Below are 288,358 nucleotides of genomic sequence, written 5' to 3'. Positions count from 1 at the left end.
CCACACCTGTGCGCTTTTTTAGGCCAATGATGGAATTCGTCAAAGGTTGAACAAATATTTGATGTGATAACCAACTATCGAACCACTCCCCGACTTCCAAACACAGGCTGATGCGCCAACAGGTGTTCAGTCAATGGCGGTGTAGTGCTCCAATCTTTGTCTTCCCTACCCATAGAGGAAGCATGGGGGGGCATGTCTGATTAAAACCTGCATCCGCCTTAGAGCAAATCACTCTCCCAGCACATTGCGATGGCTCAGCCATGAGCCGCATCGACGGCAGGGGGCGCCCGTCCATACGCCCACGCTAGAGCGCACCTGAGCCCCAATGCAGAACAGGAGGACTGCGCTCACACATGAGGGCCCTGGCGAGCGAAGGTGGCCATCGGGGGTGGGTGAGGGACATGGATCATGTCTAATGCTAGGCAGGGGATCAGGATAACCTACGCAGGGGGGTTCATCAGGCCTCACCACCGAGCAAGTCACTGCTGCCATCTTGGCCACGCCCCCCACACCGCTCCTCCTGTCACTCTCTGGGGAGAGTCATCACGGATATCCTATTACTAAAACCTTACTCACTAGATACGCACTTTAGGAAGGCTCTTTGTAAGAAACAATTGCCGAGTCCTTAAGACACAAGAGAAGGTAGTAGCATTTCTACCTTGAGGTAATCTTTGGAGCTTTAAAAGCCTTTCAGTGACCTGCCAGTCATTGTGCAATGGGAAAGTCATGGACATATCCTATAATATATATATTTTTTTGTAACTCTTCATTTTGTTTATAAAGCAGCGCCAGCCAACATTGCAGGCAGAAAAAGAGGAGCATTCAGAGTAATAACAGTACAGAAAACAGCCCCACCAAGAATCAATCTGCACATGAGGACAAATCATGATAGGACCACCACTTCCCCCACATTTTATCATGCTTCTGCGGGCCTTCACATGCCTCATAGATCAGTTCTTCCTGCTGTGCTCAGTAGCGGGGGCGGCTTCTCCATTAGGACGGGGGAGCGCCGGCCCACTGCTTGCTCGTAGTGCGAGAAGCAGAAAATAAAATGGTATTTTAAATGGCATTTCATTTTCTGCTTCTCACGCTGCGTGAAAGCTGAAGACAAAGATATGCCTGGTTGGGGTGGGCGGGAGGGTATGCCTGGTTGGGGTGGGCGGGAGGGTATGCCTGGTTGGGGGTGGGCGGGAGGGTATGCCTGGTTGGGGGTGGGCGGGAGGGTATGCCTGGTTGGGGTGGGCGGGAGGGTATGCCTGGTTGGGGTGGGCGGGAGGGTATGCCTGGTTGGGGGTGGGCGGGAGGGTATGCCTGGTTGGGGTGGGCGGGAGGGTATGCCTGGTTGGGGTGGGCGGGAGGGTATGCCTGGTTGGGGTGGGCGGGAGGGTATGCCTGGTTGGGGGTGGGCGGGAGGGTATGGCTGGTTGGGGGTGGGCGGGAGGGTATGGCTGGTTGGGGGCGGCCAGGTCGGGGAGGAGTGGCTTGCACCACTGGGAGTACCCTGACTGTTTCACCGGCCCATGGGCAAACCAAAGCAGTCATGCACACTCTATATTTTCTCTATGTAGGCTGCATAGAGAAAATGGCCTCCCTACAGGTGCCCGGCTGGGCGCTGCCCGGGACTCCGCACCAACCACAACGCTGCCATTGCAGCGTTGTGATTGGATTACCGGAGGGGAGGGAGCTTGCCTGTTCCTGTTCTGGAGCAGGAAAATGCGGCCCAGGAGCAGAGGCGGTGCAGGACCGGTCAGGTAAGTTTTATACCGCCCACCCCCCTCACAGTAACCTCCGCACAATAACCCCCGCTCTATCCTCCCACCCGCGAGAATTGCAAATCACGACTACTCAGTAGTCGACTCCTGTTCACTACAGCTGCAGCACAGGGGGCAAAGGCTGCTTCCACAGTCGGGCCACATCTCTCTGGAGGCAGGCCCTCCTTAGGGATAACCACCATAGTGGCACATTCTAGGTCGGGGGAAATGAGCTCCCCGACTGGCTGAGTCTCTAATAGCTGGGACTACTATGGTGGAGACATGGCGAGTCACCAGCCAGTAGCCAAGGATCGAGGCCCTCCAGCATTGCTTTGCCTCCTCAAAGGAGACCTGTCGCAGCTCCTCTCACGCCAGTGCCAGGAGATGTCGAGTATCCTCTGTGTCGAGTCGCTAGGAGCAGTGCTCCATAGTAAAGATTTGGGTTTCAAGGTCGATTACTTGGTGTTGTTGCAGAGACTCTTGATGTCTCACATAGTCTTTCAACAGTCCCCTCATAGAGGGTTTGCTCGATGCCCACAGCGTTGTCATCGGCATCACATGGCCCTAGTTAGTCCAAAAGAAGGCTTGTAGCTCCTCCTCCACAAAAGAGGCACATTCAGTGTATATATATATGTATTGTTGAATAGTGTTGAATTTTGATGTATTTGTATTTATGTAGAAAGTGTCAAATGTGTTAATGTTTTGTGTTTTTTTCAAACAAGAAATACCTAAAAATAATGAAATAAAAATTAAAAAGGTATGAAGTGGATATACCGAACAAACTATATAGTAATTTTGGTTTGTTTTCCTCAATTGTGAGGAGAAAAGAAATGTGAGGTTGGCAATCTCTTTTTTGTACAAGTATAGATGGTCCAGCCAACTTCGCGCTCCAGGACCTAACTCCCCCTTTTTTAGAAAACTTTTAGAAAGTTGGCATTTTTTACTTTAACCATCCTGTGCTTCCGCCTGTCCGTAGAACACAGGTCTGGGTCAGAGTGGCAGCTATGCTTTGTGAATTCACTGTAGACAGTCACACAAAGGGAGCTGATGTGTGCCCTGCGTATCCTGAAGGCCCATCACCAGGCTGGTGAGCCTTCCTGAGCTGGAGTGGTGGGAGGAGCTGTCACTGACACCTGAATAGGGCTGTGACTGTACCCACACAAAGAGCTGCATGCCCCCTGTAGTGTGTCCGAAGCCAGGAAGGGCAGAGTCTTGCGCACTATATAAAGACCTTTCTTTCAAGAATCCCTACTTCAAAAGATAAAATGGGTATAAGTACTGGACCGCTGACACCATATATTCAGAACACTTCTAGACTGAGGTCATCCTGCTAGGGAGAAGAGATGTGCTGCTAGGAGGGACTGCCACTTTGCTGCTTGCTTTGCTGTGTTGGCTTGCTGTCTGCTGCTCCGTGCCTGGGAGTGAGAGGACTGGACTTTGCTCTCTATATCTTGCGTCTCTAAAGGATCTCCAAGGGCTTATTTGGGATTGCCTGCTGTTTCTCAGGGATATCAAAGACTTCACCTGCATCTTGCTTCCAGCACCTAGGCTCCTCTGCTGAGAGTCCTGGTCTGCCAAGTGGAGCAAAATCCAGTCCCGGGCCCTTGGAAGTGATTGTTTGGTGCTACAACGCAAGAACCAACAGATCAACAAAAAAGCAAGTTCGGAACTAGCGCATTCCCTGCACAATCAGCACATTGCCATTGTCTGCACTATCTAAACATTATTTGTGATATCTTCAAAGGCTTTTTTTCTTTAATATGGGGTAGTGTGCTGCTTTTGTAAAAGAATTCCTTTTTAATCTCTTTATTTTCTAAAGCATCTACAATATAATTCAAAATCCAAGGGACCTCCGGGACTGTAAACAGGCCATATTAAAAGTAACCAAGACATCTGGGCTATTTGTTATAAGCCGACAACCATGACCCACATGTTTCCACAAAAGGAATCCTCCGTTACAGAAATAAAAAAATACCATTTTTGCTCAATCAGGAACTGTTAACATGGCATATTTCCTTCCAGAAATTGTAGGAACATTGACACAGTTTTTCTAAAACGTTTAAGCAAAGTTTTCACTGTTTTTAAAGGGAAGGCTTTTTTTACATGTACTCAGCACTTCTGTAGATAGACAACAAGCATTCAACGGCACATAATTCAACACAATGCCACACAATTCCGCAGCACACAATTCAGTGCCACACAACATAATTACAATGCACGTAATACCACTCAACACCACATAATTCAACTCAATTTAATTCCACGCTACTCAATACCACATAAATACACCCCACATAAATACACTCTATGCTACATAACAACCCACCTAAATACCCTCTACACCATGCCACATAATTTCATTCAACACCTTTTCTCTCAACACCACACTGTTTCTTACCACACTATTCAACTCACACAAATCCATTCCACACCACATAATTCAACACCAAATCACTTTATTGCGCTCCACAACACAATTCCACTACACAACACAATATTAAATTTACAACACAGAATTCAACATCATACCAAAACATTTATCAGCACACCACATAATTAAACTTCACTATATAACAATCCACACTGGGATCCAGGACAAGGCTCTGGACTGGACCACCTCTTTCCTCTCCACCTCCCCCTTTCCGGTCCGAAGCTACCAGGATCATTTGCGGCGTACCCCAGGGCTCATCCCTCAGCCCAACATTGTTCAACATCTACATGGCACCACTCGATCACGTCACCCGACTGCATAACCTCAACATCATCTCCTACGCCGACAACACCCAGCTGATCCTCTCCCTCACCAAGGACCCCCTCACTGCCAAAACCAACCTTCCCGAAGTAATGAAAGCCGTAGCTGAGTGGATGAAGAGCAGCTGACTGAAGTTAAACTCGGACAAGACGGAAGTCCTCATCCCATCCTCGGCTCCACCCCCTCGGCCTGGGACGACTCCTGGAGGCCGACTGCACTGGGAACAGCTCCAACACCCACTGACCACGCACACAATCTAGGGTTCATCCTCGACTCTACTCTCTCCATGACAAAGCAGGTCAACACCGTCTCGTCCTCCTGCTTCAACACCCTCCTCATGCTCCGCAGGATCTACAGGTGGATTCCCACGGAAACTAGAAGAACGGTCAACCAGGCCCTCATCAGCAGCAGGTTGGACTACGGAAACGCCCTCTACGCAGGAGCCTCAGCGAAGCTCCTGAAACTACTCCAGCGTATTCAAAACGCCTCTGCTTGCCTGATCCTCGACATCCCTCACCACAGCCACATCACACCCTGCCTGAGAGTCCTACACTGGCTCCCCGTCAACAAGAGGATCACCTACAAGCTCCTCACCCAGGCACACAAGGCACTCCACACCACCAGACCAGCATACCTCAACAGGCGACTAAGCTTCTGCACCCCCAACCGCCAGCTCCGCTCTGCCGACCTTGCCCTCGCCACTGTCCCCCACATCCGAAGAGCGACCTCCAGCAGATTGTTCTTCCACCTCGCCGCCAAAACCTGGAACACCCTCCCCACCCTCCTACGGCAGACCCAGGACCTGCTAACCTTCAGAAGACTCCTTGAGACCTGGCTATTCAAACAGTAGCAGCTCACCCCTCCCCACCCCCCCTGGCGCCTTGACACCCTCCCGGGTAAGTAGTGTGCTTTACAAATGTCCTGATTGATTGAACACAAAAAACCATTCCACATAATTCACTCCACATAATTCCAATAGTCAAAATGACAATCCACATAATACAACTGCAAACCATGCCAAATAATTCCAGTGCACAAATCCATGCCTCACAGTGCCACAACTAACAATTCCAATCCAACCCACATAATTCCATACACACCACATATATCCACTCCGATCCATTACACACAGGTAAAATATTTACATTTACAACAGCCAATACCTCTAACTCAGATCGTGCGCTTAGCTCCTGCCTATTTGTTCTTTTTCATCACCAAAAACACAAACCTATCCACACAATTCAACTCCACACATTTCCAATCCACAACACATAATTGAACTCACCAACACAATTACATAACACACCACATATATCCAATGCACACCACAAATCCAATCCACACCCCACAATTACACATCATGCCACAAAATTCAACAGGTCTAAACAAAAGGAGAGGCAGGGAGAGTAGGGTGACACTCTTATTCCCCGGTAATAGCCAATAAACAAGAAAAGAGTGTCCAATGGTTGTTTTCGACCACAAAAAGGAGCAAGTAAACGGCTTCATTTAAGACATTAAAGAAAGCCCTCACTCACCACCTAGTGATGACATGCTTCATCATCGGGCCCCACCAAAGAGACAGAGTGTCAAGATTATAAAAACGTATGTGATTTTACCTGGCATACATCAGGACTCTGCGTGTTAAGGATTCACACCATGGGTCACAGGAGGGGGGTGGGAACGTAATTGGCACACCGCCCTCGACGCTCGGCACCCGCTGTGTACCTGCATCTACCCTCGACCGGACCCCGAAGATCATCTTCGGGGTCCGGTCGAGGTTAACACCACGAAAGTGCAGAAACCCTTAAGCTGGAAGCCTCCTAAACCAGGAGTAATTAGGAAGACAATCTTTCCTTCCTAATTTTTTTGCACTTTACACTTTTTTGCTAATTTTCACTTTCACGCCCCTAGGTAAGGGTGGGTCTTAGCGCGTCCATTCCGCCAGGGTTTAGCTCACGCAGAGTCCTGATGAATGCCAGGTAAAATCACACCGTTTCGTGGCTGAAACATGTCGACTGATATTTAGGAAACTACCACTCAACTAATTGTGGACAAATTTCCAACACATAAGTTTTTATAATCTTGTCCTTAGTGATCATTAAAATAAAGTCAATTTTGATACACTACGGACTATTTTTAACCATCCACCACTCACTAGTTTCTTTTCTATGCACAACACTGCCTGAACTCACCAACCAGCTCCGCAGTAAATCTGGCGTTGCAGCACACCAAAGAGACACTCTGTCTCTTTGGTGGGGCCCGATGATGAAGCATATCATCACTAGGTGGTGAGTGAGGGCTTTCTTTAACGTCTTAAGTGAAGCCGTTTACTTGCTCCTTTTTGTGGTCGAAAACAACCATTGGACACTCTTTTCTTGTTTATTGACAAAATTCAACAGCGCACCACATAATTAAACTCTACTACTTACCACTATACAACACAAAATCCCATTCCACATAATTATTCTCTATAACACGGAATCCCACTCCAGACGATTCCTGTACACTCAATACCACATAATTACTATCCACATAATTCCACAATACACCATGCCTCATAATTCTGCTACACAAATCTACTCCACACCACACAATTACACAACAAACTATTCAAATACAACCCACATAATTGCCTTACACCCCACATACATACACTCCGTAACACATAGGTAAAAGACATTGCCATTTACAATGCCAATAGCACTAACTCAAACTAATGAAAGACTGACTGCATTTTTTGTTAAAAATGAGCCCAGCAGTAGCATAAGTAAGGGCGCAGTACCTTATATGGCTAATAGAGGTCTTTTTACAACTCTACAAAGACACCTAATAACAGCCTGTGGCACTGCACCGTTTTCTTGCTTCGTGGATTTTATTTGATTACATTTGCTACAGCTGGGATATTTGTAAAAACAAAAAAACGAGCAAATATCATTTTCAATAAATAAAACTTTCAGTAATGCGAGACCTAATGCATTGCAAATGCTTGTTAATTTGACAGTAAAAAAAAAAACAATGAGAAAGCTAATATATTTCTCGTAGGTGAAACCTATTGGCTTTTGCGAATGCTTCTTTAATTAGCATAGCCTGAAACATATAGGGCAGACTGGTAAAATGGCAACCAGGCCGTATCAATCTAACCAAACATAAACTGTTATTTGCTTACTGTGCAAGTTATATGTTTGTCAATAACACCATGTAACATTTTCATTATACAAAAATCAAAACACTTAATTTTCCCAATGTAATACCTTGCTTTTTTCATTGCCTTTTTTTATTACCTGCACCGTTTAATCTTTTGCACGTTTTGATATTGGTTTACTCTTAATTTCGCACCCTGCAGTTGCTTCTAATCTCTTTCATTCTCTTCCCCTTGTGTTTATTTCGTTCTGTTTCCATATGCTTCTGCATGCATTTTCCTAACTTTCAAAATGTATATAAATGTCATTCTTATTTTTATCACTTTCAGTTCTTTGTATTTATTTTCTGTCTTTCTCTATGACCCGCTGCAACGTTACACAAGTTGCAGGCGATGTGTGGCCGAGTTTGGCATCCTGTTGAACGGTGATCGGCTGCTTCTGTCTGAACCTGCCGGGGCTCAGTTTCGATCCGAGAGCTGCCGAAGAGCAGGGGATACACGATCGAACGGGGATACCAGAGATTACACAACACCGGTCGCAGGCACCACACCCTGGGATATCCTTGAATGACCTGCTTTGTAGGAAGTGCAGAGACATTCTGACGGGTGTGAGCTGGGGGCGGGGGCGTTGAGGTGTGTTTAAGGCTGAAGAGAAGGCGGGCTGTGGGGCCACAGACCAGACAGCTTTAGGAGCAGGCTGGGAACAGAGGGGACCCCTGAACACAGAGGCTGATCCTGTACCCTACTGCACAGAACAAGTGGGTGCACTGGGCGCTAGGGGGGGGGGGCACTATTATAGAAGAGGGGGACACAGGTGCCAGACGCATCCACCCAGGGCTGAACATGGAAAATAGACCCCATTCATAGCCAGTGAGGGTAACACCCAACCACTGCAGCAAGGCAGCTCTGCTGGTTCATGCACTTGCTGAAGAGATATGTGCAAGGTAATCCCCATAGAGGGGTAGTGTGCAGGGGCGCAACTAGACGTGAACTTCGGGTGGAGGGGGCTAAGAGTCCCAGCTCAAGAGCTGGTGGCGGCTGCTACAATATTCTTTTTTTGGAGCTCTGCTCCCCCATAACCTCCTTCTCCATGAATTACCTCACTACCCCTCTCCAACTGTGCACCTCATCTCTCCATAGCCTCTCGCTGACGTACATTTACACTCAGGGGCATATTTACTAGGTAGTGGTGAGGCGCAGCGATTGCCTCCTTGGCTTAAGGCCACGCTCCGCCACGTCTGAAACGCTGGGCTGCACCGTATATGTGCTGCTTAATGCAGCACACAAAGAAGTTGCAAAACGTAATTTTCTATTGATTGTTTATCTGCAGGAAGGGTCACCTTCCTGCAGATAACCATCAGTGGCCTTTTGCTGTTTCAATGTTTCTGGTTTTTGCAGCTGTTTAAGAGCAGGGTTTCCCTGGTCTTAATGTTGGCGCTGCCCCATATTTACGCTGCCCTTGTAAATATGGAACAGCGTCAACATCAATGGGTGTTGCGGTAGAACGTCCACCGCAACACCCATTGCCCAACCTCTTCACACTAAGTATAGCGTAAAACGGGGCCTTATTTACAAGGCGTAGTTAAAACACTGCCTTGTGAATAAGGGAAAGACCCTATCCCCACTACAGCGTCCTGAAAAGTGACGTCCTGGTGGCGATAGGGGCATTTAAATACGCCCCTCAGTCCTGTGAATTGCATGGTACAAGTTCTTTGCGTCAGGCACATTGTGGTGTGGAGTGGTGAGGGCGCCTGGCAGGAACACCGTGGCTGCGGCCAATGTGAGACAGGAGTATGGGAGCCTCTGTCCGCGAGTGGGGCACTGTCGCAAAAAGGAGCCGCAGCCGTGGCGGAGCTGCCGGACCCGTTCATTAAAGCAGAGGTGAGCGGTGAGCCCCCCCTCTTTCCTGACCGGAGTTGTGCGTGTGATCCCGGCTGTGGGCGTAGAGACCGCTGCAGGCACTAGAGGAGCTGGAGCTGAGGCGGTCATACTCTGTGAGGAGCTGGCACTGACTGGGGCCTTCACCTGCTGTGCGTTGCGGAGTGCGGTGACCGTATTGAGCTTCTGGGAAGGTGAGGAGGGACCGAGCAGTACTTGCGGGCCGCTGGAAGTGCTGCCGGGGAATTGCTGCATGGGCTGCTATGTGGCGTGGAGCAGCTGACTGAGCCTGTGGGTGCTGAAGACTTCCTCCCCCACGTCGATGATGGCTGTGTGTACGGCCTGGTGGGGAGAGGGCATCAATGCTGTTCCCAGGGGCCACGTGAACATGGTGGTGAAGATGGTGCACATAATAGACTACACAGGATGTGCTTGGTTGTGGGGGAGTTTGGAGCTGTTCTTTGGCTTGCATTTTCTGTTGATCTGGGGGCCGCCATTTTATGCCGAGGTTGCTGTGACTCTTACTCTGGGCCCACCATCTTGTTGGCCTCGACCGATTCCTGGATCACTGCTTGACGCCGGTCCACGCCTCTGGTCGCCTGCCTGTCCATTGCCCCTGGATGGCCACCTCTGGGATGATCGCTCCCCACCAGACATTAATGGACACTAATGAGGCTCCCTTATTTTCACCCCTCCCTTGAGGTCCCCCAAATTACCGAGATTAACCAACGCAGTGTTTGAATTTGGCACTGCACTTAGTGACTGTGTGACCCCACCTGAGTTTGGGTCAGCTTACTCTAATCCTTTTGGGCTCCCATGAGGTGCCGGTCTGCCAGAACTGATCTGCTTCCCATCCCCCTGTTTCTACTCCCCTCCCCATTTTCATCCATCCTCCATTGGAGACTTGTCCTTATATATTTGTCTATGCAACTGTAACGAAATCTAACTATGCAAAACTATTATTCTTGTTATTCCTGACCTCGAAGACCTGAGCAAAATGGCTGATGCTCGGTGGAGCTGCTAGTCAGCTATAGAGGAGATTGGCCCTGGTTTTCCCCCTCGGCCGTCAACTACCCAGCCGGACATTGGGCACAGTTCTCCTTGTCTCTCCGCTGTGTGTCCTTCCCCCCCCCTCCCTCGTGAGACTGCTTTAAAATTGTTTTTTGCCTGTGTTTTTTTACTATGCTCTTGTAACAGATGTAATTTTATCTTGTAACTCAATGTTCCTCATGCAAAGCGCTCTGATACCTCCGGGTCTAGCCAGCGCTATATAAAACTCTTCAAATCAATACAAATAATAAATAACCTTCAGTGCTACTTTACACTGAGCCAAAACTGCCAGTAGGAACATTAATCACCAGAGTTATCTTGACATTTTATGGTTGCCTGAAAACTGTCTGATGCACAAAAAAGTTCATTAGCTTTTAAACCAAAAAATATTTTTAAACACAGCGCCACCCCCCAAAGTAAACGCCAAGTGCAGTTGCACTGTTCGCACCGCCATAAAGCCAGTCCTGATCCCAGCACTGGGGCAGGACAAGCATCTCCAGAAATGGGGTCAGAGCTAGCCTCATAGCCATTATATGAGGGAAAAGATCTATGCTAGTGGTGGGGCATGATACGTCCTCCAAATTGCAGTAAGCAAACAAGTTAACACATTTATTGTAGATGATTTAAGGGAGGGTGGGCTTCTCCCATGAGAATTTTTTTAAACTTTTGGGATCAAATTTGCTAAAACGCCAGAGACCCTGATAGGACATTCATGAAATATTCCAGTACTTTCATGGTGCACCAGGAACGCCTGGCCTCTCTTAGGAGTAGATCTAGTTTTTTTCAAATGTGTTAATCAGAAATAACTTCCACTGTACCAAGGCCAGCATTTTTTTTGGGTGAGCCCCTTATGCCAAGGAGTACATTCAATATGACAGCACCAGAAATGTACCATGTATACCTTAACCCCAGTCATGGGTACCTCTAACAATTCCCTCCAGTATGCAAGGGTCAGCATTTTGCCATTCACCCCCCTATAAAATGAGTACAGGAAATCTTATGAGAAGAGTTACCCCAAATATCAGGTCTAACATTTTACTATGGATCCACCCCGTATGCCAAAAATTACGTGCATAATGTCAGAGTCTTCAGCCAGGTGTCTTGGAATGAAGCAATGTGGTGAATGGTGTCACACGATCCTCAATCCAGCACCATACCACAAAGCCTCAGCCCTAGTCTCCCTCCTTGTTCTATCCCACATTCTCAGTCCACTCTCCCCTGCTGTACCAAACTTGTTGTTGCAGATGGAATTCAGTAGGTATCTAGAACTAACGGAAAGAGCAGGTATTCTGTGGATACTTTTGTAGAAATATGTGTATATCCATTAGAGTTGTGTCATTTTTATTTGTGCCGAGTAAGAGGTCTGCATGAGTTGTGCTAGTGTAGGATGAAAAATGTGCCCATGTGAGTTTTGGGTGAGCTGCATGGATACAATGTGAGAGGAGTGCCCATGTGAATGTTGGGTGAGAGGAGTGAGTGCAGAGAGAGAGGAGTGAGTGCACAGTGGTGTGAGCACTATAAATGCAGGGTGAGTGCTGTGCCTGTATGTGGTGTAGGGTGAGTGGTAAGAGTGAAGGGTTATCTGTCAGAGCGACTGGTGAGTGAATAGTGAGAGGAGTTAGTGCAGGATGATGGTGTGTCCCTATGAGTTCTGACAGACTATTGTCCCAGTATGCAACAGAGTGCCTGTATGATTGCAGGCTGAGACGTTTGCCCTCGTGAGTGCAAGGTGAGAGGAGGGAGTGCAGGGTGAGTGGGTCACTCCAGTATGAGTGATGTGCTTGTTTGCATATCGTGAGTGCAGGGTGAATGCCGTGCCCAGGTGAGTGATGGGTGAGCTCTGTGAGTGACAGGAGAACCTATGTGAGTGCACAGTCAGAAATATGACACTATGAGAGGAGGGTGAGAGGAGTGACTGCAGGGTGAGTGATGTGACACATAATTTTGGGTGTAGGTGAAAGTTCAAAGTGGGAGGAATTAATGCAGGGTGAGTGATGTGCCTGTTTGGGTAAGATTGCAGAGTGAGCTGTGAGAGTGACAGGCAAGTAAAGTATCACATGAGTGCAGGGTGAGTAGTGTGCTCATGTAAATGCAGGGTGAAAAGCGTGAGTGCATAGTGAGGGGTGTGAGTGCAGGGTGAGCGATGTGCTCATGAGACCGCAGGGTAACTGGTGGGAGAATGGCGTGAATTCATGACAAGGGGCATAAGTGCAGTGTGCTTGTGTGAGTGCAGGGTAGGAGAAGGATGAATGGCGTGAGTGCGTGATGAGTTGTCAGAGTAGTGTGATCGCTGTGAGTTCAGGGTGAGCGTGAAAGTGAAGGGGAAGCAGTGAAAATGAGGAGTGAGTTGTGGTAGGGTTTCAGATATAAGCTAAACTATTGCTGTTATTGCATCAATCAGGGATAGAGGGTGGAGGGAATGAATAATGTGTTCATCCTGCAACAAACATTCAGTCTCCTGAATAGGGTTGCCAGCTGATCAGATTTGGAGGAGTGTGGCTCAATGGTTAGAGTGGCAGACCCTGATGCAGAGTTCAGGCCAGGGACCAGGGTTCGATTCCTGCCTCAGCGGGGTCTCGGGCTCAATTTCATCGGACCTGTTAATTCTCGCCTCGGTGCCTATTCTAATCAAGGGCCCCATGCTGCAACTCTGGCCAATAGTTTGCTTAGCCTCCACACCAGCCCCAACAGCGCTAAGGATGCCTGGCTTCACCCTGGGGGTGCCCAGGAGTGGACACTTCACAGGGAAAGCCAGGAGGGGTTCCACAGCGGTATGAGTATCAGCACCAGGAAGCCGAAAAGGCGACACCGGAAGGTGACTGTCTGGTGACAGTGCGCTCTATAAGTACCATGACATTTACATTTACCGGCACCACCAGTTTTTTGATGTCTCAACCACTACAAAAATAAGCCAATGCCCTTTCAGTTGGAGAGGTGTGGTGTAGCGGCCAGGGCAGCTGACTTAGGAGCAAAGGGTTCACGGTTCGATCCCCGGCTCTGGCGGCAGCACAGCACAATGTGACTCTGGGCAATAGCTCCCTTAATTTCCACGACGGCCCCCAGCGCCTTAAGCCCCGTAAGGGTGAGTAGTTCGCACTTTACAAATACGGATTTACATTTTATATATTTTTTTTATGGGCGTTTTGCACCTGGTAGTGTGAGTGCTGCAAAGCACCTCGTGTAACACACAGGCCAGAGAGTTGTTATTCATGTAGCTAGCTCAGTGGGTTACAGCTTTTGTTGCTGAGATCCTTGTGTTACCTGAAAGCCCCAAGTTACACCTGTTTGAACTATGCAGCTTACTGAGGTATGAACCCAGTGCTTAGTTTGAGCCCGTGGTTGCAGGTGGGGCCCACCAGACGCTCATGTTTGGGGGCGGCACTTACTTTTGCTTTTGACTTAGACCCAGCTCAAGGGAAAGAGAAATACAAATGGAGGAATGGAGGAGGATGATAGAAGCTATAAACATTGACAGAGGGAGAGAGCTGGGATGGAAAAGAACCTGCGAGAGTGAGACGAAGGGGCAGGAAGTGTCCGGTAGTGGAAGAAGGAGGCAGGGACCCTCATTTATGAGCACTTTTGTACCACCGGAACATCACCACTTTGACGTTCTGGTGGTGCAATGTGCATATTTACAAGGCCATGTAGAGCCACTTTACTTGGCTTTTCATGGCCTCGTAAATATGTGCTCCTTTCATGCAGAATACAGCGTGAAAGGGCCGTTCCATGATTGTTGCTGTGGATGTTCCCATGCAACACCTGTGGACTCCGAAGCATTGCCAGATTTCAGAGAAATGTTAAACCTGGGAATGTGTCAGAATCCAGCGCCACTACCCCAGGGGTGGCATTAGTGAGGCGCAACGAGGAGAAATGTTTTAATTTCTCCTTGTTTTTTCTTTTTTCTATGTGTGCAGCATTATGTAGCACACATAGAAAGAGGAAATCAACTGAATTGATTGATTTTGTGCAGGAAGGAACACCTTCCTGCACAAAATCAATCAGCCCGCAACGCAGGCACCCTTCCACCATGGTGCAAGTATGCCTGTGTTGGCGCATGGCAGCCCATTGTGCACCAGCGCAGGGGAAAAGGGCAGCTATGCGTCATTTCTCACAGATACGGCACATTCCTTCCCTTTTGTTTTGACGTAGGGCAGCGCAGCGAGATTCCTTGTGGCGCTGTCCTGCACCAAGACTAACCCTGGGCGTAGTTCGCGGAGCCGCACTCCGCGGAGCTACGCGAAGACGCAGTTGCACTCCGCGACCTTCGCGTAGCTCCGCGGACATGCGTAGTAGCTTGCTAGACCCGTTCGCGCGCCGTTTTTCGTCTTCGGGAGCGCGGTGCGCGTGTTCGGGGCGCTGCCTGCATGCTCGAGATAGCTAGCGCGCTAAGTTACTCAAGAGGTTTGTCCCGCCCGCTTGCGTTCCCTTATTTCCAAAGTGCGTGATCGCGTCAAATATCGCGCGAACTTACCCCCGGCGCACGCGATAATGTTATTCAGCGCGCGAGAACTACGCTACGCACCGGATCGCGGAGTAATCGACAGCTTCGCGTTCTCCGTAGAACGCGGAGTTGCCAAAACTCCGCAAGCTCCGCGAACGGAGCGTAGTTCTTCGCCCAGGGTTAACCAAGACTTCATAAATAAGGCCCAGGAGGTGAAATCAAGACCAGGCAGCCTCGGTATTCACAAACCATCACAAGTGGCGGCTTCTAAGAAACACTATTGGCTTAAGCACTTATTTAACAAAAAAAAAGGCACAGGTTGAACTCACACCAAGGAGTTTCACTCAAACTGCAAGACAAAAGTTTGTGACCCGGGAGTGATCTTCATTTATAGGGGAATTGTTTTTTGTAGCGCTCTCAACAAACGCAGCTGCTTCCCGGCGCTGCAGCAGGCAACTCTGCACGGCAAGTATGCAGGAGATGAATAGTCTTTCCTCTGGCAGGAGGGTGACCCCCTCTTAGAGCTACAGTGGGGGCTGGGGAGTCAAAAGTTACAGTGTCAGAGTTGGCAAACACCCGCCTCCAAGATGGAGGCCAAGTCAAGGGCAGCCGGAGGCATATCATATATGCAAAGTGAAGACCCCCCACTCGTGTGAAACCTCTGTGCGCTACCTGCTTTTCAGCCAATTGAAGTTTAATAGTTTGCGTGATCTCACTTTCGACAATGACACCAGGCATTAGTAATGTTCAGCTCTAGCCAGTTAGGGATATGGAAGGGTTGGTAATTACAAGGATATTTAATAATAAAGGGGCAGATTTACAGTACATGGCGCATCTCTGCATATTAGCGGAGATGCGCCAGTTATTTTGCGTGACGGAAAAATTGCCTTCCACCACCATAGATGTGCCGCATTTACAATGCGGTGTTCCGTGGCGCAAGGATAGAAATATGCGTGGCACCTATTTTATCGGAAAGGCAACGCATTGCTGTGTCGTGTCATAAGCACAATGCAACTCCAGCAATGGTTAGGAATGCCTATTCCTAACATGCTGCGTCACTCCTTACGCCTACTTCAGGCAGGCGCAAGGTTTTGACGCAGTGGCGTTGTAAAAGTGACTCGGTTAAATCTTGTAGATTTCACTGCGTCACTTTTACGAGGCTTCCTTGTGGCGGAACGCCCACCCTGCATACATTATACCTGACGCAGGTATAATGTAGCACAGGGCTTTACAACGTGACGCATCTCCCTAGATGTATCACGTTGTAAATATGTTGCATCATGGCGAATTGTTTACGGCGCCTCTGCGTCACAGAAGTGAAAGTTGGCGCTGGCGCAAGGGGCTTGTAAATCGGCCCCTTAATCTTTTTAGGCCTGGCAAAGAGAACCTCTCACAGAACCAATGTAATCTCTTGACAGAGGGGGCTCGAGCTCAACCACTGGTTGTTGCAAATTTCATTCATCATATTCAGCAGCCATTGGTTGATGGTAACTTGTGATTCATCCAATTCAGCAGCCATTGGCTGATTGTAATTCGACATTCATCCTATTCATCAGCCATTGGTTGATTGTAACTTATCATTCATCCGATTCAGCAGCCATTGGTTGATTGTAATTTGACATTCATCCTATTCATCAGCCATTGGTTGAACACAAAGTCCTGCGCACTCAAACAGAGTATAAACAGCAATGTGACAATAAACAAGATTGAAAAGAAATGTATCCAACGTAACTCTGGCCCAGGGGCAAGACTTCTTCCGCCCCATAGCCCTAGTATTCCTAGAGTGGGATGGTGACTTAAAGATGAGCCATAGTTAGTTCACAGATGTTCACAGACTGCATTCTGGGAAAGAAGTTGCTACTAGTGTCAGGAGAGCTGTGAGGGGTGGCTGCCCAGGGCACCTTGAAAGCTCAGCTTTGTGGAAGTACTACTCTCCCTGGTGCCAAAAAAGAAAGAACAGGCAAAAAATGCCAAAATCCCAAGAAACACTTGCGGGATTGAAAACAAATGCCAGCTGGGTCGCATTTATTTAGCATAAGCCCAGGGGAGCTCACTCCAAGGGCTAATCTTATTATTGATGGGGAAGGAGCCATGCGACCCCCTCTCTGAGCCTCTAAAGGCCCAGAGGAGCCCACCCCGGGCCTAAAACACACAAAATGGGGTTCCCCCTTCTCATACCTGAAAAATTCCTCTGGAGCCAACTCCTCTTTCTGTAAGGTAGGGAGCTTTGGGGGGGAAGTGGACCCCCTCCCTGAGCCATTAATGGCCGAGGAGCCCATTCCTGGGGCTTGAGGGAGGTATTCACAATGACACGGGCAGGGAAACCTGTGCTTGCTCTCGCTTGGCGGGAGCATTTATAAACCTCCCACCAAGCGGGAGCAAATACTAAGTCAGCTCGGGCTTAAAAATGTGCTTCTGCCTGTTGGATTGGACTTTAGATCCATTTTCCTACACGCAGTAATGTAGGCAAGGAAACAGATCTAAATATTGCTCGCCGGCAGGGAGCAACATTAATAGCTGCTCCCTGCGGGCAGTAGCAATGCCGGCTCCTGCTGGATGGTGAGAGTTTGCTGCGGTCGTGGATGCCTTTGGGCTCCCCTCGTGACCCCAACGACTGAGGTGGGTGCTATGGGTAGCCACCGGGACACACACCCTTTTTTGAGCAGGGGGAACGGATCCTCTGGGCCAAAATCAGTCCTTGAAGGGGGAACATTTGCCACTTCTCCCTTCATAATGACATTGGGACATGGTGATGGGGTCCTTGGGCCATAATCAGTCTGGGGGGCCAAGAGCTCCCTTCCCCATAACAATGGGACCGGGCCCTGGGGAATGGGTTCCCTGGGGCTGAAATTGGCCCGGGGAGGGCTGCATGTCACCCTCCTCCTTCAAATATTTCTGGGCACCAAGGGATGGGGTCCCTGGCCAAAACCAGCCCAGGGAGGGGTACCACCCTCCCTATAAAGATTGCCGCTGGCCCCGGGGAAACGGGATACCCAGGGACAAAATTAGTCCATGGAGGGGGGGGGGGCATGTGCACTCCTCCTATTACTGGTCCTCAAGGCCAAAATCAGCCAGGGGAGGGGTGTCCCTCTGCCCATAATGATTGCAGCTGGCTCCGGGGAATCGGCTCCCCATGGCCAAAATTGTCCCAGAAAGGGGATCTGCACACCCTCTCTCACCTTTAATTAGAAAAGGCCCTGTGGGATGGGGCCCTGTAATGAGATGTTTATGTAAATTGGTTGGAATACTACTACCATTGCATGTTCTGTATGTTCTACATGAAGAGCTGGCGTTCCAAAGTTGGCATTTAAAGACTGAGTGGCTGAGGGATGGCTATGCTCTAGCTGGAGTGGAGAATAAAGAACTTAACTCACCCCATAGTGTCCTGATTTGGATAGTGGTGCAAGAGGTCCCAAGGGCCAGACCCTAAGGCCAACCCCCTCCCCCCTCCCCTCCCCCTCCCCCACTGTGGGGTTGGCTGTATGGGGGGCTGGCTGCAGGCATTGCAGCAAACAATCCGCCACACACGGTCTTTGGCAGGCGGTTGCTTTTACGTATTGTAATTAAGTATTACTTTACTTTTTTTTTAAACTAGTATTTATCTGAAAAAAACAGAGGTTAAAGTAATGTTATAGTTAGGTGTGAGAAAAGGATCTGTGTCTTTTTTTTGGTTAAATTTCACAGTTAGGTGACTTTGTCAGTGACAACATTAATGTTTAGAACCAAACAAAACCACAGAAATTCACCAGTTATAGTAATCAGCGTTGCTGGCCTACAATGCTTATGACCTCACATATGACATCACTCATGAGAAGTTATATGACATAATTTATGACATCACTGATCATATCTTATATGACATCATTGATGACATCACCATATAACTAGCAACAACACATTGTTTTGTGAACAGCATTTTGTGGTACATTACTAGTACTATTATAATACTACTAAACATATGACAAAATGAATTTTGTGAATAGACCCCTTGATGCTTAAACACCCAAATGTGGGCATGCTTTGTATGCCCCTCCAGGTTCAGGGACATACCTAGGCCTTCGTGAACACACCAGATTAGTGTGAGAACTGGGGCCAAAATCAAAAACCACAATACCTGATACTCGCAGTTGGGAACTCCATAGCTGCCAAGCTTCCAGATTGCCATGCGTGACGTTTTCATAATTTCAGTGTTATTATGAGTGACATTTCAACGAGTATGAGTGACCTTTGCTTGTGAGCAACATAAAGCAATGAAGACGAGGGATTCACTGTCTATAATTTAACGCAGGCTCTCTGGCTGGTACTTACTTCAGCCACTGTCCTGGCCACAGGTGAGTCCTAAGCCTGCTGCCAGTTGAGACACAACACAGATATGTGTGACAATGCATTTCAGTGCGGTGATGCGGAGTACCACACTGAAATGCGTTAGCCTAGTGCATGATGCGTGGTATTTGGCAGGACTGCTCTGGGAAACAGGATGTGACACATCCTTCGATAATATTGTATTAAATAACACTGCATGGAAAGTGTGTCAGTTAAGTCACCACGCGCAGCTGCAGCCAAGACTAATGCAAACCCGCCTTATTCAGGAAGGTGGTCAATAGACGTTTTGTTTTTGTGACTGCTGGTCACGTGATGGCTTAGCTCAAAGTCTTGATGATTTTTTTTGTTTTTTGCAGTTATATATAGCGCAAACTCGACTTAAAGGTATTGGAGCACTTTACATGAGCACCAGTTACATTACACAAGAACTCATTAATTTATGGCAGGCAGGAGATTAAGTGATTTGCCCACACTCACAGGATGTTCAGCTGATGCCGAGACTCGAACCTGGTTCCCCAGTTCCAAAGTCAGCTGCTCTGGCCATTATGCCACATCCGCTCTCCATTTTTAAGTGATGAGCTGAAACATTGAGCGTCCTTTGCAGTGGCGCTACGTGACTCACTGAGTATTGAGCATGTTGTACAAAGTACTACAGCATAAAAGACACACGGCAGAGTTCTTTGTTTTATAAAGGTCAGGAGGGCATATCAATACCAAGTGCATTAATGTTTGGCCGTTTACATCATGTATTGTGCAATTTTAAAAATATTAATTATAGGAGTTTGTGTGTCATGGAAGGCAAACCTCAACAGCACACCACATCATCATTAAACTCCTCTACATACCACTCCACAACACAAAATACCATTCCACATAATTACACTCCAAAATACAGAATCCCACTCCACATAATTCTAATACACTCAATACCACATAATTACTATCCACATAATTCCACAACACACCATGCCACATAATTCCAATACACAATTCTATTCCGCTCTACACCACACAATTCCACTCCTCACAATTACGCAACTAAATAATCCAGTCCAACCCACACATTTCTGCAACACACCACATACATACACTTCATAACATATAAGTAAAAAACAGTCCATTTACAATGCCAATAGCTCCAACAAATACTAGACCTATTGAATACGTAAAAGACATTGGCATTTACAATACCAATAGTTCCAACTCCAACAAATGTGAGAGCTATTGCATTACCAATGCTTATTGCTGCTTGCAAGAGGTGTGTCTTTGCCATTTTGCACTAGTAGTTACACCTACCTTTTGGGCGCTTTGGGCATCCTCTAACCTCTCTGGTTAGGACACTCCTCATCTTTGAGAATGCCATGTGGTGTCCTGCTAGGATCACTTCATTTTCCCCACAGTGGCACACATACTCTCCATATGAGTAGCCACTATTGAATAGAGTAGCCTGAGGTCATCTGTAGAGGAGACTTCTGAGTCCCACCTCAGGTTCCTCCTGTTGTTTATGGCTACAGGCTGCCCTTCAACAATTTCTGCAGGTGCGGTACAAGGGAGGGTCAAGGGAACTCAATTCCAATTCAATTCAATTAACGTTATTCGACCTTGTATAAAAGGATCATAAAAGTACAATAATTCATAAAAAACAAGTTTTGTGACCTAATACATTCCTATACAGTTCAGTTGTTCGCCCAAAAATATATATCTCTTTAAAAACATTCACAGTTTAAAATAATGCACGGCTCTCCTTCTCAATAATACAGCCCCCAGAAACCTTGCTAGTGCCACACATTTAAACAGGTTAGGAAGTAATGGCAAGTATAAAAATGCCGGTCTGCATTGCTTAAAATTTAAAGATTTCAAAATAGGAACAATAAAAGATCTCCTCAGGTCAGTATGTAGTTTACAAAAAAACAAAATGTGAATTGTTGATTGTTTGGACATATTATCACTCGGACATAGCATTAACTCCTTTGACCAATTATTAACACTTGGAAATGTCGTCAGGCCATGGTAAATATCTAATCTAAAACGCAATAAACCAAATCTGTCTTGTGCATTTAAAATGTGAAAAAGATACGGTTGAATTGAGCAAGTGGTTAAAATCCTTTGGTTATGTTGGACTGCCGGTGTAGTTAATTCCACTGATAGTCTCAGATTTTCAAGGTGATTTAGACACTCTAATTTAAGTGCTTTCCTAGTAATGGTATTCAGGGTATCCGGTTGTTCAAAAAATTCTGGGTGACTAATATCTACCATAAAATTCTTAATGTACTTTATCCAATGAACATTTAATATGTGATCGGAGTCGCAACAGTCCTTGACGAAAGAGCGATTACATTCCAGGTGGTCCGAGGTCCAGATCTTGTGCCAAAGAAGGACTGGCTGAATTCTTATCAGGTCGGTTAGATATTGAGTACCCAGTTCAGAGTGGCACACAACATTTGAACAGCTAGACGGGAGTGCCAAAAGATTTTTTTTAAAAAAGGATTTTCAATCACCTGAAGTGGTTCCAGATTCGTATAACCCCACAACTCTGAGCCATACATGGCGACAGTTCTACATTTTGGATTGTAAATCTTTAACATTTCTCTCGGCGGTTTACAACCTATTTTCCTTGGAAAATTACACAAACCCACAATGGATCTGATAAATTGCAATTTATTTTAACCTAATGGCTCTTTTCCAATCCCCTACGCTGTCAAATAAAATACCCAAATAGGTAAATGTAGGAGTTAGAGGGATTACATCTTGCCCTACAGACATATTGTGCATTTTGGTGGCACTTCTGCCTACCTTCATGGCATAAGTTTAACTGATATTAAGTCTCAGCCCCAGATGATCCATAAAGTGCACAAAGTTGTCAAGAAGTTGCTGTAGGGCCAGTGGGGCACGCGCCATAAGGACCCCGTCGTCCGCATAAAGCTGGACCGGAATTGGAAGCTGTTTAATTTCCTAAAGAGGTCATAACGGACCAATCAATCAATCAGTCCATTTGTAAAGCGCACTACTTACCCGTGAGGGTCTCAAGGGGCCGCCAGACCAGAGTTGTTGTGAATTACTGAATCAAAAGCAGTCGAGAGATCGACAAAAATTATAAACAAATTACCTCCTTTAATGCGGGCATACTTGCTCATGATCAGGTTTAAGTTGATGGCTTGGCCTATGGTCCCTGAAGCTTTTCAGAAGCCATGTTGTAAGTCAGAAAATATGTTTTTATCATCCCCCCAACTTTGCAGTCCTCTTAAAATTATACGGCCCCAGACCTTAACCAGAGAATCTAGCAAAGAGATGAGCTTATAATTAGCAGGTGAATCACGGTCTTCTTTTTTATATATTGGTACTATATGGAGCTCTGACCATTAAGGAGGAAACCCTATTGTTGGACCCGACCTCGTGGCGTGGTCCCACTCCTCCCGCATGGCGGGCCATGGACGGCATCGAGCCCTGTCCTCCGGCCTGAAGCTATCCCCTCCAACCTTCACGAGAGCCGCCACTCCCGGCGACCCCCGGCTCTCTCCCTCAGGAACACGGCGACCCCTACTCGCCTATACTGTGACATGATTTAAAAACAATGGTCAAAAGAGGGCCCAAAGCTCCAAATTAGCTTTAAACAAGTCAATGGGAGCCCCATCAGGCCCCTGGGCTTTGCCCCCCTTACTTGAGCTCAAGACCAGGGTAACTACTTCCAAAGAGAAATTGAGATCTGGCCAATCATGTTCCTCTCCGGGAGAAGTACTATCCATCAATGGGGCCTCTTTTATCTTATTACCAGAACACTTTGTAGGGTCTGAGTATAGTTTAGAGAAAGGAGATACCCAGTCCTCTTCATTCACTGCCACCTCTACTTTAGGCTTGTTATCCTTACTAAGAAAAGGTGAATTAACTACACGCCAGAATGCTGTAAGGTCATTATTGCAACTGGCCTCATACAGTTTGTCCCAAGCCTCTGTTTTTAAGCTCCTTTTGCGATTTGCTATTGCAAGCTTGTACAGCCGTCTCGTCGCTGGACCTCCAACGGATTCCTAGGTGTACTCTTTAAATCCAGTTTTACGTTTTTATGGGAATCTGAACAAGCATGATCAAACCAGGGTTTCCTGTTTACTGTACTACCATTGGGGTGTAACGATAGGCCTGCCTTAATTGCTTTAGTGATTTTATCGAATGATTCCCTAATGGCGGCAGGCTCTGATGAATCATCCAGACACACCTCAAAGGCATTTTTTTGTTGGTAGATTACATTCTTAAAATAACCATTGGGATCGACCATGGACCACCGTAATGGATAACCGTTTGTACGTGATAATTCTATATTCTCTACAGACTTTGTAGGATGACAAGCCCCTTGTTTTATTAGGCTACCAGAGTTTATCATGTTGCTCTGAGGGAATTGATCACTCATTGCTAAGTCATTAATTTTAAAATCTGTTACTAGACCCAAGTAGCGGTAGGGGAAGAGAATAAAATCAATAACACTTTGGCCCATACCTCCATTGTAGGTACATGGTACCGTAGTTGGACTGATCGCAGATTTGTTACTGAAACCAAGGTAGTGTTTAAAAAGGAGATTGTTGAGTTTTTCACCATAATCAGAGTGTGAGAAGTGCGTGAGGTCATCTTTTGTTGGAGAGATAAGGCCACAGACTTTGCTCAATAACAATTTACACAATTTGATATTAAAATCCTCCACCCACATCAACAATTTGTCCCCATTCCCCTTGTTTAGTATTACTTCAAGGTCAACATTTAGTTGATCCAAAATTTACAATATATCATATGCAGTTAATTTTAAGTTAATTATAATCAAAAAAGTACAACCTGTGAGTTCGACAGAAACAATTTGATAGAAATTGTTTGGATATTTTGTGATTACCATCGAGAAGGTCAAATCATTTGACACATATATACGCATATACCGCCCTTAGCTCTGCCGTGACTCGAAGGAACTGCTGATAAATTAAACGTTTTGTACCCACTAAAATGGATTGGTTTCACGTCCCAAGTTTCCTGAAGACAAAAAATATTAAAACCAGTTATAAATTCTAGCAAATTAAGTATATTGGATCTACTGCGAAAGCCCTGCAACATTCTAACCTAAGTCATTAAACATATTTGCATCTGGAAATACACAGTCCAGACTGCTCTCATCCCTCTGCATAAGCTGAACTTCAGATGGTAGACCCTCCAATACAACCCCCTCTGATGGTAGACAGTTAGCAGACCCCAGGGGGGAATCCTTAACTTCAGGTTCACCCACTACTACGTCTGTTTGAAGTCAATCTACCCCAGTAAGACTAGAAAGATAACCATATCTAGTAGATGTAGGGATGGAATATATCGGGTGAACTAGATTATTCAAATTTGGACCTAGTAGTGGAAGACCTGGTTGTCGTAGGGAGGGTTGTTGTGTCTCAAAAGACAGCTGATTTGACAATAGTGACAGTGGCCTATAAAAGAATCCAAGTGGTAGAACTAGTAACTGGTTAGAGGGTAGAGATTTTAGATTTTTATTTTCAAAAATCGCTCTAACTAGTGCTGGGGTTTTAAAGTAGAGCAACACACAATCACCATGGGATGTCTTGGGGCCCCTGCCAAACCACTGTACTCGTCTCGCAATCTTAAAGTCGTCAAAAAGGGCTCCCCCATCCTGATCCTGGAGTTTAGCCAGTTAAGAGACTTGTTTCTTAGTGAGTTCCATTTTTCTAGTGTGTAAGTTCCTTTGGTCGGGACGTTGGCAAGTATAACCACATATGGGGTAGCAGCAGGGGGAAGATCTAAACAATCATTCACATGTAGGAGGTTGTTATTATGGGTAGAGTGAGTAGCGGAAGGACCCATCAAGGGGATATTAAGTGTGGGGACTACTAGAGCTTCCTCGTTAATGTGACTGTCAGCATTGTCCCAAGCGCTATATAGGGCTGTCGTGGGATATTAGACATTTGTCGGATAGAAGGCTCAGGATTCTCTATACCAGATTGTTGTTGCAGGAGAGGTGCATGAAAGATGTAGATACTGCTCATAGTGTTTACCCTGGTAAAAGTGTTTGGCCAGGAACTCTCAGCTTTAGTGACACAGGCTTGTGGTCCCTTTCCTCTGTCTCAATTACCACTATGTCTTCCATCTCGTTCAACACTCTAACGTCCAAAAGGATATAGCCAATTCTACTGCAATAAGGGCCTCGCCTGAAAGTTGGGGCAAGCAATTTGTCTGACGGGGAATGCCCATTACAGGCCCAAATGCCACAGGTGATTGTGAGGTCCACAACCTGCAAGGCTGCTCTTGGCGTGAACTGCTCGCTGAGGGGACTATTGTTATACGTTTATTTATATATGTTATACGTTTATTTATATAGCGCACGGCTACTCAGCAAGAGTGTCCTATATCTGCAATACCCCACAACAGATGCTCATCTCTGTATAGATCCCTCGTCAGAGCACTCGTCTCAAAGGGGAGGTTGAAGCCCCCTGCTATAAGCACATAGTGGGTGCTGACAGGCTCCTCTATAATTCTGGCCATCCATTGGAGCATTCTAGGTTCCTAACTCACAACTCAGGTCCCATTATATATATTAATGATCATAAGAGTTTGTAGACTCTTCCTCCTGAAAATCAGGCCCAAAAGGCACAACACTTGACTAGCTCACATTGGGTCTTAGTGAGAACCCCTCTGAAAACAAAACATCCCTGATCTCTTCCCTCACAGCGAGGGGGTCGTAGCCGCGGCATGACGAGGCTTCATGGTGCGAGGAGGATTCCCTATGATGAAGCATGCCACCTCTGGTGGGTGAAGGAAACCGTCCTTTAAAGGGACGGCTTCTTTTTAATCGGTCTCCTTTGCCTTTCTTTCTCTCTTGACAGACCTGAGGGTTTTTTGTGTATTTTGTTGTTGGGTGTAATGCCCAGGGTTTCCTGAAACAGGCATATACTGTGGGTAGCAACAAAACTGCCCCAATCAGCATCTCCCAGTTTGTTTCTAATTGCTGTGTTATTCCAGTTGAACAAAAGTGTCAGCGGGAGAAAATGTGCTGGGATACACAATGGGGCCTCCCACCACTTCCCCGCAGGGATCTTGAGGTTCCTCCTACTGTAGTTCGGCGATCTGGTCTGGGGCTGGTCAAAAGGTCTGTGAGGTCTGGGTCCCTCAGCTGTGTGTCAACAACCAACACTGGAAACCCAGACCGCCCCATTCCGCCATGGACACACCACCTCTACGCTAGTCTCATCACTGACAGATGCCTTCTGGACATTCTGGTCAGAAGTAAGTCAGTTCACCTCAGTTAAGGAAGAGACAGATTTAGGTGACACAATATTTCCCCAATGGCCGGACCCTACACCATGCACTCTGTTTTGATGGAACTTCTCTGAGTGATGCTGAATTGGCCACACCTACCTCTCAGGTGCTGGTAATAGAAACCCAGTGGATGAAGAGAGATGCTTGGATCTAACTGATTCGGGTCTGGGGAGAGTGAGCGGTAAACCCTCTAAAATTTACAACCACAGAATTGCCCCAATATGATTTAGGTAATGGCACCACCCACATGACTCTCTTCTCCATCACTATACACCCGGCATCTTGATATAAGCTTCCCACCTGGGTGAACAACCAGTGTAACGTTTTGTTCCTTAGTTGCACAAAGGATTCCTCTCCTCCTCGGCTAGGCAGGGGACATTAGACAATATGACAGCATCCGAAGGGAGGTTCGAAGAATGTGGCGCACACCCCTGCACTGGCGCCCTGGCTGAGCATGCTGCTTCTCTCACCCCCCACTTACCTCTGCAGCACCCTTGCCCTGCCCCACTCGAGACTGGTCAGCTGGTTGGTGTTCACAGAAGAGGGTCGCACAGTGACTGGGGAGGGTCGATCTTCTTAGTGGGTGAAAATTTGGATAAGTCAGATGTGGCCTGGGTAGTACACATTGCATCCCTCATGCTCTGTTTTCGCCAAAATCTAACGTCTGCTAAAATCCTGACTTAGCCATCCCTAACATAGGGGGTGGATTATGCTGATACGACCACAGGGAAAACCAGCGATGTTCCCTGCAAAACGGCGATTTCCCAGCCATCGCAGGAATTTTTATCGCCTTGGAGCTACGCGTTGCTAATAACGCGATATCTCCACGATAAAAACCTGCAATAGCTAGTGTTATAAAAATAAGCACTAAGCGCACTTTGCAATAGCTATCGAAAAGCATTGTTAGTCCATTGGGGTACACCCAGTAACGCCTAATTTGCATCTGATTAGAGATGCAAAAGGAGGCATCGGGGAAAAAGGGTGCTAACATGCGATTATGCATGTTAGCACCCTCTTGTAAATAAGGCGATAGTTTTATTTCCGCTTTTTTGACTTTTTAAGCCAAAAAAGCGGAGATAAAGCCCTTGTTGATATGCCCCTGTGTTCGCTAACCCTTCTTCTGTCTGGTCAGATGGGGGTTAACTCACACCGTAAGGGTGGCTCGACTCAACTTTCGAAGGGTAGCTAGATGGATCGTCTCCGAGAGAGTACCCTAGCTTTGGACTGATCGGGGTCGGGGTCTCACGAAGTACAGACCCGGTGTACGAAGGAGATAGTGAAGCCGCAGTTCTTTATTAACTAGGCCCACTGCTCTCTTAACGAACCCATCCAAGGCGCAGCCCGACAACATTTTGGGCACGACTCTGCTACTTTCCGCTTCCCAATGTTGACCCCAGCAACTGAGAATGCCAAAAATAGAAGGAAAACTCCAAAAACATCTTCACATGACAGTGCCTTTATAGTGGACTCTTCGGTAGACTACAAGCAGGGCTTCCAAGCAGTTAAAGAGCCAAGTAAGATGTACCCTCAACTGCCTCTTCCTGGCAATGACGGGCAGAGGACGGGCCCACCCTTGGCCCAAGCGCATTCCGCACAGCGTGGAAGCCGGAAGTGCTTTAGGCGCTCACTGGAGGGCAGCTCCGCCCCCCCTGCAGGCACACGTAATTCGCGCCTCTGAGCATGTGGGGAGCTGTTTCCTGGGGTCTCCCCCATCAGTAGCAAAGATAGCGGGTCTCAAGGCGGCTCTAGATCCCCACAAAGTCTTGGTGGCTCTATTCTTTTTATAGACAAAACCTAAAACAGTATTTAATAGGTATCACCAGTAACAACGAGTTCAATAGTGGAGTAGTGTGGCTCACTGGTTAGAGGTAGCAGGCCTGAGAGCAGAAGTCAGCCCGGGACCAGGGTTCAATTCCCGACGCGGCAGGGTCGTGGACTTTGGTCAGCGGACTCGATAATTCTCGCTTCAGTGCTTACTCTAATCAGGGGTTCCACTCGGCAACTCTGAGCATTAGCTTGCCTAATCTCCACAACGGCCCCACCAATTCCGGGGATGCCTGGCTCTGATGGAGCGAGATAGAAAACAAAATTTTGTTTAAACTCGCAAAGTCACATTTCCATAACATGAATAATAATATTAATGATTTGTGATATGTTATGCTAATACAACTTAGATTAAACTTTACACGTGGGGGGACTAACATGTGTGCTCATAAACGTGCATAAATGTTGCATCTTTTTGTTCGTGCAAAATAATAAAAATAATTTATTGTTTTCGTTTTTGTCATTACTAATTGCTGCAAACTTAAAAGAAGCATGTGCTTGTTTTGCTTTTCCTTGTCTGTGTGATGTCATTTCTACTATTCTAGGTGCATATGGGTCTCTTGGAAAAACGGAGACTGGTAGATATAAACGCTGCTTTATTTGTTTGCAATGGCTAGGTAACATTTTGATTAATCGGGTGGGTTAATTAATTAGTAAACCATGGGGTGGATACAGAATCTACTTTATTTCTTACATTAATACTTTTCTTGTGTTTGTTTTATACTAGAAAACATAAGTTGCCTGCTTTTGGGCCTAGTCATTTGAACCGCAGAAAAAGAGCTGACATATAATTCTGCAGAAAGTCATGAGACGCCCATTCTGAATTAAAACGTTTATTGAAGCTGCATTCACAAAGCAAAAACTGATGAGCTGACATCATTCTGTCGGACATGGCCAAGGTCGAAAGTGAACATTTTGTCAGTCCTTAACTTGGCATCCGCGGAAGTTGTATTGAAAGTCTATGGACGCTGCGAGAATGACTTAATACATTTGTTGCAATCTCAGGAAGCTTCTGGCTTCACGTGGAAGAGACAATGGTCTTTATGAGACTTGATTTAATGGAACTTTTTGAGAAACGGGTGACATGTCACTTGTCACTCTCAGCCAATGGGACGTCGAGGATTTCTGAAAACTTTCCTTTGCTAGTTTAGTTAGCGTAGAAAGGTATAAAAAGTCATACCCTTAGGGTTGGGCTGGCTGCTGCTTTCTGACTTTCCGATGAGGGTGATGTGCTGCTGGACTTTGCGTGGAGCACGTAAGAATCCTCAAAGAACTTTACTTTAATTTCTATCTATTTAGCTCAGTTAGGGAATTAGGTTTTAGAAATGCTAAACTTTATATATTTTCTTTAAAATTGTTTCATTTGCTTAAATAGTAATTTTCTCATATTTCATTATAATCATGCTTGCATTATTGCTAATAAATTTCATTCATAAAACTTTCAACTTATATACCATAAATTAGTAAATAAAATCTTACTTTTGACAAACAAGCTGGTCTTGGTTATTCAGAAGTGTAGGTTACTATTAGCTAGATCACGTCGCCTATGGTGGTCGTTTAAATGGTTGGGTTTTATTCTAATGACAATATTCTTTCTGCAAATGTATAAATATGTATATAGTTTGTAGATAATGTGTATATAGATTTATTCTGACCACCTGATTCAGTAGGCCCAAAATATATCAGGTTTATAAATGGGTCCATATTTAGTTTAGAATTTTGTTTATAGTTTATTAAGTTGGGTAGCGTTGTTTATGATATATTTTCTATAGCCCGCTGGATCAATTCTCTGGTAGCAGAAATTGATGGTTGCTAAGGGGTAACCAAGGTAATATGTTGGTTGCTAAGGGTTGCGTTATGGTATGGAAATAGGATCGATGTTTTAACACTTGTTGAGTTCGTTTTTCGTGCTATCTGTAAGCTATACCGGTATAGATTGTGTGGCGAGAAATTAGTCACGCAAGCCATCTGTTCTGTTTGTAGTGATATCGCCGAGTATCACAAGAGGTATCGCCGTGTACCATAGTGTTGTCGCCGAGCAGCACAGTTTTAGGGCTAGGTCTGAATCTTGTATAGTGAGGGTTTTCTAAGAAATTAAAGCAGCATGAGAATAGGGACAAAGCGCCTTCCATAAAACTCACTGTGATGAGAGTATTAGTTATATCCGAGCTTGAGTGAAGGGTAAAATTAACGTCGGTGCATGATTATCTATAAACAGGTTAGAGTCCTGTACGGGTACATGTTTCATATCTATAAACAGGTGAGAGCCCTGTACGGATAACGTCGTTATTTTGCTAACGGTGCATGATATCTATAAACAGGTGAGAGTCCTGTACGGATTTCATGTGTGTTTGAAATTAGGGAATTTTCCGTGTAAAAGTGCGAGTTTGAATTGTATTTTATGTTCAAGTGGAACTCTTAGAACTTTCACTTCGCGGTGGGTTCAGAGCAAAGCGAGTTCATAATTATACGTGTTAGAAGGGTGGGGTAAGGTTACTCTACTGACAATTGAATATTATCCTTAGTGTGAATAGCGCCGCCTATTCCGAAGTGTGGATACTTGAATGTATGTAAACTATCCTAAATAGTGAAACGAACAGATGTTGTCTTTATAGTCATTGTTAAGAATTAATTTACACTGAAAAGTGTCCTTAAAATGGCGCTGTGAAAAGATTTTGTGAAGGAGGGGTAAGCGCCAGGAGTGAGAAGCGAGAAACCGCAGCTGCTGTGTACGTCACAGAGCCGCGCTGGGATTGGGTGACCTACGTCACAAGCTGTATTCTGATTGGCTCTTAAGTCTCTGACGGCCTGTGAGCTGATTGGTCGTTCGAAAAAAAAAAAAAAAAAAAAACTCTAAATTTATTGGTTGAGCAGAAAAGTGACGTAGCTCAACTGTCATTGGTTTGTTGGTGTGTTTCGCGCACGGATTGGTTGTTTTGCGGAACATCCCGGAAATATTTTACGAACGATTTTGTGAATTAAATTTAACTTTTAAAAATGAGTTATCATTTTAAACATGTTGAGAAAAAGACAACATTATTTCAGAAATTAAAAAATTTATTTTCACCTGACAAGAAAATCGAAACGCGAGGTGGTAAACTACTTCATAAGTATAAAACACCTGCAGCGTATATGGAAGGTGAATACGGATATCATACTGTCTTATGGTTCGACAGTTGGAAACGCTATACTAAAAACGACGGTGTTTTAGCTTGGCCTGATGATGGTTCATTTAATGTAAGAGTTTTAAGAAATTTACGAGAGAAAATGAATGCTCTTGTTCCAAAACCGAGACCAACTCAATTTGAAGCTTTAGTTGAGTGGGAAGACGAGATGTATCAGTTACAAAGAGAAGCTAGTGGAATTAAAAGACCTTCTAAAAATCCATCTTGGAAAAGAGAAACTCATGAAGATAGATTGCGAATGTGGAGACAGGGAAACATGAGTGAAGGATTGTATTTAATTCATGAAATGGTAATGGGTTCTCCTACAGGGAAATCTATGGAAAGTGAATCTGAGGATGCAGTTATGGAAGAAATATATACAACTACTAGAAAGAATCAGCCTAATCAGCCTTTGAGACCTCCTAGATCATGGTCTACTCCGGTGGTTTCTACTGAAACTTCACCGAGTGCACCTCCAATTAGTGAAGCTCCTAAACTTTATCCAAATAATTGTGAAATCACTGAAACTCCTAGAAGATCAGAATTCGAGAATGCTCGAAATGAAGGTAGACATTTTACAATGACTCCAAGAGCAAGGGAACCTCCAAAAGATTATGCAAGAGAGACAAGAAATGTTGAAGATGTTGATTATAATGAATATTTAAGATCTAAAGAAGAATTAATTAAAAGAATGACAAAAGGCATGGAAGCTGTCACAGTTCCAGTAACAATTGGTCCTGTTCAGCCTGTATTTGATCAAAAGAATACAAACAAAAATGGATTAACTATTCCTTTAAATACAGAAATTCAAAAGGCTGCTGAAAAATTTTATTCAGATTTAACGGAATTAAACACTTCTAAATCAAGAATGCCTGATTTAACTTTTAATGAGGATTTATCTCCAAAAACACCAATGGGTGCTATGTCAGATATAGGGAGTCCTGAAGTCAGGGTAACCACACCAAAACTTGATGTGGCCAAATTAAAAGCGAATATCGAAGAATTAATAATTGGAACAATTGGCCCAGATAGTTTAAATTACTATCGGGATGATGAACTACTATTCATTTGCAAAAGCATTCAGTGGAAAACGAAAAATAAATATGATCAATTAGAGGATCTAGCTGCAGAACTTGAAATCGATGTGAGTAAACAAAAGAATTTTGCAAAGCATTACAGATTAGACTTTTCAGAAAGTGACATTGAGAGTTTGAACTCAATGGGAAGAATAGTTCACATTAAAGATTTGATTGTCTATATCAAAAAGCTAGGAGAACTGAATAAATGGAGAGTAAAATGGACGAAAAAGAAGGAAGATGAAAGATTGGATAAATTGTCAAAACAATTTCCAATGAGAGAAGTTGCAGGTGGAGGATATGTTCATATCCCGTGGTCGAGACAGGACATTCTGTTATTTACAAATGACTTTCCAAAATTGAGGGAAAGACCAGTCGAGTGGTACAGGCAAGTTGATAGATTTATCAAAGTGTCAAAAGTTCTGTGGATTGATTTAGATGGATTTTTTGACATTGTAGTTCCATCTGATCTTTGGACAGAATGTAAAATATCTATTAGTTGGCCAAAAGCAGAACCTGAACGAATCAAAGAAACAGGCGCTCCAAATCCACTTGTAATGGATTTTTATGAGAAAGTAATTGTTTGGATGAAAAACAAAATTCCACCCAAAGAAGTTGATTGGGTTAAAATAGAAAGAACAGAACAGGAAACAAAAGAATCAGTTCATTCTTTTTATGAAAGACTATTGTTAATCTTTAAACAATACAGTGGTTATGAAAAATTAGATGAAAAAGACATGAGTCATTTTGTCTATAGATTTGTTTATGGACTAAAACCTGAAATTGGAGAAATGATCAGAACTAGTATTGTCGGATGGCAATCACTATCTGTAGATGATATTCTAAGAAAAGCAAAATATTGTAGCGATGAAATAGAAGTAAAACAGAAGAAGCTGAAGGAGAAAGCCATGTGGGCTCAGGTAAAGGTGGCTGAGCAACAGATTGCCAGCATGGGAAATAAGAACACTAATTTTGTTCAAACTGGAAATACAAACCAGATACAAGGAAAGTTTAAAGGTAATAATTTCCCAAAGAAATTTAGCCCAAAGATAGAAGAGCTGAAACAAAGATTACCTTGTTTTAATTGTGGCGAAATTGGACATTGGAGGGACGAGTGTCCTCATCCTCCTAAAAACTTAAAGAATCCCTTATTGAATCCACAGATGCAGAATGGTGTTAACCTGCAGCAACAGCTACAGATGCAACAGGGGTTAAACGAATTTAATATTCAGCGACAGTTACAGCAACAGCAACAACAACAGGTGAATAATCGTCAAGACCAATTGCCACAACCACCTTTTCCGAATTGTGGGGGAGTTCAAAAATATAATCCAAACGTGGGATTTCAGGGAAGTGAACAGGTAATAAAACCACAAAAACAGCAAAAGCAGCAAAGGGTTCAAATGCAAAATGTTTCACAACAATTTTTATTAGCAGAAAGTCAAGACAGTGATTCTGATGATTATTGCTGACGGTGCCCGAGAGAGGAGGAAGAGTGTGTTGTTGGAGCCACTCTTGAGGTTGACCAGTCTGGTCCTTATGTAAACGGGAAAGTTAATGATGTAGACATCACTTTTCTAGTGGACACTGGTGCTACCCGTTCTACTGTTAGATCAGTGGAAATTGAAAACCTACCTCTCTCTGGGGATACCATCCAAGTTGTCGGAGTAAGTAATCAGCAAATTAAAACAGACTTAACTGATCCAGTACCAGTTGAAATTGGAAACTACAGAGACAAACACAGATTTGTGGTTTGTAATAGTAGTCCAGTAAATCTATTAGGCAGAGACATCCTATGTAAAATGAATTGCAGAATATATTGTTCTCCTGATGGAGTTGAGTTACAAACAATGGAGGAAGATGGTTTATACAGGATGACAATGATGATGATGGAAGCAGAAGAAACAAAATTGTTTCCTGCATTTGAAGAAAAGGATTTACCTGAAGAGCTAAAAGAAGCAGTGAAATCTGAAATATGGGATTTTACTGGGAATGAGATGGGTCTAATGAAAAACGTAGATCCTGTAAAAATTGCATTGAAACAGGGAATAGAATTTCCAAACACTCCACAATATAAAATGAAAACAGAAACAATTGAAGGTATTACACCTATAATTGAAAAATTAATCAAGCAAGGTGTATTAAAGGAAATGAAGAGTAGCTCTTGTAATTCACCAATTATGGGAGTTAAAAAGTCTAACGGAACATTTAGGATCGTACAAGATTTGAGAAAGGTTAATCAAATTGTCATTCCATGTTGTCCTGTGGTTCCAAATCCAGCAGTAATTCTATTTCAGATTCCACATGATGCTGAATGGTACACAGTCATTGACCTTTGCAATGCATTCTTTACTGTTCCCTTACATCCAGACAGTTATGAAATCTTCGCTTTCAGATTCCAAGGTAAGACCCTTGGATGGACAAGAATCCCTCAGGGCTATACAGAAAGTCCTTCAATCTTTAATGAATTGTTAAAAAGATCATTAGAAGATTTAGACTTACCAGGTAGGTCTACGTTGGTGCAGTATATTGATGATTTGTTAATAGCTGCAAAGACAAGAGAAAATTGTGTAACAGACACAATAATTCTGTTAAATCGCCTTGCAGAAGAAGGACATAAAGTGTCCCCAGCAAAACTACAGTTTTGCAAACAAGAAGTAAAATATCTTGGTCACAGAATTGCAAAAGGAAAAAGACAAGTAACAATAGAGAGAATAAAAATGATTCAGGCAATGTTACCACCAAGAACACAAAGACAGGTCAGAATGTTCTTGGGAATGGTAGGTTACTGTCGACAATGGATAAGTGGATTTTCAGTAATTGCAAAACCACTACAAAGACTGACCAAATCAGATGTAAAAGATCCAATTATTCTCAATGATGCTGAGATGGAATCTTTTGAGAACCTGAAAAAGAGCTTATGTCAAGCTCCTGCTTTAGGTATGCCAAATTATGAGAAAGATTTTGAACTGTATTGCAGTGAGAGAGAAGGATGTGCATTATCTGTGTTAATACAGAGACATGGAAATTTAAAGAAACCTATTGCATACTTCTCTGCAGTTCTTGATCCAATTGCAAAAGCATTACCAGGTTGTTTGAAAGCAGTTGCAGCTACAAGTATCAGCCTCGAACAAAGTGAAGGAATCATTATGGGATTTCCTGTAAAAGTTTTTGTGCCTCATTCAGTTGAAATATTACTGACAAGAGGTAAGACTCAACATTTAACAAGTAGCAGATTGACAAAGTATGAGAAAATCATACTGGGAGCAGATAATGTTTCGATTTCAAGATGTTTGAATCTGAATCCTTCTACATTACTGCCTGATTCTGAAATTGTTGATGACATTGAGACAGAACATGAATGTTTAGATGTCATGGAATTCTGCACTAAACCAAGAAAAGACATCAAAGACAGACCTTTGTCTGAATCGGATTTTGTCTACTTTGTAGATGGCTCATGCTTAAGATCCGAAGGAGGTGTCTTGAAAGCTTCATACTCAGTTTGTACAGTTGTAGATGTTGAAGAAGCATCATGTCTTGAAGGAGTTCGTTCAGCACAAGTGGCTGAATTGATTGCTTTAATTCGTGCATGTGAAATATCAAAGGATATAAGAGTTACCATCATTACTGATAGTCAGTATGGGTACGGAGTTGTACATGATTATGGACAACTCTGGTCACAGAGAGGATACATGACATCAACAGGATCACCAATTAAAAATGCAGTTTTCATTAGAAGATTAATTGAAGCAATACAATTGCCAAAAGAAATTGCCATTGTCAAATGTGCAGCGCACACTAGAGGAACTGATTATATTTCCAAGGGAAATGCCTTCGCAGACGAAACAGCAAAGTACTGCGCAAGGAAAAATTATTCATACAATCGGGAGAGGAGTAAAGAAACTGATTCAAATTCATTAATGCTAACAACTGTTGTAGAAACATGGCATGAGATTAGAGATTTACAAAACGAAGCAGAAGATGATGAAAAAGACCTATGGTTAAGATCAGATTGTAGACCACGTGAAGAAGATGGAGTGTGGGTTTACAAAGATGGCAGAGTAGTCTTACCAAATTGTTTGATTGCTGACATGGCCAGATTATATCATGGTCCTGCACATCTAGGAAGAGATTCTATGGTCAGACTTTTTAGAGAAACATGGTTCAATACCAAATTTAGAACCATTGCTGAATCTTTTTGTCAAAGGTGTTTGTCATGCCAACAAATGAATCCAAACAGAAAATCAGTGGTGGGGACAGGAATAATTGGTCGAGAGGGTGGTCCCTTTACCAGGTTACAAATGGATTTCATTGAAATGCCTTTACACAACTGTTTGAAATATGTGCTTGTAATTGTATGCTTATTCTCAAGATGGGTAGAGGCTTTCCCTACACGACATTGTGATTCAATTACAGTAGCAAAACTATTGCTCAGAGAAATCATCCCAAGGTACGGTTTTCCAGTCACTATTGAGAGTGATGGAGGAAGCCATTTTGATAACAAACTGATGAAGTTAATTTGTGAAGCTTTGAGCATTGAGCAGAAAATACACTGTGCATACAGACCAGAGGCATCAGGTGTAGTTGAACAAATAAATGGAACAATCAAAAACAGAATTGGAAAAATGTGTCTTGAGACAGGTATTAAGTGGACAGATGCTCTTCCACTTGTTTTGATGTCATTAAGAAGTACACCAGATAAAAAGACAGGTTTGAGTCCTCATGAAATTTTAATGGGAAGAGTTATGAGGCAAGCTTTTGTACCTGTAGGTAAACTGTTGAGCATAAATGACAGTGCAATTTTGGATTACTGTAAAAGGTTATCTGATATGGTAACTTCTGTGTCTAATCAGGTGGGAACTGAAGCTCAATCAAATGAAAAGGTTTTGACTCATGATCTGAGACCTGGCGATTGGGTCAGAACGAAAGTACATCGGAGAAGGAATTGTCTAGCTCCTAGATGGCAGAAACCTAGGCAGATAATCTTGATCACTACTAATGCTGTAAAGTGCAGAGGATTGAAACGTTGGATACATCCTAGTCATACTATTCCAGTACCAACTCCTGAGAGTTCTGATGTTGAAAGTGATACCACAGATGATTCTGATTCTGAAGCAGAAGACAGAACAGAAGGTGAAGTAATTCCAGATTCTGAAGATCGACAAGAAAGTCGACATCTGGAAACTGTACCAGTGAATGGAAATCTGACAAGAAAAGACTTAGAAATAATTGAAATAGATTCTGAAGGTGAAGAGAATCTGTTAAAAGGAAAGATAACTGAGGATTCGGTTGTCTCTTTTGAAGACAAAGAAGCTGAACAAAAAGAAGTTTCAGACCAGGAGAGTATCGAAAGGCAGAGAACAAACTCTGAAGTAAGGAACAAAAATCCGAAATCTGGGAAGTTAGAGGTAATTGAGGAAGAGGAGGAGAAGGAATTACCGAGTACCAGTGATGGAAGACAAAGTGAAGTTCCTGAAGGAGTGAAATTGCCGAATAGAGAAGTTCCTGAGTCAATTGAAATTTCAGACTACGAAACTGAAGAAAGTGACGTGGAAGGTGGAAGTGAAAACGGAAAGAAAAGGACTTGGAAGTCAGAATCAAATAATTCTGAACCAAAGAAGAAGTACGTGAGAAAAGCAGACTACTGGCCAGGTGGAAGATTGAGAGTCAGATTGATCAAAAAGCCAATAGAACAAGTAGAGGAAATAAGTAGTCAAAAGAGTCCAGGAAAAGAAGTTGGAGTTGGAAGAAAAATTGAAGTGATATCGAGAAAAGGGAAGAGAATAATAAGACCAAACCAGAAATACAAGTCTCCTGAGTGGACTTACTTAGTAATTCCACCTGTTATTGACATATATGATAGTAGTGAAGAAGAAAACGAAATCCAAGAAATTAGTGACAATGATTGAAGTACAGAATTATTAAATTGGCAAAAGGCTGAAGAAAATTTGTTAGATGACACAAGGTCGAAGAAAAACTGTTTAGTTGAAGAAAACTTATGTATGACATAAGGTCGAAGAAATCTTGTTTAGGGTTATAAAAGAAAAATATATTTTAAAAGGGGGGTGTATATAAATTTTAAAATTTATTTTTATTTTTGAGGCTAAAACTAACCTAAAAATGCCTTATGTTAAGGAGAGCACTTCAAAGTGTTCTGTTTTTAAAAGATGCTGTAAGATGACTCTGGTATGTCTGCTCATTTTAGTTCTGCTCTGGTTGGTACTAGCTGTGATTATCCCTTTAGAAATGAATAGAGAATTACACAAAGTTAACATAACAAGCAAAGCTCTGGTTAGCCAAACTAAACATAGTACATCTGCAAAAGTTATTGATCATCAGCCTAACATTCATCAAGATAAATCAATAGGTGATTTTTCAAGTAATACATTCACAAAGCTATTGAGTGAATATGTAAAGGTAATGGATGCAAAAGACTGCTATGTCTGTGTTAAGTTACCTGCTTCTGTTTCTGAGGGAGTAACATATAATATGCTTCCTCTCACTTATGCTGTAACATGTAGTGTATTAACTAGTTTATTTTATCAAACTGGTCGTTTAGAATATTACTATTCAAATTATGATGAAATTTTTGCTAATGTTAAGATTGATAATGCTTTAAATAAGCATAAGAAAGCAAAACAAATGAGAGAATATTTCCTTGTTACTAACGAACTCACATATGAGTATGCTTACAAGAATAATCTAACATGTAAATTAAGTGCTGAAGGAAAGAAATTTTTGAATATGGTTGAGGAGAGAAGAGCAATTTATAAGAGAAATGAATTAGTCAAGCAGACTAAGTCAGCCTTCTGGCAAAAAGAGGATGAGAAATTAAATGGCAAAATGCTTGAAAATATTGCAATTCACATAGACAAACCAGTTAGTGGAAAGCTTTGCATTAGAAGAGATAATACACTTTTTGATAATTATTTTGTAGGTGCAAGTAACTGTGAAGATACTTATCAGATTATGGGAGGTTGGGGATTTAAAGGTGGAAAAGATCCTATCTTTCCTGGGATTTATTTTGTTTGTGGTGACAAAGCCTACTACAACCTTCCAGACCATTGGTATGGAACTTGTTATGTGGGAATTGTTTTTCCTAAAGTGTTTCATGTTGACAGAGATTCAGAAGGATTGTTTAAAATTCATAATTATGTAAATAGAGCTAAAAGAGAAACTTTTACCGAAGTTCTGGGAGATATTTTTCAAGCTGTAATACCCTTTGTTGGTATAACCCTAAATGCTGGGAGAATTAGAAAATTGTCCACTATAGTTGATAGATTATCAACTGACACTGCTGATGGATTTCAATTAGTGAATGTTGAAGTTATTGCAATTAGATCTATGGTAATTCAAGACCGACTTGCTTTAGACATACTCCTAGCAAAAGAGGGAGGAGTCTGTGGCATTTTACATGTCCAACATTGCTGTACATATATACCTGATGAAAGTAAGAATATTGAAATGTATATTAAGAATATTACACAAATGCATTCAGAGATAATTCCTTTAGAAGAAGAAGATTTTACAGGGAAACTTTCAAAAAGGTTTCAAGCAATTAAAAACTGGTTTCATAATATCGGAAGTTCAATTCTTGGCAAGATTCTGGCACCTTTGATTATAATAGTATTCATTTTTATTTTGACCAAATTAGGTTGTTTGTTACATAAAAGAAAGAAACAGTTGAAAGAAAAGAAAAGAATCTATAAACTCAGAAAAGAAGAAGAAAGGGAGATCGAATTACAGGAGTTACATAGAGAGCGTCATGTTAATTGCAAAGATTATGCAGAAACAGACTTTTAGGTTTACTGATACAAATGAATTTGAATCGATTTCTTAAAAATTTAATTTACCAAAATTTTGAGTGCTGGTGTGGTGATTTGTTAATCACCAGATGAGGGAGTTGATGGAGCGAGATAGAAAACAAAATTTTGTTTAAACTCGCAAAGTCACATTTCCATAACATGAATAATAATATTGATGATTTGTGATATGTTATGCTAATACAACTTAGATTAAACTTTACACGTGGGGGGACTAACATGTGTGCTCATAAACGTGCATAAATGTTGCATCTTTTTGTTCGTGCAAAATAATAAAATAATTTATTGTTTTCGTTTTTGTCATTACTAATTGCTGCAAACTTAAAAGAAGCATGTGCTTGTTTTGCTTTTCCTTGTCTGTGTGATGTCATTTCTACTATTCTAGGTGCATATGGGTCTCTTGGAAAAACGGAGACTGGTAGATATAAACGCTGCTTTATTTGTTTGCAATGGCTAGGTAACATTTTGATTAATCGGGTGGGTTAATTAATTAGTAAACCATGGGGTGGATACAGAATCTACTTTATTTCTTACATTAATACTTTTCTTGTGTTTGTTTTATACTAGAAAACATAAGTTGCCTGCTTTTGGGCCTAGTCATTTGAACCGCAGAAAAAGAGCTGACATATAATTCTGCAGAAAGTCATGAGACGCCCATTCTGAATTAAAACGTTTATTGAAGCTGCATTCACAAAGCAAAAACTGATGAGCTGACATCATTCTGTCGGACATGGCCAAGGTCGAAAGTGAACATTTTGTCAGTCCTTAACTTGGCATCCGCGGAAGTTGTATTGAAAGTCTATGGACGCTGCGAGAATGACTTAATACATTTGTTGCAATCTCAGGAAGCTTCTGGCTTCACGTGGAAGAGACAATGGTCTTTATGAGACTTGATTTAATGGAACTTTTTGAGAAACGGGTGACATGTCACTTGTCACTCTCAGCCAATGGGATGTCGAGGATTTCTGAAAACTTTCCTTTGCTAGTTTAGTTAGCGTAGAAAGGTATAAAAAGTCATACCCTTAGGGTTGGGCTGGCTGCTGCTTTCTGACTTTCCGATGAGGGTGATGTGCTGCTGGACTTTGCGTGGAGCACGTAAGAATCCTCAAAGAACTTTACTTTAATTTCTATCTATTTAGCTCAGTTAGGGAATTAGGTTTTAGAAATGCTAAACTTTATATATTTTCTTTAAAATTGTTTCATTTGCTTAAATAGTAATTTTCTCATATTTCATTATAATCATGCTTGCATTATTGCTAATAAATTTCATTCATAAAACTTTCAACTTATATACCATAAATTAGTAAATAAAATCTTACTTTTGACAAACAAGCTGGTCTTGGTTATTCAGAAGTGTAGGTTACTATTAGCTAGATCACGTCGCCTATGGTGGTCGTTTAAATGGTTGGGTTTTATTCTAATGACAATATTCTTTCTGCAAATGTATAAATATGTATATAGTTTGTAGATAATGTGTATATAGATTTATTCTGACCACCTGATTCAGTAGGCCCAAAATATATCAGGTTTATAAATGGGTCCATATTTAGTTTAGAATTTTGTTTATAGTTTATTAAGTTGGGTAGCGTTGTTTATGATATATTTTCTATAGCCCGCTGGATCAGCTCCACCTTGGGGACTCCCAGCAAGGGACCATCCCACAGGGAAAGCCAGGACGGGTTCCCCAGAGTTATACAGCGCCGGGACGCCCCGTTGCTGGGGCAGCTGTGCGCTTTACAAGTATACTACATTTACATTTACAATTGTGATATTAATATATTTTTGTTATAATTTTAGTGTGTTTTTATGCAGTTGTTGCTTAGTTTAAAAACATAACCCTTTGCATTCTCACATGATTGTTTAGAATAACATAATATTGCCCTTTAATAAGTTAATAAGATTTTTTTACGGATATAGCATCCCCTAGAAAAATAAAGATTTTTAAACATAAAAACATAAAAACATTTGTATATGGTATTGCCTTTCTATCACCCCTTCTGCTTATAATTCTTGTTTCTCCAACACAAGATTGACTGACACACCGTGAAATCACCACCAGCCACCTGACATTCACGCTGTTACCACTACTGTCGGGCTGTGTCGCCAACATCCCTTATGGCACCAGGACGTTAGTTGTGCTACTGCTGGTGCTAGCCAGATGCAGGACAGCAAGTGCAAGGCGGAAGGCTCCAGTCCTAAACTGCGACACTGGCATAAAGATGCTATATACTGCGACAATAAAGGGGAGGTGTGTATATCAATCAATCAGGGGTTTATATAGCGCGTACTCACCCGTGAGGGTCTCACGGCGCTGTGGGAGAGGGGAGGGGGCAGCTCCGGATCAGTCGAAGAGCCAGGTCTTGAGGTCCTTCCTGAACCCTGAAGCGCTACGCCCAAGGACATTTGGGGACCGTTCAGAGAATACATAGAACGAACATTGGCTGAGACTGAATATTCTTATGTTAGTTGATCTCGGCGGTGTGCTCCCTGAATATCGAAACCAGAATATCGAGAGCTAAGCAAACCTGGACTTTCTATACCTAGTTCATTTATATATGCACCTTGGCAATATATATATCTTCAAGGTATGTAGATGTGGAGTTAGGAATACTAAATCTATACGTCTCTATGTCCACTTACCTGTCGATGATATATTGTCCCTGGATATGGAGGGAGGACGTGAGCACATTATGCCAATTATTAGTCACAAAATACGTGCATATGATTGTTATATGTGTAAACTATGGAGTAACAGCACAAAGTATGCCTGATTCTGTGCATTTAATACAGTTTGGTCGTGTCCATGAGCCATATGTTAACTTGTGCTTTATACTGCTGACCTAAAAAGAATAAAATGCATTTAAAATAAATAAGTCTTTTTACTCTTTCTCTGTTACAGACTCTGCAGGATGCGGTGGCGACTCGATGACATACTTAGTCTGTCATTGGCTGCAATGTTTTGCCTGAAACTCCCAGAAGCTGGAGTCCATGGAGTGGACTATGACCATTTTTCCTCCTATTATGACGACCAGTGCCAGGACTGCGGCCAAGGAGCCTCATTTTATTGGTGCAATACACGGGGTGGGTGGGACTACTGTTCACCCGCAGCCAACCGGGACTATTACGGCTGGCGGTGCAAAGCGGACCATGCCTGTGGGTACCATGGCTACTCCTACTCCTGGTGTTACTCAGAAGGTGGAAGCTGGGGCTACTGTGGGCGAGTGGAGAAGAAAGTTTTATCCCATGTGACTTCCAATTATCAGAGCATCTGTCAGGACGAGTGTGGTAGAGAAGGGGACACAGATTATTTCTGGTGCCACACCTCATCAGGGTGGGACTACTGCTCCCCACTCTCAGATGTCACATGTAGGAATGCACAGTGTAACGCAGACCACCCCTGCGGCACGCATGGGTACAACTATTACTGGTGCTACAGTGGGGGTTCCTGGGACTACTGCGGACCTCTTAGAGACAACGAATGCACGTTGGAGCATGTGGGATGGCAATTAATGGTGAATCAGTTTGATGAGATTGTTTGTGAGAGAATTGATCAAGGCAACAGGGTTCGGACTCAGTTCCAAGCTGAACCCACCACAGGTTTGTCCGACAGAGGGGATGTCTATGATGAGGCAGCTTTCCAGGTCATTGCACGTTGGGACAATAGTTGCCTTCGAACCCAGCCGACATCCAATATCATACAGACGAGGAACCTGCGCCTGGATCTGCAGGGGTTTGTGACCTCTGGGGGAATCCGCTATTACAACTACCAGATTCAAATCAATGGGCGCCGGCCGCCGGGCCAGAGCTCGTCCATCACTCAGGTGCTGTTCCCTGTGGAGGAGTGTGTTCCAGAGAGATACATTCGCAGAGCATTCATGGAAAGCCTTGTGCGTAGAGCTAGGATCAGGGTAATAGTCACCCGATATAGTCAGGCCAAAAGGAACTATGGCTGGACTGTGGAATCTGAGAGAGAAGTGGACCTCAGCCTTTGTGATGACATGCACTCTTTTGGAAGTTTCCAGAACCAAAGTGAGATGCACCGCCAGAGTACCTCATCATAGCACAGAAGCATGGATTCATGGCTCTTCCATTAGTGGAATGTCCCAGGAAGAATGTATGTGTCATACGATGCAGCCACAAGTCAGCCATTATCTAACCATAGAAAAATCAATAACTAACTTCCAAAAATCCCACAGACAAACCACAACAAATTATGCAGCCAGTTATACCACCCACTACCTCTGTGGCTGTTTAGCCGCCCAGTTTATATCTTCGTCCATGACAAACGTCCCATCTCCACCATTGGATCCACCAACTCGCGGGGTTCGGTCCTCAAAGGGTTGTGATGGTTCATCCGCCCGGTCTACAGTGACCGACCCACCCCATGATCTTTGGAGTAAGCAGTGTACACAACCATCATGAATGGGGGCAGGAATGAGAGTTTTGTTAATCTAATATGTTAGGAAACTCTGCCTGAACAGCAGAGATAAATCTACCCTCCAGAGTTATGCCAGCAGACACCGGGGAAGGTTCTTCAGAAAACAAAAGGAAAAGAGCCTGGAATGAAGGCAATGCTGGCAGTAGAACCAGAAGAGTGCACACCATCAACTTCAATTCATTTGAGTTGAAATCATTTCCTTCAGATTTTGAAAACCAAAAACTGGGACATTTCACAAACATAGAAATAGGACTCAAATTTCACATCCACCAAGGGGCACAGGATGATTTAAGACAACAGTCCCAAACATAGAAAACAAAGACAATGAGGCACAAAGGGATACAAATTAACAGCAAACTTTATACATAGTCTCATATTTGTCAATCAAATTGATTTTTGATTAGGATGGCAACTCTTCCGTCTGTGGAATACATAAAAGAGTGGCTTCCTTTATATTCAGCCGACCGGCTCTAAATACTATGACGTGCTGAATTTAGTTACATCTGCCAGGATAGAGGATGAAAAACCAGCAGTGTCCTGGCCAATGCGGGATACCAGGGCACCCTAGTTCCTTCTAAAGCTGATCTAAAATTAGCATCTGAAAGCTATGGCTACTTCTTAAATTGAGTATGGAAGTGCACTCACTGGTCTTCATAAAGGGGGCCGCAAGCTCCAGGGTCCCCCTCAGCACAGTACCCAGGCCTGAGAGCTCTTGACTGAGTCCGTCTGGGGGCTCAAGTTTCGTTACACCACTGTCTTCACAAAGCAATTCTTGGCCCTCTCCAAGCTCGACATGCATTCAATTCAGAGAAGTTCCCCCGCAAACTCCTGTTCTTACTTCTCTCAAAGACCGACCTCTGGAATCCAGATGCACATTTGAGACGGCTGGCCTCACCTATCGAGCCCTCCACCTGGACAATCCCAAAGATCTAAGGCAGAAATTCTACTATTGGGAGAGGTTCGAGGAGCAAATCACTTCTACAAACTGAATGGAGTTATCCTTCTCGGCCAATGGCCCCAACATTGGGCTTTCCTGAGTAACTCACATTAAGCTTTCTTCTTCACTTACTCTTTTTAAAAAATATCTCAGGACTCTTCCAGACTAAGCCCTCTTAACTCGAGGAGCACTTTTAAAGAACTATTTGTTGACTTTTTTTATGTCAAGACCCACAAACTGTCCCACTGGCAGTTCTTTAAAGTGTATATTTAGTCCCTCTTTCCCTATATTATGTCTTAGTTTGAGTCACTGTCAGTTCCTCAGTTTCCCTCTGGCTGTTTTTCTATGATTGTGTCTGTCATTCTTTATATTGTTTTTACTCTGATTGTATTTCCATTACCATGTGAAGTGCCTTGATGCCTCTTCTGTGGACACGTTGAGGCACTATATTCAGAACAAAATAAATAAACCAATCAAATCATCTCCTTCTTAGAAATGTCCTCAAAGTCAGAGATCTCAAGGGAGCTTTCAAACTAGCAAACACAATTCAATTCAATATATTTATTAAGAATTTGGATCTCCAATGAGGTCCACATAAAATATACACACAATTATTACATAATAAGCATATTAAGATACAAACTCAATTCATTTCCACAGTAGATAGGATAAAGGACAAGCAGTGTAGTAAAATTCAAGTAAAATCGCTTTAGAAATTCATTGAGAAACAGAATTTAAAACTATATGGCAGCAGCAGAGGATGACAAGAGGAGCAGTGATATCTAGACTGGTATCTACAGTCCTACAACCCAGGTAAACATAGTCTACTTCACCCAATACTTAACCCTAGCCAGACTCAACACACGGGGGCATATTATTATTAATATTATTATTATTTGTAGGGTGCAACGAATCATCCCCATGGGGATCTTTCAGCGCCTGGGTAGCAGACAACATAGTATGGAAGGTGCTTATTACAACAGCCAGGTTTTAAGATGTTTCTTAAAAAGAGCCAAATTGGGGCATGCCCGAAGATCCTCTGGCAGACTGTTCCAGTGGTTGGGGGCTAGATGGAAAAAGGCACGGCCACCTATCTTAACTTTCCAGATTCTCCGGGTGCAAAGAAGCTTATGACCACTAGATCTCAACTGGCGTGCCGGGATATACCTTTCTAGTTTCTTTGTTAGGTATGCTGGGCCTAGCTAATGGAGAGATGTAAACACCAGGTATAGAAGTTTAAAAACTGCTCTTTTCCTGATGGGGAGCCAGTGCAATTCTCGCAACAGAGGTAGAGATGGAGTTTGTGCAAGCTTGTTCAAGGCCAGGTGTTCAAGGAAGTGGTGGAGTGAGGCATTAGCCGTCATGGCTTAACGCCTCACTCCACCACTTCAGAAACGCAAGGCTGCACCATATTTACAACAATTCCCTCTGTGCTGGCGCTACACCTAGCAGTGTAGCTCCAACGCAGGCACCCTTGCACTATAGTGCAAGGGTGCTTGCATGCAGGGGTAAGATTGTTTATATACAGGAAAGTCCCCCTTCCTGCACATAAACAATCTTTAAATGTCATTTTGTCACTTCTATGTGAACTGCTTAATGCAGCACACATGGAGGCCATAAAATGTTATTTTGTTTTAAGATTGTTTATGTACAGGAAGGGGGATCTTACTGTACATGAACAATCCATGGTACTTTGCTTTTTACACGTGGGCTGCACAAGGCAGCCCACGTGGAAAAAGCAAAAACGAGGAGAAATAAAGCATTTCTCCTTGTTTTGCCAACTTAAGGCCAGGTTTTCCCTGGTCTTAATTTTGGCACTGCCTCTTATAAATAGGGGGCAGCGTCAAAATGAATGGGTGTTGCGGTGGAACACCCACAGCAACACCCACTGCCCACCCCTTTCACAGCAAGTATAGGGTGAAAGGGGGACTTATTTACAAGGCAGCATTAAGCCACGTTAAGTGGCTTAACGCTGCCTTGTAAATAAGGCAATGCCCCTATCGCCACCACAACGTCGTAAAAAGTAATGTTCCCCAGGCGATATTGCTTGTAAATAAGGCAATTCCCCTATCGCCACCACAACATTGTAAAAAGTGACATTCCAGTGGCGATAGGGGCTTGTAAATGTGGTGAGGCCCCTATCGCCACCACAATGTCGTATAAAGTTACATTCCGTGGCGATAGGGGCCGGTACATATGCCCCACAGTCTCCTACTTCGCATTAGATATCAATCCAGTGATGCCGCTTACAGAAATAACCTCACAGCTGGGTCTGCTCCTTCTTTTTTCATGCGGTACAAAAGGGGGTGGTGATGGACGGAGCATCCGAATCAATCAAACACTCACACCCAGTCAAAAGATCTGGGTTTAATCCATCACCGTTCTTTAGCCCACTCTGCCACCCCAGTTCAGACGTGGCTATATGCAAATCAGTCTGACACTGTGCCTCATGGGAACAGTCCAGCCCGAACTGCCAAGCCATGTCTTCCCTGGACCGGAAACAAGCTTCCGAGGACCGGTTTCTGGCATTCCAGCCGTCTTCAGCCCGGCTTGCTTGAATCCAGTGGCAAAGTGAGCAAGGGACTCACGTCTGAGCATACCCTGCCACACTTATGGTGGCCAAAAGCGGTACAAAAGGGGGTGGTGATGGACGGAGCATCCGAATCAATCAAACACTCACACCCAGTCAAAAGATCTGGGTTTAATCCATCACCGTTCTTTAGCCCACTCTGCCACCCCAGTTCAGACGTGGCTATATGCAAATCAGTCTGACCCTGTGCCTCATGGGAACAGTCCAGCCCGAACTGCCAAGCCATGTCTTCCCTGGACCGGAAACAAGCTTCCGAGGACCGGTTTCTGGCATTCCAGCCGTCTTCAGCCCGGCTTGCTTGAATCCAGTGGCAAAGTGAGCAAGGGACTCACGTCTGAGCATACCCTGCCACACTTATGGTGGCCAAAAGCGGTACAAAAGGGGGTGGTGATGGACGGAGCATCCGAATCAATCAAACACTCACACCCAGTCAAAAGATCTTTTTCATGGTATTTCTTTTTTGGTTTTCAACACACATTACTTTATCTCCCCTCTACAACATATCTCTTCAACACAGGGCTAACAGCCCACTGTCTTGGATTACAGTCAGAGGTATACTGGGGGTTACAGATTTAACGAACAGTACATTAAACAAATTGATTTAGGACAACCAGCACCAACCACAGGAACATCAGACAGGTGAGGATGAGAAAACACATTGATGAGGGGGCTTAAGTGTGTAATGAAGTCAGACCCAATTACAGCACACAGTCCCTTCTTTAGGTCTCTAAACCAACTCATCAGTGGGGAGGGCCAAGGAGGCCTTCAAGGCCATGCACCAGGTATGCACCGTTTGGCCAGATTTGAGGTGAGGTCCAGGAATCTGTATCTTTTTGGTGTTTTTTTAACAGTTCTTCAGTCTTAACAAGCAGTGTGTGGTCATTTTAGAGGTCTGCCTCCCCACAATAGCTGATAAATATGTCAACACTGCATCCCCGTACGCTGAAATGGTCAGACATAGATACACAACGTGGTAAAAGTCAGCATCCACCTCAGGGCACCTCAATTACGTATGGTTTACACCCGGTAACATGCGGGCTAACCCCACAGAAGACAAGCAGGTGTGGTGTAGGTAGTTGAAATTCACATATTTAAGAGGTGTGTTGAGAAAGATACTTTTAACCTTGGATAAACATTGTACCCATTGGGCTTCCATCAATTTGTGTCCTACATCAGCCTCCAATTTTTCCTTTATTGCAGGAAGGCACAGCCCTCCCCTGTGTTGTATTGCACTACAGGCGCAAGTTACTGTCTTCCTGGTCCACCCATGTACTAGCAGGGTCTGCAGGTAGGGGGAAGTCTCAGGGGCATCATGAGTTCTGTTCGAAAGTTGAAAAAGCTGGCGTGTATGGGCAGAGTGAAGGAGAATAGGACCGTGGGGGGCCTGTGTCATCCGTTAGGTTCGGATCACTGACATAATATCGATGACACAAATATAGACTTACCAAAATATCGAGTAAAAAAGATAGAATGTCAAAATATCGACTCCCTATCCCCAAACAAGTAAGTACAAAAATATCGAATCAAAAATATCGATGTAAAAAATATAGATAGTCAAAATATCGACTTTTTAAAAATAAGTAAAAGTAATTTAAAATTAATACAATAATAAATATAACTAACTTAAACATACATAAACATAATTAAATATCCTTAAAATTAATAAAAAATTAATGTAACAAAAAAATTACTTTTTTTAATAATTATATATATATAAACATAGTATTAATAAAGAATAAACAATATAGTTACCGTAGGATAGTGAGAGGGTTACATTTACTATTACCACTCCAGTGAGTGCAACAGTAAAGAAAACATTGGATAGCACATCAGTAAATTTTGCTATTCCCACTCCAGTAAGTGCAACAGTAGGGAAAGCGTTGGATAGCGTAGGGATAAAAATTACTATTCCCACTCCAGAGAGTGCAACAGTTGGGAAAACGTTGGATAGCCTAGGAGAAATAATTACTATTCCCACTCCAGTGAGTGCAACAGTAGGGAAAGCGTTGGATAGCGTAGGGGTAAAAATAACTATTCCCACTCCAGTGAGTGCAACAGTAGGGAAAGCGTTGGATAGCAGTAGGATACAAATTACTATTCCCACTCCAGAGAGTACAACAGTAGGGAAAGCGTTGGATAGCGTAGGGGTAAAAATTACTATTCCCACTCCAGAGAGTGCAACAGTAGGGAAAGCATTGGATAGCGTATGGGTAAAAATTACTATTCCCACTCCAGTGAGTGCAACAGTAGGGAAAGCGTTGGATAGCTGAAGGGTAAAAATTACTATTCCCACTCCAGAGAGTGCAACAGAAGGGAAAGCGTTGGATAGCGTAGGGGTAAAAATTACTATTCCCACTCCAGCGAGTGCAACAGTAGGGAAAGTGTTGGATAGCGTAAAGGTAAAATTTACTATTCCCACTCCAGAGAGTGCAACAGTAGGGAAAGCATTGGATAGCGTAGGGGTAAAATGTACTATTCCCACTCCAGTGAGTGCTACAGTAGAGAAAGCGTTGGATAGCGGGAGGGTAAAAATTACTATTCCCAATCCAGGGAGTGCAACAATAGGGAAAGCATTGGATAGCGGGAGGATACAAATTACTATTCCCACTCCAGAGAATGCCACAGAAGGGAAAGTGTTGGATAGCGTAGGGGTAAAAATTACTATTCCCACTCCAGGGAGTACAACAGTAGGGAATGCGTTGGATAGCATAGGGGTAAAAATTACTATTCCCACTCCAGTGAGTGCAACAGTAGGAAAAGCGTTGGATAGCGGGAGGGTAAGAATTACTATTCCCACTCCAGTGAGTGCAACAGTAGGGAAAGCGTTGGATAGCGTAGGGGTAAAAATTACTATTCCCACTCCAGTGAGTGCAACAGTAGGGAAAGCGTTGGATAGCGGGAGGGCAAAAATTACTATTCCCACTCCAGTGAGTGCAACAATAGGGAAAGCATTGGATAGCAGGAGGATACAAATTACTATTCCCACTCCAGAGAGTGCCACAGTAGGGAAAGCGTTGGATAGCATAGGGGTAAAAATTCCTATTCTCACTCCAGTGAGTGCAACAGTATGGAAAGCGTTGGATAGCGGGAGGGTAAAAATTACTATTCCCACTCCAGTGAGTGCAACAGAAGGGAAAGCGTTGGATAGCGTAGGGGTAAAAATTCCTATTGCCACTCCAGTGAGTGCAACAGTAGGGAAAGTGTTGGATATCGTAAAGGTAGAAATTACTATTCCCACTCCAGATAGTGCAACAGTAGGGAAAGCGTTGGATAGCATAGGGGTAAAAATTACTATCCCCACTCCAGTGAGTGCAACAGTAGGGAAAGCGTTGGATAGCGTAGGGGTAAAAATTACTATTCCCACTCCAGTGAGTGCAACAGTAGGGAAAGCGTTGGATAGCATAGGGGTAAAATGTACTATTCCCACTCCAGTGAGTGCAACATTAGGGAAATCGTTGGATAGCGGGAGGGTAAAAATTACTATGCCCACTCCAGTGAGTGCAACAGTAGGGAAAGCATTGGATAGCGGGAGGATACAAATTACCTTTCCCACTCCAGAGAATGCACAGTAGGGAAAGCGTTGGATAGCATAGGGGTAAAAATTACTATTCCCACTCCAGAGTGTGCAACAGTAGGGAAAGCGTTGGATAGCTTAGGGGTAAAAATTAATATTCCCACTCCAGTGAGTGCAACAGTATGGAAAGCGTTGGATAGCGGGAGGGTAAAAATTACTATTCCCACTCCAGAGAGTGCAACAGAAGGGAAAGTGTTGGATAGCGTAGGGGTAAAAATTACTATTCCCACTCCAGTGAGTGCAACAGTAGGGAAAGTGTTGGATATCGTAAAGGTAAAAATTACTATTCCCACTCCAGAGAGTGCAACAGTAGGGAAAGCGTTGGATAGCGTAGGGGTAAAAATTACTATTCCCACTCCAGTGAGTGCAACAGTAGGGAAAGTGTTGGATAGCGTAGGGGTTAAAATTACTATTCTCACTCCAGTGAGTGCAACAGTAGGGAAAGCGTTGGATAGCGTAGGGGTAAAAATTACTATTCCCACTCCAGAGAGTGCAACAGTAGGGAAAGTGTTGGATAGCGTAGAGGTAAAAATTACTATTCCCACTCCAGTAAGTACAACAGTAGGGAAAGTAAATACTTCATTTATGAATAATAATAAATTACATATTAATACCAATTACTAATTAATTGAAATAAATAACAATTTCATATAATATATTAATAAATAAATTACAAATACAAATAACAAATATTTATTAAAAATAATTACCTACTAATACAAATTATGTACCAATTAACAATAAATTAATTAACAGGTAAAAAATCATTAAAATTACAACAACAAAAACAATAAATACATTTTCGATATTTATTTAATTACAATTAAATTACTTCCCACCCTATTCCCCTATAAACCCACAACCCGCTACAGAAAATAAATTACTAAAATTAACATAATTACCAATTAATCAATTAATTAAAATGATTTACCAATTATGTTTTAATTAATTACCAATTAATAATTAATTAACAATTAATTCAAAATAAATACCAATAAATACATTTAAATATTACATTAATTATAATTAAATTACTTCCCACCCTATTCCCCTATAAACCCACAACCCGCTACAGAAAATAAATTACAAACATTAACATATTTATCAATTAATCAATTCAAATTAATTACCAATTATATTTTAATTAATTACCAACTAATTCAAAATAAATACCAATAAATAAAATAACATTTAATTAATTATAATTAAATTACTTCCCAGCCTATTCCCCTATAAACCCACAACCCGCTACAGAATTATATTACGCAAAAATTAAAAATATTATTAACTTACTTACCTCAAATTCGATATTTTTGTTGTCTATATTCTGTCCATTCGATATTTTTGTATTCTATATTCTGTCCATTCGATATTTTGTCCATTCTATAGTTTTGATTCGATATTAATGCTATTCTATTCGATATTATTACTATTCTATTCGATATTTTGGTAGTCTATATTCTGTCTAGTTGATATTATGTCTATTCTATATTTTTTACTCGATATTATTGCTACTCGATATTAAAAACTCGATATTTTGACTGTAGACCGTTAGGTTCTTGAAAGATCCAAGCAACTCGTCTATATACAAGTCCCCCTAAGTGAGCAGCCTCGCTACTGTCCAAGGATGGACATTGTACAGGGACCCTTAGAGGGAGCTCTAAGAAGTACAGGACTCACCTGCCCCTTGAGTGTAGACGCATCCTCCAGCACCTTCAGGCCACAACCATAAGCACGTTCTCTTTGTTATGGGCCACTGTCGAAGTCCATCCCAGTAGCCACTCTAATATATCTCTCACCCATAGGGCATCTAACGAATTCCCTAACACCTGATGGCAATCACCACCCAACCACTGTGCCAGCCACTGGATTTGAGCTTAAACGTGTTAGTGTTCATAGGTCCCTAATCAGCCCTCCGCATGGGAGTGTATCATTTGGAAATGGCTGCTTTACAGCTATTTGCACCTCATATCAGGGTTATTAAATGGGACTGAAGATCTCTGAAGAAACCTCTAGCCCAACGCCACAGGGATCGCTGATAAAACAATAAAGCAACCGAGGGAGTACTAACATCTTGGAGATTGCGACCCGCCCCATGGGAGATAACCACAGTCCACACTAGAAGGTAGTTAAGGCTCTCATAACAGTCAATACTGGTACCAAATTACCGGCTAGCGAATCACTTTCGGTGTGCTAGGTAGAACCCCAGATATTTGATGGTACCAAATTGCCAAGTGAGTGGGTGTGGGCAATGTCATGCATCATGGGGGGGGGGGGGTCAATGGGGTTAGGGAGAAATGAAATGACTTATCCAAGTTGGTCTTAAAGCCGGACACACACCCAAAGTCCTCTAGGGGGCTATCAGATGGGCTATATTTCTCCATCGTCATGGAGGTAAATCAAAGCCTTATCAGCATATAGGGACACTACACGCCACCTCCCATCCACCTGTATTCTCCCCCACAGGGACTCCATGGCAAGCGCAATTAGAATGCGGGAGAGAGGACATCCCTGGTGTGAACCTCTCTCTCTACGAATGGGTTCCGCCACTACTCGCTTTTATTCTAGCCATCGGAGAGGATTAAAGAAGTTCTATTCAAGATCGAAACAATGGCCCTAACTCCAGCCTGCGGAGTAGTTTGAGAAGGTTGGCCTACCCCAGTGTGTTGAAGGCTTTTTCCATGTGCAGTGACGCTACCTATGGGGAAGTCTTAGAGGAGCGGGCCCAATCCGTAGTCCTTATTCGGCGACATAGGTTTAAAAATGTATTCCTCCCCGGAATTAATTCATTTTAGGTCCTCAGAGTGTGTGTGATTGGAACCAGTCAATTAGCTTCTGTTTTACTTAATATCTTGAAGTCTGGGTTCAATCGAGATAATGGATGATATGGCCCTTCCAACAGAGGGTCCCTATCAGGTTCAGAGAGCACAGTAAGTCCCGCCTTCATTGTGTGAGGTAGCCTCCCCTCATACACCTGCATCAGTTTGGCAGCCAGTTGTTAGTCGAACGTGGTATAAAACTACACAGGCAGACCGTCAGTGCCAGGGTTCTTATCCCTCTCCATTTTTGGACAGCCAAATGTATCTCATCCACTGCCAGTGGGGCGTCCACTTCAATTTGTTGAAGTGAGGTCACTTACAGCAGAGCTAGATTGTCCAAGTACACCTCAATGCAAGGGACCCCCACCCCTGCTGAGGCAGCATAGAGCCTACTGTAGTGAGAGCAACATATCTTTTTGATCACTCACCCTGCGGGGCATGTATTGCTGCTACTGGGGTCCCTGCAGGCTCTGAGTGCAGAAGCCGTGCCCAGCCGTGTCCCCCTCCATACGTTGCCAGGGCTTGTATTCCATGAAATCGAGGGCGTGTGGCCTAGTTAAAGTCACCTTGTAATCCAGCTTTCCCTGTGCTAACTAGTTGAGGGCAGAGTTAATTTCCAGGGTGCTAATCTCGGTTTCTAATGCTGATAGCTTTCTGAGGAGTACCACATTTATTTCCATAGATAGGTTAAATACAACCCCCAGGAACCACTTTAAAGGCCTCCCATTGAGGAGTATGTTAGAACCTGTGCCTGCATTTTCGCTGAAAATAAGGTCCACACCCTCTGACGGGTGCGCAGAATACCTCAACGTGAAGTGTCCATGTGGAGAGGAGCCGTGAGGGTATGGCCGGGTGCCTGGCCTCCCGGTCGAAAAGCAATTATCTGAGGGGTTTATTGCTGTATAAGGTATGCCCTAAATGTTCGCCCACCTCAGAGATACAGTAGAAGAGATCAGTTCTTTTGTGACGGTTGCATACCCAGGAATAGTGTTGACTATTCCTTCATCACTGGATCTAAAAGGCATCATATGCTTACTATGTGAATATTGATTGGGCTCCCAAAAACGGAGGAGGGCAATTGTCCAGAACCATTTCAGGGACAATATTGAAGTCCCCACCTCAGATACATGGAGCAAACGTGTTCATGGGTAGTGAAGGTGTGAGCGTGCCCATAAAGGTGGCTTGATTCATATTAGGGCCATAATGCGCAACCAGCAACAACAGGGTCCCATCGAATGGACCCCCAACCACTATATACCCACCCTACTGATCTATTGAGGAGTGTTGCATCGTGAAGCAAACATCTAAGGTGAGCCTTGCATTGCCATCCCCGAATATTCCACGTCAGATATTGTAGGGGTATACGTAAGAGTTAGCGGTGTCGCCCATAGCTCGTGTCGTGCAGTTTCGCCTTCGCGAGCCTCAACCCCAGGGAGGCCACACCTGTGCTTTTTGAGGCCAATGGTAGAAGTCGTCAAGTGTTGAACAAACATTAGATGTGATGACCAACTATCGAACCACTCCCCGACTTCCAAACCCAGGTTGATGGGCCAACAGGTGTTCAGTCAATGGCGGTGTAGTGCTCTAATCTTTGTCTTCCCTACCCATGGGGGAGGCGTGGGGGCCTGTCTGATTAAGTCACTCTCCCTGCACATTGCGGCGGCTCTGCCATGAGCCGCATCAATGGCAGGGGGCGCAAGTCCCTATGCCCATGCGAGACCGCACCCGAGCCACAATCCAGAACAGGACTGCGCTAGCAGATGCAGGGCCCGGTGACCGCAGGTAGCCATCGGGGGTAAATGAGGGACCCGGATCATGTCTGATGCTAGGCAGGGGATCTAGATAAGCTACTTAGGGTGGTTCATCAGGGCTCACCCCTGAGCAACCGTCACAGCTGCCATCTTGGCCACGCCCACCACACCGCTCTTCCTGCCACTCTCTGGGGAGAGTCATCATGGATATCCTACTACTAAAACCTTACTCACTAGATACACACTTTAGGAAGGCTCTTTGTAAGAAGGAAATGCCTATGTCCTTAAGAAACAAGAGAAGGTAGTTGCATTTCTGCCTCAAGACCCTCTTTGGAGCTTCAAAAGCCTTTCAGTGACCTGCTAGTGACAATGGGAAACTTATGGACATATCCTATAATATATATATATATATATATATATTCACTGAAAAAACCCATAGGTTTCACACCAGTTATAGTTAGGAATTAGCATTAAAAAACCTATTAAATTCACTGAAAAAACTATAGGTTTCACACCAGTTATAGTTAGCTGGAAGTTTTACTCGCATAAAATCATTGAAATTCCCACGTTATAGTTAGTTGGACTCACTATAACTTGCGTGTGCAATGCACTGCTGATGACGTCACATATTACATCACTCATGACATGGTCCGTGATATCACTCATGACATCACTGATGACATCTCAAATGACATCACTGATGACATCATCCAGTGAATGTGTGTCTTTCTGAAAAATAAATATTAGTGAGTAATGTTTAAATATTTAAATATATGTATTAGTGTTTCACTTTGTGTTTTAGTGGCTGCATGGGTTGGTGAGTAGGTACATTTGTATGTATATGGGTTATTAGATGTTTTTCTTAGTATCAGTTTGAGTGTTTGTATGGTTTGGTGGGGTATTACTTAGCACATAGATGCATGAATGACTGACTCTCTCTTTGAATGTGTTTTGAAGACAGCATATGTGCAGGACTGTATGGGTGGATGAGTGTGTACATGTGTGTGTTAGTGAGTGAATGACTGTCTCACTAGTGTCTTTATCAGTAACTACATATGTTTTAATCTAATATATGTGAATATTGATGTATATAAGTGAGTATATGTGAGAGTGAAGAATTGTAAGAGTTCCTGTTTAAATAAGTATGTTTTTCTATAAGTGATTGTTTAACAGAGTAAATATGTGTATGTTTTCTTAGAAGTAAAGTGGTAGTGTGTGTATAGCTGTATATGCAAATAAATGGGTGTTCAATAGTTTATTTGCATGTGTGAGTATGTGTGTGAGTAACTTTTGGATGACTGTTGTTGTGTAACAGGATATATAGGTGTATCACTATATATGATGACTGAGTATATGTATGAGTGACTACACAGAGCTGTTGGTGAATGAGTGCATGTGTATATAGATGGTGGAATTATTGAATTGGTTGTTGTAAGTGGTATGGGTATCTCCATTTTTTTCAATATTTTAGTTTCTATTTTTGAATATTTGTTTCAAGGGTTACAATACAGTGAAAGGAGGTCTGTCACTCTGTCACAAGGATGGTGTCATCAGTGATGTCATGAGTGATGTCACTGACCATGTCATGATTGATGTAATATGTGACGTCATCAGCAGTGCATTGCACGCTCAAGTTATAGTGAGTCCAACTAACTATAACGTGGGAATTTCATTGGTTTTATGCGAGTAAAACTTCCAGCTAACTATAACTGGTGTGAAACCTATGTTTTTTTCAGTGAATTTAATAGGTTTTTTTAATGCTAATTCCTAACTATAACTGGTGTGAAACCTATGGGTTTTTCAGTGAATTTCAATGGTTTTTTAATAGCATCTCTTTATAGGTATAAAAAGTGAAAAATCTTAAAACGAATTTTATATTGTATAAATATGTTAAATTTTTATTTTATTTTTTTGACCCTGGGACGCTCCCGGGGAGCGTACCGAGGAATGCACGGGTAAGCGCAATATTACGGCGTGTCCCAGGGTGCGTACCGGGGAGCGTCCCGGGAGCGCTACTCCCGCGAACGAAAACAACATCGTGACGTATCGCGTAGACGCGCGATGCGTCATATGACGCACAACGTAATCGCAACCTAAAGCCCGCGATCGCATACGATCGCGGAACGTCTGGACACGCTTACGCTACGCACCCGCGGGCGCGACTACGGGCGCGCCCCGCGGAGCGTAGCGTAAGCGCGTCGTGTCATGTGACCTGAAAATAACACTTTCTATTGGTGCAGAACAGTTTTGTTTTCCAAATGAGTAAAGCCTGGGTCTTGTGACCTGTAAATAACACTTCTGATTGGTTCAGGACAGTTTTTTATTCCAAATGATAATAAACCCCACCTTTCTTACTTATTCTGACTTTGTCCTGTGACTGAGGAAGACCTGTTTCATCTACAGAGACAATACTTCTGTTCTTTGAAATGGCTACTGTAGCAGCAACAGCTGGAGCATCTGCACCACCACCACCACCACCAAGAGGACCACCACAACAATACATTGGTGGTGAAGAAGAGGAGGAAGAGGAAGAGGAGGAGGGGAGAGGATGGCTGCCTGAACAAAATACCCCATACAACCCAAAAGAACATATTGTATGGGAGTTTTTTTCTCTTCCAGAGGGCAAGAAAAAAGTTAATGCGGCCAAGGTAACTTGTCGAATCTGTGGTGCAGAACTCTCAAGGGGCAATCCAGATAAAACATATTCCTTTGGTAATAATACCATGATTCTGAATATGACCCGGAAGCATCCTAATAACTATTCTCGTGCAGAGATCAGGGAACTGGCCAGTCACCTCCCCCAGTGTTCAAGGACCAGCTCCAAAAGAAAGCAACCCACTCAATCGGGACCAGAATCAATAGAGACGATGCCTTGCATTCAGCCACGATTTGCTGATTTTAGAATAACATGCATTGAATGTGGCCACCTCATCGCCTATGGTGAAAAGAGCGTGAAGCTCGTCGTCCTTGCTGGTGACAATCACAATTGCCCCAAAAAAAGTAATTTTTTCAGTTTTTTGATTTTTGCTCCAGTTGAGCCATTTTCAATTCCCTTTCTCTTTGATTGTTCCCATAAAAAATACAAAAAAAATATAAAACTGTTTTGAAAAGCCAAAAAAAGTACAAAATGTTCAAAAAACATTAAAAAAAATATAAAACAACAAAAAGAATAAAAAAAAGTTCTTTTCAGAACTACCTTTCAATAATAAAATTAAACCTATATTTTTAAAGGATCTCTGTCAATTTTTTGTCCTTAGGGTACGCGTACCGGGACGCGCCCCCCCAAAAAAAAAGAAATAAAAATTTAATGAAGCAGTTAGGATGAGGGAAGGACACAAAGACAGTTAAATTAAGAGAAAAAGAGCTGCAGGATGAACACAGAGGGATTGTTTATTACATAGTAAAAAATAGAGAAGGTGTAATTGGATGAAAGTGAGAAAAGTGGAATGACTAAAGGAGCGAAAGAAAGGAACAGAGAGGAAGAACACTAAAGTAGAGATAGTGGGAGAATGTGACTGGCTGTTAAAAGAAAAAGAAAGGACAGTAAAAAATGGAGAATGAAGGGTAGTGGCGGAACCAGGATAAATGAAGAACGGTGAGAGATGGTGAGAAAAGACCAGGTAGTATAAGTAAAGAGGGGTGAAAGAGGGGGAAAAATTGAATTAGGATAAGACATGGGGAGTTACAAAGAGAGAGGACAAAGAGAGTAAAGGAAACAGTACATGAATGGGCTTGAGTAAAACAGCAAAGAAAGATAAGTAATGCAGTGTGTGTGACTTATAGGGAGTCAGTGGGAGTAGGTTGGGGTGTGGGTGTGTAAGATGTGTCTGTGGGTGTGGCTGTGTGGGGTATTTCGGTGTGGGTGGAGGTGAGGGTGTGTGAAATATGTATGAAGAGTGTATGAGTGTGGGGTGTAAATGTGTTCGATGTATGTGTGTGTATGGAACGTGTGTGTGTGTGTTTGAGGAGTGTGTGTGGAAGGATTTTTTGTGTGTATGAGGTGTGTGTGTGGTGTGTGTGTGGGGTGCATGTTAGAGGCGTGTGTATGTGTTGGGAGGGGGATGAGGTGTGTGTGTAGGGGTAAGGTAAATAATTAAGAAAAAGAGAATGAGTGAAGAAGCAAAGGAAGGGAACAGAGGGTAAGTGAAATAAAGAATAGGGACTGAAAGACGTTGAATATGAGAGGGGAAATAGGGAAATTGGAGTAAACATGGAGAATAAGAATAAGTGAGGGAAGCAGAGTAAAGACACAAGAGTGAGGTAGATTGAGAACATGTTAGTGACCTTAAAGCAAAGGGTGATGACAAACTACATTTTTTTAGTCATACTTACCATATTATAAATGTAACTTTCAATAATTTTTTTAACTACACTTTGTATCTATGAAAGAGAGAAGAAAAAAAAAGTTTTAATTAGTAAAATATGTATTTTAAATTAAAAGATACAAATGAAGAGGTTAAAAATCATAACGCTCTATTCAGAAATAAAGTTAGAGTGAAGGACACAGAAAGGGAAATAAAGTAAGGTAAAAGGACAAAAAGAGAGAAAAAGAAATAGAAGGAGAGCAAATTACAAAGAGTAAGCCATATAGATTCACTGACAAAGAGAGAGACAAGAACAGAGAAATGAACTGACGGTAAGAAAGATACTAAAACAATGTGAGTTAGCAAAACTAAATCAGGAAACAAAAGTAAGTAAAAAGATAATGACTGAGACAGAAAACAGTCTAATTAAGTATGCATTTAGAAGAATGAGGAATAGAAGATAACTGAGAGTAAGTGAGGAACAGTCATAGAGAGAAAGGATGAAAGGAGAGAGGATAACATACAACGATTGAGGGGAATGGACTGAGAAAGTTAGTACGTAGACACACTAAGAGAAAAACTGAGTGAGGTGGAGTACAATGAGTAGGAAAAAGAAATGAGTAAGGGAGCAAAAAGAAGGAAAGAGAGGAGTAGACGACTAAAACAGTGGTACAGAGAGAAAATAATTTGGTGATGAAAGTAAAGAGAAGGACATTGAAAGAAAGGAAATGAGGGATAGTAATGGAACCAGAGTAAAAGAAATGGGATGAAGAACGATGAGAAAGGAGCAGTGAAGTTGTTGTAAAAGAAGTGATAGAAGGTAGATAAACAGAAGTGAACATAACACAAGTAGAGTGAGGCACTGAGAACATAGAATTAGTGAACGAAAAATAGAGAGAAGAGGTCAAAATTAAGGAGCAAACAAAGATAAGCGAGGGAGAGTGCGTGATTTATAGTGATAGAGTGCAATAATACTGCTGAGTGAGTAAACAGGAATTACTAAAAGAGAAAAGGAGGAAAATACGGAAAAGAAAAGTAAAACAGTTGAAATAAGAATGAGGGGTTGTCAAAGAAGTGGAGTAAAGGAACGGGGGTTTCAGAGAGTGAGAGAAAGACATTATAAGTGAGTAAAAAGAGCTGAAACAGGATGGAAAAAGAAAAGTGTCAGAGAATGGGAATACAATTTAATTTACACAATCCAAAGTATAAAATAACTTCTACAACATGTTACATAGTTTATTTTTGCTGTTCTCAGAATATATTGAATTTCAATTAAAACAGTGAGTTCAAATTACTCATCATATGACAGCGGGAAAAAAATCTAAAAGATTGTGTTTTAAAAAAAAACTTAAATACTGACAAATGACAAATGTACGCTAATCTTAGATTGACTTACTTTTCCTTGAGGCAAAATACTGTATCATGGAGGTCCTTTTCTCGTTGCAAAGTACTTGGCTGTTCATTTAAAAATCCATCAAAATGATACGACAATTCAAACACACATTCAGAGTCTTTTCAAACCCAGCAGTTTTAGATACAGTCTTCTCTAATGAATCCAATTTTGACTTCAAATTTTCAGACAAAACAATTGTTGCTCCCATATGCTCTATTTTATCTGTAGCTTCCAGTTTCACTATCTCTTCATTTTCTAAATTTAACATTTTGTTGTTGAACATGGAACATTCTTTCAGAGTTGGCATCAAACATATGGCAGATTTCTTCTCGTTAATTTTCTTAAAAATATTCTCTGGAAGAATGTTTTCATTTGGGTACAAATTTGAAATTAACCGTCCATGTAAAGCTTCTTTCCCTTGCTGACTTAATTTTCCAACTCTTACATCTTGTAAAATATTTTTATAATCTTCATCCTTTGTCTGCCGCATATTTTGAAGCAGTTCTGCATATTTGAAGTTTAACCATATATTAACGTTTCCAATGCTTCCTAGGCACTTCCTGGTATCTTCATGCGTGAGCTTTTTGAACACAGGTTGTCCTTTCACTGGAGTCAACTGCAGAAGATCTCCAAAAACAATAATATGTTTTCCTCCAAACAAAACATCATAGTCTGTTCTAATAATTTCTTGCATTCTCAAATGCACAAAAGCAAGCATTATATTTGACACCATGCTTAGTTCATCAATGACAAGAAGTTTCATTTTCTTCAGGACTCTCGAAACTTCGGAACACGCATCTCCAGATAGCTTGTGATATTCCAATTTGTTATCATGCTCCACTGGCAGCATCAGTAAACGATGTAAAGTAATCCCTTTAATATTATGTGCTGCCAGCCCAGTTGGAGCAGTAACAACACAAGACAGCGGTGATTCAGTCCTTTTCTGCAGATAAGATGCAATTGCTTTAATCATAAAACTTTTTCCAGTTCCCGCTTCTCCACTCACGTACAGTCGGACAGGCTTAAATGATGTACATGAGCACTCTTTCTTCTCATGACTCAATCCATGTTCAACCTGTTCTGTGACTTCATCATATATCTGTTTCTGGTCAAGGTTCAATTGTTTCACCAAATCTTCTAAATTAATTACATCCTCTTGAGCTTGCTCCATAGCTCTTTCCACCTCATCCATGGCAGTGGCAGCTTCATTTTGGATAATTGGTCCTCCTAGTGGATCCTGACTCAATGAAGCAGAACTCTGACTGCCTTGAGAACTGTCTCTCGCAATCTCTGCAGCAATTGTTGATTCTTGCTCTATTTCTTCATTCAACATTTGCAGATAATTTGGAAAAACAGGACATTCTATAGTATCCTTCGTTGCATTAAAGGAGTCTTCATAACAGAGAAATTCTCCAAGTAGTTCCTCTTGTTCACGCCATGGTTTAAAGAGTTGCAAAAGAGCCAAATAATAAAATTCTCTTTTATCTGGATTATCACAACTCAATTTTCGATGATTAATCAAATGACCTTTTTTCTGTTTCACTAGACATCCTTCACATCCAATGAGAGCATATATTCCATTATTGATATCTTCTCTGATGTTCCTCTTATAAATATATCTTTGCAGAACTTCATAGAGACAAGCATTCTCAAGGTGAGGACTTCTATTTGGATAGTATGTATCCAACATGTTCGTCTTCAAAATATCTGTACTTTCTGGTTCTTTCTCCGCCAAATACTCTATCTCTTGTACAGATTTCAAAACTCGATTTCGTGTTGCAGCAAGACCTAGACTCACCCAAATGATGGTTCTAGATTTGGCATAGAGACTTGCTGACGTCAATCGATCAGAACATTCATACGCTCCAATTTCTCGATGCGACAACATCTTCAGACTGTAACTGTATAATTTCTTGCTTAGGCTCTTTTCATGTGAAATGTCCTCCCACATTTCCTTCAGTTCTGTCTTTTCTTTTTTTGTGATGTAAGACGTCACATATCGAGCCACAGCAATAGAGTTGTCAGCAACGAATTGAATATCCATGTTAGCATTCCACATGGACAAAATCACTGGGTTGTAGTCGTTGATGTACTTGGACTCTTCGTCTCTTTTTAAATTGTATGTATTTTTTGGTGATTTCCTCGTCACAGTATGTCGCAGAGAAGACATCAAATTATTTACTCTTCCTTTAGAAATCACTGGTTGTGGAAAGCCGAAACGACATTTTGTGTAGAACTTGTCCTTGTTTCTGAATTTTCGACGACAGTACTTTCCACAACGATGGGATTGAAAGCGTAAAACTTGTTGCCTTAAACTGTTTTCTTCCGTAGTTTTGGGAACAGCACATGTTGAATACTCTTCAATGAAGCTCATCACTGTCTCATCCGAATCTGTTCCAAATTTGGGTGCATCTTTAATCCATAACAACATATGTATGTGAGGAGCACCTCTCGCTTGATACTCCTTTCTCCAAAAGAAATCCAAAACCTCTCCAAGGGGAGGATTTTTTTTGTTGGTAATAAAAGACATCATAGCTTCAAATCTATGATTGAAATATCGGCATACATTCACTGGATCCAAAGAACACAGTTCTCCAGGTGTTTTGAATTCTATATTTTGTATATTTGCATTTGCCTCTCGTAGAAATTGAAGTAAGTCGTCCCATGCATACTCGGCACAGCTAAGAGTGAGGAACCATGTAGGAGTTCCTAAGTTTCTTAGCATACATTTCAATTCCCCATGACGACGGTACCAATACTCGTTTGTACCACGCTGACATGCCATGAGATTGATTAGATGAGATTCTAAAATATTATCTTGCAGATTCACTTTCTCCATAAAGTCCCTCGACGAAACATTTTGCAAATGTGCTCCACTTTTCAGTATATGGTTTACTGCATATGAAAGACCAGACAAGTCACTTTCATACAGTAGATGAAACAAATAGGGAATGCATTGACGAAATCTTGGATCTTCAGCATATAAACTTACAGTTCGATATTCAGATGCTGGAATTTGAAGTGGTCGATCGTCATATCGTCCACCTCGACCTGTTGGAAATAGCTGTGGAAAACAACGAGCTTCCAAACTTTCTTCCCATACACTAATGGGACTTCCTTTTGCTGCTTTCATTTGAAACAATTCAATTGCATTCCCCATTACTTCCTTGGAATGCAAAGGATGAACAGCATAATGTTCATATATTTTTTCACTTCTACACACATCAACTTTTTCAATTTGGCCGCCTGAACAATCACTGTCTTCATCTGCAGCTGTTTCCTCTGCTGCAACACATACATCTTTGTAATACTCATTGTTTTTGACCAAATACAACGTTGCCTTTTTGACTTTCCTAACATCCACTAATTCTTGCCAGATTTTTTTACTCTTTGTCGGAACTCCATTAACTAAAATAACCAGAGGTTCCTCTTCTACTTTTTCTATACCAATTGTATCAATATTTTTTTTGAAATCTAGAGGCAAATAAACAACTCTTCCCTTTAATCCTCTCTGCAAATCTGTAGGAGGCAATTTCCCTATCTTAGGCTCCATGCGAACAATTGCCTGAAAAGGATGGACACATTGAATCAAAATAGACTCATATGTATTTAAATCCATCAATTCACGGGGAATGTCTACCAACTCCAGATTATTATGAACAGCTCTAGCAGGCATTCTGTTTTGATTTAATTTATCATAACAATATTTACAAATACGCTGATCAGAACTCAAATCAAAACAATTCTCCACCCACAAATAAGTTGCAAAATCTTTCCACTCATAATTATTAATCTTTTCACTTTTTACGTATAAATCAACTAATCTAGTTTGATGCTTATAATGACTTCGTCGACAACACACACACAAGTAAAATTCGGCCTTTCACTTGATTTCACCTTAAACCTGGTAATTTCCTGCTCAAACCTTTCTATATTTGAACTCTGTACATTGTCTTCCACATTACCTTGAATTGCTGTGTCAATTTCTACACTGTCCTCTTTTTCACCAAAATAACAAATCTCAATTTCTTCACAAATCTTCTTCACATCTAATTCAGTTCCATGCAAAAGAGCACTGTTTAATTGTTTAAGCTTAAGTGCTGGACTTTTTGCATAATACAACATTCTCACTAATTTCCTCATTTTGGTATGATGCACTGCTAACATCCTAAAATGCTGAAAAACACTCTGACATACTTTTCGAGAAAGACAAGCAAGTGAATGCCCTTGCAAACCTGTGTTTTCTCTCACTCTGCAAGGATCTAAGTCTTGCAACAACTTCACTTCCTGCTTTAGACTTTTCTTACTATATGTACGTAAGAAATTACAAAACAAATCAATTGATTCCTGTCGCACACTACAAATACGACTACACTTCCAAGTGTACACTGGACCCTTAGTACGTCTCTCTAAAACTTCATCAGTTAACACATCTTCTGGTTCTCTAGGCACAAGTTTCTCTTTTTCAATCGGACAACCGTCTTTCACTTAATACGCTCGACCACTGGTGTCAACTGCATGCACTAAATCATTATCCTGGAAGTAACTCACCTCATTAAAAAATGGCTCACAACTTGAACTGTGCATCCATTCTCCCGAAAAAACTTTACAAAAATTAGTCCGATTAATTACTCTTTTCCATCTACTGTTTGATTTGAAAACATCAATTGTCTTGTTAAGTGTCCTAATTCTATTGATTATTAAAATAAATAATTTTTTCTTTACTTCAAAAGCCTGATCAACAATCTTCTCTACACTTTTCTTTTTCTTATAAAAAGCAGCTCTCTGTTTACCTTTCCTAATGTTTTTTAACAAATTTAAAACCACCCTATTGCGAAACATTCGTTTACGAATGTCTCTAAACTGATTCTGCCTTCTATTCCTATACATATTTTTCTCTCCTGATCCAGTTGTAGAATTCTTTGAGGTTCTCTCCTTCCTTTTCAAATTTACTCTCTCATTCTCTTTTTCTACATGCTGTCCATCATTTTTTTGCGATGTACATATGTTACGTATGAGAGACTTAGTTCTCTTACCAGGAGCTTTGTTCCTGTTTTTTGAAGTATTTGTTGTGGAAGAGTGCTGTAATTCCGTTGCTCTTTTTGATTTTTGACGGTTCTCTTGTTTTCTTCGCCTTTCCCTTGAAGGCATTTTGTCTTACTCCTCAAATCTTGATTTCAATCTGTGTTAACCGCTTCAGCGCGGCGCGAATTTCCGCGCTGTGCTGAACGTTCCATTGGGCTTATGGAACCATGACGGAACGGTTCCGTCATGAGCACAGCTCAACCGACGCTCATGACGGAACCGTTCCGTCATGAGCATGGAAGGGGTTAAAGAAAAAAATAGCACATTATAGATCACTATTACCAAACAACAAAGCAATGACAAAAAGCAAACGGTCTATTCAGGGTTACAAATCAAGTCAAGATTCTCTAGGGGTGCAGAAGAGGTGAGGCCTGTATTGAAGAGTGTACTGGAAGACAGCTCTGTCCAGAGGTACAAAGTAGATGAGACCTGTGTCTAAGAGTCCAGTAGGGGATAGACTTCATGAACTCTACTCCACTGCACTCTTATACAAAGGCTTCACAACCTATGCTTCCCAGGAAAGACCTCTATCCCACTACAGTCTTGAACATAGACCTCACTTCCTCTGTCCCTCTGAACATGCCTCATCTCATCTCCACAATCGACTTCCTAATCTCAGGTAAAACAGGTGACATGATTGTGAAAAGATCAATTATTTTTATGTAATCATCCACACACAATTTATTCTTTCTAAAAAATGTAAAACACATTAATTTCCACTATAAATGTTTCAGCAGTGTAATGAAAAGCTTATACATATCACCTTATCTCTGTTTTTCAAATTTTAATCTAAAAAAAGATTATGAGGCCTAAGGAGGACTGCTCATGTGATGAAGCCTGTCCAGGGGAGCAGGGCCGGACTGGCTACCGGGCAGTTTAGAATGCTACTGAGCTGGGGGGTGATTTCGTTCATGGAGACCTGCGAGTGCTAAACGAAATTCGTTTTGCATTATTTATTTCGAAGCACACGCAGGTCTCCATGAACGATATCAGCCCTCACCGCTGTGAAATCAGCCCCCAGCTCGGCAGCATTCGAAACTGCCCTGTAGTCATTCCGGCCCTGCAGGGGAGCACAAAACGTGAGGCTTCTGTCCAAGAATGCAGTGGACAGGACTAAACTGCAGTAGTGTTCAAAAAAAGATGAACGTCATTTATGTGGCCCTGCGTCAGTTTTACACTACTGATGCATCACTTTTTGTGACGCATCGGCGGCATAAAACATGTACCTTTTTTCGCCATATTTAAAAAGTGACGCATGTAGGTAGATGTGTCACGTTTTAAACCTCTGCGCCACAATATACCTCTGTCAAGTGTAATGTACACAGAGAGAATGCATTTCCCCGCAAAAAGCCTCATAATAGTGACACAGTGAAATCTATGAGATTTCACTGCATCACTTTTACGACACTATTACATCAAAATATTGCACCTGCCTCACAGCAGGCATAAGACTGAAGCAAACGCTTTCACATGGAGCTTTCCCCATGTGATACGATTCTGACACCTAAGCAGCAGTGCAGATGAGATGAACCCTGTCCAGGGGAGCACAAAAGATTAAGCTTGTGTCCAAGAGTGCAGTAGACAGAACTAAACTAGCCTTGTAGCGCCATATTTAAAAACTGAACCATGTAAGTAGATGCGTCATTTTTTAAACCTCTGCGCCACATTATACCTTTATCAGGTGTAATGCACACAGAAGGGTCATTTCTCCGCAGAAAGCCTCGTAATAGTGACGCAGTAAAAGCAATGAGATTTCACTGTGTCACTATTAGAACAGTGTTACGTCAAAATATTGCGCCTGCCTCAGAGCAGACATAAGACTGACGCACATGCTTTCACATGAAGCTTTCCCCATATGAAAGGATGAATTGCTGGAGTTCAAGCATTCCATTTCAGTACTGAAAACTCACAATTTTACCAAGTACATTTCCTATTTCTTGCAAACATTCCTACCAAACATTTCCCATAAAAATGAAACAAGCCAACAGCAAAGAAACTCAGTCTGCTTCCCAATCTGAGGTAAAACAGATAACATGTTTGTAAAAGATTCAAATATTTTTATGTAATTAAGCACACTCTGGGGCATATTATCAAGGGGGTTTATCTCCGCTTTTTTGGCTTTAAAAGCCAAGAAAGCGGAGATAAAATTATCTCCCTATTACCTAGCTGTCGCTAACACCAGTTAGCGACAGCTAGTAGGAGATAGCGACCATCTTGGGCCCCACTTTGCATGTCAGTGATATTTATCATTAATGACATGCAAAGTGGGCGTGCCAAGATGTTAGTGACTGGAAACAGTCGCTAACATCGCTATCTCCTATTACCAACTTTTGGAGATATTCGCGCTAAGCGCGAATATCTCCAAAAGCTAACACCTGCCTTTGACCAGTTCTTAGCCATGTTATCCAATGGGCGGTGGATAACATGGCTAAGAGCATTAGCTCAGTAATGCATGAATATCGCTGACTTTTCAGCGATATTCATGCATTGCGGGCGTTTTTTATCGCATTTGCGATAAACCTTGGTAATACCAAGGTTTATCTGCGATAAAAATCGCCGCAGCTCTTCGGTAAATTTTTGTCTCTTACCGCTATTGCTTGGTAATATGCCCATCTATTTTTTCCTTCTTAAAAATGTTAAAGCCATGGATTTGCACTAAAATCGTTTTTCAATTACCATTTTAGGAACAGAACACAGGCAGGGCCGGACTGGCTACCGGGCAGTTTAGAATGCTACTGAGCTGGGGGGTGATTTCGTTCATGGAGACCTGCAAGTGCTAAACGAAATTCGTTTTGCATTAATTATTTCGAAGCACACGCAAGTCACCATGAACGAAATCAGCCCCCACCGCTGTAAAATCAGCCCCCAGCTCGGCAGCATTCGAAACTGCCTGGTAGTCAGTCCGGCCCTGAACACAGGGCCTATGTACAACCATTCATTTTCACTACTGAAACCCATTGATTTGCACTAAAATCGTTTTTCAATTACCATTTTAGGAACAGAACACAGGTCCTATGTACAAGGATTCATTTTTACTACTGAAACCCATTCATTTGCACTAAAATCGTTTTTCAATTACCATTTTAGGAACAGAACACAGGTTCTACGTACCACCATTCAACTTCACTACTGAAACATCACTATTACACAAAATACAAATCCTCTATTTTACAAATTTAAAAACCATGCATTTTCAAAAAACATCAAAGAAACCAACAGCCAAGAAAATCAGTGTGCTTCTTAATCTGAACTCTCTATCCAAATGAATCATAACTCACCTTTACAAATGCTTTAGGAGATTCAGGACAGTGTCAGATACACACACCAATATTTCTTTAGCAGAGCAAAAGGTATGTTCTCCAGGCACTGCAAACCTTAATGGCACAGAAAACCTCTAATTCTACACACATATTGCTCATGGTAACCAATCAAAACTCTTCCCTCTGTATTTTCAAACCAACACCCTTCCCCCCTCAGCACTTTCTACCTGTTACCATAGCAACTCCCTCCTCACTGAGCTCTCAGGTTTAAAAGTTTATTCTACAATGTTGCAAATCACCTCAGCAAGGATGTTTGACCTGCGAATACACCAGCTTAACTGGTTCAAGGTTTCTTTAAATGACTTTTTTTTAACCATTCAAATTACTTCTTACACAGAACACAACCATGCACCCTAACTTTCACTTTTCATCTATCTCAATCTACCAATCGTTGCTTGTGATTCAAGAGCACTGAAAGTCTACATTTTGTTTTTGCAAACTCCTATTGTTCCAACTGCCATTTCTTTCCCACACTTCATCTGACAGCACCAGAATCTCCTCTCACCATGTATTCTGTCTGGATTATTGGACATAGCTATATCCACTGGGCTCAAAGGTATGCAGCTACCAGAAATTTTCACAACCTTGATTTATCAAATGTGAACATCAAATGGATTGTCCAGAGAGGATTAAAATGTCACCAATTGATTCCATTGGTGAAAACCTTTTTGCATTTGCCACACCCTGACCTCTTAATTGTGTACTGTGGAGGAAATGACTTGGGCACTTTGACTGGGGTAGGTCTGGAAATGCTTTTGAAGGACACCTTTGAGCAATTGATGGCACTTTTTCCTCAAACTGCCTTGGTGTATTCCAATATATGCCAAAAACAGAAATGGAAGTGGTCCAACCAATTTAGTCCACAATTTGAGAAAGCACGGAAACATGTGAATAAATCTGTTTCTGCTTACATGAGAGACTATGGAATGGGTTCAATATACAACAATAACTTGCGTTACAACATGCAAGATATCTACAGAGGTGATGGTGTGCACTTCTCAGATGAAGGGAATAGAATATTCCTCCTGAATTTAAGACTGTGCATTGGTACCTACTTGTAGGTACCTAAATCAGCCACAGAACTCAAAAGCTCTTTTCAGAGCTACCCTACCTCTGATCACTCCAAATGATTATCTTTTTGTAACTTTTTTCACTATTTTTCACCAAAGTACGCTCCCCGGTACGCTCCCCGGTGCGCGTACCGGGCGCTCCCCCCGCGAAAATTTAAATTAACATTTTTTTTTGTGCCTATATGGGCCTCCTAAGCCCCCCTCAGAAAACCTAGGGGGTCAGGCAGTGCCTACCGTGCCCCCTTATACCCATTCCCAACGTTATTTGTCCGCCATTTTCTGTCTCAAATCTACCGAAACACAAAATGGAGGACTCCCGTTGCGCTTACCGGCTACCCTACCTCTAATCACTTTAAATTATTATTTTCATGTTTCACTGTGTTTTCCCCGTAGTACGCTCCCCGGTACGCTCCCCGGTGTGCGTACCGGGCGCCCCGCCAACCCCTTTTATGGCCCCCACATCAAACCTAGGGGGTCAGGGGGGTTACCCTGCCCCCTTTTGGTCATTTCCCCCTTTGTTTTTTGCCACCTCTTGTGTCTCGATCCTACCGAGACATAAGATGGCGGCCGCTGCAGATTGTTTCGAATGTTTACAGACACCCGAGAGCCAATCAGCTTGCCGTGCGCAAGTCGCGTGGCACGCCCGGAGCGCTCCCCGGTACGCGTACCGGGGTGCGGCTATAGATATATACATTTTTTTTAACCTAAATTACTCAAAATCCTCTGGAGCACATATCTTGAGACATAGCAAAGGCACATCGGGCTACCAGTCCCTACAATTTTGCCAAGTTTGGTGAAAATCCATTCAGCCGTTCGAGCTAAAAGTGAAACAGACCGCCCTATGGAAATTAACATGGGGAAAACACGTTTTGGGACCCCCCTTTTATCTTGGCCCCCGCTTGACGAATCCCCCCCAAACTTTCAGGGAAGGACCGGAGTGCCGTGAGGCAAAGTTGCTGAAAATTCAGGCAGATTCCTCAACCGGCGCCAAAGTTATTCCCAATAGAATGTTGCGAATTCCCTATGGAAATCAATCCTAACTATAACTACCTACTGGCGACCGCCAGTAGGTAATATATATATATATATATTTCTGAACTCAATTTATTGGCATAACGTAAGCGGCTCACTTGAGTTTGACTAATGGCACTACACGGACCATCGGGCTCAGCGCGAGCCAACGCCCACTGTGGCAGGTGATCTTTGAGATGCCGTTCACGCAACGTATGCTAATGAGATGCCTCTGAGGAAACGCTCGCAGAGCATGAAACGCGTCAGGCTGAACATTTCTTTGTAAAATTGCCTTTCAACTTGCTGTAGCCTTGAAATAAACGCAACTTGAACCTACCTGTGTGTGGCTCTCCCAAAAAGTGGCAAACTATTTTTGTATATATATATATATATATATATATTCACTGAAAAAACCATAGGTTATAGACCATATATAGTTAGGAAATAGCATTTAGAAAACCTTATTTTACTCACACAAAACCATTGAAATTCCATATATAGTTAGTTGCACTAACTATATATCGCGCACCTGCAATCCACTGCTGATGATGTCACATATTACATCATTCATGACATGGTCAGTGACATCACTGATGACATCACTGATGACATCTCAAATGACATCACTGATGACATCACTGATGACATCTCATTTGACATTACTGATCACATCACTGATGACATCATTCATGTGATGATACAATGAACCTCTTCAGACTCTAATATAACCTTAGATACACTCAGTGTAAACAGACACTCACAGACTGTCACTCATCCATGGAGTTACTCACACACCTAGTCAGTCTTGCAAAGAATCAATCACACCTCGATTTCCTCAACTATATAGTTATACACACCTTACTTATTGGAACATATAATAACACATATTTACTCTGTTATACAATCCCTGATACAAGTTCACAATAATCCATACAGCCACTCACACATTCACTGGCTCTTATGCACAGTTATTTATATATGTCAACTATCACATGTACTGTGTTTTACATATGTACTTACTTTGACATGTAGCACTGAGATATCCATTCACTCACCAATACACTCATGCACACAGTCAACCGCCCATACAGATGTTTCCACATGCACTTTTGAACCCATACATCTAGTGAATCAACTGCTCACACATCTATGCACAGAGTCATACACCTCCCAGACACCCACACACACACTCAGTCTCCCATACAAATACTTGGGCAACTAATCAATAACCCATATAGTTAGTCATATAGCTAATGATCAACACATGCATCAGATTACAAAACAACAGACACAATGATGCACAATTTAAAACAGTTTAGTCACTAACCCATGCACTCAGTGAGACACATTTAATCACTCACTTATACAGTCAGTCATGCACCTACTAAATCCTTCATCCAGACACTTATACATCCACTCATTCTTCAATATGTAAGACATATTTTAACTTTACAGAAGCATACAGTCACTGGATGTTGTCATCAGTGATGTCATCAGTGATGTCATTTGAGATGTCATCAGTGATGTCATCAGTGATGTCACTGACCATGTCATGAATGATGTAATATGTGACATCATCAGCAGTGGATTGCAGGTGCGCGATATATAGTTAGTGCAACTAACTATATATGGAATTTCAATGGTTTTGTGTGAGTAAAATAAGGTTTTCTAAATGCTATTTCCTAACTATATATGGTCTATAACCTATGGTTTTTTCAGTGAATTTTCAAGGTTTTGTAAATGCTAATTCCTAACTATATATGGTCTATAACCTATGGTTTTTTCTGTGAATTTCATTGGTTTTTTAACAGCTAATATCTGTAGCTGTAAAATGTATTCTTCTTTAAATCCAAAAATATATTTTATATGTTTATGAATATTTTTTTTTTTAAATATTTTTTTTTTCTTCGTTCCCGCTTCGCGAATCAGGAAGCTTCCCGTTAGCTGACCTTGATGCCGCGAAATAGACCGCGAGCCGGTAAACGTTTCTTTACCGCAAGTGCCGCGTTAGAAAACAACATCGTGACGCCTCCCGTCCGCATGACGTTCCACGTTGTCGCTTGATACGTCATATGACGTGCTACGTTAGCGAACTGGTACGCGAAGCGAGTGCCAAAGCGCAGGTTTCTGGAAGCAAACAGGGAGGCCCTGCAAAGCGCTTAACGTAAACACAGCAAGTCATGTGACTTGGTAATAACACTTTTCATTGGTTCATTTCACTTTTGGTTTCCTAATGATGTAAGACTAGGTCATATAATCTAAAATAAACACTTTTGATTGGTTGAGAACTCTTGTTTTTCCCAAATGATGAAAATCCCTCCTTCTTTCCTCACTCTGACTTTCATCATTGTGAGAGAAAGACCCTTTGTGATCACTGAGCAATGGCTTCTTTAGTAGCTTCAGCTGGTGCTTCCCCACCACCTCCACCACATCCAAGGAAGAGTGGACCACCTGCTCAAGTTGTAATTCAACAAGAAGAAGAAGAAGAGGAACAGGAGGACGAGCACGAAGAGAGGCAGTTTTTGCCTGAGCAGCCCAAGACGTCTCACCGGAAAGAAAACTTCATTTGGCAATTTTTTTAAATTCCCAAAGGTCAGAAAAAAGTAAATGCAAGATACGTAACTTGCCTTATATGTCAAGATAGACTGTCCAGAGGGACCGACAAAAAATACAGTTTCGGAAACTACACAATGCATCGCCATATGACTAGGTGGCATCCTAACAACTACAGTGCTGCACAGTTTCGGAACGACCTAGATAATCTCCCTATTATGGCCAGAAGATCTGTTGTACCGGAAGTAACGGGACCAGAGGGCAGGGAGATGGTGCCAAATATACAAATGAGATTTGGTGAAGTAAAACACACCTGCGTATTTTGCGATGGATTCATTTCCTACGGAGAAAGAAGCATCACTCTGATCAACAGAGCTATTGACTATCATATGCAAGTTTGTCCGAAACGCCCAAAATAATAAATACTTCTTTTTTTTGTTTTGTTGCTCCTGTTGAGCCCTTTACAATGAATCGTTTTCATTGCCCCCTCCAAGAAAAACCCCAAAAAATATAAAACTGTTCCGAAAAATTCAAAAACAGTAAAAAAATGTTCAGAAAAATAAAAAAAAAAGTTCTTTTCAGAACTACCTCCCCGTTATTAAAAAATTGGTACAATATTTGGAACTGTGCCAACCTCTATTTCTCTTAGTTCGCTTCCTAGTTCGCTCGCTGGTACGCGAACTGGAAGCGAACCAAAAACAGTAAGTATAAGGGAAGGAAACACACACTTATGTTAAAAGAAAGACAGCTATAGGGGAGTAAACTAGAGATACTATTACCCATAATCCACTATTGATGATGTCACATATTACATCATTCATGACATGCTCAGTGACATCATCAGCAGAGGATTGCGGGTTTTTTGGCAACATGCCTTATCCACGGTTTAATAACGCTGCCTTTTGCTTTATATAAGTTTTCAAATTGTATGAAATATATACCAATAGGTCTTTATGAACCTTTAGGTAGTGCTTTTGTTCATGAGGTCTGGTCGCTTCCATACACATACAGATGTTTCAAAGATGATCAAGAAGTTTATCTGAATGGAGAGGAATGCACTGAGACGCCAGATCATTCACTAATGTGTAGGCACATACAGTTACACGATTCATGCAACAAACACCGACCAAATATGGCTTGCGTGTTGCAAGGCACGCCAGTTCCTGCTATCATCCCCACGTTCAAGTTGTTGGAAAATGGTAGTCATTTGATGCTCAATAATGAAGATTGTTCTGAGTTAATTAAAAGTATTCCTTTTATCGTAACAGTAAGTGAACGGGTTATTTGCTGCAGAAATGTTCTATTTCCTCCCACACATGAACATAGGGAGTTTTCAATCTGGCCACAAATACCAACCTTGGGACACGTTTCAACGGCATGACAAGAATAAGAGCTCTTTTGTCTCAGAGAGAGGTGGCCTTGAGTTCGGCCCGTGAAACTTTCGTACTTCACATAGAGAACACCCGTACACAGGTTTGCCTTTCAATTTCAGCAACATGTTTCCGACTATCTTTAACGCATCCTCCACAAAATCCCTGGCACACTTTTTTAAAGTTGTTACCAGTGGTCTCGTGACTTCATTTGAGAAAATCTTTGGAGTCATCCCTGCTCCCTTTCATTCCATTTTCTCCACTCTGGTTCGTGGATTGCATTTTTACTTGCATTACCAGCGGACGCTCTTGTGCTTTTTTACATTTTTAAATATGGATGTCCCTCCTATGCAACCTCCGACCCTGCAGCTGCTGACACTGTTCCGCAATCGCATGCTAGAATATTATGGCACAATGCCGTTGGCGATATTAAGCACGGCATATGGATTATCTTTTCGGTTCTCCTACTTCACCTGTGTCCAGCCTGTATTTCACTGCCTGACCTGTGATTTCGATTGGGCCATTGATTTGTGTCTCTGCGGACCGGTTTCTCCTGACGTCGACTTTAATCAGCTGATGACTCCTATCATTACTCACGAGTTGATTTGTCCTGGCGAAAGGATTATGGCTGTGGCATTGATGCATGGACTACTTGGTCCCTGGAATTTACTGGCGGCAGCACAGTCTTTCTTGGAACACAGCTTTCTTGAAAACCCACCGAGCTGTCCTCTGATGGTGATAGAGGATCCGGTGCTGGGAGAGCACGTATGTTCTTTTCCGCTTTTAAATTGGATGGCTGAACTGTTTTCGGATGAAGACGGTGACTTCCTATTGGAGGCTGTTGCAGCTTATTTTGCATACACAGTTATGTCATAGACCTTTTTCATGTTTCATATGCTGAGTACTAGCATTTCATTGACAATTCATTGACTTATTTGTCAAGTTTTTATTATTTACCTTGCCTATTGGCTTAAGACTCGATAAAGTACTTGGCTGTTTTATTTTTCTTTAGCATTGAATTTTCCTAGTTTTTAATGCTTTACCTTGCGGACCGTCCACATATAAACTTGCAATCTGCTCTCATGAGATGGCACTTCTATTATCTTATTCAGTTCGTTTCCGGATCATGAGGAGGTGTCATCTAGGTCCTGGATATCTTTACACCGTGTTAAGTTAGCATGGGCTCATTACCGGTTTAAACGCCATTTTTCCTTTTTTGCAACTTCTGCACACGACACTTAGTTGTTGCTTTAGCTTTCCACCTAGTAGTTCATCGTGGTTTACATGAGAATAATATGTTATTGGTCTACTATCTGCTTTACTTGTTAAACTATATCTGTACAGCGAGTGCTAAAGTTTCAAGAACAACACGATACAGAATTGTTATGAGGTCTGATCTCCACGACTTCATACTCATAACATAAGTGCAACTTCTGCCAATTCTGGGCATGAGGCGGGTTTTATATTGCTTTGCCGAACACACATACACAACAGTTGATGCGGTTCACATGAAGAGAGAGCTGGTGTATGCTGATGTGATTCCTTCAAATCTAAGACACTAAAGTATGGGCACGCCCTAAACCAACACAAAGAGACCTTCTTAGCAAATAATATAATATGTGTATTAGGGAGGGTGAGATATAAGCAGCCGCGGGCCGTGGAGGGAGTTACGGTGAGGCAGGGAGGCGGGGAGGGGGAGAAGCAGGGTGGAGCCCTCTCTACCTTGCCCCTCCCCCTCCCCGCCTCCCTGCCCCACCGTAACTCCCTCCACGGCCCGCGGCTGCTTATAAGTGTTGCTAACTCTTATTCATTTACAGCATGTTAACATACTGTCACCATTCGCTTTTTATGTACTAGTAACTATGCTGGTAATTTTGCTACTGATAATATGTGTACTTGTATTCTCCACCCTGCTTCTCCCCCTCCCCGCCTCCCTGCCTCACCGTAACTCCCTCCACGGCCCGCGGCTGCTTATAAGTGTTGCTAACTCTTATTCATTTACAGCATGTTAACATACTATCACCATTCACTTTTTATGTACTAGTAACTATGCTGGTAATTTTGCTACTGATAATATGTGTACTTTTATTATCTAAGGTACTACGCCTGAGAAGACGGCATTAGTAAATAAACATTTCAAATACACATGTGTTCTTCTTAACTCCATGTTCTGGTTTCTAAGAAATATATAACGACCGACTGTTCATGAGTTCCACGTATCCTGAGGTACTATAAGTTCATATTCTGGATTGTCTAAACATTGAGAGTTTGTTATATCCAATGTGACACTGTACCTAGCTTGCTAAATAGTTTTTGATTACTAACGTGAGTTTTGGGACACCCTAATTCGCCGAGGTTCCAATCCTCTGTCCACAGTTCTGTGTGAGAACAGAAACCCTGCGACAGGGGCACCCCCGACCCTTGCTGGACCTTCATCACACTTGCGATACAACTCCAGCAATGCGCCACCTTTACGGCACAGATACATCACGCATCTGTGCTGTTTTTGCCCCATGATGCGCCGCATTGTAAATGCAGCACACCATAGGTGACGGAACAGCGGCACAGAATGACTAACACATCCCTGGTGATGCGCCAGTCATCATAAATCTATCCCTATGCTTCTTATCTTGTTAGAGATGAACCGCCATATGTATCATCAAAGTTATTTGCATTTCCTAAATAGCGAACTTTAAGGAATAAATAGCGATTCTTTACCATTCCTAGTTTGCGATGAGCTATTTGCTAATTAGCCGAATGTAGCCCAATGAAGCCCAATGTAGCCCAATGTAGCCCAAAGATGGCCGCCAGACACACAAAAAAACAAATGTAGCCCAAATATCAGCCAGATGTAGCCCAACTATAGCCCAGTGACAGAATGACCAATCAGCTTCGCAAACCTCCGTTACGCGAAGCGGAGCGCTGTTACAGATATATATCTTTTTTTGAACGTTAATTTCTCAAAATCCACTGGAGCACATATATTGAGACCTAGCAAAGGCACATCGGGCTACCAGTCCCTAATATTTTGCCAAGTTTCGTGCAAATCCATTCAGCCGTTCAATTATTATTTTTATTATTTTTTTTTGCCCCGCGGGGCCCTTTTAAAACCTCCACATCAAACCTAGGGGGTCAGCGAGGATCTACTATGCCCCCTTATAGTTATTTCCCCCTTTGTTTTGACCTCCTCTTGTCTCTCGATCCTACCGAGAGACAAGATGGCGGCCGCTACGGACTGTTTGGAATGTTGACAGACGCCGGAGAACCAATCAGCTTCGCTTCACAAAGCTCCGTTGCGCGAAAAGTCCGCGAACCAGAGCGCTAACCGGTCCGCTGTTACAGATATATATCTTTTTTTAAACGTTAATTTCTCAAAATCCACTGGAGCACATATATTGAGACCTACAAAAGGCACATCGGGCTACCAGTCCCTACAATTTTGCCAAGTTTCGTGCAAATCCATTCAGCCGTTCGGGCTAAAAGTGAGGCCAACCGCCCTATGGAAAACTCAATGTTAAAAACACGTTTTGGGACCCCCCTTTTTTCTCGGCCCCCACTGGACGAACCCCCCCCAAATTTTCAAGGGCTGCTCAGAAACAAAATGTGCCATTTTCCTGAAAATTTCAGCCAATTCCGTCCACAAACGCCAAAGTTATTAGACATAGAATTTTCAAAAAACCCATAGAGAAAAAATCCTAACTATATATACCTACTGGCGACCGCCAGTAGGTAATATATATATATATATATACGTGGGGTGAAGTCTTGCAATAAATAAGGCTTAAATGAATCTCTGACTGTGCCGCCTCCTTTGTTCAAAATATATATATATATATATATATATTACCTACTGGCCGTCGCCAGTAGGTAGTTATAGTTAGGACCTAGTTTCCATAGGAAATCTGCAACATTCTATTTGGAATAACTTTGGCGTCGATGAACAGAATTGGCTGAATTTCTTCAAGAAAATGGCCAGCTCCGCTCCGCTCCTTCCCTGAAAGTTTGGGGGGGATTCGTGAAGCGGGGGCCGAGATAAAAGGGGGGTCCCAAAACGTGTTACCCCTATGTTAATTTCCATAGGGCAGTTGGACTCACTTTTAGCCCGAACGGCTGAATGGATTTCCACCAAACTTGGCAAAATTGTAGGGACTGGTAGCCCGATGTGCCTTTGCTATGTCTCAAGATATGTGCTCCAGTGGATTTTGAGTAATTTAGGTTCACAAAAATATATATATCTATATGCGCGCCCTGGTTCGCGAGCGGAAAGCTGATTGGCTCTTGGGTGTCTGTCAACATTCCAAACAGTCCGGAGCGGCCGCCATCTTGTGTCTCGGTAGGATCGAGACACAAGAGGTGGCAAAAACAAAGGGGGAATTGACCAAAAGGGGGCAGGGTAGACCCCCCCTGACCCCCTAGGTTTGATGTGGGGGCCATAAAAGAGCCCCGCGGGGCAAAAAAAAAAAAAAAACGATTTTCGCGGGGGGAGCGCCCGGTACGCGCACCGGGGAGCGTACCGGGGAGCGTACCATGGGGAAAACCCAGTGAAACAGTAAAATAATAATTTAAAGTGCTTAGAGGTAGGGTAGCTCTGAATAGAGTTGTTGTGTTGTGTGGGTGATTTAAGTACCAACATGTAGGTACCAATGCAGAGTCTTAAATTCAATGTACACCGTCTCCTCTGTAGATATCTTGCATGTTGTTACAGAAGTTATTGTGGTATATGGAATCCATACCATAGTCTGTCAGGAAAGCAGAAACAGATCCTTTAAGCACTCCCTGAGAAGGCCTAGGGGATCATGGGTAGTCTACCCTGCTCTCTTATGATGTTTTCAAGTATTACATTTTACTCTCTTCTGAATCTACACAAAATTGGCGGTGATATGGTGCATTAGAGACAGACAGTGAGAGAAAGGAGGCAGGAGATGAAAAAGAGATGTCAAATACACATTGGAGATAATATAGTGGGAGAAAGGAAGTAACTATGAGCAAACTTACTATGTAACACAAAAAAGTTGCACAGTATACTGTAAGTCTCACTTTATATTGTAATCATTTTGGTACTACTTCATGAATTACATATAAAAATGAATAATGTCTCAAACAATTTTTAATTATTAAATATAAATTTATTGTTCAGAATTTTCATAATTTAATAAAACTTCCAACATCTGATCATCTGGAATCTCCTGAAAATTTTGATTGCATGATTCAATTGTTTCTAAACAGTCAATTAATTCTTGGTCCAGAGACTCATCCATGAAATCCAAGTCAAGGAAATCTTGTTGAAGAATGTCCTCATCCGTAATTTCAAAAGAAATATTAATGGTCTGTTCTTTACCTTCCATTTTCTTGCTGTAAATTGCATAAAAAATAACTATATCAGTAGATTTAGGGCACTGTTGGGTTTAAGTTCAGAGAAGTACTTCTGAGTTTTTAACAGTGAAGTTATCTTTGAGCAGTGTATGGTATCAGGCAGGAAGTAGAAATATAAAAAAGTGCATGTGATGAAGCCTAAGTAAATTCATAAATATACCAGAGAAGCCTAACTCAATCGATAACTATAAAAAAGAAGCCTATCTCAATCTATAACTATAACAGAGGGACAGTAAATAACTAACAGAAAACGTTTTTCCAAATTAACTTAAAGTGCACAACATAGTTCCCCTTACAAATTAACAACTTACCTTTCAGAAAGCAGTTGAAGTTTTGAGAGAAAATCCTTTATAAATGTACCTCAGGTAGTACTAGTCAAAATGGCCGTGTTTCCCTCTCATTTTTCATATATATTCATGTACATAACCAATCAAATGTCAGCACATAAAAATACAAAACGAAAGTAACATTTTAATTGGTTGTAAATTCTAACACTTTCATATGTGTTTTTGTCATGTAATTTACCTCAGGATATTTAGACAGGGCTACAGCCCAAATGGCTCAATGGAATTCCACCAAATTTGGGAAAATGGTAGGGACTGGTATGTATTAGGGCCTATTCTATATTTGGTGAAAGTCTCTCCAGTGGTTTTTATGTAAATTAACTTCCACATTTTTTATCGGTGCGCGCCCCGGTACACGCACCGGCAGCGCAACGGGAGTCCTCCATCTTGTGTTTCGGTAGAATTGAGACACAAGATGGAGGACAAACAACGTTGGGAATGGGTAAAAGGGAGCACGGTAGAGACCCCCTGACCCCCAAGGTTTTCTGAGGGGGCCTTAGGAGGCCCATATAGGTAAAAAAAAAATTGTTTTTTAAATTTTCGCGGGGGGAGCGCCCGGTACGCACACTGGAGAGCGTACCGGGGAGCGTACTTTGGTGAAAAATAGTGAAAAAAGTTAGAGTAAAATAATCATTTTGAGTGATCAGAGGTAGGGTAGCCCTGAAAAGAGCTTTTGGGTTCTGTGGCTGATTTAGGTACCTACAAGTAGGTTCCAATGCACAGTCTTAAATTCAGGAGGAATATTCTATTCCCCTCATCTGAGAAGTGCACACCATCTCCTCTGTAGATATCTTGCATGTTGTAACGCAAGTTATTGTTGTATATTGAACCCATTCCATAGTCTCTCATGTAAGCAGAAACAGATTTATTCACATGTTTCCGTGCTTTCTCAAATTGTGGACAAAATTGGTTGGACCACTTCCATTTCTGTCTTTGGCATATATTGGAATATACCAAGGCAGTTTGTGAAAAAAGTGCCATCAATTGCTCAAAGGTGTCCTTTAAAAGCATTTCCAGACCTACCCCAGTCGAAGTGCCTAGGTCATTTCCACCACAGTGCAGAATTATGAGGTGAGGGTGTGGCAGATGCAAAAAGGTTTTCACCAATGGTATCAATTGGTGACATCTCAATCCTCTCTGGCCAATCCACTTGATGTCCACATTTGGTAAATCAAGGTTGTGAAAATTTCTGATAGCTGCGTACCTTTGAGCCCAGTGGATGTAGCTATGTCCAATAATCCAGACAGAATACATGGTGAGAGGAGGTTCTGGTGCAGTCAGATGAAGTGTGGAAATGAAATGGCAGTTGGAACAGTAGGAGTTTGCAAAAAAAAAACTGTGGAGTTTCAGTGCTCTTGAATCACAAGCAATGATTGGTAGATTCAGATAGTTGAAAACTGAAAGTTAGGGTGCATGGTTCTGTTCTGTGAAAGAAGTAATTTGAATGGTTAAGAAATAGTCATTTAAAGAAACATTGCACTGGATAAGCTGGTGTATTGAGAGGTCAAACATCCTTGCTGAGTTAACATTGTAGAATAAACTTTTAAACCTGAGAGCTCACTCCTTTTCTCAGTCCGTCTGTCCTCACAGTTCCTCACTCCCGTTCCCTCACTCTGTCTCTCTTACCCTCACACACTCTGTCACTACTCTTTCGTCATGCTCACTCCCTATAACTCACCCACACTCCCTCACTTACCTTTCTTTGCTGCTTCACTCAGTCCCTTTCAGTCACTCCTTCCTCTACTCTCTCGGTCCTTTTTCTATGTCACTCCCCATGTCTTACCCTTATTCACTTTTATCTACCCTCTTTCACCCGTCTTTACTTACACTCACTGCTCTTTTCTCACCCTCCCTCACCGCTGTTCCTTTACTCCGGTTCCATCACTACCCTTCATTCCCCATCCTTTACTGTCCTTCCCTTTACTTTCAACACCCACTCACATTCTCCCAGTACCTCTGCTTTAGTCTTCTTCCTCTCTCTTCCCTTCTTTCGCTCCCTTATTCATTGTCCTTTTCTCACTTACACCCTATTACACCTTCTCTCTGTCTTACTATTTATTACACAGTCCCTCTGTGTTGCTCCCTCTAGCTCTCTTTCTCTCAACATCACTCTCTCTGTCCCTTCCCTCATGCTCACTCCTTCATTATTTTTTTTTTTTTGGGTGCGCGCCCCGGTGCATTTTTTTATAAATTGGAGGTAGTTCTAAAGAGAACTGTTTTTTTTATTCTTTTTGTTGTTTTATATTTTTTTATTGGTTTTTTTGAACATTTTTTACTTTTTTTGGCTTTTATGAACAATTTTATATTTTTTTTGTAATTTTTATGGGGACAAACAAAAAACAGGGAATTGTAAACAGCTCAACTGGAGCAAAAAAAATCAGGAAAAAATTAAGGTTTCTTTCTGCAGTTGTGGTTGTCTCCAGCACGGTTGATGAATTTGATGCTTTGCTCCCCATAGGAAATTGTAGTCCCGCAAAATATACAAACTATTTTATAATCTCCAACTGGCGTTGGATATTTGGGACCATCTCCCTTGTCTCTGGACCCGATGGAGTGGGTTGATTTCTTTTGGAGGTGCTGGGAGAAGATTGGGGAGGGTTTCTGGTCAGTTCTCTGACCTCTGCCGCAGCATAGTTGTTTGGGTGCCTGCGTTGCATATGGCGAAGCATTGTATGGTTGCCAAATTAATACTTTTTTGCAGGGTTCCCCCTGGAAAGTACAGTGCCACAGATGAGACATGTCACTTTTGCAGCATTTACTTTCTTTTCTCCCTTTGGGATTTTAAAAAACTCCCACACAAAGTGCTCCTTAGGTTTATAGGGGGTATTATCTTCAGGCAGGAACTGCCTCTCCTCCTCCTCCTCCTCCTCTTCTTCTTCTTCTACACCACCACTGTGGTGTTGTGGTGGTCCTTGTGGTGGTGGTGGTGGTTGAGATGCTCCTGCTGCTACTGTAGCCATTTCTCAGGTCTTCAAACAGGTCTTCCTCAGTCAAAGTACAAAGTGAGAATGAGGAAAAAAGGTGGGGGCTTTCATCATTTGGAAAAAAAACTGCTCTGAACCAATGAAAATTGTTATTTTCAGGTCACATGACCCGAAGCGCTTACGCTACGCGCCCCGGGGCGCGCCCGGGTGCGTGCCCGGGGGCGCTTACGTAGCGCGATCGTATGCGCTCGGGCGCTTCCGGGTGCGCTTATGCGGCTACGCGATACGTCACGATGATGTTTTCGTTCGTGGCAATAGCGCTAACGGGACGCTCACCGGTACGCGCACCGGGGTGCGCCCCAAGACTGCGCTTACCGGTGCGCTCCAGGCCTAAAAAAAATAAATACAAAATGAACATGAACAATATACATAAAAAAAATAGTATTACATAAATATACAATATAGGATTCATTATAAAAAATATTGAATTTCATAGCTATAGAAATTTGCTATTAAAAAACCTTTGATATTCACTGAAAAAAACATAGGTTTGAGGACCTATATATAGTTAGGAATTAGCATTTACAAAACCTATGAAATTCACTGAAAAAACCATAGGTTTCACACCAGTTATAGTTAGGAATTAGCATTTAAAAAACCTATTAAATTCACTGAAAAAACCATAGGTTTGACACCAGTTATAGTTAGCTGGAAATTTTACTGACATAAAACTATTGAAATTCCCACGTTATAGTTAGTTGGACTCACTATAACTTGCGCGCCTGCAATGCACTGCTGATGACGTCACATATTACATCACTCATGACATGGTCAGTGACATCACTCATGACATCACCGATGACACCATCCTTGTGACACAGTGACAGACCTCCTTTCAGTGTAATGTAATCCTTGAAACACATATTCAAAAATAGAAACTAAAATTTACAAAAAAATGGAGATACCCATACCAGTTACAACAACCAATTCAGTAATTCCACCATCTATATACACATCCACTCATTCACCAACAGTTCTATATAGTCACTCATACATATACTCACTCATCATATGTAGTGATACACCTATACATCCTGTTACACACCGACAGTCATCCAAAAGTTACTCACACACATACTCACACATGCAAATAAACTATTGAACATCCATTTATTTGCATATACAGCTATACACACACTACCACCTTACTTCTAAGGAAACTTACACATACTTACTCTCTTAAACAATCACTTATAGAAACACATACTTATTTAAACAGGAACTCTTACAATCTCTCACTCTCACATATACTCACTTATATACATCAATACTCACATACACTAGATTAAAACATATGTAGTTACTCACTCACTAACACACACATATACACACTCATCCACCCATACAGTCCTGCACATATGCTGTCTTCAAAACACATACAAACAGTGAGTCAGTCATTGATGCATCTATGTGCTAAGTAATACCCCCACCAAACCATACAGACACTCATACTGATACTAAAAAAAAATCTAATAACCCATATACACACACATGTAGCTACTCACCAACCCATGCAGCCACTTATACACAAAGTGAAACACTGATACATTTATTTAAATATTTAAATATTACCCGCTAATATATGTATTCACTAAGATACACTTAATAAGCCAGTTAACCAATCAATTTTTTTTTTAAAACATCCATTTAGATACTTATTTAAACATTTATTCTTCCATCGACCTTTACATATACATATATAAAACATATTTATTTTTCAGAAAGACACACATTCACTGGATGGTGTCATCAGTGATGTCATGAGTGATGTCACTGACCATGTCATGAGTGATTTAATATGTGACGTCATCAGCAGTGCATTGCAGGCGCGCAAGTTATAGTGAGTCCAACTAACTATAACGTGGGAATTTCAATGGTTTTATGTCAGTAAAATTTCCAGCTAACTATAACTGGTGTTGAAAAGTCTTGAAGCGTAGTAGATTGTAGGAATAAAGAAGTTTATTCAATAATACAACCCCAGAGGCATCCCAGGACCAACTCCTTCAGCAAACGTGCATATCTGATCTGCCCCCTGGATTCCACATTCTGGAATCCAGTGAGCATGCATTACAACTTAGCATATTTAAAGAAACACTTAAGAATATCAAGATATAACATATCTCCCTTCTTAAACAATTCTAATAAAAACAACTAAAAATTAAAATATATTAAATTTTTTAAATAGATTGAAAATAGATAAATTTATGTACATATCCACCTTCTATTGATTGAATACACCATTATAATCAGATCAAAAATTGTGAAGTATGCTTACTAAGAACATTTGTAATCTTTCATCCATATAGGTTTGAAGTTAGGACGAATATATCTTCCCCTTACCTTTGCATCTGATGCAAAATCTAAAGGTTTTGAAGTAGATGATTCTGCATTGATGTTATCCCGAATCACACAATGCTTATACTCCAAATCATTACATTTCGTTATACTTCTCACATTCCATCGTTTACCATCATCTAATTTGACATTATTTCCAACAGCATAAACAATTTGTTTTGGTTTAGACCATTTGGAGGAACCAGGTTTTTTGTTACCCATCAGCTGTGTGCGTACCCAATCACCAGCTTTAAATGGTCTTGGAGCAGTTTTAACTTTGATGTTATGATTATGAACATATTTTTCCTGATATTTTTGTACTTTACTCAAGACATCCTTGCTGTTCAAGATTTTCATGTTATCATTTTTGGACATCCAAGAAGGTTTAACTTTAGACCCTGCCATTCGTCCCTTTAATAAAGAAAAAGGAGACATCCCAGTAGCAGAATGAGGAGTATTTCTATAGCACCATAACATGTCTTTGACCGCATCTTTACAGTTATCATCATTGTTGCTAGCTAGTTGAATACATTCTTTTAACACCCGGTTAAATCTCTCTACTAAACCATTTTCCCTTGGATTGTAAACGGAAGTGGTGACATGTTTAACACTAACTGTTTTGAGGTAATTCGCAAATTCTTCTGCCACAAACTGTGGTCCATTGTCTGATAAAATCACACTAGGATATCCTTCCCTACGAAAAATTTCCTCACAAAATTCAATTATGTTGGAAGCTTTGATATCTTTCATAAAGGCAACTTCAGGCCATTTGGAATGAAAATCCATCATGACTATAGCATATTTATCCTCAATGCCCTTTACATGAGAAGGACCACAAATATCAACGGCAACTTTTTCCCATGGTTTATCAGGAAAAGAAGTTGCAGCTATAGTAGTTTCTTGAGATTTGTGAGATTTCTCACTACACATACACGCCAAACAATTACGAACACATCTTTCTATATCTTTGTCCATACCAATCCACCAAAAGTCATTCCTGGCTCTTCTTTTCATGCTGGTCATACCACTATGTCCTTCGTGTAATAAACTCTACATCCTTTCCTTTAGAGATGAAGGTACAACTAATCTGTTACCTCTCCTAAGGATACCGTCAACAAATGATAATTCCGACCAAACCATTTTATACTCAGCAAGATCAGTTTTGTTCAAAGATGTGGATTCTACACCTACATGTAACTTATTGATTATATGCTGAAACACCTCATCGTTGTTTACAGCTTGGATCCATTCTTGTTCATTTAAAGCACTATTGCAAGATTCCTCAATGCTGGCTACCAACCACTCATCTTTGTCTTCCACTATATCATTTGTATCACAAGGTAACGGAAGACGTGACAAACAGTCTGCATTGATATTTTTGTGACCAGGTACATAGTTAATTTGAAAATTATACTCCTGTAGTCTGTATGACCATTTTGCTATTCTGGGTGTAGCTTTAGAAGCACCTTTTGTGGTGAAAATGTCAATGAGAGGTCTATGATCTGTCCATAATTCGAATGCTGTTCCCCAAATGAAAGTTTTAAAGTGGTCTACACCCCACCAACACGCTAAAGCTTCTTTTTCAATTACTGAATAAGAAGGTTCAGCACCCTTGAGCGTGCGAGAAGCAAAAGCTATGATCCGTTCGACACCACTATTGTCTCTTTGCATAAGGACAGCACCAAGACCATACGCACTAGAATCTACAACAATGATAGAGGTATGGTTGGGATCATAAGGCTTTAGAGCAACCGCTTTGGTAATATCTTTTTTAACATTGTCAAACGCCTGCAGACATAAGGTGGACCAGGTGCACAGACATAATATCGACTCCAAAATATCGTTTGGACAGAATATCGAGTTTAAAATATCGTTTGGACAAAATATCGACAGGACAGAATATAGACAGCCAAAATATCGCTTTTAAGGTAAGTGAAATAATATCGACTGTAAATAATATAGAAAGTGAAAATATGTAAGTATATAATATAGATAGTAAAAAAATCGTTTTTATTTTTAGGGTTCAGGGTCAGTTTTGGGTTTTTGGGTAAAGGGGTATTTTTAGGGTTCAGGGTCAGTTTTCAGTTTTTGGGTAAAGGGGTATTTTTAGGGTTCAGGGTCAGTTTTGGGTTTTTGGGTAAAGGGGTATTTTTAGGGTTCAGGGTCAGTTTTCAGTTTTTGGGTATTATTTTATTATATTTTGTTACTATATATATATGTTTAAATAAATATGAAATAAAAAAATATTTATTTAACTTTCATTAATTATTTAATTATTATAAGTTAATTTAAGTAATTTTAAGTATATTTTAGTAATTAATTATTAATATTAATTTAATTTAACACTGTTTTTAGTAAATACGATATTTTTTACAACTATATTTTTGTAAACGATATTTTTAACTCGATATTTTTGTACTTACCTGTTTGTAGACAGAAACTCGATATTTTGTCTCTCGATATTTAGTCAACGATATTTTTGATGGTCGATATTCTGTCCCTCAATATTATTTCAGTGATTCGGTGGACCATACAAATGAAGCACCCTTTTTCATCAATAACCTCATTACATGTACTTTGTCAGCAAAATTAGGAACAAATTTGGAATAGTTTTCCGCAAGTCCTAAAAAAGAGCGTAATTGATCTTTATTGATCGGATGCGGTGCTTTTTCAATAGCCTCTAATAATTTCATTTTTGGTTTAACACCTTCGTTGGAAATAGTGTGTCCAAGATAATCAATTTGTTTCACACCAAATTTACATTTCTCACCACACACAGTCAAACCGGCATCCTGAAGTTTATGCAGGACATTGTACACATTCTTATCATGAGTAGACACATCTTTACCCCAAATTAAAACGTCATCTTGAAATACCCTTACAGGTTTTTCATCCTTCAAAATGCTGCACATAACTCTTTGAAAAACTGAAGATGCGGACGCCAGTCCAAATGGCATTCTTAAATATTGAAAAGCACCCTCAGGAGTGATGAACGATGTTAAATGTCTAGATTCGGCATGTAGTTTGACCTGATGATATGCATTGGATAGATCAATTGAAGAGAAATACATGGCGTCTTTGATACTAGATATCATTTCATTTATGTGAGGGAGAGGATAACGGTCAACCCAGATGTTTCTGTTTAGATCTGTCAGGTCCACACACATCCTAATTTTTCCATTGAGTTTTCGAGCCAAAACAATAGGACTAAGCCAATCAGACGCTTCAATAGGCTCGATTACTTTAGCATCACACAACCTGTTTAACTCCTCTCTTAATAAATCTCGTAATGCAAATGGCACATTTCTTACTTTATTAACTGTTGGTAGACTGTCAGCTTTCAGAATAATCTTGTGTTCAAATTTAACCAAACATCCAAGTTCCTTGCTGAATAACTTGGGAAATACAGATTCCCACTTGGATGAATAATTCTCACTGGTTAACAAAACTTGGTCTGAATAATTTTCAGATAACAATATCTGATCAGGATGATTGGGATCTAATATTAGTCCCATTTTCTTTGCATCCTTCCATCCTAAAAGAGCACGACCTTGTTCAACTACATAAACTGGACTCATACACGATCTCCCTTTAAACATTAACTGAGCCTCGAAATAACCTAGCATAGGTAATTTCACACCACAATAACCTTTGGGATGTACATCGGAATATATCAATGTTGGCTTACTCCCACTGTCCCACATGTATTTATCTATGATTGTATATGGTGAACATGAGTTCGCCCAAAGAGTCATGTTATCCTTGTTTATCAACACATTGCATTTAGGTGGTTGGTAATCTTCAGAAATATCACATACAGAATCATCATGTATAACCATTACTTCAATTTCTGTCTCATTGTTATCATTTTCATCATCTTCACTCTCACTTTGAGGTTCAACTAGATTAACAGAACGTTTCCAATTGCTATTATCACCCGTCCTACACCACTTAGCGAAATGACCAATCTTTTTGCATTTGATGCAAGTGACTCTAAAAGCAGGGCATTTATTAAACTCTGCAGTGTGTTTTTGACTCCCGCAACTAAAACAAATACGTTTACTGAAACTGGTTTTGCTCTTAGAAGTATTACATTTCATCTCTTTGTTATCAGTTCTAAATTCAATATTCTTTTTGCTATTATTTATGACATTAACATTACTAGAGTCATCTTTCTCTTTTTGTTGCAAAGAACTTAATTCTTTGACATAATGAGAAGTGTTTTCCATTTTCCTAGCAGTATCAAGGGTTTTCTGTAACGAAGGATTCTTAAGTTCAAGTAAGCGTTCTTGAATTTTAATATTTTTAATTCTATTAATAAATTGATCACGAATTATTTCTTCGTGTAGATCTTTAAATTTGCAAGTAATTGCTAAGGTTCTCAAACAAGCTACATATTGTTGAACATTTTCTCCTTGTAACTGTGCCCTTGAGAAAAATGTATGCCTTTCTACTACAAAGCTAGTTTTCTTCCCATAGTTTTCTTCTAAAGCTTTTAGAGCTTCAGAATAAATGTCTATAGATGTGTCATTGGAAATAGTTTCACTGGTTTCACTACATTCATCCACAGAGTCAACAACTGTAGAAACTACTCGATTTATCACTGGAAGTGTTTTTAATACTTTCCTTCCTTCCACTCCTAAATTGTGTTTTAATAAGGCTAATTTTCTAGATGGTAAAAATACATCGCCACCAATAGCTTCTAAGTAAGTTTCAAAAGATTCTGACCAATCTTCCCAATTCATGGAAGGTGGGCCAGGACTTTGTAAAATTTAGGAGGAGCTGCGACAGAAGAGGTAACATCCATATCGACTCTAGTGAATTAATTATCAAACATCAATACATTCATTAATTTATGTAAAAAATTAAACTAAAATAATTAACGTAGTCCCCGATGTCAAGTTGCTGTAAAATAAATAATGTAGTCACCGATGTCGCGTTGTTGCTAAAATAAATAATGTAGTCACCGATGTCAAGTTGATGCTAAAATAAATAATGTAGTCACCGATGTCGGGTTGCTAATGAGGATTATTTCAAGTTTATTTCATCATATCAAGTTCATTTCACTATATCAGTCTTCAGAGATGCAGAATATTGATTTATAATTAATTGTGACTTCCCTAAAAAAACCGATGTTAAAGTTTTTTTTTTTTTTTTTTAAGTTCTGTGATAAGTAATAAACGTTTTTACTCAATTAATTGGTTTGGTGTTTCAGATCGTTCAAATATCGCTGATAATAACTTGCCTTAGAAATGGAATTGAAGTGTCTTTCTAAGCAGTTATCGATGTCTTTTTCCGTGTATGGTTGTCATAGGAACTAAAGATGGCCGCCGAGCGTCAAAGACGTCAGTACGTGATGATAGCTTGCAGCGTTGTGACGCGTGAGTCACCGGATACTGACAACGCTTGAAGATAAACAATTTGACATCCAATACTGCGCGTGCAACTGCAGCAGATCGTTGAAAGTAAAAAAAACAACAATCAAAGAGGAAACGATCTGAAACCTTTGAAGCACGCGTTGCGAGTAAGCAAAAATCGATTTCGATGTGCTAAATTGCTTCTTTCAGGAACGATCATAGAAATTGTTTAAAAGAGAGTAAAGCATTCTTTAAGAAAAAAAAACTTCGAAATGTTCGTCAGATCACTTAGTTTAAGTACGCTAATTAACTGTAGCATGAAGTAAAGTAAATATATCTTCAAATTAACGGAGTTTAACTGGTAAAAATCAGTTATTCATAAGGTACCTTGAGAGTTCAAAATAATCTGCCTTAGGGGTTGAAAGTAGTCTTGTCGGTTTGATTCTTCATGAAATCAATTTGTAGATTTTTGTTTTGGTGGATCCCATCCTCGTGGCCACTGAAAAGTCTTGAAGCGTAGTAGATTGTAGGAATAAAGAAGTTTATTCAATAATACAACCCCAGAGGCATCCCAGGACCAACTCCTTCAGCAAACGTGCATATCTGATCTGCCCCCTGGATTCCACATTCTGGAATCCAGTGAGCATGCATTACAAATTAGCATATTTAAAGGAACACTTAAGAATATCAAGATATAACAGGTGTCAAACCTATAGTTTTTTCCAGTGAATATATATATATATTCACTGAAAAAACCATAGGTTATAGACCATATATAGTTAGGAATTAGCATTTACAAAACCTTGAAAATTCACTGAAAAAACCATAGGTTATAGACCATATATAGTTAGGAATTAGCATTTAAAAAACCTTATTTTACTCACACAAAACCATTGAAATTCCATATATAGTTAGTTGCACTAACTATATATCGCGCACCCGCAATCCACTGCTGATGATGTCACATATTACATCATTCATGACATGGTCAGTGACATCACTGATTACATCACTGATGACATCTCAAATGACATCACTGATGACATCACTGATGACATCTCAAATGACATCACTGATGACATCTCACTTGACATCAATGATCACATCACTGATGATATCATTCATGTCATAATACAATGCATCTCCTCACACTGTAATATAACCTCCGTTACACCCAGTGTTAAATAGAGAGTATCATTTTTGAAACCATTGACACACCAATACTAGTTACTACATACGCACTCACTGATTCCTATGTCTACACACACATTCACTCATACAATCATTCATACATACAATCACTCATCTTTACAACACTATCATATGCACTCATACACCTATACAGACACTCACACTCTGCCACTCATCCATGGAGTTACTCACACACCTAGTCAGTCCTGAAAAGAATCAATCACACTTCCATTTTCTCATCTATACAGTTAAACACAGAACACCTTACATTTTTGAAACATATACTAACACATAGTTACTCTCTTATAGAATCACTGATACAAGTACACATTGATCTGCACAGAGTCACACACCTCCCAGCCAGCCATACACACACTCAGTCTCCCATACAAATACTTATGCAACCAATCAATAACCCATATAGCTACTTATATAGCTACTGATCAACACATGCAGCAGCTTGCACAACAACAGACATACTGATGCACACTTTCAGACAGTTTAGTCACTAACCCGTGCATTCAGTAAGACGCATTTAATCACTCACTCATACAGTCAATCACGCACCTACTAAAACCTTCATTCAGACACTTATACATCCACTCATTCTTCAATATGTAAGACATATTTTAACTTTACAGAAACATAGTCACTGGATGTTGTCATCAGTGATGTCATCAGTGATGTCATTTGAGATGTCATCAGTGATGTAATCAGTGATGTCACTGACCATGTCATGAATGATGTAATATGTGACATCATCAGCAGTGGATTGCGGGTGCGCGATATATAGTTAGTGCAACTAACTATATATGGAATTTCAATGGTTTTGTGTGAGTAAAATAAGGTTTTTTAAATGCTAATTCCTAACTATATATGGTCTATAACCTATGGTTTTTTCAGTGAATTTTCAAGGTTTTGTAAATGCTAATTCCTAACTATATATGGTCTATAACCTATGGTTTTTTCAGTGAATTTCAATGGTTTTTTAATAGCAAATATCATAAGCTGTCGAATGTCAAGTACGTGGTAAGAATTTTTTTTTCGTGTTTATGCACACTGATCTGCTTTGATTGCTGCCCCCCACCCCTCATTTCTATTAGGAGTACTCTCTCTTTGCAGATAGTGAAGGGTAGTTAACGCAGCCCTTTCCCCCTTTGTAATCCGTCGTGCCTGCTTCTCTCTCCATTTGATTGATTGTTCTCTTTGGTTCATTCTCTATTTACAAACAAGCACAGAGTCGCAATACTCTGTTTAGTCTTTGCAGATAGCGAAAAATCGTGTAAAAAAACAAAAGGAATCGAGCAAAATCAGTAGGCCACTAATGGGATCTCTTTTGACCTCGCTAAAATAGAAACATTAGGAACAACCTGTTGAAAATAGCAATGCGTATGTATATAAGCGGCGTTCATTTGTGTTCACAGTACCCCTTGTTGATTGTTTCAATCGAGCATTGAATTGTTCGAAGTTAATTCTCTTAAGGATCTTCTCTACCTGCAAACGAGGAAGAATAGGAATATTCTATCTCCCTTTGCAGATAGTGAAGGGTAGGTAACGCAAGCCTTTAACACGTCGTACCTATTTCATTCCTCATTGATTGATTGATTGTCCGAACATTGACTGTTTGGGAATTAGTTCTTTTTGGAGGTATTCCCTGTTTGCAAATAAACGTAGGAAAATCTTTGCAAGTAGTGAAAGGGTACGTAATGCGGACCGTTCTCCCCCGTTGTAATCTGTCATGCCTATCTACTCCCCACTGATTGATGCACCTTTTTCACCCGGACCATTTACTAGAGATACGTCATCTGGCCCGACCAGAGAGCACCCCTAGTGAAAAGGACATATGCAATAATAACGAAGTGATCACTGTATCCTGTTAACAGAAACTTTACCATGAAACAACCTGGAAAGAAAAAAATAGGAAAACGAAAATCAGTAGGCCACTGATGAACATGAACTTTTATTAAACAACGAACAAAGAAACGATAACATAACGTAATGATAAAACCTATTAATGTCCTAGAAACAAGAAAACGTTAAAATATGCCAGTGGTGAGAGACCAGAAAAACAGTAAGAGAAACCAAATCACCCCTCGCTGTCCCACCGCCTGCCACGCCAAAAAAATCGATAGACTAGGGAAAATGCAAGTCAGTAGAACATCCACCCCCACTCTGGAAACTTCCAAGGTGGGGCAGGGTTCCGGCTACGCCCAGCCGGGAGCAGCCCATATAAGGCAGGTCCTGCTGCCACGCCTCGGCCAGGAGATCCTAACGTAGGGTGTAGCCGAAGGAGAGGCCGAGGCCAGCGGGACCCGGCCAGGGGATTGCCTTTACAACGCTGAACAGTTGCAGGGGGGGGGAATGTCTCCTCGACCCTCCCCTCTCTCTCCCAGTCCGGCCGCGGTGGCCCTTGAGAGTTGCAGGTAGTCCCGCCACATGCTCTTCCGGTCCGACCACCAACGGTCGGGGGGCCGAGGCCGACGGGATCCGGCTGCAGCCGATAAACCAAGAAACCCGTTCATGGGGCCAGAGCCAGGGGCGTCCGGCCGACATCCACCGGAAGCCCGGCCCGAAGACGGACGGGACACTTCTTTCTTTTATAATGGCTGCGACAACACTGGGGGGGGATGTCTTGCACATGCCTCCGACCCCCCCCTCGTCCTCATCGCCTGGTCCGGCCATAACAAATCTCAAGCGAGACGCCGTGGGGTGCACTGGGAGGGAGAGACGGTGCGAACAGGCCTCTCCCGCCTCCCCAGGTGGAGACTTCCCAGCTGCACCCTCAGCGCTCCAGGCGGTGGCATCCTAACAACTACAGTGCTGCACAGTTTCGGAACGACCTAGATAACGGTTCTTCCACTGTGGCCATGCTGCAACGTCTCGCCCGGCAGGGTGGAGCCCGTCCGCTCATGTGACCCCGCGATCGCCGGTAGCTGCCGAACTCTCAAAATGGCGGTCGACCTGGCAAGAGCGGGCCCAACATAAAGAAATGGCCCGGTCACTGGTTGACTCCACCACCGTAGTCCTCCACGACCTTGAAGATTCTAGAGGAGCCGCGGGAGTCTCCGACCCCCGATGGGGAATGACTGCCATGATCGCCCGTGGAGTGACGAAACTGTATCCGCGGGACGTCGGCGCTCCCATGCTGGCGCCAGCCTCACTTTGAATTACTACAATCCTGCAGACCTCACTTCCGGTGAAAGCACAGTGTGACCCGGTAGGAAAAATTATTGCACCCCCTCCCCTTTTTGACTGATAGTTCAAACCACCGATCCTTTCCTTTGCCCTTTTAACGGAACTTTGGACTGCCTCCCCCTCTTTTACATTTTCTAGAGAAAACAAAACATTAACCACTACATTAGCATAGCAGTTGACACCAGAACTGTTTTCAAATTGAAAACCAACAACATCTTCAACAGAATCCTTTTTGTTTCTGCTGTGACCCTGCTACAGCACAGGCATTGTCCCCAGCAGTAATTCTGCAATGCCGGTAAGAATAGCTGTGGTGCCTACTGGACTCACTCACCCCCGCGGCGCCCCACGCCGTTTTTTGCTGGGCGGCAACTTACTAGACATCACTTTCGTGCCATCTAGATTTCAGCGCGTTCTGCTGCCTTGGAACTATTCGCACAACAGACCGCTACTGACAAGAATATTTCATTATTGGTGCTGTCAATTTCAATAAATCTATTGGATAATTAAAAAGAAATTGCCACGGTCTCTTCGTTGTTTAAATGTTTTTACTGTTTTTGTTTTGTTGTATATATTTATATGTTATTAAAGTTTTATATTCCTACTACTTTGTTGGAGTGCTATATATTTTTAATGTGACACATAATTGTAAAAACTTTGATGTACAAAGAGTCATTCCTGGAATCTTCCGCTTCAGGCTCGGTCCCCTCCCCAATCACAATACAGGATGGTTTTCAGATAGTAGGAACACGTGTGGTGTGACGGATCTCATCGAGTGTGGGCCTTGATCTACTATAACTCCTTTGAAGAGGGGTGATTCTTTACAGCTGGGGCCATAAACTACATCTGCAGGGCTAGCTGATAGCCTGGACAATCGGACACAGAGAAAGAGGAGTGTCAGAGGGTGCGGTAGTGAATAGGGCGAAAGGGAGGTGTCGGGCGGGCACAGAGTGTGATTCTCAGGGAAGAGCAGCGCAGATGGGGGGAGGTTTATTGCCCATGCATAAGACAGAGAGCGGTGGTGACCAGTGCCTAGGGAAGATGCTTGCGTGGGTGAGGAGCCATGCTACGAATCGACAGCGTGCAGAGAGTGGGTCTGGTCAAGACATCTAAAATGGCTGCCGTGCACGACAAAAGTGTGGCATTTCAAAAAAGGCAAGATGGCGCAGACAATGTTTTTCAACACTTCCTCATTTCCTTCGAATCGAACGTTAACAGACGTTGGGGCATATTACCAAAGTTAAGCGATATTTATCGCTAACGATGATTACCAACCAATTTTTTACCACTAAGCATCGTCAGAAATTATCGAAGATAAACCTTACTATTATCAAGGTTTATCGCAAATGCGATAATAAACGGCCGCAATGCATGAATATCGCTAAAAACTCAGCGATATTCATGCATTACCGAGCTAATACTCTTAGCCATGTTATCCACCTCCCATTGGATAACATGGCTAAGAACTGCTCAGGGCAGGTGTTACTTTTTGGAGATATTCGCGCTTAGCGCGAATATCTCCAAAAGTTGGTAATAGGAGATAGATATCTTGCATGTTGTAATGCAAGTTATTGTGGTATATGGAACTCATACCATAATCTCTCAGGAAAGCAGAAACTGATCCTTTTGGGACCGCCTAAAAAGGCCTAGGGGGTGAGGAGTACTCTACTTTGCCCCCTTTTCACGTTCCGAACTATTTTATTTTACTCTCTTCTGTAATTACACAAAATACCAGCGATAAGATGCATCGGAGACACACAGTGAGAGAAAGGAGGCCGGAGATGAAGAAGACATGTCAAATACACATTGGAGATAATATAGTGGCAGAAGGGAAGTAAATATGAGTAAACTTACCATGTAACATAAAAATGTTGCACTCTATACTATAAGTCTCATTTTATACTACAATCACTTCGCTACAACCTCATAAATTAAAAATAAAAATGAATAATGTCTCAAACAATTTTTGATTTCTAAATATAAATTTATTCTTCAGAATTTTCTAAATTTGAAAGAACTAGTAACATGTCCTCATCAGCAATGTCCTCATTAAAAGTCTCCAATGATGATTCTTGTAACTCTATGGTCTCCAAACACTCGATAAATTCGCCATCAAGAGATTGATCAAAAAAATCATTCAAGTCATCTCCTCCTTGTGACAATATTTCATTATTGGTGCTGTCCATTTCAATCAATGTAGTGGAATCATTCAAGTCATCTCCTCGTGACAATATTTCATTATTGGTGCTCTCAATTTCAATCAATGTAGTGGAATCATTCAAGTCATCTCCTCCTTGTGACAATATTTCATTATTGGTGCTGTCCATTTCAATCAATCTAATGGAATCATACAAGCCATCTCCTCCTTGTGACAATATTTCATTATTGGTGCTCTCAATTTCAATCAATGTAGTGGAATCATTCAAGTCATCTCCTTGTGACAATATTTCATTCTTGGTGCTGTCCATTTCAATCAATCTAATGGAATCATACAAGTCATGTCCTCCTTGTGACAATATTTCATTATTGGTGCTCTCAATTTCAATCAATGTGTTGGACAATTCAAAAGAAATTGCCACGGTCTCTTCATTGTGAGCCATTTTATTTTGAAATTGCTTGCTGTAAATTGCAGAAAAAAATAATCACTTTCATTTATCGTCTTTAGTAATACATAATATAAAACTAACTTTATCAAGTATTTAGTATAACAGAAGGACTGCAAATAAATAACAGAAAACATTTTTCAAATTATCTTCAAGTGTACAACATAGTTCCCCATACAAATTAACAACTCACCTTTTTAAAAGTAGCAGAAGTGTTAGTACTGTGTAAATCAAACACCAGAAATTCACCACCAAAAATTCCTCACAAATGTACCTCAGACAGTAGTATCACAAAATGGCTGTGGTTTCCTCTCATTTGACATATATACATAACCAATTAACTTTCATCACACACAAATACAAAACCAAAGTAACATTTTAATTGGTTCTAAATTTCAACACTTTCAAATGTGTTTTCCCCATGCAATTTTCCATAGGACATTTACATACGTCTACAGCCTGAATGGCTGAACGGAATTACACCAAACTTGGCAAAATGGTACATCAAACCTAAGAGGTCAGGAAGGATCTACTATGCCCCCTTATGGTCATTTCCCCCTTCGCTTTGGCCTCCTCTTGTCTCTCAATCCTACCGAGGGACAAGATGGCGGCCGCTACGGACTGTTTGGAATGTTGACAGACGCCGGAGAACCAATCAGCTTCGCAAAGCTCCGTAACGCGAAAAGTACGCGAAGCGGAGCGCTGTTACAGATATATATCTTTTTTTCAACGTTAATTTCTCAAAATCCACTGGAGCACATATATTGAGACCTAGCAAAGGCACATCGGGCTACCAGTCCCTAATATTTTGCCAAGTTTCGTGCAAATCCATTCAGCCGTTCGATTATTATTATTTTGTTTTTTTTTTGCCCCGCGGGGCCCTTTTAAAACCTCCACATCAAACCTAGGGGGTCAGCGAGGATCTACTATGCCCCCTTATAGTTATTTCCCCCTTTGTTTTGACCTCCTCTTGTCTCTCGATCCTACCGAGAGACAAGATGGCGGCCGCTACGGACTGTTTGGAATGTTGACAGACGCCGGAGAACCAATCAGCTTCGCTTCACAAAGCTCCGTTGCGCGAAAAGTCCGCGAACCAGAGCGCTAACCGGTCCGCTGTTACAGATATATATCTTTTTTTAAACGTTAATTTCTCAAAATCCACTGGAGCACATATATTGAGACCTACAAAAGGCACATCGGGCTACCAGTCCCTACAATTTTGCCAAGTTTCGTGCAAATCCATTCAGCCGTTCGGGCTAAAAGTGAGGCCAACCGCCCTATGGAAAACTCAATGTTAAAAACACGTTTTGGGACCCCCCTTTTTTCTCGGCCCCCACTGGACGAACCCCCCCCAAATTTTCAAGGGCTGCTCAGAAACAAAATGTGCCATTTTCCTGAAAATTTCAGCCAATTCCGTCCACAAACGCCAAAGTTATTAGACATAGAATTTTCAAAAAACCCATAGAGAAAAAATCCTAACTATATATACCTACTGGCGACCGCCAGTAGGTAATATATATATATATATACATACATATATATATATATATATATATATATATATATATATATATATATATATATATATATATATATATATATATATATATTATTATAACCAAGTTTATTTAGCTAATAAAGCAATGCCATCCAACATTACAGGCAGAAAAGGTGCAGCATTCAAAGTCATAACAGTGCAATACACAAACCCACCAGGAATCCATCTGCTCATGAGGACAAATCATGATAGGACCACCACTTCCCCCACACTTCATCATGTTTCTGGGGGCCTTCACGTACCTCATGGTCAGTTCTTACTGCTGTGCTCAGTAGTCGACTCCTGTTCACCACAGCTGCAGCAGTTGGAGGAAGCAAAAGGATTTGGTGTTGGAGAAGGCATTGTGAGTCTTTAATTCCTGGAAGGACAGCTGGTTACCACCCTAGTACACATCTCCCAGATATGTGATTCCTATGCGGTCCCAACGGTGGAAGCCCTTTAACATCGATTGTTGTTCAAACTCTGTACCCTGCCACAGGGGGAGTCAGTTCAGTCAGCCGACAGTCCCAGTGTATAAAGCGACGCTGTCCAACAGTGCACCATCACTCACGTGTTTGAGGGCATCAGCGAGAACGGGCGCCCTCCATACAGTTGGCCTAGGAGACCCTCAAACCCCAGCGAATGAAGTTAAAGGTGGTAGGCAGGGTCGTCCCATCCTCCAGTAAACCAGTCATTAACGACAAATAATTATGCAGCCAGGTAGTACACATAGCCATCCCAGACCCCCATCAGAGGGTGATTTCCATGCTGAATTGAAAGACACTGTGAGACATTATTCTGCCCAAATGAATTCAGTGAGTTTGGAAGTCAGAGATCGGAACCACCCCCTGATATGGGATAAGGGAAATTTGCAAGGGCATATAGATATCAGGGGAGGCACAGCACCTTGAAGAATGCACTAGACCCCATGGGATTGAGTGGGAGGCTGTTCCAGAGGCACTGGTCTCTATAAAGGATCAGGGCCTGGTTTCAAAAGTTAGGGCTTTAGGCCAGGTCTGGGAGGTGAGATAGGTGAATCCCTAAGTATTTAAAAGAATTCCACCATAGGAAGATGTCTGGGCACTAGCTATGTCCATCAGCGGCACCCTGAACCTCTACCAGGACTGATTTATCTGCATTAATGCGGAGGCCAGAAGCCTCACCATAGAGACAAAGAATCTCCATGCTTTGGGGGCCCCAGGCTGGAGGCTCTCCAAGGAAAAGGAGAACATTGTCTGTGTACAGTGCCAGACGTTCCTCAAGTCCTCTCCACACCTCCAGCCCCGTACCTGTGCATGACAGCGTTTGAAGCACGCTAGTGGCTCAATAGCCAGAGCAAATAGTAATGGTGAGGGGGGGGGAGCCCTGGCGGGTGCTTCTGTGACTCTGAAAAGGGGTGAACAAGATGCTGTTTACCCAGACCTGAGCCATGGGCTTATTGTAAAGAAGTCAGACCATCCCATGGAACGTCCTTCCCAACCCTGCTTCTAAGAGGACCTCCAGAAAGTCCCATGAGACCATGTCAAACGCCTTGCAAAACTCCTGCGAGATGGAGGTCCATTGGGCCATCCAGGTCCTGTGCCTGGGAGATAGCCATTTGCACTTGCCTAATGCAATACTGTGTGCTTCTACCTGGCATGAAGCCGCATTGGTCTGGGTGAATGAGGTGTGGCAAGGGCCGGCTCAGCTGGGCCACCAGGATTTTAACAAAGATCTTCATGCCGGTGTTAATAAGTGAGTTTAGGTGGCAGGAGGAGCACAGGTCTGGAGGCAGGCCCTCCTTAGGAAATACCACAATGGTGGCACAGTCTAGGTCAGGGGGAAATTATCCCCCCCAACTGGCCGAGTCTAATAGCTGGAGCCACTCTGGTGGAGACATGGCAAATTGCCAGCCAGTATAATAATTTGCCTGATTTGTCTCTGGTTTAATAAACTGTCTGGATTGAGGTCCTCCAGCACTGCTTTGCCTACTCAAAGGAGACCTGTCGCAGCTCCTCTCTCGCCAGTGCCAGGAGATGTTGAGTCTCCTCTGTGTCGAGACACTGGGAGCAGTGCTCCAAAGTAAAGATTTGGGTTTCAAGGTCAATTACTTGGTGTCGTTGCAGAGACTCTTGATATCTCACATAGCCTTTCAACAGTCCCCTCATAGAAGGTTTGCTGGATGCCCACAGAGTTGTCATTGGCGACACATTGCCCTGGTTAGCCCAAAAGAAGGCTTGTAGCTCCTCCTTCACAAAAGAGGCACATTCAGGAGTTTTCAGATGCCATTCACCGAACTGCCAAATTGGGCACAAAGTCTGCGGATGGGCACCCCATTCTGCTAGTACAGGGGCATGATCAGATATGCCCAGAGGAAGGTTTCATACAGAGCGCAACAAGAGAAGGTCAATTGTCGGCATCAGCAGTAGGTCGATCCGGAATTTGCATTATGGGCCGTGGATTGGTGTGTGTAAGTCTGTAGTACTGGATGCCAAGAACGAGAAGAGGCCTAATGACTTGGCCCAAGTCAATGGACATGCTGAGTGAGTTTGACGGCCGGGGGGCAGCTGATGTGTCCCAGTCAGGGTTAGGAACTGCATTAAAATCTCCTCCCACCAGGGTGGTTCCTGGGGAAAGGGTCACCGATAAGGTGCGTAATGCCTTGAGGGTAGAATGTAGCAGCTGTGGGGGGCATAGCATAAAAAGTTGTATTGTCTAGCCTCCATGCGACCTTCGACCCCCACAAATCTCCCCTGGGGAGCCTCATGTATAGTGTTGACTGTCAGTGGAAGGGACCTATGCAGCAGAAGAGCTACTCCCCTGAAACCCCTATCAAAACCGGAATGACAGACCCTGTCGTATCCAAAGCTTCCCAGGAAGGGGCAGTGGGTGCCCAGTAGGTGGGTCTCCTGCAACATGACCACTCTTGGTTTGTATTGTTTGATGTATCGAAAGACATCAGATCTCTAGATAGGGTCTAACAGAGAGTATCATGATCATGTATGTCAATCAGTCAATCAATCAATCAGTGTCTTATAAACCGTGAATACTCACCCATGAGGGTCTCAAGGCGCTGGATGACGAGATGGGGCTGGGTCTGCATTTCAGTCGAAGAGCCAGGTATTAAGGTTCTTCCTGAACTGCAGCAGCGATGGTGATTGCCTGAGGTGTATAGGAGTTCCAGGCCTTCGCAATGAGGTAGGAGAAGTATCTTTCTATGTAGGTGGTGTGATGATGATGGACCACTTGATGAGTTTGTTCCTGCACAGGGACCCCAATCACAACTCTCAGGACCTACACAATAGCATTGGTGGGCACGGGGAACTCACTGGCAATGCACACAACCATGGGACGGTTACTATGCGTGAGAGCATTCAGAAAATAAGCAAGGTAACCTAGCTGGGAACATCCCAATGATTTGAATGTACATTTGACTGTAAGGTGCAACGCACATTCAAGCATTACTTATTGGGGTCACATACGATTCTCTTTCCTCTCCCCTCTCGGCCTAGAGGCCACTTCTCACGCCAGCACCCCAGGTCAGTCCGACACCCTTATGGAATCTCGTTCTCCCAGCAGACATCTTGTGCCAATTATGGCTAGGCAGTTGGCACATTGTCTAGGGAAGGAAAGAGCTGCAAAGTGTCAGTGAAAATTTTATCTGGTTCCACTGTTGCCTGACCTGCTTTGACTGGGGATGGGCTCAGAGATGTGGCCATCTCCTGTTGGCTAGTCCTCACCCTTTGAGATCATGAGCTCCTCGTCTCGGTCTTCTTTGGCTGGAGCGGTGTGGGGGTGGTCTCCATGTCTCTGTATAGCGGCGTGCTCAGCAGGCCGCAGTTGTTGGCTCTCCATTGCCCATTCCCAGGCCTGGTCCGGGATATGAAAGAAGTATGTGGAAGACTGAAAAATAAACTTTAGGCGTGCTGGGAAAAGAAGCATGTAACAGGATGAGGACACAAAATTTTTGTTTCACCTCCTTATAGGCTCGTCACAGTGGTTGCACCGCTTTAGTGTAATCTAGGAAGATCATTACTGTGGAGTTCAGGTGCCAGAGATCCGGCTATTTGCAGGCCTCGCGCAGGATTGTGTCACAGTCTAGAAAATCAACAATAGGTAGTATCATCGACCGAGGTGAAGCTCCAGTTGGGGGCTTTTAAGCATGAGCCCGATGTACCCTCTCAATAACAAACATGTTGGAGAGCTTGTTTGCCAGGACCCAGGATTGGAACCTGGCTTCCAGAGTTTCGGCTAGGGTGGAGCACTCTGAGGTCTTGGAAAGTCCAACTAGGCGCAGATTGTTATGCCTTGAGCGAGTTTTGGCGTCTTCTTCAGTTGCGTCAAGGGTCACAACTGATGACATTAACTTCGATACCTGCTGTTTGAGTGTGGTGACTTCATCTTCAGTTGTAGAGTTCTGTGTCTAATTTTCAGTCACTTTTCCTGCTACTTTACGTAAGTCCTGCTGGAGCAGTGAGAAGTCAATTCGGAGGCCATCAACTTTATGCTTCACCGCCTCCCTCGAGTCTTGAACCGCTTTAAGGATCAAGCTCAGTTACGCCGCAGAGGGAGTGCGGCCAAGGACAAAAAGGTCTCTGCAGCCGCCCTATTATCCAAAGGGGGACAGTGTATTGATCCATTTGGTTTTAGCCGATGTGGGTCAAGGAGGTTTACCGTGGCCCACCGCCAGTTTGTTTCCATTAAGAGTTGGCAGAAAACAAGACCGTTGGGTTTAGGCCCGCTCACCACACAGCAGCACGAGCAGCCTGCCTGAGGTGCCCCTCCCCCCCCAAATCCAGAGATGATCTCAGCACCACGGCTAGATCTTCAGACAGGAGCCAACACTGATTCTGGTGAGAGTGAAATCAGGTCCACCAACCCGCTTGCCCGAAGGCAGCACGTGCAGTCAGTGGGGTCTGGTGCAAAGTCCAGAAGATGAGGATGTTACAAGTTAGGGCACACCACTGGCACCTCGCTTCCAGCCCTCTGTGGCAACCAAGGGTCTTCAATGATGTCTGGGCCCCGCCTCCACGGCGCATCCCCAGGAGACACAGCGTCTCTGGACAGTTGAGTACATCAAGTTGTCATCCACCAGGGCAGTGTCATGGCCATGGAGGGGTGAGTGCCAGGCCCCTGCAGAATGTAGCCCGCTATCAGGTAAGGAGAGCAGCAGGAGTCAAGGGATGGCCTCCCCCTGGAGGCTACGAGCTCCATCAGAGCGCTATGCATTTAGTATCTAATGATGCACCCTCAGTAAGGCTGCTCATCAGCTAGGCCCAAAATCTGACCACTGCCACCCAGCTCACAACCAGCTTCCCTCCAGACAGTAGGGGCTCAGTTTGGCAAGTATATTTAGCGGATCCCGGGCCTCCTGGAGGGCCCAAGGAGGACCAACCACAGGCCCTCGGTCCAGCACTCGGCTGGCGGGGCAACCACATGTAGAAGATAGTGCCCCCCCTGCTGCCTCCCTCCCGCCTCACCCCCCGGCCGGAGGGGTTCCTGTCTTCTACTTGTCACCCTCGCAGTCCACCTCAGGAGCAGTCCCACTGTTCCTTAATCACTGCCGCAGTCCCTGGGTCGGGCATGAGACCTGGGATGGCACGAAAACCCCTGCATGTCTGGACTTGTCGCCAGTGGGTCGAAGTCTCCTCAATGCCTCCACCTCAGTCCAGCAATGTTCAGTGGGTGTGCCATTCTGGCCCGGGCCTCACAGATTGGAGGGCCCCTGTCTCCCCGCGGCAGCCACCATCTTGGTCCCAGGCTGCCACCCAGGCAAACTCCACCACGCGGCTACCAAGGCTTCATCAATGTTCCCAAGGCACCCGGAGGTGCAGCTGAGACAACGCCTATGCCCAGAGTACAGCCAGTTGTGCCGTATCCAGTGCTATCAGGCAGGATGAGGGAAGATGTCTGTCGGGCGACAGGAGCTTTAACAAAACTTGACCGCCATCTTGGCATCCCAGGCCATGCTCCATACCTTATAACATTAAACATTATATTTTGTGGTTCATAAAACCTGTAGTTTGCCATTGGTCTGGCTTGTGTATTATGACATGTTATTTAAAAGGCAGTGAAGGTAAAAGGTAGGGTGAAGGTAAAAAGGGATGATTTAATTGTGGTCTGACTAGTCTACCATACATCCATTCACTTACACATCAACAGATCTCCATGCAAGGTATACCTGAAAGTCTTGAGTTGACAGGCCTAGGGGCACATTTACTATTATTTCACACAAGGTGGTGCAGGGGAACTTGCTGCATTGTGTTGCGTGAAAGGGAGAGAACAGAATGCTCCATATTTACACAGATACAGAGCATTTTGTCTCAATGATAACAAAGATCAGTAGGCATGCCCACTTTTTTTAATGTTTTTAAAGGATCTCTCACACACTATCTATGCTATACTAGTGCCACTCTTCAATATTGGTTCTCACGTAGCATACCTAATGCATCTGGGTGTGCTTCGACGTTTCAATGACAGTGGAGCCGAATGCTATCAAGGGATCTAGTATTTTGAAATTACTTGAATGGATCCCTTCTTTATTTGCAGAAATATTTATGTGAGTGGAGTTACTGTGGCCTCACACATCCAAACCGGGGTCTACATGTTTCAGCCATAACCAAGTTCAGGCTTGAGTTGGTAATAGAGACATGCCAATGATAAGGGCTGTAATCCTGATTAATATGAAAAGTTACAATAAAGACACTAGGCCAGGAATATTGATCATGAAAAGCATATCTTAAAGTCAATAGGCATTACTCTGAATTAAAGTGTACAGATTGTTTTTTTGTTACATGTAATCTCAGAGATTGAACTCCCAGAATTTGCTCTGCGTACCGTGATATGCAAAGGCTTGCATTGGGGGTAGGTTTTTCCTTGTTTATGACCAGATTATGGAACTCTCTTCCAGTTAAACTTCGCCTCATCAAATCGGAATTGGGGTTCAGGAAAGCTCTGAAGTCATGGCTATTCAGCCAGCAGTAGACCCCTGGCAATCTTTCTCTCCTGCTTGTCTGCAAAAGTGCCGGGATACCTCTGTTTGAGGTAGCAGTTGCGCTTTAGAAATGTATTATTATACGCCTGACTGCCTGGTCCAGCGTCAACGACAAAGACACCATCAAAACCATGAACTCCATCCACTCCGGATCCCCATCGGACCCCTGCCCTCACCACGTCTTCAACAAAGCCAGCACAACAATCGCGCCCCACCTCCGGAAAACAATCAACTGTTCCTTTAAAACAGCCGCCTTCCCGGAAAGCTGGAAGCATGCCGAGATCAACGCCCTTCTTAAGAAACCCAATACGGACCCCAAGGACCTCAAGAACTTCCGGCCCATCTCCCTGCTCCCTTTCCCAGCAAAAGTGACTGAGAAGATTGTCAACAAACAGCTAACCCGCTACCTCGAAGACAACAACATCCTGGACCCCTCCCAATCCCGCTTTCGCAGCAACTACAGCACTGAGACCAACTTCATCACCGCCACTGACGAAATCAGGACCCTGATGGACAAAGGAGAATAATGCCACCCTCATCCTCCTGGACCTATCAGCAGCCTTTGACACAGTCTGCCCCCGCACCCTATCAGCACGCCTCTATGACGCCGGTATTCAAGAGAAGGCCCTGGCCTGGACCACATCGTTCCTCTCCGGCAGAACCAGAGCGTCCGCCTCCCACCCACTCAAAAACCTTCGAGATCATCTGCGGCGTTCCACAGGGATCCTCCCTTAGCCCGACGCTGTTCAATATCTACATGGCACCCCTCACCCACATCGCACGACAACACAACCTCAACATCATCTCCTACGCCAACGACACCCAGCTGATCATATCCCTCACCGAAGACCCCCACACCGCCAAAGCCAACCTCCACAGAGGAATGAAGGCCGTACCCGACTGGATGAAGGACAGCAGACTGAAGCTGAACTCAGACAAGACGGAGGCCCTCATTCTCAGACCCACCCCATCAGCCTGGGACGACTCTTGGTGGCCCACATCGCTAGGCACAGCCCCGGAACCCATAGACCACGCACGCAACCTGGGGTCATCCTCTACTCCACCCTCTCCATGACCAGACAAGTCAACGCCGTCTCTGCGTCCTGCTTCAACACCCTCCGAATGCTCCGCAGGATCTTCAAATGGATCCCTCGTGACACAAGAAAAACCGTCACCCAGGCGCTCATCACCAGCAGACTCGACTACGGGAACGCCCTCTACTCAGGAACAACAAACAAGCTCCTGAGACCACTACAACGAATCCAGAACGCCTCAGCTCGACTGATCCTCGACATCCCCCAACGCAGCCACATCACACCCCACCTGAGAACCCTGCACTGGCTCCCCATCAACAAGAGGATCACCTTCAAACTCCTCATCCAAGCACACAAAGCAGTGTGGAGAAGTGTGGCTCAATGGTTAGAGCGGCAGACCCTGATGCAGAGGTCTAGCCCGGGACCAGGGTTCAATTCCCCGCCTCAGCGGGTCTTGGGCTAAAAAATTCCACGGACCTGATAATTCTCGCCTCGATGCCTATTCCAATCATGGAGTCCCACTCTGCAACTCTGGGCAATAGCTTGCTTAATCTCCACAACGGCCCCCACAACGCTAAGGATGCCTGGCCTCCACCTTGGGGGTGCCCAGGAGTGGACACTTCACCGGGAAAGCCAGGATGGGTTCCACAGCGGTATTCGTACAAGCGCCTTGAGACCCTTGCGGGTGAGTAGTGCGCTATACAAGTATCAATTTACAATTTACATTTACACAACACCGGTCCAACTTACCTCAACAACCGACTCAGCTTCCACACCCCCACCCGAAGCCTCCGCACAGCCGCCCTCGCCACAGTCCCTCGTATCCGGAAAGCCACCGCCGGCGGTAGATCCTTCTCCTACCTCACCGCCAAGACCTGGAACACCCTCCCTACCAGCCTACGACAGACGCAGGACCTGCTGGCCTTCAGAAGACTCCTCAAGACCTGGCTCTACAACCAGTAGCGTCCCCCCCAGAGCCTTGAGACCCTCACGGGTATGTAGCGCGCTTTAGAAATGCAGTGATTGATTAATTGATTGATTGATTATGATTGATGATAATAGCAATAGGCTTAATCGGTGTGCAGGGAAATGTTTTGCCAGTTTCATTGATCTGGCCTGTGTATTATGAAAAGTTACCACAAGATCCCTAAGAAAACGATCCAAACCTAGCTTTTACTATTAATCAATCAATCAATCATAATACTTGTAAAGCGTGCTACTTACCCGTGAGGGTCTCAAGGCGCTGAGAGGAGGAGGTGCCGCTACTGCGCGAAGAGCCAGGTCTTGAGGAGTCTTCTGAAGGCAAGTAGGTCTTGGGTCTGCCGTAGGTGGGTAGGGAGGGTGTTCCAGGTCTTGGCGGCGAGGTAGGAGAAGGATCTGTGGCCGGAGGTTGTTCGTTGGATGCGGGGGACATCGGCAAGGGCGAGGCTGGTGGAGCGGAGCTGGCGGGTCGGGGTGTAGAAGTTGAGTATAGATTCATGTTTCTGTCCCTCTTGGAGTCTTGACTAATGCTGTCCGGATTAACCTTTACTAACGCCTCCCCATGGCACTTTGTCTAGAGACTCGACTTTCATATACTTTTAGCCTTCACACTGTGCTAATTTCAACTCCTTACAGTTCGTGAGGTGAAGGTGTCTGGGTGTATCCTGTGGCCGATTTTGTGGACAGTGTGAACATATCTACATTTGAAAACTGGGGTAAAAATGTGGTGGCTGCCCGGCTTACATTTCCTTAGAAGCAGGTTTGCAAGACTAATCAATCACCTTAGAGTTTGACAGACAGGGTACTACGTCAAAATGTGGCAAATAAATGTCCCGACCGTAATTTTGTGCATTGCAATGATTCTAATCACGTATAATATAGCTGACGGAACAACCACCACATTTTGATGGAGGAAGAAAGTAGCAAACAGGCCACATGCATGAACTATGTGAACCAATTTACTGGACCCAGTAAAGGCAGAGTGGCTTAACACTAAATGTAGTACTATGCAAGGGGATTTCAAAATTATATGGAACAATTTTGATAGACACCATCGGTAGTGAAGTAATAGTCCATGTACTGCCATTTAAAGTCACATGTGTAAGAAAACAAGCATTTTTGCAGATGGTCCTCCATATTTTTGCCCCTTTGGGCTCCTAGATTCTGGTTTTCGACACTGACAGTACACTGAAGCCTGCTAACCAGGCCCCAGTGCCAGTGCTCTTTCCCTAAATCCGATATTTGTGAATTGTATCCCCAATTGGCAAGGAATTTGCTCCCTTATAAGTCTCTAGCATATGGTTCTGGGGTACCCAGGGCATATGTGGTAAAGGGGTCCCCAGAGCTCAAGCACAGGTTTGTACCACCCTGGGTGACCCAAGGAAACTTCTGACAACAGGCCTGCCAATGTAGACTACAGGAACATTGCAAACTTCTCCATGTGAACTTTATCCTCACCCTGTGTGTTAAAGTCAATGCCCTGCTTTAGCATATGTCAGCCATCCCCAAGGAATGCCTCCTGAGCCCAGGACGCAGGGTGCAGTATATTAAGGGTAAGTGAAAGCTTGTATGTTCCTATCTTGATAGAAAACGACCAGCAGAGGTCAGTATAATGCCAGAATTGCTTTATGCTGAGGGACTTTTTTAATTTTAATGTTTCTGGCAATGCCTCTATTTAACTTTCTTGATGGAAAACGACCAGTAGAGGTCAGTAAAATACCAGGATCACTTTAGCATTCTCTAAATTCCAGTCCATAGAAATTGTCTTCCACAAGCACCTGTAGACAATAATATTTTTTTCAAATCTTGTATTTTCAGTGATATGACTACCGAAGACCCTAATTTTATATTAAAAACAGAGCTTTGACTATACCATTTCCAGCTGGAAGGCAATATTTCTCTCCATGTGTTACCATACCGGGTGTGTCACAGAGTTTGGTGCTTACTTTTCCTCTATATCCTCTATAGTTCATCATACTTGTTCTCTGTCACTCATCTTTGCACTCATGCATACATTTTCCTCTATGTTAAAGACAGTAGATGTTTCAGCACCTAAGCTAATGTGCTGCATAGCTAAATACATATGAGGTCCCAAAGGCAAGACCAATTGCATTGCAAATGCTTGTTTTACAAACCATTGTTTTAGGTGTGCTCGTTCAGACAAAGCTTACAAGGAAGCCTTTCGTTTTTTTAAATAAAAATGTCGAAACTGGGTACTTCTTGGAGTCGCCTTGTACCAGAGCTCCCTAAACTCAAAACGTTCACGAAATGCTAATGTCACCTCCTTTCCAAGGTTCTCCACTTAAGTGCAGCTCTGGAAGCTAGCACCTTGAAGTGCTATACTTCAAAGTGGGAAGTTCTCACCTCAGCAACTGTGGCTGGGGTTCTCCCAGAATTTCTAAAACCACTCCCTGCTCCATTCTGTGTGATTTACCCTTCTCTTGTCGCAGGGTTTAAACATATTTGTTGGAACACGAAGGCGCTTTTTTTACGTCTCGCCTGAGCCAGCATGCATGAGTTGTTCTGCGAGGCATTTAGTAAGTGCTTTTTTAATCAGAACACACGCTCGCGCGTGTGCTTTTTTTTAATTAACCCGCAGTTGGCCTGTGCATGCGTCTTTCTTAAAAAGACAGCACGCAATTAGTCCAAGGTGGGTGATTGTCCGGCCTTCTTTGTTCCCTAGCCTAGGGTGCTCCGGAGCGAGCATCAATGTTATCTGTTTCCAATTATCTCATTCCCGTTAATTGGAAACAGATGGCGCGATGGCGGTCATCGCTGGTAGCGCTGGTTTTTCGCCTGCAGCGGCGGGCACAAGCTCCTGCATGCACCACTTCCAAGCTTGTTAATGTATATTGCCCCAATTTAAGATGGTGGCCACACGTCATTCCTAATGACATAATTAACTTCATGACGGGGTATTTTTCCTGTTTGAATACCAACAGAGCGCTGCATAGGTATTTGTAGGACAGACTGCCACACCTTTCAGTTTCCCATTTGCATAATTTATGGCAGGCTCACTGCCCAGGACCATCCTCTGTCCACTCCACCCACTCATTATAGAACAAAGCCCCTTTTGGGCCTGCGCCTGTCTCTCTCGTTTCCAATTATAACCACATTTCCTTTCCACCATGCACGCCAGCCTCACCCCCTGCACGTAGCCGGAGCCCTCTGCCCCCCCCCCCCCCCCGGGCAGGCATCTGCCATGGCCTCGCCCCCATATCTCCTGACCAGCAGCATGCGGCCCTCCACCCTTCCCCAGTACCTGCTGCTGTGAATGAGAAGCCGAGCCGCGTGCCCAGGGTTTTGTGAATGGAGGATTGTGAGGGCGCGTTCCGGGGTTCCACGTTACTTCGGATCACTCTGCCAGCACCTTGAAGGCAGGCAGCAGTTCAGGGTCCTAGCCAATGACGCGTGGGGATCCCCCCACTTACGATGTGCCCCTTCAAGTACCCAAACAAACGCAGCACATCTGTGGTGCCGGTGCAAAGAATCCACCGGGCAATGTGTTTACAGACTCAAGAACTGGCACATACATGCACACATGTTCTTAGCATATGAACCATATATTTCTTCAGCTATGGAGTGTTACAGAGCACCACATGTCGGAATTAGGCGGAGTGCTGAGTCACTGAGTAAAGACCGCCAGGCCCACACAGTGTGCCCGAACGCCCTCAACTCACGGACCACTTGTGGTCTGAGGGTTTGCTACACCTACTCTCCCTGAAGGTCATCGCCAGGCGAGCCTTCCACCCACATACACATGCCCTCCCGGCCCAGCATGGACCCATCTGGGGCTGTGCAGGGTAGTCACCCACCCACCCCAGGCAAGCTGTGCACTATGTGTGACGTGCAGGCGAGAGGGCGCTGGTGTTTAAATCACACACACTCACTCCGTGAGAAACAGCTGCAGCCTCTTTTCATCAAACTCGCTTTCCTGGCTGTTTTTTTTTGCCTACATATGAAGGGATTGAAATAAGCAGCAATTCACTCGTCGTTCTTGACTGAGGTGCAAACAACGCATGCTCCAAAAATAGACATTTTGTCTGAACTGGGGTGGCAGAGTGGGCTAAAGAACGGTGATGGATTAAACCCAGATCTTTAGACTGGGTGTGAGTGTTTGATTGATTCAGATGCTCCGTCCATCACCACCCCCTTTTGTACCCCAAAAATAGACATGGCATCGTGGGGCCATGCGCTCAACAAATGCACAGCGCTTTAGCTGAAAAAAATATATATTCTCCAGGCAATCCTGAGAGCAACTCAGCAGACGGTGGGGGCGTGTGCTACACACACGCGCACAGACCTTCCTTTAACCCACACACATCCCACATCTGCAACCCAAAAAACCTCGGGCATATTTCCAAGGGCTTTATCTCTGCTTTTTTGGCTTAAAAAGCCAAAAAAGCAGAGATAAAACTATCACCCTATTTACAAGAGGGTGCTAACATGCATAATCGCATATTAGCACCCTTTTTCCCAAAGCCTCCCTTTGCATCTCTAATGAGATGCAAAGTGGGCATCACTGGGCGTACCCCGGATGAACAACCTTGCAAATATCGCTGATGTTCACATCGCGATATTTACAAGGATGCCCCAGCATTTTAGCACACGTTAGTTTTTGGAGAAAACAGCTGTTTTTCCCAAACACTAATGTGTGCTAAAATGCAGACTTACCTATCCCTAACATTGGGGTGGATTATGCTGATACGACCAGGTTATCGCCGTTTTGCAGGGAACATAGCTGGAAAACCAGCGATGTTCCCTGGAAAGCAGCGATAACCTTGCTATCTCTAGAATTTTTATCACCCTGGAGAAACGCGTTGTTAATAACGCGCTACCAGGGGGATAAATTCCAGAGATAGCCTGCGATAATATAATTATCGCTAAGCACGGCCAGCGATGCCGTTGATAATATGACCTCTCTTCTCCATCCCCACAGAAACATAGACGTCCCCCCTTCTCCTGCACAATAACACACATCACAAGTCACACGTCCCTCCTCGTATGCTGATTGCCACTCGCAAAGACATGGGCACGCGCATTCACACAAAAATACACACACAACCTGGCCATCGCATCCAACCCAACAGCTATCCTTCTTGCATACCTCCACAGAAACACGAACAACCGCCCTCCTGGACGACTAACTTATACATAGTGTCTTTCACACACCTGCACCCATGCAAACCCCCCTCCACACCTCCACAAAAGACACCACCCCCGCCTCTCCCCAGCACACACAAACAATGCCTCGCTAGTCTCTACAGAGAAACTCCACGCCCCCACATGGATGCAAACCCCCACACAGCATGCACCTCGCCCCTCTATACACGGGCACCCCCCACACACGCTGAACACATGCTCCAGACTGCCATCCCATGTGCTCCTTCAAGCTCACCCATTCCATAGAAACCCCACCCTCAGAATAGGAGACCACGTTGTTTGGAAAATTGCATACAAAGATTATCCTCTTTAACAACGAAATGGCATCCCCTATATTTGTCCTGGTGGGGTCGTCCAGACACCATAAAAATGATGCTTTCACCTATAGTTTTGTATACAATTTCTAACATCCCACTGTCAATTCCTTTAAAATATTTTAAAAAGCTCAATTCCATTTTATCTTTTTTTTTATGGAGCAACAAGATATCACGTCTGTCTAGGATTCGTTCAAAATCAGAAGGTGGGACAAATTTTCCTGACTTCCCTGCTTATCATAAATCCTTCCTATTACATCAGGCGTCACAATGGCTTTCTGAACCATCCTTAAATTGCCCTCTTTGGACTTCGCTTGAACAATCCTTTATCTCACCATTCTCTTTTCAGGAATATCTTTCCTTCACACGCAAACCGCAGTCTGTATCCACCCCTATAATCAAACATACCTCCAAGATTATTCCGCCTACCTCCTTAACTTCCTTCCTCAACTTTCCTATATGGCATAACATTTATATCTTAGTAAACAATAAACCTATATTTTGGAAATCCTGGAGACAACGAGGCCTGATTTGGGTTCGTCGATTATATGATCAGGACCAAATTATGTCTTTTGCACAGGCCAGCATCATTTTTGCCTTTCCCTCAACCTTTAGTTCCAAATACTCTCTTTTACTGAAAGCTATTCACAATGTGCATGCACAATATATAACTTCCCCACATAACACTTCCCCTGAACTTGATCATACGGATAGTCTGCGGACACTTATTCTTTGCGACTCTAGAGCTTCCACTATATATAAGTTTCTACATAGCTCACCTAGTCCGAGAGACAAAACTAAGGTAGAAACATTATGGGAAAAGGATTTGGGAAGCTCTTGGTCTGTAGACTTTTGGGATAACATCTGGCTTAAACTTAGGAAATCCTCTAGAGCTGCCAATACCACGCAGACATTTTTCTTCATATACAATAGGCTCCTACTCTCTCCACTCATTCTTCATGAAAGACACTCTGTTCTCCCGGATACATGCTGGACTTGCTTGTCACCACACGCTGACCTATATCATCTGCTCTTCACATGTAAACTTGTCCAGAATTTTGGGGAAAAGGTGTGGTCTCAAATTAACTCCATCTTCAAGTCCAGTCACCCTTTCTCTACTTCACATATCTTTTTAGGTAGTTTGTCCCCTATCTGGGAAAATGTTCATTCCAATGTTAAGATAATAGATTTATTATTGTCAGTGGCCTTTCAACAAATTATCAAAAATTGGAAGGATTTCACCAAATTATCATATCAAGTATGGTGGTACGCTATCTGTTACAATCATAGATTGGACACAACATTTGTATATTCAATGCAAATGGCAACAAAATGTTTAGACTTATGGGCGCCTGTTACATTGTTCATTGACACATGTGCCAGGCGTTCTCTGTCTCTTACTCCTTCACAACAAGAAGTGACTAATCCTCTATGACTTCCTCATCTTGATACCGTATAGTTTCAATTATATTCTACTTTGCAATATGTATTTTTGTATATCATAAACGTTCCTTTTTTTTAATACCGATTTTCCCATATAATATTGTTAATTTTCTCACACATGACATGTTTGACTGTTTTAATTCACACCTTTTATGTCTATTAATTCCGATGGATGTATTGTATGAAATTCTTTTATTTTCTCTGCATTTATAGTCTCTGCATCATTGAATTCCTTTACTTCAATAAACTCATTTTTGAACTTTAAAGAATAGGAGATCACATATGAATAAGGTCCCAAAGGCGAGACCTATTGGCTATGCTAATGCTTGTTCTTAATTGAAGTAACACCAATGTGGGCTTTGCGGCGCTTTACGCAGGCGCACAATTTTGACAGTGCAGCCACATGCAGGTAGCGTAAATAATAAATTGCTTCTTGCACAGCCCTTCCTGCCACGGTTTTGCATCATTTTTTGATGTCTTTTTACCCATCAAAGCATGTTGTGGACGCATGGGAAGGAGTGAACCTAGGGGGCACTCCGATCTCTGCGGCAGAAACTCACCCTCTCGAGGGAGTGAATGTCAGGTGGTGAATCTGTCTGTGATCCTTAACTCGTTGCAGGGCCGGCCTTAGGCATGTGCAAGCTGTGCACCTGCACAGGGCCACCAAACCCCAGGGGCCACCACGCCAATATATATCCTTGATATAATAATCCTCTGAGGATAGATACATATTTGCGTGGCGGCTCCTGGCAGGGATTTGGTGGCCTCCGGCTCTGTTCCACTTCCAAACAACCTGACCCCCCCCTCTTAACTGGCCTCCGCGCTCCGCCCCACCCGGACTTCCTCTTCCGGGGCCCCCACCTACGCTCCCTGCCCAGGGCCACCATGAACCTAGAGCCGCCCCTGCTCGTTGCAGCCCTAAAGGGCAGCAATGCATGCTGCCCACGGTGCCACACGGTGTTTCGTTGTGAAACACAGCATTTCTGGGCTGCAGCTGGGGTTTCTTTTCGCTGGACACAGCCGCTCCCTTGGTACAGAACTTGTTGGAAAACTATTCTTTACAAGCCCGTTGCGCCGCCTTCACGCCACTTTTTCACATTTCAAAAGTGACTTATCAGAGGCACCAGGGACTTGTAAATAAGCCCCTAAAGTGCGCTGCTTAATTTGTGCCGGTGAGTGCTGGTGGCAGACAACACCAATGGTTCTCGAACAAGCAACTCGAGGGGTCGGTGATTCATGGCTCTTCCTCTTCTCTCCATGGCAGAGATAGAGCTTTAAATATTATTTGTTCAGCATTTGTTATATTTTACATGAAGGTCTGATTTCATGAGTGCTATTGCTCAATTTAAATTAACGCTCATTTCATCCGCCACAAAAGCGAGAAAAACCGAGTCGAACGCGGACCCAGGGCTTTAAGTGAGCCGGGTCTTGCCGGTGCTCATCACCGGCAGTTCTAAAAGGCAGGGGCTGAGACGGGTCTCTATAGGGCTCTTCAGTTTTGCCCTCACCATCAGGATGAAAACAAAAATCTTGCATCGCCGTAACGTCTCCACTAGTGAGAAGTGAGCAGTGCGGGCAGCGCACACTAGTGAGAAGTGAGCAGTGTGAGCAGCGCACACTAGTGAGAAGTGAGCAGTGTGGGCAGCGCGCATCGATGTTCCGCTGTCACTGCAGTCCAGAAGAGAAAGGACCGCCTGTGCCAGGGCACAAAACAGAGCCTGATAGAGACCCCTTTCAAGGCCTCCTTAAAAAACTGCTGCTGCTGTTCAGCACCAGTGAGACCCGGCCCACTTAAAGCCCTGCCAGTAGGGCGTCATGCTATGCCAAGCACAGGTTTTAGCTTATGTGTTGTAAGCCACGCCCTTCATTTGCATAGGACATGCCCCTCTGGGAGACCCCCCCGTTTTTTCATCCCACTAAAAGCCCTGCACGAACCTCAATAATAATGTCTCGCTATGAGGGCTTCCAACCGGTGTGCACAGGACAGGATTATTACTATATTAATTCAAATCCATGAATTCGATCAATCACGCTCAACCTTCTGTAACGGCATATTACTTTTGAAATCAACCTTCAGATTACATTTTTAAAATACATCTCCTATTGCTAAATATTTTTTTTCAAGAGTTAGTTTCATTGAGAAAACCGTGAGCTTATTACCTAAAATAAAACATCAACTATCACTTTGAAAAATGCAACAATTGTGGTCAAACTTTATGGTTTTTTATAACTTTGCCTGTTCTTAAAAGCTGGAAAGAATAAAAATCCAAATCTCAATCCAGTATTTGTTAAGCGCGAACTACTCACTCTAACGGTCACAATGCGCTGCGGGCCATGGGGAGACTTGAGAAATTTTACTTGCAAACGCTGCAAATCGCAAAAAACGGTGTTTGCGAACCGTCTGGCCTCAGCCACCTCTGTCCAGTCACAGCGCAACATTAGCATGCAGCGTGAGGTTGCACACTGCAGTCAGGACATGGCCAGGGGATTAGTCCAGGTCACATGTGCTGTGGATCAGCTGCGGACAGTTGCTACTCGTGGGACAGGAGTCCTCAGTTCACTAAAGGAGGATGCACAATCAAGCCGTAGCAGCATCACTCCACCCCCCCCCACACGACAGGCGCTGGAGTGAGCGTCATGGCAGGGTTGCAGATGCCACTGAAGAGGGCAATGTGCACTCGGGGAGCGGAGCTATGGGACGTCAGCGCCGCCGTTGAGGTGCCCTGACTTACTAATGGCAATGGGTGGATTAACCCATTGCACAAAGACCACAGTGAACAATTTATTGTTTTTGCACTGTGCATCCAATATGCGCGTGACAATACTAACCCCATTGTGTGCTACACAGGCTGTGTGATTTTATGAATCCTGCCATCAAGGATATTAAACACAGTTTATCATGTATACATAGCATTATGTCATCAATTCTCATCTAGAAATAGTTCTGTGTTATGTCATCTCGCCTCTGTCGTCCGGCTGCCGCTCCAATCACACCGGGTGGCCTGAACCCAGGAGCTGGCCCCTCCTCATCTGATGTGTCTGAATTGCTGAGCTCCACTGGGGTGCCTTTCCTGGTGGCTATGGTATGCATCATGGCACACGCAACCACCATCTTGCAGCAGGTCTCAGGGCTGTATTGCAGTGCTCCTCCACTATTATGCAGGCATCTGAAACGGCTCTTGAGTATACCAAAGGTCCGCTCAATGGTAATGCGGGTGGCAGTGTGGCCACTGTTGTACCTCCGCTCCCTAGTGTTTACAGGATTTAGGTATGGGGTCAATATGAAGTCCCGACTGCATATGCACTGTCACCTGTGAGGCAAGAGGAAATAGGTTCACACTGTCCTGCCACTGCTGTACTTTACTATTGTGTCACTGTTTCCTATGCAATTACCTAGCAGGTAGCCCTCTCCAAACACCCCATTTGTGAGTCGACGGTGGATCCCACTGTGGCGAAAGATGAATGAGTCGTGGGTGCTGCCTGGGCATTTAGCTACAATGTCAGTGATAATGTGCTTGGCATCACACACCACTTGTATATTCAGGGAATGATATGACTTGCGATTCCTGAACACATAGTCATTCTGGGAGGGGGGGATATGGGGACATGTGTTCCATCTATGCATCCAATGACGTGGGGGAATTGTGCTATTTGATAGAACTCCTGCTTGGTCTGGTCTAGTGCCTGTGGGGTGCAGGGGAAGTGGATGTGGTGACGCAGCCTCTGAACCATGGCATCAAGGAACGCGTGGAAAAAGCACGACTATGCACTCTTTGACACTCCTCCTGCTGCGGCTATCACCCCCTGGAAACTACCTGATGCCAAGAGGTGCAGTGAGCACAGGACCTGGATGTGGGTGGGGATGGTGTGTGTCCTGCGTGTGGGGTGTTCAAGTATAGGTTTGAGTTGCTAAATTAAATCAAGGATGCTCTCTTCATCCAGCCTGTAGTGTGTATGGATGTCCTCCTCAGTCGGGTGGAACAGGGTAATGCGCGCACGGAGGATCCTCTCCTGGTGTCTCCTCCTCTGTGCAGCAGCTCTGAATCGTAGCCTCCTGGGTATCACATACAGCCCAGCCATTGTGGAAATATCTGTTGCATTGTGGGACTCCTTAAATAGTTTGCACCTGGTTACCACCTGCTCATACTTGGTGTTAATTGCTATTCTCAAAATTGCAAATTTTGTGAAATCACTATTTGCGAACTTTTCCTACATTTCATTGCGATTTCTTAGATTGCAATATTACAATTTGCGATTTTCGCAAATTGAAAATCGCAATGTAAGAAATAGCAAGTATATTCGCAGATTTATTGGTTTGCAAGTTTAGGATTCGCTATTTTTGCGATTCCTTATGTAAGCATTGCGAGATTGTCTCATACATCTCATTTTGCGAAATTTTATTCGCAAACCCTGTTTTTTGCGATTCGCAGCTTTTACGAGTAAAATTTTGTTTAATACATATGGCCCTAAGTGAGCTATTTCCCAGAGTCATATGTACCTGAGCTGAGTTGCTGTCGGTGATCGAACCGCGAACCCTGCACTCCAGAGTCAGCCGCCCTGGCCGCTGCGCCACACTTCTGCTAAGAGGGAGATCTTAGCACAGCAAACCTTTTGCGGATGTCATTGTCAGAAAAAAACTGATGCTTTCTTCACAGCACTTTTCCCACTTTAAAAAAACAAACCGAAATTCGTTCATTTTGGTTATTTTCTAGAATCCATAAACCATGGGTAGTTTTTAGAATCTCCAAAGTGTGGGCAAAAAAGACACAACTTTGGCCTTGACACCTTCTTTGTAAACAAAGTTATGTAGACTTAAGTGTGAAGTGCCCCGAACATCAAACAAGCATTGGCAATACCAATAGGTCTAGCTTATGAATGAAAGTGCATCTTGTGCCACCGATGGATTTAGGCATTCAATAGTTCATCATACTTGTTCTCTGTCACTCATCTTTGCACTCATGCATACATTCACCTCATCCGCTGACTCACTTCTGCATTCCCCCTCTGACACAATCGCAATAAAACACACACAAATTCAAAAACATATGCACAATAAATTGAAAGAATACAAATAGCAAAAATAAATCCTGCTGCTTACAATAGCAAAACTAAACATAGCAACGGGAGAAGTCTTGCAGCGGTATTATAAGTCTATCATTGTTATAAAGTTTTCAGCATGGCCGGCGGATTTAGAACTTACGTAATGGACATCTTGGAATGGTAAAACAAAGATGCGCTGTGGACAACAACATTCCATCATGGTCTCTTGGTTTAGAGGATGTGGCCAACTGGGATGGGACGGGAGGAAATAAGCTTTGGCAATGCCACGACCTCTGGCTTTGTATGGTAATGTGAAGCCTTACCAGTAATAGCATGGGAATGGATATGTAATTGTGTGGAAGCAAAGAACAGTAGAATAATATTGGTGAAAGTTAAAAGGTCAGGTCACAGTTGCACTGTCCAACTAGACCTAAACATCCATATAGGTTAAGAACTGATCTCCTCCAATCTGTGCTGCTGACAGAGAAAAACACCATACATTATCTAGTTATCTAAGACACTTTAATAGCGTTCAAGCTCTGGTAGCTAGATACATCAACAAAACTATCACAGCTGTGTGGAGGTCAAGCACAATTGTGTGGACACTCATAACTTTGGCCCAATCGCAACATGTACTCCTAGGTCCCAACATGTGGGCGGAGCCAAAGCCCCTCTCTAGTGATGCTCACATAATAGGCGACAGCTGTGCTGTCAATCCAGCATATAAAAAGGAAGGGGATCAGGAGTATCACTTGGGGCAGTAAAGAGGGTGTTAAAAACGGAAAGGAGCTATTGTTTCCTTTTGTTTCAGCCATCATGGAATGTCGCAAATCACCGGTGGGTGGGGCGGGCATGTTCCCATGGTACGTACTCACATGCTCTACCCTAGGCACTTAGGTGCGACTGTACACTCTAAGCCACACGCTCCGCCTACACCAAGTGCACTCTACCATGACAGATAATACCTTCCCCATGGGATCCCTCCACCTTGTCGTTGAATGCCAACGGTCTGCTGGACCGCCACAAACGTACAGCCTCATGCTCCAAGAAACGCACCTTTTGGGTAACTGCTGCCCATTCCTGGCTCAGTATGGCTACAACAGGTCATGGCACTCTGGCTTCTCCAGGGGCTTACTCAGGGTGGCAATCCTCCTAAGGCGTTCACTGCCCTTTGTTGTTTCTCAAGTGGTGCATGACCCCCACGGCTCGTTTGTGGCGGTTTGTGGGTTGTTGTCTGGTACACCCCTCACACTCATGTAGATATATGCCCCTCCCTCTTTACTTGCGACCACCTTGACGCGCACAGCTTCCTTGCTACACGTCATGTCTGCGGGCAATATGTTCATTGTGGTGATTTTAATGCAGTCTTAGCCCCAGCCCTTGATGCATCGGGTTCCCCCTCGGCGTCCTGGGTGGTGAATGCGAAGCACTTGCGAAAATGGTCTGAGTCCCTGGGGCTCTGTGATGCATGGCACACTTGGCACCTGTGTACTGTCCAATTCACGCACACATCCGCGGCCCATCACACCCAAGCCCGCATAGAGGCGATCTTTGTCCCAGCGCTTGACTGTTCACTGATAGTTGAGATCCGTATCCTCCCAAGGGGCATTTCCGACCACTCCCCGATACTTCTTAGCTCCGGGGCTTCCCCCCAGGCGGCCCGCCAAACATGGAGGATTAATGCCTGGTTCCTTCAAGATAAAGACTTTAGGAAAGAGATTGGGAAGGGGCTCAACCGATACTTCGACACCAATGAGGGGTCGGTGGCATCCCCGGGTACCCTGTGGGAGGCGGGGAAGGTGAACGTTAGGGGCTTTGCAAAGCGGCAGCATAAAATCCAGAGGTAAGCGCAGCTGCAAGAAATTACGGCTAAGGAAGTGCAGGCGCTTCAATTGGAGCAGATTTTATCCATATCAGAAGACGCCTCCCAGGCTCGACAACTGGCCCTTCTTAGGGTCGACATCAAGCAGTTATCCTTGGATGCGGCTAAACTCCTCTGGTGGTCCTCAGTGGCAAGAGTCTATGGCTGGGGGGACAAGAATGGGATGGTACTGCACAGGCTGGCCACGTACCTCAGGGTGTACCGCATCATTCCAGAAGTGGACGACACGACTAGAGTGGTGCACCGTGCTCCTATGGAAATGGCAAATACTTTTGCTGCATACTATCGGCAATTATACAAGGCACAGTTCCCCGGGCTGACCATCTCTGCTCTCCTTCACCGGGGCGGAGTACGCCTTCCAATGTTGGAACAGGTGGCCCAGAAGGACCTAGAGCGCCCCATCTCCCTGAAAGAGATTGAGGAAACGATCAACCTGGTCCCCCCGGGCAAGACCCCGGGCCCAGACGGCCTGCGGCAGGAATATTATGCAGCCTATTGAGTCACTTTGGTCCCCCACCTAGCATATTTGTTTAAAGAAGCTGTAGACCATAGCTCGTTTCCGCCGGAGATGGACATCGCCACCATTGTGGTTATTCCGAAATCCCAGCCTTCCTCCCGCTCGTGTTCTGAGTATCCCCCCATATCCCTAAATAACACAGAAATCAAACTCTATGCCACCATTCTGGCCCAGCAGCTGAAACCTTATTTGGCCTCATTGGTGCACCCGGACCAATGCAGGTTCATGCGGCAGCGGGGGACCCGCCATTGTCTCCGGAGATTGCAGTCGGCCCTGGCATACCGGCACCTCATAACCCCTTACTTGGCACTCCTGTCCATAGACTTTGAAAAAGCCTTTAATTCCGTGGACTGGGAGTATCTACTGGGTGTATTGGCCGAGATGGGGTTTGGGCCCCACTTTCGTTCTCTGGCCCAAGTCCTGTATGCCCATCCGAGAGCGTGAGTTGTAGTCAACGGGGTGCTGTTGGAGGCTTTTCCTATCTCCAGGGGCACTAGACAGGGATGTACCCTTTCTCCCTTGCTGTTCGCCCTGGCAATGGAACCCTTGGCGACCCTGGTGCGGGCTGATGATCACCTCCGTGGATGGGAATGGCCGCATACTGACATGGACAAGATCATGCTGTACGCGGATGATGTGCTTGTCTCCCTGTCCGACCCTGCCTCCTCCTGGCTGCAGTGCCTCCAAATCTTGCACGATTTCGAGCAAGCCGCAGGACTGCGGCTTAACCCCGGAAAATCCGTGCTATTCCCCCTGCATCTCTCTAGAGAGTGCTTCGAGTGGCAGTCCACCATACCGCTCCGGAGGCTGTCCTTTAAGTATCTGGGGATCTGGATCACCCTTCTCCCCAAACTGGGTTGGTCCCTCAACGTGGCCCCCTTGGTTAAGAAGGCTAAAGATGACCTCCTCGAATGGAGGAAGTTGCCTCTGAACCCCCTGGGAGGGTAGCTTTGTTTAAAATTATGATCCTCCCCAGGTTCCTCTAGGTCCTCCAGAACACCCCGTTCTGGTATTCCAAGGTCTGGGTCAAGGAACTGGACAATTTAATCATAAAGTTCCTCTGGAGCACTAGTGTCTTTATTGTAACTTTTCATATTAATCAGGATTACAGGCCTCATCATTGGCCTGTCACCATTACCAACTCAAGCCTGAACGTGGTTATGGCTGAAACATGTAGACCCCGGTTTGGATGTGGGAGCCCACAGCAACTCCACTCACATCAATGCCCAGCCTGCGGAGTGCTGAACCGAGGGCCTGCGGTTGGTCCTCCTGTGGCCCTCACCACTGTATCAGGAGGCCCTGTATCCACCAAAAGTACTTGCCAAACTGAGCTCCTACTGTCTGGGGGTGGGGGGTGGGTGGCCTGGCGGAACTGGTCAGATTCTGGCCCTAGCTAACGAGCAGCCTTACTGAGGGTGCAGCATTATGCATTTATGCAGGACAGGCAGCAGGCGGTGTCTATTCCCCCCTTTCAGTCGGCTTTCACTTTTATCTCGCATGGGGTCCCCCAGGGCTCTGCAATTAGCCCAATTCTTTTTAACCTGTACCTCAGACCGCTGATCACGTTAATTAAAAGTTTTAATATTAAAATTGTCAACTACGCCGACGACATGCAAATGATCCTCTCTCTGGAGGGAGAAGACTCCACTTCAGCTGAGGTCTTCCACGATTGTCTGCGTGACACCTCCCGTTGGCTAAAGGACAACTCCCTCCAGTTTAACGCAGGAAAAACTGAGGTACTTTTTAGCGCTGGTACTAAGATTCCTCGGCCATTTCCAGATAACTTCTGGCCCCCTGAAATTGGGAACATACTTCAGCCGGCGGAAACAATTCGTAACCTTGGGGTTATGCTGAACCAGAGACTCCGTATGGAGACGCACATCCAAAAGACAACTGCTTGTTGCTGTGCCAATCTCCGCTCCCTAAGGAAGGTACTGCCTCTCCTTCCCACTCATGCACGGGTCCAGGTGGTAAGATGTACCATCCTTAGTCGACTTGACTATTGCGATGCCCTTTTGTTAGGATCCCCTGGGTTTCTGCTGGATAGGCTCCAAAGAGTCCAATCAGCAGCTGCTAAACAGGCCTTAGGGCTCCCTAGAAGAGCAAACGGATCGTCCTCATTAAGCAAACTCCATTGGTTACCGGTGAGGCAGAGAGTACAATTCAAAGCCCTATGTATAGCGTTTAGGGCCCTTCATGGAATCGGCCCTGCCCCCCTCCAATCCAAATTTGCTTGGTACACTCCAGTCAGGCAGCGCCGCTCCTCTGAAGCCAAGCTGGTAGTGGTCCCCAGATTCAAGAAGGTCAGATCCGGAGGCAGATCCTTCGAGGTGGCAGCTGCCAAGCTCTGGAATATGCTCTCAGCCGAAATTAGACACATCTCTGAACTTCTCCCCTTTAGGAGAAGGATTAAAACTTGGCTCTTCCCCAAGACAACTGTCTGACAACTCCCGCCCCTGCCGTTTTCACTTTCCTGCCCCCAATGGATCCAGTCAGCGCCAGGATGCCTGCAATGGTGACAGTCGCGCTTAATAAATGCCCTAAATTAGACACTAAATACATAGCGCTCTGATGAAGCTCATAGCCTCCAGGGGGGCCATCCTTTGACTCCTGCGGCTATCCTTACCTGATAGCGGGCTATATTCTGCAGGGGTCTGGCACTCACCCCTCCCTGCGCACGGCACTGTCCTGGTGGATGACAACTTGATGCACTCAAACTGTCCTGAGGCACGGTGTCTCCCGGGGAGGCGCTTTGGCGGCAGGACCCAGACATCATTGAAGACCCATTGGTGGCCACCGAGGGCTGGATGCGAGCTGCCAGTTGTGTGCCCGACTTGTGACATCCTCATTCTCTGGCCTTTCCAACAGACCCCACTGACTGCACGTGCTGCCTTTGGACAAGCAGGTTGGTGGGCCTGATTTCACTCACATCAGAGTCGGTGTTGGCTCCTATCTGAAGATAAAGCCGCGGTGTTGAGATCGTCTCTGGATTTGGGGGGGAGGGGCACCTCGGGCAGGCTGCTCCTGCTGCTGTCTGGTGAGCGGGCCTACGCCCAACGGTCTTGTTTTCTGCCACCTCTTAATGGAAACAAACTGGCAGTGGGCAAAGGTAAGCCTCCTCCACCCACATGGGCTCAAACCAAATGGATCACTACACTGTCCCCCTTTGGATAATGGAGAGGCTGCAGAGACCTCTTCGTCCTTGGCCTCACCCCCTCGGTGGCAGATCGGAGCTCGATCCTTAAGGCGGTTCAAGACTCAAGGGAGGCGGTGAAGCATAACGTTGATAGCCTCCGAATTGACTTCTCACTGCTCCAGCTGGACTTACGTAAAGTAGCATGAAGAATGACCACAAATGAGACGCAGATCTCTACGACTCAAGATGAAGTCACCACACTCAAACAGCAGATATCGAAGTTAATGTCATCAGTTGTGACCCTTGACGCAAGAGCTGAAGATGCCAAAACTCACTGAAGGCGTAACAATCTGCGCCTAGTTGGATTTCCCGAGACCTTAGAGAGCTCCACCCTAGCCGAAACTCTGGAAGCCAAACTTTTTCTGCCTGTAATGTTGACTGGCACTGCTTTATAAACGAAATAAACTTGGTTATAAAAAATATATATATTATAGGATATGTCAATAAGTTTCCTACTGCACAATGACTGGCAGGTAACTGAAAGGCTTTTAAAGCTCCAAAGATGACCTCAAGGCAGAAATGCAACTACCTTCTCATGTGTCTTAAGGATTCGGGCATTTGTTTCTTACAAAGAGCATTCCTAAAGTGCGTATCTAGTGAGTAAGGTTTTAGTAATAGGATATCCATGATGACTCTCCCCAGAGTGGTGTGGGGGCATGGCCAAGATATCAGCTGTGACTAGCTCAGTGGTGAGGCCTGATGAACCGCCCTGCGTAGGTTATCCTGATCCCCTGCCTAGCATCAGACATGATCCATGTCCCTCACCCACCCCCGATGGCCACCTGCGGTTGCCAGGGCCCTCATGTGTGAGCGCAGTCCTCCTGTTCTGGATTGGGGCTCGGGTGCGGTCTAGCGTGGGCGTATGGACGGGCGCCCCCTGTCGTTGATGCGGCTCATGGCTGAGCCATCGCAATGTGCTGGATGAGTGATTTGCTCTAAGGTGGATGCAGGTTTTAATCAGACATGCCTCCCACGCTTTCCCTAAGGGTAGGGAAGACAAAGATTGGAGCACTACACCGCCATTGACTGAACGGATCACTGAGTAAATAACGACGGACACAATATAGACTAGCCAAAATATCGACGCCAAAATATCGACGGACAAAATATCTAATTCCTATCTACAAACAGGTAAGTACCAAAATATCGAGTCCAAAATATCGTTTATATATATATACATTGTAAAAATATCGAATTTGTTAAAAATAATGTAAAATAAAAAAATTATTAAAAATAAATAGCTAAAATATACTTAAAAATACTTAAATTACCTTAAAATTACTAAATAATTAATTTAACTTATAAAAAAAATACAATCATATCTGTTAAAACATATATATATATATATATATATATAAACATAATATTAATAAAAAATACACAATATTATTACTGTAGGATAGCGTAGGGGTAAAAATTACTATTCCCACTCCTAGAAGTGCAACAGTAGGGAGAGCGTTGGATAACGTAGGGGCAAAAATTACTATTCCAACTCCAGAGAGTGCAACAGTAGGGAAAACGTTGGATAGCGTAGGGGTAAAAATTACTATTCCCACTCCAGAGAGTGCAACAGTAGGGAAGGCGTTGGATAGCGTAGGGGTAAAAATTACTATTCCCACTCCAGAGAGTGCAACAGTAGGGAAAGCGTTGGATAGCGTAGGGGTACAAATTACTATTCCCACTCCAGAGAGTGCAACAGTAGGGAAAGCGTTGGATAGGGTAGGGGTAAAAATTACTATTCCCACTCCAGCGAGTGCAACAGTAGGGAAAGCGTTGGATAGCGTAGGGGTAAAAATGACTATTCAACTCCAGAGAGTGCAACAGTAGGGAAGGCGTTGGATAGCGTAGGGGTAAAAATTACTATTCCCACTCCAGCGAGTGCAACAGTAGGGAAAGCGTTGGATAGCGTAGGGGTAAAAATTACTATTCCCACTCCAGCGAGTGCAGCAGTAGGGAAAGCGTTGGATAGCGTAGGGGTAAAAATTACTATTCCCACTCCAGAGAGTGCAACAGTAGGGAAAGCATTGGATAGCGTAGGGGTAAAAATTACTATTCCCACTCCAGCGAGTGCAACAGTAGGGAAAGTGTTGGATAGCGTAGGGTTAAAAATGATTATTTCCACTCCAGAGAGTGCAACAGTAGGGAAGGCGTTGGATAGCGTAGGGGTGAAAATTACTATTCCCACTCCAGTGAGTGCAACAGTAGGGAAAGCGTTGGATAGCGTAGGGGTAAAAATTACTATTCCCACTCCAGAGAGTGCAACAGTAGGGAAAGCGTTGGATAGCGTAGGGGTAAAAATTACTATTCCCACTCCAGAGAGTGCAACAGTAGGGAAAGCGTTGGATAGCGTAAGGGTAAAAATTACTATACCCACTCCAGTGAGTGCAACAGTAGGAAAAGCGTTGGATAGCGTAGGGATAAAAATTACTATTCCCACTCCAGAGAGTGCAACAGTAGGGAAAGCGTTGGATAGCATAGGGGTACATTTTAATATCCCCACTCTAGTGAAAATAAATTAATATAAATCACATAATTATAAATTAATCAATTAATACATTTTAATCACCAATTAAGAATTAATTAATTACCAATTAAAAATGAATTAACAATTTATTTTAAATAAATACCAATTAATTAATTAACGTGTTTAATTAATTAGATTAAATTACTTCCCACCCTATTCCCCTATAAACCCACAACCTGCTACTAAAAATAAAATACTATTATTCACATAATTATCAATTAATAAAAATTAATTATCAATTAACAATTAATTAATTACCAATTACAAATTAATTGACAAGTTATTCAAAATAAATACCAATTAATTAATTAGTTAACATATTTAATTAATTATAATTAAATTACTTCCCACCCTATTCCCTTATAAACCCACAACCCGCTACAGAAAATAAAATAATATTATTCACATAATTGTCAATTAAACAATTAATAAAAATTAATTATCATTAAAAAATTAATTAATTACCAATTAAAAATTAATTGACAATATATTCAAAATAAATACCAATTAATTAATTAACATATTTAATTAATTATAATTAAATTACTTCCCTCCCTATTCCCCTATAAACCCACAACCCGCTACATAATTAAATTACGCAAAAATTAAATAACATAAAATTAATTACTTACAATAAATTACAAATAAATATACACTTTTCACACATAAACTCACATATAAAACACTTTAAAAAATTCGACATTATTAAAAAGTCGATATTTTTAATCAACTATATTATGTACTTCGTTATTTTGAGTGTCTATATTTTTAAATTCGATATTAAAGTACTTACCTTCAAAACGATATTTTGGATGTCTATATTCTGTCCAGTCGATATTTTGTCCATTCTATATTTTGGACTCGATATTTAGGTTACTCGATATTTTGGAATCGATATTTAGACCATTTACCTGACTGAACACCTGTTGGCGCCTCAGCCTGGGTTTGGAAGTCGGGGAGTGGTTGGATAGTTGGGTATCACATCAAATATTTGTTCACCCATTGATTACTTCCATCATTGGCCTCAAAAAGGGCACAGGTATGGCATCTGTGGGGTTGAGGCTCACGAGGCGAAACTGCACGACATGAGCTATGGGCGAAACTGCTAACTCTTACATATACCGCTACAATATCTGACGTGGAATGTTGGGGCGTGGCAATACAAGGCTTGCCTTACAGGTTCGCTTAATGGTGCAACATCTTCAATAGATCCGTAGGGTAGGAATGTAGTGGTTGGGGGTCCATTGGATGATACCCCATTGTCGCTGGCCCTAATATGAATCAAGCCACCTTTATGGGCATGCTCACACCCTCACTACCCATGAACACATTTGCTCCATGAATCTGAGGTGGGGACTTCAATATTTTTCCTGATATGGTTCTGGACAACTGTCAACCCTCCCCCCCTGTTTTCATGAGTCCAATCAATATTCACATCGTAAACAAATGGTGCCTTTAGATCCAGTGATGAAGAAACATTCACACTATTCCTGGCTATATAACCTTCACAAAAGAAATGATCTCTTCTACTGTAGCTCTGAAGCAGCGGAATATTTAGGGGGTACTTTATACAACCATAATCTCCACAAATTGCTTTTCAACCAGGAGGCCAGGTACCCAGCCATACCCTCACGGCTCCTCTCCACATGGACACTTCACGTTGAGGTATTCACACGGACCACTGTCAGAGGGTGTGGACCTTATTTTCAGTAAAAAATCAGGCACAGCTTCCAACATACTCCTCAATGGGAGGCCTTTAAAGTGGTTCTTGGGGGGGTATAATTAACCTATCTATGGAAAAAACTTGGTGCTCCACAGAAAGATATCGGCGCTGGAAACCAAGATAAGCACCCGGAAAATTAACTCTGTATAGTACGCTGGTGCCCTCAACTTGTTAACACAGGGAAAGCTGGATTACAAGATGACTTTAACTAGGCCATGCGCCCTCGATTACATTGAATATGAGCCCGGCTACATATGGAGGGGGACATGGCTCGGCCTGGCTTCTGCTCTAAGAGACTGCAGGGACCCCAGAAGCAGCAATACGAGCCCCGCAAGGTGAGATATTGAACACTCAGGCAGAGATCAAAAATATATTTTGCTCAAACTACAGTAGGCTCTATGCTGCTCCAGCAGGGGTGGGGTTCCTTGCATTGAGGGGTACTTGGGCAATCTAGGTCTGCTGGAAGGGACCCCTCTTCAACAAATTGAACTGGATGCCCCACTGGCAGTGCATGAGATACATTTGGCTGTCCAACAAATGGAGAGGGGTAAGACCCCAGGCGTTGATGGGCTGCTTGTGGAGGTTTATACCACTTTTGACTAACAACTGGCTCCCACACTGATGCCGGTGTATGAGGGGAGGCTCCCTCACACAAAGGAGGCGGGACTTACTGTGCTAACTGAACCCGATAGGGACCTTCAATTGGTAGGTCCATATCGTCCATTTTCTCGATTCAACCCAGACTAGAAGAGATTAGGTCAAATAAAAGCTAATTGACTGGTTCCTTACGCACAAACTCTGGTGGACCTAAAATGAATTAATTACGGGGAGGAATACATTCTTAAACCTATGTCGCCGAATCAGGACAATGGATTGGGTCCACTCCTCTGAGAGTTCCCCATAGGTAGCGCCATTGGACATGGAAAAAGCCTTTGACACAAGGGGGCAGGCCGACCTTCTCACAGTACTCCGCAGGCTGGGGTTGGGGTCAGTGTTTCTATCTTGGATTGAACTTCTTTAATCCTCCCCGACGGCTAGAATAAAATCAAGTAGTGTCGGAACCCATTCGTAGAGAGAGAGGTGCACACCAGGGATGTCTTCTCTCCCACATTATATTTGCACTCACCATGGAGTCCCTGGCATGTGTGTGGCATGCTAAGGGGCCATATGGGAGAATACAGGTGGATGGGAGGTGGCCTATAGTGTTCCTATATGCTGCTAATGCTTTGATTTACCTCCATGAGATTGGAGAAATATAGCCCATCTGATAAGCCTCCTAGCGGAGTTTGGTAGTATGTCTGGCTTTAAGATCAACTTGCCTAAGTGGAGAGGTGTGGTGCAGCGGCTAGGGCAGCTGACTTTGGAGCACAGGGTTCACGCTTCGATCCCTAGCTCTGGTGGCAGCTCACCTTAGCACCATGTGACTCTGGGCAATAGCTCACTTAGTTTCCATGACGGCCCTCAGCGCCTTGAGACCCGTAAGGGTGAGTAGTTTGTGCTTTACAAATACGGATTTACATTTAAGTCATTTAGTTTCTCCCTAACGCCCTTGACCCCCCCAGGATGCATGGCAGTGCCTCACACTCCCTCACTTGGCAATTTGGTACCATCAAATATCTACCTATCACACTGAAAGTGATCCGATAGCCGGTAATTTGGGACAAGCATTGAACTACCTACTAGTGTGGACTGTGGTTATCTCCCATGGGGCGGGTCATAATCTCCAAGATGTTAGTACTCTCTTGGTTGCTTTATTGTTTTATCAGCTATCCTTGTGGTGTTGGGCCAGAGGTTTCTTCAGGGATCTTCAATCCGAATTAATTGCCCTGATATCGGTGCAGATAGCTAAAAGGAGCTATTTCCAAATTATACGCCCCCCCTGTGGAGGGCTGATTAGAGGCTCCGGCCTATGAACACTAACACGTTTCAGCCCTACTTCCAGTCGCGGCCGGCATGACTCATCGGTGGGGGGGTAAGGTGGAAGTCGTGTGAGGGTTCGAATGGGTGAGGGATTTGAGTTTAAAAAAAAAAATAATAAACGTATCTTCCTGGGACCCACGCCATCTAAATCCAGGCCGGGTCCCATGGAGCGGGAAGCAGACAGCCTCCCTCCTCTTCCCTAAGCCAATGACAACGCTGCAATAGCAGCATTGTGATTGGTGGGGACGGCGCCCAACGGGCACCTATGGGGAGGTCATTTTCTCCAAGAAGGCTGCATTGCGCCTACATGGAGAAAAGGGAGAGTGCACATGACTGGTTTGGTCGGCCCCAGAGGGTCGACCAAACAGTCTGGGCCCACAGTATTGGGCAAGCCACTCCTCCCCTGACCTCCAGCAGACCCAAACCCCCCTCAACCAAACCCTTCTGCTTTCTCTCAGTGCGAGAAGCAGAAACATAAAAAGGTAGTTTTACCATTTTATGTTTCTGCTTCTCGTACTGTGAGAAAGCAGTTGGGCGATGCACCTCCGCCCTAATGGAGGAGCCGCCCCAGCCTACTTCAGTGGCTGGCACAATGCTTGGGTGGTGATTGCCTCCAGGTGTTGGGGAATTCATTTCCTGCCCCATGCATGATAGATATATTAGAGTGGCTACTGGGATTGACTTTGACAGTGGCCCATAACAAATAAAACATGCTTTACGTGTGTCCAGATGGTGCTGGAGGACGCGTCTACACCCGAGGGGCAGGTAGGTTCTGTACTTCTTAGAGCTCCCGCTTTGGGTGGTACCTGGGTTTAGAGAACTCGGGTCGCTGTAGAATGTCCATCCTTGGACAGAAGCGAGGCTGCTCACTTGTTTACAGACAGGTTGCTTAGATCTTTCAATGAGCTAACAGAGGACACGCCCTCCCGCCCACAAAGGCCATTTTCTCCTTCACTCTGCCTGATACTTCCCCCTACAGCAGACCCTGCTAGTACATGGGTGGACCAGGAAGACAGTAACTTGCCCCTGTAGTGCAATACAACACAGGGGAGGGCTGTGCCTTCCTGCAGTAAAGGAAAAATGGGAGGCCGATGTAGGACACAAATTGATGAAAGCCCAATGGGTGCAATGTTTATCCAAAGTTAATCCCTCTCAATACACTTCTTAAACGTGTGCAATTCAACTACCTGCACTGTACCTGCCAGTTTCTTGTGTGGTTAACCCACTTGTTACCGGGTGTAAACCATACGTACCCGAGGTGTTCCGAGGTGGACGCTAACTTTTACTACATGGCGGACCTCTGTCTCACCATTGCAGCGTACTGGGATGCAGTGTTGACATATTTATCAGATATTGTGGGGAGGCAGATCTCTAAAATGACCACACACTGCTTGTTAAGACTGATGAACTGTTAAAAAAACACCAAAAAGATGCAGATTCTTGGAACTCACCTTAATTCTGGCCAAACGGCGCATAGCTGGTGCATGGCCTTGAAGTCCCCCTTGGCCCCACCTGCTGATGAGTTGGTTTTGAGACCTAGGGAAGGGACTGTGCTGTGATTGGGTCTGACTTTGTTACACCAATGGGACACCTCTTCAATGTGTGTTCTCATCAAAGGCGGGAGGTGTATACCACCTCCCCTCACCCGTCTGGTGTCCCTGTGGTTGGTGCTGGTTGTCATAAGTCAATTTGTTTAATGTACTGTTTGTTACATCTGTAAACTCCAGTGTACCGCTGACTGTAATCCAAGACAGTGGGCTCTTATCCCTGTGTTGACAAGATATGTTGTAGTGGGAAGACAAAGTCATTTGGATTTAAACCAAAAAAGAAATACCAGGTAAAAAGAAGCAGAAGACCCAGCTGTGAGGTTATTTCTGTGAGCAGCGTCACTGGATTGATATCTAATGCGAACTAGGAGACTGTGGGGCATATGTACAGGCCCCTATAGCCTCGGGAATGTCACTTTTAAGTCCGTTGTGGTGGCTATAGGGGCCTCTCCTTATTTACAGGCCCCTATCGCCACGGGAAAGTCACTTTTTACTGTGTTGTGGTCGCAATAGGGGCATTGCCTTATCTACAAAGCAGCATTGAGCCACTTAACGTGGCTTAACACTTCCTTGTAAATAAGACCCCTTTCAACCTATATTTAGCATGAAAGGGGGGGGAGTGGGTGTTACGGTGGGTGCTCCACCGCAGCACCCATTGTTTTTTTACGCTGTCCCCTATTTACAAGGGAAGCGTAAATAGGAAGAAGCGCCAAAATTAAGACCAGGGAAAACCTGGCCTTAAGTTGGCGAAACGAGGAAAAATGCTTTATTTTGCCTCGTTTTTGCATGGAAAAAGCAAACTGCCATGGATTGTTTTATGTACAGGAAGGTCCCCCTTCCTGTACATAAACAATCTTAAAACAAAATAACATTTTATGGCCTCCATGTGTGCTGCATTAAGCAGCTCACATAGAAGTGACAAAATGGCATTTAAAGATTATTTATGTCCAGGAAGGGGGACATTCCTGTACATAAACCATCTTCCCCTGCACGCAGGCACCCTTGTGCCATAGTGCAAGGGTGCCTGCGTTGGCGCTACACTGCTAAGTGTAGCGCCAGCGCAGGGGGAAACGCAAGACTGCACCATATTCTTGTAAATATGGTGCACCCTTGCACATCTGAAGAGGCGGAGTGCGGCGTTAAGCCATGACGGCTAACGCTTCACTCTGCCACTTCCTTGAACATATGCCCCTGTGGGTTGATTCTGGCTAGGGTCAAGTTGGGTGAAGTAGACTATGTTTACCTGGGTTGTAGGAATGTAGGTACCAGTCTAGATATCACTGCTCCTCATGTCTTCCCATGATGCGGCCTTATAGTTTTAAATTATGTTTCTCAATGAATATCTGAAGCAATTTTACTTGAATTTTACTACGTTGCTTGTCTTTGCACTCTATCCTATCTACTGTGGAAATGAATGAGTTTGTATCTTAGTATGCTTATAATGTAACTAGCTGTACCCGGCCATGCGTTGCTGTGGCTCAGTCTGGTTAAATGGAAGAGAAAGAAAAGAGTAAGCGCACGTTTCTAATATGTTTAATTTCACAATGCTTGTGGGTATACAATATGTTTTTGTGACTATTGTCTCTATGAGTCCCTTGTAGTTGTTGCGCAGCAAGAAAATCGATAGGGTCTGTTTGGTCTTTCTGTGGTAAATAAATAAATAATACCTCTCTTTTTGACTAGACATATATCATAACAGATAGCTCAATAAATAAGAGTCAAGATTCGAGGTAGTAGGAGTTTCGCAGGTTTATTACAGCATAAGGACAGGAACAGGACAACCTGCATAGGAATAGGATGGCAGGGCCCAGCAGCTGCTGGGGCTGGATCTGGGATGAGCGCGCTGCCTTTTAATAACAATACATGAGCATATATACATAACGCAAACACATAGCATTACATTGCAGTAGGCGTAGCAGTGGGTGGAGCAGAAGGCGTGACGCGTAGCAGTCGCGAAAGATAAGGGCGAAAGTAGGTGTAACTGGGCGTGTACATGGACATGTGTTGCAAACATAACAGAATATGTCATGAATGGGGCGGAAACCATGGAGGGGGCTACCTAAGGAGCCGGGACCTCTAACCTGATGGTGCGCGCAAACTGGCAATGACGTGTTACTAGGAGAAGCTGGGGGCTTCGAACTCTGTGCTAGGAGCAGAGACTGAAGTCTGGAGAGTCAGGGCGACATGTACCTAAACAGTATCTAGTATCTGATGTTTAGAGAACATGTTGATATAAACTAGAAGTCAGGAGAGGAAAGGCTAACTTGATTCTAAGACTGGACCATGCATTATTCTACATGTAGTGCATGATGAAGAATATTAAATGACCATTAAATGCAGTATTTCTCTAACGTGGAGACGTGAAGGCTAGACAATGACGGAAACTATTGATGCAGTTCAGTAGCTTAGGAATGCAGAGAAGGAGGACTGAACTGATAACTGGAACTATAACATACTTTTGGCAGACTCAGAGACTGAGCCAGGCTGAGCCGGGCACTGCGAGGCAGGAAGTAAGTGAAGGGTCGAGGATACAGGTGGGGGCTGTATCGGTCCTCAGCGAGGCTTCAGGAGACAGGAGCTGAATCTGGTGTCCAGGCCCTTTTGAGGCCTAGAAACGGGGACTTTATAATAGAATAACGTGCACACTGAGAAACGTGGCAACGTAGCTTTACATAGGCCTGATATTCGTAGTATTCACGAGGACTGGAAACTGGCATACTAGAGGTGGACACAACTGTAATTGCGTCATTAATCGAACATGGGGAATGCATATGCATATTTAATCATGCACACATAACATATGATGGATGACACGTAGGGACACAGAACATGGCAAAATTTACTTTTCCACATTCCCTCCTTGTCACTACGTTTCCATCAGGAAACATCAATTTTCATGATACCATCTATCATTTCATACAGTATCATTTGCTCGTCTCGAATTATCCTGGAACGGGATTTAGAACGGGGCTTGGGACTAGGAATACAAGAGGTAGCACAAATGCCGCAAATCGCAGGGCCACATTGTATACAGAGGCAGCAGCTGACACTGTCACTATACTTGACAATAGTAGTACAATCACTATGTCCTACGTGTATGGAACCATTATTTCGGACACATAATTCACCTTTGACTGGCAGTACTGAAATAGCAGGTAAGTCTGGAGTAGTATCAGACTGAACATTCAGGACCATGAAATTCGACGAATAATTACCTAAATTATACACTTCATTTTCTAGATCTAAACCTGTTCTGTGGGGGAGACCTTGCTTGTCTGGAAAACATGTATTGTTAAGAAAAGATATATCTGTTGAGGATGACGTTAACGTGGACCATGCTCCACACGAACCATTATGTGAAAATGGATAAGGAAAAAGTGGCAGGACTCCCTTCGGTATCTGGAAAGGGGGGAGTCGACCACACACCCAACAATTAGTGGCATTGCTGGACTGGTGTGAGTAATGTAACATGCGGATAAGTGAGTTATTTCGCATGGCGAGGCGGTAAGAGAGTTCATGAGGAGGCAGATCACTAAACGTGTGCTCTACTGTAGCATTAGCAGACTTATTTACATGAAGAACTGGGAAATACAAGAAAAATGCATAACTGGTGCAGGAAATCATAAGGCTGAGAAACAATATGAAACATAGAAAAACGATACATCGGATTGAGTTTTGACTAACTCTCTCACTATGGGGGTCTATTTTATACATGTCAGAAACAGTCTAACCGTTTCACCTAGGGGAGGACTTAGACAATCAAACTGACTGACTTATTTTACTAGACCGGAGTTTGACTTTATACTCCTGTTGTGGAGTTTTCTCTAACAGGGGAGGGGTTGTAGCAATGTCTTTTGCGGGACAGTCCTTGAGAACAATATTTTGGCAATCCTTCAAATCCTGGGAAATGTTCTTTAAGACGGGTTTCAGTCCATTAAAAAGTTTGACATGAGAAAAGGTGTAGCCAGCCTTTGCGTCCTTCCAACTTCACGGCTGTACGGGTGGTGAGGAGGACCTGTCGGGGCTCTTTCCAACGAGGCTCCAGCGGACTTGATCTGTCAAAGTTGCGGACCATCACCATGGATCCTGGAACGATTTCATGCGGTGCCACCTCGGTATTGTCTGGAAATGCGGCAGCAACCTGTGAACGACATGAGTTGAGGGCAGACATCAAGGAAGCTAGGTAATCTGTCAGCATATTACTTGAAACATCGGTAATACTTCGGGGTCTAGGAGTACCCCACATGTTAGGGGGGCGGCCGAAAACGACCTCATACGGGGACAGACCTGATCTGGAATGTGCGACCATGCGCATATAAAATAAAGCAACTGGCAGAGCTACTAGCCAGTCCACACCTTTTTCTTTACACACTTTAGCGATTCGGATTTTCAGGGTCTGATTATGTCTCTCTACGAGACCGGCTGCTTCAGGATGGCGTACACAATGAAACTTCCACTGGTACCCTAACAACAGGGAAACATGCATCATGAGTTCAGATGAGAATGGCTGGCCGTTGTCAGAATATACGACTCTAGGGAGTCCATAACGGGGGAAAAACTCACGAACCAACTGCTTGGCAGTGGTCGCGGCTGTGTAATCTGGAACTGGATATGCTTCTGTCCACCTGGACAAAGCGCATACAACTACAAGGACATACTTGAAACCTCGACATCGCTCCATCTGAATATAATCCATCTGGAGGACTTCAAAAGGGTGGTCAGGGGGCTGGAATCCACCTTGTTCCACCGGGACACTTTTACCTGGATTAAACTGACAACATATCATACAGGTACGGACTTTCTGCTTGGCTGCAGCTCGTAAATGCTTGTTAAACCAAATGTTCTGGATACTGTCTAACATAGCTTTTTCTCCTAAATGTGCTGGACTATGTGCGGTATTAATAATGACTTGAACCATAGAGTCGGGGAGAAACCATGTGGCTCTACCCTTCGTTAACCATCCTTGATCTGTCTGGACCCCTCCTTGTTCGGACCATTTCTTGATTTCTTCGGGAGTAGCATGTAACTGTATGTCTATGACATCTTGTGTAGGGTCCTTAACTGTCATACATGTGGTCGGATCTGGAGTATGTGTCTGATTAACTGGAATGTCTAGAGTCTGTGCTGTAAGCTTGGCTGTGCGATCTGCTAGATCATTACCTTGGGAAATAATGTCAGTAACTTTCGTATGTGCTTTGCACTTCATGATAGCGATAGATGTCGGCAAATGTATGGCATCTAACAGAGCTTGAATAAGGAGACCATGCTGAATCTTGGTTCCATGAGAAGTCATGAAACCTCTCTCCTGCCAGAGCACTCCGAAGTCGTGTACAACTCCAAATGCGTAACGTGAATCTGTGTAAACATTAACTTTCAAGTTCTTGGCGTGTATACAGGCTTGTGTCAGAGCAACTAGCTCTGCTGCTTGAGCGGACAGGGTATCAATACGGTGTGCTTCAATAACTTCGGTGTCAGTAGTCACAGCATACGCGGCGACTAGTTCTCCTGTACTTGTTCTCATACATGAACCATCCACATAAAGTGTCAGGTCGGGGTCTGGTAACGGAATATCTGTCAGATCTTGTCTTGGCTTTGTCGTAATGTTAACTACTTCCACACAGTCATGTGGGTCAGGATTCGAAGTAACTGATGGTAACAGTGTAGCAGGATTTAAAATGTTGCAGCGTCTGATTTCTATGTGTGGCTGGAACAGTGTCAATTCATAACCTGTTAAACGTGCAATTGTCAAGTGCTGAGTTTGTGTTCGGTTTAAAAGAACTTCCACGGAATGTGGAACTTGTACTGTCAAGGTATGTCCTAAGACTATGGAATCACTTTGTCTGATAGCTAGGGCTGTGGCTGCAACTGACTTGAGGCACGCAGGCAGAGCCTGGGCTACAGGATCTAATGTGCTCGAAAAATAAGCACAGGGCTTGTATTGTCCTGCTTGATCTTGTGTGAGAACAGATAATGCTGTACCTTCACGTTCAGTAACGAAAAGTGTAAAAGGCTTACTGTAGTTCGGTGTTGCTAGAACTGGAGCTTGGCATAGGGCTTTCTTTAACTCATTGAAACTAAGTGTATGTTCAGATGTCCAAGGGAGGACAGTCGATACGGCTGCCTCCTGTGTCGTTAACTGTATCAGTGGTTTGGCTAGAAATGCATACTGGGGAATCCATTGTCTGCAGTAAGAAGTAAGGCCGATAAAAGCACGTACCTCCTTCTGGGTCTTGGGCTGAGGAAGACTCGCTATTAACTGGATACGGTCTGGTGTCAACTGCCTACCCCTCTCGGACAGTAAGTGTCCTAAGTAGACCACTTGCTGGACACAGAATTGAAGCTTAGAAGGGGACACCTTGTGCCCCATCTCGGCTAGGAAATACAAGACTGTAAGTGATGCTCGCTCGCAAGCACGTTCAGAACGGGCTGTGATCAGTAGATCATCGACATACTGGAGCAGGGCAGTGTCAGTTGGCATGTGAATGTTGTCAAGTTGTCTCTTAAGTGCTTGACTGTAAATACTAGGACTTTCTGTGAAACCTTGAGGAGCTCGTGTAAACATATAGCTCCTTCCATTTAAACAGAATCCGAAAAGGAACTGGCTGTCTGGATGAATAGGAACACTGAAAAATGCGTTCTTGAGGTCTATGACAGTGAAGAACGTGGCTTCGGAATCAATGGCCGTTAATAGGGAAGAGATGTCTGGGACAACTGGGTACTGCGGAATAATACATTTATTAAGCTCTCGTAGGTCAATCACTAATCGATATACTGGGGGTGCATTTGGATCAGTACGTTTCATGACTGGAATGATCGGAGAATTACATACATTGGAGTCAGTTTCTACAACCACTCCTTGAGCCATGAGCTCGTCAATAATTTTGGATAAGGCTGCTACAGCCTCAGGTGGCAATCTGTACTGTCTGATTCGTGGTAACACTACACCTGGCTTGAGAGTCACACGATAGGGTGTGATTTGCATGTAACCTACATCAGTTGAACCTTGCGCCCATAAGTGCTGCGGAACATTAGACAGTCTTGAATCAAAATCTCGTAATACATAGTGACCCTTAAAGTCACGTAGGAACAATCGTATTCCCTCTGGGGAACAGCATATAACTGCACCTAACTCTTTCAGTGTCTTAATGCCTAATAGGTTTTCTGGACATGACTTAGTAAGTAACAGATCAGTAGTGCGGGACAATGGACCTACTTCTAGAGAAACTGGTTTTGAAATCTCATTTACGATAGGTTTTCCTGAAAATCCAAGGGAAACATTTCTTGAGCCTGAGAGCGGAGCCCCTGGAACTTCGGCATGACTAATTGTGGTCCTACTTGCCCCTGTATCGATCAAAAACTTTCTGTCTTTCCCTAATATTTGACTATGAACATAGGGACCTTCTTGATCTACAGGTATCTCGATGAGAGGCAAGCCTACCTCCCTCTCTAGGCTGTTTCATGAATACTGCTGGTACTCTGGATACTCAGACTGTGTATACTGGTACATCTGCGATGTAACATGCTGTGTTGCAGCAATAGGCTGTGGTGCGGTAACTGTCTGTGGTGCATTCTGTGGCTGAGGAATCTGTGAAACTTGTTCCTGTCTAGGCGGACGTGGTCTTTCTTTAGTCTTACCAGTAGCTATGTTGTGTTTCAGAACTGCACACTCATTTATAAAATGACCTGGCTGTTTACAATAATTGCAGTTCCCTTTAACGGGAGCTGCAGGATGACTGGCTTGATTCGGACCCCTCTTCTGACTGTCTTGAGGAACGGATTGTGCAACTAGTACTTTCATTTTCGTATCTTTCATGCGTTTTCTCTCGTGTTCTTGCTCTTCTCTGATTCTATTCTGGTGGTATTGAAGCATTTGCAACATCTGGGACGGGGTATTAGCTTGCCAGGTACTTTCGACTTTCAGAACTCGATTTTTAATTTGTGGACTTGAATTCTCGACTAATTTAGTAACAAAAAGGTGAGGGTATGACTCACTACTTGTCTTGAGGCCACTGTTGATGCTAAAACATTTTTCAAATCTAGAATAAAAATCACTAATATCTTCATCTTGCTTTTGTTTACAGGCTGAGATTGCATCCCAGTCTTCTTTTCTAGTTGTCAATAATCGGGGTAAAACTTGTATTAATAATTCTGGTAATTCTTTACATTTATCTCCAAGACCGGTACCTGGTACTCGTGCCTTGTCTTCAGCTTCTAGAACTGCCCAATCGATCTTTTTCTCTCCCACCTCCCATTCTTTTTCCTTGAGCTTTTCATACACCCCTGCGGGCAACAGGACCTTTAACATTTTAATGATATCTGGGTAAGTGTATTCTCCCATACGGAGCATGTCTTTTAATTCTCTATGGAACCCTGCTGGATCTTTGTCATGACAGGGAATTAATTTCTTCATCTCGAGGAGTTCCATCTTTGTAATTGGAGTGTAAACAAACACTCGCTGCATTTCGCCACCCGTTCCTTTAACTGGGTGGACTTCTCGTAACGGATTCTGTCTCTCCATGTAAAATGGTTTACTTTCTGGAGGTGAGACATGAACAAAATGCGGGTTCAGAAACGTTCTATATTTGTGACGCTGTTCTAGAATGACACTAATTAAATCGGTACCTAAACCTTTCCATCTATACTGGAGTAACTCGTTCAGGATATCATGTAACGGGCCTGGATCAGAGTGCTGACCCTCATACAATGTAATGAGGTGCTGGATCATATACATACCCGCCAGTCGTTGTTCGGCTGGGGGCATTTTCAGAAACATTTGTGCCACTATTTCGTCTGGAAAAGTGGTAGAATCAGTAATCCATCGGACTGCTGATCGGGCTAGTTCTTGTTCATGCATGGTACTTAACTCACTGTAACCGATTCGTGATTTCAGAATGTGATCGGTAGCTTGGAATACTTGTTCTAGTGAACCTTGTTCTGGTGCTGGAGAATGAAAAATAGACTTGTGTTCTAGGCGTAAATGGCGATCTGGAAATCTAGATTTTCCTACATACGCTATTCTGGCGGGATTCTCGTCCTCTACCTCTTCAGTATCAGAGTTACTTTCTTTCTCGCTTACTTGTGCTGCTTTACGCTGTTCGTGTAATTTTATTATTTCTCTACGGATTTTCTTGTACATACTCTCCATAGCACCGACGGTCTTGTGCTTACCCTCGGCTATATTATCACTCCACCTTGTCAGGGTTTTCATTTCAGCCGGATCTTTAGACGGGTAATCTTGTTCTCTTATTAGACAATTGATCAGAAACTTTAATATCATGAGCTGAATCTCGGCTTTCCTTTGAGACATGGCCTCGCTAATGCTTTCTGGATCATCCCCTGTACGGATGAAACGATATATTCTGTCTAGATCTTCTTTCATATTCGGTAAGGTGACTAGATACTCGGCCACCTTTCTTACGCGGAATGAATATAAAACCATATTATCCTCGCCTGGGACTGGATCATAGCCGCATTCGGCAAGGGATTTTCTTATTTCTGCTACAGTCTGATGTCTGGGCGTACGCTGTGACGCTTGTGCATGTAATTCGGCTGTCGTTAAACGCTTGTGTGGCGGCGGGGTTTGAGGAGTACCTCCCCCTGCGGCCCCTAAACTAGAGTCGTCTACTGAGGCTCTTCGTCCTGGCAGAGTGGGAAATGGAAATGTAGGCTGGACTTGTATGGCAGGCTGGACCGGGGGTACCGTAACAGGTACTCCGGTGTCTGGAGGAGCGGGAAGTGCCTGATTTACAGGGACTGGCGGGGCGCGAACAGGATTTGCATATTCTGGGACTGTGTCGTCCAAATAGGACGAAATAAAAATATCAGCTGCGGTCTGTTTGTGACGTAGCTTGATCGGAACTAATGGTGGCGGGAAATTACTGGATGCCTCTGGGGTCGCTTTTGGCAAGCCCTCGGCAAGGAGAGGATACATACCCCTAATAAGGGCATGCCTCTGTCTGTCTGACTGTTCGGCTTTGACTTGTTCACCTATCTCGATTAATTCCCTTTCTTGGGCTCGTTCCAAGGATTCTCTACTTAATTCTGACTTTCTGATTTCTTTTTCAGTTCTTTTATGAGCTTCTTTGCGCCATAACTCGATGGCATCTTTCTGTGATTGTCTGGCTTTCTTTCTCCATAATGCTTCTTCTACTCGCATGATGCACTCGGCATCCCATGTACCCGATACGGGCCATCTATACTTTTCTTCTAACTGTTTGGTATACTCTACCCATAAATCTAGATACAATATGGCGCTTATGCCATGCTTCTGATACATAAAGTGACCTGGACTGTCCCTCGGCGGGACAGGAACTGCTTCTTCTAACAAACCTTTTCTAGTTTTTAGCTGACGTAATCTCGAAAAGAGAGACATTGTAAACTTGAATCGGGACACAATACAATACACGAGGAACAATAACAATTTGGAGAACAATTCAGGCATACCACGACATTGGAAATACATTGAACAACATCATAACATAACAGTTCGGACAGAATATTACCTGGAATACTGAGAACAGAAACACAAGAATTTCTCGAGAACGGAACAGACTAGAGTTACTGGATGCACTGCTGAAACAGTACGGAACATACCGGTCCCATAAAGGGACGCATCAAGACCCGTATCCACCTAGGTGAACACTTCGTTTGTGAGTCTGTGTACCACCAACCCACGGACCAGAGTCAATTTAGATTGACCCTGTCTAGATACTACCCCAGTAATGGTACTCACCGGGCAGCAAGAACGGAAGGCCTCGGACTGGACTGGACTGCTACGACGACGGACGACGAACTTCGGACTTCAGTTACGGGTGGGCCTCCGGATACCTCGGACCTTGGACTCTTGGCTTGGGCTCTGGTCGGGACTCGCCGCGTTCCTCCACCGTCTCGTTTGGATGCTGGACCGCCTCCTCCGTCTCCTCCGCGGGCCTGAGGGATACTTGAAGCAGAAATATCTGCCGGTGCGCAGAAGAGTTCCGTCACGACTGCAGAGGGTCAGGGGGTCGGCGTGGCTTCACCGACGCGTGGGGAAAGGGCAAGTCCCTGTTCGGGCGCCATTATGTGGTAAATAAATAAATAATACCTCTCTTTTTGACTAGACATATATCATAACAGATAGCTCAATAAATAAGAGTCAAGATTCGAGGTAGTAGGAGTTTCGCAGGTTTATTACAGCATAAGGACAGGAACAGGACAACCTGCATAGGAATAGGATGGCAGGGCCCAGCAGCTGCTGGGGCTGGATCTGGGATGAGCGCGCTGCCTTTTAATAACAATACATGAGCATATATACATAACGCAAACACATAGCATTACATTGCAGTAGGCGTAGCAGTGGGTGGAGCAGAAGGCGTGACGCGTAGCAGTCGCGAAAGATAAGGGCGAAAGTAGGTGTAACTGGGCGTGTACATGGACATGTGTTGCAAACATAACAGAATATGTCATGAATGGGGCGGAAACCATGGAGGGGGCTACCTAAGGAGCCGGGACCTCTAACCTGATGGTGCGCGCAAACTGGCAATGACGTGTTACTAGGAGAAGCTGGGGGCTTCGAACTCTGTGCTAGGAGCAGAGACTGAAGTCTGGAGAGTCAGGGCGACATGTACCTAAACAGTATCTAGTATCTGATGTTTAGAGAACATGTTGATATAAACTAGAAGTCAGGAGAGGAAAGGCTAACTTGATTCTAAGACTGGACCATGCATTATTCTACATGTAGTGCGTGATGAAGAATATTAAATGACCATTAAATGCAGTATTTCTCTAACGTGGAGACGTGAAGGCTAGACAATGACGGAAACTATTGATGCAGTTCAGTAGCTTAGGAATGCAGAGAAGGAGGACTGAACTGATAACTGGAACTATAACATACTTTTGGCAGACTCAGAGACTGAGCCAGGCTGAGCCGGGCACTGCGAGGCAGGAAGTAAGTGAAGGGTCGAGGATACAGGTGGGGGCTGTATCGCTCCTCAGCGAGGCTTCAGGAGACAGGAGCTGAATCTGGTGTCCAGGCCCTTTTGAGGCCTAGAAACGGGGACTTTATAATAGAATAACGTGCACACTGAGAAACGTGGCAACGTAGCTTTACATAGGCCTGATATTCGTAGTATTCACGAGGACTGGAAACTGGCATACTAGAGGTGGACACAACTGTAATTGCGTCATTAATCGAACATGGGGAATGCATATGCATATTTAATCATGCACACATAACATATGATGGATGACACGTAGGGACACAGAACATGGCAAAATTTACTTTTCCACATTTCGATTAAAAACACTCGCATATTGGACACGCGCGTATTCAAATCTAACATTGTGTATATATAAACACGTGCTAATGTTTCAAAGTGAACCAACTCCTCCCCCTCCCTCCACCCACTTCCCGGTCTGCCATCCTGACACCAACTGTCAATCCTAATATATGTAGACTATTGTCTCTATGCGCCCCTTGTAGTTGTTGCGCAACAACCAAATCGATAGGGTCTGATCGGCCTTTCGATTAAAAACATGCACGTATTGGACACGCGCGTATTCGAATCCAACGTTGTGTATATATAAACACGTGCTAATGTTGCAAAGTGAACTAACTCCGTCCCTTGTAGTTCTTGCGCAGCAACCAAATCAATAGGGTCTGTATGCCCTTTCTATTAAAAACACGCACTATTTGACACGCGCATATTCGAATCCAACGTTGCATATTTAAAAACACACGCTTATTCCAACCCAACTTTGTGTCAAAATTTCAATTCAATCGGTGAAGAACTTTCGGAGATTTATGATTTTCAACAAATGAACATTTACATTTTTATTTATATAGATAATTGTGTGTATATTTTATGTGGACCTCATTGGAGATCCAAATTCTTAATAAATATATTGAATTTAATTGAATTGTGTTTGCTAAGTTGAAAGCTCCCTTGAGATCTGTGACTTTGAGGACATTTCTAAGAAGGAGATGGTTTGATTGGTTTATTTATTTTGTTCTGAATATAGTGCCTCGACATGTCCACAGAAGAGGCATCAAGGCACTTCACATGGTAATGGAAATACAATCAGAATAAAAACAATATAAAGAATGACAGACACAATCATGGAAAAACAGCCACAGGGAAACTGAGGAACTGACAGTGACTCAAACTAAGACATAATACAATGAAAGAGGGACTAAATATACACTCCGAAGAACTGTCAGTGGGACAGTTTGTGGGTCCTGACATAGAAAAAAAATCAACAAATAGTTCTTTAGCTCCTTACATGCTGATGACGGCCCCCATCCGTTATACACTACGACACTCGTGTGCTGATGACGGCTGGGGGCCATCATAAACCCGCCCACTCGCGATTTTGCCACACAGGCGCAGAATCGCGGCAGTATGCAAGGGGTTAAAAGTGCTTAAGAGGGTTTAGTCTGGGAGAGTCCTGAGATATTTTTTAAAGAGAGTAAGTGAAGAAGAAAGCTTAACGTGAGTTAGTCAGGCAAGTCCAATGTTGGGGGCATTGGCAGGAAAGGATAACTCCATTCAGTTTGTAGAAGTGATTTGCTCCTCGAAACTCTCCCACAATAGTAGAATTTCTGCATTATATATTTGGGATTGTCCAGGTGGAGGGCTCGATAGGTGAGGCCCGCCGTCTCGAATGTGCATCTGGATTCCAGAGGTGGGCCGTTGACAGAAGCAAGAACAGGAGTTTGCGGGGAACTTCTCGGAGTTGAATACATGTCGAGCTTGGAGAGGGCCAAGAATTGCTTTGTGAAGACAGTGGGGTAACAAATCTTGAGCCCCGCCCGGACTCAGTCAAGAGCTCTCAGGCCTGGGTACTGTGCTGAGGGGGACCCTGGAGCTTGCGGCCCCCTTTATGCCACTGTGTGAAGATGAGTGAGTGCACTTCCATAGTCAATTTAAGAAGTAGCCATAGCTTTCAGTGGCGAATTTTTTATCAGCTTTAGAAGAAAATAAGGTGCACTGGTATCCCACATTGGCGGGACACTGCTGGTTTTTCATCATCTGTCCTGGCAGATTTAACTAAATTCAGCACATGTCGTAGTATTTAGAGCCTGTCGGCTGAATATAAAGGAAGCCAAGCTTCTATGCATTACAAAGACGGAATAGTTGCCATCCTAATCAAAAATCTATTTTATTGACACATTTGATACTATTTATAAAATTTGCTGTTAATGTCTTTCCCTTAGTGCCTCATTGTCTTTGTTTTCTATGTTTGATTGTGATTGTGGGTTTGTAAAGCGCTAGAATCAACTCCCGAAGGAGTATCTCTGCGCTGTAGACCGCTGGGGAACCCGTCCTGGCTTTCCCTGTGAGATGGTCCCTACTGGGTATCTCCAAGGTGAAACCAGGCATCCCCGGCGGATGTGGGGGCCGTTGTGGAGATGAGGCAAGCTAATGCCCAGAGTTGCCGAGTGTGATCCCTAGTTAGAGTAGGCACCGAGGTGAGAATTATCGAGTCCGTTGACCCTGGTCCAAGACCCTGCCGCATCGGGAATTGAACCCTGGTCCCGGGCTGTCCTCTGCTCTCGGGTCTGCCACCTCTAACCAGTGAGCCACACCACTCCATATGTTTGTGACTGTTGTCTTAAATCGTCCTGTGCCACTTGGTGGAAGTGACATTTTAGTCCTACTTATATGTTTGTGAAATGTCCCAGTTTTTGGTTTTCAAAATCTGATCACCATAGTAGAAGGAAATGATTTCAACTCAAATCAATGTAAGTTCATAGTGTGCACTCTTCTGGTTCAACTGTCAGCATTGGCTTAATTCCAGGCTCTTTTCCTTTTGTTTTCTGAAGAACCTGCCCCGGTGTCTGCTGGAGGAACTCTGGAGGGTAGATTTCTCTCTGCTGTTCAGGCAGTTTCCTTACATATTAGATTAACACAATTCTAAATCCTGCCCCCCATCCATGATGGTTGTGTACACTGCTTCCTCCAAAGATCATAGGGGTGGGTCGGTCACTGTAGATCGGGCGGATGAACCATCACCACCCTTCGAGGACTGAGCCCCGCGAGTTGGTGGATCCAATGGTGGAGATGGGACGTTTGTCATGGACGAAGATCTAAACGGGGCGGCTAAACAGCCACAGAGGAGTGGGTGGAATGACTGGCTGCATAATTTGTTGTAGTTTGTCTGTGGGCTTTTTGGAAGTTAGTTATTGATTTTTCTACGGTTAGATAATGGCTGACTTGTGGCTGCATGGTATGACACATACATTCTTGCTGGGACATTCCACTAATGGAAGAGCCATGAATCCATGCCGCTGTGCTACGACGAGATACTCTGGGGGTGCATCTCACTTTGGTTCTGGGCACCACCAAAAGAGTGGATGTCATCACAAAGGCTGAGGTCCACTGCTCTCTCAGATTCCACAGTCCAGCCATAATTCCTTTTGGCCTGACAATATCGGTTGACTGTTACCCTGATCCTAGCTCTACGCACAAGGCTTTCCATGAATGCTCGGCGAATGTATCTCTCTGGAACACCCTCCTCCACGGGGAACAGAACCTGAGTGATGGACGAGCTCTGGCCCGGCGGCCGACGCCCATTGATTTGAATCTGGTAGTTGTAATAGCGGATTCCCCCAGAGTTCACAAAGCCCTGCAGATCCAGGCGTAGGTTAGTCGTTCGTATGATATTGGATGTTGGCTGGGGTCGAAGGCAACCATTGTCCCAACGAGCGATCACCCAGAAAGCTGCCTCATCATAGGAATACCCTCCATCAGCCAAACCTGTGGTGGGTTCAGCTTGAAACTGAGTCTGAACCCTGTTGCCATGATCAATTATATCACAAAAAATCTCATTAGATGGATTTGCCATTAATTTATGTCCCACCGGCTCCAACAAGCATTCGTTGTCTCGTACAAATCCGCAGTAGTCCCAGGAACCCCCACTGTAGCACCAGTAATAGTTGTACCCATGCGTGCCACACGGGTGGTCTGCATTACACTGTGTGTTCCTACATGTGACATCTGAGAGTGGGGAGCAGTAGTCCCACCCTGATGAGGTGTGGCACCAGAAATAATCTGTGTCCCCTTCTCTACCACACTCATCCTGACAGATGATGTGATAATTGGAAGTTACGTGGGATAAAACTTTCTTCTCAACTCGCCCACAGTAGCCCCAGCTTCCATCTTCTGTGTAACACCAGAAGTAGTGGTAGCCATGGCGCCCACAGGGATGGTCCTCTTTGCACCGCCGGCCATAACAGTCGTGGTTGGCTGCGGGTGAACAGTAGTCCCATATACCCCGTATATAGCACCTGTATTGTGAGTCAGCTTGTCTGCAGTCCTGGCACTGTACGTCAATATAAGAAGAAAAATGGTCATAGTCCACTCCATGGACTCCATCTTCTAGGAGTTTCAGGCAAAATACTGTAGCCAATGACAGACAGAGCACGTCATCGAGACGCCACCACATCCTGCAGAGTCTGTAAGAGAGAGAGAGTACAAATAATTATTTATTTTAAATGCCTTTTATTCATTTTATGTCAGCAGTATAAAGCACAACTTAACATATGGCGTGTGGCAACAACCAAACTGCATTAAATGCACAGAATCAGGCTTAGTTTGTGGTGTTATTCCATAGTTAACAAATATAACAATCGTATACAAGTATTTTTTGACTAATAATTGGCACAATGTGCTCACGTCCTCCCTCCATATCCAGAGACAATATATCATTGACAGGTAAGTGGACATAGAGAAGTATAGAATAAGTATTCCTAACTCCACATCTACATACCTTGAAGATATATATATATATATTGCCAAGGTGCATGTATAGGGAGCTAGGTATAGAAAGTCCAGGTTTGCTTAGCTCTCGATATTATGGTTTCGATACTCAGGGAGCACACCAGCGAAATCAACTAACATAAGAATATTCAGTCTCAGCCAATGTTCGTTCCATGTATTCTCTGAACGGTCCCCAAATGTCCTTGGGCGTAGCGCTTCAGGGTTCAGGAAGGACCTGAAGACCTGGCTCTTCGACTGATCCAGAGCTGCCCCCTCCCCTCTCCCACAGCGCCTTGAGACCCTCACGGGTGAGTACGCGCTATATAAACCCCTGATTGATTGATATACACACCTCCCCTTTATTGTTGCAATATATAGCATCTTTATGCCAGTGTCGCAGTTTAGGACTGGAGCCTTCCGCCTTGCACTTGCTGTCCTGCGTCTGTCTAGCACCAGACGTAGCACAACTAACGTCCTGGTGCCATAAGGGATGTCGGCGACATAGCCCGACAGTAGTGGTAACAGTGTGCAAGTCAGGTGGCTGGTGGTGATATCATTGATGTTTGGGTAACTGTGCACATCCCAAGGGTGTGCTGTCAATCTTGTGTTGGAGAAACAAGGATTATAAGCAGAGGGGGTGATAGAAAGACAATAACATATACAAATGTTTTTATGTTTAGAAATCTTTATTTTTCTAGGGGATGCTATGTCCATGTTGAAAACAATAAAGATATTTGGAAAAAAAATCTTATTAACTTATTATAGGGCAATATTACGCTATTCTAAACAATCAAGTGAGAATGCAAAGGGATATGTTTTTAAACTAAGCAAAAACTGCATAAAAACACGCTACAATTATAAAAAAAATATATTAAGATCACTATTGAACACGTTGTAACTGGTGATACCTATGAAATACTGTCTTTGGTTTTGTCTGTAAAAAGAATGGTGAGTGGGAGAAGACAGGGCGGTGATGGCAAGGTTTTCCTAAAAAGGAATATAATATGAATGATAAATGATGCACCAAGACTTTGTGGGGTTCTAGAGCCCCCATGAGACCCGCTATCTTTGCTACTGATGGGGGAGACCCCAGGAAACCTCTCCCCACACGGCCAGAGGCGCGAATTACGAGTGCCTGCAGGGGGGCAGAGCTGCCCACCAGCGAGCGCCTAAAGCACTTCCGGCTTCCCCGCTGTGCGGAACGTGCTTGGGCCAAGGGCGGGCCCGTCCTCTGCCCGTCATTGCCAGGAAGAGGCAGTTGAGGGTACATCTCCCATGGACATCTCCCAAGGGTCTTTAACCACTTGGAAGCCCTGCTTGTAGTCTACCGGAGAGTCCAATATAAAGGCACTGTCATGTGAAGGTGTTTTCGGAGTTTTCCTTCTATTTTTGGCATTCTAAGTTGCTGGGGCCAACACTGGGAAGCGGAAAGTAGCAGAGTCGGGCCCAACATGTTGTCGGCCTGCGCTTGGATGGGTTCGTTAAGAGAGCAGTGGGCCTAGTTAATAAAGAACGGTGGCTTCACTATCTCCTTCCTACACCGGGTCTGTACTTCGCGAGACCACAACCCCGATCAGTCCAAAACTAGGGTACTCTCTCCGAGACGATCCATTTAGCTCCCCTTCGAAAGTTGAGTCGAGCCACACTTATGGTGTGGGTGGCCATCGATTCCAACCAGACAGAAGAAGGGTTAGCGAACACAGTGACCACACCGAGCCTTCAACAGGGTCAGGGAAGCCCTGCAACACTTAAAGGTCCAGGGAACAAGAGGAAATGAGCGGCTCCAACCCTCAAATCTAAACAAGCATTTACGAGAGTTTGAGCTATTGGCATTGTAAATAACAATGCCTTTAACTGATGTGTTTTTTGTTAAACAGTTAAATAAAAGGCATTGTCATTTACAATGCCAATAGCTTAAACTCTCACAAATGTGAGACCTATTGCATTTCAAACGCTTTTGGTGCCCTTGCTATACATTTTTTAAAAAGCATTAGGAGAAAGTATGTGGACAAAGATATTTGAGGAAATAGTGCTCGGAGGCTGTAATTAAAGTGTACTGAGTACCTACACACATAACATAACATGGGGAGTCCCCTTGTGAGGTTACAAAATGTGACAAGGGCTACTAAGGAGAGACCACTGAGCCTATTGACCAATGATGAGCCACAGTTTACAGTGGACAGTGACACAAGCCAATGACAAATATGAGCGGAGAGTGGGCGGAGCCTCAAGTCTCTACTGGAATACAGCATGCCTATCAGAGCAGCGCATGAGCTGCTCAGGCTTGACCTAAAATCGATGTCCTGCGACCACAAGGAAGACGGGGGCTCTGGGAGGGTCAGAAGGATCCAAGACTGGTGCGATAAACTGTCTGCATTAATAAAGGAAAGCTTTGAGCCCATTTATCATCACCTGGGGATGTTTCTGACTGCAATGTAGAGCATGAGGGATGCAATGTGTACTACCCAGACCACATCTGACTTATCCAAATTTTCACCCAATAAGAAGATCGACCCTCCCCAGTCATTGTGCGACCCTCTCCTGTGAACACCAACCACATGTCCACTGAGCAAGGAGATGCCGACCAGTCTCGAGTGGGGCAGGGCAAGGGTGCTGCAGAGGTAAGTGGGGGGTGAGAGAAGCAGCATGCTCAGCCAGGGCGCCAGTGCAGGGGTGTGCGCCACATTCTTTGAACCTCCCCTCGGATGCTGTCATATTGTCTAATGTCACCTGCCGAGCTGAGGAGGAGAGGAATCCTTTGTGCAACTAAGGAACAAAACATTACACTGGTTGTGCACCCAGGCGGGAATCTTACATCAATCTTATATCTTTTCTCTCTAAAACACCTCAAGAAATTGAAACCTTTTCTTCCCCATGATGACCTCAAGACAGTAGTCCAATCCCTAGTTCTCTCTAAAATCGACTACGGGAACGCCATCCTTACTGGGACTCCAAAAGCTCACCTAGCCCCTCTAAGGGCAGTGTTGAACATGGCCGCTCGACTCGTATCTGGAGTAAAAAGATTTGAACACATCACTCCAGCTCCCAACTCCCTCAACTGGCTGCCCATGGAAGGGTGGTGTATTTACAAGCTGGCCTGCATCACACACAAAACCCTTCACTCCCCGGCCCCTAACTACCTGAACAACAAACTGGTAAGAGCAGGTCAATCCAGAACTCTGAGAAGCTCCAACTCACTCCTTCTTATTCCTCTGAACCTGAGACAGAAAACCAACCAATTCCGATCGTTTTCTGGCAACACTCCCAGGATCTGGAACGCTCTCCCTAGAGTCCTCAGATGCAACACCTCCTTCTACTGTTTCAAAAGGGACCTAAAACTCCATCTCCTTAACAAATACGTTCCTGCCCAACGCCAAGTAACCTAGACTTCAATACTCAAGTTGACTCCTCTCTCTCTTGACATTCAAGTATCGTTGGTGACCGGACTATGTTAATCAGCTTTTTCTTTTTATTATTCTCTTCCCCTCTGCTGCGCTGCATATTTATTTCCCATGCTGTATTTTTTATCTCTGGTTTGCTTCCTTACCGCCGGCCTACTATGTAATGTAATGTCCTTCTGTTTTTCACAGTGTGTATGTAAAAGCGCTCTGATACCTACGGGTCAAGCTAGCGCTATATAAAACTTTTAAAATAAATAAATAAGATGCCGGGTGTATAGTGATGGTGAAGAGAGTCATGTGGGTGGGGCCATTACCTACATCATATTGGGGCTATTCTGTCGTCGTACATTTTAGGGGGTTTACCGCTCCCTCTCCCACCCTCCAGACCCGAATCAGTTAGATTCCAGCATCCTTCTTCATCCACTGGGTTTCTATTACCAGCACATGAGAGGTCGGAGTGGCCAATTCAGCATCACTTTCCATCAAAACAGAGTGCATGGAGTAGGGTATGGCCATTGCGGAAATGTTGTGTCACCTAAATGTGTCTATTCTTTAACTGAGGTGGACTGACTTACTACTGTCCAGAATGTCAGAGGTGGTGTGTCCAGTTTGGAGAAGTGACTGTGGTGGGATGGGGAGTTCTGAGTTTCCAGTGTTGGTTGTTGACACACAGTTGAGGGACCTAGACCTCACAGACCTTCTGACCAGCCCCAGACCAGATCGCCGAACTACAGTAGGAGGAACCTCAAGATCCCTGCGGGGAATGGGTGGGAGGCCCCATTGTATAACCCAGCGCATTTTCTCCCGCAGACACTTCTGTTAATCTGGAATAACGCAGAAATTAGAAGCACACTGGGAGATGCTGAATGGGGCAGTTTCGTTAATACCCACAGTATATGCCTGTTTTAGGAAACCCTGGGCATTACACAGAACAACAAAATACACAAAAACCCTCGGGTCTGTCAAGAGAGAAAGGAAGGCAAAAGAGGCTGATTAAAAAGAAGGCGTCCCTTTAAAGGATTGTTTCCTTTACCCACAAGAGGTGGCATGCTTCTTCATAGGGAATCCTCCTCGCACCATGAAGCCTAGTCATGCTGCGGCTACGGCCCCCTTCCTGCGAGGGAGGAGATCAGAGATGTTTTGTTTTCATAGGGGTTCTCAATAAGACCCAATGTGAGCTAGTCAAGTGTTGTGCCTTTTGGGCCTGATTTTCAGTAGGAAGAGTCTACAAACTCTTATGATCATTAAACCCTCCGCTGCGCTGAATGTTCTACGCAGGTGCGGAACGTTTTATTGCGCGGGTGGGGCTGCGACGTCCAATGGACGTGCGCAGCACTACCGAGTTAGTGCACGCGATGTCCGTTGAACGTGGCCAGCACTTAAGGGGATAATATATATAATGGGACCTGTGTTGAGAGGCAGGAACCTAGAATGCTCCAATGGATGGCCAGAATTATAGAGGAGCCTCTCAGCACCCACTATGTGCTTATAGCAGGGGGCTTCAACCTCCCCTTTGAGATAAGTGGTCTGGCGAGGGATCTATACAGAGATGAGAATCTGATGAGGGGTATTCCAGATATAGTCCCCTCAGAGAGCAGTTCAAGTCAAGAGCAGGCTTGCAGGTTGTGGATCTCACAATCACATATGGTATTTGGGCCTGTAATGGGCATTCCCTGTCAGACAAATTGCTTGCCCCAACTTTTAGGCGAAAAGGAAAGACAAGGGATGATCAAATCATGGTTTCCTGTTTACTTTACTACCATTGTGGTGTACCGATGGGCCTGCCATAATTGCTTTAGTGATGTTATTGAATCATTCCACAATGGCAACAGGCTCTGATGAATCATCCAGACACACATCAAAGGCATTTTTTTGATGGTAGATTACATTCTTTAAATAACCATTAGGATCGACCATGGACCACCGTAATGCATAACTGTTTGTACGTGATAATTCTATATTCTCTAAAGACATTGTAGGATGACAAACCCCTTGTCTTATTAGGCTACCAGAGTTTATCATGATGCTCTGAGGGAAATGATCACTCATTGCTAAGTCATGTTACTAGACCCGAGTAGCGGTAGGGGAAAAGAATAAAATCAATAACACTTTGGCCCATACCTCCATTGTAGGTACATGGTACCATAGTTGGACTGATCCCAAATTCATGACTGAAACCCAGGTCGTGTTTAAAAAGGAGATCGTTGAGTTTTTCACCATAATCAGAGGGTGAGAAGTGCCTGAGGTCATTGTTTGTTGGAGAGATAAGGCCACAGACTTTGCTCAATAACAATTTACCCAATTTGATATTAAAATCCTCCACCCACATCAACAATGTGTCCCTATTCCCCTTGTTTAGCATTACTTCAAGGTCAGCATTAAGTTGATCCAAAATATACAATATATCAGAGTCACATGCATTATTGTAAAAGTTAGTTATAATCAAAAAAGTAGAACCTGGGAGTTCGACAGTAACAATTTGATATAAATTGTTTGGATATTTTGTGATTACCGTCGAGAAGGTGAAATCATTTGAAACATATATGCATATACCCCCCTTAGCTCTGCCGTGACTCGAAGAAACTGCTGATAAATTTCAAAGTTTTGTATCCACTAAAATGGATTGGTTCCACGACCCACGTTTCCTGAAGGCAAAAAATATTAAAACCAGTTATCAATTCTAGCCAATCAGGTAAATTGGATTTTCTGCAAAAGCCCTGCAACAGTCCAACTTAGGTCATTAAACATATTTGCATCCGGAATTAAACAGCCCAGACTGATCTCATCCCTCTGCATAAGCTGAACTTTTGATGGTAGACCCTCCAATACAACCCCCTCTGACCGTAGACAGCTAGCAGCCGCCAGGGGGGAATCCTTAACTGTAGGATCACCCACTACTACGTCCGTTTGAAGTCAATCTACCCCGTAAGACTAGAAAGATAACCATATCTAGTAGATGTAGGGATGGAATATATCGGGTGAACTAGATTATTCGAATTTGGACCTAGTAGTGAAAGACCTGGTTGTCGTAGGGAGGGTCGTTGTGTCTAAAAAGACAGCTGATTTGATAATAGTGATGGTGGCCTATAAAAGAATTCAAGTGGTAGAACTAGTATCTGGTTAGAAGGTAGCGAATTTAGATTTTTGTTTTCAAAAATCGCTCTAACTAGTGCTGTGGTTTTAAAGTAGAGCAACACACAATCACCATGGAACTTCTCGGGGCACCTGCCAACCCACTGTACTCGTCTCGCCATCTTAAAGTCGTCAAAAACGGCTCCCCCCATCCGGATTCTGAACTTTAGCCAGTTAAGAGACTTGTTTCTCAGCGAGTCCCATTTTTCTAGTGTGTAAGTTCCTATGGTCGGGACGTTGGCAAGTATAACCACATATGGGGTAGCAGCAGGGGGAAGATCTAAACAATCATTCACATGTAGGAGGTTGTTATTATGGGTAGAGTGAGTAGCGGAAGGACCCATCAAGGGGATATTAAGTGTGGGGACTGCTAGAGCTTCCTCGTTAATGGGACTGTCAGCATTGTCCCATGTACTATATAGGGCTGTCGTGGGTTATTAGACATTTGTCAAATAGAAGGCTCAGGATTCTCTATACCGATTGTTGTTGCAGGAGAGGTACATGAAAGATGTAGATACTGCTCATAGTGTTTACCCTGGTAAAAGCGTTTGGCCAGGAACTCTCAGCTTTAGTGACAGAGGACTGTGGTCACTTTCCTCTCTCTCTCAATTACCACAATGTCTATCATCTCGTTCCACAGTCTAACGTCCAAAAGGTTATAGCCAATTCTACTGCAATAAGGGCCTTGCCTGAAAGTAGGTATTTTAAGGGAAACAGTGGCTCGTGTGGGAAAGATACTTAATAGTAGTTTGAAGGAAAAGGCGAATCACATATATATGCAAGGATTGAGGTGAGATGTCAGATAGAAAGAGACTCAGCCACACTCATTAAGTTCTTCAATGATTATATGAAATTGAACTTTGCAGGGAAACAGTTTTACACGAAATAGCAGAAACTATTTACAGTGATACAATGGTAGTAAAGTAAACATGAAACCCTGGTTTGATCATGCTTGTTCAGAGGCACATGAAAAACTTACAACTGGATTTAAAGAGTACACCTAGGAATCCTTTGGAGGTCCAGCGTACGAGACGGCTGTACAAGCTTGCAATAGTAAATCACAAAAGGAGCTTAAAAACGGAGGCTTGTGACAAACTGTATGAGGCCAGTTGCAATAATGACCCTAAAGCATTCTGGCGTGTATCTAATTCACCTTTTCTTACTAAGGATAACAGGCCTAAAGTAGAGGTGGCAGTGAATGAAGAGGACTGGGTATCTCATTTCTCTAAACTATATTCAGACCCTACAAAGTGTGCTGGTAATAAGATAAAAGAGGCCCCATTGACGAATAGTACTTCTCCTGGTGAGGAACATGATTGGCCAGATCTCAATTTCTCTTTGGAAGAAGGTACCCTGGCCTTGAGCTCAAGTAAGGGGGGTAAAGCCCCGGGGACTGATGGGGCTCCCATTGACTTGTTTAGAGCTACTTTGGAGTTTTGGAGCCCTCTTTTGACCATTTCCTCACGGTCAGAGCCCCATATAGTACCAATCTATAAAAAAGGAGACCGTGATTCACCTGCTAATTATAGGCCCATCTCCTTGCTAGAATCTCTAGTTAAGGTCTTGTGCTGTATAATTTTAAGTAGACTCCAAAGTTGGGGGGATGCTAACAACATATTTTCTGACTTACAATATGGCTTCTGAAAAGGTTCAGGGACCATGGCCAAGCCATCATCTTGAACCTGATCATAAGCAAGTATTAAAGGAGGTAATTTGTTTTTAATTTTTGTTGATCTCTCGACTGCTTTTGATTCAATGATTCACGACAAGTCTGGTCCGTTATGTCCTCTTTGGGAATTGACCAAGCAATCATGATCTGTTTGAGACACCCATAGTCCACAAGCCATGCTTGGGTTCCCTTTGGTATTAAGGGCGAATGTACCTGTAGTTTCCATATCGAAACAGGAGTTTGCCAAGGGTGCCTGCTTGCACCAATTTTGTTTAATCTATACATTACTAACCTAGGCGAGACCTTGCCAACTTACATTTGGATTTGCCACAAATTAAACATCGTCCAATTCCGGTCCTGCTTTATGCAGACGACGGGGTCCTTATGGCGCGTACCCCGCTGGCCCTACAGCAACTTCTTGATAACTTTGTGCACTTCATGCATCATCTGGGGCTGAGACGTAATATCAGTTAAACTTCTGCCATGAAGGTAGGCAGAAGCGCCACCAAAATGCGCAATATCTACGTAGGGCTAGACGTAATCTCTCTAACTCCTACATGTACCTATTTAGGTATTTTATTTGACAGCGTTGGGGATTGGAAAAGAGCCATTTGGTCCATAAAATTGCAATTTATCAGATCTATTGCGGCTTTGTGTAATTTTGCAAGGAAAATAGGTTGTAAACAGCCGAGAGAAATGTTAAAGATTTACAATGCAAAATGTAGAACTGTCGCCATGTATGGCTCAGAGTTGTGGGGTTATACGAATCTGGAACCTCTTCAGGTGATTGAAAATGCTTTTAAAAAAAATCTTTTGACACTCCCGTCTATTTGTTCAAATTTTGTGTGCCACTCTGAACTGGGTACTAAATATCTAACCGACCTGATAAGAATTCAGCCTGTCCTTCTTTGGCACAAGATCTGAACGTCGGACCACCTGGAATTTAATCGCTCTTTCGTCAAGGACTGTTGTGACTCCGATCACATATTAAATGTTTATTGGATAAAATACATTAAGAATTTTATGGTAGATATTAGTCACCGAGAATTTTTTGAACAACCGGATTCCCTGAATACCATTACTAGGAAAGCACTTAAATTAGATTGTCTAAATCACCTTGAAGATCTGAGGAGATCTTTTATTGTTCTTATTTTGAAATCTTTAAATTTTAAGCAATGCAGACCGACATTTTTATACTTGCAATTACTTTCTAACCTGTTTACATGTGTGGCACTAGCAAGGTTTCTGAGGGCTGTATTATTGAGAAGGAGAGCCTTGCATTATTTTAAAATGTGAATGTTTTTAAAGAGATTTACATTGTTGGCTAACGACTGAATTGTATAAGAATTTATTATGTCACAAAATCTATTTTTTAGGAATTATTGTACTTTTATGATCCTTTTATACAAGGTCGAATAAAGTTAATTGAATTGAATTGGAATTGAGTTCTCATGACCCTCCCTTGTACCGCGCCTGCAGAAATTGTTGAAGGGCAGCCTGTAGCCATAAGCAACAGGGGGAACCTGAGGTGGGACTCAGAAGTCTCCTCTACAGATGACCTCAGGCTACTCTATTCAATAGTGGCTACTCATTTGGAGAGTAAGTGTGCCACTTGGGGGGAAAATGTAGTTATCCTTGCAGGACCCCACATGGCATTCTCAAAGATGAGGAGTGTCCTAACCAGAGAGGTTAAAGGATGCCCAAAGTGCCCAAAAAGTAGGTTTAACGACTAGTGCAAAATGGCAAAGACACACCTCTTGCAAGCAACAATAAGCATTGTAAATGCAACAGCTCTCACCTTTGTTGGAGTTGGAGCTATTGGCATTGTAAATGCCAATATCTTTTACTTATGCAATAGGTCTAATATTTGTTGGAGCGATTGGCATTGTAAAAGGACTGTTTTATACTTATATGTTATGAAGTGTATGTATGAGGTGTGTTGCAGAATTATGTGCAATGGTATTTTGTGTTGTGGAGTGGTATGTAGTGGAGTTTAATGATGATGTGGTGTGCTGTTGAGGTTTTTATGCTCTTTTTTATTATTTGATTTACTACGTGTATTTTTGTGTATAAATTTCATTGTATTGAATATGAGTTTTATGTTATATGTTTATTAAAACTGTATGTAATTGAAGCATCTTTTACCCTTATCAATTGGTTTGACCTTTTGGTCATACACAATATGATTTTTAAGAATACTGATTAAAAATATATATTTTATATAAACATTGTTAATCTTTCAATTATTCCTTCTTGACCACTGATCTAACCTGATTGTTCACACTGTCCTCTTAGATGTCCTAGGATTTTTTTCACACCAGTTGTTACCCTGCCCTAGGAGTCTATATACTACCCAGGGGGTCCTTGTTGTTTCCACCTGTGCTGTTGAGGTTTGCCTTCCATGGCACACAAACGCCTATATATAATATTTTTAAAATTGCACAATACATGATGTAAACGGCCAAACATTAATGGACTTGGTATTGATATACCCTCCCCACCTTAATAAAATAAAGAACTCTGCCGTGTGTCTTTTATGCTGTAGTACTTTGTACAACATGCTCAATACTCAGTGAGTCACGTAGCGCCGCTGGAAAGGACGCTCAATGTTTCAGCTCATCACTTAAAAATGGGGAGCGGATCCCCGATGCAACCATCTGTGCTACATGCTATTGATAACAGCAACAATATGTCTATGTACGCTGTATTGATGCCGGTTTGTTTTTGTATTTGTATAATGAAAATTGAAAAATAAATTAAAAAACAAAAAAACTGGGGATTGGATGTGACATAATGGCCAGAGCAGCCGACTTTGGAGCAGGGGAAGCAGGTTCAAGTCTCTGCATCAGCTGAACATCCTGTGATTGTGGGCAAATCACTTAATCTCCCCGGCCCTACTAAAAATGAATGTGTTCTTGTGTAATGTAACTGGTGCTCATGTAAAGTGCTCCAATACCTTCAAGTCGAGTTTGCGCTATATAAAACTACTAAACAAAATCCTCAAGGCTCCGAGCTAAGCCATCACGTGACCAGCAGTCACAAAAACAATACTCTATTGACCACCTTCCTGAATAAGGCGGATTTGCATTAGCCTCACGTGCACGTGGTGACTTAACTAACACACGTTCCATGTAGTGTTATTTGATACAATATCGAAGGATGTGTCACGTCCTGTTTCCCAGAGCAGTCCTGCCAAGTACCACGCTTCATGCGCTAGGCTAACGCATTTCAGTGTGGTATTCCGCATCACCGCACTGAAATGCATTGTCACACATATCTGTGTTGTGTCTGAACTTGCAACGGGCCGCCTGTGGCATGCACTGCGTGCCCTGTGCTCTCGCAGGCTTCAGCTCTCACACATGTGAGCTAAGGCAGTGCTGGCAGGCTCACACTCACAGTGACAACTAAACTGCAGTGTTTACTAGTACCAATCATGCATTCATCTGTGATCTGATTCCGCGCGGCGCGGCTGACTGACCGCCTGATGTCATGATCCCATCCGAGGTAGTGTCTAATGACCAATCAGGTTGTTGCTACAAATGCCGGTGCCACAAGGGACGTCACATCCTACTGCTGGATAGCGGAATGTTTTGAGGACGGTGCAGCTCCGTGCTTGCTAGTTTGCGATTGGCACTGCAAATTCAATGATCATAGCGCCTCTCGCAGCGCTGTGCTGCTGCAGGCAGTTTGCGCCAACCCACGGCCGCCAGGACAGTCTCACTGGACAGCCCACCCAGGAACTCACAGGAGTCTTATCACAATATGTGGAGGCTGCAGGCCGGGCGGGAATTGGAAACCAGAATTGCCGTGGCACAGCCAGCCCTTGCGGACCAGAGTCGCTGCCTGAACCACAGACTAGACCCCGGATTTAGGACTCATCTGTGGCCGGGACAGCGGCTGAAGTAAGTACCAGCCAGAGAGCCTGTGTTAAATGATAGACAGTAAATCCCTCGTCCTTATTGCTCCATTTTGCTCACAAGAAAAGGTCCTAACATTACTCATTGAAAAGTCACTCATAATAACACTGAAATTATGAAAACGTCACACATGGCAATCTGGAACCTTGGCAGCTATGGAGTTCCCAACTGCGAGTATCAGGTATTGTGGTTTTTGATTTTTGCCCCAGTTCTCACACTAATCTGGTGTGTTCACAAAGGCCTAGGTATGTCCCTGGACCTGGGGGGGCATACAAAGCATGCCCACATTTGGGTGTTTACTATGGGTTCAGTATCAAGGGGTCTATTCACAAAATGCATGTTGTCGTATGTTTAGTAGTACTATAATAGTACTAGTAACGTACCACAAAATACTGTGTACAAAACAATGTGTTGTTGCTAGTTATATAGTGATGTCATCAATGATGTCATTTGAGATATCATCATTGATGTCGTAAATTATGTCATAGAACTTATCATGTGTGATGTCATATGTGAGGTCTTAAGCAGTGCAGGCAGTCAACGCTGCTTACTATCACTGGTGAATTTCTGTGGTTTTGTTTAGTTCAAAACATTAAGAAAGTCACCTAACTGTGACGTTTAACCCGTTTAGCGTGGCACGAAATCCTTTGCAAACTTGTAATTTTGCAGGCTCATCCCCAGCCACCAGTATTCTGATTGTAATTCTTTTAGAGATTTCACGATCTCTTGGTGCCTTAGACCCTCTCCCATGTGTGCGTCTGCTATCAATAAGACTCTCCGGTTCGTGTTTGGAATTACTCTGTCCCCACCTCCAGGTATTTGAGCAAAAGGAACGGAGTTTGCATCAATTATGTATGTATTATTGAGTGGATAGCCGAGAGGTAATGCTGCATTAACGCCTTTTAATGACGCTTTTACCGCCAGCATGGTTTCTCCGTCTATGTGTTTTTTAGAACGCTTTTTTGTGGCTACGGAAACCGGTTGAACCGCTTCCGCTGTGGCTCTGTCAGCCAATGAATTCCCTGCAACGTGAACGCCATCACGTTGATGACTCAGTGTATGTATCACGTGAGTCTTTCGTAGTTCTTTCTGTAAAAGAACTACTTGTTCCCAGAGCTTTTTATGCTTTATCGTGGCACCTGTGTCATCTTTGTAACCATTTTTGATCCATGTCTGCATGTCATTATTGTAAGACTTGACGCAGAAATGCGAATCGCACACTGTTAGTGTGGGGAATTCGGGATCGGCATTTTCAAGAGCCATCTTTAAAGATCTTATTTCAGCTCGCTGAGCTGAACAGTTTCTGAGTGATTCAGTTTTGGTGATTATCGGTCTGAATTTACCAAAGCGCCTGAGACCGGATTTTTTATCTACATCGTAGTGTTGTGCAAATCTGTCCATGTAGATTACACATGTGTACTGTTCGAGAGGCAGAATTTCGATTGGCAGAGGATATTCTTGTTCATATTCTAGATCTTCTAGTTTTTTCATTTTCGGGTCAAAATAGTACTTCACGTCTTCTGCAGCAAGAGAATTTTCCCATTGTATCCATTTTGGATCTAATGCCACAGCATTCAAATTGCGTGGGCTTGTTAATGCCTCAAGGGCTGATTCTGCTGTTAAAACAGTTATCTTCCTGCCTTGGGCTCTTTCTTTTGCTACAGCAGTTTGAACCGCTATTAGAATTTTTTCAGTAGAACTGAATTTCATTTCAGCTTGTGTGTACAAGTGTGATTTGTAAGCTATTGGTACCGTTTCTCCCTCATTAGAGGTTAGGTACTTGAATCCGCATCTTCCTGGGATGACTCGGATTACAAGGTTGTGTACGTTTTCGCGAGTTTGCAATTTTGTTTTAGCTAACATGTCTGTTTGCAATGATCTTAAAATTTCTGTATATTTCTGAGTCCAATTGAATTGTTTGAAATCAGGTTTTATTAATTCATATAGAGGTTTAACCCTCTCTGCATACTTTAGAATATATGTTCTTCCGAAATTCAGGAAACCTAGTATTGATTGTAAATTCTTCAGCGTTTTAGGTGATTGGAGTACAGCGCCCTTCTCTAAGAAGATGTCTGCAAGGCTCTTGCCTTCACTTGATAATTCATATCCTAAAAACAGGACAGTTAGATTAGCAATTCTTGACTTTTTAAAGTTAAATTTGTACCCTTCAGCTGCGAACCCAAGTATTATGGTGTTCACTCTTTTCAAGTGAGTCTCCAGGTCATCAGCTGTGAGATAGATGTCATCGACATAAGATAATGCCTCATCATCATATATTTGTAGTAACTCTGTTACCCTTGCTGAGAATAATCCTGGGCTATTCTTGAATCCCGGTGGGAGTCGACAGAAGTGTTTTTATGACCCCATTATTGAGAAAGCGGTCAAATACCTGCTTTCAGGTGCAATGTTTTGACAAAAGAATCCATTAGAGATATCTAATGTCGTTTTATATTTTTTGCGCACGATGTTATTCATTAGTGCTGCACTGTGTGAGTTTTGTACTGCAAATGTTTTGCAACAGGAGTTTAAGTGTCTGTAGTCCAAAAGTAGACGATATGAATCGTCTGGCTTGGAGACAGGAAACAAAGGATTGTTCATTTGTGAGGTGCATGTTTCAATCACCCCCTGGTATTCAAGTTGATCTAAGATCTCCCTGACTGGCTTTTTAGCTTCTTGTTTAACTGGGTACTGTCTTTGTGCAGTCGGTTGATTTTTTAACTGGATTTTGTGAGGAGGAGAATCCTCATCCCGTCCTCATGATTTTTATATAATGCAGGAGCTTGGGCCACTGTCCATTTTCTTGCAAATGTGTATTTTTTATGAATTGGAATATGATTTGAGAAGGCAGGCATAATCATTTCTTCGCCATGAGGTCACTCCCTGACAAACTGATGTGTCAGTCTTTTTCAGCTAACAGGATGTCATAGACCTTCGATAAGTTGTCCCAAAAGAGACCCCTTACTTTCCTAGTTTTGTCCCCCTCTATACGCAATGCTATTTCGTATAATTTATGGGGTTTGCTAACTCTGGTGTCTGCAGTTTCCACCTAAATGTATTCATTCGTGTCCACTGTCTCCAGAAGATTCATCAGGATCTTGCGAACTATGGTTACTTCTGCTGCGCTGTCTAGCATTGTCTGGGCCCACTCTCCGTTTTTCAGTTGTGTCCTCAGTATCCTCGGCATGTTTTATTTTAATACTGGCCACCTTCTTTCTTGGAAATTGTAATCTTTTACTTTGATGAGCAGGTTCCTTGTCTTTGGACTTGACGTGCTCTTCCTTGTGTTCTGACTGTCCTCTTCTTTCCGATTTCTGTGAGGAAGTCTGAAAAGATCGAGAGGGACGTGTATCAATATCTTGATATCTATCAGGTTTTCTCAATTTATCCCTATCTCTAAGGTTGTATCTTTTCTCAGAGAGCTCCCTCTGGGGAGACTTGCCTCCTCGGTCTGGAGATCTATCTCTCCGTTGAGGAGACCTTCCTCTGGACTGGAATCGTTTTTCTCTGGGAGTGGATTGTTTGTTACCATCCCAACTCTTTTTTGGAGTGTTTAGATTATTTTTAATAAATGTTTTTTCAGGATTTTAAGTTAGTTGGGGTTTTATTGGTTTCCCACCCAAACTATCTCTACCTAGTTCTTCATAGGATTTTTCTATGATTCTGGCAAGTTCAAATGGTTGTTCTGCTATATCTGTTTCTTTCAATTTCTGGCGGATCACCACAGATGCTGCTTCTCCTTTTATGTTGGCTAATAATATAGCCGAGACCTGCTTGAAGTCTTTCAGTAATTTCATACCCAGAGTTAAAGCAGGTTCTGGACCGTATTCATTTTGAATCTGTGGTAGCACATCTGGTATTATCGCCATAGACAGAACACCATGTGTTTTTGTGTATATCGAAGCAAAGACTGTGCCCCAAGTGTCACAGCCCTCCACATGTGGTGCGACCCCCATTGGAAGGCAGATAGTCAGAATTCTGTGTTTCTCATGAGGTGTAGTATCAGGAAATACTGCCTCTATCTGAGTGATTTTTTGTGCTAAACAGAATGGAATTTGTTCCAGTTTTGCGGGTATTTTGCCAATGGCTGATTCTATATTCTGTGGTGTGATTTTATTTGTGTTCCCCTGGTGAGGGATGGGTGTTCTGTGGAATTATTATTGCTGGTTGGACTGTTGAAGTCCGCATTACATATTGGACCAATTGTCTATGTATTTTAATTAGTAGTTTTAGCTGAGCTAAAAGTTCCCGGTCTGACATTTTTTCAATGTCTGGATGTGGTGTGAAGCTGGCTAGAACCGGCCACGTGGCTCCTGGTCTACCTAGTGGACCTAGCCTGGTGATGTGATTTTGATGTTTTAGGGCGCCTTTAAACCAGAGCATGTGCTCTTGGTAAGTTAGTGGGATTTCAACGTCCTCGAAAGGAGTGTATTCATCCGGAGGTTCCTTTATTTTGTAATAGTGGAATTCGTGTGTCACAGCGTGTGCCGCTGGAAAATGTATCCATGAATAGAATACCTCTGTCTGCCGATATTCATGGGCCTCTACCACGAATATGACTGTACCACCTCGTGATGATACTCCATTTTCTATAAGTTTTTTAGTTATAGTTCTTCTTACATTTACCGGAATGATTATAGCATTCGGGTCATTCTGTTGGAGAGTCGTGTCATCTAACAACAGTGGAGACGCTAAAGCATCTCTTTCTTCATCACCTTCCGGCATTTTACTGACTGAAAGGTTTTTGTTGCAGATCAAGTTTCAAGGAAACAAAGATTAGGTGCACAATATTTTGGAAGACTGTATCCTTCAACGTTGACTAAACCAAAAACTAATACATAGGAATCTCTTCCTACTAAGTTCCGGCGGATTTTAACCTTTTACCCACTCTAGACGTCTATTGGAGTTTTAACGGGAAAAAGGGTCTGTGTGAAAAAGCACGACTGAGTTACTCTAATGTCTTGCGTTAGATTATCGCATTACCAAACGTTGGGCGCCATGTAGTGTAGTTCCTATATTCCCAATAGGCTCTGCGCATTGGAATAATATAAACAGCAGTGTAGACGTAGGACTGAGGTCGACTAGGTCTCTACTGACTATATTAGACTTAATTAGTTTTGCCAGCTAGCTCAGAGGTCACTAGAAACTTTCTCTAATGTTCAGGAAAGAGTTAACTCTTCTGATTTAGACAAGAAGGGATTAGTTTCTGACAACCGCATAAACATGACAACTTTGCTCCCTCAGAATAAAGAGTGTATCTCTAGAGTCGTGTGAAAACAATAGACGGTTATTTCACTCAGTCAATCATGCATACTTAGTTTCACCAGAGTGCAGAGAAATACAGAGACGGGCGTTTTCAATAAAAGGTGTTATTTATTGAGCAGTCTTCTTTCTCATGCAAGAGAAATGAATTGCCACAATTGCAATACTTATCATGAAGTAAAGTGCGTACAGTAAAAGATAGTATTATGAAAAAATACTGTAAAAGCATTGATATGGTTTCTTAGCCATATGATACTTTAAAATGGATAAAATATATACATACATGAAAATATTGACTAACGTACTCAACTGGTGCTTCTAAGATACGCCTACCCCGGTGTACCTGACCTAAGCCTAATACGTGGGAAGGAGTAAGTAAGTTGCAGTTTTAAGTTAAGTTGTTTTTTTGCCAAGGAATCTGAGTCAAGAATTCTCTTAAGGGTTTAGTCAGCTCCGTACCTTGGTAATAGAATGGAGGAGGTCTTGTATCTCTCTCTCGGGACTACATCTCCCAGCAACCTGCAACGGTGACTGGAAACACCAGAGCTGGATTTTCTCGGCTGGAGAAAAAGACAGCGTCTTTCTCAGTGCGCCAAAAGGGAGGGGCAGCTTCCTTCGGCTCTCGCATCAGCTGGGCTTCGGGCAAGTAGATAGCCGCTCTGCTCCAAACCACCGTGTGTTTACTTAAGGCAACGTTGGTATATTTATACCTGAAAGGTGCCGGGTTTGACGTAAGGTTGGACATAAGACGTCACTAAGAACTAACAGTTCTTTCTGGACTCTAGGAGTTCTTGTGCAAATCAAAACAAGAGCAGGGGGATTTCCCGGGCTGCTGGAGGCTTGGTTTGTTTAAAGAACGCGTTGTACTTTCTAGGAGTCTAGGGGAGTAGCCTTGCCGTATTTGGACTGCATTGGCTATTACTAAATATGGATATGATTCTTATGTTATGTTATGTTATGTTATTAAAATTTCTTGAGCGCACAGCTGCCCCAGCAAAGGGGCGTCCTGGCGCTTTGACAGATGCTATAACATAACACACTAAAAAGACTAGCCAGAAACTGGAAAGAGGAAAGTTTTAATGGCCTGCCTGAAGGCGAACATATCCTCAAGAGCACGAATGTGGACTGGTAACGAGTTCCATAGGCCAGCCGCTAGAACCCTAAAAGAACGGCCACCCATCCTGCTCAACCTGAAGCGTGGGCAGACAGCCAAATGGAGACCCTCCGATCTTAAAGATCTCGATGGCACATAGGGTGTAAGCAGAGTAACAAGTGCCGGTGGCGAAGAGGTTTTCAAAATTTTGAAGGCCAGACACAGCGCCTTGAACTTGATTCGCTGTCTGACCGGGAGCCAATGCAAGGCCATGATGGTACCCGACACCGAACAGTGTCTGGGAAGGCCCACAATGGCTCGTGCCGCGGCATTTTGTACTCTTTGGAGCCTGGAGGCCTCCGCTTGATTCACCCCTAACAGCAATGAGCTACCGTAGTCCAGCCTAGATAGTATTGAGGCCTGAACTACGAGCTGTCTGGTAGGGGGATCAAAGTACTTCAAGACTGGTCTAATACCACGCAATATTCCATAACATGTGGCAGCCACCTTCATGGTGTGGTCCTTGAAGGAAAGCGCAGAGTCTACCCAGACTCCTAGATTTCTCACTCCAGCCACTGGAATAGGTGTGACACCAAGCTCTGACGGCCACCACTGATTACCCCATAGCTCAGCTTGCTTCCCAAGAACCAATACCTCCGTTTTGGTGGCATTCAACTGGAGGCAGTTGGTGCGAAGCCAGCTTGCTACTGCCAAGAGACCCGCCCGGAATCTCGAAGCTGCTACCTCGGGGTCTCCACTAAGTGTCACCGCTAGCTGTGTGTCGTCCGCATATGAGGCCATCGTAAGGCCCCACTGTTTGACGACACCAGCCAGCGGTTTCACATAGAGATTGAATATAGTCGGACTTAGTGAAGATCCCTGAGGAACTCCCGTCTTCAGGGGGTAAGTAGTGGATTGGCCAGGTGGTATAGCCACTTTAAAAGTACGATCAGCCAGAAAGGACCGGAACCATTGGAGAGCGACATCCGTCACTCCCGCCTCCTGTAAGCGCTGGATAAGTATTTGGTGGGACACAGTATCGAACGCAGCGCTTAAATCTAATAATATAAGCGCTGCGGTATGACCCATGTCAAGTACCTGGCGAAGATGTTCCAAGATGTAAAGAAGTGCCGTCTCGGTACTGTGTCCTGACCTAAATCCATTCTGGCTAGAGTCCAAGATCTGGTTGCAAGCCAGATGCTCGGACAGAACCGAGTTGACATGCGCTTCTGTTACCTTGGCGATCCAAGGCAACAGGGAGATAAGTCGGTAATTTTCTGGCAGTCGGGGGTCAGAGTTTGCTTTTTTTAATATGGGGGTAACCACTGCCTGCTTCCAGGCCGCGGGTACAATTCCAGAAGACAGGGACATATTAATGAGATCCAGTATGGGATTGCGACACAGCGGGGAAAGGGTATTAATGAAGGCAGGCTTCAGCGGGTCCGCCGGGGAACCTGATTTGACCCTGAGGCTGAGTCTGTCAAAAGCCTCAACTGACAATTCAGGTAAGATAGCCAGAGGCTCATGATCCAATGTATCAGAGACAGTGGCTTCTCGATCCTGGTGGAGTGTGTCGAACCCGTGATATATTTTTTCCACTTTCTCCACAAAAAAAGAGGCCAGTTTATCACAGTGTGAGTCTGTGCAAATCGCCTCTGCTGTGGATCTATTTTTCATTAGGTCCTTCAGTACCTTAAAAATCAGTTTTGAGCGGTTGGTACTGGTGGCAAATCCCCGGGCATAAAATGCAGCTCTAGCTCTGCATATAGCTCTGTGATAAAACTTTAACTCAGTAAAATACCGGATTTTCTGAGCCGGGTCATATGATCGTCTCCATTCCCTCTCAGTCTTACGGCAGGATCTTTTCAATTCTGCCAAAGACTCGTTATACCAGGGGCTAGATACTTTTGTTCGGCCTTTCGCCCATCGTAAAGGTATCAAAGAGTCCAAGGCGTCAGTTATCCACAGGCAAAACTGTTGGTAGCCTTGTTCCACATTAGTAAGATTGTTTAGAGGTTTCCACTCTAATATACCGTAGAACTCCTCCAGCGTAAGTTTATACCACGGTCTTTTAAGAGTTAGCCTTTCCCTGGATATAAACGGCTTGTCATGGACCGGGCAAAGTGCCTCTACAAGTAGATGATCAGTCCACCCTATCCTCCTTGGGTCTGACACCCTTAACCCCTCGAGAGTAGAAAAGAAGGGGTCAAGGATATGGCCTCCAACATGAGTTGGACGGGTGACAAGCTGAGTGAGTTGGAGAGCTTCCAAGTCAGCCAACAGGGAGCTAACGGTAGTGGATGATCCATTATCGAAATGGATGTTAAGGTCACCCAGAATATTGAAGTTGGCACAGCCCAATGCTATAGGACTGACCATATCGGCCAATGCGGATCTAAATACCGAATCATTGCCGGGGGGGCGGTAGACCAGCAGCCCACTGAAGGTAAACTGATGGGAGAAGGCGACTTTAAAAATGGCGCTTTCACATGCGGGTAGTCCTGATGGCTTCCATTCTGCTCGAAAACAGGATTTGACAGCCATAGCAATGCCACCACCTCTTGTGGTCCTATTAGAGGTGAAGATGGTATAATTCTGGGGAAATGCCAAGTTCAATATGGCAGAGTCAGAGTCCTGGAGCCAGGTTTCTGTCATTAAGAAAACGTCTGGATCCTCTTTATCTATCAAGTCATAGATGGACAGGTGGTGCTTCACAAGAGATCTCACATTAAGACACCAAATACGGAGATCCCGCGAAACAGCACGAGGCCGTATGACAGGGACGACGTTTTCCAAGGATTGTATTTTGGTTGGGCTCTTAAGAGACCAGCCTTCACAAACGCAGCTGTAAGGGCCAACTAAAGGGTCCACAGTCTTACACACAGAACTCCTGGACCGATGACCTATGGCCAACAGCTCCGAACGTGTATAATATATCATACCTGGCAGCGCGATGAAACGCTGAGATAGCAATTACGACCGAGCCTGCCCTGCCCCGCGCTGCCTCGACGCGGACGAGCGCAGACGGGCAGGACTCAGGCACGACTCCGGCTAAGCGACGGCGTCCACAACTGCGCGTCCCGCTGCGCGGGAGGGGGGAGCTTTAAATAGGCTCTCCAATCGTGGCGCGAGCGCGAGGACGCTCCAAGATGGCGCCTAAAGCTAGACTTACTGCCCAATCCAAGATGGCGCCCGCAGTGAGCCACCCCCGGGATCCAGGCCCGCCAAAACGGCAGTGCGGGAACAATTATGTGCGGAATGGGGACGGGGGCAAGACCCTGTTAAAACCAGGGGAAAGTGCAGAAAAGAAAAGAAAACAAAATACAAAATCAGGTAAGTTAAAACGAGCGCGCTAGCAAAAGCGCTGGCAACAGCAGATATTGCGCGTTAAAATCAGCATCTGTCAAGACCTGACAAGAGCCAGGGTCCGCCTTAAATAGGCTCTCCAATCGTGGCGCGAGCGCGAGGACGCTCCAAGATGGCGCCTAAAGCTAGACTTACTGCCCAATCCAAGATGGCGCCCGCAGTGAGCCACCCCCGGGATCCAGGCCCGCCAAAACGGCAGTGCAGGAACAATTATGTGCGGAATGGGGACGGGGGCAAGACCCTGTTAAAACCAGGGGAAAGTGCAGAAAAGAAAAGAAAACAAAATACAAAATCAGGTAAGTTAAAACGAGCGCGCTAGCAAAAGCGCTGGCAACAGCAGATATTGCGCGTTAAAATCAGCATCTGTCAAGACCTGACAAGAGCCAGGGTCCGCCTTAAATAGGCTCTCCAATCGTGGCGCGAGCGCGAGGACGCTCCAAGATGGCGCCTAAAGCTAGACTTACTGCCCAATCCAAGATGGCGCCCGCAGTGAGCCACCCCCGGGATCCAGGCCCGCCAAAACGGCAGTGCGGGAACAATTATGTGCGGAATGGGGACGGGGGCAAGACCCTGTTAAAACCAGGGGAAAGTGCAGAAAAGAAAAGAAAACAAAATACAAAATCAGGTAAGTTAAAACGAGCGCGCTAGCAAAAGCGCTGGCAACAACAGATATTGCGCGTTAAAATCAGCATCTGTCAAGACCTGACAAGAGCCAGGGTCCGCCTTAAATAGGCTCTCCAATCGTGGCGCGAGCGCGAGGACGCTCCAAGATGGCGCCTAAAGCTAGACTTACTGCCCAATCCAAGATGGCGCCCGCAGTGAGCCACCCCCGGGATCCAGGCCCGCCAAAACGGCAGTGCGGGAACAATTATGTGCGGAATGGGGACGGGGGCAAGACCCTGTTAAAACCAGGGGAAAGTGCAGAAAAGAAAAGAAAACAAAATACAAAATCAGGTAAGTTAAAACGAGCGCGCTAGCAAAAGCGCTGGCAACAGCAGATATTGCGCGTTAAAATCAGCATCTGTTATGCCTTTATAAGGATATTATTTATTATAACCATATAAGGGCATAAATCGGGAATATCGAATTAGGGTCCTAGATAGAAACACAACAATAGGAGTTGTGTCCCTAGGACTTTAGATTATCCTGGATGAATCTTTGAAAGACATATCCTGGACCTTCGCCGTTCCATTCTGACTGGAAGATGGAAGACATCTCCCTTGTGGTCAAGGAGTGACCACCCTGTGCAAACAGACACCAACAGCATCTTTGCTGGTCTGCAGGTTCAAGGCTCCCATCCTGTGACACAGGAACTAGACTTTCAGACCTCTCTGACTCCGACCCACATCCACAGCAAAGCTGAGACCAATGGCGACACAAGAGACGTGGGACCGGACACCCTGGACATCCTGCATTTTGCTACCTGCACTCCTTTCCTGAAGCCTCAGTAAGTTGTGCATTGGGGTACAAGAAGCCCCAGCCCGAGCACCATTTGCATTGAAGCCCAGACCCCCACACTCCACGAGTGTCCCATGGGCCCTGCCTTTGCATTTGAGCTCGACACATCTTCCCGGTTCCTTGCCAGTTGGCTAGTAAGCCCCCTGAAGACCTGGTTGCTCCAGACTTGCTCCAGCTTCCCTGAAAAGGAGAAGTACCACAGACCTTGCTGGTCTGCAACAGAGCCAATCTCGACATCCTGCGTGGGTTGCGGTTGCCAAGGCTTGTTGGGTCCAATCTGGATACCAACACCGCAGTCATCTAGATCCATTGTGGGACAGATAGAATCCAATGCTTGGTCATCGTCGATGCCTCCTGGACCTCGTGCCTGAAGAGACAATTTTGACTACTTCACCTGAAATCACCCGACATCGCCTGGTTCCTTCCTGGTTCCTTCCTGGTCACTGGCTAGTGACCCAAACTCTGTCCCTTCTGCTTTCAGGTTCTTCAAATCTTCAATTAACCCTTGGATCCACCCGGACACTTTTCCTCTGGTCGCCTGCAGCACTTCTTTGCAGCTCTCCATTGAAAACGAGGACGAATCGCGACACGAAAAGACACCTATCCACCCGGTTCCCCTGGGTGAGGTAACACGAGTACTCCGGTGCTCCTGTGGGTCTTGACTCTCGAAGTGTCCTAATTTAAAAGGGTTCCATCCTAGTCCATCCGGAAGTGTCCTTAAATTGTATATATGTAACTTCTTTGTTTCCCATAGAAAGTCAATGGTAACCCGCAGCTGTGTTTAGACACTGCACGTGTCTCCCGTGGGCCTCCTACTTCCTAACCTTTTGTGGTAAATAAATAATTAATTACCGGTACTATTTTTCATATAATCAATAAAACAGGTAGCTCAATAAATAAGAGTCAGGATTCGAGGTATCTTGAGTCAACAGGCTTTAATCAGGCATAAAGGACAGGAACAGGACAGCCTGCACGGGAATAGAATGAAGGCAGCTGCCGGGGGCAGGATCTGGAAAGTGACTAGCAACTTTTAATATGCGTGCACAGTATATATATATAAAAACAATTGCATTACATTCAATACAGTAGGCGTGACTCGTAGCAGTCGCGAAAGATAAGGGCAAAATGATGTAACAAGAAGGCGTGTACAGGGCGTATACATAGACATGTGATGTAAACGTAACAGAATATGTCATAAACGGGGCGGAAACATGGAGGGGGCTACCTGAGCAGCTGGGACCTCTAACCTAGTGGTGCGCGCAAACGGGCAATGACGTGTTACCAGGGAGAACTGGGGGCTATGACTTCTGCGCTAGAAGAGGAGACTAAAGTCTGGAGTGTCAGAGCGACATGTACCCAAGGCATATCTAGTATCTGGTGTTTAGAGTACATGTTGATAGAATCCAACAGTTATCAGGGCAAAGGCTAATAGACTCTAAGACTGGTGCATACATAATTCTACATGTATTGCGTGTGCGAGGAATATTCTATGACCATTAATACAGTATTTCTCTTACATGGAGACATAAAGGCTAGACCATGACGGAAACTATTGATGCGATTCAGTAGCTTAGGAATGCAGAGAAGGAGGGCTGGACTGATAACTAGAAACATAACATATTCTTGGCAGACTGGGAGGCAGAGCCAGGCCGGGCCGGGCACTGTGAGGCAGGAAGTAAGTGAAGGGTCAGGGATACAGGTGGGGGCTGTATCGCTCCTTGGAGAGGGTTCAGGAGACAGGAGCTGAATCTGAGTCCGGGCCCTTTTGAGGCCTAGAAACGGGGACAATTCAATGAATTAACGTGCACACTGTGAAATGTGGCAACGTAGGTTTACATAGGCCTAATATTCGTTGTTTTCACGATGACTGGAAACTGGCATACTAGAGATGGACACAACTGTAATTGCGTCTTTAATCGATCAGTGGGGAATACATGCATATCGATCATGCACATATAACATAAGATGGGGAACACGTAGGCACATACAACATGGCAAAATTTACTTTTCCACATTCCCTCCTTGTGCCCTACGTTTCCATCAGGAAACATCTATATTCATGATACCATCTATCATTTCATATAGCATCATTTGCTCGTCTCGAATTGTCTTGGAACGGGATTTAGGACTAGGAATACAAGAGGTAGCACACATGCCGCAAATCGCAGGGCCACATTGTATACAGAGGCAGCAACTGAATATGATCATTACTGCAATACCTAGGAATGACAATACTTTCCATCCCCAGGCAGATATAATACTCCAGAGCCAACCGGACCATGTCCAGGAGCCTGGATTCTGGTGTAACTGATGGGCAATTTTATGAAGTCTGGTTATAGCTGAATAAACAGACGGCACGTTATTAGGAATGAAAATGCAGCAACTAGATCCGATGACTCTACATGCTCCTCCTCTATCGGCCAATATGACGTCAAGAACGAGACGATTTTGGAGCACGACAAATCTCATAGCAGATTGTTCTTCAGTTAAGTTACCTAGAGCAGAAGTAGTCTCATTCACTACCGCTTCAAGGGTTCTGGTTAACCTACGTATTAACTTACTATTCTGGACAGGTCCTATAAAGAAGAAGAAACCTTTATTAAAGTCTTGATACTGTTCTAGAGTAGTTTCAGTTTGATCGACAATTGGGGACTCGATCTCCCTTCTAGGTCTGACGTGTACTAGATGTGTATTTCTGTGATAATCAGATGGGGCTAGAAAAACTGGTGGCAGTAGGAAGGCAATATAACATGTTCCATCCCAATCGAGGGGCAGACGAACATATGCGGTCTGACCACAAACAAAATAAGAATGACGTGAGGCTTTGAAAATAGATTTCCCACTGTCACTATACTCGACAGTAGTAGTACAATCACTATGTCCTACATGTGCGGAACCATTCTTTCTGACACATAATTCGCCTTTGACTGGTAGTACTGAAATAGCAGGCAAATCTGGAGTAGTATCAGACTGAACATTCAGGACCATGAAATTCGAGGAATAATTACCTAAATCATATACTTCATTTTCTAGATCTAACCCTGTTCTATGGGAGAGACCTTGCTGGAAAACATGTTCTATTCAGAAGGGACATATCATTGGAGGATGACGTTAACGTGGACCATGCTCCACACGAACCATTATGTGAAAACGGATAAGGAAAGAGTGGCAGAACTCCCTTCGGTGTCTGGAAAGGGGGGAGTCGACCACACACCCAACAATTAGTGGCATTGCTGGTCTGGTGTGAATAGTGTAACATTCTAATGAATGTATTATTTCGCATAGCAAGACGATAGGATAGCTCGTGAGGAGGCAGATCACTAAATGTGTGCTCTACTGTAGCATTAGAAAACATATTTACATGTGAGATTGGAAAACATAAATGTAAAGCATAACTTGTGCAGGTAACCATTAGACTCAAAAATAGCAAAAAACTTAGAACAACGATACATCGTTTAGAGTTTTGACTAACTCTCTCACTGTGGGGGTCTATCTCATACATGTCAGAAACCTGTCTAACCGTTTCACCCGAGAGGGACTTAGACAATTAAACTGGCTGACTTATTTTACTAGACCGAAGTTTCTCTTTATACTCCTGTTGCGGAGTTTTCTCTAACAGGGGAACTTTAAGTTCAGAGTCTGTTTTTAGGCAGTCTGTAGGAATGAGGTAGTCCTTAGCAAAAGTCTTTTTACGTAGTCCATGGAATTTCTTTATGTGGGACAGGTGGACCCATCCTTTCCTGCCCTCTAGTTTCACGGCGGTCCTTGTTGTAAGCAAGACGAGGCGGGGCTCCTTCCAGCGGGGCTCCAGCGAACTTGAACGATCAAAATTCCGCACCAACACCAGATCGCCTGGAATGACTTCATGCGGTTTAACCTCGGTGTTGTCTGGAAATGCGGCGGTAACCTGTGAACGACAAGAGTGTAGGGCAGACATCAAGGAAGCTAGGTAATCTGTCAGCATATTACTGGAAACATCTGTAATACTGCGGGGTCTAGGTGTACCCCACATGTTTGGGGGCGGCCGAATACGACCTCATACGGGGACAGACCTGATCTGGAATGTGCAACCATCCTCATGTAAAATAAAGCAACTGGCAGGGCGACTAGCCAGTCTACACCTTTTTCTTTACATATTTTTGCGATGCGAATTTTCAACGTCTGATTATGTCTCTCTACGAGACCGGCTGCTTCAGGATGGCGCACACAATGGAACTTCCACTGGTACCCTAACAGAAGGGAAACATGTTTCATAAGCTCGGATGAGAATGGCTGACCGTTATCGGAATACACGACCCTAGGGAGTCCATAGCGGGGAAAGAATTCACGAACCAACTGCCTGGCAGTGGTCGCGGCTGTGTAATCTGGAACTGGATATGCTTCTGTCCACCTGGACAAAGCGCATACAACTACGAGGACATACTTGAAACCTCGACATCGCTCCATCTGAATATAATCCATCTGGAGGACTTCAAAAGGGTGGTCAGGGGGTTGGAATCCACCTTGTTCCACCGGGACACTTTTACCTGGATTAAACTGACAACATATCATACAGGTACGGACTTTCTGCTTGGCTGCAGCTCGTAAGTGCTTGTTGAACCAAAGGTTCTGGATACTGTCTAACATAGCTTTTTCTCCTAGATGTGCTGGACTATGTGCGGTATTAATAATGACTTGAACCATAGAGTCGGGGAGAAACCATGTGGCTTTTCCCTTCGTCACCCATCCTTGATCTGTCTGGACCCCTCCTTGTTCGGACCATTTCTTTATTTCTTCGGGAGTAGCATGTAACTGTATGTCTATGACATCTTGTGTAGGGTCCTTGACTGTCATACAAGTAGTCTGATCTGGAGTGAGTGTCTGTGTCGTGTTAACTGGAATGTCTGGAGTCTGAGCTGTAAGCTTGGCTGTTCGATCTGCTAGATCGTTACCTTGGGAAATGATGTCAGTGACTTTCGTATGTGCCTTGCACTTCATGATAGCGATAGCTGTCGGTAAATGTATTGCATCTAACAGAGCTTGAATGAGGAGACCATGCTGAATCTTGGTTCCATGAGAAGTCATGAAACCTCTCTCCTGCCAGAGCACTCCAAAGTCGTGTACGACTCCGAATGCGTAACGTGAATCTGTATATATGTTTACTTTCAGGTTCTTGGCACGTATGCAGGCTTGGGTCAGAGCAACTAGCTCTGCTGCTTGAGCAGACAGGGTGTCAATACGATGTGTTTCTATAACTTCAGTTTCAGTAGTCACTGCATACGCGGCTACTAGTTCTCCTGTACTTGTTCTCATACATGAACCATCCACATAAAGTGTCAGGTCAGGATTAGGTAATGCAATGTCTGTCAGGTCTTGTCTTGGCTTTGTCATAGTGTTAACAACTTCCACACAGTCATGTGTGGCAGGATTTGAAGTAACTGACGGTAACAGTGTAGCAGGATTTAGAATGTTGCAGCGTCTGATTTCTATGTGTGGCTGGAACAGTGTCAGTTCATAACCTGTTAAACGTGCAATTGTCAAATGCTGAGTCTGTGTACGGTTTAAAAGAACTTCCACGGAGTGTGGAACTTGTACTGTCAGGGAGTGTCCTAACACTATGGAATCACTTTGTCTGATTGCTAGAGCTGTGGCTGCAACTGACTTGAGGCACGCAGGCAGAGCCTGGGCTACTGGATCTAATGTGCTCGAAAAATAAGAACAGGGCTTGTACTGTCCTGCTTGATCTTGTGTGAGAACAGATAATGCGGTACCATCACGTTCTGTGACAAAAAGTGTAAAAGGCTTACTGTAGTTCAGTGTTGCTAGAACAGGTGCTTGACATAAGGCTTTCTTTAATTCATTAAAAACAAGTGTATGTTCCTGGGTCCAAGGGAGTGTGGAAAAGTAAATTTTGCCATGTTGTATGTGCCTACGTGTTCCCCATATTTTGTTATATGTGCATGATCGATATGCATGTATTCCCCTCTGATCGATTAAAGACGCAATTACAGTTGTGTCCATCTCTAGTATGTCAGTTTCCAGTCTTCGTGAAAGCAACGAATATTAGGCCTATGTAAACCTACGTTGCCACATTTTACAGTGTGCACGTTAATTCATTGAATTATCCCCGTTTCTAGGCCTCAAAAGGGCCCGGACTCAGATTCAGCTCCTGTCTCCTGAACCCTCTCCGAGGAGCGATACAGCCCCCACCTGTATCTCTGACCCTTCGCTTACTTCTTGCCACGCAGTGCCCGGCCCGGCCTGGCTCTGCCTCCCAGTCTGCCAAGAGTATGTTATGTTTCTAGTTATCAGTCCAGCCCTCCTTCTCTGCATTCCTAAGCTACTGAATCGCATCAATAGTTTCCGTCATGGTCTAGCCTTTATGTCTCCATGTAAGAGAAATACTGTATTAATATTCAGAGAATATTCCCCGCACACGCAATACATGTAGAATTATGCATGCACCAGTCTTAGTGTCTATTAGCCTTTGCCCTGATAACTTTTGGTTTCTATCAACATGTACTCTAAACACCAGATACTAGATATGCCTGGGTACATGTCGCTCTGACACTCCAGACTTTAGTCTCCTCTTCTAGCGCAGAAGTCATAGCCCCCAGTTCTCCCTGGTAACACGTCATTGCCCGTTTGCGCGCACCACTAGGTTAGAGGTCCCAGCTGCTCAGGTAGCCCCCTCCATGTTTCCGCCCCGTTTATGACATATTCTGTTACGTTTACATCACATGTCTATGTATACGCCCTGTACACGCCTTCTTGTTACATCATTTTGCCCTTATCTTTCGCGACTGCTACGAGTCACGCCTACTGCTACGCCTACTGTATTGAATGTAATGTATTTGTTTAAGTATATATACTGTACACCCATATTAAAAGTTGCCAATTGCCAGCCTTATTCCCAGATCCTGTCCCCGGCAGCTGCCATCCTATTCCCATGCAGGCTGTCCTGTTCCTGTCCTTTATGCCTATTAAAGCCTGTAAACTCCAGCTACCTCGAATCCTGACTCTTATTTATTGAGCTATCTGTTTATATGAGTATCCTGAAAAATAGAACCGGTAATTAATTATTTATTTACCACATAATGGCGCCCGAATAGGGACTTGCCCTTTCCCCACGCGCCGGAGAAGCCACGCAGGCCCCCTGATCCTCTGCAGCCGTGACGGAACCACACAGTGCACGTGCAGATATTTCTGCTTCAAGTATCCCTCAGGCCCACGGAGGAGACGGAGGTTGCGGTCCAGCGTCCAGACGAGGCGGTGGAGGAACGCGGCGAGTCCCGACCAGAGCCCAAGCCGAGAGTCCAAGGTCCGAGGTATCCAGAGGCAAACCTGTAACTGAAGTCCGAAGTTCGTAGTCCGTCGTCGTAGCAGTCCAGTCCAGTCCGAGGCCTTCCGTTCTTGCTGCCCGGTGAGTACCGTTGCTGGGGTAGTATCTAGACAGGGTCAAATTATTTTGTCTCTGGTCCGTGGGTTTGGGTACGCAGATCCAACACGAAGTGTTCACCTAGGTGGATGCGGGTCCTGACGTGTCTCTTTATGGGACCGGTAAGTTTCGTGCTGTCTTAGCAGTATATCTAGTCAGTCCAGTAAGTTCTGTTCTCAAGAAATTCATGTGTTAAATGTTAATTTCATGTGTTTTCAATGTCGTGGTATGAGTGATTTGTTTTTCAGTTATTATTGTGTTTATCGTGTATTGTATTGTATTGTGTCCAGACTCCAGCCCAAATTATGCCATTATTCTCGAAATTACGTCAGTTAAAAACCAGAAAAAGATTGCTAGAGGAAGCAGTTCCTGTCCCGCCTAGGGACAGTCCAGGTCATTTTATGTATCATAAGCATGGCTTAAGTGCCATATTATATCTAGACTTATGGGTTGAATACACCAAGGAATTAGAAGAGAAATATAGATGGCCCGTATCAGGTACGTGGGATGCCGAGTGCATCATGCGAGTAGAAGAAGCATTATGGAAAAAGAAAGCCAGACAGTCCCAGAAAGATGCCATCGAGTTATGGCGCAAAGAATCTCACAGAAGAACTGAAAAAGAAATCAGAAAAACAGAATTAAGTAGGGAATCCTCAGAAAGAGCCCAAGAAAGGGAATTAATCGAAGTAGGCGAACGAGTTAAAGCCGAACAGTCAGACAGACAGAGAAATGCCCTTATTAAGGGTATGTATCCTCTTCTTAGCGAGGGCTTGCCGAAAGCAACCCCGGAAGCACCATGTAATTTTCCGCCGCCATTAGTTCCGATTAAGCTACGTCACAAACCGACCGCAGCTGATATTTTTCTCTCGTCCTATTTGGACGACACAGTCCCAGAATATGCAAATACAGTTCCGCCAGCTCCAGCAAATAATGTAATTCCTGTTCCTCCAGCCACCGGGGCACCCGTTACAGCACCTGTTACGGTACCCCCGGTCCAGCCTACAGTACATGTACCCGCTACATCAGTCACTCTACCAGCACGTACAACACCCGTTGACGCTTCTAGTTCAGGGGCTGCGGGGGGAAGTCCTCCGGGAACCCCGCCTCAACACAAACGTCTGACATTAATCGAGTTACATGAACGTGCGTTACAGCGTACGCCCAAACCCCAGTCCGTTGCAGATATCAAGCGAGCTCTCACCGAATGCCGTTATGACCCAGTCCCAGGCGACAATGATATGGTCATATATTCATTGCGTGTAAGACGGGTGACCGAATATTTGGACACCCTACCGAATATGAAAGAATATCTAGACAGAATATATCGTTTCATCCGTACAGGAGCAGATCCAGGAAGTATTGGCGAGGCCATGTCTCAAAGAAAAGTCGAGATCCAGCTCATGCTTTTAAAGTTTCTAATTAATTGTTTGATAAGAGAACAAGATTATCCGGATAAAGATCCGGAAGAAATGAAAGTCCTGACCAGGTGGAGTGACCATATAGCCGAGGGAAGACACAAGACACAGAACTGTATAGACAGTATGTACAAGAAGATCCGTAGGGAAATAATAAAGTTACACGAGAAACGGAAAACAGTACAAGTAAGCGAGAAAGAAGACAACTCTTCTACTGAAGAGGTAGACGACGAGAATCCCTCCAGAATAGCGTATGTAGGTAGAACTAGACTTCCCGACCGACATTCACGCCTAGAACACAAGAAAGTTTTTCCTCCTCCAGCAACAGAACAAGGTTCTCTTGAGCAAGTATTTCAAGCTACCGATCACATTCTGAAATCACGAATCGGTTATAGTGAACTTAGTACCATGCATGAACAAGAACTAGCCCGATCAGCAGTCCGATGGACTACTGATTCTACCACTTTTCCTGACGAAATAGTGGCACAAATGTTTCTGAAACTGCCCCCAGCCGAGCAGCGACTGGTGGGTATGTATATGATCCAGCACCTCATTACACTGTATGAGGGACAACATTCTGATCCAGGTCCGTTACATGATGTTCTGAACGAGTTACTCCAGTATAGATGGAAAGGTCTAGGTACTGATTTAATTAGCGTCCTTCTAGAACAGCGCCACAAATACCGAACGTTTCTGAATCCGCATTTTGTTCATGTCTCACCTCCAGAAAGTAAATCATTCTACATAGATAGACAGCATCCGTTACGAGAAGTACACCCAGTTAGGACAACGGGTGGTGATCTAGAACGAGTATTTGTTTACACCCCTATCACCAAGATGGAACTCTTAGAGATGAAAAAGTTAATTCCCTGTCACGACAAAGATCCAGCAGGGTTCCACCGTGAATTAAAAGACATGCTCCGTATGGGGGAATACACATATCCTGATATCATTAAAATGTTAAAGGTCCTGTTGCCCGCAGGGGTCTATGAGAAACTCAAGGAAAAAGAATGGGAGGTGGGAGAGAAAAAGATAGATTGGACAGCTCTAGAAGCTGAAGATACTTCACGAGTACCAGGTACCGGTCTTGGGGCTAAAGTTAAAGAATTGCCCGAGTTATTGATACAGGTTTTGCCAAGGTTACTAGCCACGAAAAAGGAAGATTGGGATGCAATCTCAGCATGCAAACAGAAACAGGATGAAGACACTAGTGATTTTTATTCTAGATTTGAAAAATGTTTCATTATTAACAGTGGTTTGAAGACGAGTAGTGAATCGTACCCTCATCTTTTTGTTACCAAACTAGTCGAGAATTCAAGTACACAAGTTAAAAATCGAGTTTTGAAAGTCGAAAGTAGTTGGCAAGCTAATACTCCGTCCCAAATGTTACAGATGCTCCAGTATCACCAGAACAGAATCAGGGAAGAGCAAGAACACGAAAGGAGACGTATGAAAGACACGAAAATGAAAGTATTAGTTGCACAATCTGTTCCACAAGACAGTCAGAAGAGGGGTCCGAATCAAGCCAGTCATCCTGCAGCTCCCGTTAAAGGGACTTGCAATTATTGTAAACAGCCAGGTCATTTTATAAACGAGTGTGCAGTTCTGAAACATAACATAGCTACTGGTAAGACTAAAGAAAGACCACGTCCGCCTAGACAAGAACAAGTTTCTCAGACTTCTCAGTCACCACAGAATGCACAACAGACAGTTCCAGCACCGCAGCCTATCGCTGCAACACAGCATGTTACACAGCAAATGTACCAGTATGCTCAGTCAGAGTATCCAGAGTATCAACAGTATTCATGAAACAGCCTAGAGAGGGAGGTAGGCTTGCCTCTCATCGAGATACCTGTAGATCAAGAGGGTCCCTATGTGCACAGTCAAGTATTAGGGAAAGACAGAAAGTTTCTGATTGATACAGGGGCAAGTAGGACTACTATCAGTCATGACGAGGTTCCAGGGGCTCCACTCTCAGGCTCTAAAAATGTTTCCCTTGGATTTTCAGGAAAGCCGATTGTTAATGAAATCTCAAAACCAGTTTCCCTAGAAGTTGGTCCATTGTCCCGAACTACTGATTTGTTACTTACGAAGTCATGTCCAGAAAATGTGTTAGGTATTAAGAAACTGAAAGAATTAGGTGCAGTAATTTGCTGCTCCCCAGAAGGAGTCCGATTGTTTTTACGCGGCTTTAAAGGTCACTATGTATTACGTGATTTTGATCCAAGATTATTAAATGTACCACAGCATTTATGGGCGCAAGGTCCAACTGATGTAGGATGTATGCACATCACACCCCATCGTGTGACTCTCAAACAAGGTATTATTATTATTATTATGTTTCTTATATAGCGCCTGAATCGACCCCCGAAGGGATATCTCCGCGCTCGCCTTGGGAACCCGTCCTGGCTTTTCCCTGTGAGATAGCCCCTACAGGGCATCCCCAAGGTGAAAGCCAGGCATCCCGCCGCAGGGGGGCCGTTGTGGAGATTAAGCAAGCTTAATGCCCAGAGTTGCAGAGTGTGAACCCATGATTAGGTCAGGCACCGAAGCGAGAATTATCGAGTCCATGGACATTTGAGCTCAAGACCCTGCCGCGTCGGGAATTGAACCCTGGTCCCGGGTCTGACCTCTGCTTCAGGGTCTGCCTGCTCTAACCAGTGAGCCACACATAGTTTTGCCACGAATCAGACAGTACAGATTGCCACCTGAGGCTGTAGCAGCCTTATCTAAAATTATTGACGAGCTTATTGTTCAAGGAGTGGTTGTAGAAACTGACTCCAATGTATGTAATTCTCCTATCATTCCGGTCCTGAAACGTACTGATCCAAATGCACCTCCGGTATATCGATTAGTGATTGACCTTCGAGAGCTTAATAAATGTATTATACCTCAGTATCCAGTAGTCCCAGATATTTCTTCCCTATTGACAGCCATTGATTCTGAAGCTACATTTTTCACTGTTATCGATCTCAAGAATGCATTTTTCAGTGTCCCCGTTCATCCAGACAGCCAGTACCTTTTTGGTTTTTGTTTAAATGGAAGGAGCTATAAATTCACACGAGCTCCTCAAGGTTTCACAGAAAGTCCTAGTATTTACAGTCAAGCACTTAAGAGACAACTAGACAATATTCACATGCCAACTGACACTGCCCTGCTCCAGTATGTCGATGATCTACTGATCACAGCCCGTTCTGAACGTGACTGCGAGCGTGCGTCACTTACAGTTCTGTATTTCCTGGCCGAGATGGGGCACAAGGTGTCCCCTTCCAAATTACAATTCTGTGTCCAGCAAGTGATCTACTTAGGCCACTTACTGTCCAACTGGGGTAGGCAGTTGACACCAGACCGTATCCAGTTAATAGCGAGTCTTCCACAGCCCAAGACACAGAAGGAGGTACGAGCTTTTATTGGCCTCACTTCTTATTGCAGACAATGGATTCCCCAGTATGCATTTCTAGCCAAGCCACTGATACAGTTAACGACACAGGAGGCAGCCGTATCGACTGTCCTCCCTTGGACCCAGGAACATACACTTGTTTTCAATGAATTAAAGAAAGCCTTATGCCAAGCACCTGTTCTAGCTACACCGAACTACAGTAAGCCTTTTACACTTTTTGTCACAGAACGTGATGGTACTGCATTATCTGTTCTCACACAAGATCAAGCAGGACAATACAAGCCCTGTGCTTATTTTTCGAGCACATTAGATCCAGTAGCCCAGGCGCTGCCTGCGTGCCTCAAGTCAGTTGCAGCCACAGCTCTAGCAATCAGACAAAGTGATTCCATAGTGTTAGGACACTCCCTGACAGTACAAGTTCCACACTCCGTGGAAGTTCTTTTAAACCGAACACAGACTCAGCACTTGACAATTGCACGTTTAACAGGTTATGAACTGACACTGTTCCAGCCACACATAGAAATCAGACGCTGCAACATTCTAAATCCTGCTACACTGTTACCGTCAGTTACTTCAAATCCTGCCACACATGACTGTGTGGAAGTTGTTAACACTATGACAAAGCCAAGACAAGACCTGACAGACATTGCATTACCTAATCCCGACCTGACACTTTATGTGGATGGTTCATGTATGAGAACTAGTACAGGAGAACTAGTAGCCGCGTATGCAGTGACTACTGACACCGAAGTTATAGAAACACATCGTATTGACACCCTGTCTGCTCAAGCAGCAGAGCTAGTCGCTCTGACCCAAGCCTGCAGACGTGCCAAAAACCTGAAAGTAAACATATACACAGATTCACGTTACGCATTCGGAGTCGTACACGACTTTGGAGTGCTCTGGCAGGAGAGAGGTTTCATGACTTCTCATGGAACCAAGATTCAGCATGGTCTCCTCGTTCAGGCTCTGTTAGATGCAATACATTTACCGACAGCTATCGCTATCATGAAGTGCAAAGCACATACGAAAGTTACTGACATCATTTCCCAAGGTAACGATCTAGCAGATCGAACAGCCAAGCTTACAGCTCAGACCCCAGACAGTCCAGTTAACACGACACAGACACTCACTCCAGATCCGACTACTTATATGACAGTTAAGGACCCTACACAAGATGTCATAGACATACAGTTACATGCTACTCCCGAAGAAACCAAGAAATGGTCTGAACAAGGAGGGGTCCAGACAGATCAGGGATGGTTGACGAAGGGAAAAGCCACATGGTTTCTCCCCGACTCTATGGTTCAAGTCATTATTAATACCGCACATAGTCCAGCACATCTAGGAGAGAAAGCTATGTTAGACAGTATCCAGAACCTTTGGTTCAACAAGCATTTACGAGCTGCAGCCAAGCAGAAAGTCCGTACCTGTATGATATGTTGTCAATTCAATCCAGGTAAAAGTGTCCCGGTGGAACAAGGTGGATTCCAACCTCCTGACCACCCTTTTGAAGTCCTCCAGATGGATTATATTCAGATGGAGCGATGTCGAGGTGTCAAGTATGTCCTCGTAGTTGTATGCGCTTTGTCCAGGTGGACAGAAGCATATCCAGTTCCAGATTACACAGCCGCGACCACTGCCAGGCAGTTGGTTCGTGAATTCTTTCCCCGCTATGGACTCCCTAGGGTTGTATATTCTGATAACGGCCAGCCATTCTCATCTGAGCTTATGAAACATGTTTCCCTTCTGTTAGGGTACCAGTGGAAGTTCCATTGTGTGCGCCATCCTGAAGCAGCCGGTCTCGTAGAGAGACATAATCTCCACCCTGAAAATTCGCATTGCGAAAATATGTAAAGAGAAAGGTGTAGACTGGCTAGTTGCCTTGCCAGTTGCTCTATTCTACATGAGGATGGTTGCACATTCCAGATCAGGTCTGTCCCCGTATGAGGTCGTATTCGGCCGCCCCCCAAACATGTGGGGTACACCTAGACCCCGCAGTATTACAGATGTTTCCAGTAATATGCTGACAGATTACCTAGCTTCCTTGATGTCTGCCCTACACTCTTGTCGTTCACAGGTTGCCGCCGCATTTCCAGACAACACCGAGGTGAAACCGCATGAAGTAATTCCAGGAAGCCTCGTGTTGGTGCGGAATTTTGATCGTTCAAGTCCACTGGAGCCCCGCTGGAAGGAGCCTCGCCTTGTTTTATTAACTACAAGGACAGCAGTGAAGTTGGAGGGCAGGAAAGGATGGGTCCACCTGTCCCACATCAAGAAATTCCATGGAGTTCGTGAAAAGACTTTTGCAAAGGACTGTTCTATTCCTAAAGACTGCCTAAAAACAGACTCTGAACTTGATTCTGAACTCAAGCCTCCTCTGTTAGAGGAAACTCCGCAACAGGAGTATAAATTAAAACTCAGGTCTAGTAAAATAAGTCAGCCGGTTTAATTGTCTAAGTCCCTCTCGGGTGAAACGGTTAGACAGGTCCCTGACATGTATGAGATAGACCCCCATAGTGAGAGAGTTAGTCAAAACTCTATCAGATGTATCATCATTCTAAGTTTTTTATTATATGTGAGTCTAATGGTTACCTGCACAAGTTATGCTTTACATTTATGTTTTCCAATTTCACATGTAAACAAGTTTGCTAATGCTACAGTAGAGCACACATTTAGTGATCTGCCTCCTCACGAGCTATCCTATCGTCTTGCTATGCGAAATAATACATTCATTAGAATGTTACACTATTCACACCAGACCAGCAATGCCACTAATTGTTGGGTGTGTGGTCGACTTCCCCCTTTCCAGACACCGAAGGGAGTTCTGCCACTCTTTCCTTATCCGTTTTCACATAATGGTTCGTGTGGAGCATGGTCCACTTTAACGTCATCCTCCCATGATATGTCCCGTCTGAATAGAACATGTTTTCCAGACAAGCAAGGTCTTTCCCATAGAACAGGGTTAGATCTAGAAAATGAAGTATATAATCTAGGTAATTATTCTTCGAATTTCATGGTCCTGAATGTTCAGTCCGATACTACTCCAGATTTGCCTGCTATTTCAGTACTACCAGTCAAAGGCGAATTATGTGTCAGAAAGAATGGTTCCGCACATGTAGGACATAGTGATTGTACTACTGTGGTCGAGTATAGTGACAGTGGGAAATCTACTTTCAAAGCCTCTCGTCATTCTTATTGCAGAAAACTGCATTCAAGGAACGACTGGACAACAACGCACACAACAGCAAGGAACTCTTCAACATCGTGAAAGAGCTCTCCAACCCCAATGCCGGAAACAACGACATCACCCCTTCGCAAGACCTCTGCAACTCCCTCGCCTCCTACTTCCACAACAAGATCGCGGACATACACAACAGCTTCAGCACTCAACCAACGCACGCCACGACCGAACCACCGCCCCCCACCACCACCCTCCGCGCCTGGACCCCGATCAGCACCGAAGACACCATCCGCACGATGAACTCCATCCACTCCGGATCTCCGACAGACCCCTGCCCTCACCACGTCTTCAACAAGGCCGACGCTGTCATCACACCCCACCTGCGGGACATCATCAACACCTCCTTCGACATCGCCACCTTCCCGGAGAGCTGGAAGCACGCCGAACTCAGCGCTCTACTCAAGAAACCATCAGCAGACCCTACCGACCTCAAGAATTACCGCCCCATCTCGCTGCTCCCGTTTCCGGCCAAAGTCATCGAGAAGACCGTCAACAAGCAACTGGCCGCCTTCCTCGAGACGAACGGCTCCCTCGACCTCTCGCAGTCTGGCTTCCGGGCCAACCACAGCACCGAGACCGCCCTGATCGCAGCCACAGACGACATCCGAGCCCTGCTCGACAACGGAGAAACAGCGGCCCTCATCCTCCTGGACCTCTCCGCGGCCTTCGACACTGTCTGCCACCGCACCCTAGTACAGCGCCTCAGCAACGTCGGAATCCAGGAGAAGGCACTGGAGTGGATCACCTCCTTCCTCACTGGAAGGACACAGAGAGTCCGCCTCCCCCCGTTCAGTTCGGAGGCCACCGAAGTCATCTGCGGCGTTCCTCAAGGCTCCTCGCTCAGCCCAACTCTCTTCAATGTCTACATGAGCCCCCTCGCAGCCATCGCATGCCAGCACAACCTGAACATCATCTCCTACGCCGACGACACCCAGCTGATCTTCTCCCTCACTAACGACCCCGCCACCGCCAGAGCCAACCTGCACGAAGGGATGACAGAAGTAGCCAAATGGATGTCGAACAGCCGCCTGAAACTGAACTCAGACAAGATGGAAGTCCTCATCCTGGGATCCTCACCCTCCGCCTGGGACGACTCCTGGTGGCCCCCCGCCCTGGGCAGCGCACCCAAACCAACTGACCACGCATGCAACCTGGGCTTCATCCTGGACTCCTCCCTCTCCATGACCAGACAAGTCAACGCCGTCTCCTCGTCGTGCTTCCACATCCTGCGAATGCTACGCAAGATCTTCCGATGGATCCCCACCGAGACCAGGAAGACGATCACCCAGGCCCTCGTCACCAGCCGTCTGGACTACGGCAACTCCCTCTACGCCGGAACCACCGCCAAACTCCAGAAGAGACTCCAGCGGATCCAGAACACCTCAGCACGACTCATCCTGGACATCCCCCGCCGCAGCCACATCTCCGGACACCTGAGAGACCTGCACTGGCTCCCGGTCAACAAGAGAATCACCTTCCGGCTCCTCACCCACGCACACAAAGCCTTACACAACCAAGGACCAGGATACCTCAACAGCCGCCTCAACTTCTACGCTCCCACGCGCCAGCTTCGATCGACCAGCCACGCCCTCGCCGCCATCCCCCGCATCCGAAGAGCCACCACAGGAGGAAGGTCCTTCTCCTACCTGGCCGCCAAGACTTGGAACTCCGGGGGAGGAGCCTAGCTCGCGACCGAGATGGCCGCGTTTTAGCTCGGCTCCGTTCAACCACCTGTTTTCTTCGATTATCCTGTATTTCTCCTGCCCCGGGAAGCCCTCCTTGCGGTGTTTCGGTACCGCGGGCACTTTGCGGACACTTACCCGTTGCTCCGGTGATCCTGGGTGCTGTCGATCCTGTGCGGTGGTCCCGCTCGGAGCCTTCGGGGCGGCCTGGCCTGGACCTCCTGGCAGCGATGGGACGTGACGGAGCGCGATGGTCGGCCCTTGCTGGCGCTGTGGATCTGGTTGCGGAGGCTGATGTGCGAATAGGCCGGCTGTGCCCGTTGGCGGACCCGACTGGCCTGGGCCTAGGGGAGCGGACGCTGCCTCCTGCGGGGGAGCCTCCTCATTTATCCGGCTTGGTCCCCCCCCTTTGCTCCCCGGCCCGGCCATTTTGAATTTTCCGCCCGGGCTCGGAGAACGGGGCCGGCGGCACGAGGGGGCCGCCGAACATCCTTCTTCTGGTGGGTCTCCTTCCTGCCTTGGGGCGCCCCGCCGCAGTTCGGCTGACCTCCTTTTGCTTTGGTGTTGCTCCGGCCGGGGCCCCCGACGACCGAGGGCTTGCTGGGCTCCTAAGATGGCGGCCGGCCCTGAGAGTCTCTGCCGGGCCTGGGCGAGCACTGGGGGCCCGCCACACGGCCCGGATGTCGGATCTTGTGAAGGGTTTCCTGCACTTCAAGTTGTCCTGGATGCACTATACTCCTGGCGGACTTCCGTGGCTGCGCCTGTTTCCCCTGTGGAGGCGGACCCACTTTTTGATTTAGGCGGGCCCCCATCGTTGGATTTTGCTTCCTTGTTGCAGGGTACGGCTGGTGTGCTCCTGGTCTCTGTGCCTCCGGCGGAGACCGCATCCTTGAATTGGAGACTCTCCGACGCCCTTCGTCGTCCTGCTTTGTTGCCTCGGCCGCTGGTCTGCGGTCCGTTTGCATCCTGTCCAGGCCTCGATGATCCTTTCTGTTTCTCATCGCGTCGGCTCCCCGGCCGGGGCGCCTGTGCCGACCCAGCTGGGCTTGCCTCGTTGGACTTGTCCATGGAACTGTGCCTGCGGTGCGAAGATTGTACCGTAACTTTTTTATATTCTCCGTATTTTCTTTCACGTTTCTCCTCAGGACTGCCGCTGGATTTCCTCCTGAACCCTGTGTCCCTCGTCGTTTGGACTTTGTTTGTTTGGATGATTACAACCTTGGACAAAAGCGGACAGGGCTGAAATGACTTATTATATGCGGTAGTCTTGTTTTTGATCTATGACCGACATGTGCTGTTGTGATGTTGCGTAACTTCGTGGGACTCCTGAAACTTATCCTGATGTCGTTTAACTTCCCGTGGGCTCTGCCTCTCCCCTTTTCACAGGTGGTGGGATGATTGCAGATTATCCTGTTTTTTGCCCTCTCCCGTGTGTAATGTTCCTTCCTTTCCCTGGCCCTACTTTTTGCCTTTGTTTCTACCTTGTTTCTTTCTCCTATATTTCGGGTTCTATTTTAGGGCGACAGGCACGCTGCTGGGGGGTTGGCCGTAGCCTTCTGCAGGGGTGTAGGGTGGGCTTGAGGGGTGGGTGGGGGGGTCTTTTGCTGTTTTTGGGGGATCTTTTTCCTCCTTTCTTCTCCCTTTTTGGTTCTATGGCCCTTGTGTATCCCTTCTTTCGGGGCTCTGTCTCGTCGTCTGTCCCCCTGGTGTCTTTCTGGGGTATTTTTCCGGTATCGCGATGATTCTGATTTGCTGGGTGTGTTTTCTGTATTTTCAATGTCTATTTTGTACCGGGTTATGGTTTTCCTGTTTCGTCGCCCGGGGGCGGGTGTTTGGATAAGAGTCCCTTCCTTTCCTTCTTCCCCCTTCCTTTCCCCCCCCCCCCCCCCCTTTATGCGGGGTTCCTTTCTTTTATTGGGGGTCCGTTTCGTATTGTTCTTGTATTTGGGTCTTTTTCTGTGCTGTTTGGTGGGACGGGTGGTGGCGGCGGTGGGCGGGCATTGGACGGTGTGTGCGATGGCCTTTCCTCATGTCTGTTGTTTTGACCGGTGCTTATTGGTATGCCTATTTCGTGTTTGTTTCTCCTGTGCTTTTACGATCATTGTATTGCTGCCCGCCGCGGCCCCGCCCCTTTGGATTGTCTCTTGGCCCGCCACACTCCTGTACTCCCTAACCCGTCCTTTAAAAATAAGAAAACTACCTTTCTAATTCTTATCTCCTGTGATCGCTCTAAGAGGCTTGTTATTTCTCCTGTTTCTTTGCCTTTGTATACTGTGATACTTTGTGCATTGCTCCTGACATTCGGCTCTGTGGTGGCCAGCCCGGTGGGTTGTAGGCCCGTATTTGTGAGCTCTTTCTGTACAATAAAGGTTTTCGAAAAAAAAAAAGACTTGGAACTCCCTTTCGACCCACCTCCGCCTGACCCAGGACCACCTCGCCTTCAGGAAGCAGCTCAAGACCTGGCTATTCGAGCAGTAGCGAACCCCTTCCCCCCCCCCCCCCCCCCCCCCCCCCCCCAGCGCCTTGAGACCCTCCGGGTGAGTAGTGCGCTATACAAATGCTCTGATTGATTGATTGATTGATTTTGTTTGTGGTCAGACCGCATATGTTCGTCTGCCCCTCGATTGGGATGGAACATGTTATATTGCCTTCCTACTGCCACCAGTTTTTCTAGCACCATCAGATTATCACAGAAACACACATCTAGTACACGTCAGACCTAGAAGGGAGACCGAGTCCCCAATTGTCGATCAAACTGAAACTACTCTAGAACAGTATCAAGACTTTAATAAAGGTTTCTTCTTCTTTATAGGACCTATCCAGAATAGTAAGTTAATACGTAGGTTAACCAGAACCCTTGAAGCAGTAGTGAATGAGACTACTTCTGCTCTAGGTAACTTAACCGAAGAGCAATCTGCTATGAGATTTGTCGTGCTCCAAAATCGTCTCGTTCTTGACGTCATACTGGCCGATAGAGGAGGAGCATGTAGAGTCATCGGATCTAGTTGCTGCATTTTCATTCCTAATAATGCGCCGTCTGTTTATTCAGCTATAACCAGACTTCATAAAATTGCCCATCAGTTAATCCAGAATCCAGGCACCTGGACATGGTCCGGTTGGCTCTGGAGTATTATATCTGCCTGGGGATGGAAAGTATTGTCATTCCTAGGTATTGCAGTAATGATCATATTCAGTTGCTGCCTCTGTATACAATGTGGCCCTGCGATTTGCGGCATGTGTGCTACCTCTTGTATTCCTAGTCCTAAATCCCGTTCCAAGACAATTCGAGACGAGCAAATGATGCTATATGAAATGATAGATGGTATCATGAATATTGATGTTTCCTGATGGAAACGTAGGGCACAAGGAGGGAATGAGGAAAAGTAAATTTTGCCATGTTGTATGTGCCTACGTGTTCCCCATATTTTGTTATATGTGCATGATCGATATGCATGTATTCCCCTCTGATCGATTAAAGACGCAATTACAGTTGTGTCCATCTCTAGTATGTCAGTTTCCAGTCTTCGTGAAAGCAACGAATATTAGGCCTATGTAAACCTACGTTGCCACATTTTACAGTGTGCACGTTAATTCATTGAATTATCCCCGTTTCTAGGCCTCAAAAGGGCTCGGACTCAGATTCAGCTCCTGTCTCCTGAACCCTCTCCGAGGAGCGATACAGCCCCCACCTGTATCCCTGACCCTTCGCTTACTTCTTGCCACGCAGTGCCCGGCCCGGCCTGGCTCTGCCTCCCAGTCTGCCAAGAGTATGTTATGTTTCTAGTTATCAGTCCAGCCCTCCTTCTCTGCATTCCTAAGCTACTGAATCGCATCAATAGTTTCCGTCATGGTCTAGCCTTTATGTCTCCATGTAAGAGAACTACTGTATTAATATTCATAGAATATTCCCCGCACACGCAATACATGTAGAATTATGCATGCACCAGTCTTAGTGTCTATTAGCCTTTGCCCTGATAACTTTTGGTTTCTATCAACATGTACTCTAAACACCAGATACTAGATATGCCTGGGTACATGTCGCTCTGACACTCCAGACTTTAGTCTCCTCTTCTAGCGCAGAAGTCATAGCCCCCAGTTCTCCCTGGTAACACGTCATTGCCCGTTTGCGCGCACCACTAGGTTAGAGGTCCCAGCTGCTCAGGTAGCCCCCTCCATGTTTCCGCCCCGTTTATGACATATTCTGTTACGTTTACATCACATGTCTATGTATACGCCCTGTACACGCCTTCTTGTTACATCATTTTGCCCTTATCTTTCGCGACTGCTACGAGTCACGCCTACTGCTACGCCTATGTATTGAATGTAATGTATTTGTTTAAGTATATATACTGTACACCCATATTAAAAGTTGCCAATTGCCAGCCTTATTCCCAGATCCTGTCCCCGGCAGCTGCCATCCTATTCCCATGCAGGCTGTCCTGTTCCTGTCCTTTATGCCTATTAAAGCCTGTAAACTCCAGCTACCTCGAATCCTGACTCTTATTTATTGAGCTATCTGTTTATATGAGTATCCTGAAAAATAGAACCGGTAATTAATTATTTATTTACCACAGGAGGACAGTCGATACGGCTGCCTCCTGTGTCGTTAACTGTATCAGTGGCTTGGCTAGATATGCATACTGAGGAATCCATTGTCTGCAGTAAGAAGTAAGGCCAATAAAAGCTCGTACCTCCTTCTGTGTCTTGGGCTGTGGAAGACTCGCTATTAACTGGATACGGTCTGGTGTCAACTGCCTACCCCACTTGGACAGTAAGTGGCCTAAGTAGATCACTTGCTGGACACAGAATTGTAATTTGGAAGGGGACACCTTGTGCCCCTGCTCGGCCAGAAAATACAGAACTGTAAGTGACGCTCGCTCGCAGTCACGTTCAGAACGGGCTGTGATCAGTAGATCATCGACATACTGGAGCAGGGCAGTGTCAGTTGGCATGTGAATATTGTCTAGTTGTCTCTTAAGTGCTTGACTATAAATACTAGGACTTTCTGTGAAACCTTGAGGAGCTCGCGTGAATTTATAGCTCCTTCCATTTACACAAAAACCAAAAAGGTACTGGCTGTCTGGATGAATGGGGACACTGAAAAATGCGTTCTTGAGATCGATAACTGTGAAAAATGTAGCTTCAGAATCAATGGCTGTCAATAGGGAAGAAATATCTGGGACTACTGGATACTGAGGTATGATACATTTATTAAGCTCTCGAAGGTCAATCACTAATCGATATACTGGAGGTGCATTTGGATCAGTACGTTTCAGGACTGGAATGATAGGAGAATTACATACATTGGAGTCAGTTTCTACAACCACTCCTTGAGCAATGAGCTCGTCAATAATTTTGGATAAGGCTGCTACAGCCTCAAGTGGCAATCTGTACTGCCTGATTCGTGGCAAAACTATACCTTGTTTGAGAGTCACACGATGGGGTGTGATATGCATACATCCTACATCAGTTGGACCTTGCGCCCATAAATGCTGTGGTACATTTAATAATCTTGGATCAAAATCACGTAATACATAGTGACCTTTAAAGTCACGTAAAACCAATCGAACTCCCTCTGGGGAGCAACAAATTACTGCACCTAATTCTTTTAATGTTTTAATGCCTAACAAATTTTCTGGACATGACTTCGTAAGTAACAAATCAGTAGTTCGGGACAATGGACCAACTTCTAGAGTAACTGGTTTCGAAATTTCATTAACAATCGGCTTTCCTGAAAATCCAAGGGAAACATTTTTAGAGCCTGAGAGCGGAGCCCCTGGAACCTCGTTATGACTGATAGTAGTCCTACTTGCCCCTGTATCAATCAAAAACTTTCTGTCTTTCCCTAATACTTGACTGTGTACATAGGGACCCTCTTGATCTACAGGTATCTCGATGAGAGGCAAGCCTACCTCCCTCTCTAGGCTGTTTCATGAATACTGTTGATACTCTGGATACTCTGACTGGGCATACTGGTACATTTGCTGTGTAACATGCTGTGTTGCAGCGATAGGCTGCGGTGCTAGAACTGTCTGTTGTGCATTCTGTGGTGGCTGAGAAGTCTGTGAAACTTGTTCTTGTCTAGGCGGACGTGGTCTCTCTTTCGTCTTACCAGTAGCTATGTTGTGTTTCAGAACTGCACACTCGTTTATAAAATGACCTGGCTGTTTACAGTAATTGCAAGTCCCTTTAACGGGAGCTGCAGGATGACTGGCTTGATTCGGACCCCTCTTCTGACTGTCTTGTGGAACAGATTGTGCAACTAATACTTTCATTTTCGTGTCTTTCATACGTCTCCTTTCGTGTTCTTGCTCTTCCCTGATTCTATTCTGGTGATACTGGAGCATCTGTAACATTTGGGACGGAGTATTAGCTTGCCAACTACTTTCGGCTTTCAATACTCGATTTTTAACTTGTGGACTTGAATTCTCGACTCGTTTGGTAACAAAAAGATGAGGGTACGATTCACTACTCGTCTTCAGACCACTGTTAATAATAAAACATTTTTCAAATCTAGAATAAAAATCACTAGTGTCTTCATCCTGTTTCTGTTTACAAGCTGAGATTGCATCCCAATCTTCCTTTTTCGTGGCTAGTAACCTTGGCAAAACCTGTATCAATAACTCGGGCAATTCTTTAACTTTACCCCCAAGACCGGTACCTGGTACTCGTGAAGTATCTTCAGCTTCTAGAGCTGTCCAATCTATCTTTTTCTCTCCCACCTCCCATTCTTTTTCCTTGAGTTTTTCATATACCCCTGCGGGCAACAGGACTTTTAACATTTTAATGATATCAGGATACGTGTATTCTCCCATACGGAGCATGTCTTTTAATTCTCGATGGAACCCTGCTGGATCTTTATTGTGACAGGGAATTAACTTTTTCATCTCTAAGAGTTCCATCTTTGTGATAGGGGTGTAAACAAATACTCGTTCTAGATCACCACCCGTTGTCCTAACTGGGTGTACTTCTCGTAACGGATGCTGTCTATCTATGTAAAATGATTTACTTTCTGGAGGTGAGACATGAACAAAATGCGGATTCAGAAACGTTCGATATTTGTGGCGCTGTTCTAGAATGATACTAATTAAATCAGTACCTAGACCTCTCCATCTATACTGGAGTAACTCGTTCAGAACATCATGTAACGGACCTGGATCAGAATGCTGTCCCTCATACAGTGTAATGAGGTGCTGGATCATATACATACCCACCAGTCGCTGCTCGGCTGGGGGCAGTTTCAGAAACGTTTGTGCCACTATTTCGTCTGGAAAAGTGGTAGAATCAGTAGTCCATCGGACCGCTGATCGGACTAGTTCTTGTTCATGCATGGTACTAAGTTCACTATAACCGATTCGTGATTTCAGAATGTGATCGGTAGCTTGAAATACTTGTTCAAGAGAACCTTGTTCTGGTGCTGGAGAAGGGAAAACTTTCTTGTGTTCTAGGCGTGAATGTCGGTCGGGAAGTCTAGTTCTACCTACATACGCTATTCTGGAGGGATTCTCGTCGTCTACCTCTTCAGTATCAGAGTTGTCTTCTTTCTCGTTTACTCGTGCTGCTTCTCGTTTCTCGTGTAACTTTATTATTTCCTTACGGATTTTCTTGTACATACTGTCTATACAGTTCTGTGTCTTGTGTCTTCCCTCGGCTATGTGGTCACTCCACCTGGTCAGGACTTTCATTTCTTCCGGATCTTTATCCGGATAATCTTGTTCTCGTATTAAACAATTAATTAGAAACTTCAAAAGCATGAGCTGAATCTCGACTTTTCTTTGAGCCATGGCCTCGCCAATACTTCCTGGATCTGCTCCTGTACGGATAAAACGATATATTCTGTCTAGATATCCTTTCATATTCGGTAGGGTGTCCAAATATTCGGTCACCCGTCTTACACGTAATGAATATATAACCATATCATCATCGCCTGGGACTGGATCATAACGGCATTCGGTAAGAGCTCGCTTGATATCGGCAACAGACTGGAGTTTGGGCGAACGCTGTAACGCTCGTTCATGTAGCTCGAGAAGTGTCAGACGTCTGTGTTGAGGCGGGGTTCCAGGAGGACTTCCCCCCGTGGCCCCTAGACTAGAAGCGTCGACGGGTACTGTACGTGCTGGGAGAGTGACTGACGTAGCGGGTACATGGACTGTAGGCTGAACCGGGGGTACCGTAACAGGTGCTGTAACGGGTGCCCCGGTGGCTGGAGGAACAGGAATTACATTATTTACGGGAGCAGGCGGAACAGGATTTGCATATTCCGGGACTGTATCGTCCAAATAGGACGAAAGAAAAATATCAGCTGCAGTCGGTTTGTGACGTAGCTTAATCGGAACTAATGGCGGCGGAAAATTACATGGTGCTTCCGGGGTTGCTTTCGGCAAGCCCTCGGCAAGAAGAGGATACATACCCTTTATAAGGGCATTTCTCTGTCTGTCTGACTGTTCGGTTTTAACTCGTTCACCTATTTCGATTAATTCCCTTTCTTGGGCTCTTTCTGAAGATTCCCTACTTAATTCTGTTTTTCTGATTTCTTTTTCGGTTCTTCTATGAGATTCTTTGCGCCATAACTCGATGGCATCTTTCTGGGACTGTCTGGATTTCCTTTTCCATAATGCTTCTTCTACTCGCATGATGCACTCGGCATCCCACGTACCTGATACGGGCCATCTATATTTCTCTTCTAATTCCTTGGTGTACTCCACCCATAAGTCTAGATATAATATGGCACTTAAGCCATGCTTATGATACATAAAATGACCTGGACTGTCCCTAGGCGGGACAGGAACTGCTTCCTCGAGCAGACCTTTTCTGGTTTTTAACTGACGTAACTTCGAGAATAGAGGCATGGTTTAGGCTGGAGTCTGGACACAATACAATACACGATAAACACAATAATAACTGGAAAACAAATCACTCATACCACGACATTGAAAACACATGAAATAACATCTAGAATAACAGTTCGGACAGAATACATAAATTTCTCGAGAACAGAACTTACTAGAATAACTAGATGTACTGCTAAAACAGCACGAAACTTACCGGTCCCATAAAGAGACACGTCAGGACCCGCGTCCACCTAGGTGAACACTTCGTGTTGGATTTGCGTACCCAAACCCACGGACCAGAGACAAATTACTTTGACCCTGTCTAGATACTACCCCAGCAACGGTACTCACCGGGCAGCAAGAACGGAAGGCCTCGGACTGGACTGGACTGCTACGACGACGGACTACGAACTTCGGACTTCAGTTACAGGTGGGCCTCCGGATACCTCGGACCTTGGACTCTCGGCTTGGGCTCTGGTCGGGACTCGCCGCGTTCCTCACCGCCTCGTCTGGACGCTGGACCGCAACCTCCGTCTCCTCCGTGGGCCTGAGGGATACTTGAAGCAGAAATATCTGCACGTGCACGGTATGGTTCCGTCACGGCTGCAGAGGATCAGGGGGCCTGCGTGGCTTCTCCGGCGCGTGGGGAAAGGGCAAGTCCCTATTCGGGCGCCATTATGTGGTAAATAAATAATTAATTACCGGTACTATTTTTCATATAATCAATAAAACAGGTAGCTCAATAAATAAGAGTCAGGATTCGAGGTATCTTGAGTCAACAGGCTTTAATCAGGCATAAAGGACAGGAACAGGACAGCCTGCACGGGAATAGAATGAAGGCAGCTGGCGGGGGCAGGATCTGGAAAGTGACTAGCAACTTTTAATATGCGTGCACAGTATATATATATAAAAACAATTGCATTACATTCAATACAGTAGGCGTGACTCGTAGCAGTCGCGAAAGATAAGGGCAAAATGATGTAACAAGAAGGCGTGTACAGGGCGTATACATAGACATGTGATGTAAACGTAACAGAATATGTCATAAACGGGGCGGAAACATGGAGGGGGCTACCTGAGCAGCTGGGACCTCTAACCTAGTGGTGCGCGCAAACGGGCAATGACGTGTTACCAGGGAGAACTGGGGGCTATGACTTCTGCGCTAGAAGAGGAGACTAAAGTCTGGAGTGTCAGAGCGACATGTACCCAAGGCATATCTAGTATCTGGTGTTTAGAGTACATGTTGATAGAATCCAACAGTTATCAGGGCAAAGGCTAATAGACTCTAAGACTGGTGCATACATAATTCTACATGTATTGCGTGTGCGAGGAATATTCTATGACCATTAATACAGTATTTCTCTTACATGGAGACATAAAGGCTAGACCATGACGGAAACTATTGATGCGATTCAGTAGCTTAGGAATGCAGAGAAGGAGGGCTGGACTGATAACTAGAAACATAACATATTCTTGGCAGACTGGGAGGCAGAGCCAGGCCGGGCCGGGCACTGCGAGGCAGGAAGTAAGTGAAGGGTCAGGGATACAGGTGGGGGCTGTATCGCTCCTTGGAGAGGGTTCAGGAGACAGGAGCTGAATCTGAGTCCGGGCCCTTTTGAGGCCTAGAAACGGGGACAATTCAATGAATTAACGTGCACACTGTGAAATGTGGCAACGTAGGTTTACATAGGCCTAATATTCGTTGTTTTCACGATGACTGGAAACTGGCATACTAGAGATGGACACAACTGTAATTGCGTATATATGTATATTGATACTTGTATAGCGCACTACTCACCCGCAAGGGTCTCAAGGCGCTTGTACGAATACCGCTGTGGAACCCATCCTGGCTTTCCCTGCGAGGTGTCCACTCCTGGGCACCCCCAAGGTGGAGGCCAGGCATCCTTAGCGTTGTGGGGGCCGTTGTGGCGATTAAGCAAGCTATTGCCCAGAGTTGCAGAGTGGGACTCCATGATTGGAATAGGCACCGAGGCGAGAATGATCAGGTCCGTGGAATTTTTGAGCCCAAGACCCGCCGAGACGGGGAATTGAACCCTGGTCCCGGGCTAGACCTCTGCATCAGGGTCTGCCGCTCCAACCATTGAGCCACACTTCTCCACGATCGTCTTTAATCGATCAGTGGGGAATACATGCATATCGATCATGCACATATAACATAAGATGGGGAACACGTAGGCACATACAACATGGCAACATTTACTTTTCCACACTTTGCTTGATTAGTGTAGCCCCAGCAATTCCACAGGCCGCAGGCCTGCTTTCTAATTCTCTTGTGGTACTTATACCACTTTCTTAGTATATGGTTTGTGAGGCCCCTACGGCATAACGTATAGTGTGCAACTTATCGTATAATAACTGTGTGACTTGTATTGTATTTTTACCTCTGCCCTCATAAAGAGTGCAGAGGGGTTGTGTTTAGAATAAATACATATATATATATTTGATATATACCTTGTGTGGTGTCCTTTCATTTGGTACTCAAGGGATTATAATTGGTAAAAACAACTTGCTTAACTCGCCTACAGAAGTCTTAGCCTGAAGACTGCTGGTTTATGCTACCACTAGGATAGCTTTCTTTAAGGTTGACTTTACAAACACAATCAATAAGGGTTGATTAGACTGGTGCAAGGTGTCCACTAGAACTAGTGGACATCATATGCCAGGCTAACTTCTCACAATGTCTTCACTCAAAAGAAAACATTTGCATACATTTTATATGAGAAATCAGTTACCTGGTGAATCTATTGAAACATTTGTAAGTGATTTAAGAGTTTTAGCTGCTACATGCAATTATAAAACTTTTCATGATGAAATGTTAGGAGATCAAATTGTTGAAAAAACCAATAGCAAAAAGATACAAGAAAAGTTGCTAATTACACAAGATCTTAATTTAGATAAAGCTTTAGAAATAGCAAAAAATATAGAATCCACTGCTATGTATATGGATCAAATGGCTTTAGACATTAGGACACCTACTCTAGCTGTAGACAAGTCTGTGGTCAAAAAAGAAGTTAAGTACGATAAACAACGGAAAGTTTTTGAATGTTATAGATGTGGTAGTAGGAATCATTTAGGTAATGCTCCTTTTTGTCCTGCCATGGACAAATTTTGTGCTATGTGCAAAAAGAAAGGCCACTTTTCGAAAGTTTGTCAATCTAAACCAATGTATACTAGTTCCAATCCAAATTCAAAGCCTTCCGCAAAGAAGATTCTGGCTATTGAAGCCAAATGCAAGTCCAATCCCACTTCAGACAGTGATGATGGAAATGAGATTATGATGTTGTCTAATATTCATGAAATATGTGTTACTGAGTCTCAAAACATGCCACCTACTTCCACTTTTGAGGAAGATGCTTCACAGATTTTGAAACTACAATTGTCAAACCTTAAGCGTCCTCATTGTCAGGTGGTAATTCATGGTAAGCAAATTGCCATGATGGCTGATTCAGGTTCCCTTTTCACGTTAATTGGTCCTGATGAGTGGCTCAGATTAAAATCATCTGGCATTTCCTTAAGGAAGTCATTCATCAAACCTGTAGCTTGTGGTGGTAAACCAGTTGAGGTTTTAGGTGAATCCGATTGTACCTTAACCTTCAAAGAACTTTCTACTCCAGCTACAGTGTATGTTGCTGATGATAAGTCTTCACTTTAGGTTGGATGGAACAGAAAAATGTAGGAATAATTCTAGATCCTAACAGTGAGGAACAAGTCCTTCTACGAGATCATGTCATACCGGTCTGCACCATAAATTCTCACGATTGAATATTGGCTTTTCCAACTTTATTTTGTGACACACTGGGTAAGGTCAAAGATTTTTCCCATCAAATAATCCTAAAGCACGATGCTCAACCAGTGGTACACAAATCCAGAAGAGTTCCTTTAGGCCATGAGAAGAGAATTATCCCTAGAGCTAGATTCCTTATGCAAACAAAAGATAATTGAACACATTGAAAGCTCCGAATGGCTTTCTCCAGTTGTTTCAGCCAGAACACCGAATGGAACACTTAGAATGTGTATTTATTTGAGAGATCCTAAAGACAGAATTTGGGTAGACAGACATTCCCTTCCGAACATTACAGAAATGTTAAGTTCTCTCGAAGGTGCAAAGGTTTTCACTGATATGTCAGCGGCATATCACCAAATTACTCTAAAAAAAGACAGTCGTTATCTTACCTCGTTTGTTACTCCTTCTGGTGCTTATCGCTTTAAGAGAATGCCCTTTGGGTTAGCGTCAGCATCAGCTGTGTTCCAGAGAGTTATGGAGTCTTTGTTTGCCAAGGTACCTAATGTTAAGTGTTTTCAAGACGATATGCTAATTTATGGTAAGGATATGGAGTCTCATGATAAAACAGTAGCTACTGTTCTGTCCATTTTAGCAGATCGTGGTGCAACTTTAAAAGCTGAGAAGCGCAAATTTGCAGTTCAAGAAGTATATTATTTGGGCTACAAATTATCAGCAAAGGGGGTAAAACCCAAGGAGGATTTGGTCTCTGTCATAAGGAGTTTTCCTAGTCCTCAGAACAAAGATCAACTTCGCTCATTTATTGGTATGTTAGAGTTTTATGCCAGATGTATATCTAACTGTAGCAGTAAAACGCATGGGTTAAGATTACTCATGAAGAAAAATCAACATTTTGAGTGGTCAAATGATCTTGAGAACGAATTCCAGTCTATAAAATTGGAGTTAAGTAATGCCATTCCCTTACAGCATTTCAACACGCATGATCATTCTATTTTAGTCAATGATGCCAGCCAATATGGTCTAGGTGCAGTATTACTCCAGAAAAGACATGGAAAAGAAGCGGTTGTAGCTTTCGCCTCACGCACTGCTGAGCCAACTTATTCAGTTATGGAGCGAGAAGCCTTAGCTTGCTGTTTGGGTATTAATCACTTCAGACAATATCTATGGGGTTCTAAATTCACGATACAAATGGACCACAAACCACTTGTCAATTTGTTTTCGACCAAAGGTGCTGGATATGCTACTCCACATATAGCTAAGTGGCATTATAGGTTAATGGAATTTCATTTTCAGTTAGAATATATTCCCGGGGCAAGGAACATTTTTGCTGATTGTCTGTCTAGACTCCCTTTAGCCACAGAACATTCTAGTGAGTTAGAAGAGGAGGAATTTTGCATTGTTGCCTCCTTAGTATATTCAGATTTTACATGTATCTCAGAGGAAGAGTGGAAATTGGCTGTTCACCATGATGTAGTGTTTCAAGAAATCATGTCTATGTTGAGTAAAGGTTGGGCATCCAAATGTGAGGAGACGGATGTTTTCAAACATGTTTTTCTGGAATTTAATTTTGAGTGTGGTATACTCAGGAGACTAGACTTATTGGTTGTTCTGTTATCTCTTCAGAGTAAAGTTTTGGAGATTGCCCATGAAGGTCATATTGGTATGAGAGCGATGAAAAGGAGACTTAGAGAAGTATTTTGGTGGCCTGGGTTGGATCGCTCTGTGGAACATTTTGTAAGGGATTGCAACTCATGCGCCACTAGTGATAAAACCCAGGTGACTTTTCCCAGCCCAGTTGAAGCCATTCCCATTCCGGACAAACCTTGGGTTAAATTAGCTTTAGATATCATAGGTCCCATGTTTGAATTAGATGAGAGGTTTAGATATGGTTTAGTCTTAATAGATTACGGGTCAAAGTGGCCAGAGGTAAAATTTGTAAGGGCTGCAACTACTGATGAGGTCGTGTCTTTTCTCTAATCGTTATTTTTAAGGGAAGGTGCTCCTATTGAACTGGACCAGTACATAAGAGGATGGTCTGAGTATTGCAAATATAATATATATATATATACGATTTTAAATAGAACCACGTTCACCTTTAGAGTTGAAAACAATCAAAAGAATATCTAATTTTTCAATTCATTCATTATGGCATTTTATTCATTTATAGCCAAGATTATGAAAAGCAATTTATGGTAGAAACATGTAATTGTAACATCATTACATTCCATATTCGAAATCGGTGCTCTCTGTGAAAAGGGGAAGGGTAAGTGAATGAGTGAAGGGGACAGAGTAAAGGTGTTGTGACATAGTAGTTACATCCAAGTTAAAAATGAAAAACCTCTACAACCAGACTAATGGGCAAAGGTTCCCAATTTTACATCACACATAGATGGTGAGAATACATCTCTTATTTAGCTCCTATGGTGTGTCAAGGAAAATAGGCGTATTTCTACGTTTCGACCCCTGATACGCAAGAAGGGCAATTCACAGCCTCATGTTGGGGTCTTCATCAGGAAGAGGGAGGAGAGCATCAGCAAACGGTCGTGGAATGTGCCGTCCGCAGGGGGGGCTTCCAAATGCTCCAATGAAAATTAGTGTGCCGGTAGATACTGGGCACAGGTAGGTCTGTCCTCGAAGGGTAAATTGGTCTTACAGGGGTGAGGTCGAGGTCGCCCTGTTACTCCAAACGCGTGTTGAATCACGAAGGAAATCGCGGTGAAATTGGAACGCGCGTCAGCGCTGTCACTTCCCCGGCTGCCTGCATCCGAATGAACTCGCGGTGACGCGCGTTCCAATTTCAGAAGTAAAATAAACCGGCACCGCGATTTCCTTCGTGATTCAACACGCGTTTGGAGTAACAGGGCGACCTCGACCTCACCCCTGTAAGACCAATTTACCCTTCGAGGACAGACCTACCTGTGCCCAGTATCTACCGGCACACTAATTTTCATTGGAGCATTTGGAAGCCCCCCCTGCGGACGGCACATTCCACGACCGTTTGCTGATGCTCTCCTCCCTCTTCCTGATGAAGACCCCAACATGAGGCTGTGAATTGCCCTTCTTGCGTATCAGGGGTCGAAACGTAGAAATACGCCTATTTTCCTTGACACACCATAGGAGCTAAATAAGAGATGTATTCTCACCATCTATGTGTGATGTAAAATTGGGAACCTTTGCCCATTAGTCTGGTTGTAGAGGTTTTTCATTTTTAACTTGGATGTAACTACTATGTCACAACACCTTTACTCTGTCCCCTTCACTCATTCACTTACCCTTCCCCTTTTCACAGAGAGCACCGATTTCGAATATGGAATGTAATGATGTTACAATTACATGTTTCTACCATAAATTGCTTTTCATAATCTTGGCTATAAATGAATAAAATGCCATAATGAATGAATTGAAAAATTAGATATTCTTTTGATTGTTTTCAACTCTAAAGGTGAACGTGGTTCTATTTAAAATCGTATATATATATATATTATATTTGCAATACTCAGACCATCCTCTTATGTACTGACCCACGGACCCAGGTCCTGAGTTTTAAGGGCCAACCCCTTTTATACTCACACCTATTGAACTGGAAACGGATAACGGGGTACGATTTGTGGCCAAAGAATTTCAATAATTTTTGTCTCAATGGGGCGTAAACACATCACTACTTCGTTATATCACCCTCGCAGTAATGGCCTTGTAGAAGGTTGTAATAGTTTGAACTGGAAGAAGGAACTTTCTAATTTACTCTGGGCATTGCTCACTACTCCAAGTGCAGCCACCAAAGTTTCTCCTTTTACTTTATTAAAAGGAAGGTCAGCTTCTTCCAAGTTAGTCAGACCTTGGATGCGTGATTTAAGTGTTCCCAAAATAAATTCTGATTTATTAAAGTCCTATTGTCTCATTGCCCAAGGTAAATACGCTACAAAGGAACCAATTAAAGGAAGGAAACAAGTTAGTTTCAAAGAAGGAGACTGGGTTAGAATGAAGCTTCCCGGTTACATCGCCAAAGGTCATTCCAGGTTTTCATGTCCAAAACAAATAGTTTTACGGGTCAAAGTGGCCAGAGGTAAAATTTGTAAGGGCTGCAACTACTGATGAGGTCGTGTCTTTTCTCTAATCGTTATTTTTAAGGGAAGGTGCTCCTATTGAACTGGAAACGGATAACGGGGTACGATTTGTGGCCAAAGAATTTCAATAATTTTTGTCTCAATGGGGCGTAAACACATCACTACTTCGTTATATCACCCTCGCAGTAATGGCCTTGTAGAAGGTTGTAATAGTTTGAACTGGAAGAAGGAACTTTCTAATTTACTCTGGGCATTGCTCACTACTCCAAGTGCAGCCACCAAAGTTTCTCCTTTTACTTTATTAAAAGGAAGGTCAGCTTCTTCCAAGTTAGTCAGACCTTGGATGCGTGATTTAAGTGTTCCCAAAATAAATTCTGATTTATTAAAGTCCTATTGTCTCATTGCCCAAGGTAAATACGCTACAAAGGAACCAATTAAAGGAAGGAAACAAGTTAGTTTCAAAGAAGGAGACTGGGTTAGAATGAAGCTTCCTGGTTACATCGCCAAAGGTCATTCCAGGTTTTCATGTCCAAAACAAATAGTTTTGGTAAGGGGCAGGTCTGGGATGTTAAAGGATGGAAACTGGTGGAACACCGAAAGATTGTCTAAACAAAGTTTGTGTGGTAACTCTGGCATGCAAAATCAAAGTGTCTCGGGATCTTCAGATGAGGAATCCGGTAATCAAAATTTGCATGTTAACCCAGGTTTGGAATCTAAGAATGTGCCAGTTTCAGCACATCATGGATCTCTTAACACACACGACAAACCCGGTATCAGTGTTTCTGCAAGAGTACGATAACCTCCTATCAAATACAAAGATTATGTATAGTTTTTATAATTTTCTCTATATGGTAATTGTAATAATATGTGTTATTCATTATTTTTGTTTCAAATGTTAAGGGGGAAGATTTGTTGGGTCTCATGGACCTTTAAGTAATGTTGTGTATACTTGAGTGTAGCACATGCCACCATGATACATGTTCCATCCTAGAATGGTGGCATGTGGAACAGTGGGAGTCAGTTGTAATTTGCTGTTGCCCTGGCCGGTCGCTACGCTGGATACTTACCTTTCCTTTGCTTCAATAAAGGACCTAAATTCATCTGGATTATTGCATATTTTCAGATGAAGGACAAGTTACAACAACCAATGGCTGCTGAATATGATGAATGACATTTGCAACAACCAGTGGCTGAGCTCGAGCCCCTTCTGGGAAGAGATTACATTGGTTCTGTGAGAAGTTCTCTTTGCCAGGCCTAAAAAGATGAAATTAATAAATATCCTTATAATTACCAAACCTCCCATATCCCTAACTGACCAGAGCTGAACATCCTAAGTCACTAGTGCCTGGTGTCATTGTCGAAAGTATGAGCACGCAAACTATGAAACTGTAATTGGCTAAAAAGCAGATAGTGGACAGAGGGTTCACACGAGCCATTGGGGGGGAGAGGGGGGATGTTCTTCACTTTGCATGTATGTCTCTGACACTGTAACTTTTTGTCCCCATCCCCTTCTGTAGCCCTAAGAAGGGGTCACCCTCCTGCCAGAGGAAAGACTATTCATCTCCTGCATACTTGCAGTCCAGAGTTGCCTGCTGCAGCGCCAAGAAGCAGCTGTGTTTGTTGAGAGCGGTACAGAAAACAAATCACCTACAAATGAAGATCACTCCCAGGTCACAAACAATTGTCTTGCAGTTTGAGTGAAACTCCTTGGTGTGAGTTCAACCTGTGCCTTTTAAAAAAAATAAGTGCTGAAGCCAAAAGTGTTCCTTAGAAGCCACCACTTGTGATGGTTTGTGAATAGCGAGGTTGCCTGGACTTGAATTAACCTCCTGGGCCTTATTTATGAGGTTATGGTGCAGGGAAGCGCCACAAGGAATCTTGCTGTGCTGCCCTAGGTCAAAAGAAAAGGGCAGGAAGGCACTGCATCTATGAGAAATGGTGCATTCCTGCCATTTCCCCCTGCGCTGGTGCACAACCACAACCCTGCACCAATGTGCCAACACAGGCACATTTGCACTATGATGAAAGGGTGCCTGCGTTGCTGGGCTTATTGATTTTGTACAGGAAGGGACAGCTTACTGCAAAAAAAACAATCAATGTAGGCAATTTCCTCTTTCTATGTGTGCTACAAAATGCAGCACACATAGAAAAAAGAAAACCCATCTACTTGTGTTTGCTTTGTTTGCCCCAAGATGGCAGGGTATGCCCAGACGTGGGTCCGTTGCTCAGTTTGCCATTGGATTTAAGCTAGACTGGCTGATGAGTGGTGTTAACCCGAAATCTGCCCCTGAATGCTTGTTTCCGGTTCAGGGAAGACCTGGCTTGACAGTTCAGGCTGGACTGTTCCCATGAGGCACATGGTCAAGACTGATTTGCATATAGCTGAGCCTGAACGGAGGTGGCAAAGTGAGCTAAAGAACGATGATGGATTAAACCCAGATCTTTTGACTGGGTGTGAGTGTTTGATTGGTACAGATGCTCCGTCCATCATCTCCTTGAGTTTGCTTTGGTCACCCCTGGGGTGGTGACGTTAGATTCTGACACATTCTCAGGTTTACAATTTCTCGTAAATCTGGGAATGCTTCAGATTCCATGGGTGTTGCGTGGGTACAACCACAGCAAAACCCATGGAACGCCCCTTTCACGCAGTGTTCTGCATAAAAGTTGCACATGTTTACAAGGTCATGAAAAGTGGCTTTACGTGGCCTTGTAAATGTGCTGGAGCACATTGCGCCACCGGAACGTCAAAATGGTGACATTCCAGTGGCGCAAAAGTGCTCATAAATGAGGCCCCTGCCTATTTCTTCCAATACCGGACACTTCCTGCCCCTTCGTCTCACTCTCGCAGGTTCTTTTCCATCTCTGCTCTCTCCCTTTGTCAACGTTTATAGCTTTCATAATACTCCTCATTTTGTGTTTCCCTATCATATGTTTTGGGTCTAAGTCCGATGAGGAAAGGTACGTGCCACCCAGTGGAAATAAAATCTATAATTATGCCCCTTCGCTGCCCTCTGCGCGATTAATAATTGCCCACATTAAAAGCCGACACCATTTTGTTTTTAATTCACCCTTTGGTGTCCCAAGACCCCGAGCACGAGCACGACACCCCTGCACCTGGCCTTCCTCATTTTCACCATCTGTCTCTGTGGTTTCTGCCAAGTCCGGGAAACCAGTACATGAGTTCCTGCTCCCCCGCAGAGATGGTTCATGTTTCTGACATGAAGCACGAGCACAAACCCCCAAATGAGGAAGCCTCCCCCTTCCAACTGTCAGACTATTTCACATCGCAAGTCCCCTCACGAAGCCTAAGACACGCCCCCATTTCTTCACACTCTGCTCCTCTTGCTGATCTTTGTTCCTCTATCTGCCACGACCTGTTTGTTCCTCTATTTTGCCTTGTGACCAAGACTGTATAAATATTCTGCTGTTGAAAATAAAGACACCCCCCACTTCAAGAGAGGGACTTGAGAGATTGCTCCTGTGCCCGCTTGGTGCTGGAAGCGCTCCCTTAACTCGAGTTATTGGTCTTCTCCTCCTTCATTTGAGCACCACGGACTCCTCGCTTTGCATTGACAAGAAATTATGATTTATTAAGCATAGAAATTCAGAAATTAGGTAATAAGTAAATTAAATTTACCACATTATTCGGCGCCCAAACAGGAACATTCCCTTTCCCCCACGCGCCGGCGATATTGGACCCGGTACTGTCCCCTCCTGACCGTTGACGGACTTCAAAAGTGCACAACGCGGGGAATTCCTGCTAACTCCCTCGAGGCAAAGAGGGGGACCGACTGCGGCCCAGCATCCACACGAGGCAGTGAGGAAATAGCGGAACGTCCTGAACCAAAGCCCAACCCGCGAAGCAGACAAATCCCACCTTGAATTTGCGCGCCGCCTTTTCCCAAAATCTTCAAGAGGCCTTCCAGTTATTTTTCGGTGAGTACTGCTGAAAAGTATAAAAACGAACCCACAGCTTTTGTGGGGGCGGTAAAGATACGCGTTTTGTTGGTTTCTCACCTATCTTTGGTGAGGACTACTAAAACTAGTATAAAAGACGGACTCACTACCTTGTGGGCACGGTAAAGATACATGTTTTTTGTGGGTTTCTCACTTATTTTGTGAGGACTACTAAACTAGTATAAAAGACGGACTCACCTCTTTCGTGGGTACGGTAAAGATATTTGTTCTGTTTGTGTTTTTCTCACTTCTAAAATCTTTGAAAGTCTTGCCATCATGCCTATTTTCTCGAAAATACGTAAGATGGCAACCAAAAGGAGTATTCTTGAGAAGGAAATTCCCCTTCCTCCTCGGGATACTCCAGGACACTTCATGTGTGCAAAACATGGTGTCGGTGCACTTATTTATTGTGATCTATGGGTAGAATATACTAAAGACCTAGAACTCAGATATAGATGGCCTGAAAATGGTAGTTTTGATACGGATTGTATTATGAAATTAGAGGAACAGTTATGGAAGAAAAAGAGAGTCCGCCAGTCACAGAGTGACTCAGTAGAATTATGGAGAAAAGAAGCCCATAGGAGGCAACAGAAGGAATTGCATAAAGTTGAAAAGGGTAAGAGAATGTCAGAGCAGGCCAAGAAAGAACAGTTACAAGAAATAGGGAAAGAAGTAGTTAGTGAAAGGAATAAAAGGGAACAATCAGCCATTTCTACTGGTTTTTATCCTGTATTGCCATCTGCACCTGAAAACCTTAACATTGCATCAGCACAGCCTACAGCCCCACTACCAGAGGATACTTTTACTAATTTTCTCTTAGATACTCCACCACCCTATGAAGTTCCAGTCATTCAACACCCTCTTCCTCCGCCACCCCTTTCACAACATAACGCACCACCTCTCACTCCAGAAGGGGGTGCCGTAGGTCCAGACCCAGGTAAAACAATTCCCGACTGCCCCTATGACCCGACTCCGAGCAACACAGGGGAGGCGGGCCGAATAAGTAAAATACTTCATGACTCCTGGGAAGAAATAAGACATCTACCAGCAATTGACACGTTTCTTCAAGTGGCCTCTGAGTTTCTTCGTACTGGAGAGAACTCACGAGAAATTAACACTATGACTACAAGAAGATCACACCCTGTAAAAATGCACATGTATAGGTTCCTCCTTTGCTGTTTCATAAAACACATACGAGCAGAGGAAAGAAATGTACCAGTTTCACTTTTTGACTTATTAGATTCCGCATCCGACCACACTAGTCTAGAACCTATAAATGATGCACTAGACAGGTTCACCCGTAATGTGACCCGTATTCTGCAAAACTTGCAAACAAATGAAGAGAATAAGAAACTTGAGGAGGAAATTACTGAACCTACTGAAAAAGTCCTACCCGTTCGTTCTTCCGCCCCTAATTCACGAACACCCCCGCCTACATTCCTCCAAGGTCACTCTGAACGGTCATCTCCAGATGAGTTATTTGAAAATACATCCAATGCATTAGACTACTGGTTAGACCAGGAACCTCCGCTTACACCGGAGGAGGAGGAAATAGCCAGAACTGCGACCCTATGGGTCTCTCAATATAAGATATATGACAATGACCTCATAGCCCAGCTTTTTCTAGCATTACCACGCTCACATCAAAGATTAGCAAGTCTCTACATGGTACAACATCTCATCACACTCAAAGACACTCATTTTAAACATGATCCAAGACTCGAAGATTTTCTGTCTGACTGCGCTGATAACATGTTCCTCCACAATAGTTCAGTTTTTCTCAACACATTTATAGATTTTAGACAGAAATATCAGAAAGTGACTGGATACAGATCTCCCCATGATACGTGTGGACCAACGAATAGACTTCCTCAAACACGCCAGTTCCCCATGAGAGAGGTCCACCCCAGAGCTGACACAAATGGAGCGCTACACCGCGTCTTCATTTATGTACCCTTGACAAAACTTGAGTTACTAAGGATGAAAGAGATGGTTCCCTCCCACTCAAAGGATCCTGCTGGATTCTTTAAGGAATTAGGAGATGTATTAATGATGGGAACATATACTCTTTCTGATATCACAGCAATTCTGAAATTATTGTTGCCATCAGGTATATATGACAAATTAAGAGAAAAAGATTGGGAAGTAGCAGGTGAACACATTAGATGGACTGAACTTCAGAATGACGAAAATACTAGAGTAGCAGGTCAAGGTATAGGAGACAGACTAAAAGCACTTCCTGGCACTATTTTAAAGGTGCTACCACAGTTACTAACAGTGAAAAAGGAGGACTGGGATGCCATCTCCTCCTGCAAACAGAAACATGGTGAAGACATAGGAGATTATTACACTAGACTTGAAAAGTGTTTTGCGGTAAATAGCGGCCTTACGCCGACAAGTGAAGCTTACCCGCATCTGTTTGTTTCCAAATTAGTAGATAACGCTTTGCCAGCCATTAAGGACAGAGTACTAAAAGTAGAAAGTACCTGGCAAGCACATACACCTCCACAGGTGTTACAAATGCTACAATATCACCAGAATCGCATTAGGGATGAAGAAGAAAATGATAAGAAACGCATGAAAGACACAAAGATGAAAGCATTAGTAGCCCAAACTGCACCCCAGCGTCAACAGACACCAAGTAGCCAGACAAATATAAAAAGCACTTGTAATTATTGCAAAAAGATGGGACACTTCGTTAAACATTGCCCTGTCTTAAAGCACAATTTAGCTACTGGTAAGACCCAGCCACGCCCATATCAGCCAAAACAGAATGGTTCCCTAGACAGTTCAACACCTTCAGTTCCACTGACAACACAAATGGCCCGAATGAATATTATAGACAGCGCCTACACTGAATATTACCCAGATTTCTCAAGATGTTGCCCAGAGAGAGAAGATGACAAACTGCCCCTAATCCCCATTCCAGTAGATCAGACAGGTCCATTTATAGAGGTCCGACTTCTTGGGGAGGATAGGAAGTTTCTACTAGACACTGGGGCCAGTAAAACAACAATAAGCCATCAAGAGGTCCCAGAGGCTCCTCTCTCGGGTTCAAAAAGTATTTCTCTGGGTTTCTCGGGACAAACTGTGACAAACGTCACGTCAAAGCCACTGCCCTTGCAGGTTGGTCCCCTCATGACAACTACAGATCTTTTATTGACAAAATCATGTCCAGAAAACTTGCTTGGCATAAAAACATTGAAAGAATTAGGAGCTGTCATTGTTTGCTCACCTACAGATGTCAGACTATTTCTGCGAGATTTCAAGGGCCACTACACAAGTAGAGAATTAGATGAGCGTTTGAAAGATTTGCCACACACCCTGTGGGCCACTGATTCCACCACAGTAGGATGTATGGAAATAACACCTCACAAGGTTACACTGAAAGAGGGAGCCCAACTACCATGCATAAGGCAATACAAAATTCCACCTCAGGCTGAACAAGCATTAATGTTAATTATTCAGGACCTAATACAGTCAGGTGTGATTAAGGAAACAACTTCTAACATTTGCAATTCCCCTGTTTTACCAGTTCATAAAAAAGTGGAACCAGGAACACCACCTGTCTACAGACTAGTGGTGGATTTGAGAGAGCTCAATAAATGTGTCGTTCCACAACACCCTGTGGTTCCAGACACCTCCACCCTACTCACAGCCATAGATGCGGAAGCAACACATTTTTCAGTCATTGACTTGAAAAACGCATTCTTTAGCATACCTATTCACCCAGACAGTCAATACCTTTTTGGCTTCTCCTTACAAGGACGAAGTTTCCAATTCACAAGAGCTCCTCAAGGTTTCACAGAGAGTCCAAGCGTATATAGCCAAGCATTAAAAAGACAACTAGATACTGCTCAAATGCCCACGGATACAGCCATACTACAATATGTTGATGATATCCTCATTACGGCCAGATCTGACGCAGCATGTGCTGAAGCATCACCACTAGTACTAGAATTCCTAGCTGCAAATGGCCATAAAGTTTCCCCTGGTAAGCTCCAATTTTGTTTACAGCAAGTGGCATACTTAGGGCACTTGCTGTCAAAGGAGGGTAGGCAGCGTACACAGGAACGCATCCAACTCATACAACAAATACCACAACCAACAACACAGAAACAAGTTCGAGCTTTTGTTGGTCTCACCTCATATTGTAGACAGTGGATCCCACAATTTGCACTCATTTCCAAACCGTTAGTGCAGCTGACAACACTCGAAGCTGGCGCTACTCCACAATTACCCTGGACAGATGAACACACGCAAGCCTTTCAGTCTCTTAAAAAAGCTATGTGTCAAGCCCCAGTGCTGGCAACACCTAATTACACCAGAGATTTTACATTATTTGTAACAGAAAACTCAGGTACAGCACTATCAGTTCTGACCCAACTTCAAGCAGACAAACATAAACCATGTGGTTATTTTTCAAGCACATTAGATCCAGTAGCACAAGCATTGCCTGCATGTCTAAAATCAGTAGCAGCTACTGCACAAGCTATTAGACAAAGCGATTCTATTGTATTGGGACATCATCTGATAGTTCAGGTCCCACACGCTGTAGAACTTCTGTTAAACAGAACACAAACACAGCATCTGACAATAGCCAGACTCACCGGATATGAGATGACACTTTTTCAGCCACACATTGAGATTAGACGCTGCAACATTTTAAACCCAGCAACACTGTTGCCACTGACCTCTCCTACTGAAGAAATTCACGATTGTATTGACATAATTGATTTAGTGACCAAACCAAGACCAGATTTACAAGATACTCCCCTTGCTAAGGCAGAAATGACACTCTTTGTTGATGGTTCATGTATGAGACTCCCAACAGGAGAATTAGCAGCAGCCTATGCCGTCACAAATGATACAGACACTTTAGAAGCACACAAGATAGAGATACTGTCGGCACAGGCAGCAGAACTTATAGCCCTCACACAAGCATGTCACTTAGCAAAAGGAAAGTCAGTTAACATCTACACTGATTCACAATATGCCTTTGGAGTTGTACACAACTTCGGTACATTATGGAAAGAGAGAGGATTTCTCACATCACATGGGTCCAGAATACAGCATGCTACACTCATCACTGCCCTCTTAGAGGCCAGTCAGTTACCAGAGAAAATCGCAGTGCTAAAATGTAAAGCGCACACAAAAGGAACAGATGAAATATCAAAAGGGAATGATTCTGCAGACAGTGCAGCCAAGTTAGCAGAAAACACAGAATTAAGTATACCACACCGCCAATATACAATACGAGACCCCTTTTCTGACATCCAGGATGTCCAAAGTCACGCCACACCACAGGAACTGCTAGAATGGAAGGAAAAAGGAGGGGTCCTTACAGATCAAGGCTGGATGACACTTGAAAGAGCAGTATGGTTTCTACCGGATGCCATGGTACAGGTTATGGTAAACACCATACATGGACCAGCGCATCTGGGAGAAAAAGCAATGTTAGACAGCATACAGAATATATGGCACAACAAACATTTGAGAGCTGCAGCCAAACAAAAAGTTAAAACGTGCATGATTTGTAATCAGTTCAACCCAGGAAAAGGCACAAAGGTGGAACAGGGAGGATTCCAACCCCCTGACCATCCATTTGAAGTTCTCCAGATGGACTATATCCAGATGGAGAGATGTAGAGGTCACAAGTATGTGCTAGTTGTAGTGTGTGCTCTGACCAGATGGACAGAAGCCTATCCCGTCCCAGATTACACTGCAACGACAACTGCTAAGCAACTAGTAAGAGAATATTTCCCGAGATATGGGTTGCCCCGTGTCATCTACTCAGACAACGGCCAGCCCTTCTCCTCTGAACTCATGAAGCAAGTGTCTCTTCTGTTAGGGTACACTTGGAAGTTTCACTGTGTAAGACATCCTCAGGCAGCAGGTCTAGTAGAAAGGCACAACCAAACTTTGAAGACAAAATTGGCCAAGATATGCACTGACAAAGGCGTGGACTGGATGGTAGCCTTACCGGTTGCCCTCTTCTACATGCGTATGGTAGCCCATTCCAGAACTGGCTTATCTCCATATGAAGTGGTCTTTGGTAGACCACCAAATATGTGGGGTACGCCAAGGCCTAAAAGAATAACTGATGTTGACAGTACTATGCTGACTGACTACCTGGCTTCCTTGATGTCTGCACTCCAATCTTGTCGTTCTCAGGTTGCTGCCACCTTCCCTGACAAAACCAACCCGGAAGAACGCGCCATCCGACCCGGGGACTGGGTCCTCGTGAGGAACTTCGACCGGACCAGTCCCCTCCAGCCCAGGTGGAAGAAGCCAAGACTCGTACTACTAACAACACGGACAGCAGTGAAGGTCGAGGGCAGGAAGGGCTGGCTCCACGCAAGCCACTGTCGGAAACATTTTGGACAAAAAGACACTGTTGCTGATGGCCCTGCCAATCCCACTGACATTGTGACTGAACAATCTTTATTGCCTTTGGAACTAACCCCACAACAGGATTACAAATCAAAGTTAAGGTCTGTCATTCGGACTCTGGCTAATTAGGTCCATTGGGCGTCAGTCCAGTGGTGAAGCGGTTGGAGCATGGGAATGGATTTTAACACCTTGACTATGTGGGAGAAAAAAAAATGAACTCTAGAAAAAGACATAATGGTCCTATTATATGTTTGACAGTATTATTTTTCCTCATGGCAGTTATGACGTGTCTTGGTTGGATTCTCCACACTGTTTTTCCTCCAACACAACACACCTCTCATACACCCAACAGCACTCAGGAACACACCTATCACGACCTACCCCCTCATGAACAAGCCCATAGACTAGCCTTGCGAAACAATACCTTCATACAGATGCTACACCACACTCAGCAGGCCAGTAATAGCACCAATTGTTGGATATGTGGCCGCATCCCACCTCATCAGAAAAAGGGAGGGATGCCTCTTTTTCCTTTCCCATTCTCTTATAATGGAACTTGTGAAGCCTGGTTCGCCCTAATAACAGCTGACGATACTACCCCCACCTCCTGCCCTGACGGAAATAATTCATGCAAGAATGGGTGGCCTTGCGGGGATTTAAACATGGTACTCAATACTGCCTGTTACCCTAATAAGGAGGGAGATCCTCAGGCGACCGGTACAGTCCTAGAAAGTGAAGAATACAAGCAAGGGAACATGACCATGTCCTACAAGATGTTAAATACCAAACCTAAAAAGAATGCTGGTCCCCCTTCCATCTCGGTCTCACCAGTAAAAGGACACCTGTGCATCCAGAAAAATGGCTCTGTTCCATTAGGACGCAGTGACTGTCATACCACTATAAGTTTTGAAGACAGAGGAAAGTCCTCATTTCTAGCATCTCGCCATACTTATTTCACCTGTGGCCAAACGGCCTATGTGCAGCTGCCCTTGAACTGGGGGGGGGGACTTGCTATATAGCATTCCTGTTACCCCCTGTCTTTGTGGCCCCATCCACTTACCACCGAGACCTCCTAGTGCCCCATGTCAGATATAAAAGAACGATCACTTGGACGTGGTCTGACTCGTTCTGGAAGATAATATCGTCCTGGGGATGGCAACTGCTGTCAGCAGCAGGTATAATATTCCTGATAATAACTGGATGCTGCCTTTGCATCCAAGTGGTCCTGCCCTGTGCGGTCTATGCGCTGCAAAATGCATTCCTAAACCACTTGTCCAGCAGAGAGAAAGGGAAAGAATCATGTTACAAGAATGTATAAATGATCTCATGCAAATTGAGATATAATGTAGGTACACTCTGGGGCAAGGAGGGAATGTGGAAATAAAATCTATAATTATGCCCCTTCGCTGCCCTCTGCGCGATCTAATTATGCCCCTTTGCGCGATCCCCTTTGCGCGATTAATAATTGCCCACATTAAAAGCCGACACAATTTTGTTTTTAATTCACCCTTTGGTGTCCCAAGACCCCGAGCACAAGCACGACACCCCTGCACCTGGCCTTCCTCATTTTCACCATCTGTGTCTGTGGTTTCTGCCAAGTCCGGGAAACCAGTACATGAGTTCCTGCTCCCCCGCAGAGATGGTTCATGTTTCTGACATGAAGCACGAGCACAAACCCCCAAATGAGGAAGCCTCCCCGTTCCAACTGTCAGACTATTTCACATCGCAAGTCCCCTCACGAAGCCTAAGACACGCCCCCATTTCTTCACACTCTGCTCCTCTTGCTGATCTTTGTTCCTCTATCTGCCACGACCTGTTTGTTCCTCTATTTTGCCTCGTGACCAAGACTGTATAAATATTCTGCTGTTGAAAATAAAGACACCCCCCACTTCAAAAGAGGGACTTGAGAGATTGCTCCTTTGCCCGCTTGGTGCTGGAAGCGCTCCCCTTAACTCGAGTTATTGGTCTTCTCCTCCTTCATTTGAGCACCACGGACTCTTCACTCTGCATTGACAAGAAATTATGATTTATTAAGCATAGAAATTCAGAAATGAGGTAATAAGTAAATTTAATTTACCACAACCCCTCAAAGAGGAGCGTCTGGTGGGCTTGAGCTAAGCCCTGGGTTCATACCTCAGTAAGCTGCATAGTTCAAACAGGTGTCACTTGAGACTTGCAGATAACACAAGGATCTCAGAAACAAAAGCCTTAACCCACTGAGCTAGCTACATGAATTATAACTCTCTGATCTGTGTGTTACACGCTGTGCTTTGCCGCACTGACAATTCCAGGCATCCAACACCCCTGAAAGGGCTTTAGCTTATTTTTGGGCTGGTTCGGACATCAAAATATTGGTGGTGCCGGTAGAAATCCGATTAGCAAAAGGCCATTGACTTTTTATGTGCAGGAAGGTGACCCTTCCTGCACATAAACAATCAATAAAAAATTGCCATTATGCAACTTCTGTGTGCGCTGCCTTAAGCAGCACAAATAGAAGTTACAAAACCCCATTTAAAGATTGTTTATTATTATTATTTTTTTTAAATGTATTTTTATTGCAGGAATTAAGTACAATTACAACGTTGGCACCTGTATCTTCTTACAACCCAGTGTAGGTGGGATTTACACAACCTCTATACACGGCCATTAAGCCCACAACCCGGGGGTCGGGCTGTGGTAAATAAATAAATAATACCTCTATTTTTGAATGAATATATGAATAACAGATAGCTCAATAAATAAGAGTCAAGATTCGAGGTAGTAGGAGTTTGCAGGTTTAATACAGCATAAAGGACAGGAACAGGACAACCTGCACGGACAAGATCTGGGATGGCTAGCTAGCACAACTTTAATAACAGTGCACAAGTATATATACTAAAACAATTGCATTACAGTGAATTACAATAGGCGGAGCAGTGGGTGTGGTCAATAGCAGTCGCGAAAGATAAGGGTGAAAGTGGGTGTAACAGGAGGCGTATACATGGACATGTGATGTAAACGTAACAGAATATGTCATAAATGGGGCGGAAACATGGAGGGGGCTACCTAAGGAGCCGGGACCTCTGACCTAATGGTGCGCGCAAACTGACAATGACGTGTTACTAGGAGAAGCTGGGGGCTATGAACTCTGTGCTAGGAGTAGAGACTGAAGTCTGGAGAGTCAGGGCGACATGTACCTAAACCCTATCTAGTATCTAATGTTTAGAGGACATGTTGATATAAACTAAGAGTCAGGAGGGGAGAGGCTAACAAACTCTAGGACTGGAGCATGCATTATTCTACATGTAGTGCGTGATGAAGAATATTAAATGACCGTTAAATGCAGTATTTCTCCTACATGGAGACGTAAAGGCTAGACAATGACGGAAACTATTGATGCGGTTCAGTAGCTTAGGAATGCAGAGAAGGAGGGCTGGACTGATAACTAGAATCATAACATACTCTTGGCAGACTCGTAGGCAGAGCCAGGCCGAGCCGGGCACTGTGAGGCAGGAAGTAAGTGAAGGGTCGAGGATACAGGTGGGGGCTGTATCGCTCCTCAGCGAGGGCTCAGGAGACAGAAGCTGAATCTGGTGTCCGGGCCCTTTTGAGGCCTAGAAACGGGGACTTTACAATGAAATAACGTGCACACTGAGAAACGTGGCAACGTAACTTTACATAGGCCTAATACTCGTAGCTTTCACGAGAACTGGAAACTGGCATACTAGAGATGGACACAACTGTAATTGCGTCTTTAATCAAACATGGGGAATACATATGCATATTAATCATGCATACATAACATAAGATGGGGAACACGTAGGGACACAGAACATGGCAAAATTTACTTTTCCACATTCCCTCCTTGTCACTACGTTTCCATCAGGAAACATCAATATTCATGATACCATCTATCATTTCATACAGTATCATTTGCTCGTCTCGAATTTTCTTGGAACTGGATTTAAGACGGGACTTGGGACTAGGAATACAAGAGGTAGCACAAATGCCGCAAATCGCAGGGCCACATTGTATACAGAGGCAGCAACTGAATATGATCGCTACTGCAATACCTAGAAAGGACAACACTTTCCATCCCCAGGCAGAAATAATACTCCAAAACCAACCGGACCATGTCCAGGTGCCTGGATTTTGGTGTAACATATGGGCAATATTATGGAGTCTGGTAATAGCTGAATAAACAGACAGTGCGTTATTAGGAATGAAAATGCAGCAACTAGATCCGATGACTCTACATGCCCCGCCCCTATCGGCCAGTATGACGTCAAGACGATTCTGGAGCACGACAATTCTCATAAAGGATTGTTCTTCAGTTAAGTTACCTAGAGCAGAAGTAGTCTCAATCACTACTGCTTCGAGGGTTCTGGTTAATCTACGTATCAGTTTACTATTCACAACAGTACCTAAATAGGGGAAGACACCTTTATTGATATCTATGTATTGCTCTAGAGCAGTTTCAGTATAATCGACAATCGGGAGATTTCTCTTGTGTCTAGTATGTACTAGGTGGGAATTCCTATGATAGTCAGGTGGGGCTAGAAAAACTGGTGGCAGTAGGAAGGCAATGTAACAGGTTCCCTCCCAATCGAGGGGCAGACGAACATATGCGGTCTGACCACAAACAAAATAAGAATGACGTGAAGCTTTGAAAATAGATTTCCTACTGTCACTATACTTGACAATAGTAGTACAATCACTATGGCCTACATGTACGGAACCATTATTTCGGACACATAATTCGCCTTTGACTGGTAGTACTGAAATGGCAGGTAAGTCTGGAATAGGATCAGACTGAACATTCAGAACCATGAAATTCGAAGAATAATTACCCAAATTATAAACTTCATTTTCTAGATCTAACCCTGTTCTGTGGGGAAGACCTTGCTTGTCTGGAAAACATGTACTGTTCAGAAGGGACATATCATTTGAGGATGACGTTAACATGGACCAGGCTCCACATGAGCCATTATGTGAAAATGGATAAGGAAACAGTGGCAGAACTCCCTTCGGGGTCTGGAAAGGGGGGAGTCGACCACACACCCAACAATTAGTGGCATTGCTGGTCTGGTGTGAATAATGTAACATGCGGATAAAGGAATTATTACGCATAGCAAGACGATAAGAAAGTTCATGAGGAGGCAGATCACTAAACGTGTGCTCTACTGTAACATTAGCAGACTTATTTACATGAGAAACTGGAAAATACAAATAAAATGCATAACATGTGCAGGTAATCATAAGGCTGAGATATAGCAGAAAACATAAAATAATAGTGCAACTTTTAGAGTTCTCTCTAACTCTCTCTCTGTGGGGGTCTATTATATACATGTCAGAAACCGGTCTAACCGTTTCACCTAGGGGAGGACTTAGACAATCAAACTGGCTGACTTATTTTACTAGACCTTAATTTAAGCTTATACTCCTGCTGCGGAGTTTTCTCTAACGGGGAGGAATCTGTATCATTGTCTTTTGCGGGACAGTCCTTAAGAATAGTACTTTGGCAATCCTTAAAATCCTCGGAAATGTTCTTTGAAACAGGTTTTAGTCCGTAAAATCTTTTCACATGTGACAGGTGGACCCAGCCCTTCCTGCCTTCCAACTTGACGGCAGTACGGGTGGCCAGGAGGACCTGTTTGGGTTCTTTCCAGCGGGGCTCCAGCGGACTTGAACGATCAAAATTCCGGACAAGAACCATGCATCCGGGAACGATTTCATGCGGTGCCACCTCGGTATTGTCTGGAAATGCGGCGGCAACCTGTGAACGACAAGAGTGTAGGGCAGACATCAAGGAAGCTAGGTAATCTGTCAGCATATTACTTGAAACATCTGTAATACTTCGAGGTCTAGGTGTACCCCACATGTTTGGGGGGCGGCCGAATACGACCTCATACGGGGACAGACCTGATCTGGAATGTGCGACCATGCGCATATAAAACAAAGCGATTGGCAGAGCTACTAACCAGTCTACACCTTTCTCTTTACATACTTTGGCGATGCGGATTTTCAGGGTCTGATTATGTCTCTCTACTAGACCAGCTGCTTCTGGATGGCGTACACAATGAAACTTCCACTGGTACCCTAACAGAAGAGAAACATGTTTCATAAGCTCAGATGAGAATGGCTGGCCGTTGTCAGAATATACGACTCTTGGGAGTCCGTAGCGGGGGAAGAATTCACGAACCAACTGCTTGGCAGTGGTCGCGGCTGTGTAATCTGGGACTGGATATGCCTCTGTCCACCTGGACAAAGCGCATACAACTACAAGGACATACTTGAAACCTCGACATCGCTCCATCTGAATATAATCCATCTGGAGGACTTCAAAAGGGTGGTCAGGGGGCTGGAATCCACCTTGTTCCACCGGGACACTTTTACCTGGATTGAACTGACAACAGATCATGCAGGTACGGACTTTCTGCTTGGCTGCAGCTCGTAAATGCTTGTTGAACCAAATGTTCTGGATACTGTCTAACATAGCTTTTTCTCCTAAGTGTGCAGGACTATGTGCGGTATTGATAATGACTTGAACCATTGAGTCGGGGAGAAACCATGTGGCTTTTCTCTTCGTTACCCATCCCTGATCTGTCTGGACCCCTCCTTGTTCGGACCATTTCTTGATTTCATCGGGAGTAGCATGTAACTGGATATCTATGACATCTTGAGTGGGGTCCTTAACTGTCATACAGGTAGTCGGATCTGGAGTATGTGTCTGTGTCGGATTAACTGGAATGTCTGGAGTCTGTGCTGTAAGCTTGGCTGTGCGATCTGCTAGATCATTACCTTGAGAAATAATGTCAGTAACTTTCGTATGTGCTTTGCACTTCATGATAGCAATAGATGTCGGTAAATGTATGGCATCTAACAGAGCTTGAATAAGGAGACCATGCTGAATCTTGGTTCCATGAGAAGTCATGAAACCTCTCTCCTGCCAGAGCACTCCAAAGTCGTGTACGACTCCAAATGCGTAACGTGAATCTGTGTAAACATTAACTTTCAGGTTCTTGGCGTGTATGCAGGCTTGGGTCAGAGCAACTAGCTCTGCTGCTTGAGCGGACAGAGTGTCAATACGGTGTGTTTCTATAACTTCAGTGTCTGTAGTCACTGCATACGCGGCTACTAGTTCTCCTGTACTCGTTCTCATATATGAACCATCCACATAAAGTGTCAGGTCGGGATCTGGTAATGGAATATCTGTCAGATCTTGTCTTGGCTTAGTCATAGTGTTAACTACTTCCACACAGTCGTGTGTGGCAGAATTCGAAGTAACTGACGGTAACAGTGTAGCAGGATTTAAAACGTTGCAGCGTCTGATTTCTATGTGTGGCTGGAACAGTGTCAGTTCATAACCTGTCAAACGTGCAATTGTCAAGTGCTGAGTCTGTGTTCGGTTTAAAAGAACTTCCACGGAGTGTGGAACTTGTACTGTCAGGGAGTGTCCTAATACTATGGAATCACTTTGTCTGATAGCTAGTGCTGTGGCTGCAACTGACTTGAGGCACGCAGGCAGAGCCTGGGCTACAGGATCTAGTGTGCTCGAAAAATAAGCACAGGGCTTGTATTGTCCTGCTTGATCTTGTGTGAGAACAGATAATGCTGTACCTTCCCGTTCTGTGACAAAAAGTGTAAAAGACTTACTGTAGTTCGGTGTAGCTAGAACTGGAGCTTGGCATAGAGCTTTCTTTAACTCATTGAAACTAAGTGTATGTTCAGATGTCCAAGGGAGGACAGTCGATACGGCTGCCTCCTGTGTCGTTAACTGTATCAGTGGCTTGGCTAGAAATGCATACTGAGGAATCCATTGTCTGCAGTAAGAAGTGAGGCCGATAAAAGCACGTACCTCCTTCTGGGTCTTGGGCTGAGGAAGACTCACTATTAACTGGATACGGTCTGGTGTCAACTGCCTACCCCTCTTGGACAGTAAGTGGCCTAAATAGATCACTTGCTGGACACAGAATTGAAGCTTCGAAGGGGACACCTTGTGCCCCATCTCGGCAAGGAAATACAAGACTGTAAGTGATGCTCGCTCGCAAGCACGTTCAGAACGGGCTGTGATCAGTAGATCATCGACATACTGGAGCAGGGCAGTGTCAGTTGGCATGTGAATGTTGTCTAGTTGTCTCTTAAGTGCTTGACTGTAAATACTAGGACTTTCTGTGAAACCTTGAGGAGCTCGTGTTAACATATAGCTCCTTCCATTTAAACAAAATCCGAAAAGAAACTGGCTGTCTGGATGAATGGGGACACTGAAAAACGCGTTCTTGAGGTCTATGACTGTAAAAAAATGAGGCTTCGGGATCAATGGCTGTCAATAGGGAAGAAATATCTGGGACAACTGGGTACTGGGGAATAATACATTTATTGAGTTCTCGAAGATCAATCACTAATCGATATACTGGGGGTGCATTTGGATCAGTACGTTTCATGACTGGAATGATCGGAGAATTACATACATTGGAGTCAGTTTCTACAACTACTCCTTGAACGATGAGCTCGTCAATAATTTTGGATAAGGCTGTTACAGCCTCAGGTGGCAATCTGTACTGTCTGATTCGTGGTAACACTACACCTGGCTTAAGAGTCACACGATGGGGTGTGATTTGCATATAACCAACATCAGTTGGACCTTGCGCCCATAGATGCTGCGGAACATTAGACAATCTCGGATCAAAATCTCGTAATACATAGTGACCCTTGAAGTCACGTAGGAACAATCGTATTCCCTCTGGGGAGCAGCAAATAACTGCACCTAATTCTTTCAGTGTCTTAATGCCTAACAAATTTTCTGGACATGACTTCGTAAGCAATAGATCAGTAGTTCGGGACAATGGACCTACTTCTAGAGTAACTGGCTTAGATATCTCGTTTACAATAGGCTTTCCTGAAAATCCAAGGGAAACATTTCTAGAGCCTGAGAGCGGAGCCCCTGGAACTTCGGCGTGACTGATGGTCGTCCTACTTGCCCCTGTATCAATCAGGAACTTTCTGTCTTTCCCTAATACTTGACTATGAACATAGGGACCTTCTTGATCTACAGGTATCTCGATGAGAGGCAAGCCTACCTCCCTCTCTAGGCTGTTTCATGAATATGGCTGATACTCTGGATACTCGGACTGTGCATACTGGTACATCTGCTGTGTAACATGCTGTGTTGCAGCAATAGGCTGCGGTGCTGGAACTGTCTGTTGTGCATTCTGTGGCTGAGAAGTCTGTGAAACTTGTTCTTGTCGAGGCGGACGTGGTCTTTCTTTAGTCTTACCGGTAGCTATATTGTGTTTCAGAACTGCACACTCGTTTATATAGTGACCTGGCTGTTTACAATAATTGCAGGTCCCTTTAACGGGAGCTGCAGGATGACTGGCTTGATTCGTACCCCTCTTCTGACTGTCTTGAGGAACAGATTGTGCAACTAGTACTTTCATTTTCGTGTCTTTCATACGTTTCCTTTCATGATCTTGCTCTTCTCTGATTCTATTCTGGTGATACTGAAGCATCTGTAACATTTGGGACGGGGTATTAGCTTGCCAGGTACTTTCGACTTTCAAAACTCTATTCTTAACTTGTGGACTCGAATTCTCGACTAGTTTAGTAACAAAAAGATGAGGGTATGACTCGCTACTCGTCTTCAAACCACTGTTGATGCTAAAACATTTCTCAAATCTAGAATAAAAATCACTAGTATCTTCGTCTTGTTTCTGTTTACAGGCTGAGATTGCATCCCAGTCTTCCTTTTTAGTGGCTAATAATCTTGGCAAAACTTGTATCAATAATTCTGGTAATTCTTTACATTTCTCTCCAAGACCGGTACCTGGTACTCGTATCTTATCTTCAGCTTCTAGAACTGCCCAATCGATCTTTTTCTCTCCCACCTCCCATTCTTTTTCCTTGAGTTTCTCGTATATGCCCGCAGGCAACAGGACTTTTAATATTTTAATTATATCTGGATACGTGTATTCTCCCATACGGAGCATGTCTTTTAATTCTCGGTGGAACCCTGCTGGATCTTTGTCGTGACAGGGAATTAATTTCTTCATCTCTAAGAGTTCCATCTTGGTAACTGGGGTGTAAACAAATACTCGTTGCATTTCACCATCCGCTGTCCTAACTGGGTGTACTTCTCGTAATGGATTCTGTCTGTCTATGTAAAAGGGTTTACTTTCTGGAGGTGAGACATGAACAAAATGCGGATTTAAAAACGTTCTATATTTGTGGCGCTGTTCTAGAATGACACTAATTAAATCGGTACCTAAACCTTTCCATCTATACTGGAGTAACTCGTTCAGGACATCATGTAACGGACCTGGATCAGAATGTTGACCCTCATACAATGTAATGAGGTGCTGGATCATATACATACCCACCAGTCGTTGCTCGGCTGGGGGCAGTTTCAGAAACATTTGTGCCACTATTTCGTCTGGAAATGTGGTAGAATCAGTAATCCATCGGACTGCTGATCGGGCTAGTTCTTGTTCATGCATAGTACTTAATTCACTATAACCGATTCGTGATTTCAGAATGTGATCGGTAGCTTGAAATACTTGTTCCAGAGAACCTTGTTCTGGTGCTGGGTAATGAAGAACTGACTTGTGTTCTAGGCGTAAATGGCGGTCTGGAAATCTAGATTTTCCTACATACGCTATTCTGGCGGTATTCTCGTCCTCTACCTCTTCAGTAGAAGAGTCATTCTCTTTCTCGCTTACTTGTGCTTCTTTGCGTTGTTCGTGTAACTTTATTATTTCTTTACGAATTCTCTTGTACATACTCTCTATACTACTGATAGTTCTGTGTTTACCCTCGGCTATATTATCACTCCACCTTGTCAGGATTCTCATTTCGGCCGGATCTTTGGTCGGATAATCTTGTTCTCTTATTAAACAATTAATCAGAAACTTTAATAACATGAGCTGGATCTCAGCTTTCCTTTGAGACATGGCTTCGCCAATACTTTCTGGATCATCCCCTGTACGGATGAAACGATATATTCTGTCTAGATCTTCTTTCATATTCGGTAGGGTGTCCAAATACCCGGTCACCCGTCTTACACGGATGGAATATATAACTGTACTATCATCACCTGCAACTGGATCATAGCGGCATTCAGTAAGAGCTCGTCGGATATCTGCAACGGACTTATATTTGGGCGTACGCTGTAACGCACATTCATGTAACTCGACTAACGTTACTCGTTGGTGTGGTGGCGGGGTACCAGGAGGACCTCCTCCTGCGGCCCCTAAACTGGAATCGTCGACTGATACTCTTCGTACTGGCGCGGCGGGAAATTGTAATGTGGGCTGGACCGGGGGTACCGTAGCAGGTACTCCGGTGACTGGAGGAGCAGGATTTACATTATTTACAGGAGCTGGCGGATTTGCATATTCTGGGACTGTGTCGTCCAAATAGGACGAAATAAAAATATCAGCTGCGGTCGGTTTGTGACGTAGCTTGATCGGAACTAAGGGTGGCGGAAAATTACTGGATGCCTCCGGGGTTGCTTTTGGCAAGCCCTCGGCAAGAAGAGGATACATACCCTTAATGAGGGCATGCCTCTGTCTGTCTGACTGTTCGATTTTAACTCGTTCACCTATCTCGATTAGTTCCCTTTCTTGGGCTCGTTCTAAGGATTCTCTACTTAGTTCTGACTTTCTGATTTCTTTTTCGGTTCTTTTATGAGATTCTTTGCGCCATAACTCGATGGCATCTTTCTGTGACTGTCTGGCTTTCTTTTTCCATAATGCTTCTTCTACTCGCATGATGCACTCGGCATCCCATGTGCCTGATACAGGCCATCTATACTTTTCTTCTAACTCTTTGGTGTACTCTACCCATAAATCTAGATATAATATGGCACTTATGCCATGCTTCTGATACATAAAGTGACCTGGACTGTCCCTAGGCGGGACAGGAACTGCTGCTTCTAACAGACCTTTTCTAGTTTTCAACTGACGTAGTTTGGAAAATAGCGGCATGACTGAACTGTAATCTAGACACAATACAATACACAATGAACACGATAACTACACCACTTTCGTACCACGACATTAAAAATACATGAAGAACATTTAAAATAACAGTTCGAACAGAATACTACCTGGAATACTGAAAACAGAATACATGAATCTTCTCGAGAACAGAACTGACTAGAACAGAAACTAGATGCACTGCTAAAACAGTACGAAACTTACCGGTCTCATAAAGAGACACGTCAGGACCCGCATCCACCGAAGTGGACACTTCGTTTTGGGTCTGTGTACCACCAAAACCCACGGACCAGAGTCAATTAGATTGACCCTGTCTAGATACTACCCCAGCAACGGTACTCACCGGGCAGCAAGAACGGAAGGCCTCGGACTGGACTGGACTGCTTCGACGCCGGACGGACGAACTTCGGACTTCAGTTACGGGTGGGCCTCCGGATACCTCGGACCTTGGACTCTCGGCTTGGGCTCTGGTCGGGACTCACCGCGTTCCTCCACCGCCTCGTCTGGATGCTGGACCGCCACCTCCGTCTCCTCCGTGGGCCTGAGGGATACTTGGAGCAGAAATATCTGCACGTGCACGGTATGGTTCCGTCACGGCTGCAGAGGGTCAGGGGGCCGGCGTGGCTTCACCGGTGCGTGGGGAAAGGGCAAGTTCCTGTTCGGGCACCATTATGTGGTAAATAAATAAATAATACCTCTATTTTTGAATGAATATATGAATAACAGATAGCTCAATAAATAAGAGTCAAGATTCGAGGTAGTAGGAGTTTGCAGGTTTAATACAGCATAAAGGACAGGAACAGGACAACCTGCACGGACAAGATCTGGGATGGCTAGCTAGCACAACTTTAATAACAGTGCAAAAGTATATATACTAAAACAATTGCATTACAGTGAATTACAATAGGCGGAGCAGTGGGTGTGGTCAATAGCAGTCGCGAAAGATAAGGGTGAAAGTGGGTGTAACAGGAGGCGTATACATGGACATGTGATGTAAACGTAACAGAATATGTCATAAATGGGGCGGAAACATGGAGGGGGCTACCTAAGGAGCCGGGACCTCTGACCTAATGGTGCGCGCAAACTGACAATGATGTGTTACTAGGAGAAGCTGGGGGCTATGAACTCTGTGCTAGGAGTAGAGACTGAAGTCTGGAGAGTCAGGGCGACATGTACCTAAACCCTATCTAGTATCTAATGTTTAGAGGACATGTTGATATAAACTAAGAGTCAGGAGGGGAGAGGCTAACAAACTCTAGGACTGGAGCATGCATTATTCTACATGTAGTGCGTGATGAAGAATATTAAATGACCGTTAAATGCAGTATTTCTCCTACATGGAGACGTAAAGGCTAGACAATGACGGAAACTATTGATGCGGTTCAGTAGCTTAGGAATGCAGAGAAGGAGGGCTGGACTGATAACTAGAATCATAACATACTCTTGGCAGACTCGTAGGCAGAGCCAGGCCGAGCCGGGCACTGTGAGGCAGGAAGTAAGTGAAGGGTCGAGGATACAGGTGGGGGCTGTATCGCTCCTCAGCGAGGGCTCAGGAGACAGAAGCTGAATCTGGTGTCCGGGCCCTTTTTTTTTCTTTCACAACAAATTTTATTGGTAGGAATAAGCAAGCAATTTGCGTGGCTCCCCACAATCAGGAGAACACCACCAAGCATCAATTCTCCATTTTAGTACAGAACCAAGTGTCCAGCTAAGCAATCCAGAAAAGACAGATATATAGGAACATTATTATGCCTTCCCCCACCTTTTCAAACCCAAACTACCCATTCCTCCCAACTCCCTCCCAACATCCCACCCCACCCCTTAGCACGTGTGTATTAATCGCCGCTGTGTCACATCATGGAATAAGATTTGTAGCACAATGCAAGAACTAGCCAACAACACAAGTCTAGAGGTCTTCTTCCAGTGCCGCTGGAGGGTCAAGAGTCAACCCCCTATACTCGGCCCACTTCTTCCATATCTTGAAATGTTTGCGGGGGCAACCGCGTGCTTCAAAGATCGGCCGTTCCAGGCCCATGCAAAAGTCCAGTTCGGCCCTCCATGCACCCAGGGGGGGGGGGCCTCACATCCTTCCAGGCTCGGGCCAAGTCCCTTTTGGCCACTACCAGACCCAGAAGCAGCAAGTGCCGTTTATATACATTACCACCAACTCCCTCTAAAACGTGGAGCAGGCCTAGGCGATGGGTGCGAGGAAGAGTCCAACCCAATACCTCCGACAGGCAGTCCCACACACCGCTCCAGAAGCCCACCAACCTCGGGCATGACCATAATGTATGAAGCAAACTGCCCACGGCATCTCCACAGCGCAAACACTCCGGGGACTCAATCAGGCCAGCCTTCCACAATCGTTCACGGGTGAAGTAGGCCCTATGGAGAATTTTGAACTGAATGAGCCTAAGCCGCATAGCAATGGCTGCTCCCCTAGGGGACTCCAGAGCCTCCCTCCAGTCATCTTCATCGAGGGGGCCAACATCAGCTTCCCAAGTCGCCTTTAACGGAAGAAGGGTGGAGGAGCAATGAGTGACCAAAGTCTGATAGATGCGAGAGACCTTTTTCTCTCCCAGATCCCCCATAAAGACCTTCGCCTCGATGGGACTAAAGTCGGGGAGGGAATCCAAGTTGGCGATGCTGGGCCACAATGCATGGCGCAGTTGTAAATACCGAAAGAATTGGGATTGGGGCATATCGAACTCAGCTCTAAGTGCCTGAAAGGACTTGAGCGTCGTACCGGACATCACATTCCCCAGTCGCGAAATCCCTATCGCATCCCAGCCCTCGAATCCCGTCAACGCCGACAACTCAGGCAATAGCCCGTTACGCCATAGCGGCGTCTCCGCGGTCAGGCGACCCCACCAGCCCATACGGCGCAAGGCCTGTCTCCATATGGCAAAAACAAGGCATGTCACTCTCGGCAGATCCCGCCGCAAGCGGGCCGAGTAAAGCACTGTGTGGAGTGGGTTGTCGCCCATCAAGGAGCGTTCCAGGGCATAAGCCGGATCCCCCCTGTCGCTGTACCACCAGTCGTTCAGGATAAGCAGATGTGCGGCCTGGTAATAGGACAACAGGTCCGAGGTGGCCAGGCCACCACAATAGGTGGACAAGAAGCACGTACGAAGTGCCACTCTGGCCGTCCCCCCAGCCCACAGAAAACGGCCTAAGATCGAATTAACCTGTCGGAACCACTGGGGTGTAATCGGATACGGATGGTTCTGCAACTGGTACAGGAGACGTGGAAGCGCCACCATCTTAAAAATGGCGGACCTGCCAAATATCGAGAGGGGCATCCGAGACCAAGTTTTGACATCCGACTGTACTCGATCCCAAACTGGGACGACATTACGCTCCCAAGCAACGTCGGCCGATCTCGACAGGAATACTCCCAAATATTGCAGGCCGTGTGTAACCACTTGTAGTTCCAGCGCCCAAGGATCCGCCACATCACTTCCATCCAGCACCCAGAGGATAGATTTACGCAGGTTCAGAAAGAGACCTGAGACCTCTCCTAATATTCGCATAATTTCTAGTACGCGTGGTCCCGAACGCTGCAGATCAGTAAGAAAGAAAAGGACATCGTCCGCGTACAGCGCAATTCTATCAGTCAAGCTGTCATTCCATACAAACCCCCGCATTTGCGCATCTATGCGCACCCAGGCAGCTAGTGGCTCCATAAGCAAAGCAAAGAGATAGGGGGAGAGTGGGCATCCCTGTCGAGTCCCTCGACCAATCGGAAAAGTCTCCGACACTGCCCCTGCAACCCGCACCGAGGCCGTAATATCAGTGTATAGTAGCCGGATATAGGACAGGAAAACAGGGCCTAGATTGAGTCGGGGCAACAGCGCAAAGAGGTAGGTCCAGCTGACAGAGTCAAAGGCCTTATTAATGTCCGCGAGCAACAAAGCCGCTCGCTCTCCCGTAGCTCCCACCGCGTCAATCGCCGCCTGTGCGCGTCTGATGTTATGTCGCGTCGCTCTATGGGGCATAAACCCGGCCTGATCCGGATGAACAAGATCTGTGATATGTGGGGACAAGCGATTCGCCAGAGCTTTGGCCAGAACTTTAGCCTCAAGATTGAGTAAAGAGATGGGACGATACGAGTCATGCCTCTCCGGGGGTCGACCCGGCTTCTGGAAGACCACAATTTCGGCGTGCCTCCAGTCCTGGGGCAGAGAGCCCCGTTCACGCGCAGCCTCAAGCGCGCGGTGATAATGGGGCCCCAGCTGTACATGAAACATTTTAAAGAACTCACTCGGGTAGCCACTCGGACCAGGGGCCTTCCCAGTATTTAGCTGTCCCAGGGCATCGCCTAGTTCCTCAGCCGTAAGGGGTACATCTAACGCCAGCCTAGCTTCCTCAGACACTGCCTTGGGGGGCAGGTCCTCAATAAATTTAATCACCTCGTCAGCGGACAGGCGGTCGCAAGGGGCGTATTGGGTAGCAAAGTAAGCGGCAAAACTCGCCGCCAGTTCGATTGGATCAGTAATGACCTCACCGTCGGCAGACGTGAGTCCCGGCAGCGCAAGCGGCTGGAGATGGCGTTGGCAGAGTCTATGAAGCATTGTACATGATTTGTCCCCCCACTGGTATATTCTACTACGCGTAGCCAGCCACGCCTGTCTAGCCTCATCTAGAAGGACGGATGCATAGGCCTGTTGAGCCTGAAGAAGGAGTCGCAACTCGGCCTCCCCCCCACCCACTCGGTGCTGCTCTTCTAAAGTTGCCACCTGCGCGGCCGCGTCCGTAATCAGTTCCCTCCGCTTCCGACGCGCCGCGGCACACCACGCAATGTCCACTCCCCGGATAGTGGGCTTCATGGCTTCCCACACCACCCCGGCATCCACGTCCCCTACAAGATTCTCTCGCCAATAGAGATCCAGCGCTTCCCGTAAGTGTGTCACGTAGGCCGGCTGCTGTAGATGCCACGAGGACATCCTCCACCGAAACGGTTGGCGCTGTCGGCGGAGTTCCACCCTAACCGACACTGGGGAGTGGTCGGACAGACCCCTAGGCAAAATGACAGCACTCTTCACTCTACACAGACAGCCACTAGGCACAAATATACAGTCCAATCTCGAGTAGGAGCCATGCACAGCGGAGACATACGTATATTCACGCGCGGTAGGATGCATGTGCCTCCAGGCATCCGACCAACCCAGTCCCTCAGTCAAAGCATGTAGTCTGGTGCGGACAGGGGGGGGGGGCAGCAACATTCACATCTCGGCGCCGCTGGCGGTCCATATTCGCATTCAGTACGTCGTTCCAGTCACCACCAATCATCGCCAAGGAATCAGGAATGTCCTCCCACACCGCGAAAAGTTTCTCAGCCAGGGCCCATTGCAGGGGAGGGGGGGCATAGACACTCCCAAAAACCACAGATTCAGTGCCCACCATGCCCTTGACAAAAATAAATCGACCCAGCGGGTCAACCCACTGTTTCTCATGGACGTATGCCACCCGGCGATGAATCAGAATGGCCACCCCCCTAGATCCCCGGGAAAAACCAGCATGGAACACCTGGTGGTAGCCAAACCTCTGCAGGCCCAGCACTTTGGAGCCCATCATGTGGGTTTCTTGGAGCAATAAGATGTCAGCACTTTCATTCTTCCCCCATCGCAACACTGCCCCTGCTTAATTTTGTCAAGCATCCCCCTGACATTCCAAGTGATCACCCGCAGAGATGCCCCAGGAAGGCCATGCGTCTCTTCAGCCATAGTCTAGTGGGACCCATCCAATAGAGTGTCCTTGCCATTGCCTCCCATCATGCACAGGAAATAACACCACAGCAAAACACACGTGTAGACCCACCCCCCCACCCCAAAACACCCAAAAAACACGACGAGCTACTCCCGTCCCACCCTGAACCCCAGAACTAACCATCAAATGAATGTCATCATAGTCACTATCAAAGTACAGTCCCAACTCAGTGGCCCCGTCTCCAGCCACCCGCACCCTTCCACCCCCCACCCTATACCTCAAAAAACCATGAAGTACCTGTCGCGGCATGGGCGACTCCGGGTCCAGAACAGGGAGCCCTGAGCCGGCCATGCCAATGGATCCCAACACCCCCAGAACTAGTAATCACAACCCTCCCCCCCCTCAAACTCCCACATTCGCAGGAGAACAGTAGCCCCTTATATGTAACCCCCGAACCCCCCACTCACAATCCCCTTTCACGTTCAGTGATCAGCCGCAAAGCAATCTCAAGGCAGTACTGACGCCACCAGTCTATCGAACCTCAAGTGCTCGTACTCCTGTGGCCAAAACCTGCAGTCACCACCGTTCAGAGGAGCGCAACACCATCAGGTCGTGCCATTATCCACCTCAGAATGGTCGGAATCTGCTGTCCCACCACTGGCCCGGACACTGCTGAGGGAGGCCGAGCGCTTACGTGACCTGGATCGTCGATGTCTCTTGGGTCTGGTCCTCTCCTGTGAGACCTCCCTCGAGGGCCCCGGATTCAGCCCCGGCTGGGGGTTCGGCCGGACCCTAACTGTCTCGTCGGTCCACTTGAAGAGGTCCTCTGGAGTATCGAAGAAGTGTCCGGGCCCTTTTGAGGCCTAGAAACGGGGACTTTACAATGAAATAACGTGCACACTGAGAAACGTGGCAACGTAACTTTACATAGGCCTAATACTCGTAGCTTTCACGAGAACTGGAAACTGGCATACTAGAGATCTTTAATCAAACATGGGGAATACATATGCATATTAATCATGCATACATAACATAAGATGGGGAACACGTAGGGACACAGAACATGGCAAAATTTACTTTTCCACAGGGCGGCGTGTGCCTTACTCTCGCAGTGTGTATCCCTCCGTTCTCGTAGTATATTGAGGTTCTGAAAAACTGGATTTCGTATAAATACTCGAGAATTAAAACTTCGTCGAAACATGACGAATTTGGTATCAAAAGACCGAGAATGACGAGTACATCATGTACATATATTTTCAGCATATTCGAGTGGCGATTTCACCTCGAAATCGCCATTTGCGTTCTGAACCTTGGCTTCATTTATATGTTGCCCTTTACATAGGCCTTAATCCAGTTGATTTCAATTCCACAAGGACACGTACTCCTTAATCGACTTTTCCATGACCTCAGTACAAGTTGGAACCATTGCCCCAGGCCGAACTCGTTAGGTCAGCTCCCTCCCAGTGGCCGAAGCAAGATAGCATCTAGGCTCAACAAACCATAAAACCATTTCAGTGCGCACACCTGCCATATCTCGCTCACATCTATCTTCACTCTTTTGCTTCACTTACTTTATGGTGGGGAGGTGCCCGGTTTTATTAGGGGTCCAGTGATATCTGATGAAATGTTGGGCCTTGCCAAATGATTTGTTGTAGGCAGCACGAAGTGAAATATGGACATGTCATCATGACTCTGCTTTCTCTTTGTATTAGAAATATGTTAACGATTTACTTTACAACCAAGAATGTTTCGCTCTAGGTCTAAAACTGTGTATAAGAAGAGAAGCCTGACTTTGCAAATGTGTGCAGTCTCCTGAGAATATACCCGTGTTGTACTTCTAGGACACTTGTTACCTTGGTTGCAGCCAATAAACTAATCTTTGACTTCACCTAGAAGACTCCGAGTTTCTGTAGGTCTGGATCAGGAAGAACCCGAGGTCTCTGGGTGTTGATTCCCTGGCACCGCTGGGTTACCGGTTCTGTGCCGGTTCTTAAAAACCCAGTACCTCAGTTGGCGCCCAACGTTTGGGGCGATTCCAGTGGTACCAGTCAGCCAGAAGATCGTGAGGAGCTTCGTGTGAAAATTCCGGAGGACGGCCAACCACCTCATCGACCCCTGCATGTCGACGTGGTCCGAAGGTCTTTGCTGCGAGGTTCCCCGCTTCCCGACGGCTACAAGGACTGCTGCCCTGGCTATCGCCCTGATTTGGACCCTTGAAGTTTTTGGTAGAGCGAAACACTGAGACGAGTCTTCTGGTGATGTTATCGATATTTCAGTTAAGTATAAGTGGAGCGTCTCCCAGTCCTTAGTTGGACCTAGTTTTGGGTATCCTTGGGATACAAAGGTTTGTGTTGGTACTTGCAAGCACCAAAACCGAAGGACTCGTGTATTCACGAGAAATACCGTAATCGATAATCCTTTGAAGTTTGGAACTAGACTAGAGAGCGAAGATGCCTAGTCTTAGACTTGGGAATTTGTTTTGTCTTGGTAGTAATAACAGGGACTCCCGATTGGAGGACTCATGTCCGGTTCCTCCAGTTGGAACTCCGACTTACGAGCTATATGTGAAACATGGGGTAGGCCCCATCACTTACAACGAAGTATGGATTAAATACACCAGGAAAGATGGTGTTCTAAAATGGCCCCAATATGGTAGCTTTGACTCCGAAATCTTAGACAACCTTGAAGTAAAGCTCTTTAAAAAGAAAGCCCGGCCGGCGATGTTTGACTCTTTCCGCCTATGGCGCAAAGAAGCCAAACAAAAAGAAATTAAATTAGCGAAGAAAAATAAAAGAGAAGGGGGACTTTCAGTAATGCAAGCTGCTGTACAGTTTAAAGACAATGAAGAAGAGCAGATGAATGAGCAGTTGCACAGGCAACGTAAAATGGCAATAGATAAGTGTTATCCAGTTTTACCGTCTCTTCAGCAAGAGGCAGCAAAAGAGCGTGAAAAAGACTCATTAATGTCGCAGTTACTAAATTCACCACCCCCCTATGCGCAGAATGCCACAGCACCCCAGCAACCTTTAGTTGCACAAACTGCGCCTCCTGCTCCTCCACAGCACCCACCAGCTGTTCTTCAGCTGGCTCCTACTTCTTCGGTGCAGCCTCCTCCAGGCCCACCGACCACCTCTGTTTCACCTGTGTTTTCTACGGTTTTACCTACTGTATTCTTTTCGGCTCATAATGCTCCCTCTACGATTTTGCCTAGTGCCCCCTCTATTTCCCCTGACGTCCCTTCTACTATCTTTGCCCCTGTCTTATCTCACCCCGTTTTTCCATCTGTTTGTCCTTCAGTTTCACCTTCCATTCGGCAGAAAATGGCCAGCACTGTTACTAACCTTCTTTTACCTCTTTTCGGGTCGCCTACTACGACCCCTAACACTGGAAGAAGACAGTTGCGAAGTCAACTGCCTGATTATCAAGAGAGAGATTCACTGAATAGTTTAGCACGGAAATGGGTCATGGACACTGTAAAATATGATGTACAGTCTGTCATGGAAGTTTTCCACCAATGGGAAACAGCTACACAGAGATATGTGATGTGTGTCTTCCTTTGCGAGGATTTAGAAGACAATGATCAGGATTGCCTCCCACAAGAGATGTGTCGTGTACGGTTTAAGTTTGGACAGGGTATGATTGTAGGTCCAGATGTGGAGAAAGCAGTTGAAATGTTGTTATCATATCGAAGTAAGGGAAGTAGTTCTGGGTCACCATCTGAATCTAATACATCCAGTAGGAAAAAGGCGCGACAATACCCTATGAGAGAAGTTCCCCCACAATGGAGAGAGGGTGACACGACGGCTGTCCCACCTATTCTGCCACACTTCCAGCGTGTATGGGTACATGTCCCATGGAAGCGAGCTGAAGTTTTAGCACTCAAGCAAACACTACCAGATCCGCGTAAAAATCCTGCAGGGTACTATAAAGAGTTGTCACAAACTGCTGGGTCATGTATAATGAATCTAGCCGATATCGATATGTTATTTGGAAATGTTGTTCCACAGCCTTTATGGGGAAAAATTCGTCATGTAGATCATGACCAGGAATTAGGTGACACATGGGCTAATATTACTGCTGTAGATGCCCGACAAGATGGTGGTGCCAAGCCTGAGCCTTTGATAGCAGAACTCCCTGGTAAAATAATAGATTACATGAAAACGATAATGCCTGCAATACGCGTAAATTGGGATAAGTTGTCTGCATGCAAACAGAAGAAAGAAGAAACAGTCTCAGATTTCTTCACCAGATTTGAAGAAACATTCGTTGACCACAGCGGTCAAGATATGACCACAGAAGGTGGTCAGAGATTGTTTGTCGATAAATTCGTGCACAATCTGCTTCCAGAATTGTGTAAAAAATTAAAAGATTCAGAAAGTTCTTGGGCAGTCTCATCTTCAGCCCAGATATTGGCTACTGCACAATATTACGTGAATAGAGACAAAGATGAAAAAGATAAGGTAGAAAAGAAAACTAGAGAATTAAAAACGAAAGTTTTGCTACAGCAAGCCTATCCGCCACGTGGTGGTGGTAATAAAAATAATGGTCAGAATCACTACCAAAATGCTTTTCAGCAGCCTCAACAGTATCAGAGAGACTCGCAAAGATTCGAGTATAATCAACCCCGTGTGTTTGTAGGCCCCAACCAGTGTTTATATTGCAAACAAGAGGGTCATTACAAATATAATTGTCCTGCCTTATCACAACGTGCAAATGGAGTTTCTGGTGTTAGAGGTTGTGGCAGTCAGCAAGCACCTAGAGGTAGAGGGCATGGAAACGCCCCACAGGACACACGCCCCCTTCCACCACAAAACTCTATGAACAGGTTTGATCAGCAAAATAACGTATCTGACAGGACAGCTCAATACTACGTTGATGATTATTACACAGAAGGTGAGCAGTGGGAGAATAACGATTGCTAGGACAGCCATAGACAAAGAGAGGGAGTTGTTTCAGTTCCAGTAGATCAGAGTGGACCTTACGTTGAGGTGATTACATCAGGTGTGTCAGAACCTTTTCTGTTGGATACTGGTGCTACAAAGAGTTCTATTATGCACTCCAAACTCCCTGGCGCACCTTTGTCTGGCGAAATGAACGTTTCTGTAGGTTTTTCTGGCGCCCCAGTTAGGAATCCAATTTCTGACCCTTTATCTCTTTCTGTTGGTCCTTGTGAATTCGAAGCACCCCTTATTCTGACAACAGGTTGTGGTGAAAATTTACTAGGATTAGATTTGCTAAAAAGATTGTATGCGACTTTGTACTGTTCTCCTTCAGGAGTACAACTCACTTTAGGTAAGAAAGTAGTTTCTCCAATGTATTTGTCGAGAGATGCACTCCCAGCTGAATTGTCACTCCTCCCAGATATTCTTTGGGCCACTGGACCTAATGATGTAGGTCTTTTAGAAATTCCACCATATGTTGTAACATTGAAGTCCAATGTCAAAATGCCACGAATACCCCAATACAGAATATCTAATGGGGGTGAAAAAGCTTTGCTAGCGATTGTTTACGAATTGATTGCAAAAGATGTGATTGAGAAGACACGAGGCAATGTGTGCAATAGTCCTGTTCTGCCTGTTTTAAAACGAACTGACCCTTCTCAGCCACCTGTGTACAGATTCGTAATTGATCTTCGAGAAGTGAATAACATAGTTGTGCCACAATTCCCAGTTGTCCCCGACATTACCACATTATTAACCATGATTCCAGCTTCTGCTTCGTGGTTTTCGGTAATCGACCTAAAGAATGCTTTCTTCAGCATTCCAATTGCTGAGGAGAGCAGGGATATTTTTTCCTTCAGTTTAGGAGGTCGAAGCTTCCGCTTTAAACGCGCTCCTCAAGGCTACTGTGAAAGCCCCTCAATATACAGTCAAGCTCTGAAAAAACAGCTTGACACGATTGTTTTGCCAAAAGGTGCCACCCTTGTACAGTATGTGGACGATTTGCTCATTGCTGCAGATACTGAGAAAATATGTAAAAAGGCCACATTGACATTACTGCGTCATCTGTGTGATCTGCATCACAAGGTGTCACTTTCCAAGCTCCAATATTGCCGACAAGAAGTGACCTACTTAGGTCACCTCTTATCGAAGGAGGGAAGGAAACTGACCCCAGAAAGAATCCAGGCAATAGCGAAATTGAATGTGCCAAGAACACAGAGAGAAGTGCGTGCTTTCTTGGGCATTACATCGTACTGTAGACAGTGGATTCCAAATTTTTCGTTATTGGCCAAACCCTTGGTAGCATTAACGTGTAAAAATACACCCAATCCCATTCCTTGGTCTGAAGAGTGTCAGAAAAGTTTTCTCGAATTACGCACAGCATTATGTTCAGCTCCAGTGTTAGGTACCCCCAACTACAGTAAGCCTTTCACATTGTATGTCCACGAGAAGGAGGGCTGTGCATTGTCTGTGCTGACTCAATTATTTGGAGGTAGACAGCGGCCATGCGCCTATTTTTCGTCGACATTGGATCCGGTAGCTAAGGCATTGCCAAGTTGTTTGAGGGCCACAGCAGCAGCAGCTGTTTCTATTCGACAGTCTGCTGGTCTAGTAATGAATAATACACTAATTGTGATGGTTCCGCATGCGGTGGACACATTGTTAAATAGGACCAAGACACAGCACTTAACTAGTGCTCGACTGTCAAGCTACGAATTGACACTGCTAGCGAGCCATGTGCACATAAAAAGGTGCAGTACCTTAAATCTAGCCACATTGTTACCAATTACAGAAGAATCAGATGCTTTAGAACAGCACGATTGTTTCCTCACAACAGAGGAAGAGACAAAAGGGAGAGTGGATTTATTTGACACTCCTCTTACTGAATGTGATGGTACATTATGGGTGGATGGTTCATGCTTCAAGCTCCCAAATGGCAACGTGACCGCAGCATATGCTGTCACGACCTTGCACACAGTTGTTGAAACTGCACGAATACCACATGGTTCAGCTCAAGCTGCAGAACTGATTGCGCTCACGAGAGCATGTGTGTTGTCTAAAGGAATGAAAGTGACTGTCTATACCGACAGCCAATATGCATTTGGAGTGGCTCATAGTTTTGGACGATTGTGGAGAGAACGTGGATTCCTGACTTCGCATGGAGCTAAGATTCAGCATGGTCAGTTGGTGAATGAGCTTCTTGAATCACTGACCTTACCCCTGCAAATGGCGATTGTGAAATGTAGTGCTCACAAGAAGGTGACTGATGATGTTGGTCGTGGGAATGCATTTGCTGATGAGACCGCTAAAGAGACGGCAAAGAATGTGATGAGCCGAATGTATGTTGCAGGCCCTGAAAGATGGACTGGTGATGTTGGAATATGTGAGGACACGATAGAAAGTGTGAAGTCCATCCAAGCTGAGGCTACAGAGAAAGAGTTGAACACGTGGAGAGAGAGTACAGGAAGAATGGATGCAAATGGTTGTTGGATTGAATTGGCAGAGCATCAGAGATGGTTGTTACCCGATGCATACGTGCTTGCAGTGGTTACAATGGCTCATGGAATGGCTCATATCGGCGTGAAAGAGATTTGCGAGTTGTTGGCCCTAGTATGGAAGAATTCAGGGATTCCCAAGTGTGCAGAGAATGTTGTCAAGAATTGCATGGTATGTCTGAAGCACAATCCTGGTAGGGGAACCCCAACTCCAGCTGGTCATTTTGCACCTCCTACGTATCCGTTCGAGATTTTGCAGCTAGATTTCATACACATGGAGAGGTGCAACAACTTAAAATACGTGCTCGTGGTTGTTTGTGCTTTCTCAAGATGGGTAGAAGCCTATCCCCTAAAAGACAATACTGCCTTGTCCACAGCAAAAGCCCTTGTAAAAGAGTACTTCCCCAGGTTCGGAATGCCTAGAATGGTCTGGTCTGACAACGGAAGTGAATTTGTGGGTCGTGTGATGAAAAGAGTGTGTGAAGGGCTAGGCATTAGGCAGAAGTTCCACGCTGCAAATCACCCCCAATCAGCTGGATTAGTAGAATGTTACAATGGCACACTTAAACTTAAATTGGCCAAAATCCAAGCGAGCACAGGTCTTAAATGGCCTGACGCTCTACCCTTAGCACTCCTATCCACCAGAATGACTGTGCATTCGCGAGTGAAACTCAGCCCTTATGAAATTGTCTTTGGCCGGCCAGCCAACATATGGGGAGTGCCTAGGCCCACAAAGTTCAGCGAGCTGCAACACCCTATTTTGCTTGATTACCTGTATGAATTGACGGCTAAATTGCGTGTTTTGCATCAACAGGTTCACAACACCCTGCCTCCGGTCTCTGAGACTCCCAGTCACTCCATTGATCCTGGATCCTGGGTTCTCGTTAAAAACTTCCAAAGAACAAAGAACGACCAGCCCAGGTGGACGGGGCCTCACCTCGTCCGTCCTTCCTGGAGAAGCGTGGCTCAGTGGTTAGAGGTGGCAGACCCGGAAGCTGAGATCGGCCGTGGACCAGGGTTCGATTCTCCGCCTCGGCGGGTCTCGGGCTCAAAAATTCCACGGACTCGACAATTCTCGCTCCGGTGCCTACTCAACTCACGGGGTCACACTCTGCGACTCTGGGCAATAGCTTGCTTAATCTCCACTACGGCCCCTCGCAGCGGGATGCCTGGCTTTCACCTTGTGGATACCCTGCCGGGGAATCTCACAGGGGAATACCAGGACGGGTTCCCTAAGCAAGCGCTTAGATACCGGGTCGGTGATTTGCGCTATATAAATTCATGTACATTTACATTACATTTACATTTCTACAAGATCTGCAGTTCGGGTGGAAGGGAAGGCCAACTGGGTCCACGGGATCCATTGTAAAAAATAACATTTCCTCAGCCCCATGACCAATGGGTCCAGAAAAGTGTCACTGATCCAGAACCTGACACATTGCCACATGCCACCCCTGTTAAAGATTTGCGCACAAAAAGAACTGACTCTGAACCAGAAAGTGAGAACATTTCGCACAAGGCTGTGCCACCGTCCAAGCTATTGAACACTGCAGAACCTGACTTGTTGTTTCCGGACCAGACAATACCTGGGAAACAACGGTACGACCTGAGACCGAGAAAAACGAACTAATGAAAGTTTTCTTGCAATTTGAGACCAAAACCTATGGACCAATAAAATATTCTCTTTTCCTCCCAAGTACTATTTTTGAAAGTGCAGATCTCCCATCTAGGTAACTTGCTTATTTTTGTTTTTCGAACCGCTATCCGGGTTCCGCTGCTAGGGGCGCGGTTGATTAAAGTCTTTTGGGTGCAGCTGACGACGTTAGGTCGGTAGTTCTGGTCAGTCCAAGGGAGTTACCCTAGACTGACGGAAGCATCCTTTAACAGAGGCAACCTACCACCGCGGGCAGCACCTTAGAGAGGATGGAGTTCCCTGATGTGGAGAGACCTGCCAAACAAACGAACTTTAAGCAGAGACTGTGTAACACGATGACAAAGAAAAGTTTTATAATATTGTGTATTTTTATGCTATCTTGCGTAATGATTTTTTTGATAAGTTATGTTTTATTGTCCTTCCATATAACATTTGTGCCCACAGCATCACCCATACCTCCTCCTACTGTTTCCTCTCATTCTTTCCACCCTCTGCCTGACCACAAATCGAATAGGAGACTAGAGTTCATTAATAACTCCTTTGTTCAGCTATTACACCAACACCAGCTTGTAATAAACACAACTAACTGTTGGGTGTGCGGTCTCATGCCTCACACAACGGATAAAGGTATCCCCTATTTGGTCCTGCCATTTAGTCACAATGGTTCAGTATGGGCATATAGGACAATGTTCATATATGCACGAGAAATCCAACGCCTACGTTCTGTAAAAGACAACCTCAAAACTAGCGCCCTAGTCAAAGGTATAGTTGACATGATCAAGGAAGTAACTTCGTATGAAGATACTCCGGATGATGAGATACTTGCATATGTAGGTTGGAACGTGACCGGGTATGGCACTACCTTAAGTGAGAAACAGCAAGCCAAAAGATCATCCCCTATCTGGATCGTACCCCATCAAGGTCACCTGTGTCTGCAAGGTATTGGCAAGAATCCTAGAGCTCAGCTAGGGAAGAGTATCTGTACAGAAACGTATGTTTTTGGATCTCAGACTTCCCCTGCGTTTTTAGCCGCTAAGGGTACTTATTTCATCTGCCATGATAGAGCCTATACATGGTTGCCCCCTGACTTCTCGGGCTCATGTTTTGTTTCATTCCTGTTACCTCCCACCTACACAGCAGCGGCGGATTACCACCGGACAAGGGTAGTTAGAGGTGTCTTGAGTAAAGAAGACACTGCAGGTCAAGAATTTGGGGACTTTGCAAAGGGTTTTCTGCCGTTCTGGGGATCCATGGCTAACAGTAGAAACACAAGGCAATTAACAAGGGTGGTTGAGTCCACCGTGACTGAAACTGCGGGTGCCCTTAGTAACTTGACTGCTGAGCTCCAGTCGGATCGACTTATGACCCTTCAGAACCGGGTCGCTTTGGATGTAATACTTGCAGACCGAGGTGGAGTATGCAAATTGATCCAATCTAGTTGTTGCATTTTCATCCCAGATAATGCTCCAACCGTGTACAAGGCCATCTCCAAACTACATAAGATTTCTGAATCTATTCATGTGGATAAAGGAGATTGGTCCTTAATGGGATGGTTCTGGGAACTGATATCTGCCTGGGGATGGAAAATTCTAATGGTCATTGGGATGGTCTTAGCCATTCTTTTCCTGTTCTGTCTGTGCATACAGTGCGCTCCTGCAATATGTGGCCTCTGTGCTACATCATGTGTGAGGAAGCCTGTGTCAAGAGATGAACTTAGCACTAGAATGATGTTACAGCAACATCTCAATGACTTCACGAATATCGATCTGGACTCAGACTAACATGAGGATAGATTAATTGCCTATGTAAGGGCAAAAGGAGGGTTTGAGGTTCTGAAAAACTGGATTTCGTATAAATACTCGAGAATTAAAACTTCGTCGAAACATGACGAATTTGGTATCAAAAGACCGAGAATGACGAGTACATCATGTACATATATTTTCAGCATATTCGAGTGGCGATTTCACCTCGAAATCGCCATTTGCGTTCTGAACCTTGGCTTCATTTATATGTTGCCCTTTACATAGGCCTTAATCCAGTTGATTTCAATTCCACAAGGACACGTACTCCCTAATCGACTTTTCCATGACCTCAGTACAAGTTGGAACCATTGCCCCAGGCCGAACTCGTTAGGTCAGCTCCCTCCCAGTGGCCGAAGCAAGATAGCATCTAGGCTCAACAAACCATAAAACCATTTCAGTGCGCACACCTGCCATATCTCGCTCACATCTATCTTCACTCTTTTGCTTCACTTACTTTATGGTGGGGAGGTGCCCGGTTTTATTAGGGGTCCAGTGATATCTGATGAAATGTTGGGCCTTGCCAAATGATTTGTTGTAGGCAGCACGAAGTGAAATATGGACATGTCATCATGACTCTGCTTTCTCTTTGTATTAGAAATATGTTAACGATTTACTTTACAACCAAGAATGTTTCGCTCTAGGCCTAAAACTGTGTATAAGAAGAGAAGCCTGACTTTGCAAAGTGTGCAGTCTCCTGAGAATATACCCGTGTTGTACTTCTAGGACACTTGTTACCTTGGTTGCAGCCAATAAACTAATCTTTGACTTCACCTAGAAGACTCCGATTTTCTGTAAATCTGGATCAGGAAGAACCCGAGGTCTCTGGGTGTTGATTCCCTGGCACCGCTGGGTTACCGGTTCTGTGCCGGTTCTTAAAAACCCAGTACCTCAATATCACAGGTAGTAGAATAAATCTCTTCTGCTTTGTCAAAACACCCCAAACAAAGTACTCTCCCTCCCTCCACTTGTCTTACCCCCCAGAGGAATAAAGTGTTGTTCATCATGATGCATTGTGCTAGTGTTTGATGGAAGCGAATGTCACCCCACTTCCTCTATCCCCCACCCTCCACACCTCTCGTCATCGGTAGATCATCTTGTGGTCGATGATCATGTGATATATGTGCCGCAGTTCTCCATAGTTGACGCCGTTCCATAATGGCACGTTATTGGGATCCAGGCTGTCCCTCATCTGTACTGTCTGAGTCAGTATGTGCGTTATGGTCGCGCAGGGCCTGCACTATCGCTTCCCAAGCTTGCGCCGCCGCTAGTGCCCGTTCATCTCGTCGTCCCCTCGCCTGCTGGAATCTCATCGTGCTCTCACTCCCCGCCCAATTAAGCAGTTCATTGCGCCATTTAGTGCCCGATGAACCAACCCGCGCTTTCCAGTGTCTAGTGATTTCCCGTTTAGCTAGCAGTAATCCCAAGTCGATTAATTTACTAGTAATTTTATTTTTAGGGGTATGCGGAAACCAGTGTAGAATCCATACAGCCGCTTCCATCTGTAACGATCTTCCAGTCACTGCGGTCAGCGTGTCTCCCACAATCGACCAATAGGAGGTCAGCATAGAGCAGGACCACAGCATGTGAAGAAGGTCCGCCCCGGTTGACCCACATCTAGGACAGGCTGCCGTCTCCAGACAAAAGTATTGCTGTAGCTTCACCGGGGTCAGATAGGCTCTATGTAACACATAGAAGTGGACCAACTGGAATCGTGCATTCCTCGTTCCCTTCCAGACCCTCAGCAGCAGCTGGGACCACGTGGTCTCTGGAATTTCCTTCCCTATATCAGTCTCCCATTTGACTTTGAGGACCGTCACGGGGGTCAACCTCTCCTCCACTATTCTGGAGTATAGGCACGACCCTGCTTTAATTGTCCCCGCGGACATCATGACATATTGACATGCCGCTGACAGCTGTGGTTCTTCGTGACCAGTTCTCCAGTGAACTTGGAGCGCTCTTGTGACCGCCTCATGGACCAAAAAGTCCCCTCGTGGGATGTCGTATCGGTCCAAAAGTGCCTGGAAGGGTAGTAATGCTCCATCCTCGTAGAGGTCACCTACTGTCTGTATCCCTATGTCTTCCCAAACACTAAGTCGAGACCAGTCTCCGCCGTGGGGCAATGCAGTAAGCATTCCCAGCGGGATCTCCGGGGCATAGGGTCGCGGTCTGCCCAGTTTGCGATGTACACGGTTCCAGCATGAACGTATGGTGCGTTCCTCCTGAGTGAGGTGTCTCAACTCTAGTCTCTGTTGCAGCGCAATATACGATAAAACATGTCTGGGTGTGCCATTGCCCCTTAAGTCTTCTGGGCCTCGAAACTCACGCGCGACTTCCTGGGTGTAGAACTGTAACTGGGCTGCCAAATAATATGTCTCAAAGTCCGGTGCCGCCAACCCCCCCTCCGCTCTCGGTCTCAGCAAGGTCCGGAGCGCCACTCTACGGCGGCCGGAGCCCCATAGGAATGACACTATCAAGGAATCTAGGCCCTGGAAAATAGATCTGGGGATCCATATCGGGAGTGTCCGGAAGTAGTACAGTAGTCGGGGTAGTGCCACCATCTTTAACAGCGCTATACGTCCTGCTACCGATAGGGGTAGGGTAGACCAAAAGGACATGCTACCCTTGAGTGCCCGGATGCCCCTGGAGATATTACCCTCTAGAATGTCAACGGGGCGATGGTAAACATACACCCCCAGGTACTTAAAGCAAGCCGGTTCCCATCTTATATCCCTGTGAATGTCCGGTTGGAGGCTATCTTGGCGTACCGGAAATAGGCAGGTCTTAGCCCAATTCACCTGAAGTCCCGATATCTCACCAAAAGTCGTGAGCACCGAGTCTGCTCCTGTCAGGGCCGTACCAGCGTCTTCAAGGAAAAGCAACAGCATATAGGGAGATGTATTGGTGGCCCAACGGAGACTGCAACCCCCTATAGTGGGCTCCTGTACGGATCGAGATAGCCAGCGGCTCCACCGCTAGGGCGAATAACAATGGGGATAACGAGCAACCTTGTCTCGTGCCCCGTTCCACTGGGTATTGCTGAGATATCAGCGGGCCCGATTTCACTCTGGCCACCGCCGAGGCGTACAGCACCTTGGTCCACCTCAGGAATCCCTCACCCAGCCCAAATCTCTCAAGGACCCTGTGGAGGTAAATCCATTCTAGGCTGTCGAAGGCCTTCTCTAGGTCTATCGAAAGAATCATAGGGTCGGGGGCGTCCTCATGTTCTCCCTCCAAGAGTCTGAACAATCGTCGGATGTTCATCGTTGTGTTGCGTTCTGGGATGAAGCCCGCCTGGTCGGCATGCACCAGGGAGCTCATGTGTCCCAGTAGTTGCGCGGCCAGTATGCTGCTCAAGATCTTGTAGTCGACCGTGAGCATTGAGAGCGGTCTATAAGAGGCCGGTTCTGCTCCCTCCCTACCTGGTTTAAGGAGAGGTATCGCCAGAGCCTCCCGCATCGAGCTCGGTAGTCGTCCCAAAGACTTCGCCTCTTTGTAAACCTGCAGGAGTTTGGGGGCTAGGATATCTATGTATGCGGAATAAAACTCCACAGGCAGGCCGTCCAGGCCCGGCATTTTATTACGTGCCATTTTTTTAATCGCGCCTTTGATCTCGCCTAGTTCCACGTCGAGACCCGGGTCTTTCGCCTGCTCCGATTCTAGTGTGGGGATCGGCAGTTCCCCCAAGAAGGTGTCCGCCGGGGAAGTGTCCGGCGGTAACCGACTACGGTATAGCCTCTTGTAGTAATTCCAGAAGCAATTAAGGATCTCGGGCGGAGTATAAACCTCCTCATTCCCGTCAGTCCTCATCGCCACGATGGGCGAGGAGCGTTTAGTAGGGTTGGCAAGCCAAGCCAGCAGCGCACTCGATTTATCACCTTCCACCAGCGATCTAGGCCCAGATGTAGGTAAAAAATATTTACAGATTCTTAATTACCGAATTTTACCGATTCGGTAATTAAGAACCGGTAAATATGAAGGGTGGACATGTAGGTCCATCCAGATGTGTATTTTACCGATTCGGTAAATATCTGTATTTACCGAATCGGTAAATACCGACCGGTAATGCTCCATTCATTCCTATGGGCTTTGAAGCCCATAGGAATGAATGGGGCATTACCGGTCGGTATTTACCGCTTCGGTAAATACCGATTTTGACAAGGGTGCAGGGGGTGTCACTTTGACACCCTCTAGCACCCCCAAAAAAGGTACGGGGCCATGTGGCAGGCATACCTGCCATAAGGGCAGGTCTGCCTGTCATATGGCACAGGTGTGCATGCACACATGTGCATGCACACCTCAATCGGTATTTCACCATCAAATTGAATTTGATGGTAAAATACCGATTTCTTAGGCCTTGTGGGACTCATAAGAGTCCCACCTACATATCAATTTTACCGATTCTGTAAAAATACCGGTCGGTAAATTTACCGACCGGTATATTTACAGAATCGGTAAAATTACCGATTTGCCCAGTTTCTGTCCTCCTACATCTCTGTAGCCAAATACCGGTCGGTAACGGCCGAATTCGGCCGTTACCGACCGGTATTTGGCTACCTACATCTGGCCCCTAGTCAGGTAAGTCTTATAGTCGTAGCTACGTAGTCGCTCAACCTCTACCGCCACCGCCTCCTTAGCCGCTAGGATCTGCTGTTGGAGCTCCGGGCGGCCAGGGCGGGAGAGTTCCAGGTCGCGGAGGGCGCGATCAGCTCTGGCCAGGTCCTCCAGGAGCACGCGGCGCACTCCGACCTTTTGCGTTATACAATAGCCTCTAATCACTACCTTAAAGGCGTCCCATTCCGTGGCTCTCTCCGCTGTCGTGCCCTCGTTGACCTCAAAGTAGCTCGCGACTCTATCCTCCAGGTCCCCACGGAACACCTGGTCTTCCAGCAGCTCCGGCCGCAGTTTCCAGGTAGGTACACAAGGGGTCCCCAGGAGCCATCTGAGGTCTATCAATAATGGATTGTGGTCAGAGATCGTCCTCGACAGATATTCGGATCGCACTGCCGAGGCGGCCACCTCCATCGACCCCAATAAGCCGTCCAACCTCACATGTAATTCGTGCATGCCAGAAAAGTGAGAGTAATCCCAAGTGCGCGGGTGGTGCGCTCGCCAGATATCCGTTAGTCCCCACTGAGTCTGCCAATTCGATCTACCCCTTTCCATCCGGTACGTCGGGGAGTCCGGGAGGGGAGGATGAGATCTATCCAGGCCAACGTCAAGCACCGAATTAAAGTCACCTCCCAGCAGGATGGGTCCCGATAAGTAGCGGGCCAAGGAGCCCGACAGCGTATTTAGAAAGGCGAGTTGGTCCGTGTTAGGCGCGTAAATGCAGCAAATGTTCAAATCTCTGCCCCCTAGCTTCCCTGCCAGCGCAACAAATCTCCCCTCCGGGTCTATAGTGTGGGTATCAACCTGTAAGGGTACTCCTGCCTTTATCCAGATCAGCGCGCCTCTCGCGTAAGCTGAGTATGAGGTGCAGTATACCTGTCCCCGCCATCTACGCTGTAGCGCAAGTCCCTCGGTTTTGGTGAGATGCGTTTCTTGCAATAGCGCGATCTGCACTCCTCTGCGCACTAAATAAGCATGGACCTTATGACGTCTGGACATGGTGTGTAGGCCCCGCACATTCCAGATGATACATTTCAGATTTGATAAGTCAGCCATTATCCCACATCGCGTTTTCCTGTCTCTCTGAGCACATCACAGCCATGGGTAACTGCCCACCAATATACGTACCGATGACGAGTCCCCCCCTTATCAACTGTAACTCAACTTGTAAACATGAACCCCCTTCCAACCCCCCCAGAACAGGTTCCAAATAGTACCATCCAGTCCCCATCCAAACTGTATTCTCCCAAACCTCCTCTCCTACTAGCCTACCGGTAGCCACCGTAGGCGTGCCTTAAGGGCAATGTGGGGGGCCGAGCGTCGACGCGGGGTCCCACTGCAGGCCGCAGCGCGGCCGAACTCAACAGTATCAGATTCATAAAAGGGAGTCCCTACGACCCCCCCCCGGTAACAGTGAAGTAACAATTTATCCTTATGAATCCTACTTTACCCCCGTATTCGCCCCCTCCCGCAACCCTCTAACCAGAACCGGCTCACCCCAAATCTTCATTGTTCATCTAGTAGTCCTTCTGCTGTCTCAGGGGTGACCACCGGGAGTCTCACGCTGTCTGTTTCAGAGCCCTCCGTGTCCGATTGGGCTCCACTCTCTCCTGGTTCCGAATGAGCAGCTCCATGTTCTATCTGGGGGCCAGAAATGGAAGAGACCATCTCCAGCGCACCACGCCGCTCCGCCGCAGTCTCCACCGTGGACGACCGAGTAGTCCTGCCCCTGCGGTGTCTGAGCCTCTTAGGTTTCCTCTGTAGTGCATCCTCCACCGTGGTTTGAGATGAGGTTCCAAAGCCATCTTTACCCGCCCTGTATAATTCCAGCCAACTGCATACCTCGTCGGGGGTGTCAAAGAACTTGGTGGAGTCATCCACGATGATGCGAAGTCGCGCTGGGAATAGTAGGGAGTACTGGATGCCCTCTGCTCGTAGTTCCCGCTTGACGGCCAGAAAGGATGATCGTCGTCTCTGCGTTTCGTAGGTATAGTCCGGAAAAATATTTACTCGGCTGTTGTCCACCTGATAAAGACCCTTCTGCCTGGCAGCCTGTAGTAAAAAGTCCCTGTCTCGAAAATGAAGCAACCGCGCCACCACTGGGCGTGGAGGTCGGCCCTGTAGTGGCGGTTTGGCCGGTACTCTGTGCGCCCTTTCCAATGCGCCACCGTTGTCCGCAGCCAATGTTCCAGGTACGCCACCATGTCCCCGCCTTCACTTTTTTCAGGAAGGCCAACTACGCGAATGTTATTTCTCCTGTTTCGCCCTTCTGCATCCTACGCCCTTTTCTCCAGTGCCTCTATGCGTGTTAGAGCGTCCTTCATCGTTGCATCCAAAGTTTTTTGAGCTGTTTCCAAGTGTCTCACCGACCCCTCAACTTCTTTCACTCTGTCGGAGAGTTTGCCATGATCCGCCCGGAGCAGACCCAAGCCCGTCGCAACCTGCGCAATGTCCTCCCGGAGGGCCGATCTAGTCTCCGTGATCGCCAATAGAATTTTATCCAGTTGTTCCTGAATGTGGGGGCCCCCTGAACTTTCTGCGTGCAGTCGTTCCTCGTTGTCCGGCGGTTCTACGTCCGACGCAGTCTGGGCTCCCCCCTTCGGCCCTCTGGGTTTCCCCATGTCGAGTGTTGCTTGCAGTTCAGCAGTTCAGCAGTAGCAGAAGCAGGGAAGAATAGGCCCGGGTCGAATCCGCCGCTCGTTCCCCCGCCGTCTCCCGGGATCCCCTCTAGGCTACCAGGCCTTCAGGCGGTGGTCAGGCTGGTCACTCAACAGTGGGCCAGATCAGGTTCCCGGACCATTGACAGGAGCCCCACATGACTACAGACAGCTGTCCAAGCGTGCGCCCTCCGTTGTAGCATTTAGGGCAGTCAGGCCCCAGATGAGCTTGGCGCAGGTCACGGGAGTAGCGAGCCCTCACAGTGCTCTGGGGCCGTTGCTCCGTCACTCAGCCTCCCCGGAAATCCTCGCTGCCGCGTGGCAACCAGGCCACTTCACAGAGCTCGGTGGCGACCCCTCGTCCGCAAGTTCGGGGGTCAGTGCCAGAGCAACGGGCTGCGCCCCCAGGCGCCTCTCTGTAGCGGTCAACTCGCCTCGTCTGTCCTCACACACCCCTCCGCCCCGGCGGTTGGGCTCACCCCGGGGCCCTCCGCTGCCACCGCCGTTCCTCCGATGGTCTCTCCTCAGCACTACGTCATGGGGCCCAGCGCCGCAGCCTCATCGCGGTTGGGGGTCACAAGGGCATCCCATATCGTTCTCGGCCACCACTCCAGCGCTACTCCCCAATCTCGGAGCTGGGCGCCATTGTCCATGCCACTGGCCTCTGCGACAGCCCTCTCCCAACGGCGAGCAGGTCTCTCCGCTCCTCCCCCGCTCCGCTCCAATTCAGCAGATCCCGGCCACAGGATGTCGGCGTCCCCCCGCGGGGATCGTCAGGGGGTAGGTCGCAGGGGCTCTGCCTCAGCGGGGAAGGGTACGCCCGGTTCGTCAGGGCTTCCGTGTTCCCTGGGGCTCCGGCCGCTCTCAGCTACGGGGCGATGCTAAAGGTGCCGGCGCCATCTTGGGCTTCTCTTCGCGATCTCTGCCTTCCGTCGTTTCCCCCAGTCCTGGGGTCGCCGCGGGTCGCTATGTACAGGAGGGGGCGATCAGGTCCTCAGGCGGTTCCAGTCGGGGTATGGGTGTCCCGGGGATCTCCCTGCAACAGGATTAATAAGAGTTCGGCCGCGGAGCCGAGACGCTAGGCGACCTCCGCCATCGGCGCTCAAGCCACGCCCCCCATTTAAAGATTGTTAATGTGGAGGAAGGGACTCCTTCCTGTAAATAAACAATCTTCCCTGCAACGCAGGTGCAACGGTGCCTGCGTTGGCGCTAGGGTGTTAAATTTAGCGTCAGAGCAGGGGGAAACACAGGGCTGCACTTTATCTTTGTACACACGGTGCAGCCTAGCATTTCAGAGGTAGCTGAGCGTGGCACAAAGCCAAGGAGGCTAACGCCGCACTCCGCCACTTCCTAGTAAATATGCCCCTGAGTGCGAGTGAACTATGAGTAGCACTATAACAAAAATGAAACGTACGTCAGAAAGAGGCAATGGATAGATGAGGTGCACTGTTGGAGAGGGGTAGTGGGGGAATTCATGGAGAAGGAGGTTATGGGGGAGCAGAGCTCCAAAAAAGAATATTGTAGCAGCCGCCACCAGCTCTTGAGCTGGAACTCTTAACTCCCTCCACCCGAAGTTCACGTCTAGTTGGCTGCGCCCCTGCAAACTACCCCTCTATGGGGACTACCTTGCACATATCTCTCCAGCAAGTGCATGAACCAGCAGAGCTACCTTGCTGCAGTGGTTGGGTGTTACCCTCACTGGCTATGAATGGGGTCTATTTTCCATTTTCAGCCCTGGGTGGATGAGTCTTGCACCTGTGTCCTCCTCTTCTATAATAGTGCCCCCCCCCCCCCTAGCGCCCAGTGCACCCACCTGTTCTGTGCAGTAGGGTGCAGGATCGGACTCTGTGTTCAGGGGTCCCCTCTGTTCCCAGCCTGCTCCTAAAGCTGTCTGGTCTGTGGCCCCACAGCCCGCCCTCTCTTCAGCCTTAAACTTACCCGAAAGCCCCCGCCCCCAGCTCACACCCGTCAGAATGTCTCTACACTTCCTACAAAGCAGGTCATTCAAGGATATCCCAGGGTGTGGTGCCTGCGGCCGGTGTTGTGTAATCTCTGGTATCCCCGTTCGATCGTGTATCCTCTGCTCTTCGGCAGCTCTCGGATCGAAACTGAGCCCGGACAGGTTCAGACAGAAGCAGCCGATCACCGTTCAACAGGAGGCCAAACTCGGCCACACATCGCCTGCAACTTGTCCAACATTGCAGCGGGTCATAGAGACAGACAGAAAATAAATACAAAGAACTGAAAGTGATAAAAATAAGAATGACATTAATATACATTTTGAAAGTTAGGAAAATGCATGCAGAAGCATATGGAATCAGAACGAAATATACACGAGGAGCTTATTTAAAAGCCCCTTGCACCACTTTTGCGTCACTTTTCCCATGTTAAAAGTGACGCAAAAGTGGCGCACGGGGCTTGTAAATCTGCCCCGAGGGGAATAGACTGAACGAGAATAGAAACAACTTCAGGGGCGAAATTAAGGGTAAACCAATATCAAAACGTGCGAAAGATTAAACGGTGCAGGTAAAAAAAAAAGGCAATGAAAAAAGCAAGGTATTACATTGGGAAAATAAAGTGTTTTGATTTTTGTACAATGAATATGTTACAAGGTGTTATTGACAAAGAAATAGCTTGCATAGTAAGTGCAATAACAGTCTATGTTTGTTTAGATTCATACAGCCTGGTTGCCATTTTACCAGTCTGCCCTATATGTTTGTGGCTATGCTAATTAAAGAAGCATTGGCAAAAGCCAATAGGTTTCACCTATGAGAAATGTATTAGCTTTCTCATTGTTTTTTATTACATGGTTTTATACATGGCTCAAAATCATATTAACAAGCATTTGCAATGCATTAGGTCTCGCATTACTGAAAGTTTTATTTATTGAAAATTATAACATTTGCTCGTTTTTTTGTTGTTACAAATATCCCAGCAGTAGCAAATGTAATCAAATAAAATCCACGAAGCAAGAAAACGGTGCAGTGCCACAGGCTGTTACTAGGTGTCTTTGTAGAGTTGTAAAAAGACCTCTATTAGCCATATAAGGTACTGCGCCCTTACCTATGCTACTGCTGGCCTCATTTTAAACGCAAAATGCAATCAGTCTTTCATTGGTTTGAGTTAGTGCTAGTGGCATTGTAAATGGCAATGTCTTCTACCTATGTGTTACGGAGTGTATGTATGTGGGGTGTAAGGCAATTATGTGGGTTGTATTGGATTAGTTAGCTGTGTAATTGTGTGGTGTGGACTGGATTTGTGTTACAGAATTATGTGACATGGGGTATTGTGAAATTGTGTGGATAGTAATGATGTGGTATTGAGTGTACAGGAATCGTCAGGAGTGGGATTCTGTGTTATAGAGAATAATTATGTGGAATGGTATTTTGAGTTATAGAGTGGTAAGTAATAGAGTTTAATTATGTGGTGCGCTGTTGAATTTTGTGGCATGATGCGGAAGTTTGGTGGTGTGTTGTGTTGGTGAGTTGAATTATGTGGTGTGGATTGGAAATGTGTGAAGTTGAATTGTGTGGATAGGTTTGTGTTTTTGGTGATGAAAAAGAACAAATAGGCAGAAGCTAAGCGCAAGATCTGTGTGTTAAAAAAAAGAGTTAGAGGGATTGGCTGTTGTAAACGTAAATATTTTACCTGTGTGTAATGGATCGGAGTGGATATATGTGGTGTGTATGGAAATTATGTGGGTTGGATTGGAATTGTTAGTTGTGGCACTGTGAGGCATGGATTTGTGCACTGGAAAAATTTGGCATGGTTTGCAGTTGTATTATGTGGATAGTAATTTTGTAATTTTGACTATTGGAATTATGAGGAGGAAATTGTGTGGAATGGTAATTTGTGTTGTGGATTGTTATGTAGTGAAATTTAATTATGTGGTGTGCTGATTAATTTTTTATGATGTTGAATTCTGTGTTGTAAATGTAATATTGTGTTGTGTAGTAGAATTTTGTTGTGGAGTGGAATAATGAGATTTGGTGTTGAATTATGTGGTGTGGAATGTATTTGTGTGAGTTGAGTAGTGTGGTATGAAACAGTGTGAAGTTGAGTGAAAATATGTTGAATGGAGTTTTGTGGCATGGTGTGGAGTGTATTTTGGTGGGGTGTTGTTATGTGGCACAGAGTGTATTTATGTGGTATGTATTTATGTGGTATTGAGTAGCGTGGAATTGAATTATGTGGTTATGAGTGGTATTACGTGGATTGTAATTATGTTGTGTGGAATTGTGTGGCACTGCAATGTGTGGAGCAGCCCGCCGTGGCATTCGCACTGAGGGGCCCACCCAGGAGCAGGTTCCATGGAGGCATCATACAACCCTTTTGGCATGCGCACTGAGGGGCCCACCCAGGAGCTGCCCCTATGGAGGGGGTCATACAACCCGCCGTGGAATACACACTGAGGGGTCCACCCAGGAACAGACCCTAAGGAGGGGATCATATAATGTGCCAAGGAATATGAACTGAGGGGCCACCACAGGAAAAGCGAAGGAGCAGACCCTATGGATGGGTCATACAATACGCGGTGGCATATGCACTGAGAGGTATACACGGCAGCTGAGGAGGTGAGAAATAACTATAGAATTTCAACTGGGCCTTACAATGCACTTTGTTACTCTAATTTGTATACAACAGACAGTCGGATGTAGGGCCAGCATTAGTGCGGTGCGACCGGTGCAGCTGCACCTGGTACTGAGAAAATGAAATGGGTTTAAAAGCACCTGCTACAAAGTTCCTTTTCTGTCTAGCAGTTTTCAAGCAACAATAAAGATATAAAGATAACTCTGGTGATTACTGTTCACGCTGCAGATAGCGGAGTTTGAGCTTGTGGCAGTTTTGATTCATCTACGGTAGCGCAGAAATTTAATATGCCTGCTGCAAAGAACGTGCACCATGCACATCACAGAGCTGTATATTATGTGGATAGCTCAGTGGGTTACAGACTTTGTCACAGAGATCCTTTTGTGAATAGCTGTTATAACCTTAATATAGCACAGTGAGCTATGAACTGTCATCAAAGAGCTTTATGCAAACTGCATGGTATAAATTCTTATTAGTAAAGCCAACCCCAACCACTGTGCTCCGTTTTAAATTCTTAGTTTGTGCTTCCCCAGACCAAGCACTCTTAAAATATACCGCTAACTAGTATAGATGACATGTGACTCTTACACCTTGCAATCATCATCGTCTTCTGTAACATTTCCTATACATTGATTTACAAATGTATGATTCAATCGCTCTGTATAATGTATGTATGACATAAACAGCTCTGACACCACACTAGTATGAGTAGCGCTATAAAACAAATTGAATGCATGTGTGAGAGGCACTGTTGTGGGGTGGTCACGAGGGAATTAACCGCATGCGTGCGGGCGGAATTCCGCCCGTATGCTGAGTTTTTTCAAATCGCATGTTACGTGACGAGCTGGGCTCGTCATGAGCGTGCGAGGAGGCTACCTCATGACGAGCCCAGCTCGTCATGAGCGTGGAAGGGGTTAATGGAGAAAAGAGTCCCTGGGTGCCACAAGCCCTAAAGCTGACCTCCAACTACCCTCACTGCCCCAGGGGATGGGGTCCCTGGCGCTCACAATGGCTGGGAAAATAAACATTTTGCGTTCCCCTGGGCCCCCCTCCATTCCCCACCCGGCCCTAGGGGTGCGGGCAGTATGACAGTAATGTGGGCTTTAAAAAAATTAATTGCCAGAGCAAAAAAAACAACAACAAAAAAACGATTTTGGCCCTAGTCAAGGTCACTACAAGGCATAGGGGATTAGGGTATACCTACCGTACCCCTTCTTTCTTTTTTACACCTTTATTTAGGACTCTGGACTGAGTCCCGAGTGTTAAGATGGCTTCCACCACATCATTGTTGATGTGGTGGCAGTCAATCAGATCTCTCCAAGAGATATGTTGGGTACACGAATCCTCTGTGGCGTGATATATTCATTTTTTAGGCATTAATTGGTCAAAAAACTACTGAACACATTTACACCAAATCATAAAAAGCACTCTTTCTCGACTAAGATCTAGCTTTCTGCAAAATCTGGTGTATATCCGTTCAGCGGTTTGGGCTGTAGCTGTATCTAAAGTTCCTATGCAAAAATAAATGGGAAAAATTAGGTTTCGGGATCCCACCTTTTTCTCGGCCTCCTCTTGAAGGATCCCCCCAAAACTTCCCATGTGCCAAGAAATCAAACAGAAGCACTGTTTTGCAAAGTTTTGGGAAGATTTGTGAAACGACGCCAAAGTAAACAGAAATACAAAAAAAGGCATTTCCTATGGAAACACGATCCCAACTATAATGATCCATTGACTACACTGGGTTATCCACGCCGAGCTAGAAAGGGACAAAGTCTTTTTTCTAAAGCAAAGTCTTTAAGCATCGCATTAGCAGAGACAACCACGCCGAGCTGTAAAATGACAAAAACCTTTAAGCACAGTATTACAGCTTTGAATTGGTAAAATACCATCCAAGCCAACCTGGATTAAAAGCAACACCTGACACGTGTTTTGCTATCATTATTGCTCTTCAGAGACATCTAGCTTTGTCCAGAGTCAAGGGAACACCCAATGTAAGTCAAAATAATTTCAGGCTTAGAGTTGGCTTGGATAGTATTTCACCAATCCAAAACTGTAATACTGCGTTTGGAATGGAGTGGTAGACACAGCAAAAGACTTTGTCCCTTTCTAGCTCGGAGCAGATTCAGAGTGTTGCTGGGGTTGTAGGGTGCTCTATACAGGAGCTGCTCTTCACTTAAACTTGAAAACTACCCAGAGTTCCATGTTTCTTTTTTTATATATATATATCTGTGTGTGTATATATATATATATGTATTTATGCATGTGTCTATGTATGTCTACATATGTATATATAAAGTGGGTACTTCTAATGTATTGAATTGATTACGGCAATGCCATCCTCACCGGAATCCCCAAGGCCCATCTAGCTCCACTCAAATCTGTGCTCAACCGTGCAGCCATGCTCATCACCGACTGTAAACGGTTCAAACACATTTCCCCAGCCCTCAAAACTCTTAAATGGCTCCCCATCAAAGGCAGATCTGCCTACAAAACTGCATGCATCACACACACAGTCCTCCACCAACATGCTCCCCCATACCTCGCCAATAAACTCTGCAAAGCGGGCAGCACACGACCTCTGAGAAGCACTAACGTTCTCCTACTTGTACCACCCCTGCTGAAAACAGAAGTCCACACAATCCCGCTCTTTCTCCGGAAATGCCCTTTACATCTGGAATGCCCTCCCCAAAAACCCCTCCTACTCCAACTTTAAAAAAGGGATCACTGACATAACCTCGACAGACCGAATATCGACTGGACAAAATATCGATGACTAATTATCGACAACAAAATTATCGATTGACTATACTTAAACAACAAACATCAAAAATATCGATTCCACAATATCGACTACTAAAAACAACGACTACAACAATATCGACTCACAACATTATCGATTTCTAAAACATCGATTATTACATATTTATATAACAACAGTCAAAATATCGATTACAAAAATATAGATAGCAAATTTATCGATTTTTAAAAATATCGCCATTAATACATCCTAGAATAAATGACTTTATTATTTAATAATTCAGTCATACTAATCATAAAAAATCAGATATTGTTAATATAAATAGATAAAATATATTATATATTTTCATAACATTTACAACACACAATAAATACTAACATACATTTTATAATACATAAACAATGTTTCGACCCGCTACACATTTCTTACAGCTAATTATATATATTCCTCCACTTTACAAATATCAAGATAACATTACCTATAACATTACCTATACAAAATAAGGCCTTACACATTCAATAAACGTTAATTGGCGTCACCCATATAAGGAAAGCAATTAGCATAACAGAGAAAAAAATTCAAATGCACAAATAAAAACAGACTATCAATTTAAACAACCAATCCTATTTCTGAAACAATTAACCTAATACTATATAAACGAAATCATAGCAAACTAAAAACGCAGTATACATCTCCTAACTAAAGGAAGACGAAACTCTGCAGGATTTCAGAAAGAAAACTGATTGACTTCAACAGAAAGAGAGCTACACATATCTAAAGTAAGTACTACTACATTATTAGTCAGCGAAAATGTAACTCTCAAAGCTCACACCTATATTTAAAAGCAAAATACCTCAAATATATGTGTTTTTTTTTAGCACTCATCCTACAGACAAAAAGAAAAAACAGAAGACCTACACAACACCTGGACATCAAAATTTACATATAAATAAGTAAGTATATATTAGAAATGTAAATTGGACATTTAATAGATAGGTAACTAAATCGAAAGTAGCTAAAAACGTCTATCAAAATCTCATAAATATTAATAAAATTTTTCTACACATTTTCTCAACTGCCACAGGTACAAAAAGATATACACAGAAAATAACAGTTTGAAGAACATCAACAGCTGGAAATAACGACTTGAAATCATCAAAACATTTACAGGTAAAATAAAAATGTATGAAACTGTATAATGTGATTAGAACATTATTTTTTCTAAAAATATAATTACATTCTCTTTTAATTACCTCCTAGCACTACAATACAATCATGACTGAAGGAGCTAAATTCATTTATTCACAAAAAGGGAAAATGCTTCTTTGTTACATGGGATATGTCTACACTCAAGAGAAACAAAAAGATTTGAAAGTGTTTTGGAAGTGTACGAAATATTATGCCAACAAATGTTATGGTAGAGCTATAACTCAGGAAACTACTGTTACTTATACTAAAGAACATAATCACCCACCCAATGTAACAGAAATAGAGATTAGACAAATGCTAGATTCCCTTAAAGAAGCTAGTACTAGAACTGATGAACCAACAACTGCTATTCTGAAACACCATTTAAGTCTACTTCCCCAACATGCTTCTAGCCAATTACCATCTATTGAATCCCTTAAAAGAACAGTAGCTAGACAAAAAAGAGCAACATGCACTACTCCTCCCACACCAAAAACTTTAGAAGAAGTCCAAATTCCCCCTGAACTCTCTGTAACTCACAATAAAGAAAATGTTATACTCTATGACAACAAATCAAAAGATAAAAGAATTATAGTGTTTGCCACAGCAAACAACATTACTAAACTTACCCAATGCCAAACTTGGATGATGGACGGTACTTTTTCTGTATGCCCCAAACCTTTTTATCAATTATACACCATCCATGGTCATTTCCAAAATGCAAATATTCCATTCCTTTATGCCCTTCTACCAAACAAACAGCAAACTGCCTATCAAGAAATACTAACGGAAGTCAAGCAACATACTAACAACTATTTCCCACAAAAAATTATCATTGACTTTGAAAAAGCTATGATAAACAGCATCCTTAAAACATACCCACACACAGCAATACAAGGTTGCTATTACCACTTTAATCAATGTATCTGGCGACATCTTCAAAAATCAACCTTGAGTATCCAATACGCCACTGATAGCACATTTGCTTATCAAATTAAAAAACTCATCGCCCTAGCCTATGTTCCACTAACAGATGTAACTGAGCAATATAACTTATTAATAGACAGCCCCTACTATAAAAGAAACGAAGATAAACTAAGCCCTATGCTTGACTACTTCGAAGACACATGGGTAGGAAGGCTACACAGATCAGGCCATAGAAGACAACCCAAATACCAAATAGCTTGGTGGAATGTCTACCTTAGCACACTAAATAAGGAAGCAAAAACAAACAATGCAGTTGAAGGATGGCACAATGCCTTCCAAGCAACTACAGGCCGAGGAACGCCTACCCTTCACAAATTAATACAATCCTTACAAAAAGAACAAAGTTACCAGGAGCTCCGAATGGAGCAATCAGTAACTTTGATCGGACCTAAACTCACCAAAGAAACTAAAAAAATGTATAACACACTCCAAAGTCAAGTTACCCTCTATCCAACTAGCAAAGGACTAGAATATCTATCAATGATAGCAAAAACAATTCTTTAAAACATTACATAACTATACACGTTAAATTAAACATTTTTTTCCTAAAATCCTTCATTATAACATGTAACAATTTGCAATTAAATTATCAAATAGATAATATTAACATATATAAAATGTATTTAGATAATGTATTTACAAAATGTTACATACAACGTAAGTAAAGCAAAATTTAAAACAGTTTCCCCACCCATTAAATGTCCAGAAAATACTTACATTTCTGTTGCAGCTTCAAACGTAATCCAATTCCAAGCAATCCATAGGACACCATTCCAAAAAACCCATACAATCCATGGAAGCCCAAAAAAAAATGCAAAAATACAAGAAAATCCATAGCGACTCCTTTCCACTTCAGTAGACACGAGATACGATAGAAAACCCGAAAAACAGTAATGCAGAAAAATAAACGCTCCAGGAAAACTTAAAACCCCAAAAAATTGTGTGCAAAAATAAGAGTATATAATACTCGTTACACAGCTCTGATCAAAAAAGAAGGAAGTCCTCCAAAACAGCGAAACGCGACGATAACCTAGAAAAAATAAAATACATACCCACCCACACAAAAACACCCATACATATATAAAAACACATATTTATACATCAAACATATTATCTTAGTAACATTTAAACATATTACCTCACCTCACACACCTACAACAAAAACGCGGTAAAAATCTAATATCGTACACTCTACCTAACACCGAACACACAATCTTCTCTTAGTAACTCTACCTACATAAACCTAAACACAGCACACATACACTAACAATAAGTTCATTAACTTATAAAACACAATTAAAACAAACTTACCCTCTCTAACGCGAAGCAGCATCCAACCGCGATCTGTTGAAGCACCAAATAAGCCTAAATAACATTACGCGGTTAAAAAGTAGTCCCTGTGTATAGCTAAATGCTCTTTAATTTCTATATTCCAACACTTAAAAAAATACACAGAGTATTATATTAAGTGTAAATAATTATTTAAATTGTATAAAATTATTTCATAAATATTCATAACTTTGAATTAATTATTCAACTGTTATGTTATAGTTAAAAAAATATTTTATGATTTATAAATACATTTAGTAAATAATGTATATGTAAAAAAAAATTGCATATATAAGTTTGTTACAAAAAAATGTGTTATTAAAAATTGGAAATATTATTTAAAACATTATGTATGTATATAAAAAAAAATTGGGTGTTTATGTATGTAAAAATTAATATTATAAATATGTTCAATATTCATAATAATAATTTAAAAAAATATAACATGACTTGGTAAAAAACAAAAATGTTACTGTTACAAAATAAATGTACATATTTTTCAATGACAATATATTCAATGTGTATCTGAATACATTTTTTGTTATTAAATAAAAAGTACATATTACCAATTTGTTTCTGAAACTATTTAAATGTGAATATATGTAAAAAAAATAAAATTATGTTAATATCATTTATGTGTTAAAAACATGTATATGTACTTCATATATTTTTTAGGATAATAAAAACTGTATATTAAAAAATTGCAATATAAATAAAAAATTAATGTCTACTTACAAATTATTTTTTATATGTTAATAAACAGTTTTTCATTTATTGCATTTAACCCTGTGTATGTTTCCTTCTTTATTATTGTATATAAATATTAATTGCATATTAAATAATCTATTTAAAAATGCCTTATAAATTTTAATATTTATAAAAATGTATTAATATTTAAAGTACTACAATAACAATAATTGTGTTTAATGTATATTAATAGAAATATTATATATAAAATGTATTAAAAATTAACTAATTTAATAGACATTTAAATTTACCTTATTTGTACCCTGTACCCCTCTAACCTAAAACCCCAAACTGACCCAGAACCCTAAAAACACCCCTTTACCCACAAACAGAAAACTGACCCAGAACCCACAAAATACCCCTTTAGCCACAAACTCAAAACTGACCCTGAACCCTAAAATTACCCCTTTAACGACAAACTGAATACTGACTCAGACCCCTAAAAATACCCCTTTACCCACAAACTGAAAACTGACCCTGACCCCTAAAAATACCCCTTTACCCACAAACTGAAAACTGACCCTGACCCCTAAAAATACCCCTTTACCCAAAAACTGAAAACTGACCCTAACCCCAAAAAATACCCCTTTATCCACAAACTGAAAACTGACCCTGAAACCAAAAAATAGCCCTTTACCCAAATACTGAAAACTGACCCTGAACCCTAAAAATACCCCTTTACCCACTAACTGAAAACTGACCCTGACCCCTAAAAATACCCCTTTACCCACAAACAGAAAACTGACCCTGAAACATAAAAATACCCCTTTACCCAAAAACTGAAAACTGACCATGACCCCTAAAAATACCCCTTTACCCACAAACTAAAAACTGACCCTGACCCCTAAAAATACCCCTTTACCCAAAAACTGAAAACTGACCCTAACCCCTAAAAATACCCCTTTATCCACAAACTGAAAACTGACCCTGAAACCAAAAAATAGCCCTTTACCCAAATACTGAAAACTGACCCTGAACCCTACAAATACCCCTTTACCCACTAACTAAAAACTGACCCTGACCCCTAAAAATACTCCTTTACCCAGAAACACAAAACGGACCCTGAAACCTACAAATACCCCTTTACCACTAACTGAAAACTGACCCTGACCCCTAAAAATACCCCTTTACCCACAAACAGAAAACTGACCCTGAAACCTAAAAATACCCCTTTACCCACAAACTTAAAACTAACCCTGAACCCTAAAATTACCCCTTTACCAAAAAACTGAAAACTGACTCTGCACACAACATATACCCCTTAATACCCAAACAGAAAACTAACCCTGAACACTAAAACGACCTCTTTACCCAAATATATATATATATATATATAAGTATATATATAATTATATATATATATGTTATATATATCATTATATATCTAATTATATATATATTATATATATATATAATTATATATAATTATATAAGTATATATAATATAAATTTATTTTTATATATAATTATAATAATATTAATTATATATAATTATATATATATAATTAACATATTTTATTTAATTAACAATTATTTAATTATTAATACCAATTAATTAATTAACATATGTCATTACTTATAATAAAATTACTTCCCACCCTATACCCCTATTAACCCACAACCCACTACATAACATAAAAAAGTTAGATTTTACATTATAAACAATTATTCCATTTATTTAAATAAATTACCAATTAAATTATATATAATTAACATATTTAATTTAATTAACAATTATTTAATTATTAATACCAATTAATTAATTAACATATTAAATTACTTATAATTACATTACTTCCCACCCTATTCCCCTATAATCCCACAACCCGCTACATGACATAAATTATTAAAATAAGCATAATTATCAAATAAGCTATTAAATTAAAATATTTACCAATTAAATATTATATATTTATTTAAATAGTACTTTAACAATTAATTAAATATTACGGGTCGCGTTCTAGTTGTTGGACGCCTCCCGCCCTCCTCGCTTATTTAATTCCCCAGCACCAGTAGATCGGTGATTGCTACTAATCTACCCCTGAGGCGGAAAGCCGGGGGTTCATACTTCTAAACCGCGCTACTGACTGATTAATGTGAATGTTTGTTGTTATTAAGGACTGTATATATTTTAAACGGAATTTTTAAAAAATTGTAATTTTTAAAAATTATAATTGGTCATTACTTCAGCGCGAGACTCGCTTCGCGCTGAAGCTGATACAAACATTGCTAAGGCGCGGTGCAGCCGATTTGCGGGCTGACACCGGCTTTTCACACACTTAACGCGCCATCTTGCGCTGAGGAACGGGTCGCGTTCTAGTTGTTGGACGCCTCCCGTTCTCCTCAATACGCACGAGATCTGGGGATAAATACAATATGTCAACCCGTCCGCGCAGCGGGCGGGCGCAGCGGGCGCGCCGGCGGCGCGCCAAAGGCGCGCCAAAGGCAAGCCCGTCTGCGCCCGTCCGCGGCAGTTCGGGGCACAGGGCCAGAACCCCTGTCCATTCTACCCCGACTGCCATTAACAATATGACATACAGGAAGTATACCACTAAGGATTTGCTAGACTTGCGTCCCAATGTTAAAGACAGCTGTCGCCATAGTTTGTCAGTAGACTCTCCCACGAAGAATTGTGCGTCCTGTCACTTTACGATTATGGAGAGAAAAAATGGTGAGTCTAGAGGGAAGAGTATGAAAATGTCACTACTCAATTGTAGATCCCTCAAAAAACACAGACTAGAGATACATGATCTTGTGGTGGATGATGAGCTCGATGTGCTCTTTTTAACAGAGACGTGGCTTGACACAACCTCGACTCCAGAAACCTTGGAGGCGGTCCCGATAGGATACAGTTTGCTTAGAATTGACAGAGAAAAACAGATAGGAGGAGGATTGGCTATAATTCATAAGAGCGACCTACATTGCACTTTAGAGAAGACTACCTTACCGAACAGTGAGAGTGGGTTTTTCGCAATTAAAACTAGTTCCAAAAGCAATATTAATGGACTTTTATTATACAGGCCCCCTGGTAAGTCCTCTCAATTTGCTACCCAGCTGACAGAATTAATAACACAACATGCGCTCCGACATAAGAAATTTCTTATTTTAGGAGACCTTAATCTTCATTTTGAAGATCGCAAATGTAGGGAGGCACAGGCCGTGATCCAGGCTCTGAAACCATTATCTCTAACACTGCAATCTTCATCTCCTTCTCACCAACTTGGTCATCTTCTTGACCCGGTTTTCGCTAACTGGGAGGATCTTAAAATAAACACCCCGCTGCAAATCACATGGTCTGATCATTTTGTTATCCCCTTCGAAGTGGAAAATGCTCTACAGAAATGTAGTACGACCAATTCTAATGTGCCTAATTCTAGACCCTTAAAACGCAGAAACTGGAAGAACTTCACAGAGGAAAAGTTTAAATCTGCCCTGTGTAGAGAACCTCCTCCCGATAACGACACTCTGCTCAAGGCATGGGAGGACTATGAAAAATGGATATCCAAAGCTCTGGACACAGTAGCACCATGGACATCTAAACCCCCTGTCAGAAAGACTCAAACTGCTCCTTGGTTCTCCAAAGAACTTCAGGAAGCTAAGGCTAAATGTAAAAACATTGAACGCGGATGGAGAAAAAACTATGATCCAGAGGACAAGAAAAAATACAAAAAGGAATTAAAAATGTATCACAAACTTATAAGAGCAGCGAAAGGTGAGCATTTTAAAGAACGGATTGAATCCGCAAAAAACCCCACTAAGGAACTTTTTTCAATATATAAAGAGCTTACGGTGCCCTCCAGACTTGAGGCTCAAGACACATACTCTAATGAGTTATGTGATGAGATTGCGGATTTCTTTGAGAAAAAAGTAGAGCTAATACATGCCACTTTCACAGACAGCTCACACGACTCTCAATCGATAGTAAGAAATGCTCCCGTTACCAAGCTCCAGCTAACAAGTTTTTCAGTCCCTAAGAGATCAGACCTGCTTTCCATCATGAGAGGAATTCATTCTGGATCCCCTCGGGACGTAATCTCCCCCAACCGATGTACAGGAGCTTTTGATAGTATGATCGGGCAGATTGAACAGCTTATTGCTCTCTCTTTTCAGGAGTGCCATGTGCTGGAAGCTTGGAAAACCGCACAGGTTATACCCCTGAAGAAGAAAGCAAACATTCATATCTCCCAACTACAAAACCTCCGCCCTATTTCCCTCCTCCCTTTTTGCGGGAAAGTTGTAGAGAAGGTTGTAAATAAGCAACTCATGAATTTTATCGAAGAGAACTCCCGGCTTCACCCTACCCAGTCTGGATTCAGAGCAGGATATTCAACTGAATCCGCGGTCCTCTTTTCCATTGAACGCCTGAGACAACTGGTTGATGAGGGGCAGACAGCAGCGTTGGTACTTTTAGATCTTAGTGCAGCATTTGACACCGTGCTGCACTCAACGCTGCTGTCACGCCTCTCCGATATGGGAATAGAGGGTCCAGCTCTGGAGTGGATAAAATCCTTTTTGGAAAATAGGAATTTTCAGGTGCATTGCCCTCCTTACAAATCATCCCCTCGTAAGTTGAGGCATGGAGTTCCACAAGGCTCAAGTATGAGCCCCACGCTGTTCAATATTTATATGGAGCCTCTGGCACATATTGTGGAATCCTATGGTGTGGATATCGTCACATACGCTGACGATACCCAATTAATAATCCAACTCGCCAACAACCAGCCTGAGGAAGCCGCTAATTTTTCCAACTGTATGCGGGCGGTGGCAGGTTGGATGAATAGCAACTGCCTCCGCCTAAATGGCGATAAAACGGAGTTGCTGGTGGTCGGTAAGGCCTCCTCCACCTGGTCGCAGGACTGGTGGCCTACGGAATTGGGGCCAATCCCCCGTCCAGCAGAGGCTGTCATAAATTTGGGAATTATGATCGATGCTGAGCTTTCCTTTAAGCAACAAATTAATAAAACTACTGGAAAATGCTTCGGAATATTGAAAACTCTCCGTAAAGTTCTCGATCTGCTCCCCTTCGGTGCCAGGAAGAAACTTATCCATGCCCTGGTCACGCCACATTTGGATTATGGTAATGCCCTTCTTCTTGGCTTGAGCAAAAAAGGCATTCAACAGCTACAGGGTATCCAAAATGCCGCAGCCCGCTTGGTACTCAATCTCCCACGCAGGGCATCCGGTAAGACAGCTTTGCGTAAACTTCATTGGCTCCCCATTGTGGAGCGCATTAAATTTAAGGCACTTTGTATGGCCCATCGTATTGCCCAGGGAAAAGGCCCCAACTATCTGCAAAGACTCCTTACTATCCACCGCCCCACCCGAAATCTCAGATCCGCCGGAGTGATGTTATTCCAACTTCCCCGTGTTCACAAAACCAGAATGGGAGGTAGCTCCTTCCGTTTCTTGGCTTGCAAACACTGGAATAGCCTTCCCCTAAACCTTCGTATGGAGCCCTCCGAAACGAGATTTAGACAATATTTAAAAACTTATCTCTTCCCCAAATAAATAATACCCTTGTACTTTCTTTCTCATCTGGGAGTAGTAGCATTCCAGCGCGGGGACACACCGTCATAGGTGTAACCAAGCGCTTTAAAAATGGTTTTATTATTATTATTATATTTACATATTTAATTAATTAATACCAATTAATATATTTACATATTTAATTAATTAATACCAATTAATATATTTACATATTTAATTAATTATATTTAAAATACTTCCCACCCTATTCCCCTAAAAACCCACTACCCGCTCCTAGAAATTATTATAGTAATTTAAAAAAATGTTTTATTCATTAATTATTTTTAACATTAATTCTATATAAATCAATAAAAAACATTAATACATTTTAACAAAAAATGTTTTTATTAAACATTAAAACAGTGTACATTGAACTATTACATATTATATATATCCATATTAAGAGTCGATATCATGACAGTCGATATCATGACAGTCGATAACACAACTTTCGATATTTTTAAAATAATAAACAAATCGATATTTTTTACTAACGATATTACTTACTCGATATTTTTTATATCGATATTTTTTACATACATAACAGTCGATAAAAAATAAATCGATATTACTTACCTCGATATTAATGCCATCTCGATATTCTCTAGTCGATATTATGTCCATTCGAAATAAATGACTCGATATTAAGACTGTACACCTTAAAAAAGACCTCAAAATTCAACGCCTCAACAATTATTGAGCGCCTTTACCTGCGCCTTAAACTCCATCTGCCATATCTTATAGGTATTTAACTCTTTACTCTGACAATCTGTTTACATGATATGTAGGATCTCAAGCAGTTCTTTCTCTGTTTTACCTGCTGTTATTCCATGATGTTGTAATTTTGCTTTACTGTTACTAGCTCTGTCGTGTAAAGCGCTCTGATGTTTTGTTATTCCATGATGCTGTAATTTGTTTCTTACCGTAACAAGCTCTATCAAGTAAAGTGCTCTGATACCTCCGGGTACAGCCAGCGCTATATAAAACCTCTAAAATAAATAAAATTAAAATAAATAAAATAAAAAAATAAGGTGGGTACATCAAATGTATCTACTTATTTGGTGGTATTTGTAGCGCATACATACATCTAAATAGGCAGTGATAAAATATCCTGTCAAAGCGTCTGCTGATAGCTCAGCGTATAATGCGCCGTTCTTACCGTCTCATGTTTTTGCGTCGATAATTTTGTGGCTTGCGCTGTTGCAGGGTCTGTCCTAGTCTAGAGCTTGCTTTGTGTCAGCTCCGTCTGACTGTAAACACGACTGAAGCTAGCTCTGCCGTGACCCTCGATGTAAGCAGGCAGGCGATGACACCCCCAGGCAGGGCTTGGATGGCTTCCTAAATCAACAGCAAATTTCCTAATTCGTAAACAGGGATCTCTTTGTACCATGGTGCGCCTGGTACCGCAGATATGGCTGCTTTGCAAATTATTTCCAAAAGGCCGGAGAGGGGGAGCATTATCCCTGCCAGCCTTGGACAAAGATGCTTTATATTGGAGACTTTCATTTATTTGCAGCAATGTTGTTGTTAGGCTAGTGTGCTCCCCCTAAGTCAATATGCTCCATCGTCTAGCACATTCTTCGTTTACCCAGGTGTATAAATGATCTGTTAGATATTCAACATTTGATTCAATGCCTTTTAGACTCCCCATATGACTCTTGTTTCGATTATTGTTTTGGGCACTGGTTATTATTCCTGTATATGATTATTGTACGTACTCCCCTTATCTCTCTATGCTCCATCGCATAGCCCATTCCTACTCGTGCACTCAGGTTATATTGAGCTGTTATGTTTGTTCTAGTTGATTCAATGCCCATTAGATTTTCAACGTTAAACTAATGTTCTGATTAGTTACCTTTGCCTCAAATTGTAAAGCTCTCTGATATCCTTCGGGATCAAGATCGCGCTATATAAAACTTTATGAATAAATGCAGCAGAGTTCTGTCGTATCACTTCAGAAAATCTGTTTGAGTTTCATTGGATTTTCACCATTTGCCATTGCTTGAAAGGCCGGTCCATCAGAGCTGTGGCATTTTGTTGATGGTTACATTGTTCCATTCATATTCCAGTTGGGGTTTGATAATGGATTGAATTAGTCCTTTTTAAGTCTTGGCAACAAACAGCTGTACCTGTCTGTTGGCCAGACCTATTCTTTCCAATATACATACAATGGGCTTTGGGTCAGTCCATTGCTCATAATTGGGTGGCTTTGTTGTCTGTCTCACGTCCTTGCTCCTGATTGGATGTCTTCTTTCCTGTTCATGTCAGTCTCACAGACTGCTGGCCTGGTTTAAATTCTGGGACCTGTGTTTTCATTTCCTTTAGGCCCTGTAGTGAAGTGCTTGTGTTTTCTTGCTCTCTCCCCAGTGTGCTCTTTGCCGTTCCCCTTTCCTGGTCTCCCTCACTTTGCCTGTGGCACCCCCACTGCCTCCCCGGCTCGTTGGTTGCTTAACCCGTCCCTCCCCATGTTGGGCGTTTTTTTTAATATTACTCCCTGCTCCTTCCAGCTTTGCCCTCCCTTCCCAATAACTTTTAATTTGTTTTAAAGGTTTTTAATGCCCAACACACTATTGGTGGGTCTCAATTTTTAAATTTATTTTTGCTCATTTCAAGATGGCCACCATGCCTACACACTTGAGGTGGGCACATATAAATATTTTTTTACTTTTGCAGTTTTAAATAGCGTGAGCTTGGTACAAGGGCATTAGACTGCTTTAGAGAGCCAGATTACTTTACACACTTTTAGGCACTTGGAGATTAAGTCAATTGCCCAAAACTATAAGATGTTGATCAAGGCTGGGGTTCCAACCTGGTTCACCAGTTCCAAAGCTGGCAGCTGTAGCAATTGAATAGATTTGTATTATTTTCACAAATCCATTCAAGGGTGGCCGCCACGGTTGTGCTCAAAGCCACAGCCCCATCTTTGAATAGGTTTTTAAAAATAATTGAACCACCCTCAACCCCTGAGTTTATGAAGTATAAAGCGTTTATTAAATTATGTTTTAATTGCAACTAAAGTTTAATCCTGTGGTGGCTGGTTGGTGTTGGGAGTACCCTTTACTGCTGGATGGAGGCACATTATACCTTTTAAAGGAGTACATGGTTTCCCAGATTCTGGTTATGGGGGAATACCCTGTCTGTTCACATGGGTTCCATAGTCTGGTGGTATTTCTCAACTAAACATTATGCGTTTCTAGGTGCTACCCTGTAGACTGTTCGTTTACTTCAGTGTAGCCAAAGTTAAGGTAAAGGCGTGTTTCTGGTGATATTGTACGCTGGTTTCCTGTGCCAGGGTATTATTTCAGTCACCTCTCAGAGGCCATCACTGTCTTGTCTGTGACAGAGACTGGCCATTGTTCATCTTCTCACAGGTGTGCATCTGGCAGCTTACAATGTCAGTCTGCCCCACAGTGCCAAACACTTCTCTCAGTCTCTGTTGCTCTCTTGGTGCAAACTCACTGTTGGATGTGGCCCTCTAAGTAGGGTCACCCCAAACCTTTTACCTTCACCCACCTTTTTTCTGAGATTGTTTTGTTGGCATTAGCACTCTGTGCACTTTAGCACTGCTAACAATTGCTTAAGTGCTTGTGCTCCATCCCTCAAACATGGTAAAAGTGGCCTGCACCTGTTTGGCAAATTCAATTTACTTACAAATCCCTAGTACATGGTACTATGTGCACATAGGGAATGTAAATGAAATGCTACTGGTGGGTCTGCAGCACTTATTGTACTACCCACTAAAGTAGCACTTTAAAACATGTCTCAGTCTTGCCATGGAAGACTGTAGTTCAGTTTTAAACTTCCAATCCAACCTGGCAATGTAAACCTTTTCCAGGCTAAAACTTCCTATTTAAAACATGTCACCCCTTAGGTAGGCCCTAGACAGCCTACCTTAGGGGTAGGTTTTTAAATACTTGTATTTAAAAAGTAGGACATGTGTTTTACATGTCCTGGTAGTGAAAACCTCCTAAATTTGTTTCTCATCAGTCTAAGGCCTACCTTTCCCAAAGGATAACATTGGGTTATCTTATTGCATTTAACCTATGATTGGGAATAGGAAGAAATTATATGTTTGGTCTCAAATTAACTGTAATTTAAAAACCTCTTTAATCTAGGGTGGCCAACTGGCATGGGTGCAAATTCAGTATGGTGAGTGTAAAAATGCAAGACAGAGGTTCAAAATCCAGGACAAAAATACAGGACAGAAGGTCAAAATTCAGGACATCAGAGGAGGTCAGGCAATAGTATATAAGTAAGTAAATAGACAACCAACATAAGTACAAGTAAAAATTATTTATATTAGGTTTAGACAATTGTGTAGTTCAGTTTTTCGGTATACATGCAGCTTTGAGCAACTGTGCAGGTCTTTTTGTTGTATTTCGTAGGGATCATAATCTATTTATATAGTTACTACACTGGGTTGTCCAGTCTGATATTGAGTTTACAGTTCATAGTCCTGAGCAGGCATATTTGGTGGCAGAAGTGGTTGGTAAGATCTGCTTGGATGGACTTTGTTACTAGAATCTCTGATCTGAGTGGTATTGTGATATGTAAAGCAGCACACATGGAATGTAGCTAATTGGGACCTGCAGTGCTGAACCAGAGTGCAGTCCTCCGAGTGACCAGCTTTCTGTGTCAGATCGCTTCAGGTATTCCATGTCTGTTCAGCTGGTAATGACTGGTTGTGGCATAAGGACCCAAGCTGCCGACTTTGGAGCTAGTGGGATCCAGGTTTGAGTCTCGTCATAGGCGTCAACATCCTGTGATTCTGGACAAATCACTTCATCTCTCTATACCTACAATTCAGTGCCGTGAGACCCTCCTGGGTGATCTGCTGGCTTTACACATCCTTGATTCAGGGGCGGTACAGTATTGAGGGATGGATAACATCCATAGTGGACAGGTCTTGTGTGAGGGTAAGAGCATTAAGCAGGAAAAGGGAGTTGTTAACCAGTCTGCATGAGCTATAATTTGCTGCTGAGTGTTATGGTGTTATTATGGTCCAGAACAGTTAGATAGGAGTTCCCATTACAGTAATGACATATACATACACACATACAGAAAATCACTGTTTGTTTAGAAAATGCTATTTTTCATAGAATGGGGGAGAAATGAATCCAAGGTTCTACTCCAAAGCACATGTCTGGCAGGGATATATGACGTTACCACGCATTCTTTTACCACGCAGACCATTACCACGCATTTTTTACAACGCAGGACCCTTTACCACGAATACCTTTACAACGCAATACACTACAACGCAGGTACTATTACAACGCATACCATTACAACGTAAGTATAGGTAAGTAAATAATATGGTAAAATAATGTAATTATTAATTATATTTTTTTTAATTAATAAATTATTATTTTAATATTTAATATTTTAATTATTTATATTATGTATTTATTAATTTTTAAATATATATGTTAAAAATACCCCTGTACCCCAAAACCCAAACCCAGCCCTGAAACCTAAAAATACCCCTGAACCCCAAAACCCAAACCCAGCCCTGAAACCTAAAAATACCCCTGTATCCCAAAACCCAAACCCAACCCTGAAACTTAAAAATACCCCTGTACCCCAAAACCCAAACCCAGCCCTGAACCCTAAAAATACCCCTGTACCCCAAAAACTGAAAACTGACCCTGAACCCTAAAAATACCCCTTTACCCAAAAACTGAAAACTGACCCTGAACCCTAAAAATACCCCTTTACCCAAAACTGAAAACTGACCCTGAACGCTAAAAATACCCCTTTACCCAAAAACTGAAAACTGACCCTGAACCCTAAAAATACCCATTTACCCAAAACCCAAACCTAAAATATTTTAAATAAAATAATATACTTACCAATACTTACGTTGTAATGGTATGCGTTGTAAAGGTATCTGCGTTGTAAATACCTGCGTTGTAATGGTATGCGTGGTAAAGGGTCCTGCGTTGTAAAAGTTGCGTGGTAAAGGTAGGTCGTGGTAAAAGTTGCGTGGTAAAGGTTGCGTGGTAAAGGTTGTATACCGTCTGGCAGGTCACGGTGCGGCATGGAGGATTCTGGGATTAGAGCACATAGATCATGTTATGATGACATTTCTACTTGTGCTCTTTGTTTTCCATTAACTGTTGCTTATTGGTATATGTGGGTGTTCAACTGGTACTGAGGTGCAGCCTATGCCCAGACAGTGTTAACAAGTTTAAAAATGTCAAAATAATTGAGCAATAGTATTACTAAATTTGCTGCACTACGCCACATAATTTGCCTTTTGTTGCTGCATAATTTGCTCAAATCTGCCACATTATTATTAAATTTCATGGTTAAATACACAAAGATTAGGAAAAAGCTCACACAAACACAATTGGCACACTGTCACACTCCCTATTCTACACACTCTCCCCATCACATGCACCCTAATGGTACTAACTATATTCTGTCACATCACATACACCACCACACACCATCATACATACACCATTAGACACAGATAATGATATACTCCCATTAATCATACATCATAACACATTTTGACATATTAAACGAAAACACTCAGACACACATCTGGTCACACCAGTAACTTTAACATATGCTATCTTACCAAAATACAATCGCAAGATCACATTTTCCCCAACAAGCACATATTGCTGTCACACACAGGTATGTAACACAGCATAAAGACATGTGCACTCACCAACAGATCAAAACACACACACATCACATCAACGCACACCAGATGATATACACCATCATACATATCACAAAAAGATGCATCCTCACATACACCCACACAGACCATCACGCACACATTCCACATCATACGCACAGAGTAGGAACTCACATAAATACAATGACATCACAAGTTGCTCAAACAAGCACCCACAGTCACATCACACAAACACACATACCTCTCACCGTCGCAAATCATAAATCCTAATCATATATGCTTAAAGCATTTGAAAATGGGCAAATGGTTGGATCCGTATAACCTTTGGTATTGACTTCTATATTAGCTGAGTCAGCATTTTACAGTGGCAGAAGAGCAGGCAGCCCACCCAGTCTAAAAAAAGGCACCTTCCTTCCTTGCACTGGGTGTGGTGTACACTTCAGCAAAATTCCTAATAAAATGAAGGCAAAAGACTTTGGAAAACGGAGCGCTTTTGCAGCATCGGAAAAGGACTATGGCGAATAATAAAAAACTGACCTCAGATTCTAAGGGGAATATTATCAACAGTCAGCGATAAATATTGCAAAGCGCGCTGAGCGTGATTTTAATTATCTCCGGCTATCGCTGGATTACATCGCTGTGTTAGTGGCATATTAGCAACGCTTTGCTAACAGGCGATGTGAAATCCAGCGATAGACTGCGATAATGATCATTAGCGTGTGAAATCCAGCGATGATTTCACAGCGCTATTGTAAAGCTTGGTAATAGGGGAGTGTGTAATTAACCTTACAATCCACCTCCCATAGGCCTTAATGGTAAGTCGGGTTTTCTTCAGGCAATAGAATATTGCGATGATGGGGGCTTAGCGTGCCGTTTGTCATCGCTTCACTGTTCAGGGGCGGCGTTGGTAATACCGCGATGTCGTTTTTGCGGGCATTTCACCGTTTGTCCTAGGAGGGAACGCCTACTTTGCATCTCATTAGCGCTGTATATCACTAAGATGCGTAGCGTTAGTAATTCGGCTGCTAAGATGCGCTAATGCATTTCAGCGCCGCCTTGGTAATCGGGTGATAGGAATATCGCCGCTTTAGCGGCAAAAAGTTCAGCTAAAATTGCGATATTGCCCTTGATAATATGCCCCTAAGTTTCTTACATTTGCTTGAGAACATTCGTCCACAGGCTCAAATACCTCAGTAATATTAGACCAGAGCCAGTTCTATCAAAGCTGTGTTTCGAGTACATCTATTGCGGGCTGCGCAGCTTGTTATTAAGGGAGAGGAATCCTGTCCCTCGTGCAGAAGATGAGACAACAGCATCATGCAGACGCTTAGGAATTAAATCAGTTTGGGGGAACTGGCCCTGGCATATGCATTTGCTGAATTTGCCACACTGTTCAGAAATATAATGTAAGTTATACCAATTTGGATGTTTTTTCATTTGTATATTTCAGGACCCTTTAAGGTTTTTTCATTGTACCTACTGGTGTGACACAGCGGAAGTATATTCTGATAAATAGCAGACATGTTACATTAATACCTTTGGACACCTTCATTTATCACTAGCTTCTGAACAAAAGCAGAATACCAGGAGCACCTATTACAGTGCACAAGATCACATTTGTTTGTAGGCACCGGAGATTGAGGGATTTGCCAGAATAACATGATGTTTAAACCTGCATTTATTTTTTGTTTCAGTGTGTGGGTTACTTTTTTGCCTTCGCAACTGCATATGAAATAACAAAGTCCTTACAGAATAGTTTGTTCTTCTCAGCCACCTCTTCGACCCTGTGTACTTTACACTTCAGTTCTGTAAATAAAAACCGCCTGGAATTGCGCCAATAAAGAAGGCAACACTTCCAGGCCATCTTCATTTACAGTTCTTTGCTAAGGCATTTGCACCCCCCTGGGAATGCAGTCACAGACCTCTAGGGGGGCGCACCCCACAGTATGAAGACCTCTGGCAGGAGGAGGCCCTGCAAATGCTGTATCTGCACAGGGGATATCATTCATTGTTTGATAATCAGGCAGACAACAGAATGATAATGGCCGATAGTAATCTGTGCCAGGAGGGGAGGGGCTGCTGCAGCCCCTTTAGTTCACAGCAGTGCGATCTGGCCCTGCAGTGAGAGTTAGAGAACGCTCAGGCTGCTTGCAGGGGGCACAGCTTGCACCGACACCCAGAATTACGGACAAAAGGCGTCTGTGAACGAATTGCTGACGTACAACGGAAAAGAGGCCCAAATAACGGGCAGTCCGTGAAATCTACGGACGGTTGGTCACCCTACTTTGATGGTAAATTTGGATTTTAGGTAAAGATTCTGAAAATGCCCCTTTCAGAAAGTTGTCATTTTCCTGTCCTAATTATTTGGTGCCTGCTGTCAGTGCCCTGGGTCATATGACCCTTGTGTTAGGCTTGGTGTCCCTCCTAGATAGTGAGAGCATTGGGTGTAGTTGTGGGCAGGATAGTTGATTCTGGCAGGATGGGCTGTCACCTACCCCACTTGCACTTCAAAGACACCGGCCTACAGCACACACATACAAAAACCTAGCACAAGTCTTTTGTGACCCTGGACTTCTTAGAGCCTTGGCAGAGGAAGGTTGGAACTTTCCAGAACCAGATGTGGAGGTAGCCTGGAATATTCCCTCACTTCAAGGGCTGGCACCAGGCATACATTTTGAACCCTCAGAACAACTATTCAGTACACTGCTGGACATACTGATATTACAGTGGAAGGACTACCTTGTTCCCCAGAGGACTGCCCTGCTGCTTGAGGCCTTCTGCGAAGGAAGACTAGTCCTGCTTCCTTGATCCCAGGCTTCCTAAGTGAATCCAATGGTCAGACGGCTGACCTCCTGTTTGACCACCAGGGACACAACAAGCTTCCAGAGACCTTCCTTGCAACTGCCCCACTGACCAGCACCAACTGGACCTGCCTGAGCTCTGCTGGCCTCTGCTAGAGAGATTTTCTGATCCCCAAGAGGTGCCTCACCAGTGACTAGACTCTTGCCATGCATCAGAGTGCACTCTTCTTCAAGAAAAGAGAAATTATGAAGTTCTGGACTCTTCAAGCTGGACTTTGAGACTGTAATGTTTTCAGCTGACTAACTAACCTGCTCCCTGTATTCGGCCTGCACTCCATTACGTCTGGCAGGGGCGGTTTCTGTTCTAGGGCACTGGGGCTACACCCCTCTACCTTTCAAAGTTATTATACTTTGCCTTGGTCTTCCAATGCTAAAACTCTCTGGCTGTGTGTCCCTGGTACGGAGCATGAGCAGGGACAGGGTCAGGCAATGAAAGTCAGCCCACTGCGAATGTCTGGGCTTACCTTTTTACAGCCCGTGGGTATTATAGGAGAGGGGGCTGCATCAAAGTCAGGTACATTGACAAGAGACGTCAGGAGTGTTGGTCACACCATTGTGTAAGACTCAATCGTGGTTTCCAACACTGTTGGAATTGTCAGTGGACTTACCATTTCAACTATCCGTGTTTCCAATGCTTCTCCAGCACCCAGTGGGATCACCTCATCCTCTGGTCCTTCAAAACCAGTTATCACTCATGGTTTGGACGTTCTCAGGAGACACGAGCGAATTGAGGGCCTTTCATCGGTGGCTGCTGAGTTTATACAACAAAAAACTAAAAGTGCACCAATATTGCCACCTTATTTCTCCAGGGGCCTGTTTTAGCAGCACAGCTTACTGAACTAAACAGTGAGTCGCAGGACACATTTTTCAGTCCAGAATAAATCAATTATTTTAATCTGATATTTTGTCAAAACATATTTGAAAAGGTTCACATGATTAGAAACATTGCTTACTTCACTCCACAATAACTCACAACAACAAGTCTTACATTCAATTCAATCGTTCAACCATACATCCAATCCATACAAAACATAGAATAAATTTACATCAGTTATTACAAAGAATTATTTACAAACATGATTTCAAAAAACAGCATTGGGAATAGTTTTAGTTTCAAGCAGTTTTTGTTTTTACAACAACACTCCTAGCGCTGTATGAAAAAAGGTCTACGCGTTTCGAAATCCCTTTGTTGGAGGGAGATCTCATCAGGACCACGTAGCTGTGAATGGAAAAACAGGCATGTGTCAGTCTGGTAGAAGACCACCCCTGTGTCACTTATAGGTAAAGAAAAGGGGAACCTAATCCTACCTCAAAAGATGCTCAGTTTCTTTAAGTGTGGGCTCTGAAACAAACAAAGGAGCAACACAAATTGATGTCAGATACCAGTTGACTCCTCTCGTTACAAACGAACTCTAAAAAAACAACCCGAGTCAGATATACTCACATTTGCCGCTTTCAGACAGCTCTTGTCTCTTGAAAAGTGGAAAGTGAAGTCTGTATAATAGAAGACCATGTGTGAATGAAAGCTAAATTCAAATGAAGCAGTGGGTGATATGGTCAAGCGAAGAAGGAAACGCCTTACTTTTAATGTGGCGTGTTCAGTGCTCCAACAGAAGATGTAGGAAAAGCGGGAGAAATTTTGCGCCTGTGGAGACCAAGGGGAATAGCGGTGTCCTGTGTTGAAAAGCACTATAGTGCCTTAGTCCATTTCTATTCTGACCCGCGTCGCTCATTCAATGAGGCCCTTCATTTGCTCACGCCGCCTTCCTCCGTGTTTGATTTCAGAAGACTGACGCCGCCATAGCCGCGATTGTGTTTTCCACGTTGTGCGTCCCATTGCTTCCTGGTTGCGGGGGTTCTGGGAGTTGAAGTTTTCTAACCGGATGATGTCTATCATTGCTCTTCGATGCTATGTCTTCGGTGGCAAATTAGGCTATGTGATGTGTAGAATTAAAACCTGAGCTTGATCGAGGTGTTTGGTAGCGAACATGTTGATTTAGCTGTCTTGGTTGCACTAAAAAAGCTATATTTAGTGTTCGGAGCAAACTCATATGGAACATTTAAAACAGAGATGTTAGGGTACTGATCTGTAGTTTGCTGCGTAAAGTTGCCAAGGAGGACCGCGCTGACCGAAGCCAAGGTCGCGGGTGGGTAAAACCAAAGGACAATTGTCTTATTGCTGTTCTAAGCATGTGGGTGAAGGGTGGGTCATCTATGAAATACCCAGTCAAGCCTAAAGCCGGTATATTTCCGAGATTTCGTTCAGGCCATCTATGGCTGTATTGAATTTAATGATTAACATCGCTTCGCTGCGGGATAGTTTCTCTTCAATATCTCCGCCTCTTGGGTCCCTCTCAATTTTTGCAATTACAGCCCATTTTAAATAATTCAACTTATGATAGTTGGTCCGCCAATGATTTACCAGCGGTGCAGAGATGACATTGTTTTTATTCGCGATTTATGTTGAATGATTCGGCATCTGACCTCTTGGTTTGTCTTCCCGATGTATAATTTCTCGCATGGGCATTTTATGCCATAAATCACATATCGTGATTTGCAGTTTGAAAACATTTCTTGTTTCCAAAACACCTGTTTGTGTTGGAAAAGTAGACCTTCTTCTGTACTCGAGCAGCATACACACGACCCACACTTATGGTGCCCTTGTATGGGTGGCAAACCCAAAGTGAGCAAACTGTTGGATGTTTTTTCTTTATTGCTGCCCGTACTAGATGGTTTGAAACACTTTGATATTTTTTAAATGCGAAAAGCGTTTTTTCTTTGAGAGACGCATCCACATTTTCAACCAGATGGCAGTTCTGTAATATTGTTTTTTTCAACTGATTGGAGTTTGGACAAAATGTTGATACACAGACAACTCTATTGAGTGCTGTTCTTTCTCTTTTTTCTAAAAGCGTGTCTCTGGGGACCCACCAGGCTCTCTTCATCGTCCTTTTTAGGAGTTTTTTGGGGTAGCCTCTGGCTAGTAAATTCTCAGTGAGATTGTTTGCGTGTAAGACATACTCGTCTTTGAAATGGCAATTTCTTTTTATTCGGAGGTATTGTCCAAACGGCAGGTTTTCTCTTAGGCTGCGTGGATGATTGCTCTGGAAGTGGAGGGCTTTATTCCGATCGGTCTTTTTCTTATAGAGGGTAGTGACTAGACCCTCTTCCGTTGGTACACTTCTACATCCAGAAATGCCATTTTCGTTTTCGAATACTTCAAACTGAATTTTATCTCTTGGGTTCTGGAATTAAGCCAATCGTAGAATTTTTTGAGATCCTCTTAATTTCCCTTCCACGTCATGAAAATGACGTCGATGTATCGACTCCAACTTGAGATTTGCTCGCAAAAAGGGTTGTTTTGATAAATAAATCTCTCCTCATATAGTGACATAAAAAGTACCGCCAGCTCCGGGGCAAACGGACAACCCATTGCTACTCCACTCGTTTGGAAAAATAATTCACCGTTGAAGTTGAAATAGTTCTTCTTCAATGCGAATGATGCTAACTCCATTATAAATTCTGTGGGGACTCTAGTTGGTTTTTCTCTTTCTTCAAGGAAATATTGGATGGCCTCTAGTCCATCGCTTTCAGGAATTAGTGTGTATAACGACGTCACGTCTAGGGTGACTAAAAGATCTTGATTTTCCTCAAAGGGGATTGTTGGAAGCTTATTAATAAAGTCCGTCGTGTCTCTTAGGAATGATTTCACTTTAGGGAGGAATGGCTTTAAAAAGAAATCCACACATTTTTATATTGGTTCCAGTAACGACTCACAACCAGAGACTATTGGTCTCCCGGGCGGTGTATTTGTGTCCTCATGAATTTTAGGAAGGACATAAAATAGTGGTGTCCTTGGGTTTTTACATTTTAAATATTCGTGTTCTTTTTTACCAGTTACTCCATCTTCTAATCCTTTGTCGAGGATCAAGTTCAGTTGTTGTTGTAAGTCCATGGTAGGGTCTTTTGTAATTTTTCTATAGCATATGATGTTATTTAATTGGTTCATCACTTCTGTAGTGTATTTTTCTGTATCCCAAATCACAATTGAGCCGCCCTTGTCGGCCTGTTTTATTGTGACTGACATGTCTTTTTTAAGGTCCTCCAGTGCAGTCCTTTCTGATTGTGAGATATTAAATTTAATCCATTTTCTTTTTTTCTCCATGAGGGTAATTGCTGATAGAATGGTTTTCACAAATGAAAATTTCTTTAGCTACTTTATTTGCTGGTGGACAAAATAATGATTTTTTCTTTGGGCCTGTGACTTCAATTGGCGGGTTGTATGCAGTTTGGGACAAAAATGATTTTAGTTTAAGTTTTCTACAAAATTTAAGTGCCTCCGTCTTAAGTCTGACAAAATCAGTATGTCTCACGGGGACAAATGTAAGCCCTTTTTCCAAAATGCTAGTTTCGGCCGGAGTGAGAATTTTGTTTGATAGGTTAAAAATTGGCGACACTACCAACTCTTGTAGTTCTGCCTCCGCGTTGACATTTTCCATGGTTGGTTGTAACGAGGGCGTCCTCGAGTTTGTTGCTGGCCTCTCCCTAAAAAAGGCAAGGAAGATGGACCAGGTTGCTGTTGAAACGATCCTCTCTTATTTGTATTTCTTCTCCTATCACTTCCTTCACTTTCGCTGCCACTCGAAGATGATGAAGTATCGGAGAATGTAATGAACTTATTTTTAGATCTACCTTGGTATTCCACTAAATGTTTTCTTGAGTCAGGTCGTGAGTAGAACTCTGGTTGCAGATATGGATATATTTTCTCCAAATTGAAATTCTTTTTGTCTTTTTCGAACTGGTTTTCTTTTTGATTTATGGTAAAATCCTTGAATTCCAAGATATCTTTTTCTACTTTTCCAGTAGTGTTTTTTCATCCGTAATCAATTGATTTTGTTGAATTTCAGATTCCAAGATTTTAATTTCCTCTAGTTGTTGTATTGAAATTCTTTGGGCTGTCTCCACCGTTAGGACCATTAAGTCTCGGCTGCACTTGGTCTCGATGTAACTATATCCCTTTTTATAGATAGGATCCTCCGTAAAAATGACGGGAACATTCTTAATTTGTAGTCCTCCTGGGATTGTGCCCGCTCTTAAGTGCTGGAGTAAAAAATGTCCATGTAGGTCCGTTCGGATTTGTTTTTTCTTTAGTCTTAATAGTTTGTCTGTTTCGTTTTGGTTTCTTGCTGACGCACTTAAAGTGGTTGAAGTGAACAAAGGTGGTGCCTCTAACAGCTTTTTTATGTGTTCCTCACTGTAAGCGAATGTTTGATTCTCTGACACTTTCAAACGCCATTAGTGGGAGCAGTACCTGGAGACTTGTGGCGAATTGCCTGTTGTTGCACAGGCCCGCCGACGGACCTCGCCGCACCCGCTCCGCGGGTGCCGCATCGCCGGCCTGAGTGAGGGCTGGTCACCTGATCCTGTGGGGCGCCGAGGAGTGAGGAAACCGGGCTGAGGGCTCTAGCAGGGCTGCGAGCGTGCAGGGACTCCATCACCCAGGAGTCCCTGCGAGACCGAGTGTCAGCTTCCGGTCCGCTCTCCCTGTTGGACAGCCCCCCGCCCATAACGCACTCTATATTAAGGTCTTATTCTCCCGCAGCGCGGGACGCAGCTCGGGGCGAAGACCGGGCTAAGAGCGGGCCGTTTGAGGCCGTTAGAGGCTGGGAGAGACTGGACTGGGCCACTCTCTTTGGCCCTAACCCTCGGTAAATATCTGCACTGCCAGTTTGAATATTTGACCAGCCACCATGTCAATCCGTGAGTATAAAGATAGGGCAGC

General features: G+C 44.2%; 2 protein-coding genes across 3 annotated transcripts; one reads left to right on the top strand and one right to left on the bottom strand.

Annotated features, from left to right (window-relative positions):
- Window positions 1–43,409: 43,409 nt before the first annotated feature.
- Window positions 43,410–45,009, top strand: LOC144826947 (uncharacterized). The gene has a single exon (XM_078685408.1). It carries the CDS (start codon window positions 43,418–43,420, stop codon window positions 44,567–44,569), a length of 1,152 nt encoding a protein of 383 aa, XP_078541534.1. The 5' UTR covers window positions 43,410–43,417; the 3' UTR covers window positions 44,570–45,009.
- Window positions 45,010–148,855: 103,846 nt separating this feature from the next.
- Window positions 148,856–274,339, bottom strand: LOC144828319 (uncharacterized). 2 transcript variants are annotated; one of them, XM_078686409.1, is made up of 2 exons: window positions 274,220–274,339; window positions 148,856–152,330 (listed from the first exon to the last, which is right to left on the bottom strand). In XM_078686409.1, exons 1-2 carry the CDS (start codon window positions 274,225–274,227, stop codon window positions 151,169–151,171), a joined length of 1,170 nt encoding a protein of 389 aa, XP_078542535.1. In that variant the 5' UTR covers window positions 274,228–274,339; the 3' UTR covers window positions 148,856–151,168. The 2 variants fall into 2 exon arrangements, with proteins under 2 accessions (XP_078542535.1, XP_078542536.1); XM_078686410.1 differs by lacking the exon at window positions 274,220–274,339 and adding an exon at window positions 273,984–274,012.
- Between the last annotated feature and the right edge of the window lie 14,019 nt (window positions 274,340–288,358).

The sequence above is a fragment of the Lissotriton helveticus genome, chromosome 4_1 (assembly GCF_964261635.1).
Source record: "Lissotriton helveticus chromosome 4_1, aLisHel1.1, whole genome shotgun sequence".
Lineage (NCBI taxonomy): Eukaryota > Metazoa > Chordata > Amphibia > Caudata > Salamandridae > Lissotriton > Lissotriton helveticus.
This window is presented reverse-complemented; position numbering and strand designations above follow the sequence as displayed.

Coding starts and splice junctions, on each gene's coding strand:
- LOC144826947 (XM_078685408.1), top strand. CDS start 43,418: ATGCGGTGGCGACTCGATGACATACTTAGTCTGTCATTGGCTGCAATG.